Source organism: Cupressus sempervirens, chromosome 1, assembly GCF_028749045.1.
Source record: "Cupressus sempervirens isolate cs-2001-9-10 chromosome 1, ASM2874904v1, whole genome shotgun sequence".
Classification (NCBI taxonomy): domain Eukaryota; kingdom Viridiplantae; phylum Streptophyta; class Pinopsida; order Cupressales; family Cupressaceae; genus Cupressus; species Cupressus sempervirens.
Window position 1 is genome coordinate 888,853,940 of NC_143118.1, and position 288,358 is coordinate 889,142,297.

The window sequence follows — 288,358 nt, forward strand, 5'->3', positions numbered from 1 at the left end:
TTTTTGCTTCTTTTGTAGTTGGTGCCGAGTTCAGGTGTCGAGTTACTGTAGCACTCTTCAGGTGTCGAGTTAATGTAGCACTCTTTAGGTGCCAAGTTCCTGTCGCACTCTTCAGGTGCCGAGTTCTTGTCGCACTCTTCAGGTGCTGAGTTACTGTAGCACTCTTTAGGTGCCGAGTTCTTATCGCACTCTTCAGGTGCCGAGTTACTGTAGCACTCTTCAGGTGCCGAGTTCCTGTTGCACTCTTCAGGTGCCGAGTTCCTATCACACTCTTCAGGTGTCGAGTTACTGTAGCACTCTTCAGGTGCCGAGTTCCTGTCGCACTCTTCAGGTGCTGAGTTACTGTAGCATTCCTTCAAGTGCCGAGTTACCTAGTGTATGCTGAGTGCCAGTATTTGGACGTGATTTCTGGGAGCCGACTTGCGAGAATTATTTCATTTGTGACATTTAATTTAAGATCTTTTCTTGGGATGAGTCCAGACCGTTGTTGGGTTGGCCTTCCTCTTATGTAATGATTCTAGAATGATCTATAAGCCATTTTGGCAAGTATAAAGAGGGAGTTTAGGCTTAGAGCTAAGCAAGTTTTTAGAAGAGAAAAGTTTTGAGAGAGCAGAACTCAAAGTGCGAATTTGCTGTTGGATCTTTGAATGTGAATGTATTGTAATTGGTCGTAACCCAGAAGGCCTCACAGCTGGGCATGTATGCAGATATTTTGATGAATCAATAAAAGTATTTTCCTCTTCTCCTCCTTTGGTTGTTGTCCACTTGTGTTTGCTTCCGTTGTGTTAACTCTTGCAGGATGGTTTGGATAGCTGGGTGAGCCCTTGGCCCTGGTTATTCATCCCTTGCCTGTGTCAGTTGATATCAGAGCTTTAGGTTCATCCTTGTGGAGATTGGATCATGTAGAACCATGATTTGGATTTGGTTGCAGGGTGGCAGATCTGCAGATTTGACCTATAACTTGCAGAGGGTTATGATCTTGCTGGAACCTGATTTGTAAAGATGGTTCGTGGTAGAGGACATAATGTTAATAATGCTATATTGGATCAGTTGAGACAAATTGCAGCCAGATTAGATGTTGTGGAGACAGCCCAAAGGGGAGGAGCACATCTTGATGATGTAAGTGATGATGAAGTAGTAGCACCAAACCATAATCCATAACCTAAAGAAGACCAAGATGAAGCAAGATTGTTGAGAATATTGTCTAGAGCGAATACAAAGCCTGTTGTAGAAGTTGTTCCTTATGATGGAAAATTGGATACCAATGCTGTACTGGATTGGATCTCTGATATGGAAAAGTTCTTTGAGTATGAAAACACTCATGATAATAGAAAGGTGAAGATAACAATCACTAGGTTGAAAGGTCATGCATCTCTATGGTGTGAGCACCTGCAAACTGATAGACAAAGAAGAGGAAAGGAGAAGATCAGAACTTGGCTGAAGATGGTGAACAAGGTAAAGAACAAATTCCTTCATGCTGACTACCAAGTTAGCTTATTAAGAAAAATGCAAAATTTGAAGCAAAAAGACATGACTGTGAAAGAGTATACTAAGGAATTCTATAGACTGGACATCAGATCTGGACATGTGGATGATGATGTTGAGAAAATTGCAAGGTACATTAATGGATTGAGATCTGGAATACAAGATGAAATAAGTTTTGTGAAGCTAGAAAGTGTAGAAGAAGCATATCAATATGCCTTGAAAGCTGAGGAGGTCTTGACAAAGAAGCATGAAAAAAGATAGAGAGGTAGAGGTGGTAGATTCCAGAGAGGTAGAGGTAGATCTTATGGAGAAAGTGGTAGATCTAAAAGTTCTGTGCAGGATAAAGGAAAATTTGAATGGAAGAATGATGACAAAGGCAAGACTGAATGGAAAAGTGGTAATTCTTATCGAGGAGGCACTAATTCCTACCGAGAAAGAGGTAATTCTAATTCTAGAGGTGGATTTCATGGTAATTGTTTTAGATGTGGCAAAGAAGGGCATAGATCCTTTCAATGTAGATCCTCTGAAGGTGGGCAAAATAATAGAAATGCTGTGATTCAAGAAGATGATGAGGGTTCACCAAGTGGACCTAAGGCTGGAGAAAATTTGATGGTGAGAAGAACCTTATGTAATAAGGGAGGTAATGAGGAACCTGTTCTAAGGAGAAGTCTTTTCAAGACAAGATGTAAGATGGCTGGAAAATGTTGTAAAGTGATCATTGACAGTGGAAGTTCTACAAATCTGGCATCAGAAGAGCTGGTTACAAAGTTGCAGTTTCAGAGGCTAAAACATCCCAAACCTTATCATGTTTCATGGATCAAAGAGGAGCACAAGATATTAGTAAGTGAGCAATGCCTTGTGAAATTCAAAATTGGACATTATGTTGATGAAGTTTTGTGTGATATTATGCCCATGGATTGTTGTCATATTTTTTTGGGTAAACCTTGGCAATATGATAGATATGCTATACATGATGGAAGATTGAATCAATATACTCTTTGGATAAATGGGAAGAAACAAACATTGTTGCCTTTGATTGAAGTTCCACATGAGGTTAATTGTACTGCTATAAAAATTTGCATGGTTAATGGGAAACAATTTGAAAAAGAAGTAAAAAAGAATCAAGTTTGTTTTGCTATAATTCCAAGAAAACCAAGTTTTGTCAATGGAGACCGAGTGCCAGAAAATAATGTTAACCGAGTGCCAGTTAATGGTGACCGAGTGAAAGATGGTAGTATTGACCAAGTGTCAGGAGAAATTGCAGAGTTGTTGAATGAGTATAAAGGCATTATTGCTAAAGATATTCCTGATGGTTTACCTCTAGTAAGAAGTATAAGTCATTGTATGGAGCTGATCCTTGGAGCTAGTTTGCCAAACAAAGCACCATAAAGATTGACACCTGCAGAGAATGAAGAACTTAACAGACAAGTGCATGAACTGTTGCAGAAAGGTTTGATCAGAGAAAGCTTGAGTCCATGTGCTGTACCTGTTGTATTAGCACCTAAAAGGAATGGAGAATGGAGAATGTGTACTAATTCCAGAGCCATTAACAAGATAACAGTGAAATATAGGTTTCCTATGCCAAGAATGGATGACATAATGGATTGTTTGAGTAGAGCAAAGTATTTTACCAAGATTGATTTGAAGAGTGGCTATAATCAGATTAGAATCAGAGAAGGTGATGAATGGAAGACTGCTTTCAAGACAAAAGATGGTTTGTATGAATGGTTGGTTATGCCTTTTGGTCTGACTAATGCACCTAGTACTTTCATGAGGTTGATGAATGAAGTTCTGAAAAGATTCATGGGTAAGTTTGTGATTTTTTATTTGGATGATATTCTGATATTCAACAAGACTAAGGAAGAACATATTGAGCATATTAGGCAAGTATTGCAGAGGTTGAAAGAGGAAAAGTTGTTGATCAATCTGAAAAAGTGTTCTTTTATGCAAGAGTAGATTGTGTATTTGAGATTTGTGATTTCAGCTGATGGTTTGAAGATGGATCCTGAAAAGGTTAAAGCAATTTTGGAATGGCCTACACCTGAAAATGTGAGTGAGTTAAGATCATTTCATGGTTTGACTAGTTTTTACAAAAAGTTTATAAAGAATTTCAGTGATGTTTGTAATGCTATGATTGAAACAATGAGGGAGATAAAAAGGAATTCAAGTGGACACACAAAGCTGATAAGAGTTTTGAGACTTTGAAACAAAAGGTTGCTGAATTACTTGTATTGGCTTTACCTGATTTCAACAAAGTATTTCAAGTTGAATGTGATGCAAGTGGTAATGCAATAGGAGCTGTATTAAGTCAAGAAGGTAAGCCTATTGCTTTCTTTAGTGAAAAGTTGAATGATGCTAAAAGGAAATATTCTGTATATGATCAAAAATTCTATGCCGTTGTTCAAGCATTGAAGAAATGGAGACATTATTTGATGCCTAAGGAGTTTGTGTTGTATACTGATCATAAAGCTTTACAATACTTGGGAAGTCAACATAAATTGAATCAAAGACATATGAAGTGGGTTGAGTATTTGCAGAGTTTTACATTTGTGATCAAGCATAAGAGTGGAGTTACTAACAAAGTTGCTGATGCATAGAGTAGAAGCCGTTCTTTGTTGATTGAAATGAAGGTTGAAGTTCTTGGTTTTGATGAGATGAAAAAGTTGTATGATGCTGATCTTGATTTTTCTGAGGCGTGGAGAGAGTGCAGAGCACAAAATCTAACAGATCACATAAGTAAGTATGATGAGTATTTCATTCAAGAAGGTATGTTGTTCAAAGGCATTCAGCCGTGTATTCCTAGAAGTTCTATGAGGTTGAATTTGATTAAGGAAAAGCATAGTGGTGGATTAGATGGACATTTTGGAATTGATAAAACATTGAGTTTGCTGAAAGAGAAATATTATTGGCCACAAATGTATAAGGATGTTCAGAAATTTGTAAAGAGCTGTGGAGTTTGTCAAGTTGCAAAGGGAGTGAGTCAAAATACTGGTTTGTATACACCTATTATTGTTCCTAAGAAACCTTGGACTGATATCAGTATAGATTTTGTTCTTGGATTGCCTAAAACGATGAAGGGGTATGATTCCATATTTGTTGTAGTGGATAGATTTTCTAAGACGGCTCATTTTATACCATGTAAGAAGACACCAGGTGCTGAGCATGTTGCTGAACTTTTCTTTAAACAGATTGTGAGATTGCATGGATTACCAAAAAGCATTATTTCAGATAGAGACAGTAAGTTTGTTGGTTATTTTTGGAAGACTTTGTGGAAGAAGATGGGTACTAAATTGAAGTTTAGTTCTACATTCCATCCACAAACAGATGGACAGACAGAGGTTGTGAATAGAAGCTTGGGTAATTTGCTGAGATGTTTAGTTGGGAATAAGCCAAGCAATTGGGAGATGGTATTGGCACAAGCTGAATTTGCATATAATAATTCTGTGAATAGGAGTATAGGGAAGACACCTTCTGAGATTGTTACTAGAATGCATCCTAGAGGTATATTAGATTTGAGAGATGTTGTTGGTGAAGAAAAGAAAAGCACTGTAGGAGAAGAATTTGCTAACTTTATGGAGTCCTTGCATAAAGAAGTGAAGTTGAGGTTGGAACAAAGTAATCAGAAGTATAAGGAGAATGCTGATCAGTCTAGAAGACACCATGATTTTCAAGTTGGTGATAAGGTGATGGTTCATCTAAAGAAAGGAAGATTCCCAGTTGGAACATATAGTAAGCTAAAGATGAAGAAATTTGGACCTTGTAAGATCGTGAAGAAGTTTGACAGTGGTAATTCTTATGAAGTTGAGTTACCTGATGACATGGATATATCTCCTATATTTAATATTGCTGATTTGTATAAGTATCATGAGTCAGAGGATGAAGTTGTTATACCAGATGATTATCCTAAGGAAAAGATTGAGGAAGTTGAACAGATATTGGATTAGAGAGTTGGCAAGAGTACAAGAGGAAAAGATTACTATGAATATTTGGTGAAGTGGAAGAATAGACCTATTGAAGATGCTTCATGGATTTCTCAATTTGAGTTGGATTCAGCTCAGGTTGGGACATCTCAATGATTCAGGAGAATCATTTCTACCAACCCCGATTGTCTGATGCAGGAGCATCCTAGGTTGCTTTTTTATCCTGCTCTTTTTTTGCTTCTTTTGCAGTTGGTACTGAGTTCAGGTGCCGAGTTACTGTAGCACTCTTCAGGTGCCAAGTTCCTGTAGCACTCTTCAGGTGCCGAGTTCCTGTCGCACTCTTCAGGTGTCAAGTTACTGTAGCACTCTTCAGGTGCCGAGTTCCTGTCGCACTCTTCAGGTGCCGAGTTCTTGTCGCACTCTTTAGGTGCCGAGTTACTGTAGCACTCTTTAGGTGCCGAGTTCCTGTCGCACTCTTCAGATGTCGAGTTATTGTAGCACTCTTTAGGGGCCGAGTTCCTATCGCACTCTTCAGGTGCCAATTTCCTGTCGCACTCTTTAGGTGCCGAGTTACTATAGCACTCTTCAGGTGCCGAGTTCCTATCGCACTTTTCAGGTGCCGAGTTATTGTGGCATTCCTTTAGGTGCCGAGTTACCTAGTGTATGCCGAGTGCCAATATTTGGACGTGATTTTTGCAAGCCAACTTGCGGGAATTATTTCATTTGCGACATTTAATTTAAGATATTTTCTTGGGATGAGTCCAGACCATTTTTGGGTCGGCCTTCCTCTTATGTAATGATTCTAGAATGATCTATAAGTCATTTTGGCAAGTATAAAGAGGGAGTTTATGCTTAGAGCTAAGAAAGTTTTTAGAAGAGAAAAGTTTTGAGGGAGTAGACCTCAAAGTGTGAATTTATTGTTGGATCTTTGAATGTGAATATATTGTAATTGGCCATAACCCAGAAGGCCTCACAGCTGGGCATGTATGAAGATATTTTGATGAATCAATAAAAGTATTTTTCTCTTCTCCTCCTTTGGTTTCTATCCACTTGTGTTTTCTTCCATTGTGTTAACTCTTGCAAGATGGTTTGGATAGCTGGGTGAGCCCTTGGCCCTGGTTATTGATAGTGATTTAGTGAGTGCAAACATTGTCGCACTATTGAAAGAAGAAATAGACACTGAGGCTAAATTTTTTGGAAGATCTGAGGAACCTAAGGCTAGAATAACTGTAAATACCAAGATAGCTTGTAAAGAGAAATAAAGGAAAATAATGATTGAAGAGCTAGAAGCAAAATTGGGTGCCATACGCAAGGGAAAGGAACCATTGTAGATAACACAAGGTCTTAGAGAGAATGAAGAAAAAGATAGTGGTGATGAGAAAGAGGAGGAAGAAGAAGGTGACAAGGGTAAAGCCCTAATTGTTGTCACTCGACCAAGTTAGAAGGTTCAAGGAACTAAGAAGAATCTAGTAGTGACACCCCTCTCTCTTCCACCACCAAGCTAGGAACCAGGGCAATTGCTAATGCCTAACAGATTGCAAAACAAAGAGTAGTAGAGACTACTAAGCCCAGCGAACCTAAACCTAAGAGAAGGAGATTGGTGAGAGGACCACCCAAAGTGCACACTAAGTCTATTGAAGAGGTATGTGCAGATCTCATAAGATTCAGGATTATCTAGCTTTAGATTTGTAAAATATGATACACTGGATAATACTGATAGAACCAAAATTGAGGAGGTTATGGTAGATGTGGTTGCTAATAATAAGCTATCCCCTAGTGAAACTGAGAAAAAGATACCCAGAGACTTATATGATAGACTGTAAAGAAGATGGTAGTAGGCAGAAGAAGAAGAAGAGAAAAAGATAAGGACTGACACCTGATGCAGGAGCATCCAGAGGTATAAGGGAAATCCTATGTCACCAAAAAAAATGTACTTAGACTTAGTTTTTGTTTCATGTCTTTTCATTTTTGGATACCCATTTGGGTCAAATAAAGGTTCCAACTCTCACAGTTCAACTATCAGTGTGCTAGAAAATCTCGAAAAAATAGGAGCATGCAATTTGGCCATCATTTTGGTGAGCTAGAAGGTGTGAATTGGCCGGATGAATGTAATTTTGATTTAGAGCATTCCAGAAAAAAGAATCAGGTCAAAAGGCCCCACGGTTTGAAAGTTATTGCAATTTTTCGAGTTTTGGAGGCCTCCTAAAAATGCTTCAAAGTCAAGTTAGGGGCATTAAATGACCTCTAAAAGGGTCGAAAAATGGGGGATGAGCAAAGATTTTCCATAGGGCTATAGAGCACTTCGAGAGCTTTCCAAAAATGTAAACGGTTCGTCAATCAGAGCTACGATTCAAAAGTTATGCCTCCCGGAAGTTCGGTTACCATTTCTGGATTCTTCTAGATTTGCACCGACTTCTAACGCAGCTTTTAGAACCTTCTATTTGGTCGGTGGATGCCTACCAGCACTTTCTAGAATGTACTCCTAGTCCTTAACCCTCCGGGGTCTATTTAAGGAGATTTATGACATTGTAAAAGGCAATTCGGAGTGGAGTTTGAGAGGAGGTACTGAAAGGAGAAATTATCTCTAGATTTATGCTATTGTAAGCCCTTAGGGCATGTTTTGAAGTTTATTTTCTCTGTACTATTTGTACTAGCTTATTTTCTTAGTTAATACAATTTCCCTTTTCTGTTGTGTCCATTCTGTTCTTGGGTTGTGTCCCCATCAACACCTTAGTTAGAGTTATGCCTAATCTATCCCAGGATCAACAGGAAACATTTTTGGTAATGTATAGGATAAGATATGTTCCTAAGTATAGAATGTTTTTAATTTTACATAATAAAATGGAAGCCGAAGGACAACATGATGAATTTCTTTGGAATTATTTTTTTGGGCTATCAACTAAGGGAGTAGAGACAGAGAAACAAGTTGAAATTGTGACCATTGAAGATGATCACAAAAGTGGACTAAGTTCAGGTGTGTTGAGTCTGCAAGGAAGCATATTACTAGTATATGCTAACACCTCTGCCACTCCAAAGGCTGAGCAATCAAGGGTCATAGGTACAAACGTTGGAACTGAGGTGAAAGAAACAAGTTTTGGTGTAGTGCAGGACATGAGAATCCCAAAATGAGATGTCCTAGCCCCCAACAAATAACCACACAACGTAAAAAAAACAACAATGTAAGATCTGATACCAAATAAAAACTCCTTATTCATAAAATAATTGACTGCATGCAATGTGTTAGGTTGTAAGGCCTTCTCGGTTACAACCAATTACAAAGAAAGTAATAGTTCTGCAAGATCCCTCAAGATCCAATCCAAACCCTAGCTAGTCTAGATCCACACTAGTAGAAAACTCCAAGGAAGATCTAAACTTGTGCTCATAAGCCCACCAAGAAATCTCCTTATTTTCCAAGCTGTAGCTACTAATATTCTCAAACTTCGCTCCTATTCTACATCCTCTTGTCCAAGCTGGATGAATCCTTGGCTAAAGAATCCACAAGACCCTCTACTTATACCCAACTAAGTCACAAGTTAGCCTAGTAAGCTACAAATTAAATAAACCCTTACATTAAATATATGTTGAGTCATTAGTTAGCCTCTGACAGATATTAAATACCAAAATGCATAAGAAGGCTTATAACACAAATTAAATGCACATAAGAGACACAACCAAGACCCAAATAGGTCCACACAAAATCCCAGATTGATCCACATCACAATCACACACTACATGCATTAAACACACCAAATTGTTCAAGAAAATCTATAAGAGCCCCATCCCACAAGCCACACTACTGAGCATCAACAAGACCACAAGCATTGTCGAGCTCCCACAAGCATTGCCAAGTTCCATAGGTGCCAAGAAACCAATACACGTTGAGGAAAAAAGTGAGTTCCGAGCAACAAAAGGTGCCAAGCTCCAACAACGACTAAGCCCCTTTAATGCTCGAGCACCTCCGCCAACACCACATCCAATAACAACTGAGCACCACTCCTTTGGTGACCGAGTCCAAAACTCCTAGCTAAAATCCCTCCAACATTTAGGATTGCCAACAAGCCTAGGATGCTCCTGCATCAGACACCTCAAGTTTGAAAAGACATTCTCAGTAGTTAGAATAACATCGTCTGGGATTCAACACATAAATCCCAAACTGATCCTTCACATACATGTCCTCCAAGCCCTTAAATTTTACACTCTTTCCATTTCTCTTCTTCTGCTTCTTCACATCCATCCTTGGTGTTCCACATACCTACCTTCCACATTGATCTCTAACCTTCTTGGAACCCTTTAACTCAACTCGATTGCCAATACTCAGGTTCCTCCTACCGAGCTCTTCATTCTGCAAAGGAATCAGGGAATTCTTCCTGCCACCTTCATAATTGTAAACACATTCTTGACACAATCATGCACAACCCTGCAATCATACTAACAAGGTCTACCAAGCAACAAATAAAAATTATTTATGTCCACAATAACAAACAACACTTGATCCTTATATTGCCCAATTTGGAAATCAACAAGGCACTGCTCCCTCACTTCCAAAGCATGCTTACCTTGCAACCAACCAATCCTATAAGGATAAGGATGTCTCACTCTCTTCAAACCAAGCTTTTGAACCATCCCCTTAACAAAAAGGTTATCAGTACTACCACCATCCACAATTACCTTACATACTTTACCACCAAACTTACAACAAGTCCTAAACAAATTACTCCTCTAACAAGATTTCATTATCCTCTAACCAATGAGTACTCACTAAGAAAGAAAACTCTCTCTTTTCCCAGGTTTATTGCTATGGTTCTCAACTTCATTCACAACAACAACTCTCCTAGGACATTCAAAAGATCTATGTCCTACTTCACCATATTTGTAGGAAGTACCCTTAAACTTAGCTTTGCCTATCCTTCTCTTCTGATCAACAGGTTTTGATTCATCTTCATCACTCAGTTTAGCTTTTTCCAAGCTACCCTACTTCTCCTTCCTTCAGGAACTACCTTGACTTTTCCTCTTCAACTTATCTTCTTCCTTTAGGGAATACCGATAAAAATCCTCAACCGAATAAATATTCAACATACCAACCTCATATTAGATATTGAATCTCAAAATATTAATGTAACTAGTCACCTTCTCCTTAGACAATTCTCTATGCCCAAACCAAATAGTCAACTTGTACAACTCGTTTGTATAATCTTTCATAGTCATATCCTTCTGTTTCATATTCTTCAATTTTTTAAACAACTCAAGTTCATAATCAATAGGAATGAGATTAGCTTTAAGTTTAGTCACCGTCAACCTCCATCTAGTGATCTTCATTTCACCTTCCTCTTATTTATCTCTTTGTAGTTCTTTCCACCATAGAGCAACCTGCCCTTTCAACTTAGTTTGTGCCAACCTTACTCTAAGCCGATCTCTAATATCCTCTAGCTCACAGTAGTCTTCCAATTCACCAATCTAATTAATCAAGTCTTCAGTATTCAAAGTACCTAAGAAATTAGAAACCTCCATCTTATGCTTCAACTTCAACTAAGATCTTGGTCTAGAAAAATGACCAACTCTAGTTCCAATAGGGCTCTCCACAGGATCAGTTCTATCCTCACCACTTGATCCAACAATTTCAAAGTCTTCAATAACTTCCTCATAACCATCTTCAGTACCCACATGCTGAGGTATACCACCTAAATCACTCACAATTTTAGCAATCATGTCACTCTTCATCAGTGCCATCTCACATTTGAAACTGGCTTTAACCTCCTCCATTTCAGATCTAAAATATGCTTTGACCTTCTCTGAGATCCTTTCTTCCAAAATATCACTAAGATCATCAATTTATCTAGAACCCAATCTTCTTGGAGGCATCTTCCAAGATCTTATGCAAAATCAAAGCAATAAATCCACAAATCTAGAAAATTAATCAACTCTACAAGATCAACCTTCTCTTCCAGCTTTTACCCAAGTCTTCATGCAAACTGCCTCAACTTTGGCAATATGTCTACACACTTAGGAAAACCTTCACTCTGATACCACCTGATGTAGTACAATGCACGAGAATCCCCAAAGGATATGTCCTAGCCCCTAGCAAATAACCACATAATAGAAACACAACAACAATGCAAGATCTAATACCAAATCATAACTCTTTATTCATAAAATAACTGATTACATGCAATGTATCAAGCTGTAAGGCCTTCTTGGTTATGACCAATAACAAAGAAAGTAATAGTTTTGCAAGATCCCTCAAGATCCAATCAAAACCCTAGCTAGTCCAAATCCACACTCTGGTAAAAAACTCCAAGGAAGATCTAAACTTGTGCTTACAAGCCCACCAAGCAATCTCCTTGTTTTCCAAGCTGCAACTACTAACTCTTCTCAAACTTCTTTCCTCTTCCACATCCTCTTCTCAAAGATGGATGACTCCCTAACTAAAGACTCCACAAGACCCACTACCTATACCCAACTAATTCACAAGTCGACCTAGTAAGCTACAAATTAAATAAACCCTTACATTAAATACATGTTGAGCCACAAGTTAGCCTCCAACATATATTAAATACCAAAGTTCCTTAGAAGGTTTACAACACAAATTTAATGCACATAGGAGAGACAACTACGACCCAAATAGGTCCACACAAAATCCTAGATCGATCCACACCATGATCAAATGCTACATGCATTAAATGCACTAAATCATTCAAGGAAATCCACAAAAACTCCATCCCACAAGCCACACTTCCAAGCATTAGCAAGACCACAAGCTCTATCGAGCTCCCACAAGCATTGTTGAGTTCCATAGGTGCTGAGAAACCAACACATGCCAGACACAATAGTGAGTGCCGAGCAACAGAAGGTGCCAAGCTCCAATAATGACCGAGCCCCTTCAATGATTGAGCACCTTGGCCAACACCACATCCAATAATGATCAAGCACCACTCCTTTGGTGACCGAGTCTACAACTCCTAGCCAAAATCCCTCCAAAATGCAGGATTGCCAGCAAGCCTAGGATGCTCCTGCATCAAGTTTAGATAATCAAATTTATTAGCACCTCATATTGACCAAAATAAAGAGATAACTAGAGCTGAATTAAGTGTGACCATTATTGTCTCGAACATTGATGCACCAGTACGACCCAGTGGTGAAACTCCCTCACCAACTTCCAAAGTAGTGCTGAGAAACAACACTCCTTCATGGTGTAGAAGAGGAAAAACTATTAAAGGATACTTCACCAGATATTAAAGTTAGACTAGATGAAATAATTGAGATGCCATAGTTAGATTTGGAAAATCTCACCTTGGAAAAAACAATTTTGTTACAAGAGATTTTGGCAAGAAAGAAGCAACAAGAAGATTTAAAAAGAGAGCATAAACAAAAAAAGGTATGTGAATTTTTGTTGTTGTTGATGCTTTTGATATTCAAAATTTTGATGAAGAAGCCTCAATCATTACCCATCTTGTAAATATTGTTGAAGAAATGAATGATGGTAATATGGAATCAAATGAAAAATTGATGGATTGGTAAGCTAGAAGATTTGAGAATAAGGTTGTGGATAAAGTTTCCAAGACCATTGTTGAGTAGAAAGTGTAATTGCAAGAGCGTGTACAGGTTATGACAGAGCTTATAAAAAAAGTACCATATTTGTATAACATTTTGTCAAACATGCCAAGATTCAAAAATAATATTCAGGCACAAATATACTAGATTCAAGTTGAGATGAAGAGATCCAACACCATTATTTCATAGTTAGCAGGGTCTAGTATTGATCATTACAATAATTTACTAAATGCTCAAGGCACATTGGCCAAGCTTCAGACAGCTAACAACAACATGAGATCTAAATTGATCTCTATTCAAGCAATGTTAATACCTCACTTGGAGGTCATACAAAGGGAGCAATTAGCCCAGAATCTTGTCAAAGAAGATCACAATCTTTCAGTGACTGACAACTTAATTGACCTAGTTGCAAGATTATAGTTGCAAAATTACATTTTGGAGGCAGCAAGGACCACATGGGATCATGCACTATCCATGATCACCCAAGTTCATAAGACATTCATTGATAAATATGGTTTTCTTCCACCCATTCAACCCTAGTAGCCATGACATAAGTGTTCAAAAACAAGGGTGAAATGGATTTGTTGAAGGGGGAAATGAATTTGTTGTCATATTCATTTTACATTGTTTATTCATTATTCATTTTTTGGCATAAGTCATAAGACTTAGGAAGAGAGCTCAATATCAGATTGTATTTGTAATGATGTAAATATGACAAAGTATTTTTTCCACTAATGCCAAAGTGGGAGATTGTTGGTATCTCTAACTATTGTTGTCTATTAGTGTCAAACACAATCATTTACAAGGCAGAGTCAGAGGTCATCACTACGACCAAGATACTCTATATAGGCTGAGTCATGTACATGAGTAAGTATGTACTAAGATCTATAGGAGCCAAGAAAATGTATGGTCACCGAGTATTTTCTATAAAAGTCGAGCTCAACATTGACCAAATAGTTTTAAGAACAAAATTGTTGAGTTACATAGTATGTGTCGAGTACAATATAGATCGAGCAACAATAGTGTCGAGTATTGAAAAATAGTAAAGGCCGAGCAATGCAAATTTTACATAAAAGTCAGGAATGATACATATTTTTAGGTAAATCATTTCAAGCCAACTTGGAAGGAAGAATTAATATATGTAGAGGTTGTTACAGAGAGTTTTATGCATTAATAACGTAGATCACAGATCCCTATGTTTTGTGATCAACAATTCAGATGGAGAGGCTAATTATGAAAGCATCTAGAAAACTCTTCATGGAACTCTTGAAATAGAGAAGTTATTAACCTAGATTAGATTATTATTTTAGTGGTGATGAGATGAGAAGAGAAGAGTGTGCATGAAAACAAGGATAAATATGTGAATGATGAAGTGAAAGATTGAGGTAAGATCAAAAGTCAGTGAAAGTATTCGGTTATCTCTTAATAGAGAAAGTGACCTAATTAGAGCAATGAAGGGGAAGAAAAGAATTATAATATTAGAAGAGAGGATAATTTAGCAAGGAGAAGACTCAAAATTAGCTTACAGAGCATACTGCGAGTTAGGTACTGAATTAGTTCTAACAAAATTGAATAAGGGTAAATCTATTAATAGATTGGTCTTAACAGATATTTGTAAATATCCTTACAGAGTCCTTACTTTATTGTAAGTGTTAAATCCTCTAACAAGGTGAGACCTAGTGTCGAGCTGTCATTTTGCATGATGTTGAACAAAAGGAATCCTGTCGAATTCCTCTCTTAAAAAGCTAATGGAGGATCAACTCCAAGGTTCTGCGTGATCTTGCGATCTACTGAAATCCACTTAATTAAACATAAATATGTATGTTCACAAGGAGGCCTTTTCTAGTTCAAGCCAATTTTGGATAAACCATTTAATCTATTGCTATTTGAAAAAGTAACCATAAAAGAGATATTTTTGGTATTTTCTATTTATGATGAATGCAATTTATTGATGCAACTATATGAATTCCTATTTTAACCAAGTGTTAGATAAGGTAATGAGAGATTAAAGAAAATAACTTGAAAGGACATAAACCATGGGAACAATACGTCCATGAATTAAATCATCAAAAGGATCGGGTAGGAAACTAATGAAATCAGAAGCAATGCTTCCTCAACTCCACTAATGCAATTGTCGATGGGAACTCAATAATAGCTAAAAGATGTTTCATGTTTCATCAAATCGCAAGGCCATAGAAAGTGTGCTCATGCGAGACAAGACACTATGCAAGAACAATAGGTGATCTTTTCTCCAATTCGTTACGTTAGTGGAATTCATTAACATGAGGCAAACATCAGAACTAAAAGGCTGCACAATCATAACAACACAATAAAACCATTGGCTCCACAATTATTCATGATCATGCATTCACAAAAATAACACACTTCGGAAAAAATAACTACACTTAGAATGAGAGCACCAATAACATATATTATTGCATCAAAATAATGGCCTGGAGTACATATTACATCCATGTATTTATAGGAAATCATCTACTGCCTTTGTGTTAGGAGTGAGAGCTCTTCGAATGCAAACTCATGCTAAAAACTAGTAAAACTAATCTAATTATATACACACTGACTCTCTAAATGGTACTAAATAGGTCTCCACCCCTATTTATATTCATTAATGGGTGCATGAGCCTTTACATGACACAAAAGATTAAAAGAATGAGAAGAATGCAACTGCAAGATGATCTAGGAGTCTCCAGAAGCTCTAAAAACGGAAGCTCGACCTTCTCTAGGCATTTCTAGGAGTTGAACTGCCGTCCAAATGCATTTTTGGTGCATGGAATGCCCTAAATTAGGAAGTAAACATTAACTATCAATGAAACTCTATGAAAAGAACACCTACCCATATTGGTGATAGGTTCTAAAAAAAACCAAATTTCTTCTAAGTGTCAAAACTAAATTTCCAGCATTTGGGATTTTTCCCCCTTTATACCAAAATGATGTCTAGAGGTTTTCTCTTAAACTTCTCTATTATCTCTTCCACTTAGGTAGCTTCTAGAAAATCCAAGGCCCCATATTTATCCTTTACTATCTACCAGTAGTTATGGACTTTTATCCATCTTGTCACAAAATCCTCAAGCTTGGTATCCATCTCCAACAATACCTCTTTAGTCTTGAATGCTTGTCTTATGTCTTCATCTGGTGAAGCATCTTTGAATGTTCCTCAGAATTGTTGGACCATTGTTTTCATTGCAATAAGCTTGGTATTAGAATCATCTTCAAAAATCTCAAGGCAACCAATATTATGGTACCTTTCTGCTTCCAAAAATTTCTCTTAAGTTTGATCCTTAAGCCTGTAGATCTTTGTGTCTAATCCTTCCATTACTTCATTATCGACTGATATCTTCTCAATCCAGTTGTTGAGCTTGTCTAGCTCCTCAATAGTATATACTTCCATCAACATTCAATACTTTTGACCTTTAATTGATTTCAGAGCCTATAGGTCATTTGCCCAAGTATTAACTTCATCCATTAGCCCAAAATATTGGTTCTCTATGGAAACCAACTTGTCGGCTCCTAACTGGATGTGGTGCAACATATTCAAATTACCCTATATTATATGTACACCTTTCTCTTCAAGATTTTCATGCCATTGCTGACATGCTTCCAAAAATGAATCTAACTATGTTGCCCATGTTCCTCTTCTCTCTAATGTTGTTGCAAGAGTAATCTCTGGATTTTCTAGGTTGATTGGGTCCACAACTTCATGTAGATAGCCTCTTAATAGCTCATTTTGCTTTCGTTGTGCTATCAACTTGGACTCATTTCAGTCCATATGCCTGAACACCTCTTTCATACCCATAGTGATCATTACTTTGGTTGTGTCTACCATGGGTTTTCCCAACATGACCTCCTTGATTTGGTAGTCTTTAGGAGTTTTCTTATTGGTGTCAGTGTGCAGAGGAGGAATGGCTATATGTGCAAGCAAGTCTTGATCTTGGTTCTTCATTATGAAGGCCAATGTTTGCACATCACCCATAGGTGGCTCAAGCTTCTTGATTGCTTTTACTAATTCATTCATTCCCTCTTTGGCTATTAGGTCCAACTACCTATTTTAGAGAAACATAACCTCCCTCTTCAGCCATATTAGTGTGGTGCCCATGGGAGACATGTACTTGGCTAAAGAGGTTGGTTTTATTATAGGATCCTTTCCTTTATCAGTTCTCTCTAGAGTCTTCTCCTATAGAGAAAGATCTTCAATTTAAGTCTCTGCATTTGGTTAGGCTAAAGTCCCAGCCTCTGTATTCTAAGGAGTTTTTTGAGGATCTTCAAGTATTTTCCCTTCCTCAGATACTTCATTGACATGTAGCTGCTCGGGCTCCTCTTCCTTGGTCGCTTGTTCTTCTTCTTGTGTAGCCTGAGGAAGTGGAGTTACTGAACCTTTATCCAAGACTGCCAAATCTTGAGATGGTGGTTGTGGAATACCCAGAGGTCCTTGAGGTAGAGGTGAAAATTGATTCTAGTCCTCTCCTAAGGGTTCACTCATGGGAGTACTCTTATTTTCTCTCCCAACATCTCAATGCCTACTAGCATGAAATCAAAGTTAGAGAGGTCAAAGACATTAGTTTCTTGACCTTCCATATCATCTATCCATTTTTGTTGCTCATCTTCTGATGTTGAAACCTGGATAGGCTCCCTTGGAGCACATGGAGGTGTCACTATGGAGCTTCTTCTCCTTTCATCCTCTATAGCCCTAGCCAAGTGGGTCCTTTGACTAAAGGGGACAATTTCAATTTCGCACCCTTGTTATTCATCCTTTTCTTCCGAGATGGTCTTAAGCACTTGCGACAATAGAGAGTTTTTATTCTTTAGTCTCCTTCTCCATGTTCCTACTACAGTTGATTCAGTTCTTGATTTTTTTGGAGTAGAAGGGGAGGTTTCTTCCTCTCGAGTTTCTCCCAGTGGCACCCTCTTCTCTTCTACCTGTTCTTCCTCCGAGTGTTCCGAAAGTTCTTGCTCTTGTGGCTATTCTTGTGCTTTAGGCTCATCTTGAGGCTTTGCTTGTTCCAATTGTACCTATCCTTGTAGAGGCGCCTATGCTTGAGCTATTTTCTTCTTGGGTCTAGAAGGTGTTCTTTTCCTCTTCGTACCCCTATCAGCTCCAAAGCACTCAACCTCCCACTCATGTTGATGAACCATTTCTGGCCTTACTGGGGATTGAGTGATGAAGGTTGGTATGGTGAATTTTGTACATTTTCCTTTGATTGGCCTCGATGCGGCTTGTAGGGGGATAACTTAAGGAACTAGATCCATTATAAATGGCTTCTTGATCCATTCCTTTTCTAGCTTGACTATGTACCTAGCCCGATAATTTATATCTGTATTCTTATCCCTCCCAATCTTAACATTCATTATGGGTCAGTCATAGATTTTATCCTTGTTGTATAATGGATCAATGACATCTTTGATGTCCTTTTCCATAGCCTTAAGAGGGATCTTTATCTTCAATACATGTTTTCCTAAATATAGAGTCATCCTTCAATAGTCCCTTATACGAACATCGTAGTCATCTACAATGTTCATCAAATGGTCCTCCAATGCACCTTCATGTACAAACTCTTTCCCTACCAGGTGTTGTACCATGCCAATGTTATCAAAGTATGGGCGAGGGGAGTTGTATTCTTCCAAGGGATATTGATCTCACTTAGAGTGGAAGGTGACAATATCTTGCTTTTGTTTCAACTTGAAAGCACCAATTGTGATGGGCCAGACCCATGTCTTCTTATGTTGTCTTCTCACTCTGTCATATGCAGAAGTGAGTTGGTGTACATCTCCAATAGGATGAGCCTATCAAATGGGTATATTGGGAGCTTCTTTGGGCATAATAGAGTACTATCTACCCTAAGATAGGTGAAGGTTTTGAACTGAATGTAATAGGTGTCAATTTCTATAATCCTGGCTGCTACCTCTACTAACATTCTTTTGGCATAATCACCTTCAATGAACCTAATGATCGTGAAGGTGAAACCATCATTCACCAGCAAATATTCCACAGTTTGTAGTGGGAGCTTCTTCTTCATGAATTGTGGATATACCACATAGGGCCAAGAATTTGCATCCTACATGCTTCCCTTTTTGTAGAGGCTTGGGTAATCTATGGTTCTTGCCACCAAAAAATACACCATACATGATGTCATGTAGAAATGTGGGTCAACTTCGATGACTACAAGTTTTTGATCCAAGTTATCACTTAGGATGGTAGTCCAATCAATTGGAATCTTTGTCATTTTGATGGTTTCCATAAAGTGGACCATCTAGGTTTGAAGGTTTCTTGCTACAGGAAGTCCCATAATTCTGCTCAAAAGCATAATTGCATATCTGATGTTGTCCTTCATTTATCCCCTTGTCATATCAACTTTATCGACTTTGCAGCTCATTGGTGTTCTATCAATCAGGAGGGAGGATTGAAATATTTCATGTGGTTCTTTTAGATTATCCTTGTACCATCATTCTTCTCTATCATATGTTATATTTAAATATTGATTCACCCTTGGGAGATGGAATACTTTCTCAATGTTTTGGGGTCAGAGGTCTAGCGCTATATCTCTTGTAACGCTCTTAACGACCTTATCTTTAATCACATAGTGTTATGCAAGGGTCATTATCAGTTCTAAAGATTGAACTGATGTTGGGTAAGATGCTCTATTCACAAGGCTTGAGCGCATGAGTGTTGACACCATTGCAGATCTCTCTTTACCTTTATTGCAGATCATGAGGAACACATTCTACTCTATATGTCCAAGTTCTGTATCTTTGATCTTGACATGTCCATCTTGAAATCTTGACTTTTTGGGTGCCCTTTGGTACTTGAATGCTACTAGTTTAGGAGTCATCTTTTTTGCCATTAAAGAGGATGAGGATGTCATCTCATCTGCATAAGTGAGAAAAATGTCAGTCATAAGGTTAAAGCTTGACCTAAAAGAGACTCTGATTAACTCTAGAACAAATCAAAACCAGTCCAAAATGTAATCAAAATAGTAAAATCCCCCTAAAACCCATGTAATGTAGTTTAGCGCACCTAGTGCACCTTACAAGTGCACAGGTGTGCTATCTTGACCTTTGAATAGCCTTTTATGCGCAGTTGCGCACATGTGCACCTATGTGAGGTGTACACATGTGCATGTGTGGAGCTATGCACATGTGCAGTATGCAATGTAATGGGGGGGACTAATTTAGCCTTTTGTGCTTTTTGTGAGCACAAAAGTGCACACAAAGGTGCACACATATGCATCTAGTGAAGGTGCACATGTGAGCACCATGGTGCCTTAGGGTTTTTGTGCATTTTTTTTTACTTGTCTTTTATGTTAGGAAGGTGTGCACACCTTGTAGAGGTGTGCATGTGTGCATCTTCATAGTTCTTCGGAGTTAGGTTTATGTCTTAGGTTATCTTTTAGTTCTTTCAGGTTTTTTGTGCAGAGGTGTGCATGTGCACACCTTCATGTGAGGAGGCTAACCTTGGCTTGGTTGTTTGCAGGGGATCGAGAATAACAGAGTTGTGCAAGATAAATAACTATGGAGGTGCACATTTCAAAGGAGGGGTAATTGGAAGTGGGAGAAGGAATGAGCCCCGGGGTCTTATATAGACCCCAAGGAAAGCACACCCAAGAGGGTGCACACATGCACATCTATGGAGGGAGCACACTTGCACACCCTTGGGAAGTGCGCTCCTTTGGGAGTGCATAGATGCACTCCTCCAGGAGTGTGTCAATGTGCACTTCTAGAGGTGTGAAATTTACACCTCCAAAAGGGTGCACATGTGTGCACCTTTTTTGAAAGTGAAAGTTTCCCTCCAAAAGTGATCTTTCTACTTATTCTCAATTCTCCAGGTCTCTCCAGTCAAGTACTGGGGCTTAACGTAGACTCCTCGAGGAGTCCAAAATGACCAAGACTTTAGACTAGGATTTGGGTAGGCAAAAAATCTACTAGGGGTCTCCATTTCTAGGAGAAATGGGGTGTGCATTGCGAGACCACAATACCTAGTAGTCTCAAAAGATTTTAATAGGGTAGGCCCCTCATAGGGATCCTATATCATGATCAAATATTATAACCCTAACAACTTAACATTATTACTGTAGTAGTGAATATCTGAAGGTGTCATCCCCATGCTAGTTTACCTTCATCTTGGAGGGTTTCTGGCTAACAAATATTGTGTTATGTGTTTATTTTCATGCATGTGATAGATCAGATATACATGTTAGAACAAGTTTATTATTACAAGTTTTACATGCACAAGTTAAGTGGTGGATGTGTGAATGAATTGTTTTTGATTAAGGAAAACAGGTTTTGAAGGGTGCCTAAAACCCTTTACAGATCTTCTAATTTTCAATGAAGCCCAAACTTAGAAACAACAAACCTTACATAAAACAGGTCGCCTGACAAAACAAGGTGACTAGGGTGGCCTCACAGATAACACAATGCACTACTACCACCTAAAGATGTTTTAAACAAGATCCTGAAACCCCATGGTTACAAAAGAAAACATTTAATCCCAAACCATGTCAAGCTACAAAAAAACAAGCCAAAGAGACTAGGATAACCAAAACAAAAAGGGACGGCCTCAAAAAAGACCAGGTAAGTAGCTAGAAAAGAAATCCAAGCCTCAAGATTTACTTTTAGATCCTATCTTTTGAGAATGTAAAGACATATCAAATGATGGAAAAGAGGGCTTGAACTTTTTTCCTTTTACTTTTGTCCATCCATCCTCCACCATCCTAGCAACCTTCTGCCAAGCAAAGTCATCCAAACCACAAGTATCCCACAAATCCCTTCCAGCTAGGGTAGAAGTACCACCACCACATGAAAGAGGGGCAACAACTCCCCTCGGAGCTAGGGCCACATGAGAAGCATCAGCCAAATAAAAAATAACAACATTCTAAGGAGGGACAACAGTATTGGCCACCACTATAGGAGAAACATTTAAATCATGTGGAGCAACAACATAATCCACCTTCGAAGAATCTTGAGAAGAATCAGCCAACCCAACCCCAACAGAGGAAGCTTTCTAAATAGTGTAGTGATCATCCAAAACCCCCTCCCACCAAGAAGGTGAATTTTTGATCTAACGATTCCCGAGGAGCATTGCGCTGTAAGGTGGCCGGTCTTTTGGCATTTCCAACATTTGAATGGAATGCCCTCATTATCAAGAAGCTGAATCGAAGAGCCATTGGGAGAGGCCAATTTAATCTTTTCTGGAAGCCCCTTAGAGATGTCTATCTCCACAAGAATGTTTCCATGCATCATCCAAAACACATTGGAAAACACAAAGTCAACCAAAAAAAAATCCCCTAGGGCCTCCCCCACAGCCTCTAGGACCAAATCCAGCCATAAGTGAAGAGGAAGATTAGGCAACCTTACTCACAAAGGAATCTTGTTAGAGGAATGTGTGAATGAATTGTTGAAAAGAAAAAGTGTTTAAGATTCTGATTCAGCCCCCATCTCAGTATCTTGTTATCCTATTTATACTTACATCAATCAACATATGATGGTGATGATGTGGAAGTGTAGGATTGGTTCCTAGTTTGGTTTGTATCTTCTTAGTTTGGAGATCTTAGTTTCACTTGGCACTAACACTTTTCTTGTGAGTGTGTAGACCTGGAGGATCTTCATGTAGGAGATGGATGTTATGATGCCATGGGTAACTCGGTACTATGGTTTAGTAGGGTTGTTGGCATTGATATATTGATTAAGCATTTACTAATTTTGGAGGATGTCTTATTTCCTATTATTGCATAAGTGTTTTTTACATTTTCATGGTGCGACTTGTTGGTGGTGGTCATCTTCATGGTATGTGGAGATGGTTGCATCTTGAGGACTCATGAGGTTCTCAGTAAAGGTTTTGTTTATGATTTCATTTGACACATTATCCATGGCATTAAGATGCTTTATTTATTATGTCATGGTATAATCTTGATACATGTTTAGAGTTTTGACATGTTACAGTATGTTCATATGGAGCATGTTGTCTCTTTTGTTGAGATGGTTAGATCATGTTGTCATGTTTATTTTCCTAAGGCTATGGTTGAAACTTTGACATAGATATCAATTTATTTTCTTTGTATTGAGTACCCTAATTATTTTTTGGATACTTCTTGACATTACTATGTTGCGTTTGGAGTTAGTGTGGATTGATCGCTTACAGCTGCTCATTGATCCTTAGAGACGATGGTAATGTTGATTTCTCTATGATTAAAGATGTATTTGTTGGAACAATTGACAGTTTCAACAAGAATTCTAAGGGCCATTCACTTGATATGGGCTTGAGAGGAGAATATTCTTAGACGAGTCTTGTTTGGAGACTTGGATATCTTGATGAACATTCTCATTCCCTAGTCTTGGTCTACTCGACAATTTAGCTCATTTTTTCTCTCATTTGCATTATCTTTATGCTTGTCTTTCATGGATATGGACCTTGAGCTATGGTATATGAGTTAGTTATGGAGGTTTCATTTGAGGGATGGTTTTGCATTGGTTATCTCCTTGCTCACATGTTGTTACACTAGTTGAGTTTGCAACATGGTTTTATTAGGAATATTACTTGCTTTGTGAATGATTTATGATATTGATTTTCTTATGAGAGACTTATATCCATGATTGGGTACATGGTTTGGGTGTTGTCTTGGATTCTTGGTTGGGTTTTTATAGAGGAGATCAAATATGGCGTACTTTACATCTAGAGGTGTGTACAGAAGGACGTGATACAGGTTATGATTTTGTTGGTCTCCATACATTTTTTTGAGTTGTCTTGTTTTGTTCTTAAACTTATCATGAACTTTCTCTTTCACAAACCTTTTCTAAACCCAAAGGTTTGTATATTGTTAAGTCAATCAGGTTCCAATCCTTAATATATTGTCCATGCCTTAAATGAATTGACTTTGTATGTGTTAGGTTTGTATGCACCACACATTTGTTAGCAAATCTCTAAGTGAAAAGTCTTGAACTCTTGTATCACTTGGAACTATTTGAACTACTTTGTACCGAGTTCAAAATGGTTCAAACGGGTCCAATAGTAAGGTAAGATAGGTATCATGTAGATAGAGGTGGGACCCAATGTCATGATACAATAGTTAATCTTGAACTATTCTAAATTGATTTTTACAAAGTTCAAAGGGGTACAAGGAGATTTGCTAAATATTGTAAAGTACGAAGATATGATATGATCATATGATTAATGAATGCTAAAAGAAGGTAATCACGGAATGATAATCATTGAAAGTTGTGACATTAAGGGAAGACATACTTAAATATGACGTAAGTAAAAACGTGGCTCATGTAGGTAAAGTAATCATTGGCGATAATGATTAAGTTTACAAAGTGACTACTAATAATAACACCTTCCACCAAGAGTCAAATCAATAATCACTCATTACATGTAAACCTTTCTATTCCTATTTCTTGAGATGTGCTTTTATTTCCCTCGTCAGTTCGAAAACTGCAAAATCATGGTAAATTGGTAATTTTTATCTCCAAAGTGTGTAATGCAGCGATGAAACATATGAGCATAAGGAGACAAATTTGCTAATCTGACGTGCTTAAGGTAATTATCTGCAACTTTCTCTAGTGCACATTTATAAAAATTCCCATTGCTTAGAATCAAGAAAGTTGTTATTGTTCTCATTACAAAAATCCATGAGGTCCTCTTTACATCTTTTCAAAAATACCACCAGTATGAACTATGGGGGTCCAATAATTAGTGATACAAACTTGAAAGGAGTAGATGTAGAAGCTATTAGAAAAAGGCTAACTAACAACCTTATTGATTCCCTTAATTTTGGAGTACTCTTGAGTGGTTTGAATTCTATTGTAGCCTTCCCACCTACGGTTGTAAGTCCAGAGTTGGTCTAGGAATGTATAAATCATTATGATGTTAGGGCTAAGTGTATAAGGAAATGCAATGGTGAGGTGTTGTTTTTTGTCAACAAGGGGACAATAATGTTAGTGTTCAAAGTACCAGAAGAATCATGCTCAAAATTTACTCCCATGCATTCCTTGGCCAAATTTAATGAGGTACTTGATAAAAACTGTAGCACTATATAGCAAGGCATTGGATGAAAAAGTTATACAAAGGGGGTTCCCACTTGCCTAAAAGTCTCAATAAAGACCACATGAAATAACATGTTCATAAACTAGTGGTATTGCTTCATAGAGTCGAAGGTTCCCCTAAGGCATACCTATTTGAAGATTGGATGTACTTCTAGATGGAAATAATATTAGAATGGAAACAATACCTGGACTAGGAGGAATTGATTATGAGTTCAATGAGGAAACATTTGAAACTATCATAGGCAATTAAAAATGACTTCTTTATGTCATCCTATGTAATATACTACTTAGAATGCACTCAAAACCTCATTGGCATCCCTCACGAACCCTGGGAAATAACATAGCTATTTATTGATATTGTTCCATGTTGCAAAAAATTAGGTTCTAGAAAATTATAGAAGAATTCATGATGTATTTTTAGGAGAACTATGCCTTAAACTAACACGTGTTCCAAAATGAAGCATGTGTTCTAGAATGAAGAATGTTGCTAGAAGCGCAGAACCTAGTTCAAACATATGGGAGCTTATATATATAGTTCTCCAAGGTTCACCTATTTCAGAGTTGGAAGTTTGGAAGATGAACCTATGAAATTGCCAATGTATGCATTAGATTATTTTTATTGGCCGAGGTGTGTCATCAACCTTCATTTTTTATCAAAAGCTTCATCCCTGAAGAGAATTGGGAAATGTTTTTTCTTATCCAATTGGGATAACTCTCATGTAAGTCTATGAATGACATAGTTAGTATTGGATGTGATTCATAATATGAAATTCTATGGTGAGTGAACAGGTTTTGATAACAAAGAATTTGTGAGAGTCCTAGAGTTATAAGGACAAATGACAGTAGTTCCTCACCTAGAAGACTTTTGGGAGGATTTCTAAGATGAAGAAGAACTAGACAAAATGATTCATTCCAGATTTCTCTTATCCTAGGTTGTGTCCATGCAATTAAGGATGAATATTGAGGGTTTGTGGGGTGACGGTTATGATATTATGGAACCAAGATATTTGGATCAGGGTGAAATGATATTGCCAATAATTGATTGTGTTGGTGTTTTAAAACTACTAAACAACAAAAGGCTCAATACCAAAATGATATTACTCACACAACCTAAGGATTAGCCAATTCCTATTAACAATTACATGTGCAAACCATTTGGACCCAACTTCAACAAAACCAAGTGTGGTTTTCTACTCTTTAGGCTCTGCAAAACCAAGGTGGGTATACCCAAGGGATGATTTAAGGCTGAAAGCTATTGCATGAGAATTATCTTAGTTTCATTATGATTCTCATCTCATATCCTCAAACACACGCATGTTTTTGACATTTTAGATAAAACACATCCCATATAGCAGATTTGGTCAAATTCTTCTATAGATTTGCAAGTGTTCCCAGCAATAGTGGCTAACTAAGGCTAAAACATTCCATGCAAACAGGTGCTGACCACCTCTTGAAATCTTCAAGAAAAGTAAATTAAAGCTGATTGTGATTTTAGATTTTATGCTTCTTCATATTATACCTATCTGCAGGCTGAATAAATTTTGTTAAGTGCCTATTCCATTGGGATTCAGAGTCTACTCCAATTTGTAGATCTAATCTGTTGCGTTACAAAAAATATTATCAGCAATTCTTACTAAAGTTCGTTCTTATTGGCATCCTTTCTATTACCTTGACAATCCTATCAAATCCATCAAAAACATTTACTTAATTCATTGAATTAATAGCAATAATGGATTGACATACAACCTAAATGAATTGCATTCAATTGAGAAAGCTTTACTCACACAATCTCAAAATAACCAGATAACAAAAAAGGAGACAAAATTGAATAAGAACTGATATGGGGATAACTCAAAACTTGTATTAATTTTCCTTAAAAATTGTATACAATTGGAGTAAACTCAGAATGACCTTAGAAAGAGACACAAAGATCATTCCATATTGATGTATCCTCATAAAATATGTAGAGAAGATATGCTATAAAGTTTTTGCTCAAAGACTGGACCAAAAACATCCTAAGTGTAATACTAAAATGCATTAGAAATTAGACCATTCTCTAGCCCTAGAATCTCACTTATATAATGTGAGATGCAACAATCTTCAAGCATAGAGAACTAACAAGTGACATTTACAAGAGATATTTACATACACCTATCACAAAAGACAAAATTTTGATTAACATAAATATTTGTACATCAAACATTCCTTTTCTGGGTCCCCTTTCTGTTACATCCTTGTATATTGCTGATTTTATGATTGGCTGCTATTCTGAATCCTCAACATATCCGGCTGCTAGACTTGCCAGTGATGTGTCAAGTTTTGATTCATGTAGCTTCACCTCCACTCTTGCATTTTCACTCATATCATCATGTGTTACCAAGGTGATAGTTACTCTTGATTCTGTATTTGCTGCGACATCTAATTGATCCATTGCATCTTTAGCATGAGATGACTGCCCTTATTCTTTTCTAGGTGCTGATGGAAGTGGATCGATGATTTGTTATTCATCTTTGTGCATTTCATCATCATCACTTTCAACTTCTTCTAGTTGCTCACCAGAAGCAATATCCACCATCCACTTGTCATAAAGTGCATCATCTGGCCAGTCAAAATATAGAATATCCTATTGTTTCTTGATAACATATTCTGCTTCCTTGTCGATATCAACAAATTGTTGTTTCAAAGAATATTTGGGCTTTCACTATTTCCTCGGTTGTGGTAGCCCACCATGCATGCCATGTTTCATTGATAATTTTATTCATTCTTAGACAAAATAAATCATCAAGTTCCTTAGCCCATTCATCTTTGTTTTTCAAATTATTTCTTCTATCTAGGGCATGAAGAAACAAACTAAACTTTTGGCTTTTATATTTGTTCAAATAGCCAAATATTATTCTCTGCAAATAAATTTTCTTATTATCAAAATCAAGAAGCTTAGAAACAATATCAAAAGTCTTTTCAATTTGATCATATGAGACTTTTATGCTAGAATAACATAAAAATGTTATTTCTTTCCTCCTCCTTACCCACTTATTCACAATAAGCTTCAGAGCCTCATCACTTGCTTTCAGTTCTTCCTAGATGCTTATCACTCTAGCCAACCGATCATGAACTAATGGCCATTCAATTCTGTCCCCCAAATATGTGAGATTCTTTCTCAATTTATCTTCATATTTTATATTCAAATCTACATTTAAGGCCCACAACTTACTCGTTTCTTCTTCAAAGTCTTCAACAGTGTAATACTATGGCCTCTGTGGGGTATCTGGGATCTCTATGAGAGGAGTGGATTTAAAAGGCTCCATTGGGGGATGAGGATATGTTATTTTGGGTCTTTTAGACCTCCCCATTAATTTATTCTCACATTCAATCCGCTTTTGAACTTCCTTATTGTAAGCCTCTAGGACACTTTCATATTTACTCTGCAATTCAAACATGGCCCTTTCTTCCTTTTTAGCAGTGGCCAAAACAAATTGAGATGAATCTACATTCTAGTGTGCAGCTTGCACATTAGAGGTATCAACCACTCTTCTTACAACTATATTTCCCATCAAACCATAATCATCTGGTTGTGATGAGGTGGCTCTTGAACCCTTCCTTAAAGACCATATAACCAAAGCAGCCTGTTCTTCATTGAATGCAATACCTGTGAATTCTTTCTTATTTGGATCTTGAAAATCCAACTTATTTGAAATAGAATTAAAAATTAATGCATCTGCAACATCCCAATTGGGTAACAATAAAATGTTTGAGGCCTTGACCATTTGCCTCCCCTCTTCAGGGGTTATGTTCTGGAACTCTTCAATCATTTGTTCCTTTATTTGATTTTATAGGGCTACCTCTTCTAGCTCAGGATGCTCTGTCCTTAGCTTGTTGCATCTCTCTTCAAATTTTCTCATGTTAGCTCTCCATGAAAATTGGTAGAAAGCCCTAGATTCAACAAAATTGTCATTTGATAAAAAATGTTGACTTGCTTGTTCCAATACAGGGTCTAATTCTCTTCCTCTGTAATCTACAACTGTCAACTCAAAATTTGGCACTAGAGGCTCTTGGGGATCTCCTACATCTATTTTTGATTGTGTAACAAAAACTCCCCCTTATGATCCCAATTGTTCAGTTTTCTCTTCAGTGAGCTATTCCTCTTCAATTCTCAAAGGGGTCTCTAAGGGTGAGTATTCCTCAACATGAGGATCCTCTTCCCTTATTATTTTTTTCCTTTTTAGGGAGGGTTCAGAAGGCCTCTCTTCCAAGACATCACTGGTGGACTCAACTATTTATTTTCCTTTGTCCACATTGGTCCTTTTATTTTGAATAATAGTATACCCTGGCCTTTTTTGGACAGTTAATTAACCTACCCCTATATTGGGAGTAAAACCCAATTTTCTCATTACTTCCTTGGCCTTATTCGGGTAAAATCTAATAAAGAATTGCTTCTTTTCATTCATTGTCTCCATTATTTCAGGACAAGTATTCATAAGCTTATTTATCTTATCTACATTTGTAACAACATTGTCAAAGGATTATAATTTGCATCAAAATAATGTATGAAATCCAATACTTTGGAGAAGACTCTCCACTTTTCCTTTCTAGTTTCCTGCTCTTGCAAGGAGTATTCATTCCTTATTATGTCTTCAGGAAAATAGAATTCATGCTTGATTTTACCAAGCTTAATTCTATGTCTTAGAGCCAAATGATAAAATCCCTCAGAATCACAAAAATGAGGGTGAGAAATAACCATCTTATAAGGATCCAAAATATTGTTTAGAGAAAGCCAACCCCTTTTTGTGATAACAAAATGATGGGCCATAGTACAAGTGGAAAAGATTGACCTTCTTGATCTTTTTAACAAAAATGTTTCCTCCACTCCTCCCAACTGCCACAAAAACTCAGTTGCTCCTACCTTCAAGGGCACTTGGTAAGGTAGTACATGAGGGCTCCCTTTAAAACCATAAATTCTAAACACAGTAGAAACAAAGTATGGGATGATATCTCCCCAATTGTGTGAAACTTTCAAACCACTGGGATTATCCATAGGCCTAATGAGATTCATTAGTGCCTTGGGGATTTTGGGATTGTCACTTACTATGAGGCATCTCAACTTGGAAGCGAAATACCTATCAAACCTGACAAAGCTAACATTCTCTGCATCCCAAGTCATATCTATACTCCATAATTGGACTGGCTATGCTTCTCCATTTTCTTCTCTACCAAAAAATGTAGCTCCCTTAAACAAAAACATGTGCATTAACAAAGAATAATGGCCAAAAGTTTTTTCAACCTTGCCCTTAGCAATCCCAATTAGTCCATTGTGAATTTCCTCAACTAAGTAAGAAGCAAAATCAAAAATTATATCCACACCAAAAGATGAAATCTGAGTAACCATATACATGAAATCCATAGGTATAAACTCCTCTTCATCTCTCCCAAAAACTCTGCACAGGGTCCTATATATCTCTACAACCCTGGTGTTGAAGTATGCCCTTTTGAAAGGTTCCCTAAAAGCTGTTGTTATTGCTAGCAGAGTTCCAATTTTACCTATATGTGCCTTCAATGCACCTTGCCTAATGGCATCCTTCTTGGACATGTACTCCTTTTCTAGCCCTTTCAAATCAATGGGAACATGATAATCAATGAGAGGCCCTAAACCAAAAACTTCCTTAATTTCATCTGGGCTGACTGTAATTAGGACCTAACCATCAGTTCTTCTTACTACTCTAATGGCTTGGTCATAGTTCTTTTCCAGAGCTTCAAGAAGATCATAATCCATAAAAACACTAGGAACCACTAGTTTCTCTAAATCAAAATTCCAAATATTGGCATGTGGGGCAAAAAGGTTCCTCTCTGAAAACCATTTCTTAAACAAATCTAGACCAGTTTGAGAGATACTGGCATCCCAGACCCAATTACCCTTGTCATACAATCCATTTGCTATTTTCAACCTAGGGTTTAATGAAGTAAGCTTTTTAACTTGTATAGTTTCAATAGTGGAGTTAGGGAGCAGCTCAAGCAAATCATTGTGAATAATTCTCTTGACTAGAAAATACCTTCTTTGGAGGCAATTTTTATTGTAATTTGTAGAATTGAGACACTATAAAGATTATAGTACAATTACTTACTTGAGTCTTTGCTTGTTTCTCACTATAATTCTGTAATGTCTTCGCGAACAATAGAATTCAGCTTCATCCTCTTGTCAAGCTTAACACAATCTTCTCAATAACGGCTTTTGCTCAAGAAAAGGCTTGAAATCTTTGTTCACGTGAGATGGAACTGAGAAAAACTTATGTATTATACTCTATTTTTCTTCTGCATGTGAAGCTTTTCATTCCTCATAAATGCACAGTGGCACCACCTTCTACGTTCAAATTGACACTGTTGATTTTCAAAAAATCCTACGATCCAGGGATGCAGACAAAGATGACTCATATTCCACTTGACATGTTGGCAGTCAACCCAATGAGATTTTTCCATGTGTATAGTTCCTTCATTGTTGACATTTCAGTTTTGACCCACTGATGACTGAGGACACATGTCGTTGAGTCGCTACCTTGCTATACATAAAGAGTGAGCACCTTGCTATAGCAAGGTAGCAACGATCGTTGATTCTACATTGATCATGTGGAGGACAACTGATGCATTACTTAAGAGAAATATGGTGGGCCCTTAGTCGCTATGTCACTATACATATCATTTGAGCAACTTACTATAGCGAGATAACGATGCTTATAGATTTGAAATTGATCTGAGGGTGTGGAAATTGCATGAATTACATAAGATGTGGTGGTTCCCTTGGTTACTATGTCGCATAGACTAAAAGGTGCACATCTTTCCATAGCGAGGTAGCGAAAATCGTTGATCCAAGCTTGAACGATCTGAATCTTTCATATGTTTTATAAATGGGGCATGGGTCCAAGTTATTGATGATGTGAGAAATTCTTGCACAACTGGCATATAAAACCATACTTTAATGCTAGTTGTATTGCCACATTTCTTAGGTCCCACCATGTGTTTATTTCTTGGCTGGGTACTATGTCGCTAACAGTGAGACTTATAACTTTCACAACAATGACATAGTGACCTTCGGTGACTTATCAAAACTTGACATCAGAAAGATAAAAGCAAGTGAAGTCATAATCACCCTCATTGATGCTTCTGACATATCAATAAAACGACACGTCCACCATGCAACTTTGGAAGTTTATGGTCACTGGAAAAACTTAAAAGTGACTATTATTTGTATTTTTCGTGAAGGCGCCATGTCGCTAACGGTGAAGCCCATTCATTTTTTGATAGCGACATTGCGACCAATCGAAAAGTTTTAATCTCTACTGACGCCTTTTGTACTTCACTTTTCTGATCCCTTTTGGGGTTATGACATGTTTGACATCAAAAATGTAACCAAATACTTCTGACACAATACAATCTTCAATCATTGCAACTCTGTTTTACAACACCGCCCTTCAAATTCGCAGCAGTCACTATGTCGCATAGGGTAACATACTTGCATCTTTTGATAGCGACAATGCGACGACTGTTGATCTTGCATTTGATCAGATGGTATACATTAAGAGGGAAAAGGTCATACTGTAGACACCTAAAATTCTGTAGAAAATAAAGTATTTTTATTTTCTGAAAAAGTTCCTGATGACATAATCATTAATTAATTAATTAATTTATTTATTTATTTTTATGCTATTTAATCCTTTTATCTTAATTAAAAGTATTTAATTAAAGAATCCCTCCCAAAAATGTTTAAATCTAATTTAAACATTATTTCCTTATTTATTAATTATTTAATTAATAAATTGACCAAAAATCTCAAAATAAATAATTTATTTATTTTTTGCCCAAAACTTGGCCAATTTTCTTAAGACCACTAACCTCTTCCAAAATCTTCTAATCCTTCTTTAATTTTGATTAAAGGCTAATCCCATCATTTCCTACCCCTAATCCTAACTCAAAATATTTAATTAAGATTAAATATTAATCCTCATGTCTATTAAAAATATTTTAATAAATATCTCCTCAACCCAAACCTTTGAAATAAATAAAACTTTATTTATTTCCTAAAAACCTTATTTATCCTCATCCTAGGAAGTTCTAGACTCTTCTAGAAAGTCTTCATCCTCATCCAAAGCCTAGACTCTTCTAGAAGATGTCAATCCTTATCTTTGACCCTAATCCTAATCCCCCCCCAACCTTGTCACACTCCCTAAACATGGGTTAAGACTTGCTAACCCAAGCCAAAGCCAACAAATATCTCCTCTTTCACCCATCCTCATTAAATGCCATCCACTTGCCCATCTCTAACAAGCCTAATCTAATCTTAACCCAAGCCTAATCCAAGCCTTAATCATTTGCACATTCCTAAGTCAAGCTTAAGACTTTCTTAATCCAACCCAAGTCAAAATATCTCAACTCTCTCACAAATATCTCAACGATAAAGCTTTATGAAGTCCACAAAGCCATAAATGACTCTTACAAGCCCATTCATTGCTCTTACAAGCCATTATGAGGGTCTTTATGAGCTTTGAGCCTCCTTTGTTGACCCTTCAACCCATCTTGCTCTAACCAATGACCCTGTGACATGTGTCACTCCTTGATTGGTTGTAAAGAAGCACAATCCATGTGCTCTCCTCTCATTCAATCTAAACCTTCCATAATCTTTTTCCCATCCTTGCATCCTAGCCCTTAATCCCTCAAGCCCTTTGCCTTTTTAAGGAATCCTCTCCCAAGCCATTTTAACACAATCTAGAAAGTAAAGCCATAATGCCATTTTGAGAAGTCATTTTTACATCAAATCCATTCACCAAAATCTATCAAAGATCCTCCATTGAAGCTCATTTGAGCATTTGAGCATACATACATAATCAAGCCATCTTAGCTATTAGACACACCTCTACATCAAGTGATCATCCTCATTGAGAGAGCCTATCCATGGTTCATATTCTCATTTGAGGACTTCACTTTGTCTCTCATGAAGTTATGTTAAATTAGTAATCAAATGCTTTTGATTGTTTTAATTTAGTGTTTCTAACATACTAAAGTAGCATATACATTTTGGCACGCTCGGTGGGACCCCGCATGGGTCATCTTTATTAGCTTTTTTTAGTCAAGTTTTGTATGTCATTTGCTAATTTTGCTTTTTTCTTTTTATTGGTAGGATTGTATAAATTGGTTTTGCAGGTCCACATGAGCATGAAGAAGACAAAGGAACTCATAGTCTATCTCATAGTGTTTGCAGATTTTTCAAGCTTATAGGTGGACGGAGCACTTAAAATTATTCTTCCTCTTCTTGTCTATATTCTTCTTCTATTCCATCTACTTCTTCTTCTTCTTGTCTATATTCTTCTTCTATTCCATCTACTTCTTCTTCTTCTTGAGGGATCTTGGCCTTATTTTTTTAAGGAAGCAAAATCATACACACTTTTTTTTGAGTGCTTAAAATGAACCCCCAAATCATACTTAAATCCATTAAAAACTAAAAATTTCCCAAAAAAAAAAAAAAACATCTTTTAACAAGTGAAACTAAACCAATCCAATCATTTGCATCCTTGCAACATCAAGGTTTTAGATGCATTCATGCAAAGTTAGGAACACTTCATTTTTGAGAATTTAAAAAGAACTTCAAGTTTCCATTTCAAAAGGTTCAAAATCAACACTAAGTGCACACTAAAATATAATTCAAACTCAAAGCATCAATCAAGGATAAAATGAACCTCATTTGAAAATATTTTAAAGTTCTTTTAAAAATTTCATGAAAACTAAGAGTCCTAAATGGGTGCCAAAATTGTCTTAAAAGCTTTGTTATTTGTTCCAAACAAATGTCTTGTTGCAAAATCTTGAATGTTTCCTAAGTTTTTCATGCATCAAAACAATCTAGGAATATCATTTTTTTAGGCTTAAAACATGCAAACTAGAACACAAAATCTTGAATGAAAACCAAAGTCCAAAGAGTCATTTTCACTTTTGAGTCCAAAACAATCTTGAATGATCTAAGGTTAAAACAAAGCATTTCAAAGTTCTTAAAACAACACGCAAAATCTCAATCTTGAATGCTCAGAGGAAAAAAAACTTGAATGTTTAATCACTTGTCTTTGAATGCATGTTGCTAAAATCACTCTTGAGTGCCATGGATTAAAATCAAGTTATTTATTTATTTTATGAATGCATGATTAAAACAACAAATCCAATCTTGAATGCCATAGATCAAATAATCATCTTTTGGGGCATAAAAAGAATCCACATTTTAGAAACTTTCTAAGTTATAAAAATAAATAAATACACTTTGAATGAATTTGTTGTTGGACTCACCCTCTTTAATCAACCATCATTCTAACCATTGGTTGCAATATCAGTGCCATATATGGGGATGGGTCTACCTAAGAAGGTGTTAAGTGCTCCACAAAAATCAAATTCCACTCACTTGAATTTTTATTAGTTTTTCTAAGATAGAAAATTTCCTTCAATGCACATTAGTCTCGCTAACACTTCATTTGGGCATAAAAATTGAACAAATCTTGACATAAAGGGCCTCCGGGCACGCGCTTGAAATCAAGCTTTACACACATCTTTGTTTTGACCTTAAAATGAATAAACACCAACTCTTGAATGCCTTAAAGGAAATTAATCGATACTTGACGTGGAGGGCCTCCGGACGCACGAGTTTACTTTCTTGTTGACCCTAACTCTCCTTTGTGTATTCATTCTTCGATCACTTCTCTTTTGTTGGCACATTTCAAATTGGAATTGAAACTTTGCATCTTAATCACATGTGTTTTCAAAAAGTCTAGATCAGAAAACTTAAGCATCAATTGGAAAAGAACTCTGTCTTTTAGTCCAAGATCATCCAAGTCTTCTCTCCCCTTGTCGTCTTTTGAGGCTATCTTGGGTGCATAAGATTAGGATCCAAAATCTTGTTTAATTTTTAGGAGGCCTGCTCGAGGATTTCATCACCCCTTGGAACGACCTCAACTCCAGTGTTCCGACGGATTATAAAGATTGGGAGGTGAATCCAAAGACACCTCTCTTGGGATCAAAATTCTGTCACTCGAGCTAAGTGTCAAGGAACTTTATACCCTTGAGAAGTGAAAGAGGAGAAGTGGGTTACCGCTCCTCTCGGCTGTGTGACATCTTTTTGGGTTCATCTACGGATTTGGGCCTCACGTACCTTGCGTATATCGAGGACTCCCTAGCTAAACCAAATTTCATCCTTGTAGAAAGCTTCCTAGGATGTTGGTGTGTTTGACGTGCTTGCTCCAAACTTTTGTCTACTTGTTTGTTCATAGCTTTTGAATGAATGTTTGCCAACTTTGGTCAAAATCCCAGAAAAGCAGAAAATCTCTCAGCTCAAGGCATACTTAGCGTAGTCACTGCCTCATCAGAAAATCATCCAAGCTCCTCCGCCACAACCGAATCTATCTAGTTCTTTGCTTTAGAACAATCCCAAATCCAAAGTCCATCCAAATCATCCCACCAGCCAACTAGCAACCCAATCCAAAATCACCCAAGCCTTTAAGGAATTGTTGTTACTCTACCAGAGTTTGCTATCCAATCAATCTATCTTAATCCCTCAATCTCCCCAAGGGTATCCCTTTGATAGAGCTTTGTCTAGGGTAATCTAGCCTTGTCACTTGTCATCCCTCATCACCTTAAGCTAAAGGTTGGGATCCATAAGTAATCAATCTCGTGTCATGCCCATAGGATCATTTGTCTATCCTCAAGTTGACACCAAAAGCCACCAATCTTGCACATAGGAAAGCAAAACTCTCACTTTTTGACAGCATACCCTTGAAGTCTTCCATCTATAGGAAAGCCAAAAATCTCCAGCCAATCCTCCTTAGGTCTGTCATGCAGCTTTGACTCTCCCTAGGAAATCTTTCATCAGCCAATCCAAAATCTGCACTTAATCCAAATCCAACGATGAGCTTCTGTGTTCATCCATATGCAAGACCCCATCCCCATCCAACTCATCATCAAAACATGAAATCCCAACCCTATCATGATGAGTTTGGTCGCATTGTCCTTTCCCCCGCTACATCCTATTCCAATGATGATGAAAATCTTGTTGACTATGACAGGTATCTTGAGAGCCTTAGATGCCTTCCGCCAACCATCCCCCAAAATCCAAGCATTCCTCCAAACTATCTAGTCATGCCATCTCATATCCTAGCTTCTCCTCCATCACCCAATCAACCAAGCTTCCAATCTTCCACCCCCATCACACCAGCTATTCCTATCAATCCACCACCTCCACCTTCGACACACGAGTCTCCCAAGAATCTCCTAGAGGAAAATACAAGAAAAACTGCCTCCAACAGTCGATAAGCCATGTCATCTAAACCAACCATGTGAAGTAGTTAATGATGAAGCTTCCCCATCTATAATATCACCTCCATCTCCCATCGCTATCATCCCCATACCATCCATCAAATTGCTTAAAATCCTTCCACTTCCCGCAAGCATCAAAATCCCACCACCTGTCAAATCCCTCCAAATCCTATCCACATCACCTCCAAGCATTTCCCAAATCTCCCATAATGACCCTTATGCATCCATCTTCTACTCGCCCATCTCCACTACCAAATCTCCCATCAATCCATCCCCTGCCTTTGAAGAATCCATCACTTCACCTCCTATCGCACCATCCACTCCAATCCAATCCTATCAAGATCTTGCCCAAAAGCATGTTGACATCCCCCAAAGCATAAACGAAGATATCATCGTACCATGTCTTCCATCCATAGTGCAGTCACCATCCCCTTCATCTCCAAAACCTCAAGCCATACCTCCTCTACTGCTGGATATATTTTCATCCCATCAGCTAAATCAAGATCCTATCCTACCATCTCCTCCGCTCCATGCTTCCATCTTACCACCTATCCAAGCTATTCCATCATCTATAATCTACCCTCTTGGTTCACTTACATTCATCCATGGTGGCCCCCTCTCAGCAGAAGAATTAAGAATAGTATCTCCTCGTTGCAGTACATCTAATAAAGCACTTCTACCATTTTCTACAAGCAAAAAGTTTCCTCAGCGCGTTCAAATGCTCAATCAATGGCATTATCAAGGTCAAGGTTTAGGACCACAAGAGCAAGGAATTAGAAAGCTTATTATTGCACAAAAGAATCCAGGATTTCATGGTCTTGGATATGTATCCAAAGGCTCACCATCTAAAAGTGTTGGTACACGCCATCCCCAAACCAAGCCTATCTCTAGGCCCACCATGCCAGCCTCCCATCACTCCTTCAAGAAATCTTATATCATCCCCCCTCCACCATCTTTGCAACCCAAAACAACCTACCATATCCCCCCTTCATTCGTTAAATCCATTTTGGGTCCCCATGTCCCAAAATCTACCATCCTCCATCCTCCTATCAGCCATCATAAAAATCCTATTCCATCCATTCCATCATCCATCATCATCCCCCTACCCACTCTTCCATATCCTCTCCATCTCACAAAGCTTCTCCTAACCATCTTCCCAAAGCTTACCACAGCAATGTGAATGCCAACTTCAAAATGCATAAAGCTAAAAATCCACATCCTAGGCAATCATATGTCTATTCTAAAAGACATACTCCAAAAAGGCAAAATCCAATCAAAGAATGCAAAACAATTCTCTTCGTCCTCCCACCTGCCAAGATTCTTGTACTTTTCAAGAAGCCGTCGAGCCTCGCTTTCTCTGCCCGCCACCTTCTTGAGGGGGCATCTCACAGTCCATTCTCTCCTCTTTTGTTCTAGCCTTGGGCATCTTATTTTCTTATCTTTGATGCCATGCCACTTGTGGCATCACATCAAAGAGGGGCAAAATGTAGACACCTAAAATTCTTTAGAAAATAAAGTATTTTTATTTTCTGAAAAAGTCTCTGATGACATCATCATTTATTAATTAATTATTTATTTATTTTTATGCCATTAAATCCCTTTATCTTAATTAAAAATATTTAATTAAAGAATCCCTTCCAAAAATGTTTAAATCTTATTTAAACATTATTTCCTTATTTATTAATTATTTAATTAATAAATTGACCAAAAATCTTAAAATAAATTATTTATTTATTTTTTGCCCAAAACTTGGCCAATTTCTTTAAGACCGCTAACCTCTTCCAAAATCTTTTAATCCTTCTTTAATTTCGATTAAAGGCTAATCCCATCATTTTCTACCCCTAATCCCAACTCAAAATATTTAATTAAGATTAAATATTAATCTTCATGTTTATTAAAAATATTTTAATAAATATCTCCTCAACTCAAACCTTTAAAATAAATAAAACTTTATTTATTTCCTAAAAACTTTATTTATCTTCATCCTAGGAAGTTCTAAACTCTTCTAGAAAGTCTTCATCCTCATCCAAAGCCTAGACTCTTCTAGAAGATGTCAATCCTTATCTTTGACCCTAATCCTAATCCCCCCCCAACCTTGTCACATTCCCTAAACATGGGTTAAGACTTGCTAACCCAAGCCAAAGCCAACAAATATCTCCTCCTTCACCCACCCTCATTAAATGCCATCCACTTGCCCATCTCTAACAAGCCTAATCTAATCTTAACCCAAGCCTAATCCGAGCCTTAATCATTTGCATATTCCTAAGTCAAGCTTAAGACTTTCTTAATCCAACCCAAGTCAAAATATCTCAACTCTCTCACAAATATCTCAACCATAAAACTTTATGAAGCCCACAAAGCCATAAATGACTCTTACAAGCCCATTCATTGCTCTTACAAGCCATTATGAGGGTCTTTATGAGCTTTGAGCCTCTTTTGTTGACCCCTCAACCCCTCTTTCTCTAACCAATGACCTTGTGACATGTGTCACTCCTTGATTGGCTGTAAGGAAGCACAAGCCATGTGCTCTCCTCTCATTCAATCTAAACCTTTCATAAGCTTTTTCCCATCCTTTCATCCTAACCCTTAATCCCTCAAGCCCTTTGCCTATTTAAGGAATCCTCTCCCAAGCCATTTTAACACAATCTAGAAAGTAAAGCCATAATGCCATTTTGAGAAGCCATTTTTACATCAAATCCATTCACCAAAATCTATCAAAGATCCTCCATTGAAGCCCATTTGAGCATTTGAGCATACATACATAATCAAGCCATCTTAGCTATTAGACACACCTCTACATCAAGTGATCATCCTCATTGGAGAGCCTATCCATGGCTCATATTCTCATTTGAGAACTTCACTTTGTCTCTCATGAAGTTATGTTAAATTAGTAATCAAATGTTTTTGATTGTTTTAATTTAGTGTTTCTAACATACTAAAGTAGCATATACACATATGAGGGTGCAAAAGTTTTAAACATTTCAAGGAATATTCACAATTAAAAAAAAAAAAAGGTTTTGCGCCCAAATTTTTTGAAAGGAACGAGACCTAGGGTTTCAAAAATGTTCAAAAGCTAACAAATCTAGAGGACCAAAAACTAGAAACCCTATTCAACATTAAAGGATTAAATTCTGATTTTTTGTGCCTAGATTGGGGAAATTTTTCTTACAAAAAATCAGACCAACAGACTGGACAATAGAAGAGGAGGACAATATCCATTAGAAAATAAAGTTTTCTATTAGATATATTGAAACTTGGATAAGACAAAAGACAAGAGAAAGAGTACTAGAGGTTCAATTAGGTAAATCAATTAAAAGTCCCCTACATTCTCCTACTAGTGCTTTGAACATGACTCTTTCAATTAATGATGTAGGTAAGGTGCATACAAATACTAACGTGAATACAAAACACAAAGACACATGGATGAATGATTTCTTACCTTTGGCATTGTTGTCAAAAGGGGAGATATTAAGTATGGATGATCGCCAAAATTAGAGGAGATAAAGAGACAAGTTACTAGTAAATGTTAAAAGGGGGGAGAGAATGAATGAGATGAAGAAGTGTAAATATTGGAGTATATGAAAATGGGGAAATCATGTACAAAGAACAAGGAAATAATAGATAAAAGTGTTACAAATTGTTTCCATGATGAGAAGTGTTAAAGTGCAAATAATGAGTGTTACCATCAATATCAGTTTGACAATAAAGAGTGTCTCCATCAATGCTAAAGGGGGAGATTATTGGCTTAACTAACTAACAATGAGATTGATGATGTAATTGTGATGAAGAGATTTTTGCAATGGTATTACAAGATGAGTTGATGATGAATTGACATAGATTTAATGACAAGTAAATCAGTTGTTGATTGTCATTGATGTCAACTATTTGACTAAGTATTTTTAGCATGTTACCCAATACAGATTGAGAAAAGGATGACTTGCAATATGAATTAAGTGTTTCTATCCTAAAGGGAGGTTAATATATGGTTCATGATGTTATGTCTATGATAGAAACTATTAATATGAAGATTAGAGTAAGTTATGGTTGATGAGATCAAACTAGGTAATTGCTAAAATAGTCAGTGGCAAAAAGTCAATTGATATGAATGTTATTTCAGATCAGTGAAATATTAGTTGGATCGATCATAGGATATGATTGATGACTATGTCTAGATGGTATCGTTAAAATAGCATTATAAAATGGTCATAGGTGAAGGTAGTTTGGTGACTAGGAAGTGATGTTGACAGGAACAAGTAAACATGTGAACTAGATAGACAAGTAAACTGGACAAATAGGTCAATTAGATGAACAGGTGAACAAGAAAATAAGCAAATAGGTAAAGGATGAACTGGTGATGAATATTTGTGGAGAGATCTTTGATTTATTATATCATGATGTTATTGAATATTCAACAAACTTCCTACATCAAAGGCCACAAAAGAAAAAATTTGAGTTATTTTTGGCGCTACTTGAAAATGTTGATTTACTACAACCAATCAAGGCCGAAAACATAGTGGATGGTTTTTTTTCAATTGCTAGAAATGGACCTTTAAATGCTTGTAATTTTGAACCAGAATTACTATATACACTTGAATTGCTGGTAAACTCAAAAACTTCAAGAATTTGATCACTCAGATCCTCCAAACTAGAAATAAAAGGTTTCTAAACTTTGTAATTGTAGTATTATATGAATAATACATTTCTCTTTCTTTGTTATGTGATATTCTTGACACACTTCTTATTCTCCTACCCCCTCTCTTTGTTGGTTGAAGCTCTTGGTAATCAAAATTTTCTCTACTAGATTTAGCCTAAAATTTTCTCATATGCAAAACACTAAAGTATGCTAAAAAACCAAAGTAGAAGAGTTTCCAAGGGTTGAAAATAATACCTTCTTGAAGGCTGAAATATGTTGTTTACACTAAAACAACAACAATAAAATAGCTTTAAAGAATAATGAGGTTGTTCATTGTCCCATCGAGTAGACCAAAAATTATTGTCAATTAGAATTGTGCCTATAGCAAGATATGGAATCTAGATATCCTTTTCAAATATGGAAAGACTCTTAGGTATATGGATTTTCCTATAATGAAAGACAATCTTTGGTATTATAAGGTTGGTTCCTTCATGGTACTCACCTTTATTAAATGATCATGTTAAAAGCGATAAAAAATGACTTGCTTATGAAACGAATAATTGAAGCCTAATAGGTGATGCACCAAATGAATATATGATTTGCAATTGATAGACTTCACCAAAAACCTTCTAAAGACACAAAATACTCACAATCCCAAACATATATCTATGTAAAAAATAATTCAAATGAAGGGTCTTGACTCTTTAATGACTTAAAGGAAAATAAAATTGTTTTCTCAAATTTTAGCCTACAAATGGAGGATACAATCACAAACCTGCATAAACATGCATCAAATCCTACATTTAATAATAAAAGAGCTTGCTTAAGTGTAGGTATAAATACAACACTTTACCAAATACTCATGATACTTCTCCATACAAATTAAATGAGAAGTAAATATGTATCTCTATAAATTGATTATGAAGAACTCTACTACAATATGTTCAATGCAATCATGCCAAAATCTGCAAGGCACACAAAATTGGCTCAAAGAAAGAACACCTAGAAGGGTACCAAGGCCTATACTCTATAGGAAAGTCAAATACAAAGAAAACTCCAACCAAATTTTTCTCTCAATGTCCAAAAAATAGAAGCTATCCTTGGATGCAAGAAAAAAAGATGCACAAAAAGTGTCCAAATTGAAAACATGTGCATGAAAACCATCTCAAAACCCCCTGAAATACATGTGTACATGAACTAAACCACTAAATGGATCTTAATTTCCTCATATTCTACCAAAAATAGCTCATAATTGGCCCTCAACTTGTGAAGAAAATGAAAACTTTCCTTTTGGATATAGCTACATGCATGAGAAAACAGAGTTGGGTATCACTCGGTTGGTCTCTATGGGGGTTGTCCACTAGGTAGTTCATAAGTTTCTAAAGTTCTCCCAAACTATACATGGAGCTAGATTTTAAACTTTGGTATCCTATGGGGGCTTCTTGTTAGACCATTTCTAGCCTACTTTGGTAGGGAAAATGCTACCCCACATAATATGTTATCAAATGCTTATAATAAATGTAATACCAACAATATTCTTTAAAAATTTGTTGCACCTACAACCCCTATCATTTTATTCCTTTCATTTTATCCCAGCCCTATGGTTGTGCATGCTTCATCTCTATTTTCTCCTCATTGTGGGGAAAAGGAAAACATGTTTTCCATGGAAAGCCTCTATGTCTGTAAAATAATTCATAGTCTTTTGTTGCCTCTTGTTCTTGTGATTGTGCCTAGCATAAACAAGGAAAAAGTGTCGATGTTGTAATAGTCTAAAGCTCATCCACAGTTTGAGTTGCCTATCATAAACATCCTTCAATTTGTTCTCTACAATAATGGGAAGAGGTCACTTCAATCTCATCCATATCCTTCCACACTCGCATCCCAATCTTCAAGGGTGCTCCTTGTTCCCCTAACCACTCCTAAAGTGAAATAAGAAATGATACCGATGTTGAGTTTGCAATTGCCTTGTCAATGCAACTTCCTTATCCATTGGTAAATCCATCTTATTTGTTAGCCACAACATCAACAACCTCCTTGATGAAGCAGGATGTTACTAAACCTTTTGTAATGTCCCCTTTTTGGCCAAGTTATTAAATAAGAACAATTACCTTGTAATCCAAATTGTAAGTGACTTATTTCTTTATGTTCCAAAATATAACTATGAATTACTACTTACCAATAGAATTTGATAAGATAGCTAGATTAGTGATGATATATTGGTAAGACAGACATACTAATAATGATATATTAATTATAGAACAATTTGTATATAAGATATTGATCACTAGTATAGATGATAAATGATGATAATTACAAAAGTTTATATATATATATATATATATATATATATATATATATATATATATATATATATATATATTGCTAAATATATGAACTTTGTCTATAATCTCTTCGAGTAATTAGATCTCTATTTCTAAATTAATACTGTAATTTATGCAATGAATGATAAGTCAATATTGTTTGTAGTGACAAGTGATATGTTGAAATTGCTCCACAGTAATAAATTTTCTATCTCAACAAGGAATTATACTCTTGCAAAAATTATAATGATGTTGCATTTGATCTATATCAAATTATGCATGCAACAAGAGTGCTATCTCTCATATGTATTTAGACCCCTACAACTAAATTATGCCAATAAGGCAAGTGTCGAATACAAGTAGATTGAAACTATATTATAGATAAAAAAGGGTTAAAAATGAATAAATTATGAAATGAGTGGCTTCAATCAATATTTATATATTTCCCCATGATTGTTGCATCCCTTTAATCATATTCATTTCCTTACAAGAGATCACACCCATTCAATACACTAACTAATGGATTGTTGATCTCCTCATCTTTATTTGATTCATTAATTTAAGACTTAATCATATTAGTCGATTCCATTATTTAATTAATATATTTTTATTAGATTGACATCTTCATAAATGAATTGTTCCTAATTATCATCGTCATAAAATACACAATGCTTGTCATCTTATTAGATTTATTGGTCAATCATATTTCATTATTATTTTTATATATTCATTGTCATTATTCTTGATGTAGGTGCACCCTTTTTGTCTTCTTTACATTGTAATAAGACATTTTCCAAGATATTGTAACATGGTTGTGACTAAACTATTATAGTGTCCTCATTATGCCTATTTGGGCAATGATGGCCAACTTTGGTCAAACCATGCATAGAAGGGTCCTAAGTCCTAGGATGTCATTTTGTTTGATATTTAAAGGTTTTGTGTTGATTAAGAGGAAAAGTTGCAAAAAATACTTAAAGATGCAAAATGTTGTCATAATGTTGCAAAGTTGTCAAAGTGCAACTTTGACAACTTTTACACAAAAGGTCATTAGTTGCATTCCAACAGTCAGTCAGTTCAAAATTGGTTTAAAAAGGTTGAATAAGGAATGTTTTAAGACTTTGATTGATTTCATGGTGTAACTTAGAGTTTTTTGTTAAGGGAAAGGATCACTGGAAATGTAATAACACTTCAATTATTCTTTTTGTTCCAAGTGTAGATCCAAATGCGTGCGTGCGCACACGCACACACACACATATTGTTGCTAACAATGTCTAATGGTTATTAACTTACCATAACCAATATTGATTAACATAGAGACATGTATCTTATGCTCCTATATATATATATATATATATATGATGATGATGATGATGATGATGATTAATCAAATGCAATAATATTTAACCAATAACCATTGCAAATTAACTCAAGATTAATTTTCAATCCGATTGAAGCTACAACATCAACACCCCCTCTTAGCTAAGGAGGATTGTTATGGAACACATTTAGAACACATTATGCTCTCAAGCATATAGAGAGATATCATCTCAATATGATATTCTTGGAATGAAATATTTAAGGATATCAACACCAAGATGCCTATCGATGAGAATATCATATCCTAAAGAGATTTGAGTTATCTGATTTATGGCACACTTAGGGACAATATTGAATGTAGTCTATCAAATAACAACCTTGATCTCAAAGTAGTCTATATTATGACAAGTATCACAATCTCTGATACACTTCGAGACATCAACTTAATGTAGTCTATTGTGATACGTTAGTCATCATGATCTATGGCACATTCCGGGACAACAAGTTAATGAACTCTATCATGAGAATAGATCAAAAACTCAAGAACAAAAAATGTAGTATCATGATCTTTCGAACATTTGAGGGCAACAAATTAATGAAGTCTACCATAATAACAGGTCAAGCCATTGTTAAGATTGTCACCTTAGAATATAGAGACCTCACAACAAAAACATTGATAAAAGATTGTCACCTCTCATGATGTTTTCCAACAAAATCATGTAGAAACTCGCATGATATCCACCATGAACCATGTCAGAGGGTGGGAAAAAAGGGCTTTCACCTTAAAATTATCACTTATAGAGAAGAAAGCATTACAAGGAATTTCACCCCGAACTTCTCCATCTGAACAAAATTATCTTTCTTAGCCATATTGCCAACACCTAATAATGTTAATACATGGGAATCCAAGTGTTATCATAAAAATATGATGCTTGGAATCTTATTAGATATCTTAGTCAATCACATTCCATACTTATTCTTATTACTGCCACTCGTTACCTTTATTCCCAAGCATTTTTTTGGATGTAATCACAGATGTTGAGAATCAATTTTGTTAGTTTCCTAGGGTTGTCCTTAGTAGAAGATTTTCATCGAGTAACTACCAACCCAGCCATTAGTTGCTAATTCAATACTATCCAATGCAGTAGTGGGAATCGCCGATGCTTCACATGTCTTCCCTCATGCATGTGTATCAAGGTGTTGATTGTCTATGATACACATTGATCTTCCTTTTGCATTGACATCATTCTTCCATAGTATAGTAGCTCAATAATCTATCAACTATAATAGAATGTGGATGATGCACTTCCTTCTTTTGCTTGACAATTCAATTTTAATAATGTTTACTTTAGACAATAGAGACAGTTAGATGGAGAGTTGACAATGGTATTATTAATACTTTGGAGTTATCCTTGATTCTAGTTGTGGTGAAGTTCCTCAGGCTACCTTAGCAATCATTTATCTTTAGTCTTTCCCTCTCCCAATATGATCAAGATTTGAAGGACAAGAACCTTTGAAGTAGTTCATTTCACTTCATCTCTAGATTAGAATATGCATGTCTATATTCTCATGTGTGGGTTTCCCTTTAAAGGATCCAAGTTACGCTATTGGTACATGAAAATATGATGTAGGAGCATCTTTGGGTTGTTGGCAATCTTGTATCACCCAAAAAGATATTTGTTTGTGTTCTATTTTCTAGTTCTTCTCTAACAATTTGATTTGGTGATCACTTGATTTCTCGCTCCAAACCTCACAAGCTTGGCTTCTTAGTATGGACCTATCTTGGATCATTATCCTATGTTTGCTGAATTTAATATTACATATCTTTGGAGTTATGTTTCATCTTTTCCGGTGGTGATTTCCTATTTGGTTCTTCATATAATCCATGACATTTTGTTTCTGCAAGGTTCGTCTCTTTTTGTGAGGTTTCGTGGCTTTACATGTGGTTTCTTGAATCACATGAGGACCCATATCTAAGGTCATTGATGTTCTTATAAAGTATTATGTATTTGGTCATTAATTCATTGAGGGTCACTCCTATGTTCTATAACACATTTCCTATTCTTGGAGAATGTGAACTTAAAGTCAACTTATGTGTCGTGATGGCTATAGATGTAATGAAGATGTGTCTTGTAGGATCATTATTAGTAGCATGGTAAATATGGAGAAGGAAGTAATAGCTAAAGCTTGAAGTAGAAAATTTTGTATGTAATATGGAATGTATTGGATGTAATCGGGAAAGCCTTACAACCCAACATGTATGTTGTTCATTTGATGTAATTCAAGATTTGTCGTTAATAAGAGAGGTTGTTTTCAATTATATCTTGATGTATTTTTTATTGTGTTGTCTTTGCTAGGGGTTTTGGTCATCTCCTTCAGGGATACACCAACCTTGTATTGCATCAAATGGTATCAGAGAAAGGTTGATCATTTTGGTGACTTGTCAAGGCCTGGACTTCTTGGTTGTGAGGTGGAAGATTATGGTTTTGACTCATAGTTGTAGAGAACTTGCACAAGTTGCTAGTAACATGTTAAAGACTTGTTGATTTCTTGCTTTGTGAATAGATCATTGAAGATCTAGGCTGTTGCACCTTGGTTTGATCCAATATATCATCTAGAAGGTTGAATCCTAGGAGGTTGGGGCACATGTTTGAAGAATCTAAGGTAGAAATGAGGAATGAGATATGTAATGTCTTGAATGGCTTGAGAAGAAATCCCGATAGAGAAGATGACTATGTGGAAGCTTTATCTTGAAGTACCTGAAGTAGAGATCCCCATAGAAGAGGAGAGATTGTTGAGAGCTATGGCATAAGTTGGTAAGAGTCATAGGATAGAGGTATCAAATTATTCTGGTTCATTAGATCCCAAGGAATTGATAGATTAGATTAATGAACATCATGATTATTTTGAACTTGAGAACATTGTACACCCGCATAGGGTTAGGTTAGCACAAGCTAAATTGAAAGGTCATGTTGCCTTGTGGTGGAAAGAATTACAAAAAGATAGGGCAAATAATGATGAACCTACTATTAGTAGATGGAAACCTATGGTTTCTAGATTGAAGGCTAAATACATTCCTAAAGATTATGAACTTGAATTGTTTAAGAACTTGCAAAACTTGAGACAAAAGGATATGATTGTGAAAGAATACATTGGAGAATTTTAAAAGGTACAAATCAGATCTAGACATTGTGATTCTTCTAAAGAAACGATTGCAAGGTGTGTTAATGGTTTGAAATTCAAGATTTGGGATGAGTTGAGTATGTTGAAAATTGGTTCAGTTGAAGATGCATATCAATATGCATTGAAGGCAGAAGATAAGTTGGGAATGAAGCAAGGAAAATAGGTGACCAAAGTGGATAAGGGTGAGCAAGTTATTTTTGATAAGAAATTTGTGTTCAAAGGTACTTGTTTCAAATTTGGTAAAGAGGAACACCGAGCTTTAAATGTCTTAATAAAAAGATTGATAAACAAAACTTGGTAGTACATGAAAACCAGAGTGAAAAGGAATTTGATGTTGATTTGGCTTCACCTAAAGTTGGAGAATCTCATCCGATGAGAAAGATCATGTTGGCTAACCATGATGAGGAACAAGTCCATAAAAGAACTATTTTAAGGACTATTTGTAAATATAAAGGTAAATGTTGTTATGTTACTATGGATGGAGGTAGTATGATAATCTTGAGTTAGAGGAAATAGTTAGGAAGCTTGGATTGCCAACGTTAAAATGTCCTACTCCCTATGGTATCAGTTGGTTTCAAGATGATCATTGGGTACAAGAGAGAGCAATGCTCGGTTAATTTCAATGTTGGACCTTCTAAGGATGAAGTATTATGTGGTGTTGTTAAGTTTAGTGTTTGTCATGTCTTACATGCCTTACAACTTGGCATGTATGGTGGTCATTTAATGTAATTCAAGATCTATTGTTAATAAAAAGAGGTTTTCAATTGTACCTTGTTGTATTTTGGTTGTGTTGTCTTTGCTAGGAGTTTTTGTCATCTCCTTTGGGGATACAACAACCTTGTATTACATCAAACCATAAGGTTGTACGCTATGTACTTTATTTGTTATCAAGATCTTCTAATTGATGCATTTTGAGTTTTGAAATTTTGAATGATGCAAAGTGGGGGAGGCATTTAGGCCTTTATGTTGACCCAATTTTTTTTCATCCTTGTCTTCATGTGCTCCTCTTTGGATTTGAAAACTCTAATCTTATGATTAAATACCCATACACAATTATGTACTAAAAATCTTTTCACTACTATGGATTCTAATACCGAATAACCAAATCCCCATGTCTTTGTTTGCTTGTATTGATCTTTTGGATATAATGTGTCACTTGTTGTGGGGTGACATTCTATGGAAACATCTCTCTACGTTGGCATGTTGCAATATCTTTTTTCTCCTAGAAATGTACTATGTTAGCCTATATGCAACATGCTTTGTTTTAAAGACAAACTATTATATTTACATTTCTAAATGTTTTTTTTTTAAATTATCTATTGTATCTGCCTTTGTGGATGTCAACCCACCTGTCTATAATATTTTCCCATGTTGTTCGGCCATGTAGTATTGCTACAAGTACCAATGCAAACCTTTTGCCCTCTCATTAAACTATCTAGCATTGCTTCCCATATTGGTACTATCAAAACCTCTCAAACAATCGTAGAACTACCTAGCCTTCGATATTTGTAAGAGTGCGATCTAAAATCGTCTTATCATATAATCATCTAGCCTTTGTTACTCATATCGCTGCAATAAAAAACTAGCTTATATATATATATATATATATATATATATATATATATATATATATATATATATATATATTACGCCGAGATTAATCGTTCTCGAGGTGCCTATTTTTATTTAATCCCAAAGTTATTTTATAATTGGGATTTATGAAAAAAAATAGGCGCCTCGAGAACGATTACTCTCGGCGTAATATATATATATATATATATATATATATATATATATATATATATATATATATATATATATATAAGCTAGTAGCAGTCGCGACGCAACAGATAAATTATTTTTTAATTTTTCTTTTTTTGATCTGGTTAGTATTGATTTATTTTTTTCTTTTTAAATTTAGTTGTATAAACTTACTATAAAATTGTAGTCATATAAACTTAGTATAAAATCATTCTTCAACATTTAAAAAAAAAATTCTATATATATTGTTTATTTGCATCACTTTGATTCAATCTTATTTTAAGGATATTATTAGGTAAATTGTTATATTTAAGAGTAAAGTTATGGTTATGGTTAGGGTTAGAAATAGGGTTAGGGTTAGCATTAAGATTTAAATTAGGGTTAGGTTTACAATTAGAGCTAGAGTTAGGGTCAGGATTAGAGTTACAATTAGAGTTAGAGTTATGGTTAGGGCTAGGGCAAGGGCTATTTTAGGATTATGACTATTTTTAGGGTTAGAGTTAGGGTTAGGTTTAGAATTAGAGTTTTGAATCAGGGTTAAGGTTAGAGTTAGGGTTAAGGTTTTAATGAAGACTAAAGTAAAGGTTAGGGTTAGCATTAATATTTAAATTAGGGTTAGGATTAGGATTTTAATTAGAATTAAGGTTAGGGTTACAATTAGAGCCAGAGTTAGGGTCAGGATTAGAGTTACAAATAGAGTTAGAGTTGTGGTTAGGGTTATTTTAGGATTATGACTATTGTTAGGGTTAGAGTTAGGGTTAGGTTTAGAATTAGAGTTTTGAATTAGGGTTAAGGTTAGAGTTAGGGTTAGGATTTTTGTCAAGATTAAAGTAAGGGTTAAGGTTAAAGTTAGAGTTTTGAGTTAGGGTTAAGGTTAGAGTTAGAGTTTTGAGTCAGGGTTAAGGTTAGAGTTAGGGTTTTAGTGAAGATTAAACAAAGAGATACGGTTAGGATTAGAGTCTAATTATGGTAGAGTTAGATTTATAGTTAGAATTAGAGTTAGGGGTATGATTGGGTTAAGGATTAGGGTCAGTGTTAGTGTTAGGGTTAGAATTAGAGTTAGGGTCAGGGTTGGAGATAGGTGTATAGAAAGGGTTAGGATTAGAGTTAGCTTTAGGGTTAAAATAATTTTTAGGGGTAGAGTTAAAGTCCAATTATGGTAGAGTTAGATTTAGGACCACAATTAGAGGTAGAGGTAGGCTTATAGTTAGGGTTAGGGTTAGGGTTGGAGTTACAAAGACATTTAATATTATGATTAGGGTTAAAATAATTGCTAGGGTTAGAGTTAAAGTCCAATTATGGTAGAGTTAGATTTAGGGCTACAATTAGAGGTAGGGGGAGGGTTACAGTCAGGGTTAGGGTTAGGGTTAGAGTCTCAAAAAGATTAAATATTATGATTAGGGTTAATGTTAGAGTTAGGGTTAACGTTAGAGTTTTGAGTCAACTTTAAGGATAGATTTAGGGTTAGGGCTAGGGCTAATATTAAAGTACAATTATGGTAGAGTTAGATTCGCGGTTAGAGTTTGGGGTACGGTAGGGTTTCGGTTATGGTTATGATTATGGTTGGAGTTAGAGAAAGGGGTAGAGAAAGGATTAGATTTAGGGTTATGGTTAGTGTTAGTTTTACATATTGAGTTAGGGATATGTATAGATTTACATCAGGGTTAAGGTTAAGGTACGAGTTTGAGTCAAGGTTAAGTTTAGAATTAAGGTTAGGGTTAGGGTTAGGGTTTCAGTCAGCATTAAAGTTAGGGTTAGGGTTAGGGTTATATTATAATTATGGTAGAGTTATCTTTAGAGTTAGAGTTAGGGGTAGGGGTAGGGTTAGTGTTAGTGTTAGGATTAGAGTTAGGGTTAAGGTTAGGGTTAGGATTGGGGTTAGGGTTAGGGTTAGGGTTAGAGATAGGGTCAAGGTTAAGTTTAGCATTACAATTAGGGTTAGAGATAAGGGTACATAAAAGGTTAGGGTAGGGGTTAGGGTTAGGATTAGGTTTATGGTTAGAATCTGAGTTAGGGTTATAGTTTGAGTTAGGGGTAGACAAAGCATTAGAATTATGGTTAGGATTAGAGTTAGGGGAGAAGTAGGACCACGGTCAAAGTTACTGTTATTGTTATGTTTAGAATTACATTTAGGAGGGTAGCTCGTTCTCCTTACACATGCCTATTAGCATAATAGAACAATATAAGGATTAAAATGTTCCTTATGTAGTTTTATAACTTTATTAGTTACATTTATAAATATACAATTAATTAATGTTAATTATGCTTAGCATGAATAGTGTACAATGAAGGAGTACTAAACATTATTGAGGTAATGATTACACTTAAAATGAGTATAAAATGAATATTATGCTTTAGAGTGGGTTAATAGTTAGAAATAACACATCAATTTTATACATAATTTAATCATCAACATATTAATGATATATCTCATGTAAAAGCTTTAATAATACAAAAACAAAGGTCAACAAAAAGCATTTCAAATATTTGGAAGTATAGTTGAGAAGAATTTGAGATAAAAAGTTAAATCGTTTATTTATTATTTCGATACATAGATGGAAGGAGAATAATATCTCCTAGTACAATTATCTGGATAAAGTAATAAGTGAAGATTTGAAAAATGTGAAATCATCATATGGACCATGTGTATAGCTCTCCATAATGATGTAGGTACATCACATATTCTTCAGATATTAAAATTGTATTACGACCTTTGTTTGTAATATGATCATCATAGACCTCTTTCATCATGGATGGAAACACATCTACTTTTGTAGATGTGTTGCGTACATATTTGGCAACATCTTCCATCTCCATTATCTCTATCTCGTGTACATGATCAATAGATAAAGCTGCATTCTGAAGTGCTTCTACCATAGTTGTACAACACTGTTTAATTATGCGTGCACACTTCTGAAACTCTGTCTCAAAAAAATGATTTGACTGTACAGAAGAAGTTGGGCTAGTGTCGACAATGCTTGATTGTGTATTAGAGGCTTCCATGCCTGAAAAAATGATGGAAAACAATTTAGATCGCATCATCACGAATAAAAAAAGAAGAACAAATGTATACTTAATGAGAGGTATATAAATTTTAAATGAATAATGGTTTTGAAAAAATAGAACAGGTCACTTAGTACAATCAATTATGGAGAAAATGAATATAAAAACCAAATTGTACTAAAATTTGTAATGAAACTTTGAGTATTGAAACATGGTAATATTATGACCATTCATGGATACTGAAGAATAGACAAACATAGATTTGAAATATCGAGTAGCAATGTATTGGTTGAAACTCATGAAGCAAAAACATTATGATTTATTTCAATTGGACAATGTCTTTATGATTAGAATTAATATTATAACCTTAATTTGAGGACCCAAGTGATGATCATAGTTAAATTTACAAATTAGAGAATTAGTAAAATGAAATATCAGCCTAATGGAACTTGCAACCATTAAAATGTACAAATAATAAGGTTTTCATGTCAGATTGAGCATATCCAATTATAGTTTTCATTAACTGTGGAATATGGAGTATCAATGTGCATAATAAGAATAACAGCATAATAGTTGACGATGATGGTCACATAATGTAGTAGAACAAATAAATCTTTATTATTAAATAATATGTCTAAAAGCATCAATGATTTTCAAGATTTCTCAGTCTACATTCTTCTGCTTTTCTCTTTGAAAGTTGTTTCCCACTTTTCATTTTCTCATAGCGGTCATATGTAAAAGGTGGCATTATCCTCAAACCTTCGAGTGACTTAACACGAGATATGGCCACAAATGTCAATCCTACTCTTTCTCTTGGACCTATGTCAATTGTGGCTTTTGAAAGAGTGAGCCCTTAAGATTTGTGAATAGTCAACGCCCATGCCAACATTAGTGGTAGTTGGAAGGTCCTACCCCTCTGCAGTGGTGCTATTGGTATTATGTTTGGATGGTGATCATCAAATGGTACTCCAGAGTAATTATCAAATTGAATTGTAACATATGCTGGTAGCTCAGGTGGAGCAGTTCCTGGTTTGTAGACAATATTTCTGATATATCCCAATGATCCATTCACAAGACCAGCTTCTATCCATAGATTTGTAGTCAACATTACTCTTGCATTGTTACTAATCAATAACTCAATATCAAGTTCTTCGCTTGATAATTCTTCATTTCGATTACCATTGCTTGACTTGGTTGCAAGGCTACGTGCAACTGGATGTCTTAAAGAATACAACATCCTCATGTTATGGTTATGAACATTGTCATTTGTAGAGAATAAATGCACTGCCTTATCAAAATCATCATTGCTTACAACATCTAACCTTATAGGTGTTCGTGTCATAAGCAAGTTCCAGTCATCTATTTGTGGATTTGCATCTCTGACATTTGTGAGAAGCTGACGAAATCTTTGTTGTTGGATATTTTCTCCATCTTGCCTAAATACTTTATCTAGTGTAACCACTATCTTGAATTCCTGCCATAATAACTTTGCCTGCCTATTGCTATCATATGCTGGTCTATCATTAACAGGAGGTAATTGCCCCAAATCACCAACTAAAATAATAGATACACCTGAAAGATAGTTGCAAAATTTTTAGTTATGCACATAAAGTGAAATCAAAAGGTATACATTCTATATGGCTAATCTTAATAAGAATCAGAAGACATTAATAACACCATGTGATGTATGGAAAGGGATACCTCCAAAGCTTATGTGTGCTTTATGCGGGAAGGCTTCTCTAAGTCGACTATCTATATTTTCCAGCATGTTTTGGCCAATGAAGCTCATTTCATCAATCAATATATATTTGATATTTTCCATCTCTTGTTGAAAGCTTGTAAGTCTTGTCCCTTGTAGTTGGGAAAAATCTGTAATTGGAATCCGCAACTTTGAATGAATCGTAGATGCTCCTATATTGAAAGCTGCAACTCCAGTTGGTGCAAGCAATAGAAGAGGAGAAGGATTTGCCATCGATGTCATCTGAAAAGATTGATTGATGGCGCCAATTAGATGAGACTTTCCTGTCCCTGATGTTCCTTGAATTGCCATAAATAAAGGATTTCCCACTTGATTGCTATGGTAGTGTTTCAGAATAATGTCAACTGCCTTTTGTTGCTTGTCACTAAGAGTTGTAAAATTGATACACTGTGGAATATCATCATACATAAGACATCCATGCTTTTTCATTTCAAGTATGAAATTTATTGCTCGGATTGTCTCCTCTTCACTTTGATATGCACTACACCAATTTGTATTTCTATCAATATCTCTTCTTCCCAACATGTCAATTTTAGAAACTGGCATATGTTGACCACGATGTAACCCAGATATTATTTCCCACTCATGTTCTGTAGTATTTTCTTGAATGGCTCCATTATCTTCTGTCTCTAAATCACTTGAAGGTTCATTATTTTGTGCATGTTCTTGCCTTTGGACATGCCAAGGATTATAATTGAGTGAGGACCAATTTGCTACTATAGTATCATTATCACGACCAATGTCTCTCTCGACATTACGAAAAGGTTTGTATAGTAACAACTCAGACAAACAAAAGTCTACCCACTTATCAGAATCTCGTGGAGGAATAGAAAAATACCTAGGAAAAACTCTAACAATAGCTGCTTTGTTTCTTGGCCCCCATTTATTATCTCCTCTTCTTTTAGGATTATATAACCAAGACCTTGCTGCATAAATCAAACTAATACCTTCCATACAAAGTGGTCTTGTTCTATAACCATCAACAAAAGATTTTGTGAGTTCTTCCTCATTTCTGTCATTATTGATTACCACCGGTTTGAAAACTTCACGTGAGACATTTAGATTGACAAACTTTCTACTACACTCCACCAATGGAAGTTCTAATAACATATGGCATGTTTCTTGAGCTCCAATATCTCTTTCTATAACTGTCTCTGTTAGAAGCTTTCTATATGCCCGTGATGCTAAATCATCAGGATTTTCAAGATTTGAAATTCGCATCAACATTTGTTGATATGTTTCAGAGCTTCTCTCTGATTTTGCTGCATACTTTGCAATATATTTGATAACTGCATGTCTTGAAAGGACAAGTTGCCAATCAACATTCACCCTCCACAATTATAGTATGTACCGATTGTGTGTATTAACTCTATCATCATTTCTTGCTGGTTCAAATTTTTTCTCACCTGAATCTGCATCGGTATATAACTTTGATCCCTCCAAATTCAATTGCCAAGGAGCATTATACCTAAAACATTGGTGAATACATATCTTGTCAATCCAACTTGTTGAAAAGGGTGAAATAAATAATTTAGATATAATTTTTAAAAAAAATTGATTAACCTGCAAACCATGTGTCCTCTTTTTTTACGAAGGCATGCTCCCTCCTTACAGACCGTGTGTCTTTCAACACAATTGAGTATCTGTTCATAATCTTGATCTATATCCATCTCAGCAAGTTGTGTTGTATTCTTGAGGCATGGATGCTGACCAAAATTCTGGAAGACCTAAAAATGAAAATTTATATATTATTCTATTGGATTGAGGTGAGAAACATATATTAATATTTAACTGATTTATAATATGAAACTTACTTGTATATTTCTTTGATGTGGATCATGTCTAGGATTCCATGCATGAATAATGGAGTCAAAATATCTCTCTGCAGTTTTTCGTTCATCCTCATTTGACCAATTAATAGTGTCCATATTTGGTGCCCCTTCGAGCCATAAGAAGCCATGAACATGAGGTGAACCACGATGTTGCCACTCATATCTACACCAAAAGTCCTTTACTTTCATACCTTTTTGAAGTATTTCTTTCCTGAACATTGTATTCGTTAAGTGCATGTAATAAGTGACTATATGTGGATAGTCGATGATATTCTGCCTTCTCCATTTTTGAGCCTCTCGTGGATCAGTAGGTGGTGTACCAGGCATTAGTGCATGCAAATCAGGCCATTGCATATCAGCTGCACTTAATGTGAAGAAAATTGTAGGTGTCCCAATCTGGTCAAGCAAGTCAGTTAATTATGCTTTATTTTTTGCCCAATATGACCTTGTTCCTCTTAGAGTTGTTTCGAACCGCATTAGCCTATTTGCAAGATTATTACATGGAATATTCTCCATATGTTCACGTAATTCATTAATAGTTATTGGCATTTCATGAAAGCTCCTTTTTGCAAAAATAGATGCTGAACTTTGTGCACGATGTCTCATTACCATGTTTTGCACAAAATACCTAAACCGTGGATGTTTTCCAAAGCGGTGATCCCTGTATTTGATCAAATGCTTTACAAATTCATGCAAGTATACTCGTCTCATTCTAGGCTCTAACCAATCACAACTTCCATCTGGAAATAATGTTGGGAAAGCCATATCCAACAACCTAGCTGTGACATACTCATTGATAGGTGATGCACCTATAGATGGCCACTCAATTAAAGCAGATGAAACTGCATCAGGATTATTAACCCAAGCATGAATTAATTCCATTTCCCTTTGAGCATTAGGTGGCCTTGAAGCCATAGAGTTTGTGTGCTCAATTATATTACCTTCGTCTATCTCCATGAGAGGACCTAGGAATACAACTTCATTTGCATCAGAATCAAACTCAATGTGCACTGTCTTTAATCTATGAAAAATATTCTCATCTGTATTTGTAGGAAGGTCATTAAGAGCGCTTTCATCTATCCTAACATTTGCATAGAATTTATCATTTTCGACTTTGTATTTTAATGCTCTATACACACAATCTCTATTCACAGTAAAGTTACATCGTGTACCACGTTGATCCCTTCTTCGAACAATAATGATTGGTAAATGATCAATTGTGTGTGGCAAGACTTTTGATAACTGTTCAATGTGCTAGGGAAAACTAATGGTATGTCCTTTATACTTATACTGACTGCCAGTTGCATGTGTAACTTGCAATATAGGATTTACACGTGCAATCAACATCTCTTCAACCTGAGTTAAATTTGCAAGCTCTAGTGGTTGACATCCCAGATCCATATTATTTGAAGATGAAAACCTATGAATTCCTGTCTCTTGACGACACCTATTACATATTGGACCCTCACTGGTGCGATATACTTTCATTCCTGCATATGACTCCTGACAAACATAACACATTTTTGGTGTTTTCAAACTATCTATCTGATATCTAAACTGCATTTGGAATCTTCTAAATTCAGATTGAAGCATACCATTTGGGTTGGGCATGTTTTCTCTCTCACCTTCTAATTCATGATTCACATGGATTTGACTTCCATGTTGTGGTGTTTCTGGGACACGTTCTACAGATGGAGACCCTTCATACTCAACATTTAGTTGATTGTTTGCTTCTGTACGACGTTCATGTATGTCACTTGGTTGCACTTCAACATGTTGTACTTCAGATGTTTGTACATCTCGAAGGACCCTCTCAGAAGTACGTTAACGATTGTTTCTTTGTACATTTATGTGCTCTCTTTCATCATTCTCTAGTTGTGCAACTGACACTTCAGACCTTCTTCTACCATAACTTTGCTCGTTTCTTTGATTTAATGTTATTCTTTATTGTTCTCTTTCATTTTCTGTTTGTTGTTGTTGTTGACGTCTACGGTATTCTCTGCGATATTCTCTTTGATATTGCCTTTGGTATTCTCTTCTTGCCTCCTCTGATTCAAAATTTAACCTAGGTCTCACCATAGCTAGTATAAAAATAATATCAGTGATTTACATTCTACTGTGTCAGTATAAAGATTAATGCCTAAAATTTAATATTTGTTCTTTTAAAATTGCATATAAAAAAGAAACATAAATTAAAATAAATATATGGTTATGCAACAAAATTAAAAGTATAAGTCTCGTTTTTCTTATTTAAAAATAAATAAATTGGTATTTTAATAAAATATTTGGAAAATGGCGGCATTGCCATCCACTTTTCAAATGTTAATATGTAAAGATTAATTTTAATCTAAATGTAAATTACAAAACTGTTATAATTGAAATAGTAATCTAATTTACAATGATACTCTAAATCAATATACTACTCTTAATGAAAACATTAGAAATATGTTGAGATATAGTTAACATTATAATAAATTGCTTACTATTATAATATTTAAAAAATGGCAGCATTGCCTTCCATTCTTTAAAGATTGAAGCCTAAAAGTTAATATTTATTATTTAAAAATTGCATGAAAAAAATAAGCATAAATTAAAATAAAATATATGGCTACTCTAATTTTCAAGTAACAAAATTAAAATTATAAAATTAAGTTTTTATATTTAAAAATAAATAAACTGGCATTTTAATAAAATATTTGAAAAATGGCAGCATTGCCATCCACTTTTCAAATATTAATATGTTATGATTAATTATAATCTAAATGTAAAGTACAAAACTATTTTAAGCAAAATAGTAATCTAATTCAGAATATTAATATACTAATCTTAATAAAAAACTATTATAAATCAAACTACTTTTGCAAATGAAAATAGTAATCATTAAATTTATAAATCACTTTTTTTTAAAATAAAATATATTGATATGGCGGCATTGCCATCCATATGAAATATTATGGAAAATAAATACAAGATTAATCTAAAAAATACATTGAAAAATATGAAAAACAATAATGCATGAAACATGCAAATGTAATTTTGTATAGAACAATGTAAAAATTAAGAAATGTCATATAACAAATAAATTACAACTAAATGTAAATAGTGTAACTACTATTCTAAATGGAGATAATAATCAAAATGCAAAATATAACTTAATAGGGAAAAAAAATTTAACAAAAAGCTTTTGTATCTCCTTGTTGATCTTCAAATGTAAAATGCTTTTCTAAATGATGTATCTCCCTTTCTTCTTCCCAAAAAAGTTTGCTCTACCTCTCAAGAGCAATGAAAGCTTTACTCAAACCCTGTCTTCTGCAAATATGTTCTTCTACGAATGAAGAGCAAAAATGAGAGGATATGAGTGTTTTATAATCAGAGAAAAAACTCTTCATCTCCCACGAAAAAACTATTCAATTTCCACTAAAGGAACTCTTCAAATTCCACATCTCCACTCCTCCACTCCTCTACAAAATTTAAATTAATTACTAAAAAATGCCAATAAGACAATATTACACAACGAAATTTTAAAAAAAAGTGTGTCTACATGTCGTTATCTGTTTTTTTCAGAACAAAAATATTTTTAAAAAAATACATTAACCCGCCACATTATCTGTTTCGTTGAAAAAAATAAATAAAAAAATAAAATAAAATGGGGTGACAGGCCATCACCCCCGCCACCCCATGTGGCGTTGTTTTATGTGGCAGCAAGACTGCCTATCAGCGATAGTTACTGCCACCCTTGACATGCATGTCAGGGGCGGCAGTAACTGCCGCTGACAGGCGGTCTTGCTACCTTACTCCGCAGCCCACAGCTGGCATTTTCTTTTTTATTGACATTGTAACTGTCGTGCTGTGGCTGTAGAGAACGCCTCTCGGCGTAATTACCTTATTGTATGGCTTTATAGCATAACTTTCTACCTATACAGATGTAACATCAATGATTACTATCTTGTAGTCTATATTTGATCATCATCACCTTTCATGTAGCATGTTGTTTGCAACATACATGCTCTGATGTGATCTCACAACAACAAAATTTCTTTTGGGGGAGAAACACCATATGGATGAAAGACTGTATCCTTTGCATCTTAGGTAAGTTTTCTTTCTCTAGTTTAGCTTACATTCCACTAATGATATGCTTGCTAAAGTTGAGGCAAAATGTAATGCTGTAAATCCCACCCTATTTAATTTATGTTGCATAATCCATTTGCATTAGCTAACAATCAAAATTCCACCTAAGACTCTATATCATTCCACATAACTTGTCATTTTCCTTGTCTGAAATATTGACCATGCAACTTGTTTACCTCATTTTGGAGATGTTCTCACGATGCACACTCATTCTAAAAAATTTCAAAAACTATAGGTGGTTGTTGAGACGTTACGCATGTTGTTTCTAGCAATGCAATACCTCCCAAATGAACAATCCAATAATTTTCCTTTTTGTTTTGTGTGCAAGTTTTGAAAGAGAGGACCATATAACAATCTTGACATTCTTCTAACTCCATTCATAAGCTCTCATTTTCTCCTCTTAGAATAGTTATTTTATCTCGCTATTTATGCATTGTTGGTGGTATATTTCCTTCCTTTAGTCATGTTGGTTTAATTCTAGCTCTTGTTAGTCCTTGCCCCTCCCCCCCCTCTCTCTCTCTCTATATATATATAGTCTTCCCTAAATGTGTATATGAATATATGTACATACACTAATAAAAAATTCAATGACAAAAGCTTCTCATTTTAAAGGTTTATAACAAATATATCTATCAAAATATTATAATTTGATTTATATTATTATTTAAAAAAATATATTATATATATTTTTAGATTATAACTTCGGTAAACGGTCGAAACCTAGATTAATTATTATTTGTTAGAATTAATTATTATTACATGTCAAGCGAAGGTAGATTCAAGTCCTCCCACATGAGAGACTCACAAATTACCGTTGCGTTGTAGGCTTTTGCCTATTTTTAGATTATAACTTTATTGACTTATATTCATTAATTAATTTAATAATTAAATTATTATAAATTAATTTAAGTTTTTACAATTCACAATTTTGTGTTTTTTTTTTTTTCCTATTTTTATAATGCTATAAAGTCAAATTCAAATTCAATCTAAAATTTCAATTATTAAATAAAAATTGATTTTATATAGTTTGAAATTTATGAATTATATTATATTATTTATTTATTTAAAAAATAATATTTGTTACAATTAGATTTTATTGAATCAATTTATTAATAAAAAATTAACATCCATAGAGAGTACTATTATGTTATCACTTAAATAAATATAATAAAAATATATCAATTGAATATGCCCTTAAAATTCAATTTCAATTATACACGTATTGACTTCCAATATTCGTAAAAAGAAAACCAAATAAAACTTATACAATTATCTCTTGTTTTTTCAATAATTTAATTTTAAAACATGCATTTGAGTTTACAAATATTATTATGTCAAATGATGTTATAGTGAAATGAAATAATTTTGACAATAAATATTAAGAATATATAAATAATTTTTTAAAAAAATATATAGCTAAATTAAATTTATTTATAATTAGTTGTTATAAATTGATTTAAATATTCATATCAACTTTATATTAATTATATAAAACTTACATATTATAGATTATTTCAAATTAGAAACTATAGTCAACATGAAGGTATAGAATTTTGATTGGATGAAGAATCAATAAAATTGTATGATATTGAAATTTTTAAAATTATTAGATAATATTTTTATTAAATTATCATCTAAACCATTTATAAATTAATATTAATATTTATAAACTATAATATGAATAATAGTTTATACTATTATTCATAATTAAATTAATATACTTAAATCAACAACAATGATTGCTGAGGTATAACCGGTTACTGCTTATCCAGTTAAGCAGCTCCAAACCTTGACATTGTTCACCGTACAGGTCCCAAAAGCCCCACATAGAGCATGGGCATACAGTTGGCATTGATCTCGAGGTTGAGCCCAAACAATATGGAATCCATCTTTTGTATTCGATTTTTCAAACCTTAGATTGACGGAAAAAATTAGGATTTTTCAATCCATCTTTCATTTTGAACGAAAGACAGGGACTCAAGTTCCATCAGAGCTCTGGTATTTGTTTTGGATTCAAAGCTCATAACTTGATAGAATAGGGCGCACATGCAACACATTGTCGTTCCAAATCCACTCTTAAGTTTGTGGATGGGTCAATAGAGCTTTAAATTATTATACTAATTTTGGTGGTGCCTCCAAGTAACCCCATCTCCAATTTTTGAAAAAATAAACATGTCGGTTCTTTGATCATTACCAGTCTCCAGAGTCTCCAAGCATCCCCGTCTCCATGCAACCTTGCAAATTGACCAACTAAAATGAATTGTCAACTGCTATTTACATAGCGGTTGTCAGTCTACACGCAATCATGCTAAGTTTAAGTAATCTTTTAGGTTAATTTTTAGTTTATAGAACTATTTAATATATTATAATCTAGATATGAATTGATAATAATCATTTGCTTTACATTTCCCTGTTTCTCTCTATCAACGGTTGAGTTCCACTGATGGTCGAGTTAATGAGAGGAAGCTTTCAGATGGTAGCAATTTAAAAATGTAGAAGATAAAATGCAAATATTTCAAACTTCATATTTCTAATTACTATGTAGTTCCTACTGTCCGTGGCTACTGATTCTTTGCACATTCATTAGTTTCCGTGACGAATGATATTGAAATCTCGATCTGAGACTCTTGAGTTATGGTCTTTAGTTCATTCAGGAGTAAGATGGTGAAGAATTGATGAAATGATTTCCATGTACATCGAAATTCTTTGGATGTATGTCTGAGACTCTGATCCTCTGATGTTTACCAGAACACTGCTTTGTATTGACTGTTGGACGGATGAGTAATGCAGGGTACATCTGCAATCACAAAGTATAATTGAACTTACAATCGACCAAGGATTTTTTTTGCTTTACTAATGACATTGGGTCCAAATTCAACAGTAGCTAACTATGACAGGTTGCCATCTTCACTCTTTTTCGCAGGTGTCTCAATAATAATAAATATTATGTTGACATACATACATATATACATATATCTATATATATATATAAACAGCAAATAACTGAATTTTTCTAACAGGTGAAATATATGTTTGACTCAATAGACATTACATAGAATATGAACAATACTGTCCAATTATTTAGGACTTTGGAGTTCAACTATTAAATACATTACGAGGCTTTTCAGAATGCTACTATCAGAACCATGGAATCCATGCCTCGATCCAGAATCAAGCTCTAGTTTTATGTTTGTGTCTAGCATTTAGTGCCAATTGTGGCATCAGGCCTGACGTCCACGAGTGTTACCTTCCGGAGGTCTGCAGGGACCCAGATCACGGCTGCTAATATCAAAATTTACTGATGGAAAATTGATCAGCTATCCTTCCATCTGTAAGCTTGAACTGCAGGAAATGGTTAAATACATTGGTATTATATAATTTATTCTGTACTTGTAAACTCCATGCACCCAAGAGAGGGAATGAAAACTTTGCAGAAATGTACGAGTCTCCGTAAAAATTTCTAATAAAAATGTACATTCTCAATTATACCAGGAAGAAGTTTACACTACGAATTTGTTGATTTGTTAAATTTGTATATGAAGGAACGTCTTAAACTACAAACAAAAGAAGACAAATTCCCCATATATAATTACAATAGTTGTCACAGTTACAACTATATAGAAAACTTCTACACAGATGCAAACGTTTCTACCTGTGCCACAAAAACATTAGAATTATATTAATATCCTTAATTGACTAAACTAAACTACTTAAGTTAAAAAACACATTTAAGGTTCAAATGATAGTGTGCCTCAGAGATAGGTTATTCATAATTACATATCAAAAAACATTATAACAATAACCTAGAGTGCACCCACATAAAAAAGTAGTTGCCATGCTTCAAGCTGATGCTTTGACAGAGCTAATAGGGAAGAAATATCTGGTCGATACTGACTATTTTGAGGGATTACATAATTCTCGGAACAGGAATAGATAAATCAGATAGAAAAATAATTGGACGGAATAATCCTCTGCCACAAATGGATCACCTCTAGGACTGATAGTCAACCACAAGTTCAGGACTTCAAACACAAAAGCTAATTATGTCAAATATTTTGTCCCATTCAAGTGCTTCTTGCAACTGTTTAAGATCTGAAGGTATGTAGCTCACGGATGACATATTTGATAGAAAGGTACAGGAATGGTGGAAACAAGCTCCTAAGCTCAGAAGGCATTCCATATATAGTTTCTCGAAAAAACTAGATGTTCTAAGAGGCAAAATCGGCTGTGCTGTATGGTGATGCCTCCCTTGGCCTAGTACCCTACCCCCATACTGGGAACGTTTCTTGAACATACTTTATGCATTTTCTCTTTTGTCCTCAGCGGATCAGGAAACAATTCACAAACAGAGCAGGAAATGAGACTAGGTCATAGGGGATGACCAGAGATCCCTGGGACAGCCAAGGGACACATCCCTTGGCCATCTTGGGGACGTCTGATCGTCCCCTCCAGCTAGTCTCGCTTTTGACAAGTCAAATAAAAAACTAGGTTTTTATTTCAACAAACTGCTGAAATACAGTTTGTAAAAACACGGAGCCTGCCCGGATCGGGATGAATCCAGGCATGAACCCGAATCCGGATTTGATCTGAATTTTGGATCCGGCTTCCAAGGTATGAATCTGGCAACTAAGATTAAACCCAATAAGAAGCAAAAATCATTGGGTTCCTACAAAGTTCCTACCACAGCGGGAATCCCCAAAGATGCATGCTAGAGCTCAAAGGCCCAAATGGTTATAGCTTATCAGTAATTGTATATTTGTCAAAATCATGCATAAAAGTAACCAACACCATTAAACTTGGGAGGTTCCAATTACACATGGCACCTAATAATGAGCATGTTCAAACTGTCAGAAAGACGCTCAATCTGTGCTATCAACATGCCTTAAATTTAGTAAACAGAGATCTTTGGCAAATTGGGCTCCAGAAGGACAATAGAATTGGTCATGCCAACAATTGTTTAAGAGTTTTATTATTCATGCCAGAATTCGAAGATGACTAGGCAATGATTTTGAAAGCTCGACACATTTGATGCGACCTTATGGCTTCATGAACAGGGCAATCAAAATGAAAGAGATTTTAAGTACATGGTATATCGAGATAGGCTTGACAAGGAGAGAGGGTTGGTGTGTTGTAGGACATGTGGGGCTGGACATTTAATTAAACTAATATGGAACAGCGGGACACAGTTGAATAAACAAATTTTTGTGGCCTGTACCAAATGCATTCTGGAATGTGCTTCAGAATCTCACGCAATCCCTTCCATATCCAAAACCATAAAAAGTACCAATAGCTTCTCAAATTCTCAATTGTAAAAAGTATTTTGGGATTGATAGAGATGTCCACTATTGGAATTTGCGGGGTTTTGTAAATTCCAATACAGTATCAAAGGTCTGAATGGAAAAGAGCTTTCAGGATTTAACAATGACTCCACACAATATCATCGGGTTCCCACAAATTGCTTCCACAGTACATGATCCCAATGCTGCTAGTACACTATCGGATCTGGACAATGATCCCCCCATAATGAAAAACCCAACACTATGCAAAAATGTCGAAATCGGATGAAATTGTTGACACTCTCCAAACTTCCAACAAAATTTGCTTCTACATTAATCCAATATCCAAACCAAAAAGCTTTATGCCAACAAGGAATGGTGAAAGTTGCACGATGAAGCAAGCAATAAAGCATTTTGTGCAGGCAAATTCCAAAGGCCACCCAAAATTTGATGCAGTCCCTCAGAACCCAATGTGGGTTTGGGAATCGTCAATTTCCCAAATTATTGTGGACCCAAGGGCGGTCGTTGGTGAACATTTGAAAAGTTCAAAATGTCTTCTTCCCAGGCCAAGGATCCAAATCCATTAGTTGTGAAGACCTACACAAGTTTTCAAATCTGCAGGCTGCCCACTGGGCATGATAATTAGGAACTTGTTCAAGCACAAAACTGACATTTTATGAACTGCAGAAAAGACAATCAATTGTTTGTAATGTGGAAGATACTAAGCGTCAGTGAAGGTCTCTTGGAATTGTCAGAGCCCGATTGAAGCTCAAAATCCCTCCTTTCTCCAACTAATTAATCTATGCCAACAGACAATCCACATGACTCCTGAGTCTTTGAAAATATTCGACACCCTTGATGGAACGCTAATTGACCATCTGTATGCTCGCGGGGAAGGGAAATATTATCATGTCTAATCAGGAAATAGGGGAGCTGATTAGCATCTTTTGACTGCAGCCAGAAGCTAGATGTGATCGAGGCATAGAAAGCATCAGAACCCAAAGAATAACTGGCAATTTGAATAAACTCCCAAACCCAATGTTTGGGTCCAAACATGTGCAGTTGGAAGTTTTGGTATCCTAATACATTCAGAGAAAGTCTTCATCACTCGTGATGATAAATATCTGTGAAATGTTGATTTGCGAGCAGCGATATATGATGAAGTCTTATCCATGTTTATTTGGCCACAAGGGAAGACTAATAAATGCCACCTTCGTTTTTCAGTTTATAAGAATGGCAGAGTATGTATCCAAGTGTTATAGGTGTTAATGTTTGGTAGCTTCTGTCGGATAACTCTTTGGATATAAATGTAATTATATATGAGATATAATTCTATGTGAGATATAAACTTATTATATGTGAGAAATATATATATATATAAAACAATAATTAAGTTTATATAAATTAATTATTTGATTATTGAATAGACATGTCTATTCAATAACCTATGTTCAATATAAATGAGAGGATGTTGCATATGGAAAACATATACCTCAACAGGCAATGCAAGTACATTTACAGCGATCCAAGAAACATCAACATGGTATCGGAGCCAGATGCAAATGTATATTATTTTTAGAAGGAATAGAAGATATGATAGAATAGAAATGATTGGAGGAAAAAGTGACGTGGACCAATAAAGGTACAGTTAGAGATGGAATAACATCACAAATGGGTTATTTGGACCAGGCAAGTTGCCTCTTTTCAATATTTGATGACCACAGGCGTGCCCCCATTCAGATCTTCCCTTCTGCAAGGCAACATTGCAGGCCAAGAATAATTTGTCCCGAACAGAATCGGAAAAAAAAAGTGCGGTCGGTGTTGAGGATTCTGAAACTGGCCCGTTTGGCATCCTCCTTGAATTCAGCCATGGTCAAGGTGGTCTTGTGCTGCCATTCGAGCTTGCGGCTTCGGCTGAAGATGCAGGTGCCTTCAATTACGAGTATAATCGTCACCAACCAGAACTCCTCCCTTTCTAATTTGATCATGAAGCCGCCGAGGAGGGCAACGGTTGCCCACACAAAGGCCAAGGTTCCGAGGCCACTCGCGGCTTTGTCAAGAAGGGCCAGTCTTATGGCAAACATCATTATTTTCTTTTCCGGTGCTGCTACTTTCATACCCAATGCCTGCATTTGCAACCCCGTTGGACGGACTTCCGAGTTCATATAACTACCGCTTGGAGAATAAACTCTAACGTATATATCGTTCGAGCCACAAAACCCATTTGAAAGATGGTAAAGTGAGAAAATGCAAATTGGAAGTTAAAGTTCCAATATAAAGTGAACCAGACATCATTACAAAGGTCCACCTCACCGTCGGGCAAGGTAAGTAAGAATAACATGCAATGAGAACTCTATTCATAAGAAATAGTTATGTTTATAAGAATATTTAGATATGTTATAATATAATCTAAGAGGAATATAATGAATACTTATAATAGAATAAAAGTTGAGTTAAATAAGGATCATTTCCTAAGTAGGGAATGGTGTTGGTTTTAATTTAAATTTTAGAACCAAGCGTATAATATGAATGCTCACTTTTTAAGAGTCATATTATGAGATATTATATAATATGTTTATGAACATATATTATCATAAGTATATTAATAACTATGCTGAATATTGGAATAGATTTAATTCATTAGGAATTAAATATAGAATCAAAATTTTAAATGTTCTTATAATTAAATAATATTATTATTGAGAATAATTATTAAAAGAGATTTTTATTATAAGATATGTGCCTTGATCTTTTCTTCTGAGAATGTTCTTGTAGAATAAGGAGGATTAATATCAAGCTCAGAGGGAGCTTTACACTCCTCATAAGTATTACAAGATGAGGAGCTCAGAAGATTGAGATTCAGAGGAAGCCTGACATTTTGTTATGGGCAACCTCGAAAGAGAGGGAGCGAGATAGAAGATGCGATTTTATCTACCTTCACTGATTTCGATTGTATTGACTCAGAGGGAGTAAACCATGTTGAGATGGATTCTCCAATGATCAATACATTATAGCAGTCAATGGGACAATGATTCATGACCATTTGGGCCTACCCCCTGTGTACATCATGAGGAACTGATGACTTCCAAATGATGTCACTTGTATTTGGGAGAAGTTGTTGTAAGGTGATGATCTTACAATCAACTTGTATTATGAGATCTAATAAATTGAATAAATGGTGAATGTCTTGTATCTCAACATTCTGGGAGGCCAATACTCTTGATATCAAATGTGATATCTAAACGTTTTGAGTAAGTGGTGAATGTCATTGATATTTTGGGAGGCCAATACTCTTGATATCAAATGTGATATCAAAACGTTTTGGGTAAGTGGTGAATATCATTGACATTCTGGGAGACCAATACTCTTGATATCAAATGTGATATCAAACCTTGTTTTGAGTACTTGATGAATATCAAATGTTGCTATTCTGGGCGATCAAGACTCTTGATATCAAATGTGATATCATACCCTAGTTTGAGAAATTGAAGATTATCAGATGTTGATATTCTGAAGATCAATACTCTTGATATCGTATGCTATATTAAATGGTGGAAAACTTCTGAGATATCCTTAATATTACCAATGGTGTAATATTTGTCTTCTGTTTATCCTCCCTAGGTAGCTTTTGTCGGATAACTCTTTGGATATACATGTAATTATATATGAGATACAATTCTATGTGAGATATAAACTTATTATATGTGAGAAATATATACATATATATATATAGATAACAATAATTAAGTTCATATAAATTAATTATTTGATTATTGAATAGACACGTCTATTCAATAACCAATGTTCAATATAAATGAGAGGATGTTGCATATGGAAAACATATACCTCAACAGGCAATGCAAGTACATTTGCAGCGATCCAAGAAACATCAACAATAGGAGTTTACTAATGACAAATTTGGAAAATAGAAAGATCCCTCAAATACATGGATGTCTGTGAATTATTTATTTTTAAAAGGAACAACCAACTATGGAATATGAAGTGATGTAATGTCCCCTCTTTAGTTCGACATGGCATTGATCATGGATTTGCCTATTCCAGACTCTCGTAGGCAAATGGTGTGGAAAGAGAGTCAATTCTGCGGATCAGATAGTCATATCTTACTCTTGAAGAAGTGTTAAGAGGTTATATTTTATCATTATGTGATATTGAGGCCCACATGTTATAATTTTAATTTGAGTTGCACTTTTTATTTTATAAAATTACTTTATTATAAAAAAGTGCATTATAATGAGAAATTATAAAGGATGTTTCTAGAAGTTCTAGCAACTTCTTAGAAAAGTGAATAAATAGAGGGTTGGGCCTCTCATTTGGACATGCTTGGATTGGAGAACTCTTCTACTTCTTCATTGTGAAGACATTTGTGGACTTTGGATCTGCAAATTATTCGATCTTTGGGAACGAATCACTCCCTTGGATTGGCGACTTTGAGGGTGTGAAATATCACCTGAATTGTTGCATAATTGGAGTTGGTATTCAGCCATCTCATTGGAGCTTATTGAGAATTCGTTGTTAGGGTTTGCTTTTGGTTGGAATAAGGATTTCAGATTTGCCCTATCATTGGAGAAGCATTTGACAAGAGTTTGAAGACAGAATAAGTGCATTTTCAGAATTGGCAAAGCAGGGTTCGGAACCACATAATTGCTCATATCTCCTCAACCCCTTGGAGTTATTTTTTATGGTTTTACAGAGTTACTACCTAACCCTAGGCGCCCATTTTCCTTGCATTTGGGGGTCCCAAAACCCTAATATTATTTTATTTCAGCAGCCGTACAGGTACGGCCTGGTACGGCCCTGCTAGTTTGGGCAGCAGCAGCAAATTAAGGACAGTTTGGGGGTGCGGTTGGAGGTCTTCATCAACGATCAGCAGCAAAACGTGGTGTTCTTCCATAGTTCTTCAAACCAGGTTCTTGCATTCTGAAATATATGTCAATTTTTGGGTAAATTTGCTGTCATACAGTCATTGTAATAATCAGTCCAGAATTGGTAATAAAACAATTTCAGAATTTATTGCATTGTAATTGAAATATCGTTCAAAGGCTTTATATATATTGTAATTCTGCGATTATATTCTGAAAGTATCAAATCTGAAATTGCCATATTCTGAATATTGTTACTGTTATTATTCATTACATGCCAAGTGTTTGACAAAATTCCTAAGTTCAGTTTGAGGGTTTCAGTGGCCTTTATAGAGAGGGTCATTACAGTGGTATCAGAGCTATAAGTCCTGCCATCCTGTGGAGGTCTTATAGGGAATTTGGAACAGCTGGATAGGAGGGAAAGTGTTTGACGAAATGTCAAAACACTAAAATCAGAGCATGCGACAAAGGCCTTATAATTTCCGCAATACCAAAGCAAGACAAGATAGGATTTCAGACCTGCAGAGCGAACAGTCTAGCTCATCTATCCAAGTGGACATAGAATCCAGTCATACTGACACAGGGGAGGTATTCTTTGATCAAGACTACAACTACAATATGGATAGAGGTGGGAATATTGGTCCAGATCAGCGAGAGGAGAGATTTTTACAGTTATTAGACACTTTGGCACAGGGACAGCGATTAGCAGAACAGAGAGCACAGGAACAGAACCAGAGAATGGAGCTTATGATGCAGATGATGGCTCGACAAATGGGGTTGAACGCTAACATAGGTGGAGGAAATAATCAAAATGGTCACAATCAGAATGAGAATAATCAGGATGAGATACATAATGGAGGCGAACGAATTGGGAACAATTTCGGTCATGCCCCCCAGCAAGCTAGGACAGTGAGTTCGAGGCCTATGATTCCTACGTTCCTTCCTAGAGCTCCAGAGCAGCCGGTACCAGAACCCCAGATCACTGACATACAGGATCAGCTAAGGAGAGATTGGGAAGCAGGAGGTCCAGATTTTACAGCTGCAATCACCTTTAGAGAGTATATGGATGTGCGGATGAAGCATATGCCCCGTGGACAAGACAGGACTCAGAACTATGAGCTACGAAAGAAAGTAGGCAAACTACAGTTACCATATTATGATGGCTCAGGGAAGTCTACAGCAAGAGCTTGGGTTCAAAAGCTTGACACATACTTTCAATTGAACCCTATGTCTGAGGAAGAAGCTATTAAGTATGCAGCAATTCACCTGGATGGGTTAGCACACGAATGGTGGCATCATGGTATGATCACTATGGGTCATGCACACATTACCTCATATGTGGAGTTTACGGAGAGACTGATTGAACGTTTTGATAAGAAAGATCCAGAACTCCATTTCAAGGAATTAGCCCAGCTTAAACAGTGGGGCTCATTGGAAACATACATTTCAGAGTTTCAGAAACTTGCAGTGTTAGTAACAGATGTATCTGAACGAAGGCTATTGGTTTTATTTATGGATGGGTTAGTTGATCCGTTGAGAGGGTGGATTAAAGCTCTCAACCCTCCCACTTTACAGGAAGCCATTAAGAAAGCTCGTGACATGGATTCCTCTTCAGCTTCTAAAAATAAATTTCAGGCAAAGAGTTTCCCTTCAGGAAAAGATAAGGACAGGAAACCCTTTCATAGAGAGGCACAGCTACCTAAGGAAGAAAGTAAGAGGCTGGACAAGGAGACACTTAATGACTTGCGTAGGAAGAAGCTATGCTTCTATTGCAAAGGCCCGTATGAGTACGGCCATGACTGTCCTATGAGGCCAAAAGGGAAGGCCAACCGGGCAATGTGGGCTTATTACGAAGGCTCAGATTCAGATGGTTTAGAACATCATGATGAGGATCCTGATGAAGCAGAGGGAGAGCAGGAGATAGACAGTGCAGGGCAAAGGCAGGAAACAGAGCTACATTTACAGGAAGCACGACTGTCTAGTATCCAGAGAGAGGGATCTTTTAGACTTCGAGGAGTCTTGGCTGGACAGAAGGTTATTACATTGTTGGACACAGGTGCCACGCATAATTTCATTGATGCACGATTCGTAGAGAAGCGTGGACTCATTACTGAGGAATTCGAGGGACTAAGAGTCAAGGTAGCTGATGGATACACTCTTCGTTGTGACAGGATGGTACGAGACTTACCTTTGCGCTTGAACAACTATGAGTTTAAGGCGGACTATCATGTGGTCAACATGGGTGACATGGACATAGTACTTGGAATGCAGTGGCTACATTCATTGAAGGTGGTTACCCTAAGATTAGAGGATATGGAGATACAATTCGAAATGAATGGTAGGACTCATGTGCTAAAGGCTATCCGTAATGGAGACATCAAGACTATCTCATTTAGGCGGCCGGAGAGATTAACTAGGCATAATGATATAGAGTGGGCAGCAGTTTGTACTTTGATACCTACACAGGAGGAGCAACATAAGGCGGAATATCATCCTGATATTCAGAAGTTGAGGATTAAGTACGAAAAGGTATTCAGTGAGATTCCATCAGGCAGGCCACCGGACAGAGGCATTGAGCATATTATTGAGCTAGAGGAAGGTGCTAAACCTATCATGATCACACCATATCGACATCCAAAGCGACTCAAGGATGAGATCAAAAGGACCATTGAGGAGTTGCTAGCGATGGGGCACATCCGACCCAGTAAGTCACCTTTTGCATCTTCTGTTGTTTTGGTAAAAAAGAAGGATGGAACGCTTCGGATGTGTATTGATTACAGGGCATTAAATAAGAGAACCATTAAGAACAGGTATCCTATTCCTCGCATTGATGAGTTGATAGATGAATTGCATGGGGCCTGTTATTTCACGAAAATTGATTTGAGATCAGGATATCACCAGATCAGAGTCCGTGAACAGGATATTGAGAAAACTGCTTTCAGATGTCATTGTGGGCACTTTGAGTTTGTAGTCATGCCTTTCGGCCTGACCAATGCACCTGCCACTTTCCAGTCCACTATGAACAGAGTTTTCCACCATCAGTTGAGGAAATTCGTGCTGGTGTTTTTTGATGACATTTTGATCTATAGCCGATCATGGCAGGAGCATCTAGAGCATTTGGAGACGGTGTTGAGCATTCTACAGAAGGAGTCCTTGTATGCAAAGGAGTCCAAATGTGACTTAGGGATGACCGAGCTGTTATATTTAGGACACATCATTAGTGCAGAGGGAGTGCGAATGGATCCTGAAAAGATTCGCGCTATTGTTGATTGGCCTCCACCAGAGAACCTTACACAGTTGGAGGGGTTCCTTGGTTTATGTGGTTTTTATCGCAGGTTTGTCAGTGGCTACTCACGACATGCAGCTCCCATGACAGATTTACTGAAAAAAGGGGAATTTGTGTGGACTCAGAAGGCACAGGACTGTTTTATGAGATTTAAGGAGATAATGACTACGTGCCCAGTTCTAGCATTACCTGATTTCACGAAGCCATTTGAGCTTCAATGTGATGCATCTGGAGAGGGAGTAGGTGTTGTACTTATGCAGAATAAGCACCCCATAGCTTATGAGAGCAGGAAGCGCAGAGGCCCTGAGCGTTCATTCAGTATATATGATAAGGAGATGTTGGCCATCATGCATGCTTTGGCCAAATTCAGACAATATCTTGTGGGTAGCAAGTTTTGTATTAAAACTGATCATAACAGTCTGAGGCATTTCTTGAGACAGCAGGACCTGAATGATCGCCAACAAAAGTGGGTAAGTAAGTTGCAGGCATATGATTTTGACATCTCATATGTCAAGGGAACTCAGAATGTTGTTGCAGATGCTCTATCTCGAAGACCACACCTCACTCTTATGGTTCAGATATCAGAGGATTGGCGACACTTGATTATAGCAGAGTATGCCAGGGATAGATGGGCCTCCGATATCGTAGAGGGAACAGTGATTGATACCAGATACACACTTGTAGATGATTTGATCATTTACAAGAACAGGATTTACCTAGTCCCAGGATCGAAGGTTAAGCAACTGATTATGAGAGCACTTCACGACTCACCGACAGCAGGCCATCCCGGGTACTTCAAGACTTACAAGTCGGTTCGAGAGCGGTTCACTTGGAAGGGGCTGAAAGCTGATGTTTTGCAGTATGTTCGAGAGTGTCATGTTTGCCAGCAAAACAAACAAGAACACAGCTATCCGGCAGGGCTCCTACAGCCACTTCCGATTCCCGACAGGAAGTGGGAATGCATCTCCATGGACTTTATCACAGGTTTGCCCAAGGTACAAGGACGAGATTGTATTTATGTGGTGGTAGATAGATTAACGAAATATGCTCATTTCTTTCCTATCACCACTACACATTCAGCAGCTCAGGTGGCAGAGGTTTTCTTTCGGGAGGTTTTCAGATTGCACGGCTTGCCTCAGAACATTGTGAGTGATAGGGATAGCCGTTTCATGAGTCACTTTTGGCAGGAGGTATTCCGGTTATGTGGCACGGAGCTTACACCCAGCACTAGCTATCACCCACAAACCGATGGTCAGATAGAAATTGTGAACAAATGGGTGGAAGGGTATTTAAGGAATTATGTGGCAGCTCAGCAGCGAGCTTGGGTCAGATGGATATATCTCTGCGAGTATTGCTACAATACTACATATCATATGACTATACAGATGACACCCTTCATGGCACTTTACGGTTATGAAGCACCTAGTTTCTTGGATTTGTTGTTGAGCGACAGCCGAGTACCCAGTGCAGGTGAATTATTACAAGAAAGTAAGGATATAGTTGCTACCCTCAAAGACAATATTGCAAGAGCTCAGAACCAGCAGAAGCAGTATGCAGACCAGAAGAGAACTGAGCGTAGTTTTGAGGTAGATGATATGGTTTACCTCATGTTGCAGCCATACAGGCAATCTACTCTTAAGAAGAGTGGGGCAGAGAAACTTAAGCCACACTATTATGGACCATTCAGGATTATCAGGCGAGTTGGTGAAGTGGCTTATGAGTTGGAGCTTCCCGCAGACAGCAGAGTGCACAATGTGTTTCATGTGTCACGCCTCAAGAAGGCGTTGGGTCAGAATGTGGTGCCTTCTGCAGTATTACCTCCTTTAGACGATGAGGGAAAATTGATTTTAGTACCAGAATCCATCCTGAAGAGCAGAGAAAAGCAGCTTCGTAGAAGGGTGATCAGAGAATACTTGGTTAAGTGGAAAGATTTACCTGTTGAGGATGCTACTTGGGAGGGGGAGGCTATTTTGCAGCACCCGGCGTTGAGATTGCTTGAGGCCAAGCAATTTCAGGAGGGGCGGACTGTAATGTCCCCTCTTTAGTTCGACATGGCATTGATCATGGATTTGCCTATTCCAGACTCTCGTAGGCAAATGGTGTGGAAAGAGAGTCAATTCTGCGGATCAGATAGTCATATCTTACTCTTGAAGAAGTGTTAAGAGGTTATATTTTATCATTATGTGATATTGGGGCCCACATGTTATAATTTTAATTTGAGTTGCACTTTTTATTTTATAAAATTACTTTATTATAAAAAAGTGCATTATAATGAGAAATTATAAAGGATGTTTCTAGAAGTTCTAGCAACTTCTTAGAAAAGTGAATAAATAGAGGGCTGGGCCTCTCATTTGGACATGCTTGGATTGGAGAACTCTTCTACTTCTTCATTGTGAAGACATTTGTGGACTTTGGATCTGCAAATTATTCGATCTTTGGGAACGAATCACTCCCTTGGATTGGCGACTTTGAGGGTGTGAAATATCACCTGAATTGTTGCATAATTGGAGTTGGTATTCAGCCATCTCATTGGAGCTTATTGAGAATTCGTTGTTAGGGTTTGTTTTTGGTTGGAATAAGGATTTCAGATTTGCCCTATCATTGGAGAAGCATTTGACAAGAGTTTGAAGACAGAATAAATGCATTTTCAGAATTGGCAAAGCAGGGTTCGGAACTACATAATTGCTCATATCTCCTCAACCCCTTGGAGTTATTTTTTATGGTTTTACAGGGTTACTACCTAACCCTAGGCGCCCATTTTCCTTGCATTTGGGAGTCCCAAAACCCTAATATTATTTTATTTCAGCAGCCGTACAGGTACGGCCTGGTACGGCCCTGCTAGTTTGGGCAGCAGCAGCAAATTAAGGACAGTTTGGGGGTGCGGTTGGAGGTCTTCATCAACGATCAGCAGCAAAACATGGTGTTCTTCCATAGAACTTCAAACCAGGTTCTTGCATTCTGAAATATATGTCAATTTTTGGGTAAATTTGCTGTCATACAGTCATTGTAATAATCAGTCCAGAATTGGTAATAAAACAATTTCAGAATTTATTGCATTGTAATTGAAATATCGTTCAAAGGCTTTATATATATTGTAATTCTGCGATTATATTCTGAAAGTATCAAATCTGAAATTGCCATATTCTGAATATTGTTACTGTTATTATTCATTACATGCCAAGTGTTTGACAAAATTCCTAAGTTCAGTTTGAGGGTTTCAGTGGCCTTTATAGAGAGGGTCATTACAAGAGATGTCATATAATGAATAGAAACAAAACTGTTACATTTTCAAGGAAGCAGTTACAGAAGTTGAATCAAAAAGTTTATCCAGATATCTTTAAATACGTAATTGAAAGATGCTGAAGGCATCAGCAGTTTTTGGCCAAAATTCCCCGTCGCTGAGGTGACTGTGTGAGACTTTAATTTTGAGTCAAGATTTCTGTTCAAAAAGTTCTTATTATTGTACTTATTGTTGTTAAATGGGTGAATCGGAATGGATAGAATTAATTGATTACAGATTGATAACTGTGATTAAACATCTGTGGTTATAAAATGTTTTGTGCAGCATTATTAGTTGTATGTTTTATTTGATTCACTATATTCATTACTTCATTTTATTTTCCCATGGTTTATTCCTGTACATGAAATCTTCATAGATGTGAAGGTACATTTACAGAATCTGTTTGGTGATCATACCGTGTGTTAGTGAATAATTTTTCCCTTTGAAGGTTTTTGCTGATTCTGACTCTATTCCCAAAATTAGGAAAAACTACTAACACCAAAAAATGAGTTCCATAGAAAGTGAACTCTCTATATTGAACAGATACAGCTTCCTAACTTGAAAGATTTTACAATTTAATATTATTTAAAAAGAATGATTTCTGAGATTACTTTTAACCCAAAAGCATGAGGCATAACATTCAGTTCATAATGATAAAAAGAATGTGCGAAATAAAGATTAACTCAAATCTCACAATAATGATTAGCCACGACTGATTCTTATCGTGAAATAATCTAGGACAGAAAAGAATAGATGTAGACTACTCAGTTATTTTCAAATACCAGATCAGTACACAATGTAGAAAGTAAACCAGCTTCGCACAACATCTATTCCCATATGACAATAAACAATATGATTTGATAAACCATAAGATTTAACAGCAGGAATTCATGTATATAAAACTGTAAGATCCATATCTCATTGCATTGAGTATCAAAATATCACAGATTCCAAAATCAGATAATCAATACGGAAGTTTTAAGTATCTAGAGAGTTGACCCTTTAAAAATCACAAAAACATGCTTATATAGCCCCATAGAGCTTTAAGATTCAGTTTTAAAAACTAACTCCCTCAAGGAGTTACAAACCAACATACTTTAATTAAAGTCTTTAAAACAACTAATTAAAGGAAAGCATGCTAAGGCGAGAAGCCCCTAAATCCTATCTAATTAGTTCCCAGCTGTGGCAGCAGGATTGGCTTGCTGTTTCGGATTCTTAGGAAGTCCACTGCCTGCTTCCTTCCACTTCTTGTAAGCAGCGACAATTCAATCAATTCCTTCTACACTGGCACACCAATCTGCTCCAGCCTTAATTTCCACATGCGCTCGATCCTATGTACATGATCCATCTTCTTTTCGCGCGCCTCTAGGTGATCCCTGCATATAATCATCATGGAGTCTGCGCAAGTGATGGTGAAAGTCCTTGCCTATCATTTCTCAGATCTCTTTCATTATTTTCATCTTGTCATGAAAGGATGCCAATATTTCCTGGATCCCCCTATTGGGCTCATCTTCATTTTCCAAGATTCTAACATCAATACACTTGATGTCATTGTCTAGAATCTGTTTGCGACATTCAATTTCTCTCAGCAGTTCTGATGTCTCATCTAGACCCTGTTCAATGGTTATGTTTCTCCATTCTAAGTTGGTTCTTGCAATGAACTAGAAATCAGCATCCATAGCTACATCAGCCATGTCTACTAAGAACTTAGCAGTATCATAGGTCTGGACCCTTGTGATTTCGATGATATATTCATCCCACTTCACTTTTTCAGCTTCTCATGCATTCAACTCAGACTCTAATTCATCCATCATCTTAGTTGCTCGTGTTTTAGTTCGGTGACTTCAGCGATGTAACTTACCCCAATAGCCATTACAGTATCCACCCAATCATTAAAAATTCTGACTATTGACCTATCCCTTTTAACTTGATCAATGAATATTTGATTAGCAGGGGAAGAACATCTACTAGAGAAGTACAACCTGGGACGGTCAAAGCATCAAGATTATGGAGGGCGTGAATGCATTCCATCATTAACTATATAATCTTCTTCATTTCTTTCTTGTCTTTCCAGTCCTTCCAGATCCTACGCTCAATCTTTTTATTACTAGTGTTGAAGATTTTCATGTCAACCACCCTAGTAAGCCATTCCAAGGTCAGTCCTTTCAACTGCAAAATCTTGCGGTAGAACTTCATCTTGGTCTTTATCACCAATTGGTTTATAGATGTCTTCTACCCAATGCCTTGTTTTATCATCCACATCTAGCATAGCTTCAACCTTTGGTTTCTTGCTCTTGGGAGTTTTGCCAAGGTATTTTCCTACCATGTCTTGTACTAGGAGGGTTACAAGTACTATGCTCCTCCTCTTGCTAATGGAGAGATCGAACCAATTAGGGGTGGAAGGGTTATTCTGAGCTTGAGGGGTTTGAGGTCAAATCGGGTTTCCAACAACTAGTGCACCTAAATTCACAACATTACTTTCATCATTTGCTTGTTTATACTGATCCATTTGGTCCATCACTCCTATAGGACTCTCTTCAGTGGATTCCTCTATGGGTTCTTTTCACTGGGCTCTTTATCTAGGATCAACACAACCTCCTTATGCCTTTTCTCTTTTTGACTCCGGGAGCAAGTAATTCTTTGTGATGCCTGCACTTGAACTTGAACTGACTCCTTGAAAGATCCCTGATGGATCTCTGCTGCAAATCTGCTGTAGATTTATTTTATTTTTGTTTTTTCCTGTTTATTAATGTTTTCTTGTAGAACTAGACGGAAATGCAGAAGAGTTTGTTTGTTTTTGTGTTTTTGATGGTTATTCCACATAGAAATGAGAAGTAGCAAATGGCAAGAAAAGAGTCTGAAAATAAATAACAATATGCAGTAAAGTCAGAGTTGATACAAATCGTACTAGGCAGATCTCTGAATTATAGAGCCAAATAAAAGATCCAGTACATTTCCTCTAACAATGACGCCACAACTGGCTGATGAAAACGAGCTGATAAGATGCAAGAATCTGCTACTGAGTAACCGATTTTTCTATATATCTAAGTGCTGCAAATGACAGAGTACGGCTGCAAGAAATGGCAGTGTACGGCTGCTAGAATTCACCTCCCATACGCCAAAGAACATGCCCAACAAAACAAACTGTAGGCCCAAGCTGAAGTGGCGTCTACCTTTCTCCTGAATACTGTTGAAACTACTGACAAACCAATACCCAATGCTGCTAGGGTTACGTCCCAGCCAGCAATTACCCTAGGGTTTGCGTCCCAGAATGCAAATCGCTCAAGCAGAGCAAATCTGAAAAGAAGTGTTTGAAAAATATGCATAATCATGAGAAATGGCGCCCATCTCCTTATAACCCCTTGCAAAGCAATTCGAACCCTAAAGTGACCCCCAATTGGCGTTGGCTATAAAAAATGAATTAAATCTTATTTTAAAGTGACCATGTCACTAGAAAATGACCTTTTCCACCATAGTAATAAATCCGTTCACCGAATTGCCCTGAGACCAAAGAGGAAGATTTAGAGAATTTCAAGACCTTTCCAACGAGCTATCATAACATGGGATACGCATCTAGATGAGGCCAAAATTCCCTTATTACTCCAAAATGGCTATTAACTTAGCCTTATTTAAATATTAAACGCTAACTTAGGAAATATTAAAAATATAACCCAAATAGCCACAAACTGCCCAATTGACATCACAAACCATAAAATCATCCTGTCACCTGTCTGTGACTGAAGTCGGAAATCAAGGATCCTCTGGCAGTCTCATCCCTAAAATCTAGGGATGCTCCTAAAATTTAGGAAACAAGCCCTATCCCTCTGAAATTGAATCCAAAGGGTCATCTCATGGAAACCCAACCCTGGGCATGATCATACCTCCTAAAAAGTAGGAATGAACCCCATAAATGTAGGAACTGCCTACTAAAAACAAGGAACGTCACCCAACTGATCAATACCCACTAGAAAACCAAGTCCCCAACACTGAATAACCATACTGGGTCTCTATCCAACCCTGTCAGCCTACAAGACCCCATAATAAGCTGACTCACATGTCTCTGTTAGACTGAGCTAGAGTGGGGACATGACAGTCCTCCCCTCTCGGAGATGCTTGCCCACAAGCAACTGTAATGCAGGATGCTGTAAAATGCTCTCACCCTCCCAGGTGGCATCCTCTATGAGAAGATCTCTCCGTCGAACCAAATACTCTCGAATCACCCGGCTTCTCAGCCGTCGTTCCCTCACCTCAAGAATCTCATCAAGGACCAAAATCAATTTACCTTCCTCATCCATAGGAGGTAATTCGGGTGAAACTATAATATGCTGTCCAAGGGCCTTTTTCAAGCAAGATACATGAAATACATTGTGAACTTTGCTGCCATGTGGTAACTCAACCTCATATGCAACCTCTCCCACTCGCCTGAGTATCCTGTATGGACCATAAAAATGTGGTTTGAGCTTCTCAGCTCCCCCCCTTTTTAGGGTGCTCTGCCGATACGGTTGTAAACGCAGAAAGACCATATCATCCACCTCAAATGCCCTTTCAATCCTGTGCCTGTCAGCGTACATCTTTTGCTGATTTTGGGCCTGCTGCAAATTCTCCCTAAGAGATCTCATGACATCCTGGTTCTCTTGTAACCAATTCTGAGCCAAGGGAACTCTACTGTCACCAAATGCCAAATCAGTGAAAGATAATGCCTCATATCCATAGAGAGCTTTGAAAGGCGTCATGCCAATGGACATATGATGCGTAGTATTATAACAATACTCGCCCAAGTGCAGCCAACGCACCCATGCTTTTTGCTGCCCTGACACATAGTTACGCAAATATCCCTCAACCCATTTGTTAACTATTTCTGTCTGCCCATCCGTTTGAGGGTGGTAACTAGTACTAGGTGTTAACAAAGTACCAACTAGTGTAAAAAGTTCCTGCTAGAAGGAACTCATGAATCTGCTGTCCCTATCACTCACAATGGTCTTGGGAAGACCATGAAGTCTAAACACCTCCCTGAAGAACAACTCAGCCACCTGCGATGCTGTAAAATCTAAGGCAATGGGAAAGAAGTGGGCATACTTCGTTAGCCTATCCACAACAACATAGATGCAATCTTTCCCCTGAACTCAAGGAAGACCTGTAATGAAATCCATGGAGATCCCTGTCCACTTCTGTTCCAGTATAGGCAAGGGCTGCAATAATCCTGCTGGGTAGGTATGCTCCGACTTGTTCTGCTGACAAGTCATACACTCACGGACATGGCGTAAAACATCATCTTTGAGACCCTTCCAAGAGAACCTCTCACGTACCGTGCTATAAGTCTTACCATATCCTGGGTGTCCGGCTGTAGGAATATCATGGAGAGCATGCAAAATTATTCCTTAAACTGAGAACCCGGAACAAGGTAAACCCTGTCTTTATAGTAGATAATATCATCTACCACACTGTATTTATCATCCACTATCAATCCCTCCATAATCTCACAAGCATGCTGATCTTTGGAGTATTCAACTAAAAGTTGAGCCTTCCAATCTGCTGAAATCTCGCTCAATGAACATAGGGCAGCCAATGAAGGTTTCCTAGAGAGTGCATTAGCCACAGTATTATTCTTCCCCTTTATGAATTCGATATCAAAGTCATAAGCCTGAATTTTGCTAACCCATTTTTGTTGTCGATCATTGAGCTCTGTTTGATTTAGGAAATACTTCAGACTGTTATGGTCTGTTCTCACCACAACTTTACTACCAACAAGATACTGTCTGAACTTGGCTAACGCATGCATAATAGCCAACATTTCCTTATCATAGGTAGAGTACAACTTTTCATTGTTTTGCAACTTCCTGCTCTCATAGGCAATGGGGTGTCTATTCTGCATCAACACCGCTCCTATACCCAAGCCCGACGCATCACACTCTAGGACAAATGGCTGCAAGAAATCAGGTAGTGCCAAAACGGGGCAAGTACTCATAACCTCCTTGAGTCTATCAAAGACCCCCTGTGCTTGTTCTGTCCATCTGAACGATCCTTTCTTTGTGAGATCTGTTAAAGGTGCTGCCAGCTGTGAGAAACCCTTCACAAATCTTCTATAATAAGCACACAATCCAAGGAACCCTCGTAACTCAGTAATGTTCCGAGGAACAGGGCAATTCTGAATCGTCTGAATCTTCTCTTCATGCACCTTCACCCCCTCAGCACTGATCACATGACCCAAATATAACCCCTCCCCCAATCCAAACTCACATTTTGAAAGCTTAGCAAATAGAGACTGACTCTCCATTATGCTAAGTACCTCCTCGAGATGTCTAAGATGTTCCTCCCAAGTACTGCTGTAAATCAATATGTCGTCAAAAAACACTAGAACCGATTTCCTCAACTGCTTGTTGAAGATATGATTCATGTAGGACTGGAAAGTAGCTGGTGCATTGGTAAGGCCAAAAGGCATTACCAGAAACTCATAGTGCCCATAATGACAACGAAAGGCAGTCTTGTGTACATCCTCTGCTCGTACACTTATCTGATGATAACCTGAACGAAGATCAATCTTAGAGAAGTAGACAGCCCCATGTAACTCATCTAACAACTCATCAATGCGCGGAATGGGATATCTGTTTTTTATTGTCTTCTGGTTCAAAGCTCTATAGTCTACACACATCCGTAGAGTCCCATCCTTTTAACAAGCACTATAGAAGAAGCAAAGGGGCTGGAACTAGGTCGAATGAAACCCATGTCCAATAGCTCATGAATAGTCTTCTCAATTTCATCCTTATAGGCTCTAGGATGACGGTATGGGGTAGTAATCACTAGCTTCGCTCCATCCTCCAACTCTATACCATGCTCAAACCCTCTATCTGGTGGCACTCCAGGAGGTATATCACCAAACAGTCTACTGTGATGATCCATCACTGACTGAATGTCCACATGAAATACACGGCCATCCTGAGATATGGGTGTTTTGGATTTAACCAAATAGTGTGTAGCCCAAAGCACATCATTATGTCTAAGGATGGTCTCCATCCTGCGAGAAGTCACCTCCCTGGGTCCACCATCTGACGCTGCCCTCAAAATCACCTTCTGCCCGCCAGAAAGAAACTCTAACTGCATACGGTGGTGATCAATAATGTAACGCCCAATACCCTGTAACCACTGCATGCCCAAAATCACATCATAATCTTCTATGGGAAGCACATAGAAGTCATCAGTCAAAGTATAATCTCCCATCTGAATACTAAGCTGTGGAATCCGCTTACAACCCAAAATGGCACCATCAGCCACCTTCACTCCAAAACCACCAAACTCCTCATACTGTAAGCCATGCCTCTCAACTAATTTTTGATCAATAAAGTTATGCGTAGCACCTATGTCTACCAAACTGGTGATCCGCTTACTCTTAAGTGTACCTTTCAACTGGAAGGCATGAAACTTAGGATAACTGGAGAGGGTAGCCATAGCTACTTTAGCTGATGCCACAGGCTCAGCGGTGTCTAACTCCAACTATGTCGGAAACTGCTCAACATCCTCTGTATTATCCTCAATATCAGTATCGGGAACCTCCTCATCCCCTAACTCAGAAGTCACCTCAATCAAATGAACCTTTCCTTTACCCATGCAACGGTGTCCTGGTTCCCATGGTTCTTTGCAGGAAAAACACAACTTTTTCCTCCTCAATTCATTCCTCGTCTCCTGATTCATCTAAGGAGTTTTAGATGAGTTCCCTCCTTTGTTCTGTGTCGTATTGGCCTTCTGTGCAGGCCGTGAATCTCTAAATGGTTTCTTATCTGCCTGATAAGAAGTGGGAACAGTATCCAATCTCAATGTCACATCAATAGCCTCCTTAAGAGTAGCTGGTTGGAAAGCACGTACCAATCCTTTTAGTCTATCCTGCAAACCCTCAATGAACAACATCACACTACGTTTCTGGGGCATATCCGGTACCATAACTACAATATGCTGGAACTCATTAATATAGGCTTCTGCATGATCAGTTTGTTTAAGGTGAGCCAACTCCCTGTAATAAAGTTCTGTATCCTTACGGTCAAATCGTGCAATGAGTCGCTCGGTGAACTCAACATAGGAGTGAACTAAGGCGTGATCCTGGGTGACCAATCCATGGTGCCACCAATCATAGGCAATCCCCTCTAAATGCAACACAGCAAACTGAATAGCCTCATGCTCCGGCATGGGCCTCAATGAAAGGTATATGTCCAGCTTGTGGACCCAAGCTCGTGCACTAGTGTCTCCTGAGCCATTATATGGGGCCAATGTAATCTTCCCAGTAGCTCTATTGAGGTCATAATTCTCCTGTTGTTGTGGTAGCCTATTACCATGATCTCCCTTGAACCTGGTTGTATCTCTACGCTGTGCACAATACTGGGGAAGAGGGAAAATGTCCCTAACCTCAGGAGGTAGAGTTCTCCACTCAGCTGTGGCCGCCAAAACTGACTCTTGAAACCCCACTTCTGGTGGTTCCACCTGCGCTGGCCGTTCACCTGGTATGAATTGGGGAAGCAATGGCCTATTCGTAGTAGGTGTACGATGGCGATGCCTCCTACTGGAATGAAGGGAGCTCCCAACTGAAGAATGGGACTGATGGTTGCGCTGACTACCAACCACTGAAACTAATCTACTTTGTCTGCCTCTGTGTCCACCCATCTCCAAATGCTCCAAGGTATCCTGTAACCTGTCTAGAGCCTGAGCGATCCTGGGCTGAGTAGTGAATAGGGTTCGCACCATCTCTCTTTCTTCTGCCTCTGTAGGCATGCCGTCGCCAGCAGCACCCTGTGCCTCACCCATAGCTGGTATTTGTGCGTCTCTGGCGGCCTCTGCTTGCCACTGGTTTCTCCTGCGCTCGTAGAATCTGTGTATTTCTCCACCAGGATGCATAGATTTGAATTCAATCCACCAACTAGTGACTACCCAGATGCTGAAATGATTTATCAAAAACTTTTATCCAATACCCAGATGCCAAAATCTGTTATGACAATTTCTCACAAACCCTACAGGCTGGCAGGATGTAAGCTCTGATACCACTGAAAGATCCCTGATGGATCTCTGCTACAAATCTGCTGTAGATTTATTTTATTTTTGTTTTTTCCTGTTTATTAATGTTTTATTGTAGAACTAGACAGAAATGCAGAAGAGTTTGTTTGTTTTTGTGTTTTTGATGGTTATTCCACATAGAAATGAGAAGTAGCAAATGGAAAGAAAAGAGTTTGAAAATAAATAACAATATGCAGTAAAGTCAGAGTTGATACAAATCGTACCAGGCAAATCTCTGAATTATAGAGCCAAATAAAAGATCCAGTACATTTCCTCTAACAATGACGCCACAACTGGCTGATGAAAACGAGCTGATAAGATGCAAGAATCTGCTGCTAAGTAACCGATTTTTCTATATATCCAAGTGCTGCAAATGACAGAGTACGGCAAGAAATGGCAGTGTACGGCTGCTAGAATTCACCTCCCATATGCCAAAGAACATGCCCAACAAAACAAACTATAGGCCCAAGCTGAAGTGGCGTCTACCTTCCTCCTGAATACTGTTGAAACTACTGACAAACCAATACCCAATGCTGCTGAAGATTACGTCCCAGCCAGCAATTACCCTGGGGTTTGCATCCCAGAATGCAAATCGCTCAAGCAGAGCAAATCTGAAAAGAAGTGTTTGAAAAATATGCATAATCATGAGAAATGGAGCCCATCTCCTTATAACCCCTTGCAAAGCAATTTGAACCCTAAAGTGACCCCCAATTGGCGTTGGCTATAAAAAATGAATTAAATTTTATTTTAAAGTGACCATGTCACTAGAAAATGACCTTTTCCACCATAGTAATAAATCCGTTCACCGAATTGCCCTGAGACCAAAGAGGAAGATTTAGAGAATTTCAAGACCTTTCCAACGAGCTATCATAACATGGGATACACATCTAGATGAGGCCAAAATTCTCTTATTACTCCAAACTGGCTATTAACTTAGCCTTATTTAAATATTAAACGCTAACTTAGGAAATATTAAAAATATAACCCAAATAGCCACAAACTGCCCAATTGACATCACAAACCATAAAATCATCTTGTCACCTGTCTGTGACTGAAGTCGGAAATCAAGGATCCTCTGGCAGTCTCATCCCTAAAATCTACGGATGCTCCTAAAATTTAGGAAACAAGCCCTATCCCTCTGAAACTGAACCCAAAGGGTCATCTCATGGAAACCCAGCCCTGGGCATGATCATACCTCCTAAAAAGTAGGAATGAACCCCATAAATGTAGGAACTGCCTCCTAAAAACAAGGAACGTCACCCAACTGATCAATACCCACCAGAAAACCAAGTCCCCAACACGGAATAACCATACTGGGTCTCTATCCAACCCTGTCAGCCTACAAGACCCCATAATAAGCTGACTCGCATGTCTCTGTTAGACTGAGCTAGAGTGGGGACATGACACTCCTTTATAGGGGGTTCAATTTCTTGTTCTGAAACCTGTTCACCTGCAGGGGAACAGGGTGCAATCTTGTCAATATCAAGGGATGGTAACACTGAGCTAGAACTAGTTGAAGCCATCTATGGAGGATGCTCTATTTCTGTCAACCTCTGTTGTCTTTTCATCTTAAGCCATGCTTTTGTTCTATCGATGATAGAAACAGTTCTTGCATGTAGTTCATCCTCTTCTGGCTTATCCCAATCCCAATTGGATATGGTAAAAGCCTCAACTTGTTCCACATACATGGGGTCTAGAACCTCTTCATTCTCAGCCTCATCAATTCCAGAGACTTTCATGGGAAGCCTGTATTCTTCAATTTTCCATATAGTGAACCGTGACCACAACCTCTTTCTTACTTCATGCTCGTCTTCATAGTCCACCTAGTAGTCTTCTACATGAGGTTCATGAGTAAATGAACGATCGAGTTCAAAATAGGTTTTGGCGAAGTCCTTGCTATCAAACTTGGGTCTAGCAGAGTGAGACTGTAGATTCATAGTTTTCAATTCTTCCTTCGGATCGAAAGCATCCTAGATAATCTTACAACGGTAGTGGCCTAGCTCAATGGGGAAAATATATCTAGATCCTTTTCTGATTTTACAACTCTTGTCTACCTCAACAATCTATCGGCACACTTCAATCAAGGCATACTTATCTAGGCAATATCTTGGTAGCTTAAAGAGTTTTCCCTGAAACCCTCTAGTCCTTAGGTAGGTAAATTTAGGAAACTGTATAAAATAGCTACCATAAACTGCAACCAATTGCATGGCCTCTTCTTATTGCCTCTTGTTTTCTTTGTCCTATAGCCCAAACACTAATCTGGAAAAAAAGGTGTCTTGAACTCTTCAAAAATCTTCAGAGTTACTCTTCTACAATAACAGGTAGTAATCATATATGGCCATGTTATCAACCCATACTACATGAGGTAAGCCCTCCCATTGCCTGCAACAAGCTAAATCATAGAATAGTTACGATGACATATAAAACCCTTAAATTCTTGACACCTAGGAAAGCTCTTCATGCAGCCTATCTGCAAGAATCTCAACCCAATCGATGTACTTATCTTCACCAAGCACAACCTAGATGAAGAAATACATCTAGTTCTCCCACAAGAACGTATGTTGATTTCCCTTCACCTTGTTCAAAAATATGATTATATCTTTGACTTCTCGTATCATATGTTCTCTGGGTAAGGGTCTCGGTAGGCGAGAGCCACCCTTCTCCAACTTCAATAACCAATTCTTAGTGATAGCACTATTGAAGTCTTTAGAATTGGTTGTAAACTGGGAGTATGACAAACTAATAGTCCATTCCTGATAAACTTCTCTGAGTGGAATCCGTAGGACTCCCATCATGGTAATACCTTTCACATATACCAAGACTTTACCATTATAATTTCAAATGCATCTCTCGGTCGCATCATACTTGTCTCTATATTTTAATACCAACTCAGGGCAAGGGATAGCTTTAGGAAATCCAGCGGCTTGCATAAGACCACTTTCAAACACACGTTTGGCCATAGAACCAAGGCCAACATTCTTGAATCTAGCTACTACCTTCTCAATTTCTTCATTTACTAGGTTCGTGCCTCCTAACTCTGGTAGAAAATTCATTTAAAGGGCCAGGCTTCTTCTCTTTAGGTAATTTAGACGTGGGGTAGCCAAGGGAGTATACAAGTTTCAACACACAAAACCAAATAGTATATAGAAAGAAACCAAACAATCTTTTGAAACTACAGAAAGAAACAAAAAGAAGAGGATTTAGGTAGAGAACGCAGACTCACCATGTTTAAATTTCACAAAGATCTCCTGACATAGACACACCTTGCTATTCACCCTCAACTCCAAGCAGACCCCAGATTTGCTTCTTTCAGAAAATTATGGCATTTGCCGGAAATTTTTGGTAGTACATACCTAAAGAACAAGTTCACCAAATGATCAATGAAACTATCAGCATGTCATGACTTCTTACTAATTAATGAGTGCCTTCATTTCCGCACATATTGAACTTTATTCCGCTATCACCTTAACTAATCATCATTAAATGAATGTCTTTTCTTCTTTCCTGGAAAGATTTAGAAGCTTTGTATTGCCACATGTCTATAGGTGGCCAGCTCTTTGAGCCTTCAAACTTTGAACTCTCGAACCATAAAATGATTGGTTCAAGATTCAAGTTGAGTCCGCCAGGAAATGTTGGGATAAAGTGCTCATCAAAATAGGCACAAAATGATTAAGAAAAGGACTCTTAACATACTAAACCGTGAACTTGAACTAACCTAAAGTGGTTCAAGGTTCAATTTCAATAGCGTACTAAAATCCGCTATAAAATACAACACTTCATGTCGGGTGCGTAAGAATAAAACGACGAACTAATGAACTAATAGGTTAAAGATTCAAGTTCAAGGTTCTAACTTGATAAAGGCTAAACTTTAAGAAAAGCTTCCTGACATTAGAAAAGGCGACTTTGAACCTTTCAACTTTGAACTTTGGTTCAAGTTCAAGGTTCAAATTTCTTCTTCAAGGCTCCTCTCGAAGACTCGAGAAATAAGAAAACCAAGTTCAAAATGTGGTTAACACTATGTTTGGCTTTTCATGCTCATGGGAATCTGTGTGCAGTTATTGGTTTATTTTCAGCATGGTTGTTGGTAGATGTTTCATGGTGATTGACACCTATTAGATGCTTCTTCTCTCCAGTTGAGAGCCACCCCCATTATTAGATAGTTTGGATATCCATTCATTGCATATCAATTTCAGGGAGTTGTACCTACCAATTCAGATATTGAGCTGATTGATAGCTCGTTCAACTATTATTACGGGAGAGGGCTTTTGCAAGAGTTAAGTCAATATTATAGAAGGGTTGAATTTGTTGACTAACAGACTTATGGTGACTCTGCTAGGAAAAGATTTTTAGTGTTGGTGTTTTTCTTTGTCTCTTCCTAAATTTGAAGGTGCCTTTGCTAGAAAAAGGCTGGCAACTCTGTTTTTGTTGAAGATCTCAGAAAATGAATCAAGACCAGGCTCAACAAAGAAATCTTCTCAAGTTAAAAAAAGGCTTAGACCATAGCTCATTCACTTGTTATTACTAGAGAGGGTTTTTGCGAGGGTTTGAGTCAATATTATAAAAGGGCCCAACTTGTTGACTAACACAACAATAAAGAGTAGTAATGGATCCTCTTTTCACAAAGATACTCAAGTGCAAGAGAAACAAGCTAAATCCATCACTTCAAGTCCTCTTTACTCTCCTAGATCTTGTCATAACCATTATCATATTTCATTCATGATCTATCTTTTGACATAACTTTCAGAAAAGATGAACATAAGCCTACATCTTCCCAACTTACCAAGATGGATATGAATAATGATAAAAGGATCAAGAATCTACCTACAGAGATCAATCCTCCTATTATCCAAACCTACACAACACCTTTCAATAAAAAACATAATGCAAGCCTTTTACCTTCCATATCAAAGACATATTATGAAGTTTGATACAACATGATCTCTAAGCGAGACTAAAGTAGACAATACCTTGAAAGAAGGGAAAGGGGACTAAAAAACCCTATAGACCCTCCACCCTTGCAATGTACTAGAGAAGGCCTAGGATTCACAACTCGAGAAAATATTGTTCATAACCTAATTCAAGGCGATTTGATCACTTGTTTGTTACCTAAACACAGAGGAAAAAATAAAATACAAGAAAATCTTGCTCGTATCATTAAGTCCAACTACAAATGCATCAAATTATTGATATTGGTACTATAAATGTAGTGTCTCGGCACTTCCTTCGCTTAGTATGTTGCTTCACACTATGTAGACTTAGTAGTTTACCTTATTGGAGGCTCTTTGTTTTATATGGTGCTATTGTTTTCATATATAAGCTTACTCCATGAGCAACTTGATTGTCTTTAAAATTGGGTGACAAGGGTTATCTCCTCAATATCCTATCATTTCTAAGGATCCACTTAGTTCGTTGAGTGGTATTTGATTATGATATGATGTCCTTTCTTGCATTGCATTGCTTGTATTATTTCAGGATTCTCTCTTCTCCCAGGGGGTGTATATCCTTGATTACAATCCCTTTCTTGATTAAAAATGTATGTCTATGATAAACAAATTCCTCTCTTGGGACCAAGAGTGTGTCATCCTTCATCAAGAAGCCCTTTGAATTGCAATAGGAAGAGAGTAAATTCTTGATCTGCTTCCCTTCTTTTGGTCAATGATGTTATCCCACCCTCTTCTACTTGTGCATCCTTAAAAAGCATCCCTTTACACTTGTTGCAAGATATCTTTTTACAATTATCTTTTTTTCCTCAAAAGAGTTATGCCTATTTGGCTTGGATTGTATGTACGTTGTTGCTTAGAGGATATCTTCCTATTGTTGAAGGTGTTATCTTTGTTCTTATTTTTGTTAAGATGCCACCATAGCTCTATCATCATCTTAAGGGGGGGGCATATATCCCTCCTTCTTTCAAATATAGCAGATTTCCTTACATATGATGCTTTACTTGGTTATCCTTCACACCATTTATAGCAGATTTCCTTGCATAGAATACTTTTTTTGGTTATTCTTTATACCATTTTTAACAGATTTCCTTCCATACAATGCTTTGCATATTTATCTTTTGCAGCATTTTTAGCAAATTTCCTTGCATACAAGATTTTTCTTCATTATCCTTATGATGGGTTGACTAGCATAACACAACTTGTTAGACTATCAACTCTCTCTTTGCACCAAAATCTCTTGAGATGAGTGGACCTATCATAACACAACTTGCTAGATCATTTTTGACTCTTCCATCTCTTTTGTCTCATGGATCACAAAACAAAACTTGTTGTCCATTGGAATCATGGTGTCTTGTCTTATCTTTGATGTTTTATCTTGCTCTTTCCATGTGCCTACATGAACTCTTGCAATAACATTCAAAGAATGATATTAGTGGTTGAGGCAATTTGATTATTGAAGTTTCTTCAACTAGTTGACTTAGAGCCTTTTCTTAGCACTAACCCCCTATAATTTGTCTTTTCTCTATGCAATGTACCCTAAAGATGAGTCCCCCCGAAATCCTGGGTGTGCCCGAAATGAGGACTCACCCAAGCCACAAGGACAACATTTGACCTCCCTAGTAGCATTACCATTTTCTCCTCTCACCACCAAGAACTCATGAATGTCCTAATGTTCCCAAAATGTTGAGGGAGCCTGAGCATCCCTCAAGCATCCTAGGGATGCCTAGGTGTCTCCCATTGCAGCTACTTAAATAAATGTTTGAAAAAAAACACATTTTCAATTGCCTCTTTCGTTCCATTTGCCAAATCAACAATTTAAATTTTTATGTATTGTTGAGTACTCTAGTTTCTAATTAGTAATTCGATATTGAAAACTTCAATGTTCTATGTTCAAGTATTTAGTATTCTAGAGTTTAGTATTCGGCATTTTACTTCGTAATAGTCTCATACATATTTTCATAACTCACATTTTAAGTACCATATGCATTGCATATAGTTTATACACCTCACCCTGTCGTCATCCCAACGGTGACTTAAACATGGTTTTGTATGACCTTGATGAGTTAAGATCCTAGGTTTTGGGGGGCTTGTTTCCTTGAACTTGGTAATGTCTTATATCTTTGCAGTCTTGCACATGTCTCTCTCTTTCTTCTACTTTACTCTTAGTCTACACTCCATGAGTACATGTATGTGCCCAACAAGGCCAAGTTTCGGAAACAGGGACGGGCGGATGGGTATGGGATGTCCCGCCCTCCCCCAACCCCCAACTCTGAAAATTCGCAAGAAACATCCCAGAAACTTGGGGACATTAGGAATTTTTTTTGGAGACATCTATATGTCCCAAGGATGGTTGGGGACACCTTGGAAGTCTCTAGGACAGTTGGGTGTCCCCGATTTTATAGACAATATCAGCACTCATAAAATATTTTTCTTTTCTAATTTTAAAGTGGGCCCCTCCTTCCAAGTTCACCCTAACATGCTTATTATTGTTTGGTAGTTAATTCTTGCTATTTGGGGACCTATGATTAGTATTTGACAACATTATGTTAGGAATTATGGAATTAATATTGCTGTTATAGTCATGCTACACACTCATAATTATATAGAAGACTATTTGCAAGGTGTTGGGAAAGTCTAAAAAGTGCATTATAGACCTAGAAAATGCTCATTTTCTAGCAATACATCAGTGCTAGGTTGGTCTTGGGTTGATCTGGGTCCTTTGTGGAAGATATGGTGAACATTGGAAGTTGCATCAAGATACCGTCTTACTATAACATACCTATATCATAATCATAACTGTATAGAGGACCTTTTTGTATTAATCAGTCCACTTATAATGAATTGTAAGTGTAGTTTCAGAATTAAATGATAGTAGTGTGTTTCAATTTGAAAGATAAGTCACTGTTCTTTTTGCTATTGAAAATGAATTCTAAATTGTGTTCTTGGGTATATTTCAAATTTTTATATTATTATTTTAATATTACATGCACATTGACAATAATTCCAAAATTATGAACGCATTATAGCATATTGAGCATTGAGTTTGATTATTGAAATGTTGTATGTTAAGGTTCCATGATGTTTAAATGGCATGGCTTATCCCATAGTTCAACTTCTCCTTCTCTGCCACTTCTTGGCGAGGCCAAAAAAAAAATTTCTCAGCAAATATCGGAGAGAAGTCGGCAACTTCTCGAGAATTAAAAAATGACTTTTATTTAATTAAAAATGCATTTTTTCAGAAAATTCAATAAGTAGATGCATGTATTGAGTTAGCAAATGAGTAAACAAACCAAACAAGATGATCTAGATATATATAAATGCAATAAGTAACAAAATCGCATCCTCATCTGGAATGCCGATGTAGTCACAGACTCTGAACTCTGAAACAAGCTACAAATAGTAAATACTGAATTGTCTTTGTCAAAATATAAGCAAATACAAATGTCAAGTTCAATATGAAACTATTCTGATTCTACATCTTCCTCTTCCCCATCCCAGTAGTTTGGAAAGAGGTTCGAATCCACTCCTAATCCACTGGAAATCACTACAAATCAATGCCAAACACTTGGTGCTACTCCAAAACCCTTCCCCACCCAAGACGCCAAACACAACAAATGAAACAATGAAATGTTGTTTTTTGTAACCACAGGTTTATACTAGATGCCGCCCATGCGAAAAGTCCAAGTTATCACGAGAAATTGGCGATATATTGCCGACTTCTCGCGGCGATAAGTTGAAAATCTCGACACCCTAATTTGGCGATAAAAACTAGAGTTTTCTCGCCGCCTGAAACTTTTCGCAAGAAGTTTACTTATCGGTAATAAAACGGCGATATTTTAATCTATGGTTTATCCATTTCTTCATATGAATGTAATGTATATATGCAAATTTTCCTATATATTTTATATTTTTGGATTTTCCCTATATATATACAAAGTCATCCCCGTTTTTCGTCTCCCCCCACCCCCTCGTCCTCTAAATCGGCAAAAAAAATTGCCATCCTAGAAACTCGTCCTGCTGTCCCTGTCCCGAAAATTTGGGGAACATAACTTTTAGTATGGGTAGGCCCATACTCTTGCAAAAGTGGGAGCGAAATGTAGCCTTGTGAATTGTATCCCTATGCAATTTCTTGCTCACTTAGGTACCATTTTAGCATGCATGGTCTCCTATGCCCAATCCTGTTCATTTTGGCTTGCATTGGTTAAAATTTGAACATCACCACAACATTTGGGACCTCGAGTCCTAATTTTGGTCACTATTTGCAATACTATGTCTCTATAATCCAAGCCCAAATTCAAACCTCTAATGACTAGTTTATTGGGGCAAGAAAACTTATTTTGTGTTGACTTTCTTTGAGCTTCTAAACCCAAAATGCTAGGGAGAGGCGCACCTACCCATGCCTCTTATGCTTTGTTTTGTGTTGGAACAAGATCTTGTGCTGGAAGCTCCGATTCATATGCCTTTTCATAAAGATCTAGCGAGAGGGACCTAGTTCTAATCCCTGTGGCAGAGCCATATCTATAGTTACGCTTGTGAAGGCCTTCTCCTGTATGACTGCCATAGGTGTTTGGCATACACTTGCGATGTTCAAATAAATAGCAGTTTAAAAGAACAAAAGAAAGATTATCCCTACTCATTTACATCTATCTATCACACTTCCACATCAAGCTCAAGCACTCAAGCATTCAAGCATTCTTCTTCAGATCTAGCATTACGGCAAGCTTCAACAACCTTCATGCAAGCGTGTCTTGATAATTGATTTTCTTTAGGTCTTGTGGAGTCATATTACTGCATCAATACTAGTGATCATATTTGAAGTGTATTGCATCAACAAGGTATAATATATTTCAATTCTCAGAGCCTCTGCTACATATTAGCATGCTTTAATTTCCATTTCAAGTATTTCAATTTCAAGGTTAATTCCTAAAGTAAGGTTTGATCTAGGAAACCCCCATCAACCCAACAAATTCACTTCTTTTTATGCAAGCGATACGTTACAAATGCATGGATCTAGGTATAAATTGAGAATCAAAAGATCTAAAGAACCCCATTTTTACAGATCCAAAAAGGTCGGAACTCCAATGCCCCGCTCAACATGGTCTAGGACTATGCTGCCCCAGTCAATATAGTCTAGGACTCTGCTACCACACTCACCAAAGTCCATTTGATTTTCCTTAAATTTCGGCTACAAGTTCCTCCTATCCATATTTTCCAAATCTACTGCTAAAGTGTACATATTTATCTTTGTGTTGTGCATGCTGAAAACAAACATTATAGTATCTTTTGCCCTAGCTTTTGCATTCCTCTTTCATAATTACATAAGCATTTTCAACTCATTAAAAATTACTGTTGAATCCTTTTTGTGCTCAAAATCTTAAGCCAGTTGAATCAATCCTTTCTCAATGTATCAAAATGGAAATAGATCTGGCTTCCTAGTTTGCCTCAACAAGCTAGCAAACTCTATTTCCCCACATTATAGCTGTATATGAGAATGTCATCAAAGAATACCAACAAGAATTTTCTCAATTGCTTGTTGAAGATATAGTTTATACATGACTAGAATGTGGTGGATGCAATGGTCAGTCCAAAGGGCATGACCAAGAACGCATAGTGTCCATAGCAGCATTTGGAAGTTGTCTTATGAAGATCTCCTTCTAGCACCCAAATCCAGTAATATCCTAAACTAAGATCTATATCCGAGAAGTAGACCACTCCATGAAGCTCATCCAACAATTCATCAATCCACATAATTGAATACCTATTCTTGAGTATCTTCTTGTTTAGGACCCAATACTTGATGCACATCCCAAGGTTCCCATTCTTCTTCTTTCAAAACAATTGAAGATCGGAAAGGGCTACAAGTAGGCATGATGTGCCCCATGTCTAGTAGCTTCTGAATTGCCTTCTCAATTTTATCCTTGAACTTCTGGGGATGTCTGTAAGGAGTGCTGATGAATGGTTTGGTTCCTTCTACCTCTTTTGTGTGCTAAAAATAAAGGCACCCATTGCACTCTTATGCTTGGTACAAGAGTTTGAGTCAAGGTTCTGGTACCACTGAAATATCCCAAGTACATAATAGCAAGAAAAACATAATCAACTGCAAGATGCTTGAACAGAAAATGCCACAACTGAATTTTATTCAGATCTGAAACTGATTAAATAGCTTAGAAACTGAGAATATGTGCAACTTGGTCTAAAAACCATAGCCTGTGTTGGAAAGAACATAAGGAATGATGAGGGGATGGATTGAAAGCTCCATTCAAGTTTAGACTTCTACACAGATTGCAGTCATTGATTACTTCTTGATTGCAGCAATCAGTTAATAATAATTCTCCATGCACCAATTCTGCTCTCCGCCTTGGCTCAAGGCATCACATTGGCTGGTATCTTCTTTGATTATAAAGGAATTCCTCCACAATCACCTCTTCCCAAACCTTTCTTTTAGGATCAGATGCAACCTCCCACACAACAGTGGCAATCTCCAATGCTCGAGGGTGGGAACTTGATTGAGTCATGTGTGATTGCCTCAAACTAGATGGCATAGCTGTTGGGCCTCATGAATGTCCATGGTAGCAATGTTATCAGTGCTGTGACCTCTGAGAGTCCTTTCTGTTGGTTATATGTAGCTAAGGTTTACTGGTGTCTTAGTCTCTGATCATGCAATCGGAATTACCATATCTCACCAAATTGTATCTTGTTGATATTCCAAGGTGAGCTCGTAAGTGTGATAACTTGGCTCTCCACAATTCTGTCCTCCTTGAATCTGTCCTGGATGTGGAACTGTGATAATTATAATCAGCTCACTACTTGCAGCTTTTTCACTGTCTTCTTGTTTGTTCTTGCTCCTCATGAATGACTCAATCCTCTGATCATTAATGCCTGCAATTTTCTCTCCATAAGGAGACTTCACAAAATTGGCTAGATGAGAGGAGAGGACTAGGGAGGTGGTCAACCTCCGAAACTCAGACACAGCAGAATTCCAATCATGGAATCGCATAAGAAAATGCAATATCGATACCTTAAGATCTCCTCCAAGGACTGAATATATAGAAGCTTCAAACAATTGCTCCCTCCCACATCCATGACAAGTCAGCCAAATATTTGAATTAAGTGGCCCCATTGAATTTATTACCTCAAAGTATCAGCCCAATATCTACTGCCCATAATTCTATTGCAATTACTTATAATCCAACGGAATATGAGAAGGGCTAGTGAGAGAAACCATATAGGTCTGCACTAAGTAAAGGGGGACATGACAATGCAATGTAAGATACTTATGATTAGTTTCTTAGGATGTATTTGGTTTTCTTATGCAAACTTTACATATAACAGCTGACCTTGAGAAATTTGTAGAGAACTTGCCTGTACAAGAAGTTGTCCAGCAATGGCATGTACCTTAACGTACCCAAATTCTGAAATGCGTACTAAACTCCAAATTTTTGGCTGCAAAAGTTTTAACCAATTAATATTGTTTGGTAATTTCATATGATCTGCAGACAAACAAAAACTTATCATATATACCATTGCCATGAAAGAGTCAAGTGCAAATCCAGACATTCCGATGATGACATGCACTGGAGCATAGTACTTAGAACTATTGTAGTTGTCAAACCCATTACGGTCCCTTGTCGGATAATTTAAGCACTGGCTGTTATTCACAGCACAGGTACGTTCATAATTGTGTACATGACCCCACAATGCCAGGTCCACCTACATCACATATGGAAAGCACCTTAAGAAACATGCACTACACAAATATTTAGCCAATATCCCTATCCAATATTAATATCCTAAACTACTTATCATTTAACCTGGAAAAGTTCTGTCCAGGACTTTTTTGAATTCCAGAAAAGTTTGCCATTAAACATCATGAAAAGGAACACAACCTATTCTGGTTAGGCTCCAAAGTTAAAAGACCATCCAGACTGAAGCTATATTTTAAACATACCTGGTGAGATAAGAGGAGAGGTTCAATCACTGATCGAAAGTGAATGTCCACTGCTGGAATTAAGGTGCTGAAAATAAATCCTCCCTCATATGAAGAGTACTGTGGCCTATGACTGACACACATTTAAAAGTTAACATTTTTCAACCAGTCCAATAGAAATGGCATCACTTAAAAAAGTTTATTAATTGCAAATTAAAACAACACATTTCCAAAAAATGTATACCTATTGTTTCAGTTAAACAAAAAAAATTCAACAAAAAGAACTTGCCCAATAAACGGTACGAGATTTAGATCCATTGCAGAGTATTTTATGCAATCCTCTTGCGTCCTTTAAACATTGCACTCAGGATTCCTGTTATTTCTGTTTATTGTGAAAATCAATGTGATTTTTTCATTTGTTTGTTCAAAATATTCCACTTACTGCTCTGGCAATTCTGTAGATCGATGTGATTTCTTGATTTTTTCCTATCCCTTCAATTTGTGACTTAATGGTTAGTTACTAGTTAAGTATATTTCTGATAATAACCTTTCTTCATATAAATGAAAGTGAAGGTACCTGCACACAACACGACACAATTATTTTCACACCAAGTTCAAGAGATTAACCTACTGAATATTAAATAAGATGAGCTCAAATGATAAAAGCATGGGACTTGTAAAGGGAAGCCTAGGTTCAGGTTCCCTAGAGACATTATAAAGTGTTCAAAATTCAAATTAATCAAATACCACATCTGATTTACTAGCTCTGGTATTCCCCAATAGAAAAGGGTAGGTAGACAAGATAGGATGCTAGTGTTGGCGTGAATAATGTATTTTATCTAACCAATTCACCATTAGGTCCTATTAACAAGTTGAGTTTACTGAGGTCCTAGGAGTCAATCTAGAAGTCCAAGTTGTCAATTAGATCTTATCTTGTCTTATCTTGACATTTACTTCTTGGTTCCCATGTCATTAAGGATTTGTCATGTGATATGCCTCATTGTACAGGATTAAGACATATCACTATCTTGTCTAACCCTATCTCTCGACCTTGCCTATATAAGCAAGCATTTTCTGTAGAATTTGTACGCCCAATATCAATCTAATCCATTTTGCCCATATTTAGGCATTATTTTGCTCTGGCTGTTTAATTCCGGAAGACATCTTTTTGGTTTTACAAGTGATCCTGGAGGATTGAGTCCATTCATGACTCTAACATTGTGTCACAGCTTCAGATCTGCAAGCTCCTTCTCATATCTGGGAGATAATCAGGATTTATCTTTTGCTGGCCAAATTTCCAAGCACATTGGACCTCGCCACTTAGGTTTTTGCTGTGGCCTTCTATTGCAAGTTCATTTTGGTGTACGCTGCCGCAAATCCAAGCTCACCACTGAGTTTGAGGTGTTCAAGAATGTTAGATCCAACTTTTATTTCACTCAATTTGGCAACTGTATGATACAGTTGCAAATGGGATTTTGAAGCTCAGATTTGGCAAAGAGAATTTCTTGGAGCACTTCTAGCCAAAATGCATGCTGCCATTGCATTTAAAAGACACAAAACTCCCTATTTTCATATTACATTTGTTCCTTTGCAAGAGTTTTATTGTTGGCAAATGTTTATTTTGCTAGGAGGGTAATCATGTAATGTCCCATCTCTAATCCTATGAAAAATTAAGACTAATTACTCCAACATTTAATTGCAAGAGCCTTCCTTGTATTAATGATGTTCCAAATTAATTAGAATAGTGGAAACTTAAATATCACTTATCTCGATCATTATATTTTTAGGATGCGTACTTCTTCATTAAACCTTTACATCTTGCATTCTATGATGACATCTTTATAACATACTATTCTTAATCCACAGTGATGATCACTTGGATTATGTTGGAGTGCGAATGTATTGCCACCTTTGTATAGTTCTATATGTTGATGGGTTGTTATAGCTATGCTTGTTTTTCCTTGTAGAATGACTCCTCGAATGCAATGAAGATAATCAATGCATGCACCCTATTATGGAGATTTGAGAAGGGCACCTAGATATCATTCTCTCAAGTCTATTAAAACCTTCTTTTGAAATGCGAACCACAGTCTAGTCCACTAATTTCCTTCAGCTATAGATTATATTTTTGATGTAGAATCATACCTCTGCGACCTCTACTGTGACCACGACCGTGACCTTCCTTGCGGTCAATCATGGACATTAATCCTGCGGGCTTCTGGTGCATGTTGTGGGTTTGGTTTGGAAGGTTTTTGCGAGCTTCACTGTTGTTTTGTGGGTGTGTCTGCTTGTTTTATATTGGTTCGACATGATAGAGGGTGCTCAATCTTCTTCTTCTTTTCGGATGAGCATTGCCCTTCATGTGTGGGTTTTCTCTCTTTGTGGGGTGTTGCCGAATCTGTTCTTGACCTTGCTCCCAACATCGACATCCGTCCGTCTGTTCTTGTTGTGTCTGATATTGCTGTATTGACGTGTTTGTCCAGGGTGAACTCTTTGCAAGGGGTGGTTGTAACCTGGTATGTGTGTTTGATAGACCTTGACGGCTGGGATCTTTGTGTCCGCTGCATTTACTATTGTTAACTCCTTTTCTGCTGCCTTGTCCTCTCTTCCTGGATTGCAATTTGTATGTTTTGTAGGTTATCACTCTTTACTGGTTTTCTGCTCTTTTCTAGCTATGGCAAACTGTAGCGACTCCTGTTCTACTTAAGACCGGCGACTCCTCACATATCAAAGGTTGTGTGACAGGATTTCCAAACTAGAAATGGACAATTTGCAACTAGGGTGCAAGTTATCTCCTTAATGGACACTATTTCTGAACTTAAGAGAGCCACAACCTCCAATTTGACTTTGTTACAAAGATTCTAGATACTTTCACCACTGAAACAACAGGCTTGCAAACTAGTACCCGTTCCATTATCGCACAACTTGAGGGGCTTGATGCCATCAGGGAACAACAATCCATTATTGTAGCTAAGCACTCTTCTCTTGTTTCGGATACCGAACTAAAAGTTAAGTCATGGGCCTCCCTTTGTAGTAACACAGACACTGCACCTCTTGCTAGTATTGATAAAATGGTGCAAGGTAAGATCGAAGATGAGAGGGTGAGATGAGTTCGTGAGCTCAACCTGCGGGTTTGCGGACTCCCACCTACTCCTGATCCTCTCACAGCTGAACGCTCTTTCCTCTGCGATCATCTTGGTCTTACTGATATCACGTTGGATAGGTGCTGGGTTGGACATGGGGACATACTATTTATCAGATTTTTTTTCATTTGTAGACAAGCTTCGAGCTCTCCGAGCTAAGAGGAAGCTTTTTTCTCTACCTTCCAAGATTTTCTTAGATGAAGATCTCAAGAAGGCTCAGGTTATAGAGCTGAAACACACTCGTGGAATAGTCACGGAGGCGAGGAAAGCCGGTAAATGGGCATTTGTCAAGAATCTGAAAGCAGTTATTAGAGATTCCCCTCCCAGTGGTTGGGAAGAGAGGCAAGCCCCCAAGGCCAAATGACAGTCCCACCAGCAGTCAGACGAGGGAGACCCTCACTTGCTCCCTTCTTGTTAACTGCTGGAATGGCAATGGGTATCTTTGGTCAATGCCTGGTCTTCTATGTGATGCTGTGGGATCCGCAGATATTCTTATCATTTCTGAGACTCATGAGAGCCCTATACGTCCTCTTCTGGGTGTTATTGGTTGTAGTCGGAATAAAGTAACTATTATGTTTAGTACTTGTTAAAACTAGTCGAGCTAGGTAGTTAGGTGGTGAAGAAATGCGTCAGTTGGTTTCCAACTAACCAACCCTTCTATAAATGTCTGGAACATTGGTAATGTACTCATATTGGTTTTTGGTATTAATAAAGAAATCATTTCCTCACCTACTGGTACTGTGGTATGAATGTTATGCTTTAGGTTTTACTTCATATATATCAATTGGACCATTCTGTGTACTTGTGAAATTGTGTGATATTTTCACTCTACGTTTTTGGCGCCGTCGCCTAAGTTCGAACCTGGAGGTTAGCAGGATGGAGTAATGGGAAGACCCTTTGTATCACTCATCCAAGTAACAAATAGTGACGGGGAAGAGGAGGAAATAACCAAGGAAGATTAGTTGACACATGATCTAGTAACGGCCTGGGAAGTTGCGATGGATCAGTATGTACAAAAGGAAGCCTGTGAGAGAATGGTCCCTAAAGGTATGGTACGTGACAAACTTTCGGTGTCACCAACAATGTACGATCTCCTAGGAGAGATCCCTCGCCTGCTAGCACAAAATTTGTTACGAGTGGAAGAGGAAAGAATTGAAACACAAAGGGAAAGGAGACAACAAGTACTACAACAATTTGTGAAAAGGAGGACAAGGGAGTACGAGGAACGTGAAGATTCCGAAAAAGGAAACAAACATTAAAACAATTCATGCCCCTGATTCCAAATATATATCCTAGGAGGGCACAAGGAGAAGAAATTGAGGAAGAAGTCACCTTGAGGATACTCCGTCTCCAGCAGCAACAGAAGAGACGTCGTAACTAGAAAGGAGGACAAGGGGATTCCACAAGAATCCAAGAAGGGTTGATCGAGCATACAATTGAAGGTATAGCAAATTTGGTCATCTCAGAAACACCAACAAGGAAGTTGGGATACAAAAATCTAGAGACATCGGCAAGGAGAGACTTCTAATAGGAGCAAAGTCAAGAAGGGGATACTTTTAGTAGTTCCTCCTCGAGAACAAACTTCTAGTTGGGAGGGAGTGTTCCATCAGGAGGGAGTGTTCCATTGGGAGGAAGTGTTCCATCGGAAGGTGTTCCATTAAGAGGTGTTCACATAATGGCAATAAACAAACAAAAATTACCAAGGTTCACAGGGGGCGACTTGGAGGACCCCGCTCGCCACTGTAAAACATGTATAACAATATGGCAAGCGAATGGACAAAATGATGCGGCAGAATGGTTAAAAGCCTTTTTGGCCATATTAAGGGGTATTGCCATTGATTGGTATATGGATTTGGAGGCAGCAAAGAAAAACACATAGAATAACATCCACACAGCCTTAGAGGAAGAATTCAAACTCCTGAGAGATGACGATGAAATAGTAACGAAGATTTATAACACAAGACAAGACAAGAGTGAATCTGTCAAAGCCTATAGCAAAAGAATGAAAGAGTTGATAGGGAAACTAGATAACAAGCCAGTAGATGGACTAAAGAAACGATGGTTCATCAAAGGATTAACATCGTCCCTCAGAAAAAAGATGAAGATAGTTCCACCATCGACCTTTGTAGATGCATGTACCCATGCCATGGACATAGAAAGTGAGAGAAAAATTTCCAAGGCAAGAAGGCATGGAAGCTCAAGTGGAAGCTTGGAGGAGAGTGAAGAAGAATCCAAAACCATTCAAGCCCTGAGAAAAGACCTAAGGTGTTTAATGAAGTGGCAGGGAGTAAGGAAGAAAAGAAAGAAGGGAGAGAACTTTGGTAAACTTAGTGTGAAAAAGAAGGCCATACTAAAGGAGCATGCTCGAAGAAAGCATTTTGTGAGATTTGTCAGGTACTGGGGCACGCAATTAAAGATTGCCCCTATAATTTGAAAACAAGGAGCGCCCAAGTATTCTTGACCCAAGGGGGGCAATCCACACCTCCCTCCGCTCCACTGAAGAACACAAATACAGAAGCCTCACCAAGACGATACAGAAATAACAGGAGAGGAAGTAACAATAATAGCAATAACAACACACCGTGGCGGCCACTCCAATATGATTCCAAAGAGAGGTCGATGATTTAATGTAGGAGATGTAATGAATGGGGACACTTTGCACGAGATTGTCAAAACAAAGGAGGACAATATGGAGGGATGCTTTGCAAATGGTGTGGGCTAGGCAACCATGAGGATGCAAATTGCTCGGGACAAAAGGGGGTAAATATGCTAGACATTGAAGATCCAGTGGGTGAGATCCTTGCAGTCACCAAGATGCAAGCTAGAAAATTAACTTATCCAAATGCTACTACAAAACTGAAAGATTTCAAGAAACAAAGAAACATATTCAGGATAGCATGAGAGAGGAAGGAAAGACAAAGCCAAAAAAGCCTACTTCAAATAAAGGTGTAACGAATATTGTGCAGCAAGTACTAGAAACTACTATCCCAATAAAAATAGGTGATTTATTAGAAACATTACCCCAAATGCAGGTAGCACTAACACAAGGGGCTAACTCGAAAGGGATAACGTCAAAGGAAGAGAGGGAGGGAGAAATATGGACAGAAGACAATACCCTGTTCACCATAGGGATGGGGAGAACACCAGCGGTAGTAGAGATGGAGATATTAGGGTGCAAACTCTCAAATACTATTGTGGATGGAGATTCCAGTGTGAATGTCTTATCGAAAGAAACATGGAGGGAAATAGGGAAACCTACAGTCTGGTCACCGATATTTCAACTAGTGGGAGCGGACCAACATGGAATCAAGAGTATAGGAATGCTCGTGGGACAAAAAGTCATAGTTGACACACAACAATTTTTTCTTAATTTTGTGGTTATCACCCTAAAGAAGAAATGATACGATGCTGTATTAGCAAGGGGATGGTTGGTTGCAGCAAAAGCTACCCATAATTGGAAGCGAAACACTCTATCTATTGAGCCAGAAGGAAGAAAGTACATCATAGACTTCAAGAACCAGTCAATAAGTGAAGACCTAACATTAGAATCAAAAGGAGAGGACTATGGAGGAATGGAATTAGATGAGAAAGGCGTACTTAGATTAGGGGAATGCTCTGAAGAGGACACAAGTTCCCTTAATGGATTATTTCACTGGTAGATGGGAGACTATGAAGTTTTCCATGCAGAATGTAATATGTTGGAAGTACAAGAATTTGAGTTGGAGGAACAATACCCAGAAGGATACATAGAGTATAAGGAAGGGATGGCAACTCTCAACAAGACACCTGCATACATTTTTGAAAAAAAAGTGGAATACAAGGAAGCCAAGCTCCAAGCGTTAAACCTTGAAGAAGGAGATCAACCCAAGGAAATATGGATAGGAGATGATTGGGACCCAGTATTGAAAGCAACAACCCTTAGAATCTTCTTGGAGTATAAGGACGTCTTTGCTTGGATGTACAAAGACTTGAAGGGGGTACCCTTGGAACTGTGTCCATCAGATTCCTTCGGTACCCAGAGCAAGACCAGTGCAGAAAAGGCCTTATAGAATGAACAAAAACTATGCAGAAAGGATCGCAGAAGAAATCACAAAGATGTTAGAAGCAGGGATAATATTCAAAGTACAAACAAGTGAATGGATATCTCCTATAGACATATCACTTAAGAAAGATGGCACCCAAATTCGGATATGTGTAGATTTCAAATGTTTGAATGCGATGGCAATAGAAGACCCATTTCCCATTCTGTTTACTGATAGCATTTTGGAGGAGGTAGTCGGCCATGAGATGTATTCCTTCATGGACGGATTTTCAAGATACAATCAAATTAGCATTGCGGAAGAAGATAAGTTAAAAACTACATTTGTGGTTGAAGACGGGGTATATGCCTATAATAGGATGCCCTTCGGACTATACAAATCACCAACCACCTTCTAGAGGATCATACTACATATCTTCGATGGAATGTCTGTGGGGAATTTCAAAGCATTCTTAGATGATTGGTTGGTTTACAGTGGGCAGGAGCCACACCTAAAAATTCTTGTAGAATGCATTAAGAAATGTCGAAGAGCAAGATCAGCCCTCAATCTAAAGAATTGCAGGTTCATTGTTTCACATGGGAGACTTCTTGGGCATATTGTGTGCAAAGAAGGATTGACGACAGATCCTGATAAGATCAAGGTGATTTTGGAAATGGAAGCACAGTCCAATGTAATAGGTATCAAGTCATTTTTGGGTCATGTAGGATGCTATAGAAGGTTTATAAAAGGATTCGCCGAAGTATCAATGCCACTGGAGAGATTAACCAAGAAAGGCGAGCGGTTTGGGAAAGATTAGTTGGGGCTCCTATCCTCATATATCCCGACTGGGGCAAAGAATTTCGTGTCCATGTGGACTCCTCTAATTATGCAATAGGTGCCACTTTGGCACAAACTAGGAAGGGTTGGATCATCCTGTATTTTTTGCAAGCAGGCTCCAATCTAAAGCAGAGCATAACTACAATACCACGGAGCAGGAAGCACTAGGTATGGTGTATGCAATGCAGAAGTTTAGACATTACTTACCAGCTACACCCTTTACTTTTTTTGTCGACCACCAAGCACTAATGTACTTAGTAAACAAACCAGTGATTCAAGGGAGAGTAAGTAGATAGCTAGTTCTATTACAAGAATTTACATTTAAAATTATAGTGAGGCCGGGAAAATCTCATGTGATTGTTGATAAGTTGTCAAGGATCAAGGGAAGCTTCGAGTAATGGGGTGTGTGAGGATTTTCCAGATGCACACTTATTCCAAATTGCAGTGTTACCTCAATGGTACGAAAAAATTGTACACTACTTATCAACAGCAACCTTTCCAAAGGAAATGCCTACAACGGAAAGGAGAAAAATTGCCTTAAAAAGTAGCACATTCTAGCTAATTGAAGGGTTATTGTACAAAATGGGACCAGACAGAATACTGAGGAGATGTGTAATGGAGGAAGAAATTCTAGGGGTTCTAAACGAAGCCCATGAAGCACTGGCCAGAGGTCACATGGGACTAGATACTACAACGAGGAAGGTACTTTTGGGAGCAGTATGGTGGCCGACATTGTTCGCAGAAGCGAGGGAATGGGTAGTGAGTTGTGACACTCATCAAAGAGCAAGAAGACCACTCAAAAGAGACTTCATGCCATTATTTCTGTCCAAACCACAAGAATTATTTGACCGTTGGGGACTAGATTTTGTAGAACCCTTACCGGTAAGAAAAATTCATCGGTGTAAGTACATAGTGGTGGCAACAAAGTACTTAACGAAATGGGCTGAAGTACAGGCTCTCCCAGACAACATGACTCTTAGCACGGCCAGATTTTTGTATGAATAAATAGTCATGAGATTCGGTATTCCACTCCAACTAACAAGTGACCGAGGAGTACATTTCATCAATCATACTATAACATATGGATTTTTACTAACTATTTTCAGTCTTAAACTAACTGATTTCTAACCCTTATTCACAAGACTAAGATTTCCAATTGCTATATAAACTGAATAAACCTAATTACAATGCTGAATTTTCCAAGAACACAAACTGAAGCGTAATTAAATTATTCAATCAGATGAAAGTAAATATCACATGTAATCATTAAACTACTTCTAGGTTTCAACATAATTTATATATATAATTTGCAAGGAATTCCAAACTGAAATATTCGTAATTGTAGCAACTAATTTAAAGGAAAAGATCTTCAACTTGATAAGCATTAACTAACAAACAGAGGTTAAAGAACATACAGTTTAGCCTGTGGAGTTTCCTTCAATGGTTGTCCAAGCTCTGGCTTTGGTGAGAGGAGAAGCATTGAAAAAGGCTTAACCTCCCAATCGCGGACCATTACTTATCCCCACAAGTTCTAATTTAATAGAACGGCCCTCCCTACCCCGAGGTCGGGCTTGGGACGTTCATTGATCCAACCATCAAAGTATCCAGAGGGGTTGATGTCCCAACAGTTATTTGACGAAATAACTGAAGCGTCTGGACAACAACAAGATCAATTGTTCTGGCAAGTCTGCCTAATTCCACCCTGGCCAAGGATTTCAAAATGTGGGTTTACAACCCGATCTCCACCACTCAGCTTGAAAACTTTTTTCACATGTGGAACTTGCATGAGCTAATGCATTAATTAATTATTATTTATTTGATTCTGATATCGTTCTTGTTTTTACAGGTTCATCTACACCTCCTCACCATAATCAAGCCATCAAGCCGGTGATTCCTTGGTGCCTTCTAAATAGCTTCACTCAAAGACTTTACACCTTTTTCACCATATTCTGGCATTTGCCTGGTATTTACCTTGGTGCTTACAGTTCATTATCTCAATCTCAGTTATTAAATTTTATAGTAGGATGTATTTGATTTATACTTGAGAAAAAGACATCATTCTCAAAAAGGGAAAAACAAATAATTACACATTCAAACAGTAAAGGAAGATGTCTAATTTAACATATGTTGATGGCAATGATATTAAAGTAAACAATCGGCAGATTGGAAACATATCAAGCTCCACTGTTTATGACTGGAACATACATACTTCAATTCGAAAACACATGGAAAATGATTTACTGGTACTAAAAAACAGTATCTTATATTCTATACAGGCTTTTCTTTCTCATATTAAACTGCTGACTCAAGAAAGCAGATGTGATAACAAGGAAAGCATAAAAAGAAATGATTGCAAGAGTTGGAGTATCTTACTCAACTCTCTCTAAATCCAATCCTGAGAAGAGTTCGCACTTGGTATCTACCCTAGCTCAGTGGTTGTGAATACAATCGATTTCATTTTCCTGGTACTAAAAAACAGTATCTTATATTCTATACAGGCTTTTCTTTCTCATATTAAACTGCTGACTCAAGAAAGCAGATGTGATAACAAGGAAAGCATAAAAAGAAATGATTGCAAGAGTTGGAGTATCTTACTCAACTCTCTCTAAATCCAATCCTGAGAAGAGTTCGCACTTGGTATCTACCCTAGCTCAGTGGTTGTGAATAGAATCGATTTGATTTTCCAAGCGAATTACAAATAGGGCCGAACTTAACCTCTGCAAACGGCTAACAAAGAATCTCAAGTTGCCAAGAAAAAGAAAGGCCGATGGAGTAAACAGGTGCAGGATGCCGAAAACAGGATGAATGTCGAGAATGTTGAAAGGTTTATTTAATAAGCTTAAGCCTGACCTTACGGCTACCATCGGTTACAAGATCATACTTGAAATCTTTAATCAAATCGGCTAAAAAGAAAGAAAAGAGGAAGGAGGGAAAATTGAAAAGGAAAAGAAGATGAAGAGTTTTTAAATAATTAATATTATTTATATTTGTTTTATTTTCTTGAGTATGTTTATAGCTACATAATGATAAGGTGGCATTGTTGGATTAATGTGTTTAATGTAATAGTGCCACTTAATTATTATTTACCTATGACCATAGTTGAGAAAATAAAATAATATTTAAATAATATTATTATTTTGATAATTTCTTAAAGAAAAGAACTTATCTTTATTTTGTATTGTTTTATTATAATGTTTTTACTTTTAGCTCATGTGGTTCCACCATGAAATATGTTGCGAAATCCTAATAACCTTGCCAGGATGGTTTTAGGTCAAACTTGTTGCTTCTGATGACTGAACCTTATGACCATCCCCTCCCAATGACCTTGTTTCGCAATGCTTCCCCTCTCTCTCCGTCTTCATCCTGTAATCTTTCAAAACAACATTCTCGCCAAGACATCAATTCAAAATTTATAAATTGTTAATTAAAATCATCAAGTGACCGTTAGGAATTTCATCAATATCATAATAACTAACTTGTTCATCATATATGTACATGTTAGTAACCAATATGAGCATGGTTTTAAAACTTGGAGTTTTTTTTTTTGAACCACTTTGAACCTTAGTTCAAAGTAGTTCGAAATGGTTCAATGGTTCAGATAACCCATTCTGCAGGTTCAATACAATCGAAGTAAAACTTTAAGTTCAAAGTTTTTGAACCACTTCGAACTGAAGTTCGAAGTAGTTCAAGGTGGTTCGTTGGTTCAACATGCAAATTCAAGTCTAAGGCTCAAAGTTGTCAAGTCCAATGATCCAGTACAGAAATTCAGAGGATCAATGATCTGTTTTGAGAAGCTCCACTACAGTTAGTACATGAAATGTCGGCAAGGGACATCGATAAAAATGAAGACTTTCAGTTATGATTGAACTCCACATGAAGGCTTTCAACAATTGCTCATGCTCTTTGGTGAAGAGAGGACAAGGAAGGAATTAATATCATTTTTGAGAGAAAAAAAAATGACGTTGATGATGATGTTTTGCTTATGATGGTTGAAGAATTTGGAATTTTTATACCATATATTGGTGGGGTCGAGCATGCTCATGTTTGGCTGCCTCCTTTGGAAAGTCTCTGTGCAGTAGAGGAAATATATGTGAGAAACAAACCTGTTGAACCACTGTGCTGAATTAATTCTCAAATGAAGGAAGGTGATTTGATCAATTGGTTTATTCCATCTATGAAGAGGCTTGCTACTGGTGAATGATTCATGGCACATGTTTCTGCTTGTGGTTTTTTTTCATATTGCATGCCCAAGAGCATCAGAACTGTTGAAGGGAGAGCTATGATGAATATATGGTCAAATTTACCAGAATGGATCTTGTGCTTACATATGTATGATTATTGCAGGATGATGAAGCAGAAGTACGTATTATGGCTGCAAGAAAGGTGACAAAGTTTTGTAGAATTTTAGATCCTCAGGATGCTGTTAAGCACATCCTTCTCTGTGTGAAGAACTCGATAACCTATTCTTCTCAATGCATTGGCTTCCGTAATCAATGGAAATGGTAGAAAACTATTTGATAGAATGTGCAATAGAGCCTATGTCTGCAAGCATTAATAAAGAAAGTTTCTGTGCTCCCATGACAGCAAGCTTGAAAAACCATGCAAGAATGCAACCTGCAAACATGGACTCTCTGATGGAAGAAAAACAGTCATATTTCAAAGGTCATAAATCCCAATCTGACCGTTGGATCTGGCTGAATTTTAGATATTTCTTAGAAAACCTAGTTTTATAAATTTTCACCAAAGCATTTTGTCATATTTCATACGGATCAAAAGTTACATGTTCTTGACTGCACCACTATCAGATCAGAAATAAGTCATAAATTGCAGATGGCAGAAAATAGTCATATTTCGAGGGCCATATCTCTCAATACGACCGTTGGATCATGCTGCATTTAAGACATTTGTTGAAAAACCTAGTTATCTAAATCTTCTACAAATATTTTTATGAGATTAAGTATGGATCAAGAGTTATGGGTTTTTGTTCACGCCTCTATCAGCTCAGCAATTAACAATTACAGAATGCAGACAATCAAATTGGGTCTCAGTGCGGGGCTCATAACTTCCAATCAAACCGTTGGATTTGGCTCAATTTCAGATATGTTTCTAAGAAGCAAGTTACGCATGATCTGACCAAAGCGTTTTTCAAACTCATTCCTGGTTAATGAGTTACGACTGATTGAGTGGGACACTATCAAAACTGTCAAAGGCAGTTATAAAATCATGACAGAACATCATCACTAGCAAGTGCCACCTATCAGCATGAGTATGTCATAGGAGCCACGAATTTGCAAAGATATGAAACTGAATATTATATCCGTCCTAAAGGAAATGTAATCCAAAGATGAAAAATCATTAATTGACACCTGTCAATTAGTTATGTATACTTGTCCAAATTTGATGCAGCCATATACAGATACTGAAACTTTGGTTAATAATCTCTGGGAATTATGGGGAGATATTGAAAAACTTAAGGGACATCGAAATCATCCTGAAAAAGATTACTATTGATAAATATAAACTTTTAATAAAGTTTATCAAGCACAATCAATGGAGGAAAGATAAAAAGATATTCTCGAAAATATGAAAAGAACCAATCAGCAAGAATTAGTTACAAGAAATTGAAAAGGCTACAGGAAAAGAAAGGTTAAATAAGCCAATGGCAGAGGAAATGAGGGTTCCACTTCTTTTCTGTGGGGGAGACTTTGGTGCTGCAGTACAGGAGAGTTTGGGCTGAGAGTTCTGCTTTTTCCTTACAGGAGATTTTATGCTGCTGCAAAGGGGAGGGTAGAATGGTTAGAGTTTTAGATAGGCAGATATTGTAATGAAGTAATTGGTAGATATGATATGGGTGTTTTAGTTTTTGCATGACTTTGTGCATACAAAGATTTGATGTCCATATATGTATCTTCTTGAATATGGCTTAGAAACCTTGTGTTCAGGCATGTTAAGTCAGTATTACTTTGTGAATCTTGATTTATCAGTTCTAGATATCTGGTTACTGTCTTTACTACAGATTAGTGTTATTATTCATTTCTGTAGATTAGTTAAAGCATCTCTTTGTTGTTAGAAATAATCTATACCTCACGATCTAAGAATCTGTGAGAGATCCTTTCATACTTTCGAGTAAAAGTGCAGGATATTTAAATTCATTGAATATCTCACACAAGGAGCTGTATCCGATAAAAATTCAGAGGAAGGTTATCAATCCATGATAACCTATCCAACTGTTGGTGTTAGTTTGTCCTTTCACTCGGGCATTCAGGGTCGGATTTCCACACATTTTCTCGAAGGACAATCTATTCACTAACAATACAACGGCTACAATTAACTGACTCTATTTCACATGATCATGAATAAATTGATACAACGACTAGAATTAACTAACTCAATTTCATATGATAATTAAATCGATACAACAGCTATAATTAACTAATTCAATTTCACATGAACATGAAAGAATAAGTAATGGCTATAACTAACATGTTATAACAACGGCTATAATAAACTCGTTCAAATTCATATGAATATGAAGAAATAATTTGGTTCAACGGCTATAATCAATTTATAATTTTAGGGCAAAAATTAGCATGTAACACATACCATCAGGAGGATGACAAGTGAGTATAAAAAATTTCATTCCTTCTCCAGTCCTTATTATCCAAGAGCAAATGGCCAAGCAGAGGCCACAAACAAAGTAATAGTGGCAATCTTATATAAAACTTGTGGAGTAGAAGGGCAGGATTAGGAAAAACGAATCCTCGTAGTGGTCTAGGCATACAGGACTACATATAAAGCCATTACTGGACATACTCCCTTTTCCCTTATGTACGGACAGCAGGCCATGGTCCCAATGGAACATGTAGTCCCAAGCTTATGGGTGGCAAGGAAAACATATTGGGGGAAGAGGAAAGCCTCAAGGAAAGACTATGTACTTTACTCAAACTGGGTGAAACGAGGACATTTGCTCAATGGAGTACTGAGGTGGCCTAGGAAAGGCAAATTTTTGGCATGACAAACATTTGAAGAAAATGGATTTTAAACAAGGACAACTGGTACTAAGATATAATGGAAAAAATGAAATAAAGCCAAGAAAGTTTAAAGTCCGATGGCTAGGACCATTTAAAATATAAAAAATAAGGGAGAATGGAGCAATAAAGTTATCTACTTTGGATAACAAACCTATCACAGACTTAGTAAACCAGTCTAAGTTAAAAGCATATAAGGACAAAAATAAATTAGCAAGTACCCATTTTACAAGTACATCAAAAGAACAAGTACGCGAAACAAGAAGTACGAGTATTGAAGGAAAACAACTTGAACTAGGTCTATATAAAGAGGAATTACAGAACATACTTGCCCTAACAGTGGAGAAATCACCAACTACATGAGCAGAGAAAGGAACACCTGTAAGGACGTTCGCACCACAGGAGGGAAGCAGTGGAGGGCGTACAATGTTAACCGTACGAAGAAAGGAGGGGCAGCCCCCCATACGGAAGACTTCTATATGGTAGCATTTCATACGGCAACATCCCGTATGGCAGCATTCCATATGGTAACATCCCTTCCAGCAACAACATCATTATGTATGACATCATTCCAAGCGAGAGATCGTATGGCAGAATTCAGTACAGCAAACTTTCGTATTGTAGCAACAAGTCATACAACATGGACAATCTTTGACATCTATACGGCAGAGACAACAGGCAAAATTGGTAGGAAAGGAAGATATAACATTCGTACATGAGGAGTCTGTACAATGGTAGAAGATAGTACAAGCAATCGTACCTATAATTTTGAGAACGAAGAAGAGCGTTGTTGCAAACAGTCACATCGTAAGAATGGTTGGTATAGTTGGTGCAGGTGGCGTATACAAACAGTTGAAAAGATCTAGGAACTAACACATCAACACACAATGGTGAAACTAAGTATTGAAAATCCAAGCTGGGGAAACATTATCGACTCCAAAAAGAAGAAATCTGCTGCATTGCAAGCAAAGGAGGTAAGGAAGATGACAAAAAGTAAAGGGAAAGTGGCACAGAAAATCACCATCACTACTGAGAATATTACATTTGAAAGTGTGATGGGAAGCGAGCGCGAGACTTGGTGAGAAAAAGCAGAGGCAGACCATCCTCTGAAGAAAGCGTTATGTACAACAGAGGTAGATAAAATCATTTTCATGCTGATTTTTGAATTAAAAGAGTTTGAGCCTATACTGCAGAATTTAATCACAAGGTAAGAAATCATGTCATAAATCTATTATACAACATTTCTAGCAACAGGTGACAGTTTCTTATTCAGCAAAAGAAATAAGTAGGGTTTTTGGAATTCCCAACAGAGGGCAAGAAGTAGAAAAAATTTCTATGACAGTAGACGACAAGAAGAAAAGGTTGAAATTAATGTGCCAGAAAGATCTTACAAGTTTGGAATGGGAAGGAATCTTGAAGAATAGTGGGGGTCTGAAGAAAATTTTCATAGCAAATGATGAATGGTGTTGTGTTGTAGATTTGGTTAAAAGCAAGTTCACTGCGGGCAGCCGCACTTCTGACATTGCCTTGTGGATGTTGCGTGCGGTGGATGGATTGTATAATGGGCAGACATATAACTGAGCTAAATTTCTTTTTGATAGACTTTGAGAATTCATGGAGTTGAAACATAAAGCCTTTTATATGCCACATCATCCGGTGGCTTTGTTCTTAGAAGTAGTACGCACTTAGGTGAGTAGCGAACGTTGAGGGACACTCGTACTGGCTAGTAGAGTAGAACCTTACGAACCAGCTATGACCTACTGGCTCCATTTGGATACCATGGATGTAGGATCTCACAATGGCAGTGAACACAAGAAAAAGAAACCAAAACAAACAGTAGTCATCAAAGAAGCAGAAGAGGAAGAGGATGATGAAAGTTCAGAAGAAGGCAGCAATATGGATTCATCCTCCTCCGACTCACAGGAGGCGGAAATCCGCCTAAGTCATCTGCAAGGAACTCCATAGGCAATGATGTTTTTACCACCTACAGAGGGGCCACTTCCAGCAGGGGTAGCAGAACCTCCTGAACTTTACAAGAAACTGCCTAGTGATCCCGACAGAATTGAGGCAGTAGATAATTCCAATCTAAATCAAGGAGTCAAGGAAGGAACAAGTGGAAGGCAACAAATTCCGACATGGGGGGCTTCCAGAATATCAATTTCGAAGATGGCACCACTTATCTTTCCAAAACAGCCCTCCCGTACTAAAGTCATAGATCTGAGGTGCTAAACAAAGTGTGCCCATAAAGTGAGGTTACAAACACCTCTTGGCCTAGAAATAGTCCATCCGGTTGCTCTTGTGGTACAACTAGTAGGAGAGGAGAAAACAGGGAAAATTCACACCTAGGGTAGCATGACAACAACAACTGGTATGGATGTGGCCAAGACAGATATCGTCTTGGAGGAAGCGTACAGGTTACTTAAGGAAGAAGGCATGGTGTCTTTTCCCATAGAGACAGTTGCTGAGGAGCAGGTAGAGATACAAAGTGAGCACGAGGAACCACCGGACACAACCTCTTTTGCAGCCAAGGCTGAACTGTTCCTCACTGAGCTTCATGACATGGAATATTCTACTAGAAAGATCGTGCAGCAAGCCAGGGCTCAGAATCTGGAAACTATCATCACAGCAACGGAGGCGTTGGCCGCCTTTATGCAGACTGACTGCCACACAGATTGGGGACTACTAGAATAGGGTGGCTATTTAGAGGACATGGCTACTACATGGACGTACAGCTCTATCATTTCCATGGGACATGAACAATCGCCTCTCGGTGGTTATCTATATGTAGAGAGGAGGTTCGTGCTTCTAGTGGGGTATGTAGCTTGGGTGGCGTGGCTTGTTTGATCAAGGAGGATATTTTTAGTGGCACCTCTATTATACACTCAGATACGTTTGCTAGATTTATGTGGGTCCACATTGACCATAAGTGTCACCGTCAGAGTGTCACCATCACCCACTATGTTATTCATGGTACCAAGGACGGTAACCCATTTGTCGACCTTCACGAGACTATTTCTTAGTTTGTTGCTCTTGCTGACATTATTATTCTCAAGGATTTTAATGCGAGAACTAGGGAACTCCAAACTCCACTTTATGATCATAGCTCAGATCCCATTTGCTCCACTGAGATTGATCCGACTTCCCTTGGGCTTCAGCGACATTCTGAGGATGCTCTTGGGCCGTTATCTATGTATGGTAGACATCTGTTGCGGCTTTGTGAGTCTTCGGGTCTAGTGATCTTGAACGACCTTTCTTGCTTTCCTAGTTCAAAGTTCTTCACTTGTTGGCCTCATGGTGGTGGTGCTAGTGTCATTGATTATGTCCTCGCATGTCCATCTTTCATTTCTTGCATTGGCAATGTCATCATTATGTGCCTTCCTCTTGCGGATCATACTCTCCTCAGTATTCACCTCCACCTCTCCTCTCATCTTTTGCCCACTCTCTCGGCCTCTCATCTTTCCTCTATCACTACTCGCTCACCCATTCGCTTTCATTTTCTCGAAGGTGATTGTGAGCTCTTTTCCGCTCATCTTTCGAGGCTCCTCAACCCTTTGTGCTTCTCTGATTCGAGCGACGCCGCTTCCATGTTTGATCTACTTGCGACGGTTATTCAGAAGTCTGTCATTCTTTCCATTCCTCATCGCCCTCCCTTGCCCCTTCGCAGCAAACACTGTAATACTTGCCCTATGAACTAGTAGTTCGATACAGACTACAAATCTTTCCATCGTTATATGTGTTCTATTTTTTAGGCTCGCTCCACTGACTTTTCCCACATTTGCTCTTCTTAGCTTCACTTTCTTCGCGGTAAGAAACGTTACTTTGCTGCTTCCAAGTGCAAATCCCTTTGCCCCACACTGATCCGCAATCCCCAGCTTTTCTGGCACACTCTTTTTCCTCACAGTTCTCCTCCACCCTCCGCCCTCAACTTTGGCTCCCTTACCTTGCACACCACAACTCTTTATGACATTCTAGGGCAGCCTTCTATCCATCCCATTTCGCCTCCTTTCGACCACTTGTTCACCCCTTCCCACATTTTTGAGGCCATCAGATCCATGAAGTGTAGTAGAGCTGCTGATGAGGAAGGTTTCCAGGCTGAGATTTTTAAGTTTGGTGCCTTAGTTTTGGGTCCCTATCTCTCTATTCTTTTTCATAGAGTGATTCACACTAGTTTTCCGACTTCTTGGTTCAGGCATTTGATTTATCCTATTCATAAGACCGGCCCGATCTCTGATCTGGGGAACTATAGAACCATCATGATTGGGCACACGTTTGCCAAACTGTATGCAACAACCCTTAATACTATGTTATCTGGTGAGCTGGACAGGATAGGTTGCAGGGCTAGAGGGCAGGCTGGTTTCTGAGCAGACTATCTGACTATGGATCACATCTTCACTCTATGGGCTATTATTGAGGAGGCTAGACACAAATCGAAGAAAGTTTACTATTGCTTTTTTGATTTTCACAAAGCTTTTGATTTTGTTCCCAGAGTGGCTCTATTTGAGAGGCTTAGGGAGATTGGCATCTTTGAGATGTTAGGTACCGCTATTATGAGACTATATGAGACCACGGTTGGCAGATTCAAGACTCCCGAGGGTTAAGCAGGGTTGTCCTCTCTCTCCTACGTTGTTCGGGTTATATATTGACGAGCTCGAGGACTTCCTATGGAGGTCCTCGCTCCCTAGAGATGGCTATTATCTTCACCAAGTTCTGATCTCCATCCTCCTTTTTGCTGATGATGTAGTTCTCCTTGCTTCCTCTCCAGACAGTTTACAAAGGCTTCTTGATGGCTTGGCTTCCTTCTGTGATCAGTGACAACTTGTGGTTAACTTGAGTAAGACTCGGGTCATGATCTTCAATTGTTTAAAGACTTCCCATTCCACTTCTTTTTTTAGGATCAAGAAATCGAGATTACTACATCCTATATTTATCTGGGGGTTAAGTTTTCTAAACCACGATTCAGTATGAGGCCAGCTATTCAGCCCAAAGTTAATAAGGGTATGGGTTCTCTTGCTTTGCTTGAGAAACAGTGTTTCAAGCACCATTTCCGGGATACCTCGTCCAAGTTATCTCTCTTGGACTCTCTTGTGAGGCCAACTGTTCTCTATGGGTCTATGGTTTGGGGCCCATCTCTTCTTGGTTCTAATTGGGCCTCGATCGAGCGGACGCAGACTTTATTTTTGAGGCGCATCATTAGATGTCACAGGTTCACTCCTCATAGTGTCATTCTTGCAGAGTTTGGCGCTCATCCTTTTAGTCTTGCGGCCATTTTTTATTTGGTTTAGTTACTCCGTCGTCTTCATGGTTTTGTAGATCATGTTGGTGCTTGTGCTCTATACTCCTATTTAGCTCTTTGTTCGTCTATGTCTACTGCGAGTGCTGAGTCTGGTTCTCGCGCATGTTGTTGGTATGCACAGGTCTCTTCTCTGCTCGGTTCGATTGGGATTGATATTGACTGCCTCCCCCCCTTTCAATTCTTGTTGGATGCCCAAATTCATCTTCTCCCCTCTCAGCAGGAGTTGAATGAGCATGTCAGACTTGACATCTATAGACAGTACATTACCACTACTTGGGCTAGCCCTCCTGGTGGGTTACGCCCATGGATGTCCTTTTACGCGAAGCACTTTTTGGAGATGTTTGATGGTATTATTGTTCGTCCTAGCTACCTTTCCCTGAGGTGGTCTCATGCCTTGCATATCTCTTTGGGGTCTTTCAGAGTTGGTTCTCACCGTCTTCAAGTCCAAACTGACTATCATATTGACAGTGGTGAGCGGATCTGCAAGCTTTGTACTTTGGGTGAGGTGGAGACTGAGACACACTTCATTTTCCGTTACCCCATTTATTATGAGATCAGAGGGAGATTTTTCTATCTATTTCGGGAATGCTTCACTCTATGATTTTTTCACCTACTATAATCAACACTGTGTTGCACTTTATCTTCAAGAGACCACTATGCTCTATGATAGCATGATCCAGTCACTGCTTCCGCATCGACACTTGTCTACTCAGATCTGCAGGCTTTGTACTTTGGGTGAGGTGGAGACTGAGACACACTTCATTTTTCGTTACCCCATTTATTATGAGATCAGAGGGAGATTTTTCTATCTATTTCGGGAATGCTTCACTCTATGATTTTTTCAGCTACCATAATCAACACTGTGTTGCACTTTATCTTCGAGAAACCACTATGCTCTATGATAGCATGATCCAGTCACTGCTTCCGCATCGACACTTGTCTACTCAGCTCATTAGTGCCTTTTTTCACACCATTATCTCTTTTGCGTGGTGTGAAAAGGCCTTCTAGCTCCACTAGATCTACAAGGCATTCTAGATGCATCAGGCCCCAGATCGACTATTTGCACCAGCGACACTCCTCTATGTGTAGACATAAACAGAGCAGGGCCTTTACTCATCGGCATGCATATCATTCAGTGATTGACTTCTTTTCGCCTAGAAAGGACTCCTAGTCTCTCTCTTGACCTCCTTTGTGGTTCCTTGTTTGCTTTCTCTTGTTGTTGTTTGTATTTATTTTTGGACACATTTGTGTGCTCCTGCTGCTGTCAGCCTCATTGATGTAATCCTCTAGTCCCTTAGACTTTTTGTTGGTCTTTTATTGGACATTAATATCATTATCTTATCTTATATTGCCACGTAGTGACTTTCTACAAGCAAGTTTATACATCAGACTATGAAATTATGGGTCTATGGTACAATAGTCTATCTTGGAACAGTGTAATGTCCCCTTCTCTATGCTAGGCCTTATTGGCGCCTTGTTGGTCTATCTTTCCATCCGATAGGCTAACGACAATAATCTTGAGGACCTACCAATCATAGGAATCTATTTGGTTTCACTGGGGAAATATTTAAGTTGTAGAGCTTTGCTATAGTTAAGTCACTTTATTTTATAAAGTTGATTTATAAAGCTACTTTATGACTTGAGCTCATTTTATAACAAAAGTAACTTAAATGACTAAAAGACGAAAAATGGTTTTTATCCCACATTGCCTAATTGTTTGTACTTCCCCTCATATCGAGGTTATAAAAGCAATGAGCTTCCTTGGGATTGACACCATGAAAATATGATATTGTTCAAAATACAAAAGGTTGCTGAAATGTGACTGTTTACTCTTGAGGATGAAACCCCTTGAGACAATGGAGAAGCTGGACGTAGCCCCAGCAATTCATCTAAGGCTTACTCATAACCAAACATGGAGCATTGCAGAGTGTTTTCATCATAGTTGTGGACAGCATTCAAAAGTAAGTCATTTATCATATGTAACAGGCAGAGATTTTCTGAGGTAAACGTGAGGTAGCATAGTCAACCAATAGGGCTTAGTTAGAGGCCATTACTGTTATCAGCAGAGCAGTGTGGTGGTACTGGAAATTGCAAGCAATACCAACTCGTAACGTGGGTTTGGGAGGTGTCAGTATTTTTATATTCTCACCGCAGGAAGACAGGAGATAAGAGGCCTGACTCTCACACAGGGAAACAACGGGCAGACTGCAGGTAGCACAACTGGAGTAACAAGTCCACGTGACACCAAAAAACGGGGGCATTGGGAATTGTTAATGCAGGTCGCCAGGTGTCTGAACTAAGCAGATCGGCAAAGGTCTCTATCCAATGTCATGATTTGCGTGAGGAGGTAGACCATTCACAGCAACCAAGTATCATTGTTACTAGCATTGTGTTCATTAATGTAAATGTCCAGACTATCAGTCTACACCAGTATAGACGTCTCTGAGTATTGTTGGTAAACGTCCCTTATGGAATGAAACTCGGGTAACTAAACATCCTGTTGTTTGTGATTAAAAGTATAATCCCAATTCTGAGTTTCTTTGATTATTCACGTTATTGCATCGTTGTTCTTCTATATTGCAGTGTAATTAAAGATGTTGAGACAAAACCATTGGTCACCAATTCTAACCATAGATTGAGTTCAATCAGTACTTGCTATTGCTCTACGGGTTTGGGTTATTACAAACAGTGATTGAATATTGGATTATTATCTTCAGCGCTCAAACTAATTCTCTCATCAATATTGAAAGTAATCACTCACGGTACACTCAAATTGTAAATGATTTCTACTTCATCACAGGGGCAGGTTTGGAACTTTATCTTCATGCCGGTTTTGTTTGCCGGTGGTACCCTCTGATGATTGGATTAAATCTGCATAGAATATCATTTTATAAATGGGGATGTATATTACTTACATGTGTGTTCTCCATCATTATACCATTTATTACAATTTAGACTCTTCATTGAATGAGCTTCCAACTTCCTTGTTCATTGTCTGAAATCTTTCCTCCCTACTAATGTTTTGTCTATAGAGAACCATTGATGTTAATTTGCTAAGTCACAAGGTTCAAATTCAAATTTGAGTTCATCGATCATAAAATTCAGATGAAAATCAGCAAGGGTAACAATTTGGAAAAAAAAATCAACATTAAAATTTACCTTACATAAATTTATTTATTTTTAAATATAAGTAATATATCCACAAAACTCTCAAAATAGATCAACATTGCTAAATAATTAAACTAAATAACTCAATATCATTTTAAAATTAAATAATATTAAAATTAAATAACAATATTATATTAAATATCATAAAATTCAAAAGATGTTTGGAACTGTTAAAAGTTTGCTCAAATTCGAATTTCATGGATGAAATTCGATATAATTGTGTGACTTAGTTAATTTCCAACTGTGGCCACATGTATGCCTCTAGACTAGGAATGGTGTGATTTCTATATGTGAATGCGATCTTGTGTATGTGATCTCCATATACCTCATGGTTGTGAAAACTCTTTCTGCAATTCAGTAGACATGTATCATATTCTTCTCGAGTAAATTTGTAATCCATATTATAGTCTCTTTTGAATTGCGATCTTCATGTTTTCATCACCAATGCAAAATATAGAATATTCGAATTATTATGGAAATGGCCAAAGTTAGGTTTACTCCTCCAAACTATAATAAATGTTCACTTTCCTTTCCCCTTTGAGAATGAACCCAAGCCATATTATATATGTTTCACATACCCTTTGGTATGGGACATGACTCCTTAACTAATACAACAGCTTAAGTATATCATTTGTATATTATTATTCATATTGTTTAGAAATAATGTGTATTAGTAATATACATTGTGACTATATGACAATATACATATAATGCTGATATGAATAGTATTCTATTATATGATTTTCATAATACTGTGGTCATTGATATTATATACTATTTTATTTCTAATTATACTCATAATTATCTTTAATTCTTACAATGAATTATATTATATCGTCTTATTTATTTTTCTATTTTATTATCTATTATTTCTCTTTTATCATTATAATTTATTTAGTCATAATTTAACATCATTATTATACAATAATATAAAATTAATAATATTATTTATTATTGAATCCCTATTTAAGAAGGGGGCATCACAAGAAATATATATATATATATATTACAAATATATTTTATACTTTTTTATTCATTTTTTTTATAGGTAATCAGCCGAAGCCTAGATTATTTATTATTTATTATTAATGTTAACATTAATTATTATTATGTGTTACTCTCAAAGAGATTGCAACCCAAGACCTCCCTAATGAGAGGCTCACAATTTACCATTGTGTTGTAGGCTCTTGCCTATTTTTGTATTCGTAATTACTACTATATTCTTAATTATTATAATAATAATCTAATTAATTATATTATAGTTTATTATTATTTATTATTTTATTTAAATAATGATTTAATTATATGTTTTCTCATTATTTAATTATTTATTTCTTATCATCATTTAATTCCATTCTAAAAAGGGTACATTACACATCACTGCAAATTAACTTCAACCCTTTTTCAAAATTTCAAAACTTTTTGTCCAAACAAAGCTTTTTTTCAAATGAGATACCATTGAAAAGTTTTTTCAATGATACATGCTTGTTAATAAGATCTTGCTGCTGATTAAAGTTATATTTCATTTGATTTTTTGAAGTCAGATTTATTTTATCTACCAAGCTCATAATTTTTTGTCATTAGAAAGGTATTGAGGAGCTCTTTCAGCCCATCGATTCACTTTTTCTAGATTCAACCCCATGTAGAGTTCTTTTAAATTTTCTTCCTATTTTGCATTCCAGAGGTTTACTTGGATATGCTTGCACTTGGAAAGGTGTTCTTTAGATCAAGCCATTTCATTTCAGCCATATAAAATGCTTTGATCTCCAATTTTACTATTTGAGAAGAGTATCACTATTGTAAGCATCAGTTATGAAACTCATCGGTAATCATTCTAAGGAGAATTACAAGTCCTTCAGTTCCAGGACCCAATTCTTTATTCTATCCACGTGCCCACCTAAGGGCCTATATTTCTACAAAAAAACACCCGACTGCTTGTTTGCAGACCATCCCTATCAAGTCTACAAGAGCCACGTTTTCTAAAAACTCTTCTTTGTTTGGCACACAAGGTTTCTTTTGTTTGTATGATGTCCACGTGAAGGTTTTTGACATGCTTTTCCAAAAAATCATTGGTCCCTTCCTCTGCAACTAGGGTTTTCACATCTTCCTATGCAACTAGTGTTTTTACATCTTCCTGCAAACAACCAAGAAGGGACCAATGGTTTTTAGGAAACTCCATGCAAACAACCTGGTTGAAGAGATCAAAAAGCCAAGTAGGACCCCAAAACCATGAAGAGTGGGGGGACAAAATGTGTTTATTCTGTAATATGGGAGCAGTAGAGACAGAGCAGACTTTGTCAAGGATTGCTTGGCATATAGTGACATCAGATCTGGTTACATAGAGATATTGTAGAACAAAGACTTCAACTACTTATTCAAGGAAGATCAAGTGAAGAGAACAGCGGCTCTGATTATCAAACTTCAGAGAAGAGACAAGTTAACCAAAACTTTGCAGCTAGATTAGTTCCGCTCCTACCTTGAGGGGGTGATCGTGTGTGTCCCATAGGCTACTTTAGCCTCATGGATGTCATTAAAATCTATCATATCATATCATATCATGTTTGAAGAACTCGACTTGAAAACCTTCCTCATCAACAACTCTACTAGTATGCATAATTTTGACCGCCTCCCTGATAGTGGTGTAGGAGAAAAGGTAACAATGAGAGGGGAATGTAACCTCAAAGATGATTGGTTGAAGATTTCACTGAGCTAAAAGGTGTATGGGAGACTAATAAACTATGATCAAGAGCAGTAAGGGTATGGTGGGCGAAAAGAGTATGCTAGAAGAGCTGGGGTAAATGGTGGAGGGAGGCAAGAAGGAAACATTTGTGCTCGGAAATGTGGAGGTGCTTGTTACGACACAAGAGTTGGTAGTAGGAGCACCAGAGGGAGGTATAAGAAGGGTGATGGGCCAAGAGGGCTGGCCAAAGAGCTTGATGAGAGGCCTTGGAGTCCTCATCATATCATTTGTTCATAGTAAAAGTGTTCTTAGTCCTAGGTGAAAGTTGGGGGTGGTGGCAAGAGGGAAGGAAGACATGGACAACTCACAAAGGGAAGTGAATAGACAAGAGAACATGGAGGCAATACAACACAACGCAGAGAAGAGGGGATAAGGGGGGAGAAGTTGCTTGAGATGGAGGGAAAACAAGTGGAAGTCACTATCATCAAAGAAAATCAAAATGCAGGGGATGAGGTAGATGTGTGGGGTGTGGGGGAGGGAGGTGTTAAGGGGATGGAGAGGGAAAGTAAAGCATGGTAGGCCAAGGGAGGGGAGAAATGGAGAAGTGGCCAATGAAAAGGATGAATGATTGTTGGGCAAAGGCGTAATCCACCACGCTAGCACCACCACAATAAGTCTATAAAGTGAAGTACAAAGATGATGAAACTCTTGATAAATAAAAAACTCAATTGGTGGCTAAGGGATTCTCATAAAAAGAAGGTATTGAGTATGAGGAAACGTTTGCTCCTACAGAAAACATGAGCACCATTGAATTTGTTCTAGCTATTGGAGGAAAAACTGGTTGGAAAGTCCAAATGGACATAAAGAGTACCTTCCTCAATGGTGATTTGGTGGATGAAATCTATATGTCATAGCCTCAAGGTTACAGGCAAAGAGTACTAGGTATGCAAATTGGTAAAAGCTCTCTATGGCCTAAAGAAGACCCCAAGAGCACAGTAAATCAAGATTGATACATATTTGGTTGCACAGGGCTTTCACAAAAGCCCTTCAGATTCCAACTTGTATGTAAGAAGCACTAATAATGACATCTTTCTTCTTGTCATCTATGTGGATGATAAATTTTTTACTAGTAATGGAGCCCAATCCCTTGAGCAAATCAAGCTAAACTTAAGCCAAGCATTTGAAATGACTTATCTGGGACTTCTGCATTATTGCCTAGGTGCAAAAGTTTGGTAGATAAGTGGCAGCATTTTCATTTCTCCATCGAAGTATGGTAGCAATTTGCTAGATCTCCATCTTCACATATGGAGAAAGCATTGAAATTATCAGCCAAATCAGATTCACCACTGGTGAATGAATCTGCATTTAGGTAACTAATTGGCAGTCTCATCTATTTTACGGCCATTAGACCTGATCTTAGTTATGCTATGAGCTACATATCGTGTTTCATGACAACCCCTAAAGAAGGACAAGGCTCAACCCCACATGGGGCTTTGCCCTAAGATGGCATATTATGCAACACACTTTCTTGACATCTGATATGCGATCATTGTTTGCCCCCCCCTACCTATTCCACCATTGGTCTCATTGATGGAAATATTGTCATTGATGTCAAAGGGTTTCAAGATGAACAAGACACTAACATCATCAATTTTAAAAGAATAGATAAAGACGTGTTTGAAGATAGTCTTGGATATATACAAGATCATATTATATAGAAGAAAGATTGAAGTTTAATAGAAGACAGCAAAAACATTAAGAGGGAACATATGCATAGAGTTATGATGAACATCATATAAATATATCTGTACAGTGAACATAGCATAGCAGCACAATGATATGTATATATACAGCAACAGTAGTTGGATATCATAAGCAGCAAGACCAAGACATATCAAATAAAGAAATTGAAGTAAAATATACACAACAGCAGCAATGATAACATAAAAGGCTTATGCAATGACACCGATTCATTTATAGTGTGCACAGATTAATTTTGAGTGATATTGTTAGAAATATGAATGAGACAAAAAGAAAAGGGAAGAAGATAATTTGTCCTATCTGCAAGCAACGACCATACAAACTAAAGAAAAGACAAAATAAGAATAAAGACAGGTTGATTAAGAACAAACAAATACTAAGAGGGAGCAATTCACGAGAGGCTACGATGGCATTAAAGACAAAATTATTTTGTCTCATTCAATTGACAAGTCAGTGTATGAAAGACAAGTTAAGGGAGCCATGTAATATAGAAACTTTATCAAGACTCAAATGGAACAGCAATGTGATATATCTGATAAGGAAATAAGTCATGGCAGGTTTAGAATTTGCAATCAGCATGTGGAGATTATCGGAAACTCCAACACAACATGTTAGCCTTCTAATAGAAAACAACGATATATATACATGATGAGTAATAAGTAGAAAGACAGCATCAAACAGCAAGGATTATTATTGATAAATGGGAAGACTTTTCCAGCTCGTCATGTTGTCAGTAAATTCTATATTGTAGCCGATGGGTAGAATTGTATCTGAAAGGGTGTGTGATGATTGAGTCACCCCTTCGGGAAAGTATATGTACACCGTTTGGAAGGGACTTTGGAACATCATGGTAATGAGCATAATCATATTGTAAGCATTGAGTGCATATTGCGTATATGAATAAAGTATTTGTTTTGTGTTATATCTTACTATACTACATGCAATAAGTATCCTTTTACCCTATACAATAAACATTTGGCGCAATTGCCAGTCGAACCTGGAACGAAGGAAGTGTTATGAAGATTAATGTCAAATCTTCTTAACAAGGATAGGAATAACATAAAAGATAAGGATGAAATTCGCACAACATAGGAAGTTTTAATTTTAGCAAAACAGGTGGAGCATAGACAGAAGCTTCAGTAGATTACTGACGGACACGGAGGGGGTGAAGGAGTACAGACGAAGTGAGTACATTCACCTAGCAGATTCAGGAGTGACAAGGAATTGCTAGAAGAGACTCGACAGTGATTGAATTTGGTGGAAGAGACCAGGGAGGAGTTCCTTAACTTGTATACACCGAGGGTAGAGAATCCGATGGGAAGGGAAGCAACTCGCATGGCTCAAAGTGCTGAAGGAGCACGAGCGTGAAGTGAATTCTTCATTCTTGCTACACTCGACAAACGGATACAGGCATAGAATCGAACAACTTTGCTTTAGGAAGATCTTTTCTCACCAAGTAATGCAGTTGTTGGAAGTAGGACGGTTGTCTGAAGCAACGCAGTTATGCAAAACAACGCGGGTGCTAAAAAAAATGTGGGTACATAGCAGGTACCACAGAATCAGAAGAAAATAACAATGGTAGGATCAAAGGAGAAATTGCAGAAGTTTAATGGCAACGAGACGGCAATTTCGATCAGACACTGCAAGACATGTGAAACAATATGGACAACTAATGGTGTAACAGACGACGATGATTGGGTCTGGCAGTTTCCAGCAACCCTATGGGGCGTAGCAATTAATTGGTTTGCAGATGCTGATCCTCAGAAATTAACTACATGGGCAGATGTTAGGAAGGAGTTCATAGCAGAGTTCTAACTACTAAGAGAAGATAACGAAATTGTAGCAGAAATATATAGTACAAAGCAAGGAAAGAATGAAATGATCAGTGCCTATGCAAGAAGGCTAAAAGAATTGGCAGGGAAGATGGAGAGCCCACCAGCTAACGGATTAAAGAAATGATGGTTTGTTGAAGGGCTATGACCGACACTAAAGAAGAAAATGAAGATTGTACCTCCAACATCATACATAGATGCGTATAACTAGGCGATGGACTTGGAGAGTGAGTAAAAAACAAGCAAGAAGAAGAAGCACAAATTGTCGGACTCAGACGATTCATCATCCGAAAGTAGCAGCAGAGATGAAGAATCAAGTAAGAAAGTTTGAGCATTGTAGAAGGGTATGTTACGGGTGATGAAGGAATTTAAAAATCTGAAAAAGAGAGCTGACTCAGTGAAGGGGGAATTGTGGTGTACAGAGTGTAAGGAGGGCCACACAAAGGGCTCCTTCATGAAAAAAAACAATTTTGTGATATCAACCAAATTGCGAGACATTCCATAAAAGGAATGTCTATTTAATATGAAGTCAAAAGGACAGCAGCAAGTGTTACTGATGCAGAAAGTGTCCACCAAAACAATTCAACCTTGAGGATATCGCAACAATAGCCGGCGCAGAAAGGGTGGTAATAATAATAACAATAATAACAATGAAGGCCGGAGTCGGATACAGTACGACTCGAGTGGATGGCCGATGATACAGTGTCGTGCGTGTAACCTCTGGGGGCACTTCGCCAGAGATTGTACCATGAAGGAGACGTCGTAGCTGTTATGTAGATGGTGTGGTCTGAGAGACCACGAAGATTCAAAATGCCCCAAGTAGGGGGTGAATTTGTTAAGCATTGAAAAATGTGAGGGGGAAACACTAGCCATTATGCGTCAATAAGCTAAGAAGACAAAGTACCCTGATGCAAAGGACGAAAAGAAGAGGTTGCAGCAAGCACGAACAAAGTTGGAAAAACAAATGGAAACGAGAAAGTTACAAGTAAAAGACATTGCCGAAACCTCGAAGAGGAACCTGGCTACATAAAACATGATAAGGCAGGTAATGCAAATAGAAGTCCCTATAAAATTAAATGACCTTCTTACAATGCCTTAGTTACAGATAGCAATTCTAAATATGACACCACTTCCGAAAGCAACGGAGGAAACAAGAAAGGACAATAGTGGAGCGACTGTAGCAGACCCAATGCTACTAGCACTCATGACGGGAAGGCATCCGGTAGTAGTTGAGATGGATATCCTGGGAACTGTACTTACAGACACAATTGTGGACGAAGGGTCAGGCATGAACATGTTACCAGAGGATATATGGAAAAAGTTGGGACAACCTACGTTGAAGCCACCTACATTTCAGTTACTCACGATGGATTAGCACGGAATCAAATCGTTGGGGACCTTGATGATGCAGCCGATAAATATTGGAACGCAACCATTTCTATTAGATTTTGTGGTCATTCCACTAAAAAGAAAAGGGTATGATGCTATCCTTGAACGGGGTTGGTTGGTGCAAGCAAAAGTGAAACGTGACTAGAAATGAAATACCCTATCCATGGAACGTGGAGGATGAAGATTTATAATTGACCTGCACACACAAATGGTAGATGAGGAGGCGGCGTCATCAAATTCCGAAGGTGAAGATGAAGGTGACGATGAAGGAAAGAAGAGAATGGAACCGGACGAAGGAGTATTGAGATTAAAAGGAGGGTCGAATGATGATGACCTAAACTCGGTGAACGACATACTCCACTAGCAGATGGAGGGTTACAAGCTTTTCTCGAGCTGTAACATGTTGGGTGTCGAGGAGGGAAAAGAAGGGAACGAGTTTCCGAAGGAGTATAGTGAAGTAAAGGAGGGAGAAGCACATGTAGATGAAACGTCGGACATACGTTAGTGATGACAAACCTATAAAGTATGAAGAGCCTATTGTCAAAACAATGAACTTAGGAGATGAAGCCAATCCGAAAAATATTCTTATAGGAGATGATTAGAATCCAGTTCCGAAGGCAGCAGCGTTCAAAATATTCATGGAGTACAAGGACATCTTCGCATGGATGTATAACGATTTGAAAGGAATACCACCAGAGTTATGTGTTCACTGGATACTGTTGATAGAAGGTGCAATACCCGTACGGAAGCAATCGTACCGGATGAACAAAAATTATGCCACACGGATCACTGAAGAGATCAATCAGATGATAGAAGCAGGAATTATTTTTAGAGTGCAGACAAATGAGTGGGTATCACCGATTGTGATATCTCTGAAAAAGGACACCACACAAATAAGAATATGCATAGACTTTCGATGCCTAAATGCGGTAACGATCAAAGATTCGTTTCCTATACCATTCACTGATAGGCATAGCATTCTAGAAGAAGCTGCGGGGCATGAGATTTTTTCATTCATGGATGTGTTATCTGGATACAACCAAATATCCATCGCAGAAGACAAATTGAAAACAATATTTGTCATGGAAGATGAGTATATGCCTAAAATAGGATGTCGTTTGGACTATGCAATGCCCTGGCAACGTTCCAAAGAATTATCCTACACATATTTGATAAAATGTTTGTTGGAAATTTTAAAGCATTTCTAGATGATTGATCAATTTTTAGCGCAGAGAATAAACATATAACAAAACTCAGAGAATGTATGGAGAGGTGCAGATGGACGAGACTAGCATTGAATCTAAAGAAGTGCAGGTTCATGGTACCACAGAGTAAGCTATTAGGACACATCATTTGCAAAGCAAGGCTAAAGACGGATCCATACAAAGTTTGTGTAATTTTGGATATGTCACTGTCGACGGATGTATCAGAAGTAAAATCATTTCTCAAATACATAGGATACTATCGGAGGTTTATCAAGAACTTTGCGAAGATTTCCTACCCGCTGGACAAACTCACCTGCAAGGGCGAACCTTATAAATAGGAAGCGGAGAAGAATGAAGCTTTCAATGGATTGAAAATGAGGTTGGCCACACCACTGATTCTAGCCTATCTGAACTGGGATAAGGAATTTCATGTTCATGTGGATGCGTCGAATTATGCCATTGGAGCAACACTAGCGGAAACAGGTGACCACGGATTGGACCATCCAATGTATTTTGCAAGTAGATTATTATCTAAGGTGGAGAAAAATTACAGTACAACGGAGCAAGAGGCACTAGGGATTGTGTACGCAGTACAAAAATTCAAACATTATTTGTTGGCAATGCCATTTGTATTCTATGTAGATCATCAGGCACTGCTATATCTTGTAAATAAGCCAATTATTCAACGAAGGATAAGTCGATGGTTATTATTGTTGTAGGAGTTCACATTCAAGATTGTGGTGCAGCCACGAAAGAGTCATGTAAGTGTGGATCACTTATCGAGGATAAAATTAGGAGAGCCACCGCAGGGAGTCAATGATGATTTTCCTAACGCGCAGCTATTTCACATTGCAGTGCTACCATCCTAGTACACACGTATTGGAGAGTATCTATCGACGGAACAGTTTCCTAGTGAGATGCCACTGAATGAGAGAAGGAAATTGGTGCTAAAGAGCCGAACATTTCAATTGATCAACGGGTTGTACAAATTGGGACCCAATCAAATTCTAAGGTGATGCATTCTGGAGGAAATTTCGAAGGTGTTGAAGGAAGTGCATGAGGGACCAGCGAGAGGACACATGGGACCATACACAACTGTGCAAAAGATACTACTGGCAAGGTTATGGTGGCCAACCATGCACGACACCAAGGAGTGGGTTATTGCATGTGACACATATCAGAGAGCTGGAAAACCACAGAAGAGGGACTTCATGCCTCTAAATCCTTCACACGCGCAGGAGCTTTTTGAAATATGGGGATTAGACTTTGTCGAACCCCTTAAGGTGAGCAAAACTAGAAGGTGCAGGTATATTGTGGTGCCGATGGAATACCTGACCAAGTGGGTGGATGCACGTGCACTACCAGACAACTCTGCGGTAAGCACAGCATGATATATTTGAGCAAATTATCACTAGGTACAGGATTCCATTGCAGTTGACAAGCGACCGGGGAGGACACTTTGTCAATCATGTCATCCAACTACTCACTACCGAGTTCGAAATTTATCATTCACTGTCAAGCCCTTACTACCCGAGAGCCAACAGACAAGCAGAAACCACGAATAAGATCTCGGTGGGGGTGATTTATCAATCCTGTGCAGTTGAGGGAGAAGATTGGGAAGAAATGCTACCATCGGCATTATGGGTGTACCACACTTCATATAAAGTAACTACAGGACACTCCGTTTCAGTTGATGTATGGGCAGGAGGCCGTGGTACCGACGGAATTCATGGTACTGAGTTTAAGGATTGCAATCGAGAACAAATTGGGCGATATGGAAAGCCTGAGGGAGAGATTGTATAACTTGAATAAATTGGATGAGTGATGACTACAGGCACAATGGGCCATAGAAGTCACACAAAACAGGTGTAAGGTATGGCATGACAAGCATTTGAACCTGAATAAATTTCAACCAAGCCAGTTAGTTTTGAAGTATAATGGACGGAATGAGTTCAGACCAGGAAAGTTCAAAGTAAAGTGGGTGGGACCATTCAAGATACGCGAAGTTAGTGATAATGGAGCAATCAAATTATGGACGCTTGATGGGAAGAAAGTGCTTGACGCAGTGAATAGGTCGAAGTTGAAGGTCTATCACAAAAGAAATAATGTGCCCCGAGTGAACAACAAAGAGATAGTATAAATATTAAATATTAAATATTAATGTATATATGTAAAATAAGCGTAAAATAATTTATTTTGTTTTAGTAAGCTGAAGTATGCATAATAAAGAAATATGGATTCAAAGCGTACAACCCTAGATGGCGAACAGGAGACTTTAGCTGAAAGAAGCATTACCGTACGACACAGAAACCACAAGAAGGCCATCACCATACGGCAGATACTGTACGACAATCAGAAAGATAGAGATAACATTCAAAGAAACAATCACCACATGGGAGAACAAAACCGTATGGTCGTACAAGCAAGCCAAACACGAGCATATGTACCGTATAAATGTACGAACTTGAGTAGATTGAAGAAATCCAACATGCAAGGTCACTGGTGTTGTCTGATGGACATTGTGAAGAGTCACCTCACAGGCTCTAGCTGTGCCTCAGACATTTCATTTCCACAGGTGGCGATGATGAACAGTATTCTGCATGGAAGAGTGTACGACTGGGCTGCATTGTTGGCCGAATGAATGTATGAATTTATGACATTACAATACAAAACATTCTATATGCCACATTATGCCATTGGGTTATTCTTGGAGGCAACGACATGGGTGATCCCCAACGATGCACTAGAGGCCAAACCGGGACCACTTGCGCCAGGCAAACCCCCGATCATGCAGTAGAGGCATCTTAATACACTTTGCACCAAGACCACGGTCGGAGAGAAGCGATCGAGACTAGACAGTATAAATACTAATAGTGGACATGAGGAGACTTCTTCTGAGGAAAGTGAGACCGATGAGGAGGAAGAGGATGAGGAGGTAGAAGTAATTACAGCTACACCGTTGAGATTCCCACAGCCTGTGCTTTCAGCAATGGCACACTTGGCTCCCGTAGCTATTCATGGTATTCTGGGGTTTGGTCAGTTCAGGCAACCAGTAGTGATGACTCCAACTTCAGTTGCGATTCAGCCTGCCACGGAGGCACGAGTGGGGACACGAGCAATTCCTGAGGCATTAGCAGAGGCACATTTGCCACCAACGGAGACAGTCGTTCCAAAGGTAAAGATGGAGCATGCTCGTAAGGCTTTACCAGAGGCTGGGGCTGAGGTACTTGTACCTGATACAGAGATGGACACTCAAGTAAGAGTAATGGAGATACCGACCGATGAGGGTTTGAGGGCGTTGAGTGTCCAATTGGAAAAAGTAGGTTCAGATGCAGTGGTTACGGTGGATACAGCATCATTAGCATCGCCTGAGCCAGACAAAGAGAGCAAAACCCAGAAGTTGAGCACGTACCTGAATACGTGATTCCACCGTACCCTAGTGCCTCAAGTGACACCTCCATACACCTACGCGAGAAGTAATTCTGGAGGAAGACCCTTTGCAGGCACAGGTGGAGGAGCCAATACAAGATGAGGGACTACCGCATAGCGCTATTGAGCGGATGGCCGAAGCAGTAGAGAGGGTTATGGGTGTGCAGCAGCATCCAGTACCGCCAGAAACAAGGATGAGAGAGGCATTCTTGGCTGATGTAGCAGGTTTAGCAACTCCAGCTCGCCAGGTAGTGGCCTCTACAGAGATACAGGCTTCGGACTCAGTAGTAAAGGAGTTGTGATATGAATATCAGGATTTAACTGTGTGATTTTGAGTCAAACTCGATGACCCATGTTTCATGAGTAGTGATTCAACATGAATCCATCTCTCATGAGAATAAATGGAACACTTAGCACTCATTGAGAATCCATCTCTCATGAGAGTAAAGGAGTTGGAGAGAGTAGTATCTTTCATGAAATTAGGATGCCCGATTGCCTTTACAGTTTGTTTTGAGGAACAGGGATGGCCGAGTATGGAAACGGCAAAGATGCGACAGGGTTGGACCACAACGAGAGATCTTGGTATGGAGAGTCGCGTAGAGGCTTTGACTCAAGAGATAGTGGAGATACATAGGGAGGCATATTACACCCTTCAGAGGAGCCAAGTAGATTAGGTAGCAGCGGAGAGGGCTCAGGAGGAGTCAACTGCTAGGCTAGCTGCAGAGAGGGTAGCCTGGGAATCCGAGAGCGCAGCCTTGTTAGCTAGACAGATTCAGCTACAAAAATTGGCAGCGGAGAAGGAATAGTTAGCAGCAAAGGAGCGAGTACTAGATGTGGGGAGAGAGCTGGGAGAGATTGTTGGGATAATGTAGTAAGCTTTGGAGCTTCAGATGGAGGCAGAAGCAAAATTGAAAGTTCAGTGTACAAGCTACGGGTAGAGCTGAACAAACTGAGGACACAGATGGCTACTACTCCAGGGACACATTCCTCTTCTTAGTAACAAAAATTGATGTAGTTAGTCGTTTATTTTGAGATTTGTTGTTTTGTCGTTCGGAGATGATTTTACTTTTTGGGAGGGATGATGATAGCCGACAAGCAGAATTGTATCCGAAAGGGCGCATGACGGTTGAGTCACCCCTTCAAAAAAGCATATGTACACCGTTTGGAAGGCACTTTGGAACATCATGGTAATGAGCATAATCATATTGTAAGAATTGAGTGCATATTGCGTATATGAACAAAGTATTTGTTCTGTGTTATATCTTACTGTACTACATGCGATAAGTATCCTTTTACCCTATATGGTAAACACGTCATTCTGGACCTACCTTATCAAGTCTATTACTTATTTGAATCAATTGGAGAGTTAAAAGAAGGAACACACCGAGGATACACTATATGAAAGTTACCAGCCACACACCATGATGAGATGAGTATTGACAATCAAAGAAAATCAGAAGGCTCGATAAAAAGAAATATTGCCCAGGTCAGTAATAAGTCAAATCAGAAGGGCATTCTTACAAATCAAACCCACGGTGACATATATTTGACTATATGAAAAGAAGGATGGATGATGATTATTGAGCTCAATAAATAATTAAATGCTATATAGTGCGATAATAGTAAAATATCATGACAACGATCACTAGAACATTGAAGTTGCTGAAAGAATTAAGAGTATAGATGCAAACCCAGCAGGTCAAAGTGCCATCGGGTTTGAAAATAAAACACCAAGGAGCTATATATCACTGGGTTTCAAACAGTAGCAACAACCGAAATAAAGCAGCATTAATAGAGGTTGTGCATGGTCTCAAAGAGTTCTTAATCAGAAATATGAAGACAAAAACGAGCATCACAACAGTCAATAAAAGTAATAAGATTGTGAAGAATTGTTTGTACCATCTACAGAAATATTCAGCGCTTGGCATGTGAATGTTTTGTAGCCTTTGTCGGATAAAAATCATTAAATATATATAAAATAAGAGTTATTATCACCTTTCTTAATCATAATAAACAAATGTTATTCATAACTAATGACAGTTATAGAGACACATCTCTACAGAGACATGCCTCTTAAATGACATATACAAATGCAGAATGTTATTTGGAAAACACAGAAATTACAAACAGTGTTAGTAGATTTACATCTTCCAAAAAACTCAACATGATATCAGAGCAGATTTCAATTCTGGTATCCTATCAACCAAAGATTATAGTGATACTGCATTTCCATCACTATATAATTGCAGCCTTGAAATCATGTTCGATGTAATGCCAAAGATTATTATTGATGATGAATATCAATTTGATTTGTTGACCATATACAGGGATATCAAAGTCGAGCACAAACATTGCAGCGATGTTTTTTTCCAACCATAAAACCACAGAGAAAATATATAATTCAAAAGAGCGACTCCTTACTGGGTATTACATGGATGATTGAATGAGAGCATTACTAAGATGGCAGGCACTTATGCTCTCTACTCTCTGCCGGATCTCGTATAGCAGTCATTTCTCCATCTGCTGAAGGTTTTCCTTCAAATGCAGAGATCTATTCTTCTGCTTTCAGCAGGCGTGGCTCTTCTCCTGCATGTTCCCATCAATTTTATTTTAGTTGTGTATTTCAGACTATTGATCTTAGGCTGCTGTATGGACCAACCTCAATGTTGGCGTGCTACATATGGCTGTTGCGACAATACAAGAATACTCTGCCGGGGTTGCTCTACATATTTTGGTCATCACTGAGCATGGGAGTTTCTACCAGAGTCGGAGACAAGCTCAGTGCAAACAGATCAGTCAAGGCATGCACAGCCATGAAAGAAGAAATTGCATAGGCGGTTGTTTTGAGCTTAATAGCGATGAGTTTTACAACAGTACATCATGTGTGGGGTAAAATGTTTACAAAAAATGAAGATGAAGAACCTCTACAAAAAAGCTATCTTGAAGATTCACAAAATTATTTAAAATCAAAGGCAGAGTTGCACCTAGTCAGCAGGAAAGAATCTAAGCAGCGTAAATTTGCAACCACTACTTAGAAGGAAGAGCATAGGTCAGTGACTTGACATGGCAGTGCGAATGTATTATACATACAGGAATCGTAATGAGGAGCACACCAACGAAGAGGAATGAGGGAGATACCTTACAGGGAGGTCTGAATCAGCGAGAGGAATACGATAGGAAGGATATCCATATTAAATTCCTTCGAGCATTGAGATCCGTATTAATATTTTAGAGCTTCATGGATTATTAAATTATATGGTTGGCAGACTGTATCCTGTGTGGAGTATACTTTTTTCCAATATATCTCTTAGATATATCAATTTTAATGGACGAGTAATAACATTCAAATTTACAGCAACATAACTACTCACCACGCAATCTATAATCATAAATGGTATTTATTGAAGCGGAAAGAAATGATGATTTCAGACTGGATTAGTGATTGGTGACTAAATGTAAACTTGCTACGATATCGTCAAATAATATTATCCATTTGACAGGAAATCAGACACATAAGTTGCATCATTTCATGCATTCATGACCATTGGCCTGCAATTTCTGTATGTGAAATCAATACAACAATATTCTCACTAAGGATATAGGAGGTCTGAGTAAGGTGTCAAACAACAACAAATTCTGTGATAAATGCAACCTCAATCATCATGGCTTCCAGATCACTTAATTGACATTGACACTCTTGCAACTTCAGCAGGCTATGTTAGCACATATACTTATCATCGAGAATTGAAATTTTTTGTTAGAATGATGTGATGGTTAATAGATGTGTCTTTCTGCTCTAAATAGAATTGAAAATTAGTATTGTAAGTCTGACTAGAGCATCTACATCTCAATCTATTCTAAAGGTGAATATTTTTAAGAGAAAATGAATACCATCTTTGGAAACTTATGAGTGGACGACTGCTAAATGCGTATAGAGATTTGTGATTATCGATGCAACCATTCTTTGTGTACGTAGGAAACGAGTTCAATAACCACAACATACATGTGGAAGTGTCTGAATTTGATAACCCTACGATTTGCATGAAGATCCTACCAAGAGTGGCAACATATACAGCCGAGGATGGAAAAATTTGCAAAGGATCTCAAGGTTTTATTGTTCTTTGCTTAAATTGGATGTAGGTGCGTGCTGAAGAGTGACTCTAGTGTGACAATTGATCCAAATGAAACCATTTGTGAAGCCCGTGCTCTACATTGTGAAACTCGACTTGTGTGCTGCCTGTGGGTTAAAAGAACCCCATGTCATCGAATCAATGCCTGGCTCAGTGTAATGAGTGGGAAGCTTGACACGTGTGGTCCATTGGTTATTGGGTTGATTCTATATGGCTTCTACCTGTGATCCCTTACAATCAACAGAATGGGGGAAGGGACCCTTAATACAGTTATGTGAGGACACTAATACATCTAGTTAAAGATCAAAAGGGTGTTGATGTTAGTCTAGAAAGAAGTGTAACTCCTTGATTCCAAATTGACTTAACCTAGTATGATTGAGATCATATAAGGAAGGATATTTGGAGTTACATTAAACGTTTGGTGAGAGTATGAAAAAGAACAAAAGGAAATCGGCATACATGCTATGATGCAGAATTGTTCAGCAATATAAGAGTGGGAATTTTACATTGTTTTAGAAATTATAACCAATGTTTCATTCCTACTTGAACCATCCTTTATTGAAGCAATTTGTATCAAAGTTGTACAGATTAGTATTTATTATCCTTAAGTAATACATTTATCTGCTCATTGTAGTCTCTTTTGTATTGGTATCTCTATATGTACTATAAAGAGTTATTTGTCTTGATCATTTCCTTTGTCTCTAGAAAGGTTCTTGCAGGAAAAGATGGTTTGTACTTCTTACATATTATGCAGAACTCAATCTTATGACAGTAGCTCCAAAGAAGTTTTTGATCTAGAATTCATTGGTCATCTAATGATCATGCTAGATAAAGTGAGGTTCTTTAAGTGAATATGTTTTCATGATTGAGAATATGAGTACCCTTCTATAATAAGAGTTTGACACATCCGTTAGAGAGGAAGCAGATAGATGATATGTTTTAGTTGCGTGAGGAAGATAAACATAGACCTCTGATAATCAAGAACACAAATGAAATTTTTACAATTGAAGACATCTCACAAGGCATAAAAAGATTAGCCGAGGGAAAGGCTCGAGATGTTGATGGGCTGCAAGCTGAGCATCTAAAATGGGGCAACAAAATCTTGACACCACATATATGTAGAGACCAATTACTACCAAAGGTTACAGAATATCCTACAATTGTTATTACCAAGTCACCAATATACCATACCACAATATTGTATCTATAGAGGCAAGGAACAGTTTTATTTTATTGATATTACCAAAACATGAATGTACAAAGTCCAAGTATCCATTTGCTTTATAAAGGGGTTGGTTGGTTAGAACCCAACCGACACGTTCCCCGCTTCCTAACTACCCACTAACACAAGTACAAAATACTTAAATTACCAAATGCCAACTACATATATCCCCCCCCCAAAAAAAGAGTCATCTTCCAGACGACTGAAACAATTGAGAAATATTTCAAGAAGAAGGATTGGAGGACATCCTTGGACTCGGAGTGCCTCGCAAGTGTTGCAGCTCCCACTCTGTCGTCTTCTGCTTAGTGTGAACGCCCTACAGTACCAGCAAAGTATCCATCTTTTTAGCTTCAGCTGCTGCCAACTTGCATTCCAACTCAACTCGTTCCAACTGCCAACTTGCTAACAAAGCCTCCTTTTCTACCTGAACCTTCTTATGAAAACGTTTGTCCCGTCGAGCTTGCACAAAAACACTTCGGAAAGCAGTCTTTGTAGGAGCTAGAGAGGCCGCGAGAGGAGAAGAAGCAACCTTGGTCTGAGAAATGATAGAACGGCTAGTCCAAGTAGTGGCAATATCTTCCTGGCTGTAATTACTTTGTTCTAAGAGACCCCAATCTATGTAGCAGTCAGTTTGCATGAATTGGGCTAATGTTGCAGCTACGGCGAGTACACCCTCCAAGTTATATGACTACGCATGCTGAAGGAGTTTCTGGGTAGAATGCTCCATAGCCCATAACTCCGTAAGAAATCCTTTTGCCTGAGCTATAAAAGAAGTTGGAACCAAAGGTTCCTCATGCCCCCTCTATATTTCCACTGGTTCCTCAAGCCGCAAGGGCACAAGGGACGACACCAACCCCTCTTCTTCCAGCAACTTGTCAACCTCTTCTAAAACAGTATCTACGCCTGCCATTGTCACCTGAGTACCTGGAGAGGAAGGATCCTTTGATTGCTCCCCTACGGCCGACTTAACAACAAGAGCCACAAGCTAGACCACTTCTAGCCCCAGAGGTGTCTGTAGTCATACCTTGTGTCCACAATGAGCTTATCCTCTTAAATCAATCACCTTAGTGCGAGTGGGTTGGTCTGGTGAGAGAAGAGGCTTGATTCCTGGAATAGATAGCTTAGAAGCCCCCCATGTCGAAAAGTGTTTGGAGCCACTTGATGCTTTTAAGCTGGCATCTTCAATGGAAGAAACTGGTGGTACCACAACATCATTAGGTGGAGAAGCCGGCTGAGGGACCTCAGTGACCCCTATAGGAAGGGGTCCTATTGCAAGTGGCAGAAACACTACTTCACTCGGGGTGCCTTGTAAGTGACTGAGGCGAATCTCGGCTGCTTGGGAATCAGAAGAGGAGGAATCTGTATCACCTGCGGTGTCCTCAAAACTGACATGATCCTCATCCTCTTCCACCACTACAGCCTGGCGCACTTTCTTCTTGGCAGGTTAACCACAACCCAGGGTGTCAAGATGTAGCCAATAAGTCATTGCTGGGCGGTATGATTCCACTCTACTTGCTAGTACCAATGTCCCATGATGCTCATCACTGATTTGCAACCGAACTGCCTCCAGGAACAAAGCCACTGCATGATGGAGCATGTAGAAAGCCTTATGCCTTAATTCTAGAAATTCTTGCAGTCTATCAGAAAGAAGTTGGGCCCAGTTATAAACCTGTCCTTGGGATAGGCCATCCACCACTGGCAATAGCCAAAGAGCAATATCTGAGGTGCGACTGCTAGCCGTGAGCTTACTTTTGACCAAATCAACCATGCAATGCCATTCCTCATTTGCAATGAAAACCTTTCTCAAACCTCGACTATTTTTCAGAATACCCTCCCATTCCTTATTGGTAACATCCGGGAAGCACAGGAGTTTGAGCCATTTCCGCTTATCCTCTCCTGTCATAGGGCCTTTGCTCAACTCCTATCCCCGATTAGGGATGCCAAAAACCCTATTGAGAACTTTAGAAGAATAAGAAACTACCACCTGGTGCTGAGCATACTGTATGACAGAGTGATGACCTGCTCCATCGTACCCCGTAATCAAATCTCGGAGAATAGGTTCAAATTCATGTAAATCAAAGATTGGCATGAAGATGATCTTGTCCACCTCTACTGTGACCAATGCCTTCCAAAGAGGATGATCTGTGTCTAATTTTTCCCACCATGCCCTGCACTCACTACCGAGCACACTTTCAAAACTAATAGTGGAAGAATTGATCTTTTGTGACAGTTTAGTCTTGCCCTGTGCCATGACTGACTTCTGAGTTCTTGCCTATACAGCAGTTGCTTTAGTACCCTTGGACTCCACAATGTGGCCACGACTGGGATTCCCCATGCTTAACTTCACCATGTTAGAAAAATATGACCAATCTCCAAACTGCCAACGTGTACAGTAATAACCCCGATGACCTCCCAAAAGTATTGTTGGCGTCTTGCTGAAAGTCACTGTAAACAATTTGTAAACACTTTATGTAAACTGCATGTATGGCATCCGTACTGCCATTGCTCCGTACAGTCACACTTCCGTACGACTTCTCCTTATGTCTTTGGGTACCAAATTCCTTCGTACAACCACCTTTTTGTGCAATCTTCTCAGCCTTCTCTATCCACCGTCCGTACGCTGACTTCTCACTCCTCCCCGTGAGTCCCTCGTACGCTAATAGTTGTATAGTACTCCTTGCCTGGATATCGTACGATGGAGGCCGTACATTGTCCTTTTCCTGCCAAAACCTGTTCGTACGACCTTGTTCCTAATGCCAAAATCTATCCGTACGAAGGCAATTTGAAGAATGATGTCGTACTTTGCCCTCCGTATGGTTGATACGTACGGCTGCAATCCTATCCCTGCCATACGGTCTGATAGGCCACACGTTTCCTTTCTCCTCAGCCTAGACACACATCTTCCGCCCTGTACTCGCCTTCCTCTACTTGCCTGGTGGATAAAAATTGACTTTGGCTGAAGTCCTGGGTGTTTATAAAGTAGGCACAAACTTTTCGTTCCTTATATATTTTCAATTTGGACCCATTCACCAAATCTTTAATTGGCTGATTATCAAGGGTAGCTAAACGGCTCCATTTTCTTTTATTTTCATTATTTTGTAAGGCCCCAGCCAACGAATTTTAAACTTACTTGTCTTTATTTCATTCTTTCCATTGTACCTCAATACCAATTGCACCGGATGAAAATTCATCATTTTCAAATGTTTGTCATGCCAAAATTTGCATCGCTTCTAAGCCACCTCTGTGCACCATTGGGCGATTATTCTTTTTTCTTCCAACTGGAGTAACTGATGTAAGCGCTCCTTGAGACTTTCCTCGTCACTTAATTTGTTCTGAATGGCTATTCTTAAGCTCATAAGCGCATATTCTACTAGCATTACTGTTTCCTACCCATACATAAGCTGAAAGGGGGTATGTCCCGTAGTACCTTTATAGGTTGTTCTGTAGGCCCATACTATTGCCGAAATTCGCTCTTCCCAATCCTGGCCTTTAACACCAAAAGTTTTGTAAAGAATAGCAACCAATATTTTGTTCGTGGCTTCCACCTGACCATTCGCCCTTGGGTAGTAGGGACTGGAAAAAGAATGAAATGTTTTATATTCAATGGTCATCATTCAAATAATGTGATTCACAAAATGCACTCCTCGATCACTAGTGAGCCGTAGTGGGATCCCGAACCGGGTGACTATCTGTTCATAGAGGAATCTAGCCGTACTAAGAGTCGTATTGTCCGGTAAGGCCTGTACCTCTATCCATTTGGTCATGGATTCCGTGGCCACCACTATATATTTGCACCAATGGGTTTTGCTAGCCGGTAAAGGACCCACAAAGTCCAGTCCCCACCTTTCAAATAATTCCTGTGGTTGAGATGGAAATAGCGGCATGAAGTCCCTTTTGAGCGGTTTTCCTGCTCGTTGGCATGTGTCACAACTTGCTACCCATTCCTTGGCATCTGCATACAATGTGGGCCACCATAATCCTGCCAAGAGCACTTTTCATGCAATGGTATCTGGTCCCATATGGCCTCCTGCCACTCCTTCATGGGATTCTTTGAGAACCCTCGAGATTTCTTCCTCCATCACACATCGTCGGAGGATTCCTTCTAGTCCCAATTTGTACAACAACCCTTCAATTAATTGAAATGTACAGCTTTTTAAGGCAATTTTTCTCCGTTCTGCTTGGGGCATGTCGTGAGGAAATGAAGCTGTAGTCAGGTACTGGCCAATTTGTTCGTACCATGCAAGTAACACTGCAATCTGAAAAAAGTGTCTCTGGAAAATCTTCATTTATTCCACTCCCAATGGCTTCTCCTGACATGATGCGAGACAATTGATTAGCAATTACATGATTCTTCCCGAGTTTCACTACAATTTTGAATGTAAATTCTTGTAACAAAATCAGCCACCAACTTACTCTTCCTTGAATTACTGGTTTGTTCACTAAATACATTAATGCTTGGTGGTCAACAAAAAATGTAAAAGGGGTAGCAAGTAGATAGTGCCTGAATTTTTTGGACTCCATAGACCATACCCATGCTTCTCTCTCCATGGTGTTGTAGTTTTGTTCCGCTTTTGTCAAAAGCCTGCTAGTGAAGTATACAGGGTGGCTCAACCCTTCCTTTCCTGTTTGGCCCAAGGTGGCCCCTATAGCATAGTTGGATGCATCTACATGAACTCGAAACTCCTTGTCCACCCCTATAGCATAGTTGGATGCATCTACATGAACACGGAACTCCTTGTCCCAATCAGGACAGATAAGGATAGGTGCTTCCACAAGTCTTTTTTTTAGTTCTTGAAAGGCGTCTTCCTCCTCCTTCCATTCAAACCGTTCCCCTTTTCTAGTTAACTTTTCCAATGGAAGTGATACTTCAGCAAATCCTTTGATGAATCGCCGATAATACCCAACATGGCCTAGAAAAGATTTGATACCTGTCACATTCTCGAAAGCCTCCATTTCCAAAATTACCTTTATTTTGTCTGGATCTATCTTTAAGCCTTCTTTACATACTATATGTGTCAGAAGTTTGTCGTGTGGGACCATGAACCAACACTTCTTAGGATTGAGTGCCGGTCTCACTCTCCGACATTTCTCCAAGCATTCTCCAATAATTTTAAGGTGGTGTTCCTTACCACTGTAAACTGACCAATCATCAAGAAATGCTTTAAAATTTCCTACTGACAAACCATGAAAAATGTGTAGTATAATCTGCTGGAAGGTAGCCGATGCATTGCATAGTTCAAAGGGCATCCTATTATAAGCGTATACCCCATCTTCCACTACAAATGTAGTTTTCAACTTATCCTCCTCTGCAATACTAATCTGGTTATACCCAGAAAATCCATCCATAAAAGAGTACATCTCATGGTCGGCTACTTCTTCTAAAATACTATCTGTAAATGGAATGGGAAATAGGTCTTTTATGGTCACAGCATTTAGGCTTCTGAAATCTACACATATCCAAATTTGAGTACCATCCTTCTTTTGTGATATCTCGATAGGAGAAACCCATTCACTTGTTTGAACTTTAACTATTATCCCTGCGTCCAACATCTTTGTGATTTCCTCTCCTACCCGCTCGGCATAGTTTCTATTCGTTCTATAAGGTCATTTCCGTATTGGCCTTGCTCCAAGTATGAGGGGAATCCAGTGGACACATACCTCTGGTGGTACTCCTTTTAGGTCCTTGTATGTCCATGCAAAAACGTCTCTGTATTCCATAAAAATTCGGAGGGCTGCCACTTTCAGCACAGGATCCCAATCATCACCTATAAAGATTTCTTTGGTTTGCCCTGCTTCTCCTAGGTTTAAGGCCTGGAGACTAGCCTCCTTGTATTCTACATTTTGGTCAAAGATGTGGACTAGTGTTGTGTCCAAGGCGGTTACACCTTCTTTGTACTCTGTATACCCTTTTGGATATCGTTCCTCCGATTCTTGTAACGTGTTGCAGTCTTCTTGGAAGACTTCATAATTGCCCATTTGCCAGTGAAATAAACCCTTAAGGGAGTCTGTGTCATCCTCCAAGTATTCCCCCAACCTAAGTACTCCTTCCTCGTCGGGTTCCATCCCTTCATATTCTTCTTCTTTAGAGTCAGATGCCAAGTCCTAACTCACCAACTGGTTTTTGAGATCAATAATGTACTTCCTTCCCTCTAATTCAATAGAGAGGGTGTTTCTTTTCTAGTTATGATTGGCTTTTGCCACTACCAGCCATCCCCTCCCCAATCAAGCATCATATCCTTTCTTCACCAAGGTAATAACCACAAAATCTAAAATAAATTGTTGGGTTACTATTATTACCTTTTGCCCTATTAGGGTGCCAATCGGTTTGATGCCATGTTGATCTGCTCCCACCAGCTCAAATTTGGGTGGCCACAAGGTAGGTTTCTCGATTGCCTTCTATGTACCTTCCATAGAACATTCACCCCCTAGCCTCCATCAATTATCATGTTCGAGAGTTTGTACCCCATAATTTCCATCTCTACCACTGTTGGCGCTCTCCCTAGACCTCTTGTTGTACATAAGGTATTTTCTTCCTTTTCCACTGAAGTTTCTTCTTGTTCTACCCCTTCCACTGCTTCTATTTCCACTTGTTCTACTCTCTGGTTCCCCCTAGGGATCCTGCTCCATTGGTTGCGTTCCTTGTGTCAATGCGACTTGTAACTGTGGCAGAGTATCCAGTAAATCCCCAATGGAGATAGGAATGGTAGTTTCTAATACTTTCCTTATGATGTTAGGTACCCCCTTGCCCCCAAGGGACTTGGCTGGCTTAGTTGTTGTTTCTCCTTTCAACTCATTCTGGATGTTTTTCTTTGCCTCCTTGAATCTTGTTCTTTCCACTATCACCTCCAAGTACATAGCTTTCTTGGCTTGCATCCTTGTTATTGTAAGTACCTCCCTTTCTGATTCTTCAATATCCAGCATGTTCACACCTTTTTGTTTTGGGAAATTGGCATCCTCATGGTTGCCCGACCCGCACCATTTGCAAAGCATTCCTCCATTCTGGCCCCCTCCGTTCTAATATTCTTGGGCAAAATGGCCCCATTCGTTGCATCTTCTGCATTGGATCATGGGTCGTCCCCAAGAATCATATTGGATTGCCTGTCGGGATGTGTTCATGTTGCTATTGTTATTACTATTATTGGCACTGCCTCTTCGGTTATTCCTGTACCCCCCTGGTGAAGCTTTTGTATTATTATTCTTTGGGGGAGTTGCTGGTGGTGTAGACTGTTCTCCAGTAAACAGTATCTAGGCGTTTCTGGTTTTTAGGTTTTAAGGGCAGTCTTTGTTTGCATGACCCCCTATCTAGCAAATTTCACAAAACATCTTTCTCGGGCATGCTCCTTTGGTATGACCTTTTTCGCAGTCTGTGCACCATAGATCTTTACCTTCCTTCTTCTCATCCTTAGTTCCAGCTACTTCCTTCATTAGCCGTTTGAGGTCCTTTCTCAAAGCTTGGATCGTTTTGGACTCTTCCTCACTCTCCTCCGAACTCTCACTAGAGCTTCCATGCCATCTCCTCTTGGAGGTTTTATTCTCACTTTCAATGTGCATTGCACGCATATAAGCATCTCCAAAAGTGGATGGTGGAACTATCTTCATTTGTTTTCTTAAGGACGGGTTGAGGCCTTCAATGAACCATCTTTTTATTAACGCATTCGCAGGCTTATGGTCCAATTTGCTGATGAGCTCCTTCAGTCACCTAGTATAAGCCTTCACAGATTCTTTCTTATCTTGTCTGGTGTTATAGATTTTTGTGACAATTTCATCGTCATCTCTTAACAATTTGAATTCCTCCTCAAATGCTCTACGTAGGTTATCCCAAGTGTTCCTCTTACCAGCCTCCAAGTCTACATACCAATCTATGGCGATCCCTCTTAATGTGGCCAAAAATGCCTTTAACCATTCATCACTATTATTCTCTCCATTCACTTGCCATATAGTTATATAGGTTTTGCAATGGCGAGCGGGATCCTCTGATCCAGCCTCCATAAATTTGGGCAATTTTTGTTTATCAACTGCCATTTTCTTTGCTTGTTGCCGTCTTCCCAATGGAACCCCTCCTCCCTAGGGAACACCACTACCCAGTGGAACCCTACCTCCCGATGAGACACCACTTCCCAATGGAACTCCCCCTCCAAATGGAACACCCCTGCCAGATAAAACACCCCCTCCCGATGGAACTCCACTTCCTGATGGAACACCCCTACCAAATGGAACACCCTCGCCAGATGGAACACCCCTACAAGATGGAACACTACTTCCCAATGGACTAGAATCCTGACCCCTTATTTTTTCTCTGGAGCGAGTTCTTGCCGTTCTGGGGTTTCTGGTTTCCGGCACCCGGACTGCCTTTCCAGTGTGTCTGAAATAACCAAATTGGCTAGTTCCTGAATAGCATGTTCAATCCACCCTTCCTGATTTTGATGGGAATCTTCTTGTGTTCTCTAGTTACGACGCCTCTCTTCTTGCTGCTGGAGACGTAAGGTTCTTAGGGCGACTTCCTCCTCAGTTTCGTCCTCTGGTACTGTCCTCCGGTATATATTTGGAATTAAGGTCATCAAGCAATTCAGTGGCTATCTCCCTCTCTTGGCTTATTAGGTTCCTCTTCTTTGGGATTCCGTGCTCTCTCAACAAACCATTGAAGAACTTGTTGCCTTCTTCTTTCCCTCTCGATCTATGCTCTTTCTTCCTCAATATGTACAAGATTCCTTGCCAATAACAAGGAATCTATCCTAGGAGATCATGCACCGCTGGCAGCACGGAGAGTTCGTTGCGTACTATGCTCTCAGGAACCGTCCTCTCACAGGTTTCCCTTTCCACGTACTGCTCGACCGCAACCTCCCACGATGTCACCAAGTCACATGTCAATTGATCCTCCCTAGTTATTTCCTCCTCCTCTCCGTCACTATTAGTAATTTGGATATAAGGTATAAATGGTCTTCCCATTAGTCCATCCTGTCAAGCACGATACCTCCAGATCCAAACTTAGGCAACGACGCCAAAAATGTAGAGAGCAATTACTACCAGAGGTTACAGAATATCCTACAACTGTCATTACCAAGTCACCAATATACCATACCACAATAATGTATCTATAGAGGCGAGGAACAATTTTATTTTATTGATATTACCAAAACATGAATCTACAAAGTCCAAGTATCCATTTGCTTTATAAAGGGGTCGGTTGGTTAGAACCCAACCGACACATTCCCCACTTCCTAACTACCCACTAACACAAGTACAAAATACTTAAATTACCAAATGCCAACTACAATATATATCGCATCTTTAACAATGTAAACAACGAAGGGTTTCCTAAAAATTGGTCTACTAGTATTGTGATCCCCCTTCACAAAAGTGGGGACATAAATGATCTATCAAACTACCGCACTATTATGATTAATCCACTTTCAGGGAATCTCTTTGGTAGCATGGTTGAACGTCAAATCAGAAAATGGACTCAATTGGAAGGTAAAAGGGCTAAAGGACAAGCTGATTTCCGACCAAAGCATTCCACTATTGATCATGGGGTTACTCTCCAATTCTTGGTTTAAAAAGTATAGAATACAAAGGGTCTTGACACTTTTTCTTGCTTTGTGGGTTTCAAAAAGGCCTTCGACATGAGGCCACATGACAAACTCTAGCTCAGAATGGAAGAACTGAATATTCCTTTTCAACTTAGAGCTGCAACAAATAGATTTTATGAGCAGGTCATGGCTAAAATCAGAACTATGGATGCGATGTCAAAGTGCTTGGTAGCAATATAGGTGTCAAAAAAGGATGCCCCCTCTCCCCAACCTTGTTTGGGTTATACATCTACAAGCTAGAAGAATGTTTAGACAAGAACAATGGAGATGGGGTTCAACTAGCTAATTATGTGAAAAAGTTACTCCTATATGCAGATGACCTCATTTTAATTGCTAAAACTGCTAAGGGTTTGAAGGAACACTTGAATGCGCTTAATACCTTTTGCCAATTGGCTGGGATGCAAGTGAACACTAGCAAAACCAAAGTGATGATTTTTTCTTTGAAAAGAAATAAGAAGCAACAAAACAATTTCCTTTTTGATGGCAGCCCATTGGACACTATGGAGGAGTACAAATATCTTGGAATCGACTTCCATAACAAACTCAGTTGGGAAACTTGTAGAGCAAAAAGAATTCAGGGAGGATAGAAAGCATTATATTCTTTACAAAACAGATGTAGGAATGCAGAATTATAGGACTGGAAAACCAAAAAGATACTCTTCGGTTTGTTGGTTACCCCGGTGATCCTTTATGGATGTGAGATTTGGGGCAGCAATATGCTAGAAAAAAATGGAGACCAATAGAAAGAATTAAAAAACGTTCAATCATTTGTAATATCAAGATTAAAACCACCGTTCCTTATGAGATCTTATTGGGAGAAACGGGCACTTTTCCGTTAGAGGCTGCTGCCATCGTTCGATTATTATTTAATTTAAAGAAAACTCAAAGAACGGAAAATTAATGATGGCCTAAATTGATCATAGAAGGAAGACTTGACAAAAGATAAAACACGTGGAAAGAACGGAAAATTAATGATGGCCTAAATTGATCATAGAAGGAAGACTTGACAAAAGATAAAACACGTGGATGAAACAAAATGGTAAATGGATGGAAAAGTGGAATATTAGCAGGCAAGAATGTCCAGATAACAATGAGGAAATAAAAAAGTACGTAAATTAAAAGTTCAAGAGTCTAATATGGTCAAAACATAAAGGACGCAAAAAAAATCATTATATCAAAGAATTTAATCCAAAGAGGGAGCACGTGGAGAAAGCATATATAGGAGCAAATATCAATTGGAAAGCAAAAATGCTCATAGCTCAACTTAGAACGGGTTCTCATCACTTGAGGTGTGAAAGGGGTAGGTGGACACTACCAAAGGAAGAATGGGAGGAAAGAATATGTTTATTTTGCAACATGGGAGTGCTGCAAACAAAACGACATTTTATCATGGAATGCCTAGTATACATTGACATCCACTCTAGCTATGGTGATATCCTAGCAACCGGCAATTTGGATTCTATTTTTGAGGAAATATAGCTGGACAGGACAACAAACTTACTGATTAACATTCATTGTAGAAGAATGGACCTAAAGAAGCAGATTCAAAAGACAGGATCCTCCCGCCCTCTCGGGTGGTGTGCTTTTCTAAGTGGTCCCTTAGGCTACTTTGGCCTCATGGACATTATTAAAATCTGTCATTCAGTGATTCATTCATTCAATTTGCTTCCAAGAATCCTGGTCATATTGGTTCAAAAGGAGTAGGCTATACTAAGATGGTTTCTCTACTAATCACAAAATTATAGCAGTTAAAGGGACTACGATTCATTGGATGATGTTCCATGTAAACCAAGGATATCTAGACTATAACATTCTTAGATAGATGGATACATGTTGAACCCGGGAGCATGACAGTTCATTAGAGGCAACCTTGGACAAAGAGAGGGAGCAAATATAGAATATATTTCATATTCAGAGGGAGTTTTAATGCCTTATTGGAAATAACCTTGACGAGGAGCTCAAAAGGTTAGTGTTTCTTCATGAAGAAGAAGTTTCAAGTGAAATCCCTCGTAGTACATTCTTGTCTATGAGAGATAAGCTTGAGGTGAAAACCTCATTCTCTGATATGATTCATGGTGTATGTCATGACAACACCACATGATAGTATCCATAGTGACTTCATGTGCGTATGGGCAATGCCCCTTGTGTACATCATGATGAAGTGATGACTTCCAAATGATTATCACTTGTATTTGTAGAAGTTATTGGAAGGTGACAATCTTACAATAATTTAAATCATGATATACATTTTGTGTAAATGTTGAAATAGATCATGAAAGGCTTTGTCTTGTAAATCAACAACTAAGTGGTAGATATCATTAAATTGATTGTCTATAAGTTGTTTACATAGATATATGATAGGTATTTGAGGAATATCTTGCCTTGATATTCTAATAGGCCATTACCGCATTGAGTACTTGGTGAATATCATTTAGTTGATGTTTTGATAAGCCATTACTTAGAGTACTTTGTGAATATCATTTGATTGATGCTCTGATAGGCCAATACTCATGTTACCTGATGTGATATCAAAAGAGTATTTGGTGAATATCGTGTGTAGATATTCTGGTAGGCCAATGCTCATATGATATCATATAATGGAAGTCTGTTGATCAAAGATTTCCTTGATATGTCATTCATAAGTATTGCCAATGGTGTACTATTTAATTATGTTTTTATCCTCCCCAGCTAAGAGGAAGTGTTAATGTTTTGTATCCTTTGTCAAATAAAAATCATTGGATATATATCTATAAATATATATATATGAGTTATTTTCACCTTTCTTAATCATAATAAACAAATGTTATTCATAACTAATGAGAGTTAAAGAGACATGTCTCTACAGATACATGCCTCTTAAATGACATATACATATGCATTGAGAATGTTATTTGGTAAGCATAGAAAATTCAAACCGCATTAGTACATTTACATCCTCCAAAAAAACTCAACATGGCAAGTCATTGCGGTTTCTATGCAAAAACACTAAATGGAGGTATTGGTGACACTTAGTTTAAAATAGAGATATAGAGTGAATCAAGACATATTTGAATTTGATAGTGTTTAAAGTTTAAACCACAAGTCTGCAATAAGGGGGATTAATAATAATTGTGCGCCCAAAATCTCGAACACATAGCATGACATATGGATGCAAGTCCAAAAGGAAATATCACTACCTTAAGATAACTTTGGTTTAATAGTCTTTGCCGTGAGGAACAAAGAAGTGATGGTAAAAAGAAGGATAATTAAAATATAATATTAAGTTCCATGATTAAACAGAAGAACATGTTAATTCATGAAAAGTCATATCCTACATTTGAGATTTGTATATAAGAGAATAGATCATTTGAGAATGTGTTATATCCCAATTTTTTACCTAATTTAAAATGTTCATATAGCAGTTGAGGTTCTCATGAAGTCAGCTGACAGTTAAATTTGTTATACTCCTACGAAATGGTAAGATGGTTAGTCGTATGAAGATAACATGCTAGTTGATTATTTATCACGAATTCATGGAATTGAAAAGGTGGTTAGCCATTATGATTAATTAATAACTTGTTATGGTAATATGATTTAACTGTGGAGAATTTCTTTGTAGAGAGCACGTCAAAGGGGTGGAAGCATTGTCAGAAAAGAATTGGGCACAGAAGCATCACCATCACTAGGCAAATGGGTATGAATTGTGAATCACCATGGTTGAGGACCTAGCGACTACATAACAAGATAAACACATTAGACACGCATGAGCTATTAAATAAACATTTAAACTATAAACTTAATTAATGCGTACCTCAAATGGCTTTTGGTTGACTTTTTCAGCACATCATTATAATACATATTTATGTACATACACAAATATAAATTAAATGTGACATCATAATTTTATTTTATTTTATCAGTAAACGACCAAGGCCTTGATAATTTTTATTAATTTAAATAAATGAATTACAATAGCAATTCTTTGTTCAAACGGGCACTGGTAGGAAAGAACAGAGAAGAAAACCTCCAGTCTAGCCTAGGACAAACGTCCTTTATTATTACATCGTAAAAGGGGCATACCCCAGTCACCTTATTTCATATTAATTACATCAGATTTGATACAAGAAGATTACATAGTCAATCCATACATTTGCCAAGAGCAAAGTGCCCAAAATAAATAGAGCCAGACTTGCCATAATGCAATACAAGCCACCCAGACTATGCAATATGCTCATTCCACCTTCTGAGCTTGGCAATCAACTTGGTTAGTAAAAATTACCAATAATAGAACTAGTGAATAATTCTTGAGAAATCACCATCGTATGCAGATCTTCCTAGATAAAATAAAATAGTTACCATCAAGATAAAACTCGACATAATTTTATTGACTGATTAAAATACCAGTTTCCTGGTTTTTAGCTTTAGGATTCAAATCTGAAAATATTCATACTGGGGCCTTCATTTCACCCCGAATATATCCAAAAGATTGTCATACTAAACATAATTAAAATGATAATTCACACTCTGCCAAGCGACAGAGAGCATCCTCTCGAAAAATCCCAAATCCTAATCTTAAATCAGTTAACTTAGAAACATAACACCAGATACTAAATGCAGAAAGAAAGTAGAGCCTAGCATGTAACAACAAAATAGATAAGGAAAGACACACACTGCCAACAGACAAATCTCCAAATCAAATACACCAACCAATGTAACATGAGTAAATTTCCCAGAGAACATTAAAGCTTGACATCAAACATCTCCTATAAGCTCAAAATCTCCGGCCATAAAGCTTATACATCTGACTTTTGATAGAGAGATCCAAAGTGAAATTGTCATAAAATCTTAAAACCGACACTAAGTATCCTGCAAACATTGAATTAAGAAGAAATCCGACAAAAACCTCAGAAGTCCATCCTCCTATTTAATAAAATTGTTCCATTTCAAAAACTATCAACATCGCCATAAGCATTCCAGACAGCCCCACTACACTCGAGGCATAAATCATGAAATAGATCAAAAGGATATAACCTCAGCATCACCCAAAATCCACAGTTAAACCAAACCCTACAAGCAATCAATTGAGATAAACAAAGCAGCATAATATCCAACGCCATTCATGACATATAAATTTAAATTAACCAAATTAGATTTTATAATTCTTTATGTCAATAAGCATAAAAGTTTAACAACCATATTTCCTTACCCAAAAATGTATAACACCTAATCTTAAGAAACTAAGACCAAATATACATAAAACTACTAACAACTCAATCCGCTTATATAGCAAGGAGACCACTATATAGAGGATCCAAATTAGTAGCCAGTTCGGCTATCGATATCACCCTTTACCCTAAAATGACCTAACAAAATTTAATAATACCTAAAGATAGCCGAAGCTACTGCTATACTTATGTATAAAAACAAAATGCGTCTAAAGCCCCAACACTCTGACTCTGAGGCGAACAAAATTGCACTGACCAATATCAAGGAGCAAATTGCAGTTCGATCCCAATCTCTCCGCGCCATCTTTACTTTTTCTAGTAGATCATAATAACTTCAACCACATCATTTGGGTTTTCGGCCTTAAAGAATGACAGAAACTCAAATGTGGATTTCTCCCTGTTGTTTTTTCGATATTTGGAGTACAGAAATCCAATCTATCAAGATTGTCAAAGACCACACCCAGGTGGCTATAGGCCTTGTGCAAGTTGAGATAGTTTACCAGCCAACCATGACCCACCTCAACTGTGATTTTCCTCCAACCCATCAGAAAATGGAAGCAGGATTCCATCTTGGGCCATTCCATATTAAAAGCAAACCTCTTCGTAATAATTAGGGCAGGGCGTCTAGGAGTGTTGGCAATAATGAGACTCCTCAAGGGATGCTCCATGTACATCTCTAGGAGAGGTAAACACAAATTTTCATCCAAACTTGTAATAGCTTCCACTATACCTTTGCACCAAGTTGAGTCAACGAGATTAAGACATAAACGAATCATATCCCATTTCTTAAAACCAACTTTTGCCCTGCATCCTATGAAAATGCCTATCACATCATTGTTGGTCCTCTATGAGTGTTCATACTTAAAGATACCTTCTTCAATCGCTCTACGAACTGCAATTCTGGTCATAACGTCAACAGCCCTAAGAATTTTGTTCCACCTTTCCGGTTTCACATTACCACGAAACACTTTAGTTCGGCTCTCAAAAGTGTGAAAAACACATTTATTCATATCCTTTTTCAAATTCAGCAAATGCTCCTAATAGCTACCGAAATCTCTAATTAATGGAAAAGAGTTGATTACCAAATACTCTAGAAGTACCTAGATAACCTAGACTCATGGGAGAGTTGCCCAACCCATGCCATGATTATTGGACAAGCTATCAACAAGGGATTTAATTAATCACTTAGCCCCAAGCTTGAGTTTCTAATAAATGATGATAAAAAGAACGATGTCTGCCATGAGGTCTAATGATATCACTTAACACCCCCTTAATTGATTCTAAAAAGTGGCAAACCAATAAAAATCTAATAATAACCAAAGGACTATCCCACTAGTCTATAACGCACAGAGACATGAGGAATTATGTTTGGCAATTTGAACCATATTTATAATCTATAATACCTGCCCTATGCATACCTAACACCTAATACCAAGGTAACCTAAGAGGAATACAAGAAAATAAGAAATAAAACAAAGAAGGAAAATACTATTATAATGAAATACTTTACCTCAATTCCAGTAAATTTGCGCCATCCACCCCTACATTAGCTAAGAGATTTGCCTTATTGTTACCTTCTCTATAAATATGACATATACGAGTTTCCTCAAACCTATCTAGCAAGTGGATGACTTCTTCTAGTTTCGAATTGAGGACCCAGTTAGGAGTTGATCTATTCCTAATTGCATTTAAAACAATTTGAGAGTCACCCTCAATAATGAGTTTTGATATGCCTAAATGATGGCATATTTTAAGTCCTTCCTCCAGAGCTGCGAACTCTGCCAAGTTATTAGAAGTTGGAGCAATAGCCATGGCTTTTTTCGCAATCCACTTGCCTGAATCATTATTAACAATGCAACCGATGCCTGCTACCCCTGGATTACCTCTAGCCACTCCATCAAAATTAAGCTTCACCCAACCCTTCAAGGGGAGAGACCATTGACAATTTCTCCTAGCCTCCTTATTTTTCTTGAAGTAAACAAGCGGGGGATTGATCAGATTTGGCCATGTCTTTTTGATGAAGCCATCCCAGAGTGAAAAGGAGCCTTCTTCCATACGAGTTTTCCTAAGGTGGGAATTAACATTTTCCACTATGCTTGCTTCAATTTTTAGAATTAGCTCTTCTACTTTCGTCTCATTGTCCCTAAAAATATCCTTCTATTCCTTTTTTTCCAAATTTCCCACATAAGTATAGAGGGACGAATGTTCCATAGTTTACTATAAATACCCTTACAGATGTGAGAGGGCCATCCAATAAGAAAATCCGTAAGATTTTCGAAGAGAGGAGAAAGCCAACCCAATTTTTGAATGAGCCATTCCCAACAAACCCGAGAAAAAGGACATTTATAGAGGAGATGATCTACATCTTCACAATCATTTTTGCAGAGTACACATCTCAATGGTCTTGCAATACCTATTTTACTGAGCCTATCAGCCGTTAGAATCCTCTTTTGAAAAGCTAATCATAAGAAAAAGCCAACTTTTGGTAGACATGCAGGATCCCAACACAGATTGAGAGGAATTTCCACTTCCAAAGTTTTGTATCCAATTTTAACGCTATATTTACCATCATTTGACGCCGCCCAGATCAATTTGTCCTTTTGCTCTGTCTATTTAACTATCCTAGTAGAGATAATCTTTTCATAAGCCTTAATCTCATCCTAATCCATATCTACTTCTTCCAAAGATTTCCAAATCCACAAAGATTGATTATCCGTAATTAGCTTAGTTTTGTATTCACTTACTTTCCTACCCCAACAATTAATTAACTTTTCTTTGAGACTAGCTGGGACAAGATTGTTGTCAATAGGTGGATGTCCATCCCACAAATCTTCCCAGAAAAGAGCATCTTCTCCCTTTCCAACATCCCAAGTAAGATAATTGCTAACAAGATGATGACATTTAACCATGAAATTCCAGCTTTTTGATCCCTTAAGGAGAGTCTTCATTCTGAAAATCGAAATAGGGTCTTCTGCAATAAGATACTTGTTGTACAAGATCTTGGCCCATTTCTGGTCTCTTTCCGAATTTAGCCACCAAATCAATTTAGCCCCTAGTGCTTCATTTTGCCATAGGAGATTCTTGATTCCAAGCCCACCGTACTCCTTAGGTTTACATATGTTATCCTTTTTAATGAGTGCCAATTTTTTGGATTCCTCACAATCGTTCCACAAAAAATTTCTGAGTTTGACCTCGAACTTATGATGAAGATGTTTGGGAAGAGGAAGACAAGAAAGCGGAAAAGTCAGAATAGCTGATAGGACCAATCTAATCTTAATACTCTTACCTTCTTTCGTGAGCCAATTATCTTTCCAACTTCCAATCTTGGCTTCCACTTTTTTCAAAGTATTATTCCAGACCTTACCTGATTTATTGCCCTTCTCTAACACTATACCAAGATACTTACACGGGAAATAACCTTTTTTGTACCCCATAATCTGACAAATCTGATTTTCCACCTTAACATCCGTATTGATGAAAAATATTTCCGATTTAGCGTCATTTACTTTTTGACCAAAGGCTTTCATGTATCACTCAATAATGGTCTTTATACTAGCTGCCTCCTTAAAGTGCTCTCCCCTAGCAAGATTGTGTCATCTGCATATTGTTGATGAGTAATGTTAGGAATGTTTCTAGTTACAATAACGCCTTTAATTTCTTTATTGTTATATGCTTTCTTAATAGCTCTCCCAAAGGCTTCTACCATAACAATAAATAAAAACGGGGATAACGGATCACCTTGTCTTATTCCCCTCGAGATTTCGAAAAAACCTTCCAACGTCCCATTAATGAGAATAGAAATCTTGGTAGTGGAAATACATTTAAAGATAAGATTGATCCATTGACATGAAAAACCAAAAGCTTCTAAGGTTTTGCAAATGAAACGCCAATCAACCATATCATAGGCTTTCTGGATATCCAATTTCATAAACATACAAGCCTCATTGTTCTTGAGAGCCGAATGAATTGCTTCCTGAATAATTATGATATCGTCCAAAATGGATCTTCCTGGAACAAAACCCGTTTGTTCCTCAGAAATGATTTTAGGCAAAATTAACTTAAGTCTATTAGCTAAAATTTTGGAGAATATTCTATAAATGGTATTACATAATGCGATAGGCCTAAAATCTGCTGGAGTCTTAGGCTCAAACTTCTTGGGGATCAAGGTAAGAAAGGAGTAATTAATTTCTGACAGCAGTGAGCCACCCCTCCTTGAGGCTTCGATTGCCTCCCAGAGATCTTTAACAATAATATCCCAACATTTCTGATAAAAAAAGGGCTGAAATCCATCTAGACCAGGAGATTTCTCTAGAATCATGCTAAATACTACCTTCCTAACTTCTTCTAACAAAATTGGTTTATTTAGATCCTTATTATCTTCCGAAGTAACCAATTTAGGAATTACTTCAAGCAGTTCATCTTGCTCTATTTTATTTGACCCTTCAAAATTATTTAATATATTTTGGAAGTGATTCACAAAAATCTCTGCAATTTCGTTGGGTTTATCTACTACTGTACCCTCATGATTTCTGATACTTGTAATAGTACTTCAAGCTCTATTATAGAGTGTCGAATTATGAAAATATTTAGTATTTCGATCTCCCTCCTCTAACCACCTTTCTCAAGATTTTGATTTCCAGAAAATTTCTTCCTTAGACAAAATTTCTTCTTGTTTAGCCAATAGTTCTTTTTCTAAATTATAACTAACATTGTTCATACCATACTTGATAACTTCTAAATTTAATTCTTTTAATCTATCCTCGATTTCTAATTTTTCTTTGAAAATATTATTGAAATGTTCTTTGTTCCATCTGAGAATTTTTCCTTTCAGCATTTTCATTTTAGATATGAAAATAAACATTGTTGACCCTTCAAAATCACCTTCTAACCACCATTCTTTGATGTTTTCTAGGAAGCTAGAGTCCAAAAACCACATTTTCTCGCATTTAAACGAATTTCTAGTGGGTTTATACAATTCACTGAGTTCCAATCTGACAGAGAAATGGTCTGAACCAGCAATCAGAAGAATCAATGACTAAATATTTAGATTATTTACTTCTAAACTTCCTCTGATAAAAAACCTATCTAATTTATCCGCAATATATGCAAAATCCTTCCATTTGTTATTCCACGTGTGAATCCCATTGCTCCATAGAATATCAATTAAGTTATGGGATTTGCACCATTCTTTAAAATCCTTCATGGATTGGGAGATCTGTTGAACTCCCCCAGTTTTCTCATTCAAATTTAATATCGTATTAAAATCTCCACCTAGAATTATTGGAATGTTCTGATAATTTTCCACGTAATGGCTGATTTCTTTCCAAACTATTTTTTTCTCTATATTACTTACTGGCCCATATATATTAAAAAGAATAAACTTGATATTCGATTTCATACTATTAACTAAACCACTAATCAAATTATTCTTTGATATTAATATTTCTAGCATTACTTTCCTATGATTCCATATGAGCCCTAAACCCCCAAATGCACCTACAGATTCATGCATAAAACAACTCCAGATACCTAGCTTTTTACCTAAACTAAGACCTCCTATCTTATTCAACTTGGTTTCTTGTAATAGTATAATATCTGATTCAAACTTATTTTGATTTTGTTTTAAAATTATTTTCTTGTTAGGGGCACTTAGGCCCCTAGCATTCCACATAGTGATCTTCATCGTTCTGTGGGAAGGCTATTCCCCTTCCCTCTATTGAAAAGTTGATTTATTTTTTGCTGTTCCCAAGCTTTACCATCTGCTTCTCTGAGCTCCTTAAGTTTTCTGCCTCTTTTTGCTGTCATCTTACCACAATGAGGAAATTTAACTCCTTCAAGGTTCTTTATTATACCCAGCTGTTCCAAATTTTCCTGCGCACTCTTAACCAAATCAGCTTTACTACTCTCCTTAACCTCCTTTTCATCAGTTTCCAGCTCTTGAAGTAATTGTTCTATTATACATTGTTGCACTCTAGTTGCTTTATCTTCATCTTCATGAATACTATTATCTATCAATGAATTCTTGCTTGTCCTATTTTCTTCTTCAAAGGATGCTAGGTCCCTTTTGAGATCTGAAAAGGTATAGTTGTCTCCTCCTAGCTGTAAAACTTTCTGTAAAAGTTCTTCTTTTTGAGCAATACTATCATTGTCTTCATTGTCGGAATCAAATACCCTACTTAGTTCTTCTGAAAGCTTTTCTAGATAGTCTCTCTCTTCCTTCTTGAGCAAATCTGTTTCTAATTCTTCAATCTTATCCACTTTTTGGTTCAAAAAATCCTGAAAGTCTTGAATAGGAATTTCTTTTGACTTGCACTCTTCTAACCCAATTATTTTAACCCTGTTTTCCGAATATTCTCTTTTTGGAGAGGGAGTCTAACAAAACTTGGTTAACTACTTTGGAGACTCTTTATCTGGAGTTGAATTTGCCATAGAAGGTATTAGCTATTGTTGCTTAGAATATCTATCATCTGTATCACTTTCTTTCTTTGCTGAGACTTCAAATAAGAGTGATTGTTCCATATCTTCCATGTTACTTAAAGAATTAGCTGAAGTCTTATTATCCTCCAAGTTAGGTACCAGTAGAGTCTCTGATTCGCTTTCTGCCCTCTTGACATCTTTCTTTTTCTTAGTTTTCCTTTCTTTCTTTCTTTCTTTGTTTTCTGTTATCAACAATTATACTTTGTAACTTCGGTCTGTTATTTGCTTTGGGAGACATTCCCATAAAACAAAAGTCATTGTCCTGTTCGAGCAATTTCAATTTGCCCTTGCTTCAGTCAAATGAGTTAATCATATTTGGCTGATGACTCCCATTTTTATTCTTTGGGGATATGTTAATTTTGTCCTGCTGATCTCCAATCTTTTGACATGAGGGAATATTATCCTTTCTTGCTTCTTTCTTTGCCTTATCTGCCTTTGAAATGTCTGATAAATCTTGTATGTTTTATTAATTTATTTTCCTCAGATTCATGCTCTTCCTACAACATACTCAGGTGCCTTATTCTGATCATGGAAAGAGAGATGTTGGGATCTGAAGTTCTAGGTAAAATTCTTAATGAAGACTTCCTTTCATTGTCCAACCTGATTATCTCTGTAATCTTACCCTCATATTTCTGAAAATTTAAGTTATATGTTGATTTGTTTGTGATTAACTTTATATGTTTAAGATTTGAATTGTTAACTTTGCATTTGATAAGAAATTTTATATTATTACACCTTTTGAATGACACATCCAAACCAATCAGCTCACATAATGATCTGCCAATTCTTTTGATAATACCTATTTGATTTAGCTCTGGAGGCAATGTATTAATGACAAACCATGTTGGAGAAGTTAGATCTAAATTTTCCTCTTTACAATTTGGAATCCAATCAAAGAAATTGATCGAATGACCCTTAAACATACATTCAGGAACCATAAGAAACTCTTTTTTCACATCCTCATCACAGCAATGAATAAAGACTAATCTATTAGAGTAATGCGAGATACTTACTTGGAAGCCACAAAAATCCTCCAACCAATCAATCAGATTGTGTAATTCTCCTTTGGGCCGTTCCAAAAGGCGAATAAAACGACCTCTTGACATTCTTGCCAACACTCTTCACTATCTTGATTGCTGATGATGAGGACCTTGTCTTCATGCTCTGCTGAGGGATGCTGAGATGCCTTAGGAAGCACAGACAACGGCTGATGAATGAGGGGTTCCCTACGATGTGGAGGGATGTAGCTGGAAGGAGAATGCAACGGTGGGGAGACCTTCAATTGAGATGGTAGATCTACAGATGGGTAGAAATTGAAACCCTTTTGCCTCATATACATAGGGTTCAGATTCTAGCTATCATATTTTGTAGAGTTGAATACAAATATTTGCTTGTCTAAACTGGTTGTGGAATGAATCGTTGTCTTTGCTTTACATCAGAATTCAGCAGTATGACGAAGGGGATCCCTCTTAGGGCATTGATTTGTAAAATTGCCAACCGACCCATTCTACAAATCCACCGATGGAGCAAAATTATTAGATGTTTTAAACACAGATGTACCCGCATATCTTGAATCATCCACCCGTCTCTGCATATTAAGGCTTCTTAGGCCATAAGTGTTTGATATATTTGAGGACGAATGCCCGTATCTCTTAGGTTTTGAAAATCTGTTTGGATGATGTTTGGCTGTATTTGAAAAATTCGCTCTTTTTGCAGGTTTTGATCATAATATTATTCTTATGCAAGATTTTATCTATTTAATACGTACATTTAAATGCATGTACAAGAAGATAAAATAAATCTTCCAAGATGGAACATGTATTTAGATATACATATTTAAAAAGGTACGACCTTGGATAAACATTTACCATGTGCCATCATAATAAGATATATTCACGTGCAAGTAAATAAATATGTTTATAATATTCTTTCAACTTATAACCTTCAAATTCTTTTCCTTATTTACTCAATTCTTTACTTGAAACCGAAATGCACACTTGGCATATTAAATCGGCATCCAAGAAGGCAAAACATTTACTTTAAGAGTTACGGCTTTTTGGAAGCCTTTGAGAAATCGAATGCCTCTATATATTTGGGAGCCGTGAGAAAACGAGAATAAGAATTGATTTTCTCTTCCCATTCTATTTCCGATTTATCTCTACCATATTTGTCACGTCCTTACCTTCTCTTTTCTACTTCTAATGAAAGTCATGATTATTAATCACTTAGAGATTGTGCATTCGAAATTTCTCTAGTGGAAGAACTGGATTGTTAGTGCTCAGCCAAGGCTCTTCCTTCTTTCAACAACTAGGTTATGTGATCGACTTTCCATAATTGATTGATATATATATTTTTTCCTTATCAATTTATATTTGGAAGCCAAGAAAAGTCAGACATGTATTTTGCCTCCATGCGATTTTACTCCTGCATTTTTTTTCCACAGTTTTACTCCTTGTTTCTACACCTTTATTGAAGGCGGAAATCAGACTCGTTCTAATATTGCATACAGATTGCTTCTGTGAGAAAGCCGGCTATTAAACATCAAGCTAGGGCTCACGATTTTGTATTACATTAGACCAAGTTAAGTAGTCACTTCTTTTCTGAGTGATACATCTTCATCCTTTTATTTCTGCATTCTAAATTATAGCAGAAGGAAGTAGGTCCATGAGAAGTCTGCACTATAATATCAAAGAGACTAATCTTTCCTTACTGAGTAAAGACAAATTGTCAGGTTGAGTCCAAACATCTTTCTTTTATTGTCGTAAGTCATAATCGAATTGTACTTTTGCAAGTCTTAAGATGTTATTCTCAAACCATAGAAGCTGTGATATACTAAAACACGTGATATTCATACATCAGCTGAGGATCAGCAGAATGAGTTGGTTTACTCTAATATTTAAACACCTGGGACTCACCCGGCTGTATGGCCAAGGAAAGGGTGAAGAGGTGAGATCTGCAATAACATGAAACAGAATCAGATGTGACATAAAAATTATTTGTTATTTTAAAAGGAATCATTTAATAGCTCATGCATGTCCAATTCATTCTCTGTTGTCAAGTCGAATGGTGTGATTAAATACCAGAATGCTTAGAGACTGTTAAGGTGTTCCATGTCTATTCCAGGTAGAGAGGGTCTTTTTAATTAGAGAAAGTGTGGGGATAAGTTTGAGGTCCGTGATTGGGAGGTTAAGCCCCTAACAATGTTTCCCCTCTCCACAAGATGTCAGGACGTGTATCAGATAAGATAAGTTGAGCATTCAAACATTTATTGGTAACAGGTGTTTTTACTTTTATGATATTTATACAAGTCGAAGATATGATGAATTAATTTATATCGTTGAATTAAGTTATCTCCTTTGATGTAAGCAACCTTTCTCGTCAATTTAATTGGTAACCAGTTAGAACGGATGATCTTTCAACTGAATATGGAATATATCCATAGGATTGTTATTTTAGTCTTTTATTTATAAGAATAATGATTATGAGCATATCTTCTAATCTTATGTTATTGCCACAGGAATGAAACAGAGGTATCTGATGCCCCAAATGATACAGTGATATCTAATGTCCTAAATGATACAGCGGTATCTAATGCCCTAAATGATACAGTGGTATCTGACGCTCCAAATTATACAATGGTAATTGATGCCCTAAATGATCCAATGGTAATTGATGCCCTAATTAACATAGTGGTATGTGATGCTCTAAATGATCCTATAATAATAGATGCCCTAATTGATACAGCAGTATGTGATGCCCTAATTGATATAGTGTTATTTGATGGTAATCGTCATTTGATATTGATATAGTGGTATTTGATGGTAATCATCATTTGATTTTGATATAGTGATATTGGATAGTAATCGTCATTTGATCCTAAATGGTATTTGTGGACTAACTTGGGTGTTTGAAGAAGCATCCCTAGATTGATTTCGGTTTCGAATTCCATGGTATGTAGATTTTAATTTCCATAGTAAATTCATTGATGGTGTTTTCAATTCTTAGTTATGAATTTCGTTTAACTAATTGTAACCATTAATCTCATTCACATGAACGTAACTGATATAATTGTCTTCCTATGAAAATGAAGTAATAACTATATTTCTTTGATATGTTAGTTGTTAGTTAAGACCCATGAAAAAGTGGTTGTTACTAAAAGATATCAATATAGCCAAGAATGTAGAGCAAACATATTAAAGCAGATTGTGGAAAAAAAATATAAGAGGAAGGAAAATAAAATAAATATGTGTGTGTGTGTATGTCTATTCAGTTTTTCTGATATATATATATACACACACACACACACACACACAAAATAAAGTAATAAGAGGTTTGTGATAGCAATGAATAGAATATAAAAGAGGTTTGTGATAGCAATGAATAGAATATAAAAGAGGGAGTGGAAGAATATATGCATATAATTTCAGATTCACTGCTATGAAGTGTATATGCGTTAAAAAAAGTTTGGCATAAAAATAGCTTATTGAGTAGCCATTGAATAATGGATAAAGAACTTGTTGCAGCAAATTAAAGGTCAAATTTCACACAAGAAGTGTTCTTTAAATTGTGAAGAAAATAGAATCCATGATCAAATGGGTAAGCAACATTATCAGGGTGGAACAGAAGTGTGTGTGCAGTGGATTGGTGCTCATGAAAATAGTGGAGGGAGTTGGAGCTTCCAGTAGGTCAGAGCCTGTGAAGTGTGGGAGTTGGAGCTTCTAGTGAGTCAGTGCTCATAAACGTAGGGCTTGGAGCCTCTAGTAGGTCGAAGCCTACAATACATTGTAAAAGAACAAAGTTTATATAAAATCATTTATTGTCATGATTTTCTCCTGTATTGGTTTCCACATAAATCTTGTGTCATTGTGTTCAAGTGCAAAATTGTTTATTTCAATATTTAAAGTAATTAATTGGATAAAAGCTTTAAATTGACAAAAGTTGTTAATATACTGATTAGACGTGCCTTGCCCTAAACATTCAAGAGGCTACTAGGCTTCTCTACCAGGAATCTTAGGATCTCTCCATCTTCTTCAGATACATTGATTAGAGGTGTCTTTCCCTTTGCATTCAAGAGGCTACCAGGCTTAAGTACCACAAGGCCAAGCTCCTGCAAAGTCATACTCTTGCGAACTTATCACTTCCTTCTTCATGGGCTTCCCTCTAGCTCAAGGTACAAAGCATCAGCTTGGCCCCTCCCTAGAATTTCCTAGATCAGTTAAGCCCCATAGGGGCTCTTCTCAGTACAAGCATACACCCTCTAGGACCCCCTAGTGGCAGCCATCCTCCACGACTTCTCAAGGATGTTCCAGGACTACTCTTGGTTCTTTGTCTTACCCATCGGTTTCCAGGTTCTTTGTTGGTGCTCCGGCCTCCTAGGAGCAACATGGTCTCTCTATTGAGTTCCATCCTGCTCCAATTGTTCTCTTTCCTCTTGCTTGTATGGTTGGGTTTGATGTTTGTTTCTCGTTTCCTTGGGTGCCATTTGGTGTCATTATTGTGGGCTAGTCTCTTGTTGTAATCTTGCCAATCCCTTTGACCCATTTTGTGGTCATTTGATGGACATTAATAAATTTATCTTATCTTAGTTGTTAATTCTTATGCATGCTCGCATGTTGTGTCAAACTTCCATATCGAAGCTTGTTCTCTCAATTGTTGTTAATTCTTATCAAAGTGAAACTCACTTCATTTTCAGTCTTTGTTGTCCTTAAATCAATATGTAAATTGATGACTAATGCATATATCAAAAAGATAATAAAAACCCTTCAAGAAAAATGCTTACCCAGCAAAAATGAGCCATGGAGTATGTTTTCGATCCACGGAGGCAAGATCCATTGTAATCCAATTGAACTGTACGAAACAAAAGCACTAGTTTCAATAGATATCAACTAAGAAATCTTCAAAATGCAAGAAGGCAGTATCATTTAATGTAGCTTCGCATTATTATTAATAGATAAAGAGCAAAAAAAACTGAGGATTTATGATAAAATGTTTCTGTGCATCAATGGGTTAACCAAAAAAAAGGGCAGTAAAGACACATATAGCATTAATAATAAAAAACCTAGCATTGCATGCAACAAGACAATATTATAAGCCCTAGATGCTATATAGATGAAAAGAACACCACGCTTTGCATGCTACGAGACAATAATCTAGGCCTTGGACGCCATATACATCAATGATAGATATTATTTGCTAACTAAATTCAAAGAAATCCCATTCACGAAGAATTTTAGTCTAGACTCTTGTTGAATACACAATTTTAAAATATGCTTACTTGGTTTGTTGCATTTTCCACACTTGAAAGTAATTATGCAATCCCTGCTGAATTTTTTTCATTGTTTATTTTCTGTTTTAATTTTACTATCCCTTCCTGGTCTTTAAGAGGCATGAAATGCTACGACAAATTGGCAATGGGAAAAAGAAGTTAAAAAACTAGATTCTCCTTCAAACATCCCCTCTTACAAGATCAGGTGTAGCATAATGTAAGTTATTAATTTAGAAAGTAGACATAGGCTGATGGATCTTCAAAGTTATGATAATGGCTATCAGTTTTGTCTTGGAAGGATATAGTGCAAAGAAATTGTTTAGTGCTATGCAGATACCTGCAAGGAAAGAGATGCTATAATACAACACAAATGTATGAATTTGCATTTTCAAGATCTCAGCCTAGACATCACACTAATTACAGAGAATGGGACCTCCTGTCCATAAACAAGTTTTAAATTTTGCATTTTACCTGTATACAATTATGTAAGTTACTCATTTAGTAAGTAGACATAGGCTGATGGGTCTTCAAAGTACTGATAATGCCTATCAGTTTTCACTTTGACGGATACAGTGGAAAGAAATTTTATCAGATACCTGGAAGGAAAGATATGCTATAATACGACACGAGCATGTAAATTTGCATCTTCAAGATCCCAGCCTATCCATCATGCAAACTACAGAAAATGGGACCTTTCCATAGACATCTTTTTTATTTTTCATTTTACCTGTACACCATTCTATTTATGTAACAGTACTAAGTCTTTTATTGTGTTCTACATGTAGGTTATAGCTAACAGTGATAAGTAGAATTTGGCTTCTATTTCTATATTCTAGACAACTAAGTTACTAAAGTCTAGGAATTGGACTAGATTTCATTGTTGCCTATGGAAAAGTAATCTGAGTTTAGAAATGATTGAGAAAATAAAAGCAGATATAAAAAGAAATTGAATTCAATTAACTAGTGACAAAAGTGTGAAACTCAAATTTGAAATACAGTGCAAACCTGCTCACTGCCACTATCCCACGAATGTTCTGTTGACATGACAGTAAAGTGGACTGGTCCATGTTCAATGGAATACCATGGCTTATCTGACCCATTCACTGGCATCTGAAAATACGTTTCATATGGCACTCCACATTCACCACCAGAGTCTAGCCCCTCATAATAGGATCCTGATTTGGGAAAATCCCTGATACATCATTCATGCAAAAATGTACGTCAATAAAAACTAGAAGCATTTTATTTGACCTGTTTGTGAAACTTCAAGCTTAAAACACAAAAAATCATTTAATTATTATTATTTTTTAACAAAAATAATAGTCTATATTCTTAATATATATATATGAAAACCAAGAAAAATACTATTACAGTGTTATAAACATATATTATAATGAAACAGTAGTATAATAATAAATTAGAAATAATATTATCAATTTATTAATTAGTGGGAATTAAAGCATCCCTACATAAAACCTACGTTTTTTCTCAAGGGTAAGTATAGAAAAAAGAATATAAATATTAAAATGACAATATAATAAATATATTGTCAAGAGCTAAATAGATATATCTTAACAAGCGCGGCATCACTAGCTTAACAAGTGCGACATCCAAGCACAAGCACAACTAAAACTTCAAGCTAGAAACACAAAAAATCATTTAATTATTATTATTTTTTGACAAGATTCGTATGTCTATATTCTTAATACATATATGAAAACCAAAAAAATACTATTACAGTGTTATAAAGATATATTATATTGAAACAGTAGTAGAATAATAAATTAGAAATAATATTACCAATTTATTAATTATTGGGAATTAAAGATTCCCTACAGAAAATCTACGTTTTTTCTCAAGGGCAAGTATAAGAAAAAGAATATAAATATTAAAATGACAATATAAGTATCTACGTTTTTTCTCAAGGGTAAGTATAAGAAAAAGAATATAAATGTTAAAATGACAATATAATAAATATATTGTCAAGAGTTAAATAGATATATCTTAATGAGCAAGGCATCACTAACTTAACAAGTGCGACATCCAAGCACAAGCACATCTAATCAATCTTCGGTGCCACTTTCCTCCATGCAACATCGGAAGCAAATTGGAGTTCACATTGATATCTGCAACGATCTTTGGCCACGCACTTTTAAGAGTGGCTCTAGCCTCTTTCAAGCTTCAGCAATTGGCTAAGATAGAACTCAATACTTCTCCTCAGTACAAATGCTTTTCTTGAAAATGAATATTTATTTCTAGATCTAGTTAATAAATATTTTAAACTACCCTAGTTACCAGATTCGTGCCCAAGAGGCTGGATTATCAACTTTCCACGAGCCTATGGATTCATGATCGGGAGGCCGGATTATTAACAGCTTTCATGCAAGGTCCGGATTTGACCTTGTGGATTCATCCGGATTTGACCTTAATTATTTTAAATAAACTAGGTAAGCACGTTGCATGCGAGGAGGAACAATTTTCCTATGCATGTCCAATTATTGTTGTGAGTATTGGATATTAATGTCAAAACCCTTCCCAAAAATTGAAATCGAGGTTGATAATCAATCGATTTTCATAGAACCTAAATTTTGTAGAGGCAGCCTTAGGGAAAGGATTGATCCTAATAAAAGGGAGAATATGAATAACCCTACTCGCCCTACTTGTGATCCAAATGTTCAAGTAGTTCTCAATATTGTTAAAGGGGGGGTTTATATTAAAAGCTCTAAAAAATGTGAACCCCAAGAAGATGGAGAAATTAGGGAAGAAAATGTGACCTCTCCTTGTATAGATATACCCTAGAGAATATCCAAGAAGTAGGTAATAGTAACCCTAATTCCGATCATATCAAATCCCCAACGATAGTACCTGCAAATCATGGATTGAATCTGAGGGAAATGTTGATAAACCTTCCAATTTGTTAACATCAGGATCCATTTCCAAGAAGGAATGCCCTTCAACGGATAAAGAGAGTTCACTAGGAAAAACTGATGCAGCTGAAACTAAGAAAGTATTACAGCAAATAGAAACAAAGTAAGATATAATCTCGGAATACCTTAGTGACTTAGTGGTTAATGATCTTATGGAAACATTTATGGATGAAATATGTAACGAGGAAGAACTTCAAACAAAAAACGATCTCCTAATTGATAACATAAAGAGGATGGATAATGAAGGAATTAATAACGGATGGGAATTACTTACGGATATAGATCTTTTAGAGCAGGAAAATCATGAAATCCTAGGGTTAGCCACTGCAAATCTAAGCAAGAGTGCTTCTAACTACGATTGGTGTTTTGTTATCGTGACTATTTTGGTTATCGCCTATGTAATGTATCGCAAGTTTTTTAGTCATGCCTCTTTGTATTCATGTTGACTTCATGTCCCTTGAGCATTGGTGTTTACCTGTCTTCGTGCAATTCTATCTTTGTTGCCTTCTTGTGGGCTTCCTCATCTACTATTATCTATTTTGGCTCTATGTTCTTTTGATGAATTTTCTAGTAATGTCTGTATTCAAGAGTCACCGTCGACAATTTCACATGGTGGTGCATCGTGTGGTTTAAGAAATTATTGTGGCTCCAACCTATTGTTGTTTTATTCGATCTGCAAGACACTCATCGTTTGGAGTTATCTCTTGACTCATATGTTCTAGTTCAGGAGTTCTTCAACCTAAGCTTTGGTCATCTACAGTATTGTGTTTGACTATTGTAGGCTTCCAGTTATCATTTTGGGAATTAATCTCTATAATAGCTCTTGCTCGGACTTGTCGACTTGGTCGGCAAAGCATTTGGTGAAGAGTTTGATTCTTTCATCTTGAGTGTGAAAGATGGATCTTGATATCTGCTTTAGACCTTATTGTTTTCGTTTGCACAGATTGTGAGATATGATTAGGAAAATGTGCCTAGGTTATCGATTTCTAAATTTAGAATCACTAAGAAATATTGGGGTTGTAGTTGCAAGGACTCAAAATCAGTTGACTCCTTACTATGCATCATGTGGTATGGTTTGGAACACATTCGTGATGATCTTTGTTGGTATGGTTCAGCATTGGCAGAATTTTACGAGTGGTGCTTATTCTAGTTTGTTATCTCTTTTTATGGATGTTGTGGTGAAAGAGATAAGTATTGTATCTTGAATTATTGTTATATCATTGGGAATAATGTATGATTTTAACATTGATCTCTATTATAGTTGACTTTATGAGTGGTTAATATCTCTCTTGGTTGAAGGGTGCAACAAGATGCAATTAATGATACATATTTGCATATGAGATTCAGAGGGAGATGTTCAGCTTCAAAGGGAGGCTTCATAATTAAGAGGGAGTGTTTATGGAATCCCCTTCATTCTCATATATACTTGTAATGCTTATGGTATTTGTAAAAATTTGAGACTTCAATGGAACTAAGCCTTGTTTTTGTTATGCCTATTTCTATTATTGTGTGAACAAATAAGATTGTAAGAATCAACTATGATAACTCTTACTCTGGGAAGTCAGCATCATGTTGAGACAGTCCATGATGACATCATGTTGAGAGATTCCGTGATGGGAGTTGGATGTCATGTTGAGAGATTTCATGACAATTCACATTGAGAGAGTCTATGATTAAAGGCTTAGCTGTGATTCTTACAAATCTATCATGTTTAGTAATTGTTAGAGGACTATCATGTTGAGTGACTCCATGATTATTAATGATGAGTATATTGTTCTCTTAGTGTCATGAGAGAATCTAGTTGTGTTTATTGCAGGATTTTCATGTTGAATGATTCCATGAAATTTATAGGATCTATGTGATTAGATTTTATCGTTGACATTTTGGTTGAGGGAGTGTTAGAGTTTATAACTACAATAGAAATCTTTATCTTTGGGCATTAATTCTGTTATGGTCACCTTTAACTGAAAAGGACATTTATAATAAATTATAATATTAAATAAAGACGTGTCATTCAACATGCACTAAGGCATGGAAATAGGAAGAGTTGTAATTGTAATAAAAAGTCATGTTTTAGAAAATTGAAGAGACCTTCGGTTGGAATGTGTAGAGTCTCTCTTTAAGTTATATACATCGCATCAAGCGATAGGCATTGTACACTTGAATTTTATTATCAATAAAATGGACTCTTGTTGTGTGGCTGGCTTTTCCCCTTCATTCTAGAAGGGTTTTCCTAAGATATTTTTGTGTCTCTCGCATCTATTTTGGCTTCTATTTATTGCTGATTATCTTTGATTTTCTGGGAATATATCCAACACTGATGAGGTCAAAATCTCCACTAGCCCGTGTGACCTTTGAATTTCCCCTCGAGGATCAGATGAGCAATCAATGGAGAATCCCTATGAGGGTCGAGTTTCTATCCTCTCCATTAGGTGAATGTAAAGATAAAATTTCATAGGGACTGAATTAGTCCCTATACCTATCAATTATTCACCAAGGCATTCAATGAAAGTAATCAAGAGGAAATCAATGTGGATGAGTTCCTATAAAACACGATTTTCCACTTGGGTAACTCACTAAATTTTTCTTTGAGTTCAAGCCCCCACACCAAAAAATAACTAAATTAGGCAATCGAGGGGACAAAGAAAAACCCCAGAACTGAAGGATAATCCGTGGAAGTGGAAGATGGGCAGTGTCGATGATGTTTCCTTTGAAGGTGACTCACCCAGCTAGGAGTACATCTCCAAGAGTAGGATCTGTGGGACCTCATAAACCTAAGCAAAGAAGGCAAGGACAAGTTTGGTGTGCACCATCCTAGGGAAGAAAGAAGTGATGAGTTTGACAGACAAAGGGTGCAAGGGGTGCTAAACAGAGTGATCCCTAAAGCGAATAGCCTCCTGAAGATAAAGAGAAACACATCTTTGATCCGTGTACCTAAAGAAGGATGAGAGGGAATAAAACTCTTTGAAAAGACAATAGAACCTACCTTTGATCTCATAATAGATAGGACAGAGAAAAATGAAGTGTTCCTCAAACTCCACCTCACTGAGAGTACAAAGTTGGCAAATCCTATCACCCTTGTCCACCAAGAGATGGTGGGAACCCACTCTGAACGTGATGCAGAAGCATCTTGCATAAGAAAATAAAGGGGGAAATGTTCTATTTTATTTTATTTTTTTATTTTCAAAAAAAAAAAAAATAAATGGACAAGAGAGAAAGTGACAAAAATTAGAAGAAAAATAAATTAAAATGGAGAAAAGAGGGAAAAGGCATTTAATAGGTGGCATTATTATATGTAACTTGTGGCTAGAGGATTTATTTAATGTAACTTGCTAAGCCAACTTGTGGCTTGAGGGTTTATTTAATGTAACTTGCTAGTGGCCGACTTGTGGCTTGGTTTGGTATAAGTAAAAGGCTTTGTCTTGTCATTATGCATTCATTCAAAGGAGGAGTGAGTGTGGAGAGTAGCCGAAGAGCAAGTTTTTCCTAAGTCTGTGGACAAAGTGCCAAATGTGAGGCAGTTTACAACAGGATTATGATTATCTTCCAGCTTGAAGAAGAGCATAGAAGATGGAGTAGCTGAGTGAGAGAAGATTTATAGTGTGTGGGGATAGAGCGCTGAATGTGAGGCAGTTTACACATGGATCTTGGATAGAATTTGAGAAGAACTAGTAGCTACGGCTTGGAAAACAAGGAGATTGCTTGGTGGACTTGCAAGCACAAGTTGAGATCTTCCGTGGAGGTTTCTACCAGAGTGTGGATCTGGACTAGCTAGAGTTGGGATTGGATCTTGAGGGATCTTATAGAATTACTATTGTAATTTTTTATGTATTTGGCCATAACCCGGAAGGCCTTACAGCCGGGCATGTTGGATGTAAATCTTATGATTACATTATGAGAATTGGCATTATTTTGGATCTAATTCTCTGTGTTATTATTTATTCTTCCGCTGTGTGGTTATTTGCTAGGAGCTAGGACATCTCCTTTGCGGATTCTCCTACCTTGCACTGCGTCAAGTGGTATCAGAGTGAAGGTTGTTCCTGAGCGTGTAGACAAATTGTCGAAGTTGAGGCAGTTTGCACCAAGACCTTGGGAGGAGATGTAGATGGATCTATGGTTGTGAAGATGGAAGGTGGATATTGTTCGAGAAGATTGATCTATTGGTGATTTGTTGCAGAGGGTTTTCGAAGATCTTGGAAGATGGCTCTAAGAGGATTGGACCCTAAGGTGATTGCGAATTTCCATAATATAGTGGAGAGGAGGATTAATGAGACAATAGCTCGGGTGGATACTATTGTGGATGTTGCTTTTTTCTAAAAGAGTTGAGGAACCAAAGAAGAAAGTTCTATGCTATTGGAGTTGGAGTCTACTGATTTGGAAGAGAGTTGTTTGGCCAGTTAGAAGACTTGTTCGAAAGAGAAGATGGCATCACAAGGTCGAGATGGAAGAGGTTGGTTTTGTTGATCAATTTGTGGAGCCTAATACAAAACCTGCAAAGCACCTGGAGGTTGTTGCTGAGAATATTCCTAATCTTGTTGATGATGGTATGGAGATTGGTTTTCATGATCAGTTGGTTGAGTCTAACATGGAGATTGCAGAGCACTTGATCGTGGATGATCTAGTTGCTGTTGGTGGTGAGTTGTATGTTGTAGAGCATCTTGTTGTGAGCAAAGAGACCGCTCATATTGTGAGTTTGGAATGTCTTGATGGAGACCTACATATTGTTGCTAGTATGGAGCTTGTTGCTACTGGTGTGGATTCACTAGTTGTTGATGTGGATGAGGGTTTGTTGATGAAGCATTATGTTCCATTTGTTCCTGGGAGTGAGCATGCTGATTGGATGGTTGAGATTCTAGTGGTTGATAGAGTGATGCAGATGTGGATGATTTGCATGTTGATTTTCTTGCCTTTGTTGGAGTGGAAGCCTTTGGTGAAGATGAAGATGGTTGCCGATATTTTTTTGGCATCAAAGTGTGTGACACACTTTTCTATCTACCTAGGGAGTCTAATGCAGGAGCATCTTGCATCAAAAAATAAATGGGGAAATTTTTAATTTTTATTTTTATTTTATTTTTCAAAAAAAAAAATATTTTTAAAAAAATGGAGAGAGAAAGTGATGAAAATTAGAAGAAAAATAAATAAAAATGGAGAAAAGTGGGAAAAGGCATATAATAGGTGGCATTATTAAATGTAACTTGTGGCTAGGGGTTTATTTAATGCAACTTGCTAAGCCGACTTGTGGCTTGAGGGTTTATTTAATGTAACTTGCTAGTGGCTGACTTGTGGCTTGGTTTTGTATAAGTAAAGGGCTTTGTCTTGTCATTATGCATTCATTCATAGGAGAAGCAGGAATCAGTGTGGAGACCAACCGAAGAGCGAGTTTTTCCTGAGCCTTTGGACAAAGCGCCGAATGTGAGGCAGTTTACAACAGGATTATGATTATCATCTAGCTTGGAGAAGAGCATGGAAGATGGAGTAGCTGAGTGAGAGAAGATTTGTAGAGTGTGTGGATAGAGCACCGAATGTGAGGCAATTTACACTTGGATCTTGGATAAAGCTTGAGAAGAGCTAGTAGTTGCGGCTTGGAAAACAAGGAGATTGCTTGGTGGGCTTGCGAGCACAAGTTGAGATCTTCTTTGGAGGTTTCTACCAGAGTGTGGATCTGGACTAACTAGAGTTGGTATTGAGTCTTGAGGGATCTTGCAAAATTACTATTGTAATTTCTTATGTATTTGGCCGTAACCCAAAAGGCCTTATAGCTAGGCATGTTGGATGTAAATCTTATGATTGCATTGTTCAGCCCGTGGCAAACAAGAAAGAAAACATATAATCAATGCAAAATACTATTCATTATCAAATGGTTTTTTGCACACAACAATGATATTCCATAAAAAGATAGTGATGCCCAAATACATAAGTGTCCACAACTTTTATAATGTCCAAAATGGTGCCAATGAAATGACACAACCGTCGCCGCACCGGTAACTATCTAACTACCCGTTTTTCCGGACATCATCCCCCCCAAAAAAGAAAAGTCATCTCCAAATGACTTCAAAAACTAACAAAATTAGGAGACAACAAAATACAACATAGAAACAATATAAACTAGGGAAGAGGTGGCATCCCTGAAGTGCTCTGGTGTCGGCACAACTCATACACTTGATCGGTGCGGATGCATAAATCCTTCTGAGTCTGCGTATTAACCTCCACTGCTTCCTTGAGAAGAAGCACTATGTCCATGGCCTAGGCCTTAACTATCTGTAATTCTTGCTCGGCTGCCTGTAGTCTTTGTTCAACCATCTCCTTGTCTCGCAAAAGCGCTGCACGCTCGGCTGCCCACACTGCCTACTAGCTAATCAAGTCAGCAACTAGCTTCTCTTTAGTCTCTCTCCCAACCATCATAGAGCTCTCAGCTGCAATCCTCTCTGATACCCTCTTCGCCTCTGCACGCTTATGAGCATAATAGATACCTTTATATAACCCCACTATCTCGTGCCCCAGCTTCTCCATCGGAGTGTTGCACGGTCCCAGCTCAAGCTCTGTAGACCAATCAGCCAAAATCTCTGGTGTCTCCACTGCTGGCCATCCCCTGGCCTCAAAGCAGGAGCAAAAACGCTCAGGAAAAACTCTTCGAATATAAGCTCGGATCAAATGTAACTCCCTACTACGAGTCAAAGCCTAGCATGCAACGATGCATCCTTTCTCCATCACAACCTGCATAGCTTTGAGGTATGTCTTGCATCTATCCTCATCCGACCCATTATCCTCTTTTCCACATCGTTGAGAGTCCACTCCCCGTCGATATCCATCCCTGCCTCTCCTGCAGTAGCCACGTCCACATCTGATGCTGCCTCCTCTCCGGACGCATCCTCAGACTGTGGTACTCCCATCTCTTGTGGCTCCAATAGGGCAGCTGGTCCTAGAGATACCCCTCCATGCCTCGGGGACTGAATGGAAGGACCGACCTCTGTAGGAATGCTCTAGCTCTCTCCATCACCTCAATCTTCTCAAATTGAGCTCCCTGTGTCGGCTGAATGCTCTCATCTAGCTATGTTAGCTATACTGGTGCAACTAGTTGTACTGGTTGGGCATCGGCCAACAAAGAGGAAGAGATAGTGACCACGTCAGAACCAATCACATGTAATCGAAGCTGAAGTTCGAGCTCTAACGCTAGCAACTCTACCATCTCTACGGCTGGCTCTACTGGTGCAACTGAGTCAAGCGAAAAACTCTGTGGAGGCATAACATCTGTCATGGTCGTCGGTGAAGTCATAATATCTGTTGTGGCCGTCAGTAAAGTCATAACATTTGTCGCGGTCGTCGGTGGAGTCATAATGACTAGCGCATGTCTCTAGCTAAATGGAGGAATGAGTGAAGTGGTGGCTGTCAAGTGTGTTGAAGTTGGCAACTAGGGCATGGTGAAGAATGTGGACCCGCCGACTGCTGCATTGCTGCCAACTTCTGTCGAGGTACTCTCTTCCTCGGAATCGACCCCACTGCTCTCTGTGGTTTCCTGCCTTCCGCTATCTGTGTCCCTGTATGCCTACAATCCCTGCAATACTTTCTTATGCTCGGCTGCAATTCCACCCGTGTCTAAATGTCTCCAGTAGAATATTGGGGGTTCTCCTGGTGCCAACTTCCCCCTCGACGGAACTTCAAAATTGTCGATTGGAACTTGCTGAAGGGCTACCTCCAAAAACAAGCCAATGGCATGATGCAGCATGAAAAATGTCTGGCACCTAAGTGTCACGAACTCCTCAATCCTGTTAGCGAGGACCATGGCCCAATCATACACAATACCATTCATGATGTCGTTCATGAATGTAATCTACGGCAAGGCCATATCTGAGGCCCAACTTGCCCCCCTCAACCTGCTTTTAATTACATCCATAATACATCTCCAGTGGCCCTCTCGAATAAAATCTCTCCGTAATCCTCGGCTCCTGGCACCCTTCACCATTGACTCCATTTCCTCTCGTGTGAGGTTGCAGCCTACTAATTTCACCCAATACTCTTTATGTTCTTGTGACAACTTGCGATTCTTGATCTCGACTTTCCGACCTCCTTGGCCAGGAATGCCAAAAACCCTACTAAAATCTCACAATTTGAAAGAGACTATCATACTGTGCTTCTTGTAAACAAACGTACATGTTTTGTTGTCGTTGTACAATTCTATCATAGTTCTTAAGACTAATTCAAACAACTGAATGGAAAATACCAGAAGTTGTATTGCCCAATGGACTTGTGCTCATATCAGAATTTGTTTGATTAAATTTGTATCTGTAGTCTCTTGCCACCATTTCCAACACTCGTTGCCATTCAGTCCTACAAACTGGACTGTGAGGTGTGATAGATCAGCCTTCACTTTTTGCTTCTTACTATTGGATGTTGTTGGCCTTGCAACTCGGACTCAAGAAGCCAACACTCTTACATTCTTTTCCATATTTACCTTCAACTGATTTTTCCACTGCTTTCTTTTCACTGCGGATTCCATAATAACAATCTCTTGTTTTGTCTTTTAATGTACCCAAAAGAAACGGTTAGGGTTTCTCTTTCTCTTTTTGTCTTTCGCGACAGTGATTCCCCAGCTGCAATGGTTCCCACGATAAATGCCTTTGCTATCCTCTACTTCTCTGCGGATATTTTTTTTTCTCCCTCGGATGATGTGCCTGCAATATGTTCCTTTCCGTCGGAACGTAGCTTCTTTCTTTTCTCCTTCAACATTGATTCTTCTTTTGGCTTCCTGACCGGCACCAATACTGCTACCGCGGACTACCCTCCACAGTGGATGCTCTTATACTTGGCAGCTCTATACTTGGTGACTATCTCTTTTCCCTATTCGCTTCTCTACCTTCTCCGCGGCCCACCTCCACGGTGGATGCTCTTATACTTGGCAGCTCTATACTTGGTGACTATCTCTTTTCCTTGTTCTCTTCTCTACCTTCTCCGCAACTCGTTTCATTTTTTCTTTTTTTTGTTATGCTAGAGAGATTTTTTTTTTTTGTTTATCTTTTTGCTAATGGCCGATATTTCAATTAAGTCTTTACTGGATTGCAGCCAAGTTTCCACAGAACACTTAGTGTCTATGGCCATGCGTCCACGGGGCACTTGGTGTCATTCACGGCCACATGTCCGCAGAACACTTTGTCTCTTGATTTATATATATATATAAATTAATCACCTAAGTCTGATTTCGCAATTATTTCTTCCTTCGCCTCCTTGTCGCTCCTGATAAATTTTTAACTTCGATCTATTGATGGCCTCGGGAACTTCACGCTTGTCCAAGGTCCATAGTTTTATGAATCCAATGTCATCAACTTCTCTCACCTTGTAAGGTCCAAGCCATTTAACCTTGAATTTCCCTAGTTTTATCTCATTGTGGCCATTGTACCAAAGCACGAGTTGGCCTGGCTGGAACCTCGTCCTTTTCAAATGTTTATCGTGCCACGCTTTTCGACATTTTTGTGCCACTTATGTCGCCCATTGCGCTGTTAATCTGCATTCATCTAGTTTGTTCAATTGGTAGAGGCATTCTCGTAAACTCTCCATATCTCCCAGTCTATTGTCAATTCCAATTTGCAAGCTCAGGACCATAAATTCAGCCAGTACTAGCGCTTCTTGGCCAAACATCAACTGGAAGGGCGTCTGTCCTGTTGTGACTTTGAATGTGGTACAATAGGCCCACAACGTCAAAGGTAACTTCTCCTCCCAGTCGAGCTGTTTGACGCTACAGGATTTGTATATGATGGCCACCAGAATTTTATTTGTGGCCTCCGCCTGGCCATTGTCTCGTGGACAATAGGGACTTGACAACGAATGAAAAATTTTGAATTATGTTGTCAATAATCTGATCACGTGGTTAACGAAGCGACCTCCTCTGTCACTCGTCAATTGAATAGGTATACCATACGGTGTGATGATTTGTTCATACAAGAACTTGGTTGTGTTGATTGCAGAATTATCAGGTAGTGCCCATGCTTCTACCCACTTTGTTAGATACTCCATAGCTACCACTATGTATCGGCAGCACAGGCCCTACTCGCCTTCACGGGACCGACGAAGTCTAATCCCCAATGTTCAAACAACTCATGGGCGTGGGATGGGTTTAATGGCATGAAGTCCCTCTTAAGTGGTTTGTCGACTCTTTGGCATGTGCCGCAGCTCAACACCCATTCCCGTGCATTGTTGTAAAGTGTAGGCCGCCATAACCCAACGAGCAAAACCTTCTATGCTATTGTGTCAAGTCCCATGTGGCCACCTACCGGCCCTTCATGTGCTTCTCTTAGAACACTTTGCACTTCTTCCTCCATTACACATCGCCATAGTACTTGATCAGGATTCATCTTATAAAGAAGACCATTTATTAGCTGAAAAGTCCGCCTTCTTAGAACTAGTTTTCGTCGTTCGCCTGGCAGCATCTCGCTTGGAAATTGGGGCGTTGATAGATACTCCCCTATAGACTTGTACCATTTCGAAAGAATGGCGATTCTAAACAAATTTGCATTCGGGAAGTTGTCATTGACCCCTACCGATGACTCCCCGGACTTGATTCGGGAGCTCTGGTCAGCAATGACATTACTCTTCTCGGGTCGCACAATGATTGTGAAGGTAAATTCCTGTAGTAGCAACAACCATCTGCTAATTCTGCCTTGGATGATTGGTTTGTTCACCAGGTACATCAACGCCTAGTGATCCACGTAAAAGGTAAATGGTGTGGCCAATAAATAATGTCTGAACTTTTGTACCGAGTACACCATCCCAAGAGCCTCCCTTTCAGTGGTACTATAATTCCTCTCGGCTTTTGATAATAGCTGACTTGTAAAATACACTTCGTGATTGAGACCATGATAACCAGTCTGCACCAACATCACATCGATAGCGAAGTTTAATGCATCCACGTGGACGTGGAAATCTCTATCCCAATTTGGATATGCAAATATAGGTGCTCTCAATAATCTACTCTTCAGTTCTAAGAAGGCGGTCTCTAGCTGGAACATCCAGATGTATAGTTCTCCTTTTCGTGTCAACTTGTCCAAGGGTAGAGCAATTTTGGCATAGTTCTTTATAAACTGTCTGTAATACCCAATGTGCCCGAGAAAGGACTTTACTCCAAATACGTCCGTCGGGGCTTCTATTTCTACTATCACCCTTACTTTATCCGAGTTTGTCTTTAGTCCTGTCTTGCAAACAATATGTCCAAGTAGTTTTCCCTGAGGAACCATGAACCGACATTTCTTCGGATTTAATGCTAGCCTCGCCCATTGACACCTCTCCATAAATTCCTGAAGTGCCTTTAAGTGGTTGTCTTGTCTGCTGAAAATCGACCAAGCATCTAGAAATGCGCAAAAGTTGCTTACTGATATTTTGTCAAATATGTGCAAAATGATCCTCTGGAACGTGGCAGGTGCATTACAAAATCCGAAGGGCATTCGGTTGCACACATACACTCCATACTCCACCACAAAAGTAGTCTTCAATTTGTCTTCCTCAACAATGGAGATCTGGTTATAGCCAGAAAATCCATCCATGAAAGAATACATCTCGTGTCCAACCACTTCTTCCAAAATCGTGTCAGTGAACGGAATTGGGAAGGAATCTTTTATTGACCGCGTTGAGGCACCGAAAGTCCATGCATATCCGGATTTGGATCCCGTCCTTCTTCATCAATATCACAACAGGTGACACCCACTCCCTTGTTTGAACTTTGAATATTATGCCGACCTCCAACATGTGTTGTATTTCCTCATCTACACGAGCTGCGTAGTTTTTATTCATTCTGTATGGGCATTTCTGCATAGGTATGGCTCCGGGCACCAACTGTATGCAATGGGCACACATCTCCAGTGGGATTCCCTTTAAATCTTTTTAAGTCCATGTGAATACATCTTTGTACTCCAGAAAATTTTTGAATGTCACGGCCTTTAGTATCAGGTTCCAATTGTCTCCCATGAGTATGTTCCTTGGATTCTCCGCATCTCCAAGATTAGTAACCTCCACGAACGGCTCTTCGTATCTTATCTCTTTTCCTTCAAAGCAATGGGCAAGACTCTCATTGATCTCCACGTTTCCTTCTCTATATTCCACAAACTGTGGCGGGAATACCTCCTCATCTTCAAGTTCTTCAATGCCAAGCATGTACGTATGGAAGAGTTCACAGTCTTCCATCTACCAATGAAAAAGTACATTCAGTGAACTTGTCTCGTCTTTTGAACACTCCCTCAACTCTAAAACCCTTTCGTCGTTCGGATTTATTCTTCTTTCATCTCTCTGGTGCTCTCTGTCTGACTCAGACTCCGATGACGAGGCCATTTCCTCACTTACCATTTGAGTTCAGAGACCAATCGCAAACTTCCGCCCTCCACTTTCCATTAACAAGATATTCTTCTTCTAGTTATGATTTACGTTCGTAGCCATCAACAATCCTCTTCCAAGAATGGCGTCATATCCGTTTTTCTTCAATGGGATTACTACGAAATCCAGCACAAATGGTTGCGTCCCGACAGTTACTTGTTGGGCCACTAAGGTCCCCAAGGGTTTTATCCCCTGCTGGTCGACGCTGAGTAGGTTGAATGTGGACAGTCATAGGGTAGGCTTTCCGAATTTCCTCCACATCTCCTCAGGAAGAAGATTTACCCTGGACCCAACACCCACGATGGTGACCGTCAAGATGGTTCCAAGGATTCCTATCTCGACCACTGTCGGATGACAGTCGTTGCTTACTGTCAGCAACATGGGCTCTGTCACAAACCCTCCTAGTATGGTTGGTTGTCCTTTCGTCTCCACCGTGTGTGTGTGGGTATTCAATAATGTCGTCCTTAGTTGCGGTACGACTTGTAAGAGGTCTTGAACTCTGATGGGCACCTCCATTTGTAGGATTTGATTGACCAAGTTGTTTTCTCCCTCCGATCATCGAGGAACATCTTTCATATCCTTTGTAGCCTTCACTGCTTTGTCTACGTCCTCCTATGCCTCCTGCAACCTTTGCTTCTCCGTGCGGGGGTCAGGATAGGTGGCCTACTTAGCCTGGTTGCGAGTGACAACCAAAACCTTTTCCTCGTCGATGTTAATGAGATTTTCTTGTTTTGAGCAATTAGCATCTCCATGATCTTCTGGACCACACCATCGACATAATTTTTGTGGAGTGTCGTTCTTCGGACACTCTCTGGCGAAGTGGCCCCACTGGTTACATGCCCGCGGATGAGGTCCCTGTTTGTGAACTGGCCATAGATTTTGATTCAATAGTTAAAAAAATCCACCGAGTCAAAATAAATTCACAGAATCTCACTTAAATTTAATGAATTGCTTTCTTTTCTACATTAAGGAACAATAACATTTGGATACACTAAATTGTTATTCAATGCTAACTGTCATATTACTACTAAAATTAATCAAATTGGTGGTTATTTTGATTGTTTCCTATTCTGAACTTCATATCACATGTTATGAAAAATAAATAAATCCATCTTAAAAATTATATTATTAAAAGATGAAACTTATCTGTCATGGTTATACAAACTATAAATTGCCCCAAGCATATCTGTCCTCCCTTCATACCAACGGACAATGCTCACACTAAAACAAACTAATAAGACAAAATAGATTGTAACTAAATGCTTCTTTAGATGACACATATTAGATGATTTTATGTAGTAAACATTATAAAGCATTATTCGACTAAGATTATAAAATAATCTACCCCATCACACTAGATTATTTATTGATATTGCCCATTAATTGAGGCATGGAAAGATATTTAGTGGAAAAGAAAAGGCTTAATAATAGCATGTTTTACAGTCTTGTTAATACTTTACCCTAGAACAAAAGGATCTTTTGGACTTAGTGTTAACAGGTTTGAACTCCAAGTATATTAATGGTCATAGTTAACAATGATCATCATGATATAATCCACATGCAAAAAACATTATTAGAGTGTGTAGTGCTAAGTTGAAAAAGAAGCCTAATAACAGATTATTGGGTAATAAGAATATTTACTTTATTTAAGTTTTAAATTGTACTTTGACAGATAATCAGGGAAAGAGATTCATAAATTTCCTTCCGCTCCATTCAGCAAAGAATATTCTCAACAATATATTTAATCTTTGATGGAATCTAAATTTTTCATCAGTCCAAAAACAAATCTCAAAACCAACTAGTTTTTTTTTTCTTGTGAAAATTCAATATAACTATATATACAATAAAAGTAAAGCAAAAAGAACTATTTATTGATAAAATGCACACTTGCCTTTCATGGTTACCAATTGCAGTCATATATGGCACTCGTGAGGCGACTGTGCCAATCATTTCAAGAAAGAAATCCCATTCAGCCATAAATCCTGTTGCATAGCTAATATCTCCTATATGAAGAACCATGTCAATATCTCCCATATCAACTTCCTTCCCGACAGCATCAATCACCTTTAATGCTCCTGGCTGAAACATCAATTATAGTTAAGACTGGCTTAAAATAGAAATTAAGTGTACTAATAGGAATTGAAAGTACATTACTGCTTAAAAGTGTCATAGGAATGCTGTACATTGTTCACAAATATCAGTTGATAAGAGAACCACATAAGATGTAGATTTTTAAACAAAAGAAACAAAGGGAAGAAAAAGAAGGAATACATTGAGACAAGGAAGGAAACATACAAATGAGGTGTGACTGCCCCAGACAGTAATGAATAAAAGGGATAAACTTAACATTCCCACCAACCAAAGAAAGGAATATTAAGTATTACTCAGCACCTGTCAAAGAATATCATCTAAAAACTGCCTTGAAAGATAGAGCTCTAGGGGGAGATTCTTGGGAATGTTGAATATTTCCACCAGGAAACAAAGCCAAAGAGAAAAAGGTAAACTGTAATATCCAAGGATGAAGAACCTTCTATGATCAAAGCATCTATATGGAGGCAATTATCATCTGCCCTTCCATTGAACAACTCGACATGGAAATCATCTATCAAATACTCCAAATTAAAGGGCAGTGGCTTCTATATCTACAGCTTCTGCCTTGTGCAACAAGCAAGAAATTATATCTTCCCAACAGCTGATATATATGTGTATATTTTTTATTATTTTGATTCTAAAAAATCTTAAACTTATTTAGAATAGTTGAACCGTGATTTGAGATCCTATTTATCAGGTTCCAAAGTAATGTGTGCCTCCTAAAAGAATCAGCTTTTCTGGAGGCGGTGATGGGTAGGAAATGTCCCCACACTACACCACCCCACCAACACCGCCTACCAGTGTGCAAACCAAGTCATCTCTAAGAATGTGCATCCCCTCACCATCCCAATATTAATAGTTTTGATTTGTACCAATGCTTTGAATAGACAAACAACAAGATGTGTACCATAGTTTGCGAACTCTGAGTACTCTCCAAGTTGCACAATACTCTCAATATTTTTACACTCAAGTTTAACTCTCACATTTTTATAGATGTAGTTAAAAATGTCAATGTAGGTAAAATGCTGGTTAAGATGCATTTTCCACATGATGTTAGTGTTGTAAAGCTATGCATTTTTCTATTGAGATGTTAATTTCTAATTTAATACAATTTGTGATTAATTTCTACAAAAAATATATATTTCTTTAAGAGATTTTAATATTTAGTAATTTCTAAGTTGTCAAGTGTTTGTTGAGTATGTTGGTTTTAGAAAATTGTTGTAAGTCTACAAACACTGTTTTTAATTTGCGTTTTCCAGATTACATTCTCAATGCATATGTATATGACATTTAAGAGATATGTCTCCATAGAGACATGTCTCTTCAACTCTCATTAATTGTCAATAACATTTGTTTATTATGATTAATAACGTGATAATAACTTTTATATATATATAATCTGACATTAACACTCCCTCTTAACAAGACAAATATGACACAATTGGTAATATTAGGAAATGGCAAATTTTAAGGACATCTTTGATCACAAGATCTCAACCATTTTGAAATCAAGAGTATTGGTCTGCCAAAATATCGACATTCAATATTTACCAAGTACTCAAAAATTAGGTTTGATATCACATTCGATATCAAGAGTATTTGTCTCCCAGAATATCGATATTCAATATTCACCAAGTACTCAAATAAAGTTTGATATCACATCTTATATGAAGAGTATTGGTCTCCCAGAATATCAATATTCACTGAGTACTTAAAATAAAATTTCATATCACATCTGATATCTATTAGAGTAATAAAGAATTTTCTTATTAATTAAATCATATTGATTTAATTATTAAGTTATTATCTCTAGTTTACTTAAGCTAAACTTTGGGCATATAATAATTAATTCTTTTATTAATTATTGTAAGAATTTGGCTTAGGCTAGAATTCACCCAAGACTAAGCAACTCAAACACAAGCACAACAGTAGACCAAAGAGAGAGTATGATCAGAATGACGATATATTCATTCAATATGCCATATATGCCCTATTAGAGTACACTAGTAGTACCTGTATATAAAGGCCTCTGGAGAGCTTCTAGAATGCATAGAAGTCAACATCATGATAAGTCATACAACCAGGTACATGTCGACTAAATATGGGTTATCCTCCATTAAGAACAGAAATAAGTGCGATGATGTGAGGATAAGCCTACAATGGTGTAGCACGCAAATCAGTGGTGTGGACAACATGTGCTAAATTAGGAATGCAAATAACTGTGTTGTCAACATGACAACTCAGTGAATGATGCAAACTCCAATGTTGTAGACACCATGTGCATAATTAGAGTTGCGTACTTCTGTGAGAGTACACAAACTCCTAATTGTCTCACCTAAATAAATAATTAAATAATTAAATAATGCATTAACCTAAGTAAACTTAAGTGTAAATAGTAAATATTTATTTATACCAACACCCCCCCTTAAGTGCAAGTTAGGGGAATACCCTTAAGCTTACGAAATCTAGGATGCAATGCATGATGGGTCCCGGCAACTAGGCCATGTTAGGTACCCATGTACATAATGATATGCAATCTCTCATAAAGTGGAGAAAGAGGGAAAACCTCATGGGAAAAACCATCCCCCAAAAAGAGAGATGAATAGGGATGCATGGATGGATGGAGTAATCAAGACCCCCCATTACGACATACATCTAGTATATACATAAGAAAATGAGAACAGGAAGAGAGACAGGATAGGCTCCCCCCCCCCGAAAAAAGAATGCCTGCCAGTGACTACTCTGATGAAGAAGTTGATCCAAAGACTGCAAAATGTTGTTCCTCCCCTTAGGAAGAAACAATGCCAAAGGTACAAATAAGATGCTTCCGCTATGTGTGGAAAGAATCCCATGGATAAGTGATGTCTCTGAAACCTGCTCAACTGGTTGAAGAACCTATCTCAAACAACTATCTGTCTCTGTAACTGATGAACCCTGTTGCAACTACTGATCATAAGTATCCACAATCACTTCAACCTGTGACGATTGATCATGTAGAGAATGAACAAGAGGGTCGGATGGGACCCTCGTGACAACTGAAGAAGGTGCTGCTACATCAAAAAGAAGAGGCAGATCATCAATACTGTCCCCCAAATCTATCACTAAAGCTAGACCTGGAAGACTGGATGTAACCTATTGTGCTAGACCTATCACTATAGCGATATATGAATGTGGATTGAACTGATATAGTGACCTCTCATTGCAACTGTCGATAGAACCCCACGTGTCTAAATCTATTGAAGCACTATCGCTGATGTCACTATCAGTTTCCACACGATATAATGTGCGGAGAGGATTATAGGACAAGCTTAGTGAACGTTCCTCAAAGTGTACATCCTTCTCCACAAAAATCTGATGTGTCTCTAGATCCAATAGTTTGTATGCCTTCACACCGTCTTCATAACCAATGAAAGTACAAGGCTGAGATGACAGTGCCTTGCATCCCCTCGAAGACATCTTTGCCCATGCAGGACAACCGAAGACTCTGAAGTGTGTCACAATAGGTTTTTTGCTGCACCATGCCTCAAAAGGAGTCTTGCCATCTAAGGTTGGATGAGGATATCGATTAAGAATGTGAGTGGCACTAGAGATTGCTTCGACTTCTAATGATGGATCTAGAGACTTGGCTTGTATCATGCAACTTGCCATAGACTTAAGAGTTTGGATCCTCAAAGCTGCAACATCTATCTTATGTGAACTGAATGCTGGTGGAGTCTGAAGATCAATGCCCTTAAGTTTGTAAAAGTCTTTTAGTCTTTTGTTCACATACATGCTTCCATTGTCCATTCTTAGAACTTTGATGGCTTTCCTGGATTTTTGTTCAACATGAGTCTTGCAGGTTAGAAACTTGTTCAACACTTCATTCTTGTTATGAAGAAAGTAGACCCAAGTGTATCTTGACAAGTCATCAACGAAGGTAATCATCAATGAACGAAGGTAATCATCAATGAAGGTAAGTATGTAGCGACCTTGACTGAATGCAAAAGGACCTGCTAATACCATGTGAACCATCTGTAGAACACCTGGTGCTCTTGAAGACTTCCCTCTCTGTAACTTCCCCTCTGGATGCATATCCACTGAATCTGTTGAACATTCACCCTTAGAAAAGTTGATTTTCGGTAGACCTTTGACCATTCTGTTTGTGCAAAGTTGCTGAAGATAGCAGAAGTCAAGATGACCATACTGCTGATGCCATATTTGCATGTCTGAATTTGATTGTGTTAACAAGGCCTTTGAAGGATACTTGGGCACAAAATGGGAGTAAGAGTATAACCTTTTGTTATGATTCACTTTCCCCACTGCAAGCAATGAGTTGTCTTTTAGACTGTGCACCTGTACTGAGTCTGGAAAGAACTCAACTCTATGTCCATCTCCGAGGTGAGTGATTTAGTACATTGATAGGAGATTTGAACTAAGGTTTGGAACATAGAGAACATCTTGAAACTCTCCATTTTTCATTTCCACATTTCATTTTCCTTCAACTTCTACTTTGGTATCATCTCCTACGAAGATGTGCGCTACCTTTGATTGCTTCATTGAAGAAAAATCCTCGTTTGAAGAACCCATATGATATGAGGCACCTGAGTCAAATATCCATTCCTTTGAAGAATTAGAATTTGCCATGAGTGGTTGCCCTTTGCCCTTTGAATCTGAAGAAGACCCTTTATCCTTGTAAGCATTAGGCAATGGAACATTATGTTTTTTCATGATGTTGGTTAATTTGTCAATCTTTTTAAGATAACACTCATGTTCTTCCTGACCCAATTTCTTCCAATAGGCACACTTTTTCTTCTCCTTATTGTTGTCCCCCTTCTTGTTGGAATTCGGGGACTTGCCTTGTTGATTGGATTGTGGTGTTGTCTTTTCTGCATCCTCTAATTTGTTCTTCCACTTCTTCTTACCTTTTTCTTTATTTGAAGACTATCCAGCTAAATTTTGAGAACCCTCATTATTGGCCACCAATGCTTTAGACTTAGGTGATTGGAGAATCCCCATTGATTTCAACTTCTTTTCTTCAGTATCCAACAGATCAACATATTCATCAAAAGTGACTTTCTTATAGGCAGGCCGTAATGTAGTCTTTGAGGTGTTAAAAGAAAAGAAAATGTGGAATACTCCGATGGCAACTTGTTATGTATGAGATAGATCAGTCTGCCATCTTTGATAGAACTCCCACAATCAGTAAGCTTTGTCCTTAGTTCATTCACCTTGATGATGAAATCCTATATAGAGTCAAATGACTTAGGATCTAAGGAGACAAGCTCATCTTCAATTTTGAAAACATCCTCTTCAGACACTTTACCATATAGGCTTTCGAGGGTATCCCAAGCTTCCTTGGATGTAGAACACTTCTTAATTTGATACATGATCTTATCATCAACCCCCAAACATATATCACCTAGGGCTTTCCTATCCATTGCTACCCAAGCTGAAATATCACTTGCTGATACATTATCACCTGCTGGTTTAGGAAGAGTACCATCTACATATTGTGAAACTCCATTATGCATTAAGTGATACCACATTTTGATGGACCATGTCGCATAGTTATGTGGAGTTAATTTTGTTAACTTAAAATTTTCCATAATGCAAAAAATGAAAAAAAATTGCAAAAAAGAGAGAACACAACACCAAGAACACCCCCCCTTTTCACTAAATCAAGAAACCCCCCCAAAAGAGATGTTTTTGGCACTTTATCAGTAGTGCGATTACAATGGGCCACTTGCCAATTTTGGCCTTCGTGGACTTCTGATTTTTCTTGGTACAACTTCTTAAAGGATTACAAATCTGGAACTTTACAATGTGCTACAATTCTGAAGCAATATAAGGCAAAGAAAGGCCCTATTGCTGAAAGTGACACTTTTATCCACACAACCCTACAATCTGACAACAGATCTAGAAAGTAAATGAAAAATAACGCACTTTCAAAACAAACGAAACCTGTTTTCGACTTCAGATGTGCTCGTATGGAGCATTTGAAGTTGCAAAATGCAATATTATGTAGGTACAATCACCAAAAAACGCAATTTCTGACAAATCTATGCACCAAAACCATAAAAGAGTTGCACCACTGGAAAGCTCAAGAAATTCTACCCAATTTCAAAAAAAATTGCACTTGATTTGGAGTCCGGATGACTAAGATATGGCCTCCCAAAGTCGGACTGCAAAATCCAAAATCAATCAGGAGAGGGGTTGCATCAACAAAAGAAAGGGTTGAATTTGATGGTCATACGGCTGTCGCAGCAATTCAAATTCGCCCTAGAATAACGGTCAGACGGCCATCAATTTTAGGCTCGTAAAATGATGACATCAGCATATAGATTCACACATCCGTACTATACGGACATGTGGCGAAAAAATGGCGTGTCTTGCCAAGCTGGTGTACGGTGCTGACATGTATGGTACAGTTGGCATCCAACGGGATGCTGACGTGGGCTTGTGTCGATATATAGTCACTGTTGACTGTGCACCCAATGACGTGGGCAGTCACCACGTGTTGCGAGGTGGACTACACAGTTGACCTGCTCAGGAATGACTGTGCGCTGATCTGTCATGTGATGTGGACAAGGTGGCGCAAACTTGGTCCACGTGACAGAGTAAAAATTGTCCACGTATTAACTGCGGACTAGCAGATGTGGGTCACATGGAGGGGTGAGTCACGTGTCACGAAGCAGTAACCCACGTGGACCCTTGCTGTCCCTGAGTTTTAAATGCAATGTCTTCGGTGGCCGAAGAATAAACTCTACGGTTGAAAATGCAACGAACTCACAGGGGCCGCCGGGGCTATTAACTGTGAAGTCAGACTATGGGTTTACAAAAGCCGATTTTCCAAAAAACGGCGGCCGGATTAATGTGATATATCCCACATTGATGGGGTTTTGACCTACAATGTTATTTAAATAACAATGCCCTCACTTAACACAATAAAGCGAGCCAGTTCCATTGGTAATGCACTCGTTTGAGAGTTGTTTGGCCACTTGCCCGAATTTAAATGGGCCGTTTGGTGTAATATGTCGGAGTTATACGAAAATTTGCAGTACGGCCCGCGGATTTGTTGAAGAGCCCGTTGAATTTAATATAGAGGATTCCTTGCGAATATACCCTTAGGAATATTCCCTACGAACACAAAATATTCTCTGCGCAGAGCCAAGATTTGATACCCTGATTCTGCAAAAAAAAATTCTGAAAAAACTGACAAAAAATTTGCATAGAAATAAAAATGCAAATCTGAAAAATTAATTAAATCTACCAAAAATGACCATACCCGCACTGCAAATCGGGGCCTCCAGGTTCCAATTTGCAAAAAGATTTTGCCTCACAATCAACTTTAGCCTGACATAGGCAAATTTATAGTCGATCTTCACCGAATCGATGCTCGAGACGCAATGGCGAGGTCAGATCTGGCTCTAGACGCTCCCAATTTTTGCAGATCCTCCGGATTCGGGTCAAGGTATTAAAGCATGAACGGTCTCGAATGGCTGTGTAGAGAATCTCCTCGAGCTCTGATACCAAGTAAGAATTTAGTTTAGGCTAGAATTCACCTAAGACCAAGGAACTCAAACACAAGCACAATAGTAGACCAAAGAGAGAGTATGATCAGAACGATGATATATTCATTCAATATGCCATATATGCCATATTAAAGTACAATAGGAGTGCCTGTATATAAAGGCCTCTGGAGAGCTTCTAGAATGCATAGAAGTCAGCATCACGATAAGTCATACAACTAGGCACATGTCCACCAGATATGGGTTATCCTCCATTAAGCACAGAAATAAGTGTGATGATGTGAGGATAAGCCTACAATGGTGTAGCACGCAAATCAGTGGTGTAGACAACATTTGCTAAATTAGGAGTGCAAATAACTGTGTTGTCAATATGACAACTCAGTGAATGATGCAAACTCCAGTGTTGTAGACACCATGTGCATAATTAGAGTTCCAGATCTCCATGCCCCTGTTCTATTAATGAGAGGTTTTGGCTTGGCTTTCAGATCTATCTTTTTTCCAAAGGGTTTTATTTTTCAGAGGATTTTTGTCTTGGATCTGGAGGTCACTAATTTTTGGTGCACTTTGAGCCAAAACGAACATCACTGTTGAGCTGAAAGTGCCAAAAAACCCTTATTTTCATATTAAAAATGTCAAATTTGGACACAGTCGAAATTTGAGGCAAAGAAAATATCACTTCCATGAGCACATTTCCCAAGGTGGCGATTCGATGATTTTTGGCACAAAAATTGGGATTTTCGGTGCGCAAATTGAGATTTTGGATACACAAATTGAGATTTTTTTGTATGCAAATCAAGAATTTTGGCATGCAAATTGATGTAATTTTGTTACAAAACTAGCGTGCTTCCCAAGGTCATTTTGGTACTAGTGGACGAATTTTTTGGGATATTTGGCATGGATCTCGAGGCAATAATTATTTTTATTTTGCCAATCCAACTCTGTTTTGACCTACATGTGGTTTTTTGGCCATAACTTGCTCATCCGGGCTTCGTTTTTGCAAACGAGATATCGTCGGCGAGCCCGTTCCAATGGTGTAGGTTATTTTCAGTTTTGGTCAATTTTTTTATAGTCGATTTGGCTGTCAAACTCTGGAGTTCTATTTTGAACTTCGCGAAACATATCTTGAGACATTCTATTTTCTAGATTTTGCTCCAAGTACATCCCATTCAGTTTTTTGTTTTTTTGCATTCTAGTGGATATCTTGGTTGTTTCAAGTTCGAAGATCAATTTTGTTACTTAAATGATTTTTCATAAGTTGTACTATATGGTGTATCAGCCTTATGTCTCTTTTGATCTTTGTTGATATCCTGTTGTAGTATTTTTACAAATGCACTGAAATAAAGTGTCACTCTATTGTATTTCAAGATCTTGCACATTTTAGTGTTTTGTTGTACTCGCACTACATTATAAAGTGCCTTAGAGAGTTTCATGTTGGCCATATTCGTCATCTTCCTTTGTCAAGTGAATGTTCCTTTCACGACATGAGCCTCATGATGTGTCGATGACACATGCCATTATAGGTGTTTGTACTTTTTTTGCATTCTCGATGTTCCTAGTTCTTTCTACAGGAGATATTGCATTTAGTTTCAATGCTTAGGTCTTACTTGTTAGCATTATAGGGGGTTATGTTAGTTCTATTACTTTTTTGGTTCAATTGAGTGAGCTATGTATTCAGCATTTGATCCTATGTAGTAAGCGATTACAATGGTTGGATACCTATGCATTTCGGTGAGATGGATCATTTACCATATAGACATTCTTTCATTCCTATTTTTGCAGGCCATGAAGATACCTTCCATCTTCGATTCATCAACTCTTCAAACTTGGTTTTCTCTACTTGGTCATGTTCTATATAGTGGAGGTTTTTCAAATCAGCAATTTGGCAGTGTTTGTAGCTTCATGCTTCAGTGGTGTTCTTCATAATCATCTTTTGTTCCTATCTTTTGAGACATGTTGGAATAATTTAGAATAACTGAGAGGGGGAGTGAATCAATATAGAAATAATGATTGTTCCCATGAGACATTGTTCCAAATATGATATCATCAACAAATATTTCAGCTAGTAAAATTCTTTTACCTCCTTTTATCCTTCAAGTATAGATTGTTGTCGTCATCAACCTTCTCAAAACCAATCTTCAGAAGATAATTGTGCAATCTTTCATACTATGCTCTGGGAGCTTGCTTTAAACCATTAAAAGCTTTGTGCAATCTACACACCATGTTTCTATTGTTTAGATCAACAAATCCTTCAGATTGTTCAATGTAAACCTCCTCTTCCAATATACCATTCAAAAATGTTACATCCATTTGATAAACTTTGAATCCTTTATATGCAGAATAAGTAAGCAAAGTTTTTACTCCTTCCAATCTTGCAACTGGGGCAAATGTCTCTCCATAATCAATTCCCTCTTCTTGTGCATAAGTTTTGCAGACTAATCTTGCCTTATTCCTTGTTACTTCACCAGTCTCATCTAATTTGTTTCTGTATACCCACTTTGTTTCAATAACATTCTTCGTACTAGTGTCCAAATATTGTTCTTCTCAATTTGATCATTTCTTCATTCATGGCTTGAATCCAGTCTTCATTCTCTAGTGCATCCTTCATTGTTTTAGGTTCATGTATGCTTAACAAACATGTGTCATTTCTTAATCTATTCCTTGTCATTGGTCCATCCTCTTTTTCTCCAATGATTTGTTCAGCAGGATGATGTCTTCTGACATATTTTGATAATCTTCACTCTGTTCTTCTTTCTTCAACAATAGGTTGTTCATGAAGTTCAATCTTAGGTTCATTGTGCATTTCTATGTCACGTAACTCAGCATCAGAATGTATCTTGGCTTCTGACTGTAATTCAGCATCCATTGTATGTGACTTGACAATCATTGATTCTTGTTGATTAGCAACTTGGTCTCAAAATCATCAGTATTAATAAACATGCCTTCATAGTAGTATATAAAGGTTTCGTAATTTTCAGGTTCCTTTTTTTCATCTTCATGCATTTTTGTGTATTCATCAAATTTTACATTTGCACTTTACACAACTTTGTTAGTGTTAGTATTTAAACACTTCTAAGCTTTACTTCTTGTGCAATATCCTAGGAATATACCTTCTTCACTTTTGCATCAAGTTTTCCATTTCTGTTGTCCTTCAGAATGTAACATTTGCTTCCAAATACTTTAAAATATTTGACATTGGGTGAGTATCCATACCATAATTCAAAAGGTGTGAAATTTGTACCTTTCTTTACTTGTAGTCAGTGCAAGGTATAGACAGCTGTACTAACAGCTTCTCTCTAATATTTTAAAGCAACATTCTTCTCCATCATCAATGTTATTACACAATCCATCACAGATTTGTTTCTCCTTTCAGCTATCCCATTTTGTGGAGGGGTCATCGGTGCAAAAGTTTGTCTTTTAATTCCTCTATGATTGCAAAAATTATTGAATTCATTTGATGTAAACTCTCCACCTCTATCAGATCTCAGACATTTTAAGTTTTTACCAGTTTCCTTTTAAACTTTTGCCAGATACCACTTAAACATTTGAAAAGCATCAGATTTTTCTCTCAAAAACATCACTGTCATCATTCTAGAGTAATCATCAACAAATAGAATAAAATACTTTTCACCTTTGTAGCTTTGCACATCAATTGGTCCACGTAGATCAATATGAACTAATTCCAAAATTTCTTTTGAAGTATCAACTTTGTCTTCTTGCCTAACTGACATTGTTTGCAAATCACGTTATCAAGATTCTTCAGTCTTGGCAAACCTCTGACTCTTTTCATCTTATTGATACTAACCAAGTTGCCAAGATTTACATAACATAATCTTTTGTGTCATAGCCACACATCATCAAATTGTACAAAAAGACAGGTTGCTTCAGTCATGTCAAGATAAAATGGATTACCTCTTATCTAATCACCATTTCCAATGAGTTCTCCATCAGCATCATAGATTTTAGCCTTCTTGTGTTCAAATTCAACTTTGCATCCTGAACTATTCAATTGTGACACACTCAACAGATTATAGTAAAGTCCTACAACATAGTAAGCATTGACACACATGATCTTGTTTGTCAATGTTATTGATCCTTTACCTTTCACTGGACAGGGTGCATCATTACCAAATCTAATACTATTTCCATTATAATGCTCAAGGGTTATGAACTTACTTTTGTCACAAGTCATGTGATGAGAACATCCACTGTCAATGATCCATCTGTCACTTTTGGTTACATAAGATACTAGTGCAATTGCCTCATCTTCATCTAAATCATCTTTAATAGCAACATAGCAACATAGACAACTTCTTCATCATGATCATCTGATTCATCATTGGACTCTTCTTCAGCAATGTAGCAAGCTTTTTTTCCCTTGTCTTTATAGCCTTTGTTACTTTCATCTTTTCTACTTTTGTATTTGTCTTCATTTTTGCTGTTTGTCTTCTCAAACATCTTGCTGCAATATGGCCAACTTCATTACAATTAACACAAATGATGGGTAACTTATCTTTGTATTTTCCTTTGCCTCTGTGATATTAAAAAGCCAGCAATACTTCCAGTTCTTCTAGATCTTCATCATTTGTTTCACTGTTACTAGCAACATGTTTGACCTTTTTCTTTCTCTTATCTTTAGGTTCTTTGAGTGTCAATTTAGCTTCGAAAGCAGAGTCAATATTCTTCGATTTGAAATTATCAAAAATTGAAAGTTCAAAAGTTGTAAGTCTACCAACCAGTCCTTCAAGGGTCAAATCACTACCAGGAGTACACCTCAGTTCTTGTATAGCAGAGACTCTAATAACATAGATAGGCAGTAGGATTCTCAATACTTTGTTGATCACAGTTTCATCTTCAATCTTTCCATTTGATCCTCTAATTGCATTTACAACATCTTTGATTTCCACAATACTAAAATATAGTTTCACCTCCTAACATTTTCATATCATCAAATTTTCCTCTTAGACTTTCTACCTTGGCTCTGAAACATTCTTGTCTCCTCCATAGATTTTCTATAGAGCATTGCACATTTCTTTAGCATTAACACATTCTTTGATGGCATCAAACTCTGAATAGCTTAGGGCAAATGCAATTTCCAACATTGTCTGATTGTGTTCTTTCTTTTTTTTCAGTTGTTGTGCAGTAAGGGCTCCAACCATTTCCACATATTCACTGGTCACAGTTGACTGTGCAAAACCTCCAAGTCCTCCTAGATGCAGCTTCATCAAACTTTGTCATGCAAGAAAATTTTCCTTGTTTAGCTTAGGCACCTCCTTTTTGTACATCTTGATCTTTAGCTTCAAGTCCCTTCAAACTGTTTCCCCACAAGCACCAAATGCTCTGATACCAATTATTGGAATAATTTTTCTCCTCTTCATTTGCATGAATATCCTGATGATGGATCACGTAGTGTGATCCGAAACGTTGATGATATAAATCGTTCACATAATCAAATCCAGAAACTAAATAGTAATACTAATGGATTGTGGAAATCTAATAGCTCTAATAATTTAGAATAACTAAGAGGGGGGATGAATCAGTTATCCAAGGTCCAAATATATAGATAAAACTTTTCGGTACTCAGCTAATATATGTGCATGCATTGATTAGATCATCCAATATCTAAAACCTCTGTATATTATTGTCCTAGGTCAAATGAACTTTGTAGAAATGTAAACATGAAATATCACAAATTCAATCACAAAATTTTGACACAAGGATTTAACATGGAAATCCAATTTGGTAAAAACCACCAATAACATACTACCAATTTTCATTCTTCTGAAGTGAGCTCCGTGAGGAGCAAACCTTGTTAAAGGTTACAATGCACATTGTTAAATGTGACCTGGATTAAAGGATTTTAATCACCCTATTAAAAGTGAGCCTTGTTAGAGGACTTTAGAACATTCCATTAGAATGTCACCTAGTTAAAGGATTTATTCATGACTGTTAGGTCAACCTTTATCCAAAGGATTCAGCTAGAGTGATGCAATTGCTAGAAAGTAACAGTAGGACGTGCTCTAATAACAAAACAACTCACTTGCAAATTTCAAATCTCTCATTCTGCTTGGCATTCATTCCCCTTCATCTCTGATTGTTTGTTCACCCTTCAAGTCTTCACTTCCTTAAGCCTTCTTGCTTGGTATGCCAACTGTAGGTTCATTCCTTCGGCCCCCATATAAAGCAACACCTCTAGACTCCTCTTTCTTGCTCACACTTTTCTTTTGGCCTTGTATTTCCTTAAATAGAGAATGTTGTTCTTTTCTCACTTAATCAAAATCGTCCATCTTAGGGTTAGGTTAGATTCATTGAATCCTCCCTTCTTTCCATTATGTTCCCTATAGAAACTTCTCTTACAATCCTCATCAAATTTGTCTTCAAACGGTTTATCTTGAATTTTGTACCACCAGCTCGTCAAGCTTATTGTCAACATGATTCACATAATTCAAGAAATCAACTTATGTCAACTCACATTTGTCAAATCTTCATCAAACTCTTTATACTGTCACTCGGCAATAACTAACTTCTTATGCTCAGTCAACACTAGGTTGCTCGGCATAAACTAAATCTTGCTCGGTCAATACTGTCATTTTCTGATGCTCGGCACATACTAAATTTTGCTGACGCTCGACACACTAAATTTCACTTTCCTCGGTCATAACCATCTTTCTACTCGGCCTGAACTAAATGCTTGGCTTACATTGTTTGTTCGGTCAAGCTTGGCAAACACATACTTTTTGTGTAGTCTTTTGTCTTTGCTTCAATATTCTTTTATTGTAGCCTTAAGTAGATAAACAATACACTATATTATCAAATTCTTACTTGGTCTTAGTGCTCCTTGTATACACCATATAACTCAACCTTTCTCTAGGTACAATTGTTATCCTTTCTTTTCAAATCCTCTTCATCAATCAATCAAATGATAACATTCTAACCGAAATTAGCAATTGTCTTACCAGCAAATAGTAGGTTTGACATCAGTAACAAAATCATGATTGTTCCCATGATTGGTTTCTACATTTCAACAATCTTCTTTCTCAATAGGGCATTCCCTAATTTAAAGGCTTCTCTAGTCCCTCACTAGTTCTTTTCAACATTATTTCCATCTCTTCTTGGAGTAGAGTTTTTCCCATGTGTTTTTCTTTATTTTTCCTCCTTTCAGAGATTTGGTTGTGCTTGGGTACCTCATCAGGCCTTGTTGTCAGAACCCAAATTTACTTTCAATAGTAGTTTCTAGGTTTTTAGCTACTCCCTAAGTTTATCTTAAGGGGGGGTGTTAGAGTAATAAAGCATTTTCTTATTAATTAAATCATATTGATTTAATTATTAAGTCACTTATTATCTCTAGTTTACTTAAAATAAACTTTGCACACATAATAATTAATTCTTTTAATAATTATTATCATGCAACCTAGGTTTTACTTTTTAAGGTTTTGATCTCCTTTTATAAGGATTGATCTCTTTGTAATTTACATTAATTCACTTTTGATAATAGCAATCTCTCTTTTTGCTCATCAAAAATGTTTCATTTGTGGATCTAGGAATTCCAATCTCCATAGCTTTTGCTTCTCTCTTTATGTGATAGGTCTTTGCATGTAGGTGATTCTTGAGAGCTGTGGGGTTGATCTTTCATCAACTTCAACAATATCAAGAGTATTGGTCTCCTAGAATATTAATATTCGATATTCACCAAGTACTTAAATAAAGTTTGATATCAAGAGTATTGGTCTCCTAGAATATCAACACATGATATTCACCAAATACTATTTGAGTAATGGCCTTCCAGAATGTTGAGATGCAAGCTATTCACCAAGTATTCTCTGTAATGGCTTTCCAGAGTATCAACTTGCATAACATTCACCATGTACTCACAAAATGTTTATAAGGTTTGTGCACATGCATTCTCATAATGCTTACCATATAAACATCCACCATGCAAAGTATAATCTATCATGATCTGCTAGACATCGTAAGATATCCATCATAATACAAAATTAAGTTATTGTAAGATCATCACCTTTCAATAGCTTCTACAAATACAAGTGATGATCATTTGGAACTCGTCACTCCCTCTTGATGTACACAGGGGGTAGGCCCATTAAAACCATATAGTCACATACATGAACTTTTGAACTCCCTCTGAAAATCAATCATCTAAGATCCTCAACCAAAGTTGCCTCCAATGAAGAGTCAAACTCCCTTTGAATCTAATATCAATCTCCTTTCCTTGCAAAAACATCCTCAGAAAGATGAAGGCAAATAGTCTGTATAGAAATAAAAGTAAAGGAGAGACTACAATGATTAGTGTAATGTTCCGACTAACTCTGAAACCAGAATAGCCGTACAGAAATATGAATGCACAGACTGAGAGGTTGTACGGGCCAAATTTGGAGGGCAAAATGCAAAGCCGCATGGTGTGGAGATTACTAGCCATACGCAAGAGTCTGTCAATCCGTACGGTGGAGGTTGTGTGGTCGTACGTGGTGGTTGCCAGTCCGTATGGTGACCCCAGTGGTCGCATGATATGGAGAGGCAATCCATTCGAAGGGAGGTTGGGAAGTCGTACGATGGAGGATAGTTAGTTGTATGGTGTTTGTAGCAGGTCGTACAGTGAGAATAATAGGTCGTACGATGGCTCAAATGGATAACTCGAGGGCCCAAGCCGTACAAGGAGGTGAAGGACAGCACGGAAGGATGGATGGGTGAGGAATGAGCAGTGCAAAATCACACAGTTGGCGACGGAAACACAATGTTGCTCATACGCAAAACACAGAATGTTGATGGAATCCACAAAATAATAGACACCAAAATGGAAGTGCACAGAACAAAGAATAGATCGAACCAATAGTTATTCGCAATATGATGGTGCTCCGACTTGCCAGATCCGAGCGAAGTAATACATGCGACAACGGAATAGGGTGAGGGTTGAATCCCACTGAAACTGCACTAGCCAAATAGGGAAGATCTTTCACTTCCGAAATGGCGAACAATCCAAAACTCCAATAGGAATTTGCAGTACAGAAGAAAATAATCCAAAGCATACCTACAGACTACCTACAAGTCGTGCTTAAATACCCGTCAGGAAACTTTTCGAAGGTGTACAAAGATAGCCGACAGCGACACAAACTACAGAAACAAAAAAAAAAAGGGTCTGAGATACATTAAATCAATCGGCCCGTTACAAAAGTTTGATTAAATATATTTATTTTATGACGGGGACATTACAGTCCTCCCATCCCAAAATCTGCTTGTCCTCAAGCAAATGCAAACCCGATTCTGGGAAACCTTCCGTAATCAGCTCCTTCAGTCCCGAGTCAGGTACTAAGTAGATCTTCCCATTAAAGTAAATGATGTCATCAATAACCTTGTATCTTTCATCACGTACATAACCATCCATCAACTCACATGCAAAAGTGTTCTTGGAATACTCGGCCAATAGATAAGCCCACCAATTATCCAAGGAATGTAGTGAGGTGTTGACTATCTTGTTTTTACTTGCAGCATCTAGGGCCAAATCCTATTTAAAAATTGCCTCCATCTTCTTGATTGTGACTTCCCTCAATCCTTTATTTGACATTCCTCTTAGTAACACCTTCTTGCCATCCATCTCGAATGAAAAGTCAATCCTTTTGAAACTTTTAGTGTACGGGTCAAGAGTTTCCAACCACTGGATGCCCAAAATGATATCGATATCAACCAAATCTATGACAAAGAAATCATTTGCCAAGGTATAGTTTCCCATGGAAATTTGTAGCCGTGGGATCACATGAGTGCAAGGTAACAAGGTTCCTCCTGCAACCTTAACCTCAAATCCTCCGTGCTCAACTGCATCTAGGCCTTTACTAGTGACCAAAAATGAATTGATGAAATTGAGTGCGGCACCACTATCAATCATGATTGGGACTCGTTTTTCGTGAAGTGTGTCACGAACTCTGAAGATACCACCTCCAGTCGATGTAGTGAGGGTAGCAATGGAACCCCCTTTTTGTATCAAGGCATTTATTCTCTCCTATTGGGTCATTTCTTCGTCAGTCACTGCAGGTATTTGTTCTCCGTCGTCATCAGGCATCACCTCAATATAATGAATCTTTCCCTTCCTGAGGCAACGATGACCAGGACCCCATGGTTCTTCGCAGGTGAAACAAAGCTTTTTCCTCCGGAGTTCTTGTCGAAAATCTTCATCAAACTGAGATTTTTTCTGAATTGGCTCCTTGTCTTTGTCTTCTTGTGGAGATGGTGTTGGTGCAACTGCGTGAGTTTTGGAGGAAGATGAGGCCATGTCACGCACCTTCTTAATAGCTTCGTTGAGTGTAACCAAGTTGAACCCTTTGATCCAACCTCTCAAAGGCTCTCTCAACCCATCCATGAATAACACAATTTGATGTCTTTCAAAGATGTCTGTGACTAATACGGACAGCCTTTGGAACTCAATGACATAGTTGTCTATCGTGCCCATTTGCTTTAGCTGAGCTAGATCTTTAAAGTTTAGCTCAGGATCCTTCCCATCAAAACGATCAATGAGTCTCTTAGTAAACTCAGCATAAGAGGTCACTTGGTCATGACCGAGAGTGACCAGTCCATGATGTCACCACTCATGCGCCACTCCTTCCAGATGAAGTGCTACGAACTTGATTGCTTCCTCTTCGGGCATTGGATTGAGTTGGAAATAGGTATTTGCCTTTAGGAGCCACAACTGTGCGGTAATGACTCCAGATCCATCAAATGGCGATAAGTTCACCTTTCTGATCTTTCTCCTGCGATCATCATTAAAATAACCACGATTTCCTCCGCCAGAATATCTCATTCTTAGAGCAACATAGTCTCTGTAAGATATATCTCCTTCCATGTTTGCATTCTGCCAATCTTCCCGAAGTTTTTCTTGCATTTCCCCAAAAGTGGCCTCTCTTCCTTTCTGTGGTGCTTCCATCCTTGGAGAGAAGATGGGTATCGAGGGTCGACAGTGAGAGGGTTGAAAGTTTGTCCTTCCAGAAACAGAATTGTCGCTATGCCCATTTTGTTCTCCTGTTGTCTTTCCCTTGGCCAATTTTTGTAGAGTTTCTTGCATAAGCCTTTGGGTTTCGTTGATTTGCATTTGATTTCTGTTAAGCTCTCTTAAAAGATTCATGAGTTTCGTCGTAGGATCCTAATAATCTGCCATTCTATCAATAGGGTTATTTCGTCTTCTCCTCCGAGTATAAACTTGCATTCACTTCCACAGGCAGGCAAGATCAAAAGCTCTGATACCACTATAATGTTCCGACTAACTCTAAAACCAGAAGTCATACAAAAATATGAATGCGCAAGCTGAGAGGTTGTACGGGCCAAATTTGGAGGGCAAAATGCAGAGCCGTATGGTGTGGAGATTGCTAGTCGTACGCAGGAGTTTGTCAATCCGTACGGTGGAGGTTGTTTGGCCGCACGTGGTGGTTGCCAGTCCGTATGGTGACCCCAGTGGCCGTATGGTATGGAGAGGCAATCCGTATGGAGGGAGGTTGGGAAGCCGTATGGTGGAGGATAGTTAGTTGTACGGTGTTTGTAGCAGGCCGTACAGTGAGAATAATAGGTCGTACGATGGCTCAAATGGATAACTCGAGGGCCCAAACTGTACAGGGAGGTGAAGGACGACACAAAAGGATGGATGGGTGAGGAATGAGCAATGCAGAATCACATAGTTGGCAACGGAAACACAATGTTGCTCATACACAACACAGAATGTTGATGGAATCGACAAAATAATAGAGACACCAAAATGGAAGTGCACACAACAAAGAATAAATCGAACCAATAGCTATTAGCAAAATGATGGTGCTCCAACTTGCCAAATCCGAGCGAAGTAATACATGCGACAACAGAATAGGGTGAGGGTTGAATCCCACCAAAACCGCACTAGCCAAATAGGGAAGATCTTTCACTTTCGAAATGGCAAACAATCCAGAACTCCAACAAGAATTCATAGTACAGAGAAAAATAATCCAAAGCATACCTACAAACTACCTACAAGCCGTGCTTAAATATCCGTCGAAAAACTTTCCAAGGGTGTACAAAGATAGCCAACGGCGACACAAACTACGGAAACAAAAATAAAAATGGGTCCAAGATACATTAAATCAATCGGCCTGTTACAAAAGTTTAATTAAATACATTTATTTTATGATGGGGACATTACAATTAGATAAATAAAATACTCAAGGATAATAAATACTCATTTAATCATTTCTATTCTCCAATAGCTGACATGTGTTCATCTCATGACTTTATCTATTCACTTTATTAATTTTCTTCTCCAAAGTCTTTTGTCTCCTTATTGGTTTCAGCCCAAAACTCCTTAATCACTTTCAACTCACTTCCACATCCACATCACTTTTCTTATATTTTAACGATCTTTCTTCTCATCAATGACCCTTAGTGCATATATCTTTAGTCTTTTAACACACCACACAAATACTTTCTCTTTGTATATCAAATTTAATAATTCTGAATATATATTCTTTTATCTCACTTATTAGTTACCCACTTCTCAATTCAAATATATTCTTTTATCTCACTTATTAATTTACCCACTTCTCAATTCTATACAGTCTTCATAGGTTTTCAAGCATTTGGGCAGATGTTCACTAAATGACTCAAGTAGATAGCCATTTGATACTTAATGTGCAAAGTTAATCCTGGTCAAACTTAGATGATACATAGACTCTCATGTCCCCATACTCTACCACGATATCAACTTCTCTACTCCCAATATCTTATTTCTCCATGTGGCAAATAATTTATGTTTGAAGCACCTCAACACTAGTTCTCCTTTTTGTATAGCTTTTCATATCTGATTTTCTTGTGTCCAGGTAAATTCCCATTGTAGGTATTTGCTCTTTTCATATGTGCCATTGTACATGCAATGTCTGTTACTGCCTCTTCCAATTCATTTGCTTGACTTTAAAACTATTCTTTCAACATCTTTTCTTCCCATATATGAGAATGATCGTGCTGATTCTCCAGTCGCATCTGCAAAGCAATATATAATTGATTATCACCACTTAGACCATTAAAGAAATTTGCATCATATCACTCAAAAACGGTATTGCTAGTGTATGTTCAAATACCATGTATATTCTTTATTGTCATGACTATGCATCCAACTATGCTTCCCTTTGGTATTGCTAAGTCTCATTTCCTTGCCGTGGGTTCTCATCACAACAACCAAGAAATTAATAATATAGAAACTCCATATTCGAAGAAGTGGGAGCATGCTCAGATCATGTTGTGGAATGTATTTCTCCAAATAGCTCTTTAATGAAGATTATCGCCTTGCACAATGAATGCCTAGGGACCAGAACACAAACAATGTATGCAAATATTAAAGTCACTGTCTTTAATGCTGAAAAAAAATATCTACTGATAATGGCATCCCAGCAATAAAAATTCTACCATCACTTATGACAAAAGTCTGGAAATTTCATCAAATGTCCAGCCTGTATCGGTAGTGTTGTGGTCTGTATAGATTCATATTTTCTTTTCAAACAGGCAATAATCGGCCTACTCTAATACCATCTCGGTTTTAGAAGATCATTGTCAATGTACTAACATTGTTTTTAATTTTTGTGTTTTCCAAATTACATTCTCAATGCATATGTATATGACATTTAAGAGGCATATATATATATATATCTTCAATAAGATTTTATCCGACAGAAGCTACATTTTGGGCTTGCCAAGTACTCATCAAGTCTAAGTCTGCAAACTATGCCATGTAGAAATAGTGAATTATGAAAGAAGGGTATATTTACAATGTATTAGAGGAAATATAAACTCTATTAAAAATATGATGTAAACTCTCTTATCTTAACCTTAGAAGCTGGTTGTAATGTCCCCTCTTAGGATATCTTGGAATTTAGAGACAACTAACTTGAACTCTTTATTCTTTTTATGAACTATGTTCTTGATTCTAGTATAATCTTGTGAATCACTAACGAGGTCAATGATATATCAAATTACTAATATCAATGCCATTTAGTATCTCTGAGTTAGACAATTGTATATAGCTTTCATGATTCGTTCTTGTAGAATAAATTTATACTTAACGACCACTATGATCTCTCATATATTGTATATGGCAATTTAATATACAAGACAATCTTCTCTTAAAGTTGCTCCTTAAAATTATATTTCTATGTTGGATGTGAATAATGACCTGCTATTAAACCAATTATGGACTATATCAGCCTAGATATTGAAGTTTCATACTGATCTGGATGTGATAGATACAAATAAATGTTTCACCTATTCAAAGCTTTGTCATCTATCCCTTGTATATGTGAAAGTAAAAAATCCACTTGTCACCTGTTAAGAGAAAGCCTCGGTCAGAATTCAAGGATATACCAGCATGGAAACTGTATGCATGTGTGCATGTATGTATACATGTGAACTAATATACATGCATAGACATCAAAATTATCTTGCCAAGATCATCCTTGTATTGAACTGATATTATCATTATCAAACTAAGTATGAAAATCTAAGCAATCAGACTATCTCTTGAATCAGGAGATCGATTAAATGACGATCATATGGGATCGAGTTATGATCCTCTATATTCAGATCAGAGGCTTTAATGTTGAAATTCTTAATTACCCAGGTTTTCTGGTTTGCCCTCAAAACCATGCCTGGGTTCAAACCATTTGAAATACTGGTTTGGTTCGACCCAAATTCAAGCAAGGTTCCATTTCAAAAGGGGTGGTCTGGCAGGTTGTAAATTCAAGCCCAGGCAACAAACGACTTTTAAATCATTTTTTATAACTTATTTGATATTGTTTTGAGTTCCGCAGCCCTAAAAAGTGAATGCAAATAGGTTATTTTGGCTTCTAACATCATTTGTGGTGTGCAAATAAGTGATTGAGTGAACAATGATACTTGAACTTGCCGTTATGCTTCATGGATCATGATTTAATTGTAATGTTTTGAATCTTTAATGTTGAACTTGAAAATTGAAATATATGATGGTATGATCTTGATTCATGATGCTATGATTACAACTTATATGTTTAAAGTTTAAGCCTATGGTGTTTTTGTTGTTTAAATGATTAAATCATATGATTTTATGATACACTATGCTTCTAGGCTTCATATATATATATATATATATATATATGTTTTTTTTTTTTAATTACATTTTTTGTACGAACGAACCCAAAACCCTTTCCAAAATTTTGCCGTACCAGAGAACCAGTTCTTCGAACCCGTATTTCAAATTGAACTCGAACCAGTAACTACATTAAAATTGGCTCAAGCAAATAATCATGCCCGATAACCATAGGGTCTCTTGACAATTTGTTTGGTGACTAATCATACCCGATAACCTTTGGGTTTGTTCGCTAATTAAGTTTATGCCTTCATGTCTTTTCAAAGAGACATGTAGTTGAACAGTCACAACCACCCCTTATATGCCTCTTGATTGCAATATATAAGATGATCAATCACAAAAGATAGATCATCGAAATTCATAAATGATTCTATCTCTTCAGATTGGGACTTCTAATCAGTAATCGAATTATATATTTAGACCTGGCAAACAGTTTTCAGTATTGAATTAATTCGTATTCATGCTATATTGATTATAAGATGCAAACATCCACGACATTTGCAGAGATCCTTCATTATTTAACATCACGATCTCCGTTATCACTTGCATACGATCTTTTCATATATCTCCACCAAGATAAAGGTTTCTAATGTCTTTTTATATTATTGTTCTTCATGAGAAGTTGCAATGAATAAGGCATGACTTATGTCCATTCATAATGACTTTCTTAATTGATCCTCATCATTCTTAATATAAGCATCAGTCTTAATAGCAGTGTTTATGTCTTATTGTACCTCTTTAATTAATAGTCTTCATTAAGCCTTCATCAATCTCTTCAAAGAGATACAACTTGATCAATTCTTAATAGTTGATTTGGTGATATTTGTGAGATTTCAGCTGATTGAATTGATGGATCTGCATTAAATTTGTTGAGGAGTTGTCTAAGTCCCAAGTATCTCTTTCCTATTGAGAAGACATAAGTCATTATATGTAATTACTTGATGTTGATTAAGGCATGTAACCCATGTTCTCTCATCAAAAGTTGTTAGATCTATCATATGATTGTCGGAGATGTAAAACAATACCAGTATAGTGATTCTCTTAAATTGAAAATGATAAACACCGAGATGAGTAATTGCTTGATTAATTGATATCACTGGATCATATAATCATTGGTTTGATACATGTTGGATCAATCCAATGGATGTGATGATGAATCTCAAATATTTATCTCACCATGCATTGTTGGCCAAGGTCATAGATTATTACTATCACTGAATTGGGTTAAGCTCATAGACTGACTAATCGCATTATTTATCTTCATATATCAGTGTCTATTAATTATCTTCTATGCAAGTTTAGTCTCTTTGTAATATGACTTGGAGTATGTGGATTTTGGAGTGAAGATTACGAAAATGATGTCCTTCAATTAGATTGTTTAGCCTATGTCTAGGCTTACATCAATTGATGCTACTTTTGCCTTTCACGTATATTCTTCCTGTTGCATAATATATCGACATGTCGACTATTTTATTTGTTCCTTCTCTAGACCTACAAGTTTGTCAACTCCCATAAATGTCTTTGTCGTATGTATTACCAATAGTTTTGTGCTCATGTGCAATCATATAACTATAATTTATCTATATAGTATTGTTATTTTATCCTTGTAATTATACTATAACTATAATCATTTATTTATTATTATAAATATGTTCTGACATTATATTATATGATTATATGAGTATATTATATTATATTATAATTATTACCATAATAAGATAAGATAATAGTATTAATGTCCAACAAAAGACCATCAAAGGTCTATGGGACTGGAAGGTTACAATCAGGAAGCAGAACAACAGCAAGAACACCAAACAGTGTCCGTAAAAAGCAAACAACAAAAGAACAGAAGAAGAAGAGAGACAGAATGAGACACAGAGAGAGAGATGCCAAGACAAAGACAAAGACTAGGAGTCCTTTCTTGGTGAGAAGAAATCAGTCGCAAAAGGATATGACCGTGAGTGCAAAGAAGCTCTGGTAGGTCTCTATAAGCTCGTAGAGGAGTGCCGCTGATGTAAGAAACCAGTACGGGGTCTAACAGACCTGAAATGACCAAAAGAACTGGAAGAACTAGACTTCCTTTTCGCACCATGCAAAGGAGATAAGGGTGTGAAAAAAGCAATAATGAGCTGAGTCGAAGAATGTCGGTGAGGAAGAAGTGCCTATAGAGTGCTATCACAGAGCAGAGTGGCCTCCTAAAGATAGAGAGCTAGACATCGCTGGTCACAATAACGAAAGAAGTCAGAAAGAGAAAAGCAATCACGAAACAGGCAGTTAAATCTCCCTCTGACCTCGTAGTAGATAGGGCAACGAAATAAAAAGTGAGTCTCTGTCTCAACCTCAGCTAAAGTACATAGCTTACAAATCCACTCACCACTATCAATATGATGGTCTGTTTGAGCATGAAGACAATGAGAACCCACTCTGAAGGCCCCCAGGGAAAAATGCAGAGCATGAGACCACAGACGAGATAGGTAACTAGGACGGACAATAATCCTATCACTGATCCACAAAAAGTGCTCCGCATAGGACATCCTTGGTCGCAATCCGCCCGGTGGATTAGTCCAAGTAGTGATAATGTACTATCTGTAAATATCAAGTTTGACCTGCTCATTTAACTCCTGTCGGGATGGTAGAATATAAGCAAGGGCATTCAGCAAGAACTGATAGGGAGGGAGACGATCAATGTCTATCCCAATCGAACTTAGCAAGGAGGATGCCTATGCATATCAGCAATGAGCACGAGAACGTGTATCAAAACCCGCAATATCGACAGAAGAACAATAAGCCAAGTAGGAGTATCTATCACAATCAGTAATTGAATCCGCAAAACAACGTAAGTGATGAAGGAACCAAATCAAATCAAAAATGGCAGCAAGGCTGAAAGGATGAGCTCCAAACTCAACAAGAATGATACTATAAGGAGTGAATCTCTGGCATCTAATGATGTGCCACAAAAGAAGAGTCTGAACCCGCTCAATCGAAGCCCAATCTAAGCTAAGAAGAGACGGACCCCAAACCACAAAGCCATAAAGAACAGTCGGCCGAACAAGAGAGTCCAAAAGGGATAGCTTGGACAAGGTATCCTGAAAGTGGTGTCTGAAACACTATTTCTCAAGCATAGCAAGAGAACCCAAACTGTTGCTGACTATTGACTGAATCGCCGGTCTCAAACTGAAGCAAGGACCAAAAAAATTCACCACTAGATACATATATGAAGGAGTGATCTCAATCTTCTGACCCTGAAAAAAGAAGTGTAGGTAATAAGTTTTTAGGCAATTAAAGATCATAGCCCATCTTACCCAGGTTAACCGCAAGCTGTCGCTGATCACAAAAGGAAGCCAAACCATCGAGAAGCCTCTGTAAACTCTCTGGAGAAGAGGCAAGAAGAACCACATCATCAACAAAAAGAAAAATGGAGATCAAAACCCGGTGGAGAAAACAACCATCATCTAGGAGTGATGACTTCAAAAGGAAGTCCTCAAGCTCATCAATATACAAGCCAAACAAAGTAGGGGAGAGAGGACAACCCTGTTTGACCCCAATGGTGCTATGGATTGGAACGGAAAATCCCTCCAGAATCCTGAATCGACCCACAACAATCTCATATAATCTCATAATAGTAGTAAGTAACAGCTCAGAAATCACAATCGCCTAAAGCCTCTCGAAAAGAGCCACCCGAGGAACAAAATCAAAAGCCTTGCGAAAGTCAACAAAGCAACAATAAACTTTCGCCGATCTGTGTCTAGCCTCCTCAATAATAACCCAAAGAGTAAAAATGTGATCCATGGTCTGATAATCAGCTCAAAAACCAACTTGACCTCTAGCTCTACAACCTATCTTGTCAAGCTCACTAGATAACATAGCATTGAGAGTTGTGGCATAAAGTTTGGCAAACGTGTGTCCAATCATAATGGTTATGTAATTCCCAGGATCCAAGATAGGTCTGGACTTGTGAATAAGGTAAATCAGATGTCTAGACCAAGAAGTTAGGAAACCAATGTAAACTACTCTGTTGAAAAGAGTAGAAATATAGGGGCCCAAAACCAAGGCACCAAACTTAAAGAGTTCGGCCTGGAATCCCTCTTCATCCGCTGCTCTGCTACATCTCATGGATCTAATGGCCTCAAAGATGAAAGAGGAGGTGAACAAATGGTAGGAAGGAGGCGGGGTAGGGAGAATGGGAAGCTAACCAAGAATGTCATAAAGAGTCGTAGTATGAGCAATAACGGAGCCAATATCAAGAATAGTAGACACAGGGGGACAATGGGGAAAAAGGGTGTGCCAAAAAAGTTGGGGGTTGCGGATCAACGTGGAACAAAGGGATTTGCACTGGGAAGCGGTAAAAGATTGCTTCTTACAACGAAAAAAACGAAGGTAAGACACACAGAGGCAAGCAAAGTCGGGGGAGTGGGACTCAAAAGCAGAACGAACTAAGCGATGAAAAGCTTTGCAGTCAAAATCGAACCATTGGTTCATAGGACAAGTATTACGGCATTTGTTACCAATAGGACGAGAAGGGCGGTGGGGAATGGAAAGGATGGCAAATTTCCGAATAGTCGTCACAAGTAAGTTAAACATGGAAGAGGTATCATAGTAATCCGTAAAACATTTCGGACTGAGGAGTCTCGAGAGATGGATAGAGAAGAGATCACTGTCACCATCGAGGAAGCAAAAGCGGATGGGGGAACGAGCAACAGAAAGATTAAGGTGAGGAGACAGAGGCAAAAGGAGAGGAGAAACGCGAGTACGAATACTAAGGAGAGCATGATCTGCAAGAGGGAGGTGTAAGATGGTGAAGCTATGGATGAAAGGAATGAAGGAGGAAGAGGTGAGGGCATAATCGACAGTGCTAGCACCACCACAATAAGGCCAGCAAGTGAAAACCTCCGAACCAAGGAAACAGGGAAGACCGTTCAAGATCAAAAGTCTAGAAGACTCACAAAGCTGCAGAAGATGGCAACCATAACTAGAAATCGGACCAAGTACATCATCAAAAGAACGTTGAAGCCCTAAAGTAGCTAGATCAACATTAGTATAGCACATGGAATCAGAGGTACGATCAAAAAACTAAGTCTGGAGTTCTCTGGTCCTCACATTGAAATCACCAAGAAGCATAATGTCTCCCAAAGCAGCAAACTGAGAAATACTCTTGCTAAGGTCAACATAAGGGTTTCTGTCCTCGAAACCATGGATAGCATAATGGGAGGAAACTAGTGGAAAATAACAAGCAGCAATACAAAAATCTCTTTGACGGTGACTCTTATGATCAATGTGGACCCATAAAAATCTAGCAAACGGATCGAAATGAACAATAGAAGTACAGCTGAATATAACATCACTAATCAAGCAGGCCACACCCCCAAAACCATGAACCCCACCAGAAGCACGAACCTCCTCTATACAAAAAGATAACCACTAATAACCTGGGAATCTCGGAAGAGCCTTGACAAGAATCTCGTGAGTCTCGGTAACGACAAGAATATTAGCGGACCCCACAGCATCATGTAAGAGACCAGTAATGACCATAAAGATCCATTACCATTCCAACAGTTAACAAGAAGGAAGCAAGGAGTCTCCCTCTTGTCCGACTGCTGGCGAGACTGTCATTTGGCCTTGGGGCCCAGTCTGGTGTCCCATCCACTAGGGGGGAATCTCAAATAAGAGCTTTGAGATTTCTAATAACAGCCCATTTACCCACCTTTCTAGCCTCTGCCACAATACTTTGAACGTGTTTCAGCTCTACAACCTAAGCCTTCATGAGATCTTCATCAAGGAAAATCTTAGAAGGGAGAGAAAACAACTTCTTAGCTCTGAAAGCACGAAGCCTGCAAGTGTGAGAAATCGGATAAACAGAACGTCTCCATGTCCAACCCAACATCTATCTAAAGTAATATCAGAGATACCAAGCTGATTACAAAGAAAAGGACATCCAGCTACAAGAGGATCAGATACAGAAGGGAGTCCACGAACCCATAAATTGAGCTCACGAACCCGCCTTACCCTCTCATCATCGATTTTCCTTGAACCATCTTGTCGATACTAGCTAGAGGAGTAGTAGCTGTGTTATTGCAAAGGGAAGCCCACAATTTAACCTTCTATTTGGTTTCCAAGATAAGAGAAGAATGCTTAGCTGCTATAACAGATTGCTGCTCTTTGATGGTGTCTATTCCCTCAAGTTGCACAATGATGGAATGGATATTGGCTTGTAAACTTGCAATCTCTGAGGTGAACATATCAGAAAATCGCTGGATCAGAGACGAATTTGAGGTTGTGGTTGTTCTAAGCTTTGATATAGTGCCATTCAAAGAGATAATCTGCTCTTTGAGATACAGGTTATCCACCTCCAGCTTAGTAATCCTGTCACAAAGCCTTTGGTAGGTTAAAGTTTGTTGTCCAAAACCTGAATCCCCAATGTCAGACATTGCGGAACCCTGAATAACAGTATATACACCAACCAACCCATGAAAAAGCCCTGAAAAATCACCAACAGATCTGTACACAACTACCAAACGTGTCAGATGAAGATGTAGCAGTAGATTCACAGTAAAACCGGAGGATGCCCGTGAACAACCAGCAGCAATTTGTACTTTAATATTTAAATCACATTATATCATATTTTAATATTTGCATTCTTCCATTATTTTATTGATATTATAGTTATTTTAATAATAAATTATATCAGAATTTTTTATTATTGTTTTATATCAATTTATTTTTATTATTTATATTAGTTCCTATTCTTAAATAAGGGACATTACACTGCTGATTAAATTTCCTTATTTCATATATCGCCAACACATAAGGCTTAGTAGAGAGTTGAGGACACAGTAAGGTGCAAGTTATTATCATGTTCTAAAAAATGTTTGATGTTTCTGCTGAATGTTGTAAGGAATTTCTAAAAGAGAAGAAAATAAATAAAAATGATGATATTCCTGTCTTTAATATGCAGTTGTCATTTAGACGTGTCATGTTCCACAGCTTCACCATTAGTTCCTTGGAAAATGAAGATTTGGTCAGAAATAATAGGGCTTGACGTCAGGGAAAACAAATTGATAAAGAAATATGGTATGCACCATTTACTTCTATGTTAGGCACTGTCCCTCAAACCTGCTAGGGGCTATACATGTAAATCATTGCAAGTAAAAACTGCTATTTGTTCTGGTCCCATGTTACATATAAGTATGTATGTATGTATGAATACTGTGACTAAATTTTGGCAAATGGCATGCACATTTGGGGCTCTGGATTTCAACAGAAAAATATAAAACAAGAACCAGACCCATATATCTGTGTTTGATATGTTTATTATGTGTTGGGACTCAATCCCAACATATTGATTTGGTTTGAGTCATGGCTCCTTTGTACCCTTAAGTTTCATTCTACCCTTCACATGTAACACATGAACAGAGTCATTCAAGTGCTTCTGAATCAACCTATTGCACTTCTTTGCGTGAATGACCTCAAAAACATTCTAGTTGCACTCACAACCAAAAGCACTACTGAGATAAAATGTGAATGGAAAACTTTTCAAGATAAGGCATTGTTGCACTACCACAATTGAACAAAGATAACATTTATAGCTTTGTAAAAAAAAAAATCATAAACTTAAAACAAATAGCAAATTACATTGCACATAGATGTTTATATTACATCATTGTAGAGTGGATCTTCCATGAATGCAAAAAGTTAAGAAAATAATGCCTACTTTGCCTTCTTCTAATTATCTACCTCACTGAGTATGAGGTCTCGAAGATTCTCTTGAATAACCATCTATATACAATTGTTAAGGCCAAGCATAACCTCTACATCTACTTCAAAAGAATGGGACAAAACAAACATGGAGTTCAAATTATAGGCAGCAACATATATATGTTGGTAATAGTTGTCAATAATGCACAATATGGGCTCATTTTTGGTCTTATTCAAAGCCAGACAAATGTCACATTGCCTCTTCGGCCTTATCCATGGCCTCCTATTTCATTTCCACACACCAATTGTAAAACCCTAATCAACAATTTTGGCAACTAAATATCAATGAATATGATGCTGACATTAGAATATTAAATGTAGATAGAAATTGGAGAGAAAATTTACAATGTGGTCTCCTCTTTGACTCCGGCAAATTTATCATTGAAGACACTCTTCAAGACCCTCCCTACTTTAGCATTCCTACAATATGGACTTTCTAACTACCTTTCACTCACAAATATGTACATAAGGTTGGCCAATGAAGCTAAAATCCAATATACTTTACAAGGTGAAAAAATTAGTAGCAATGTATGTGACTTCTGATTAGTCTGTTCTCTCATAAGATCTGGAAGCCATGTGTGGTTGTGGACATACCTTGTGATATTCCTCTCATATTCAACCGCATTCTTCAGCCAACTTAGTTTCCCTATGTTCTCAAGGAGTAGGTCAAGATGATGAGCACAAGGGCACCTATGCAACTGCACTGTCATTCACTATTTGAAATTAAATGAACAATACTTTCTTCTCCCACCACCATCAATACATCATCCACCATGTTGCACCTTTGCATTCTTTATTTTATTGGAGGCATCAACTTATTTTAAAAAGACTATCTATCCCTTGAAGCCACTAAATAGTTAATGAGTATCCTATGCTTACCATCCATCCACCTAGCAAATAAAATGGTGCTGCTTTTATTTTTCCAATTTTCTTTTGGCTTTTCAACTGATTGGCATGTGTTTTTTGGACCTCCTCCTAGAATAATGACCCAGTCAACTGTGATGACTTGGGACCTTGAACCCCTTACCTGCCATTGTCAATGCATTGACTAACTACTCCAATAAACAAAATATTGTTCTAGTACCAAAATCTTGCACATGCCAACTTCACCTCATGTTGCAATTCTTTATTCCATGCAATACTCTCCACTAAAGGTTGCACATCAAGGGTGCTACAAGGAACAAAGAAAACTAGAATTATAGCTGCCCACATTGGCTGCCCACATTGCCTAATCCTCATAGCCATGGCCAAATAGAAGAAGACACCCCCATATATCCCTTCAACCCTACAAAACTAAAAAACTAGATTTGGGGTTGTCATTCCTTTTCGCTTTTTCTTTTCTCTCCATTGATCATGTTGTAAGGAGTGCTTTTAGTGTTTCACCCTCTTCTCAACCTTTAGAGTAGCTACTGTACATAGTGTAACATCTCAAAAAGGGATCCATGCAAGATGATATTTATCTAATCATACTCCTAGTGCAGTAAACACAGATAACTCTCCTCATGTTGGACCTAGTGTCCCATGTTTCCAACAAGAACCTTTAGGCTTGCCACCAATTATTCAGTTTATGGGAACCATATTCCTCTTATAAAAATAAATAAAAATGAAAATTAATGAAAGTGAAATAGGAAAAATTCAATAATTCCCTAGCAGCCACCTTAAACCTAAAAAACAATAAATATTGCCACAAAAGATTTCCGTTTATTTAGAAATTACAAGTACTGTGTTACAAGATTGCTAATCTTTTCAAAAAATTTATGTCATCTTCTCTGTTCCTTCTATGAATTAATGTCAATAATATGCTCCATTTTGAACTAAGAAATAAATGTAAATTGAGGGAGCCAAAGGATCATAATGGATAAATCGTTTCTTTACTGAAAGTGATGATTTGGAGATTAATATAATGTGCATTGTACAGTATGGAGATTATATGAACTTTTTTAATTTTGTTCATATTGCAAATTTAAACAGCCTGCAAGGTTGATTTACACAGTTATAATTGTGAAAATTCAAGCTTGTGGGTCATTTAGTTGAAAATGTGTTAATATTGTAAGTCTAAACAACTTGCAACCTTAAATTATAGCTGCAAAAATTCAACACTTTTCAGTGTTCAACTCTTTCAAGCTTTCACCTAGAAAGGAATCGAAGTATATTAAATTGTAACGCCCCACCAGGGAACCCAAGAGAAATTAACCTAAAACATGTTACTTTCTCTTGGGTTCCCTAGCAGGGCATTACATAAACCATGAAAAATTACAGCCTGCAGGTTGTTTAAACTTGCAATATATAGTGTAACAAGCTCAACTATGTCAAAAAAATAACAATAACAATTACATCATAAAAACTGATAAAACTAGAGATTGCTTTTCATTTCATTTAACTGAGATAGAATTGAATCAGTTTCCACCTGAACATGATTACTACCCAATAACAGATTTAACTACTTTCACATGAAAAATAACCAAATAACAGATTTACCTACTTTTTCTTTTGAAGGAAATACATAAACAGGAGAGAGGAGATTACTTTTCTTTATTTCATTCTGGAAATCTTAGACAACTCTTGGCATAACTCTGTGTGTGTGTGTGTGTGTGAGAGAGAGAGAGAGAGAAAGAGAGCAGCAACAGGAGCTTTACCTACCAACCGTTGACCAGCGGTCCTCCGATCAACTTTCTAATATAAGTGAGCTGTACCCTACACAAAAGGTGCAAACACAAGGGTAGGTCTGATTGCCATATGAGCCTAGTGTCTAGAACCTACATCATTCAGAGTCAGTCACACAATCTAGGTCCCTCCTTATCTAGCATGACCCTTCTGACTAGACGTGTATTCCTAATTCATGCACAATCTAGGTCCCTCCTTATCTAGCATGACCCTTCTGACTATACGTGTATTCCTAATTCATGTGGACTGAAAATCACATGCATCTGCACTGCACCACCATGGCCAAGGTTTATCAATATGCTAGCACTATCTTATGCTATCGGATTTCACCACACTTACTCAACTTGTACATAACTAAGTTCAACAGTCTTGATCTTAACAACCAACAATAGCTTATCTACCAATGTCTGTTGACATCAACAGTCTTACTAACCTTCAAGGAATGACGATCCACTATCAAGAAACTGCCACGTTAACTGACTTAACAGACATAACTACCTTCTAAGGAAAAAGACTCCTAACAGACAGCTGTTGTTCTTAATCAGGTTTATAATTTGTCATGCATGACTCCGTTCAATCAATTTTACAAATTGTTGAGGTTAAATTAACATTATTTGCATCTAGATGGTGTTTGTTTATCTTTCTTTAATACTATCTTGTTTTAAGTTTGCAGTAACTATGGATTTAATCCTTGTATTTAATATCTGACTCAGTCATCTGTAGGGTAGTTAGTAGAATGACCATTAAGGGAGGGTGTTAAAGTAATTACATAATGTTTCTGTAATGGTCATTCAGACAGTATCTTTCCTTTTCATAGTTAGTTCTTATTTTGAATGTTTGTTTTTGGTCTTCTGTTTCTGGTTTAGAAACTCCACTTGTAATCTCTCTTTAAGGAGCTTTCATCTCCTTTGTAATTATCATACATCAATTGATTATCATTCCACTCCTCTCTACAATAGGTCAATGCTCCATATTGTGATTTTTTTTTTTTGTCATGAATATCACATTCCATGTTCATATGTTTAAAATGATGTTTCTTTCAACAGAAGCCATTTGTGTACTCATTTAGTCAATGCATACTTGTGTATGTGATCAAAGTAACTTCTAATTAATAAGTTTATATTATGTCATTAAAGTTGATGTATTGAAGGTTGCAAGAGGGAGACAGGGAGAGATGGGGATAAAAAGAGGTTGAGATAGGGAAATCAAAGCTTTACACCCTCAAAAAATCTCAACGTTTGATGATTTTGCAGTTGACTGAATCTAAAAGCCAAGTTCTACTACATATTTCTGTTAATATCGAGGGATATATAAACTGCAAAGTTTGATGTATCATACCATTCTCAGTTTTAGAATAGAACAAATTTCTCTTCATCAAAACTCAAAGGAAACTACAACAGCCAACTACCTGATCCAGAATTGGTACAAAAAAGAACATAATTGAACTTTATATTGGTGTACCATGTTCCTTTATGCAACTGAATCAATTTTAAATTTTAAAACCCCTATATCCACTCTATACAGATTATAAACTAGAGTTGCCGTCATTGGATCTTGGAGGACATGTGCCTTGGTTGTTACAGTTTCTGCCTTCAGTTATATGTTCTAATAAATCTATCAATTTGATGAAATTTGTTAGATTTTCGTGCCTTATAAATGATGTTTCACATTCAGACTGTTTGATTATACTTGGTGTACACCTATAAGAAGGCTAAACATGAGTGACATAATGGAACAATGTTTACTACCTGAATATAATGCTCACCAAAACCATCACGTTCTGCTTTGCCCATGTCTCCATATGTGATAAAAGTTAACTCATTTGAACCTGCTGCTGGAGGCATAGAGAACTTGTTTACAGTACTCCATCCCACTTCATCACTGTCAAATGCACAAATTAAAAATGTACCAATTGCTAATTTGCCTCTTGAATTATCGAATAACTGATATCTATCATTACTCAAACAGTCATTTGAACTTGTACAATTGAGAAAGCGAAAAAACGAAGAAAATAACAATAACCCCACTACCGTAAACACTTGACAAAATTCATTTACCTTCCATATTCATATGAATATGTTTTTGCAGGGGCAAGTCCATTGAGCAATGCCATGTGGATGAATCCTGGATTATGCCATCCAAAATTGAGAGCTGGATTGATAAATGAGTCTGAAAGGAGAAAACACTACAATGTTGGAAAAATGATGCAGAATATTTTTTTGACAAAAACAAGATTTTATTGCTTAAAGCTTAAAAGGTTGTAGTTTGATGTTCAACCCACAACTTGAATATTCCTAATAGGCATGAATTAAGTAATACAGAATGCAGAATTCCCTCTGTAAATTAAATGTCAAATCAAATCTCAAAAGCTAATCACCTACCACACAAATCTTTTGGAGTGAATGTTGCTACAGTTGATAATGCTAACTTCCCTTGTGCATAGCGTACAGTCTGTGGCTTTCTGTCTCCACTGATCCAAGTCAGTCTCATCTGCAAGAGAAAGGACCAGTCGAAACTTCAAATTCAAATAAAAAAATTCTTGAGGAAATAAAACATGCAACTACAATTATGGTATCTGATGTTTGGAAAATAATGCTATGATAATGGACAGCAGATTACTCTTCACTTGGTTTCCTCTTAACAGAATACATGTCAAAAATAGAAAATAAGATAATAATTTGGTACAAAATAAGATGAAATATTATGAATGCCTACAATAAACAATAATCATTCAGCTGAAGGTCTGGGTCAACTGGCAAAAGCTTCCTGTGGTAGGCACGAGGTCGTGAAGTCCAGTCTCCCCCCAGCCCATATGGTAATGGAGGATGCCCAGCACCAACATCGCCGATCACATTAAAAAGTTTACCTGGCGCCCTTCAGTTTACTGCAGTTTTTAAGGGCCCAATTCCTGCAGTCTAAAAATAATAATAATAAACTATAAATGATTAACTGGATCAAAACTGATTGCATAAATCATTGAGGACAAGGAATTGCTAGGAGCAAGTCTGATCAACGGCTGAATAATCAGAAAAAATTCTTCAATTTACCCAGGTACTGTTACGAGCTACTCTAAGCGAATACCTTTCCCTGGTGAATAAACATTCAGTATTCATCTTGTGGGGGGCTTTACCTGATTTATAGCCACAATGAGCAATCACATGTTGGCAACAATTGACAACAGAAACCTTTATTATTCGGGTAAATTTAAAATAATTAAATAATAGAAGGAAAAACACATATTTATTGGATCACCCACAGAATTTATTAGCCTGATTCAAGAATAAGGCAATAGATATAACATTCAATTTTCAAAATTCTGTATGGGACAAGCTCAAGCAGTAAAAGCATCCATGTTTTTGTAAAGAAGCTCCAGGTTCATATCCGATTGAATATGGTGATGTGTAATCTACTGGGTAATGCACACTCGTACTGGAATATACTGTGTCCAACTTTCTGGGTGGTGTGTACCACAACTGGCAAGGCTGGGGGCAAGTGCTGGATAAATTTGATAAAAGAGATGTCCTTTGCTTGTGGGAACTAAGCTTAAGGCTCCACACCTACTACACCGTGAAAAGGAAGACTTTATGAAACAAAGGAAACGAAAAAATTCCCAAAAAGACCCTGAAGTGAAAACATTAGATAATATTTCCATCAATCTAAACGAAAAAACAAATTAAAATATGCAGTAACAATTGTGCTTGTCATACAGTCTTCACTGTGTTTATTGATATTCTTATCGTCAAAATTGAAGCTAAGTTATAAAAGTATATCATAACCACCTATACCTTCTGCTCGGAAAACTGGAAACCAAAAAGTTATTGTAGGACTATGTTGGTAATGACTGTCACGGGGTCAGAGTGTGCCCCTGTGCGGTACTGCCTTTGTGACTGTCCCAGACGTTCAAAATCACCCTTAGCCCCAATACAGACTACACCTATCCAAAAGATATGCGGAACTATTTAACCCAGATTTAACAATTCATAAACAATCGCCATTAAAACTTAGTGACAACAAACATTCAAGATAAGAAACAAACAAATAGGGCAAACTCGGATTCAATATTCATAAAGATCTCAATCGTTACCATATGCTACCAATCTCACAAGTCGGCTATGCCAATAATGCTTGTGATCCCCATGATTACATTTAGCCCAAACTAGACACCATGCCAAGATCCACAAGTGAACTCTACAAGTCACCTACCTGATTTGCCTTAAGCATAATCCCAAATTACATCAATGCAAAATAGACACTTTACAAGACAAGTTATCCTAGCAACAAGATCTATCTTCATCCCTTCGACTCTCTGTCTAAATCACCAAACACCTGAGACTTAGTAGGTGAATCGAGCTGCCATGGAAGATCTTCCCAAAGATCCAATCTGCCCAAAGACAACTGGCGACTAGGCTTGGCAATCCGTAGTTACATGTCTTCACCAATGATCACTCTGCTTGGTCGTCAATCGCGTTGCACATCTCAAGTTAACTAGTTGTGTTTCCTCCAAGCCAACTCGCACCCTCAAATTTCAATCCATGCCCTGCGCACCCAACCCAAGCAGAATCATGACACTCATGCATCAATTCTCTTCTTAACTCCTTCCACTTAGGAATGTATACTTTGTTTCCCACAAAATATAAACATTTCACCCACTAGAATAAGCCTCCTAGTCCGCCTAGCTTGAACTTGGAGTACGATCTGATGAGCCTGGGTGTCTAAATCAAGGCCTTCCTTGATCCTTCCTACCATGTCTTCGTTCAACTCAACTCGGCTTCCACGATGCTCCTCTTCCACCTCGCCTACAACACCCAACTGAGCCTTTCGACTTAGTGCATCCACAACTACGTTATGTCGATCAAGGTTATAAACGAGCTCAAAATCAAACTCGACCATGAACTCTTGCCAAAAAGGCCTACTTGGTGTTAGCTTCGCCTGAGTTTTGAAGTAGAGCTCACGTTGTCGGTTCTAAGAATGAAAGGCACATCGAGCAAGTAGTGACACTAAGTTCTGAGACAATGAACAATGGCGGTCATTTTCTTCTCGTGTGCAGGGTAATTCCTTTCCTAGTCATTTAGCTTCCTTGATTCATATGCCACTGGGTGGTCGTTCTGCATTAGGACACCTCCAATAGAAAAATTCGACGCATTAGTCTTCGTTCACCATATCTCAACAATGATAGTACGAGCTCTTGAGTTAACCTCTCCTTGAGCATCTCAAATGACTCTTGCTACTTATGGCAACAATGTCATTCTCTATCCTTTTTTAGCAGATCAATAATTGGAGTAGCAAGCTGAGAATACCGATAAACAAATCGTCGATAATAATTAGCTAACCCCAAGAACTGGCGCACCTCATGCACACTCCTTAGTAGTTCCCAATCTAGTATGGCTTGTGATTTCTCTAGTTCAGGTCAAATCATGCCATATCCAACAACATGACCCAAGAAGTTGACCTCTTGTTGCGCAAAGCAACACTTCTCCTTCTTAGCATACAACTAGTTGTCTCTTAAAGTTGTAAACACCTCAGCGAGGTGCTCATGATGCTCCTGCAACGATCTACTATACACCAAGATATCGTCTAAGTATACCACTACGCCACGATCTAAAAGGAGCCTAAAGATATCGTTCATGAGAGTACTAAAGGTAGTAGGGGTGTTGGTCAGCCCAAACGGCATGACCAAAAACTCAAAGCTTCCATACTTGGTGGTAATCGTCGTCTTCTCATCACCAGGAGCAATGCAAATTTGATAGTAGCCTTGGTAAAGATCAAGCTTTGTAAAATACCTCACCTCAACCAAACAGTTGAAGCTATTTGCGATCAGCAACAATGGATACTTATTCTTTACAGTAAACTTGTTAAGAACTCGGTAATCAACACATAGTCGTAGTGTTCCCTCCTCCCTTTGAAAGAGCATCGGCAACGCATATGGAGACCATGAAGGTCGCAAGTACCCAACTTTCACGAGTTCACTTAACTGTCCCTTTAATTCAGCCATCTCTCGCCCGAAGAGATGGTAAGGAGCCCGAGTTGGTGGCCTTGCTCCTGCCACGAGTTCTATTACATGGTTGACATGCCTTCTTCGTGGAAGACCAACTGGAAGGCTATCCGGCATCACATCAGCAAACTTGGAGATGACATCCTTAACAATGTTGGGATCAATTGGATCCGAAGAGTCACCTTCATCCCAACCCCCAATGATTGTTGCCAAGAACAACTCCTCCGCTTGCTTTCTTGCTACCTTCTTCAACCCTAGCGTGCTTAGCCGCTTGCTTGAATCTTGTGCTAATACTGTAGACACCATACAAGTTCGTGCTAGATCCAGCACCATAATGCATCCAAGGTGAGGAGTAACTACAACGTTGGCTCGGCACATGAACTCCTACCCCAATATGAGATCATATTCGAACATCTCGATGGCGACAAGATTTACCACTCCTTGCCACGTCCCTACTCACATCACCACATTTCTAACATCACCTTCGATCTTCCTAGTTAGGCTACTAACAACTTTGGAACATGTCTCAGATGGGTCAATCTCCAAACCCAAACTTCTTGCCCTATTTATTGCCATAAAGTTATAAGACGCACATGAATCGATCATAGCTAGAACTTTCTTATTTTTGAAGAATGCCTCCACATAACATAAATCATGTCGGTCTTGCTTGGTTGGTCAACTAGCATGAGTTTCCTTGAGTATATTGAGCAACTGTAACACCCCCATTTCTGGCACCTTCTCTTTGGCTAAAACTGCCGCTACCCTTGCTCGTTCAAAGCATTCCCTTGCCCAGTGGTCAAGTCTATTGCAAATGAAGCATGTCTTCCTGTTTCCTTCCTTACTCTTGTTAGCCGTGACCTACTTCTTAGCCAGTTGCTTTGATCCATTTGATGCAAACTTCTACTTCGGCTTGGCATCACTATTCTTCTTGTAGGACAATCCATTTTGCCTATCTCTCTGAGACCTAAAGTTCTTTCTAGCCCCATGATCCACTCTAGCACCGCCAAGTCCCTCGGCTGCATCTTTGTAGTGGAGAAGTCGATCCATTGCTACTATAGCTTCTGCTAGGGTCTCAACCCTTTGTGGTCGTAGCTCGTCTCATGCCCAGGACTGCAAGTTTCGCACTAAACAAGTAAAGCTTCTCAAAATCATTAAGCTTGGAACACTCGAGATCAAGAACCTGGAATGCTCTTACGTAGTTGCGAACCTTGCCCATGTGTTTCAACTCATCAAATCTTGCTCTTATCACCCAATCACTATTCCCAAGTTTGAACTGTTCTTGGAGAGCCGCTTTCAGATCTTGCCAATTATCAATCTTCTGAGTCGATTTGTCTGCTCACAGATCGCTGAGATGAGTATGCCACCAAACTTTGGCACTACCCGTGAAGCATGTCGTGACCTGCTTCAGCAGGGCTTCATTTGCCATGCCTATGGTGCTAGAAAGAAACTCTTCAATGTCCCAAAGAAAATTGTCAAGTGACTTATCATCACGGTCGTCGTCATACTTAGCAGTTAGGCTTGGTGGTTTGGCGACATTGGTATTTCCTTGTAACAGCGAACTATACAAAGAATGGTTGTCCTACAGATATCGCAACTCTTCCTTCAAACCTTCCATGGCATCCTCAAAACCTTTGGTCTTTTCAGTAAGCTCAACATTGGAGGCCTCAAGAGTGCCGAGACACTTCTCAAATTCACCACCCTCGAAGACTTCAAGGTGTGCATCGTGATCTAAAAGCCAATCCTTAGTCTTAGGTTGACTAGGATTGCCAACTCAACCAGAGCGTACTTGAGTTCTATCATGGTATCTCCGTGCTCCGATTCTGCCATGGCATCGAAATGCCAACTTTCTTGACCGCCAAAACCAAGTCGTCTAGCCAAACACTACTCGAGTGATTTTCCAACTACTCAGATCTCCCAATTTTCAAGATCGGTCAATTCTTTCAAGATCTAACAGCTCTGATACCAATTGTCACGATGTCAGAGTGTGCCCCCGTGCGGTACTGCCTTTATGACTATCCTAGATGTTCAAAATCACCCTTAGCCCCAATACAAACTACACCAACCCAAAAGATATCCAAAACTATTTAAACTAGATTTAACAATTCATCAACAATTGCCATTAAAACTTTATGACAAGAAGCATTCAAGATAAGACACAAACAAATAGGGCAAACTCAAATTCAATATTCATAAAGATCTCAATCGTTACAATATGCTACCCAATCTCACAAGTCGGCTATGTTGATAATGCATGTGATCTCCATGATTACATTTAGCCCAAACTAGACACCATGCCAAGATCCACAAGTGAACCCTGTAAGTCGCCTATCCGATTTGCGTTAAGTAGAGAGTTTAAACCCAAATTTTATATCAATGCAAAATAGACACTTAGAAGACAAGATATCCTAGCAACAAGATCTATCTGCATCCCTTTGATTCTCTGTCTGAATTACCAAACCTCTGAGACTTAGTAGGTGAGCCGAGCTACCATGGAAGATCTTCCCAAAGATTTGATCTGCTCGAAGACAACTGGCGATTAGGCTTGGCGATCCGTGGTTAGATGTCTTCACCAATGATCACTCCACTTGGTCGTCAATCACGCCGCACATCTCAGGTTAACTAGTTGTGTTTCCTCCAAGCCGACTCGTACCCTCTAATTTCAATCCGTGCCCATCGATCCGATTCGCAACCTTAGGATACTATTCAATTAATCCGATCCGTGTGTGTTTTCTTATGGAGCATTTTGCCTCCAAAGAAATACACCTAATCTTCAAGCTCAATAGATTTTGGAAGATGTAGTGTCATTTGCTTCTATAAAGCATCGCAAGATACCAAATTTCTAAATCATACCTCGGCTTCAATTCGAGAGCATTGCACTCTGCACTTTGCAATCCACTCATTAAAAGAATCATCTATCTATGGGTCTTCAACTTTACCCCTGAAGCACCTTATATATCAAAAATCCATATTCACAATATAGATTTCATCCTTGTGGAAAGAAAATCAAGGTAGTGTAAAACAAATGATGTCAAGAACCCATTTCTTGTACCTTATTTGATATCCTAAGATACTGGATCCCTCTGGAAAGCTCCAAATCCGAATCCTTCTTGAATCCCTCTTGGATCCAGGCAGGATTCTGGAAAGAAATCCGGACCCTTCACTAAGGGATCCATAGAGAATCAAGATTTCATTCCGGAATCCTGCCCAAATCCAAGAGGATCTGCAGGAATTTGGACTTGTGGGCATGGAAAAAGGGCTCCCTTTAACATTTTTTATATATTTATTACATTAAAGTCGAACTCAACCTTAAAATGGCCCATCTAAACCCTAATTCAACCAATAAAGGTTGCGTAAAGTCATTTGATGATCATTCATTCATCTCTCAAGCATTTTTCAATATGTAATGACATTTTGAGACTTTTGCAAAGTATGAATGTGATATAATCACATATTGACAATAATGGATTTATCATTTTAAGAGAAGCACACTTCCAACTTCTTATTATCATCATTATATATTTATTTTGAAGTTTTGAACTAATGATGAATGAGAACTGACATGTTACATGAATGGAATCTATGAATATACATACATACATTTATATTTATTTATTTATTTATTTTGAAAATGTCCATATATATACCCTCAAATCAGGATCCTGCCCAAAAAAAAAATTGCTGAACCCCCGAATCTGAATCCGGATCCAAATTCGAACCAGAATCAGCACTGGCCACTTAGTGGATATCTATGTAGTTTCTGTTATTTACAAAGATGAAATATAATCTATTATAAGATTAAAAAAATCAGAGAGTTCGTTTTATTACTTCATTTCATGAAAAACTCAACTTTTTATTCTATTATCAAATCTCCTGTAAATGCCCAACTAAAATTTTAATCCCATGCTGCATGTTCCCACATATCATTTTCCCTTCTATTGTTTGCTAAATCAATTTCTAACATCTTAACTCTCTGAGTGCCTTATTCGTCCAATCAAGAACATCAGCAGTCATTTGTTTTACATAGTATCTTTTAAGCATATTTTCTCTGGGTGCCTTTTCACAGCACAGATCTCAAGCACCACAATCTTCTCTACTAGTAACAGTTCTTCAGCTTTGGGTATTTAGGAGAGGATCTCTTTGGAATCAGCTGCCTCTTTGGATTGTCCAGCCTGGTACCCTTAGCTTGGACTCTGCTGACAAGCATCCTCAAAAGTCTATATTGGTAATCCTATATTGGGTCCTCCAACACATTCCAAAATACTGGTATCTGAGGTTTTTGGTTACCTGCCTTGGTGGTCTTCATCTACTCCCACTGTTTTATTGGGCCTTTCCCTCACTCTTTTATTAATGTTTGGACTAGTTTGTGGGTTCACCCTCATTTGTTTGTTCTTTGTTTTCCTTCTTTTCTTGCTTTATTGCATTTACTTCAAGTCTAAGGCCCCTCCTTGCCCTGGTTCTTCTCATGTTCATTCCAGTCCCTTTGGCTTGTTCTTGGGCATTCGTGAACACTAATATAATTTAACTTTTCTTTTATTCATTGCAACAGTGTCCTGAAGATACCAGTACCAAAAGCAGTGCTTGATTTTCTTATGCACATGAGGACAGACACACATCCAAGCAATCAAAGTTAGCGCCAAATAATCTCCACAGGCATCTGTTCCTGTTGTCAGACAAAATTACTTCAAAATATACATTGTACAATGTTGGATTGTGTACAAACAATCATTGCAGCAGATTGCTCATCTTTTCCATGTAACTTTACTCTTTCTAAAATTCTAAATGCAGTATTGTTCATTGCAAGAAAATACCAGCTGTTTATTTTCCTTAAATAGTTAGATGCATTCATACTATACATATTTTCATACTGTACATATAGTACTATAGACAGACTAATGCTGCCCTAAATCATGCTAATAAAGTATAGCTATAACTTACTAGAGTGGCATAGACATGTTTCTTAAGCACATAAGCAATGCACATGGAACCAGCAAATCAGAGTTACTTTCTTTACTTTCTCCATAACTACTTCCATTTGCCACTAAGACCAAGGGAAAAACAAAGAAAGAAGCTTATTGAAAACCTCCACATACTGAAGCAAAGCCATTCATATTCTGACTTTTTTCACATATACACATTTTTTATAAATCCAAAAGAAAGCTCAAATGAATAATAGCTCAGACAAGAAGGCTACTTACCATAGTAGATGATGAATCCACACTTGACAGATGACCATATAATGGTGCATTTGGATTGGCGAATTTTAGTGTTTCTGAGTCTGCAAGAATGCAAGGGAGTTCTAATCCACCACCAAAAAACATGACCCTAATGTCTGTTCTGATGTTCACAACACGAGCAGATACAGTTCCACTACAAGTTGACCACAAGCACCATCTTCCTATGGACTTTTGACACACTTTCTTCTTGCATGTCAAGTAGTCAGGATCAGCTAACAAAAATTGAAACTACAGAAGAAACGTCAAAAGAAGTACAATCACCAACTGATTTGCAGAGGAAAAAAAAAATTGTCAATATCTTATAGACAGCAACATAATGTCATAAGCATAGAATGCATAAAAATATGCTTGGAGCTAAAAGATTCCTGTTAAATAAGGAAAAATGACTACAGCAAAGCATTTTCTACTTATAATAAGAGGGAAAAAACATAGTTGGCAGCATCGTCATGCATACCTTGAGGGGGTATTGACACAAAAGTGGAAGACTTGCGATATCACCAGTCTCTACGTACATTTTTTTGACACTAGGGCAATCTGTGTCACTGAGGCACACAAAGGCAATTAGCATGGTCGCTAGAGAACTTGCTTGAGCAAGTAATTTTCTTTATCATCAAAGCTCGTACCAAAAATGAAAACAATGCATTGCAACATAATACAGAATTGGGCACTGGACTGAAAGATATAACCCAATTATAAATCTGAATTTCAAGTGCATGACATTTTGTCCAAGTGCTAACAAACTTTCACTATAACCAAGGCAGCAAGAACTTTCATCTTATTTAAATATGGCTTCCATGCTGAAATTTGATGGACTCTACTCTCCATAATTAAGGGATAACTTTAAATTTAATTTCCTTAAATAAATTTGAAAGATGAAAATAAATATAACACAATAGAGATCCCAAATCACATGACTAATGCATATGAATATCTATCAATCAACAAGAAAATAACTTTGCTCTGCTAAAAAGAAAGAAAGAAAATGCATGGATTTTTCCATCCAAACATGAATAATGGCCTTATAGCAACCCAAGTAAAGAAATAGCCAGTTGAAGATGATAAAAAGTTAATACATCAGCTTCCATAATGGCATAATCAGTAAGAAAAAATCAGTTAAGTATCAGCACTGTAGCAAGCAAATAAAGCTTTTAAACAAACACTTTGAAGAAATCAACTCATTAGGTGAAAATTTATTTGATCAAATGCCACACAAAAATTTTAAAAAGCTCTGATAAAGAGCATGGCTTCGAAATGGTATTGGAAAGAAAACTGACCTGCTGGATATTGAAATTTAAAGGCAAAAATGCAAAAAGAACCATACATTTGTACCAATAGATCATAAGGACTATTTAAGATTTATAAAGCACTCAGGCAGCAATTATTCAATTGCATTCCAAATTAAAAATAAGCAATCTATCAAAACAGAAGCATTTAAAATAGCCAAGCATAAAGGACCTGAACATCGTGAAAATATTAACACAAGCACCTCTTTGCTGACATCTTATAAATGAGACATGGGAGAAATGTACACTGCACAAATAAATATAACTCAAAACAACAGAAACAAACCAAAGTTGTTGGAGAGAAAGACGTTGAGACATGGGAGAAATGTCCACTGCACAAATAAATATAACTCAAAACAACAGAAACAAACCAAAGTTGTTGGAGAGAAAGACGTCACACGTGTCACTTTCGGGCAAGAATACCAGGTCCTTACCCTGCACCCCCTGAATCCTTGTCCAGTTCTCTGTGGGTGCCAGGATCCTATCCACAGCCTGTGGGTACAACCCAGACAAACCCAGGGAAACCCAAGCCAAATTTAACCTCCAGATGTATCAAGCCAGCGAATTCAGATTTTTTTTTTAAACATTTTTTTACCTTTAATTGTAAGGTATCCTTCTACAACAGTGGTAAAATCATAGATGGACTAATCTCCGACTCCCGAGTTTTTGCCAAGTTTTTCAGCTGGGTGAGTTTTCCAGAGATTCGGCAAGTTTTTCCAAAAAACTCTGCAATTTAAAGAATAAAACTATCCTGCACCTGTTCTCCTATGATAAAATGCAAAAAATGGAATTTTTGGTCATTGTTCTTTGTTTGCAAAAATTTGGTTTATAAATGGGGGAGAAAAAGAGGCTACGAAGCCCTTGCTAAGTGATTGCAAAGTATTGGAGGCGGATTTGAGTGGAGGCACAGTCACGCCCAGCTCTGCATTCTAATTCTAGGACTAAACCCCGTAGTTCCTCTCCCTTATTTGTTAGTAGAGCTCAGAAGAGGAAGATGTAATTGTAATGATGTAGTTACTTTTAGTTTTATAGAAACTGTTTACTATTTTGCTTCCAGCCATCAGCATTCTGCATGAGAATGCGATTTTGTACCCACTTTGCATTCATATTTATCGAAACTCAGCTTGTTTCTTTTTTGTTCTCATTAACTCACTCATTGGATGCAACTTCCCATTGAGTTTTGCAAAATAAATGCATTTCTAATTAGATTTAACGGTTTTTAAGTTCCAGAGTTTTTCCCCAAGTTTTTCAAAAACTGGCCAAAGTTTTCCTCTTTTTTTTTTTTTTTTGGGGGGGGGGGGGGGGGGGGGTGACGCCCTTGCCATGTTTTGCCGAGTGAGAGTTTTCCATCTATGGGTAACACTATTGCCAAAACCATGGCATCGAGGAATAATCACCAGGTCGCTATGCTAGAAGAAAAATGGAAGGTCTGATATAAATCATAACCCTCACATGGAACGCCATCAAATTTATAAACATGTATGGAAAATGTTTATTGTTGTCAAGGACGGTAGATTGTGTCTGCAAGGGTATCAAATGACTGCCTTCAGCACTCTATCAAGTGTGCAGAGGCAATGATATGTGGATAATAATGAGCAAGGGTTAGGAATGTGTTAAAAATTAAAATCTTAGGGCCAGTCCATTACTTTAAGAATACCTTAAGCCTTATCTAAATCCCTCGCAGACTTCGAGGTCCTATAAACTCAAAAAGAAGCAGTCTTAATATGCATAAAGACCTTGTGATACAGCACCAAACAAAGACAGTGTAAAAATAAGCTATCCTGAGTCATAGTAAACTCAAGTGACAGTTTATAAATAGGAGATATTTTCCATGGCAACTCAATTGTGATATTGCTATCAGAATTCAACTGTGTGTGTAGCTTTTGAGTCAAACTCAATGACAGACGTTTCATGCGTAGTGGTTCACAAGGACACATCTCTCATGAGAACAAATGGAACACTAAGCACCCACTACATCTAGGTAATGCTCAATGAGGTAAGCACCCACTTCACCTCTATGAGCATCACTTAGATGCAATGGGTGCTATTTTGTTACTTTCATTCTCATGAGATGGGTTCTTGTGAAGCATTGCTCATGATGAAACTTCGACTCAAAAGCTACACAATTGAATCCTAATAGCAATATCACAAATCAATTGTCACTAGTATCAAAAGAGAAATCAATGTGTTCTATGAAGAGTATCCTATATATCATAGTGTTCCGAGAAGAGCCATGTGTATGGTTGTCATCAAGTTGTTATCCATAAATTGTCACTCATATTCCATTCAGAGTCATAACCTACAAATGAAAATCTCTCTCTCTCTCTCTCCACATATAACTTCATTTTATATATACTGACTGACGAGTACAGTCATGCAAACATAAATGTAATGCCCCCATTCAGAAATTTCATTCAAATAAGAAATGTAAGATGGTTAGATACATAGGCTTCTGCCTTTTGTTCAAAAAACCAGATAGTTAGATGCATAACTTTACCACTGAAAATGCCCTTTTAACAAAAATAACCTTGATTTATATCCTGCAATCATCTAAGACAATATTGGATGTATAGATAGATATAGATGTAATTCATAATTCTCCATTTTTTCCTTTAGGGTTAGTAATAGTACAAATACATATAATTATCATAATTTAGATAAGTCATCTCACATCCATATTCATTATAGTATCCAGTCATAATAGAGTTTGAATTACATATGTGTGTGTGTATGTATATCTATTTATATATATATATAAACAAACGTACACACACACATGTATGTATGTGTGTGTGTGCATGTATATATATATATACCTAGACATACATACATGTATATATGTATGTATGTCTATGTATATATGTATATGTATATATATGTATGTCTACATGTATATATATGTATATGTATATGCATATATATGTATATGTATATATATACACATATACATATATATACATATATGTATATATACATACATATATATGTATGTATGTCTATGTATATATATACATGTATATATACGTGTATATATACATATATACATGTATATATACATACAGGTATATATACATTGTATATACATATATACATGTAGACATACATGTATACATGTATGTTATACATATACATATACAATATACGTATATTGTATATGTATATGTATATATATGTATATATACACATATACAATATGCATGTATATTGTATATGTATAATATACATGTATATTGTACATGTATATATGTACATATGCATGTATATCTATATGTATGTATACATGTATATATGTATATACATATATACATGTAGACATACATATAGATATACATGCATATATACATATATATACATGCATATATATACATGTATATACATATATAGACATACATACACACACATACATACATATATGTATGTGTGTATGTCTATATATGTGTGTATGTATGTATGTATGTATATATATATATGTATATATATTACATATATATACATTATATGTAATATATATATATATATGTGTGTGTGTGTGTGTGTATAGACATACATACATAGACATACATACATATATACATACATACACACACACACGTGTGTGTGTGTAGGTATGTAGGTATACGTGTGTGTGTGTGTGTGTGTGTGTGAATAAAGTAATAATACAAATGCATATAATTGTCGTAATTTATTAGATAGGTCATATCCCATCTACATTCATTTTTAGTATCCAATCACAATAAAGTTTGAATGTGGGTTCATGATAGGATTGGCCCAAAGCAATCTTCTCTCCAAGGCAAAGAGCAGACACCCACCCTCTTGGCCCCAAGTGGTACATTGGACATCTAGCATAGGGTGGTTTGCCTAATGGGATGTTTGTATCTACACTCCTTATTCATGTTTCCTCATTCCTCCTCTTATGACTGAGAACATGATAGGTTGGCCTGAAGCAATTCTCACATCCCAAAATCAGACACTTACCTTCTTTGCCCCAAGTGGTAGTCACACTGGACATCCGGCATGTGGTGGTCTACCTAGTGGGATTTAGGTACACTTCTTATTCATGTCTCTTTCATCAACTTCCAACAATCAGCCATCGTGAAGGTTATAAAGGCAATCACAATAGGATGCCCGGAAATCCTCCTCTCTAAGCCCAGAAATAGACCCTCACCCTCTTGGCGCCAACTAGTAGGCACGTTGGACATTCATCATGGGATGGTCTACCTAGATGGTGATCTATCATCTCATATCAGCTTCCCTTCTTGCATTTCCCTCTCCTCTACATGATTAGTTGTCCAGTTAATGCTCTGGAATGTGTATTTTGCTTCATTATTATCTACGGCACACACATAAGGAATTACATGTTAGATATTATCTTCATTAAGCACTCATCTTATGCATACCCCAATTAGATAAGATATCTAATGATTGCCATATAGAGGTTCCTGATCTCATCTATAAGCTTAATTGTTTGGGACTGTTTTATTCTCTTATGATGCTACCTCAGTGTGTTCTCCCTTAGAAGTCTGATCTCTATATTAAATCGCTGAATGATATTTTCTCTTTGAAGAAGGATCGATGTTTCATGAGATGACTGCTTGATGGATCAATGCCCTCTTCAATCCAAAATTTTACTCTTATAACCTTCTCTTTTTGTTGAAAGGCGGTGCCCCTTTAGGCGGCCCTCCTCTCTTGAAAAGTGGCATCTCTTCACGACCAATCTAGCTGCTGTCGTAATTATTTGTTAATTGCTGCCTTTAATTATTAATTAAATCAATGTCTTTGTGTAATTGAATCGCTGTTTACTGTGTGATAGTTGTTTTTATTTGTTGATACTAGTGTTCTATCGAACTTTGGGACAGGGGTGGAGCGGAACCAAGGGCCTAAGTTTGGGGACCAGGGCATGGTCGGTGGCAGCAGTTGGTTATAAAAATATGTATAAGAATTTCATCAGTAAAATAGCAAAATTGTAAATAGTAAAATACTAAACACTAAAATTTTAAATACTTGAATGCTAAATAAAATTTGAAAAATAAAAATTTTAAGTTGGAGATTTCTATTATATCAAAACTACAGTAAAGATAATTACAATGAGTAGTATGATATCAAAATAAGTACCAAAAAAATGTTAAAATGTACTCAAGAAAGACCTCTAATCAGCTTCAAGCTCCTCCTCATCGCAAGAACCATTGGAGTCCTCACAGTCAAGCTCTGCTAAACCAATACCATTCAGCCCTGCATTGCTCTGAATTTACACCCGTCGCGCTGCTGCTGGACTCCCCTTATGCACAAATTTCAGCCTAAATTGTTTTTTTAAATGAAAATGAACATTGAATTTAAAAGCAAAAGCACGACGATCGAAGCAGAGCAACATTTTGTTTCCCGCGAACCGGAAGTGGAGGGTTAAAAATTTAGAGAGAGAGAGAGAGAATGAAGATCAGCAACTTGTTACTTGGATCGCGGGGCCAGTTCAATTATCCTTCCTTAAACGGGGTCGTTACAATAAATTCATATTAAAACCACATTAAAGTATGCCCATAAACGCATTACTCCGCATAATTTACACTTGAAACTCAACGTATGCCATTTGGGTCGAAATTTTTATTAAGACTTGTTTTAAGGCCAAACAAACAAACAGTAAAATGAACACACTTACTTGACAGAGGATGGGGAAACAATTGCAATCCAATCACTCGCGAGAGGTGTGTGGACTCCACTGATTGTTATATTCAACTCTTGGACATCCTTCAATGGCCCTGGAGGATCCACAGATAGTTTCAGATAAGGATTGAAGTTAGGACAACTTACTAACTTTCTCCTTGTAATAGAACCAAATAGATTTTTCTTCATAAACCCATGCTCATCAGCATGAAGATTTCTTCCCTTGTACCAAGAATTATCACTGCCCCCGTTTCTCACGCATTCGGAACCCACTATCAGAATGAGCATAGATGCAATGAATACATTCGTCTTTATCGAAATTCTCTTCCCAGAGTATCCGTTTGCCCCCCAGTTCCACAATTTACTGTTGGCGTCATGTCCTATGCATTTAGAGCCCAGCACCAACGCAAACAAATATTCAATATATATGTTTATTGTTCTCAAGATCGTCTTCTGAGAATACCCATTTGGTGTCTTCTCCCGTAATTTGTTGCCATCCCCGTTTTTTCTGCACTCACAATTCAGCATCATCGCTACCATATATTCAGTGCATGCATGCATTCTTCTTAACAATCGGCTTTGAGAATACCCATTTAGTCCTCTGTGCCAGAATTTAGTACTGAACCCCTCTCTGATGTATTTAGAACCCAATACCAAAACAAAGACATATCCACAGTAAATTTCAACTGTTGGCGTAACCACATTTTTGATATTAATACGGAGACGGACTGATTTGAAGGGCTGAAAGACATTGTAGAATGAATAAAATAATGAAGAAAAATTATACTAGTGCACTGTGGCAGGAAAATGTACTCTAAACGGTGGGCGGAATGCAGAGGAAGAAAGGACGCATCTGTGTAGGACTGATCACGGGCTCGAATCCTGTACTCGATTCTTCGCTTTTCGGGGTGATTTTCACTACAATTTTGTCTGCTTATGGTTGATATGCTGGAATTTTCATGTGCAGAGCTGGATGAGCTTCACGTGTCGAGCTTTTTTATCTTTCTATCTATCTGGTATTTTTAAAAATTTCGTTTGCCTCTTATGTCAATTAATTCTCTATCATTAAGCGAAAAGGAAAGGAAAGGAAAGGCGAGGTGGTTTTATAGTCCACGACACTATGCCATAGTTTTTGGGTTTACATATGGTGACAGTGATATGGGACTATCTCGTACTCTTTTTCGAGAGGCGACACTATGCCATAGTTTTTGGGTTTACATATGGTGATAGTGATATAAATAATGAAGAAAAATTATACTAGTGCACTGTGGCAGGAAAATGTAATCTAAACGGTGGGCGGAATGCAGAGGAAGAAAGGACGCATCTGTGTAGGACTGATCACGGGCTCGAATCCTGTACTCGATTCTTCGCTTTTCGGGGTGATTTTCACTACAATTTTGTTTGCTTATGGTTGATATGCTGGAATTTTCATGTGCAGAGCTGGATGAGCTTCACGTGTCGAGCTTTTTTATCTTTCTATCTATCTGGTATTTTTAAAAATTTCGTTTGCCTCTTATGTCAATTAATTCTCTATCATTAAGCGAAAAGGAAAGGAAAGGAAAGGCGAGGTGGTTTTATAGTCCACGACACTATGCCATAGTTTTTGGGTTTACATATGGTGACAGTGATATGGGACTATCTCGTACTCTTTTTCGAGAGGCGACACTATGCCATAGTTTTTGGGTTTACATATGGTGATAGTGATATGGGACTACCTCGTACTCTTTTTCGAGAGGCGCGAAGGCGCTACAAACGAGGCATACATACCCTACCCTCCAGTGAGATTTGAACTTGTGACCTCTCTTTCAAGAGTACAAGTTCTCCACCACTAGGCCAACTTAGGCTATACTTTATATTTTTATTTTATTTTTTAAAGGTGAATAGTTTTTTTCTATTAAAAAGTATACTAAGAGTACAATTCACAAAAAAAGAGCCGACAAATACAAGATCATCTTACGAATGAGTTCACACGGCCAAAGTCGAACTAAAAACACAACCATAGTCGAAAACAACAACTATTCATCAAAAAATATATATATAAAGCAACCTTAGGCTGCCAAAGCAGTGCCAGCCGAGGGTGGTGGATCATCTTTATCATGAAAACCCCAATCATCTTTGGGATTGGGGGTGGGTTGAAAACAGTCCAACCATCATCAACAGCAGCAATAACAAGAGGATCATTGGCAACCTCCGCATCTTTAACCTCTGGCTGCAGAGGAGAGATTGTCAAGTTAGAAAGAACTATCAATTGTGCTCAAGTGGGGAAGCTATTGCACAATGAATGAATGAGAGATTTTAATAATAATATTGCCGAGGCCAAAGTAGTCTAAGGAACCACTTAGAAAAGCATACCATCCAAGGGCATGAGGACCCTGAGTCTTTTAAAACTCGTTCTTTAGGTTCATTCTTCTACAATGAATGTTGATCATTAAATTTGTTGTCCTGTCGTGTTGGTTGCTAGGATATCGTCATAGCTCGAGCGAATGTCAATGTATGTTGTGTCATGTCCCCATTTTAACAAGATTTTAATAAATATTATAAGAAATATTAATAAGTAGTATCAATAACAAAACAACGCAATTGTACCTTGCGAGCCTCTCATGTGGGAGGTTATTGGGTTCGAATCTACCTTCGCTTAACATATAATAATAATTAATTCTAACAAATAATAATAATTAATCTAGGCTTCGTGATAAAAAAAATATATCAATAACAAAACTAAATATTAAACTATAACATAAAATATAATTATAATTTTCAATTATAGATAATTAATGTAAATTATTCTATATAAGTTCCATAATACATATGATAGTAAATATAATAATAAATAATAAATAAATAGTATTCCAATATACTTATAACTCTATATATATAGAATATGATTAACAATATTGTATTACATGTAAAGTGAATAAAATAACTAACAATATAAATATAGTGATATGAGCCACTTAAATATAATCATAACTCAAGTAAATCTATTAATAAATAATATGTTATCATTAGTGCAATCAATACTATATATAAGGAAAAGTGAATTTGTGGAATGAGAATGATGGCATTGTGCGGGTCAGCGTTGAGCGCTAGGGCCCGCGTGCCCTAGCCTCTGGTCTAGGTTCTGTGTGCGACAAGAGTGTTGTCTTCTACATGCGCGGGGGTGTTGTCTTCTATTTGTTCTTGCTAATCCACGAGGTGCAAACGGATGTGGGGTTTAGTGACTGTAGGTGAGTGAATTGTTAGATTATGGTGACTGATCAGGAAAGTACTATACATACTTCATAATTATGGCCGACATGTTGTAACCCTAAAATGGATAAAATACTTATATAAAAGGTTTTAGGGTTAAGTATTTTCATTATGTTGTGATGCAAAATTGCTTCTTGCGGCGGTATTGAGCTGTAAGGTATTACGGACTGTAATCAGGTTGTAATCATTGGATTGTAATAAGATCGGACTTGTTGTTTGGTGGACGTAGCCCAAGGATTGGGTGAACCACGTTAAATCTTGGTGCCTTGTGTTCATTTTTGTGTGATCTATTATTTTTCTGTTATTGGTTATATTTGCATGTAGTTTTAATTTATGTCCGTGGTTTATCCTAACAAGTGGTATCGGAGACAGGTTGTCTTTCAGTTATTCTCTGCAGGAAAGTCTCACAATTAAGTGGGAGTCTCACGGTTGAGTGGGAGCGATGGCAAATGAGGGTAAGTTGAGGGTTGACAGGTTTAATGGGCAGAACTTCCAGTTATGGAAGATGCAAATGGAAGACTATCTATATCAGAAGGATTTATGGAAGCCATTGGAAGGCAAAGCCAAGAATCAAGGAACTATGTCAGAGGCTGAATGGGATCTTTTGGATAGAAAGGCACTCGAAAGCATTCGGTTATGCTTGGCACCATCGGTGGCATTTAATATTACAAAAGCAAAGATGACAGAAGATTTGATGAAAACCCTAGCGACATTGTATGAAAAGCCCTCCGCTTCAAACAAGGTATTTCTCATGAAGCGTTTATTTAATATGAAAATGACAAAAGGTGGATCTGTTCCAGATCATTTAAATGAGTTTAATACTATTACTAGTCAATTATCTTCTGTGGGTATCAATTTTGATGAAGAAATTAGGGCTATCTTGATTTTGTGTTCTTTGCTTGAAAGTTGGAATGACTTGGTAATGGCGGTGAGTAATTATGTTCCTAGATCTAGTACCCTAAAATATGATGATGTGATCGGTGTTGTTTTGAGTGGAGAAACTCGTAGGAAATCCTCAGGTGGATCTACATCAGGAAGTGCTTTGAATGCACAAAGCAGGGGCAGAACGACTGAGAGAGGAAGTAACTCTGGAAATCGTGGGAAATCAAGAGGAAAGTAAAAGGGGAGGAGGTCTCAATCAAGAGGACCAAATGATTGTTGGTACTGTGGGAAACCAAGGCACAAAAAGAAAGATTGTTGGAGTTGAAAGAAAAATGAAGGAGATAAATCAGATGGAGACAAGGAGGCAAATGTGGTAAGTAACAAATCCGAAGAGGATGCTTTGCTTCTGTCTTTAGAAAGTGTTGATGATTCATGGGTTTTAGATTCTGGTGCTTCATTTCATGCTACACCTCATAGAGGTTATTTTATTGATTATGTCCAAGGGGATTTTGGGCTTGTTTATTTGGGGGATAATGAACCCTATCAAATTGTTGGAAAGGGCAAAATTAAGATTAAGTTGTAGAATGGGAATCATTGGCTACTACATGAGGTAAGACATGTTCCAAGGCTGAGTAAGAATTTAATTTCAGCAGGGCAACTCGGTGATGAGAGTTGTGTAGTTACTTTTAATGAAAAAAATTGGAAGGTTTCAAAAGGTTCCCTTGTAGTAGCAAAAGGTGTGAAAGTAGGCACCCTATATCTTTGTACAGGTCATATTGTTCCTTCTACTTTGATTGTTTCAGAGAAAAATGAATGTTCAGGAACAATTGCTGCAATTGAGCAGGGAGAACAAATAGCTGCTATAAATTTTGATACAGCGTTGTAGCACAATAGGCTTGGGCACATGAGTGAGAAAGGTATGAAAGTACTTCATTCAAAGAAAGTTTTACCAAGTCTAAAATGTGTTAATATGGATTTCTATGAAAGTTGTGTGTATGGAAAACAAATGAGAGTGAGTTTTGTAAAGACTGGGAAGGAAAACAAAAAGTAGAAATTAGAGCTTGTGCATACAGATGTATGGGGACCAGCTCAGGTATCTTCCCTTGGTGGCTCTCATTATTATGTTACATTTATTGATGACGCAACTAGAAAAGTATGGGTTTATTTCCTTAGACAGAAATTTGATGTATTTCAAACTTTTAAGAAATGGAAATGCTTGGTTGAAAATGAGACTAGTAAGAAATTAAAATGTCTCAGATCTGATAATGGTGGTGAGTATTGCAGTCATGAATTTGAAGATTATTGCTCCACTAATGGTATTTGTAGACAGAAAACTGTTCCAAGGACTCCACAGGAAAATGGAGTGGTTGAACGCATGAACAGGACTATAATGGAGCATGCAAGGAGCATGAGGTTGCATGCTAGGTTGCCCTTACACATGTGGACGGAGGCTATCAATACTGCAATATATTTGATTAATAGAGGTCCCTCTACTCCTTTGGGCTGTGGTATTCCAGAGGAGGCATGGACTGGTAAGAAGGTGAGTTATTCTTTTCTCAAGACCTTCGGTTGTGAAGCTTTTGCTCATATAGACTTTGAAAATAGAACCAAACTAGAAGCTAAATCAAAGAAATGTGTCTTTGTTGGATATGGCATTAATGAATTTGGTTATAGGCTTTGGGATTTTGAAAATCATAAAATTGTTAGAAGTTGGGATGTGATATTTAATGAGAAAGTGTTGTACAAAGATCTGTTGCAACAACATGAGAAGAAAGAAGATGATTACGTAGTGCTAGATGATACTCCAAAAGCTGATGTTCCAGCCATTCCTCATGATGTGCAACAACTGCAACAACAAATACCACACACACCAGTGAATGTTAGACGGTCAACAAGGCAAATTAGACCGCCACAAAGATTTTCTCCCTCTTTGTATTCTATTTTACTTACTGATGCTGGTGAACCTGAAAGTTATGATGAAGCTGTGCAGGTGAATACTAAGATTTAGTGGGAGTTTGCAATGAAAGATGAAATGGACTCTTTGCTGAAGAATAAGACATGGGATCTATGCAAGTTGCCTGCAGATAAAAAGGCTTTACAGAATAAGTGGGTTTATAGGTTGAAAGAAGAGGAAGGAGGTCAAAAAAGATTTAAGGCTAGGTTAGTTGTAAAAGGATTTGCACAGAAAAAGGGAATTGATTTTGATGAGATATTTTTTCTTGTTGTTAAAATGAATTCTATTCATATTGTTTTAAGTCTTGTGGCTATTGAAGATTTGCATTTAGAGCAGTTGGATATTAAAATAGCCTTTCTTCATGGTGATTTGGATGAAGAAATATATATGGCTCAGCCACAAGGTTTTGAGGTCAAAGGTAAGGAGAACTTAGTGTGCAAATTGAAGAAAAGTTTATATGGCTTGAAGCAAGCACCTCGGCAATGGTATCTAAAATTTGATAGTTTTATGCATGAGCATGGATATAATAGGTGTCATTCAGATTACTGTGTTTATTTTAAGAGGTTGGATGATGATAGCTACATTATTTTATGTTTATATGTTGATGATATGCTTGTAGTTGGGTCTAACATGGATCATATTAAGGGGCTAAAATGCCAGTTAGCACATGCATTTGCTATGAAGGATTTGGAGGCAGCAAAACAAATTCTTGGTATGAAGATTTGCAGAGATAGGAAGAATAGAACATTAATGCTATCTCAAGCCGATTATGTTGAGAAGGTGTTGCAATGTTTCTCTATGGAGAATGCTAAAGTTGTCAGCACACCTTTACCTGGTCATTTGAAGTTGACTAAGGAGATGTGTCCTAAGACACACAAAGAGGAGGATAAGATGTCTAAGGTACCCTATGCTTCAGCTGTAGGAAGCTTGATGTATGCTATGGTATGCACTAGGCCAGATATTGCCCATGCAGTGGGAGTCGTTAGCAAGTATATGAGTCATCCAGGATTTGAGCATTGGAATGTTGTCAAGTGGATTCTCAGATAGTTGAGAGGAACATCCAATAAGTGTTTACACTTTGGGGGCTCTATTACTGATTTACAGGGCTATGTTGATTCAGATTTGGCAAGGGATATTGATACCAGGCAGAGTACTACAGGTTATGTATTTACTATTGGTGGGGCAGCCGAGAGCTGGGTTTCTAGGTTACAGAAGATTAATGCTCTATCCACTACATAGACAGAGTATGTTGCTGCTACAGAGGTAGCCAAGGAGATGATATGGCTTCAATTCTTCTTGGAAGAATTGGGACATCCTCAAAAGGATAATTATTTGTTCACAGATAGTCAGAGTGCCATTCATCTTGTAAAGAATTCAGCTCTGCATTCTAAGACCAAACACATACAGTTGCGGTACCATTTCATTCGGTCAGTTTTGGAGGATGGACAGTTAAAGCTAGACAAGTGTCATGCCCAAAAACATGAAGGCAAAAACACACAAATTTTTTTTGAATTAATCATTTATCATGCCCTAGGTTTGAAATGATTGATAATAGTTCTAGTACAGGTTCTTTACTTTACGTCTTAAGGTTATAAACATGAGAACGATTACATTGATAAGACTTTGAGACTTTTGTTACTAGATTGATATCAATCTTACGTTATGCCATTTAAGAATTAAACATATCAAAAGATCTTAACAGTGTAAGTTACTCTTAATTTTTGACTAAAAGATAAAGGAAACAATCCAACATTTCCTATAGGTTTTAACATATGCTAACCTAATGAAACAGATGATAGTTTCAAGATGAGTTTGTTAAAACCTTAAATGTTTAAAATTTATACTAACTATATTAAGACAGATAACCTAAAACCAACTCACAATTAAACAACATAGTTATCAACTAACTTAATAATTAAAGGATTATATAAGTTTCAACGTAATACTAACTTAAAACTTTACTAAATTAAACTAAGTACACTTTAACAAATTTGAATATCATTTTAAAAACTAACAATTTAAAATTTAAAAACAATATATAAAAAAAAGAACTAACTAAACTAATCATGCTAAAATAAAATAACTTAAAGATTTAAACTAATTAACTAATTACATTTATAAAATAACTAAATTAACTAAATACTAACTAGCTAATCTAACACTAAATTATATTCTAAATTCTAACTAAAAAAAAAAAAAAGAACAATTAAATCATACCCTACTAACTAAGCCTACCTATTGACTAGCATCTAACCACTAACCCTCCTGACCTAAGACCTAACCTACACCCTAGCCTCTAACATCCACTTGACCACAAGTCAAGTGGATGTGACCCCTCCCTACTCCTCTCCCTAGGCCCCACACAATCCCAAACCTGCACATCCAAGAGGAGGTACGCAGGGGAAACTAAGGACTAAGGATTAAGACAAGCAAGCAAAAAAAAACTTACTAACAACAAACTCGACCCCACACTTAAACCAACGTCCAAACGAAATGTCATATCATGACATAACACTCTCTCCACTCCACTTGCCACGTAGCCCGAGGTAGTGAAAACGTAGCCCAAGAGGGGCACGTGAACAGAGGTGGCAAGGAAGGGTTAAGGAAATGAAGGTGGTCATTCAAATTTTCCCTTCACAACATTAATGCCACCTTTCCCACAACTAGCCGCTAGGAATGGAGGAGGATGGGGATGGGACAAGGTGGCAGGGTGACGTCACCCACCCATCCCATCCACTATGACATGAGACAGACACAAAAAGACCTCTTTAAGGCAAGCTTAAACTGACGTGCAAGGCCAAGGAGGGCAATAAAAACATAAAGTTTTATAGGTGAAGAAAAGATATTCAGAATATTAAAGTTATAAAGGCTTAATAACTTATGCAATGTATTAGATATCATTTATATATATATTGTTTTATTACTAATTTTAAACACTAATAGATTCTTAGAATATTCTCTGTTGCAAACCAAAGATTATCACATTCTCTCATACAAACTCCAGCATCCTATAGGTGGATTATTTGAAAATTTGTCTACTCTCTCTTGAAACTCAATGTATATTTTTCTTTTGCAATTATATTACCACAATAGGTGTATGCATTTTCTTGTAAATTTCTAATTCGTTATTTCCATGAATTCTCAAATGGCCATGCATTTCAATGAAACCACATTACATGAAATAACCATCTACGTTTTCATTTAACTATCTAATAAAATTGATGGATCAACATAATGACTAAACTAGTCATAAGGCATTTGAGACAATAAGAGAGATCAAAATGATAATGCTCCATTCCTTTTGAAAGCAGTATCAAAATACACAAAGTTATTTCTCTATCATGTTTTCAATTGTAGCTTGGATATCTTGACATAATTCTTCCTACATGTTCTTGCAAATTTATTTTCAACACAATCAACCATGAACTAAATCATTTCACACTTGATAAAGACATCATACATTTACATGGATTAGTAATATCTCTCTCTCTACCGTCCATATGAATAGAGGCATCACCATACATCACAATTTGAATCATGTAAAATTGAACACCATTGTTGCATCTTATCTTTGATACACATTCATATGACAACATAGGATACGAAAATTTTAAGAGAAGTAAATTTACTCAATCACTTATTTTATTATCACCCTGATTCAAGGCTCAGTCGGGAAAGAATCAGGAAGAAAACCCGGCTTCGTTGCCATATATAATAAGGTTTAAAAAAAAATACAATTTACAATAGGATCTCAATCCCAATTTTCAATAATTTTATCAAATTTTCTTCATGATCAAATCAAGGAATATGTAATGTGTTTCTGAATCTCTTTTCAAGAACCATGGAGGAAACCAATAACTGATCGGGTGACAACCAAGCAGAACCAAAAGAACATCAAGCATGCATAATCATACAGGGTTTACACAATAAGATTCACAGTGAATCAAGACTAGGGAGAGGTGGATTCTTCCAACTGGAGAAGTCAAGCACAACACCAATTCAGATGCCCAATCGGGGCCAATAACCAAGAACTTCCGTTCTTCCATTTAAACTTGTCATACTCATACCAGGCTTGTGCTGATGGGTAGGGGCCCATAACACCCTACCCTTTATCCCTCTTCTCATCCTGAGAAGAGACTCTACATAGGTTGGAGTCCAACTAAACAGACCTCTCCCAAAATTGGTCACTTCTGCCCTCTCCTAGGGTGAGTAATACCAAAACACCCATGCAAGGAAACTCAAAATTCCAAACATAAACAAGAAAGGAAAACAACCAAAATAACAAGGTTTACAAAACTTCCCAACATACCCACAACCATACAACAGTAAAACAATAACAAGGTAACAAGAACATGAAACCAATCATAAAAATTGAATAAGGGAAAATGGGAGTTTCCTACCTTCACAAAGAGGTAATGGCAATGAACCAATCTGAGTAGAGTATCCCTCCTTCCTTCAAGCTTCAAGAAATCCTCTCTAAAAATAGAGATTGGGTAACCAAACCACTAAACAAAGGAAGGCCTCTAATAAGCCTCCAACTCAACCACCCCAAAAAGAGCAATAACTATCTCCACCCACTTAGCCACTCTAGAAACTCCTAACACAACCTACACCATGGTTAAACCCTAAAAGGAGGTGGGGAAAGACAACTCATGACAACCACTTGCAATTTTTGCACAAAGGCAAAAAAGGGACATTTTGAGTGCCCTCAAAAGTCAAAGCTAGGGGCTTAGGGGTTGGAAAAGATCCCTAACCCATACCCACACCCAAAGGTTAGAAAAAAAACATGTTTTAAAGCCTTAGGGAAGAGGTTAGAGTCAAGTAAAAATCTAGAAATAAAATAGGTCCATCTAACAACTCTAACTAGCAAATTAAGTACATAAACATTTTACGAGTGTCAAGCGACACTGAAAGAACACAATTACGAACAATAAAGTTTCCAAATTTTAGCACATGGAGATCAGTTTTGTTCCTCCGTAGGGTTCCTCGGCTAAATATCTGCACACTCATTGCACCCATCAGTAGTCCCGTAAAATCACATGTATATAAACGTATATGTATCAAAATTTTTCATAATTTAAAACATACATCAATAAAGTTTCTTCATCCTTTATAATTCTTAACCATTTGAAATATCTTAAATCACATCTCAATCCTACATCTACTGATTTCGTCAACATACATATACATGAACATTAAATGACAATCATCAAATATATCTGGAAATAACATCACACAACATGAAATAATAAAATATATGCCAAGCATCGAATAATGTCTCGACATCTCGAGTCGTGAATAACAAAATAAGGGTAATGTATCACTATGCCACGATGGGTCGGGGCGAGGCCTCACATCCTCCCCCACTAGGCATGAACTTCCTCCTGGAGTTCATAAAAAAGGTACGGGTACTGAGATCGCATCTGTGCTGCATCCTCCCATGAAGTTGTGACCTCATCGTAACAATCCCATTGGACCCTAACCTGGTCCAGCTCTCGGCCTCGAAGTGCTAGGGTCCGTCGGGCAATAATGCGGATAGGCTCCAGTGCTAGCTGCCCGTCTGACTCCACCTGTAAAGCATCCCAATCAATAATATGAGACTCGTCATAAATGTATCCTCTAAGTACTGAAATATGAAACACATCGTGGATGCGTGACAGGCTAGGTGGCAAAGCTAAATGGTATGCAACAGGTCCTATCCTCTCAAGGATCTCGAACGGCCCAACAAACCGGGGTGCCAACTTAGAGCCCTTTCTGAAACGAATCAGACTCTTGTGTGGTCATACCCTCAAGAACACTCGATCACCAACCTGATACTCTCGATCTGTCCTCTTCGCATCTGCATACTTCTTCTGCCTATCTTGTGCCTCTTTTAGGCGCTGTCTAATCAGGGTCACCTTCTGCTCCATCTCCTTTACCAACTGGGGCCCAATAGATACTTGATCCTCGATCCTATCCCAACTCAAGGGTGTCCTGCACGGTCTCCCATACAAAGCCTCATATGGCGGCATACCTATGGAAGAATGATGCCCATTGTTATAGGAAAACTCAACAAGATGAAGGTATTCCTCCCATTTGACCTGATGGTCCATCACGTACATACGTAGCATGTCCTCCAAAACCTGATTCACTCGCTCAGTCTGGCCATCGGTCTGAGGATGGTATGCTGTACTAAAATTGAGCCTAGTGCCCAAAGCCGACTGTAACTCTCTCCAAAATGAAGAGGTGAACAGAGAGTCTCTGTCAGATATGATCTTACGGGGAACACCATGAAGTCTAACAATGTCCCGCAAGAACACCTGAGCTATGTCTCATGCTGTAAATGTAGTATGCACGGGTGAGAAATGGGCAACCTTGGTCAATGTGTCGACTATCACAAAAATGGCATCATGGCGACGAGATGACATAGGAAGACCAACAATAAAGTCCATAGATATAGTGTCCCATTTCCACACTGCAATCTCATGGGGTTGGAGAAGCCCGCCAGGATGACGATGCTCCGCCTTCACCCTCTGGCACTCGAGGCATCTCGCAACTGTGCTAGCAATCTGCACTCTCATGCCTGGCCAATGATACAACTGCCTCAAATCTGCATGTAACTTCTTAACACCGGGGTGCGCTGCATAAGGTGCTCTGTGAGCCTCAAGTACAATGAGCTCGCGCAAACCCCCAATGGAAGGTACATACATACGTCCCCTATGCCGCAAAAGTCCATCGAACTCCAAAGAATACTCTGCAAACTTCCCTTCCAAGGGTCTCTGAGAATGTACCAACTGACTTACTCCTGCATAAAGCTCATCAGCTGGTAAGTGCTGCAAGATCCGTTCTCTCAAGTCGGTGCAAGTGGTCACAGATGAAAGTTCATGGCGCCTTCAGCTTAGGGCATCTGCAACCACATTCTCCTTTCCCCTGATGTAATGAACATCAAAATCATACTCACAGAGGAACTCCATCCACTTCCTTTGCCTAGCATTAAGGTTCGACTGAGAAAATATGTACTGCAAGCTCTGGTGATCGGAATGAAGCTCGAATCTATGACCCAGAAGGAAATGTCGCCATCTCACCAAGGCATGAACCACTGCCGCTAGTTCTAGGTCATGAGTAGGATAATTGAGTTCATGAGTCTTCAACTTCCTAGACTCAAAGGAAATAGGTCGTCCTTCCTGCATAAGGACTGCTCCTAAACCATCTAAAGATGCATCGGTGCACACCACAAAATCTACAACAGGATCCGGTACTGCAAGAATTGGTGCACTCGTGAGGGCTTTCTTGAGCTCTTCAAAATCTCTACCACACTTCTCTGTCCACTCGTACTTCTTCCCCTTCCTCTGAAGAGAAGTGATGGGGTGTGCCAACCTAGAGAATCCTGAAATGAAGTGTCGGTAGTAACTTGCTAGCCCCATAAAGCTCCTCACTTTGGTAACACTGGTGGGTGCTGGCCAATCCATGATAGCCCTGATCTTTGATGGGTCTACTGAGACACCATCACCTGATATGACATGACCTAGATAATGTATCTTAGGTCTGAAGAATGCACACTTCGACAAGCTGCCAAACAACTGATTCTCTCTCAGCCTGTGCAATACCTGTCTCAGGTGCTCTTCATGCTCTCTCTCATCATGAGAATAAATTAGAATGTCATCAAGAAACACAACCACAAACTTATCCAAAAAAGTACGAAATACTCCATTCATGAGGCTCATGAATACAACTGGAGCATTCGTAAGGCCAAAAGGTACCACGGTGAACTTGTAGTGGCCATACCTAGTACGAAAAGCTGTCTTGGGGATATCACTATCCACAATCCTCAACTGATGGTAACCCGACTTTAGGTCAATCTTTGAAAATACTCGGGCACCCTGCAACTAGTCAAATAGATCATCGATTCTAGGAAGAGGATATCGGTTCTTGATGGTCACCTTGTTTAATTGCCGATAATCGATACACAACCTTAGTGATCCATCCTTCTTCTTGACGAAAATCACCGGTGCACCCCAAGGTGACACACTAGGTCGTATATGCCCCTTCTCCAAGAGTTCTTCCAACTGAGCCTTTAGCTCACTAAGCTCATGAGTAGTCATCCTATAAGGTGCTCTCGAAACTGGCTCAGCTCCTGGCACTAGGTCTATGTGGAAATCCACTGCCCGCGGTGGAGGCATACCAGGAAGCTCTGAAGGAAACACATCTGCAAACTCCTGAAGGATTGGAAAATCATCAAGGGATGGCTCCCTTTCTGATTCTTCCTCTCGATCACTGATAGTGATAGCAAATAACTGACAACCCTTTCGCATGCACCGTCTAAGCTGCATAGCGGAAATCATACGAAGGGACACTGGCCTCTTCACTCCGAAGATCTCCCTAGAGATACCATCATTATCCACACATTCCACCCTCTTCTATCGACAATCCACCTTGGCGTTGTGGGCACAAAGCCAATCCATGCCAAGGACAACATCATAAGAACCTAGAGGGGTAATGCGCAGGTCAGTCCTAGTGGACATGTCTCTAATCTGCATCTGACAACTCCACACCATGGAACTAACTGACACTCTAGCTCCTGAGGCTAACTCTACCTCCCAACTAACATCCTGTCTAACTGCCACTAGCCCGCAACGCTCCACCACAAATGGAGATATAAAAGAGTCAGTAGCTCCGGAATCAAATAAAACTACAACCATATGGCCCTGTATAATACCTGTAGCCTCGATAACTGTGGCCTGATGCTCAGCCTGGCGGTTGTCAACCGCTGCAAAAACTTTATGGGATCTACCCATGTCACCAACTGTCGGCTCTGAAAAACCCCTGCTCTGACCACTGGATGCCTGTCCCTGTGGACACTCCCTAGCTATATGACCCATGCCACCACAAGTGTAGCATGGTCCGTGAGAATATGATCGTGCACCCTGTGACCCAGACTGCTGTGGGCCTCCCGATCTGCTAGATCCGCTGAAACCTCCCCTATAAGACTGCTGAGTCTTCACTGACTGAGACTGTGGAACCTGTACTTTCTGCTCCTGCCTAGGACCCTGTGACTGCCATTGCTTGGGCTTAGAGCCCTGATAACCATGAGAAGGTTTCTGCTGCTGCTGCTGGGGTTTTGGCTGCTGAGACTGTTGGCCCCTAGAGAACCCTGTTGTATAATTCTGATTCCCTTTCCAAGGGGGTTTCTGCTGGAAGGAGTTTCGGTTCTGAGGCCGATCCTGTGACTCCTGCCTCCCTCGAGTATCCTCAGCAACTAGTGCTATCTCCACTGCCTGTCTGAAAGTGGCAGGGAAGGCCATCCTAATTGGGCCCTGAAGAGAGAAATTCAGACCCATGATAAAGCGATGCACCCGTAGTTTCTCGTCCTTCATGTATTCCACATAGGGAAGGAGCTCGAGAAACCTACTCTCGTACTGAGCCACTGTAAGGCCTCTCTGATAAAGAGAATGGAACTCCTCTATCTGCTTCTGCCGAAAATGCTCTAACAAGTATCTCTCTCAGAATCTTTCTAGGAAAGATTCCCATGTGAGGGTGTCCATCCTCACTCCACCAATGATCTCCTCCTGATGCCACCAGTTGGAGGCATCCCCTCTCAATTGATGAACTGCTAGTCATGCTTTTAGATTACTCCCATAAGGGCGTAACCCAAAGCACCGCTGTAAGCTCTGCAACCATGCCTCTGCTACTGAACCCTCAGTGGTACCGGTAAACAATGGTGGTCCGAGTCGAATCAATTCCCTGATGTCATCCCCTACATGTCTAAGAGGTCTGTCAAAAGGGGGTCCTCTCTGGTGTATGGACTCTTCCTCGTGATCACCCTGACCCTCTATCTGTCTCGGTGGGGGACTCCTAGTCCTCTCTCTGACTCTGGGCTCGCCTCCTCCGGGTCCCTCTGCTTCCACTACTGGAATCTGCTGGACTGGCTGAACTATAGGTACCACTCTCTGCTGAACTACACCGATCAAAGTCTAGAGTGCATCAATTATGTCCTGGTTTGGGTTCGGTGGTGGGGGAGGTGGTGGTGGTCCACCCTCCTGTCCCACTCTACCACCCCCAGTCTTATGACCTCTGCCTCGCCGGTTGCGAGTAACAGGCGGCATCTACATAATTAAAAGTTTGAGTTAAGTTTAGGAAGCATAATGGTTTAAGGTTCCTAGTGTTGAAACTAGGCTCTGATACCAAAATGTCATGCCCAAAAACATGAAGGCAAAAACACACAATTTTTTTTTGAATTAATCATTTATCATGCCCTAGGTTTGAAATGATTGATAATAGTTCTAGTACAGGTTCTTTACTTTACGTCTTAAGGTTATAAAAATGAGAACGATTACATTGATAAGACTTTGAGACTTTTGTTACTAGATTGATATCAATCTTACGTTATGCCATTTAAGAATTAAACATATTAAAAGATCTTAACAGTGTAAGTTACTCTTAATTTTTGACTAAAAGATAAAGGAAACAATCCAACATTTCCTATAGGTTTTAACATATGCTAATGTAATGAAACAGATGATAGTTTCAAGATGAGTTTGTTAAAACCTTAAATGTTTAAAATTTATACTAACTATATTAAGACAGATAACCTAAAACCAACTCACAATTAAACAACATAGTTATCAACTAACTTAATAATTAAAGGATTATATAAGTTTCAACGTAATACTAACTTAAAACTTTACTAAATTAAACTAAGTACACTTTAACAAATTTGAATATCATTTTAAAAACTAACAATTTAAAATTTAAAAACAATATATAAAAAAAAGAACTAACTAAACTAATCATGCTAAAATAAAATAACTTAAAGATTTAAACTAATTAACTAATTACATTTATAAAATAACTAAATTAACTAAATACTAACTAGCTAATCTAACACTAAATTATATTCTAAATTCTAACTAAAAAAAAAAAAAAAAGAACAATTAAATCATACCCTACTAACTAAGCCTACCTATTGACTAGCATCTAACCACTAACCCTCCTGACCTAAGACCTAACCTACACCCTAGCCTCTAACATCCACTTGACCACAAGTCAAGTGGATGTGACCCCTCCCTACTCCTCTCCCTAGGCCCCACGCAATCCCAAACCTGCACATCCAAGAGGAGGTACGCAGGGGAAACTAAGGACTAAGGATTAAGACAAGCAAGCAAAAAAAAACTTACTAACAACAAACTCGACCCCACACTTAAACCAACGTCCAAATGAAATGTCATATCATGACATAACACTCTCTCCACTCCACTTGCCACGCAGCCCGAGGTAGTGAAAACGTAGCCCAAGAGGGGCACATGAACAGAGGTGGCAAGGAAGGGTTAAGGAAATGAAGGTGGTCATTCAAATTTTCCCTTCACAACATTAATGCCACCTTTCCCACAACTGGCCGCTAGGAATGGAGGAGGATGGGGATGGGACAAGGTGGCAGGGTGACATCACCCACCCATCCCATCCACTATGACATGAGACAGACACAAAAAGACCTCTTTAAGGCAAGCTTAAACTGACGTGCAAGGCCAAGGAGGGCAATAAAAACATAAAGTTTTATAGGTGAAGAAAAGATATTCAGAATATTAAAGTTATAAAGGCTTAATAACTTATGCAATGTATTAGATATCATTTATATATATATTGTTTTATTACTAATTTTAAACACTAATAGATTCTTAAAATATTCTCTGTTGCAAACCAAAGATTATCACATTCTCTCATACAAACTCCAGCATCCTGTAGGTGGATTATTTGAAAATTTGTCTACTCTCTCTTGAAACTCAATGTATATTTTTCTTTTGCAATTATATTACCACAATAGGTGTATGCATTTTCTTGTAAATTTCTAATTCGTTATTTCCATGAATTCTCAAATGGCCATGCATTTCAATGAAACCACATTACATGAAATAACCATCTACGTTTTCATTTAACTATCTAATAAAACTGATGGATCAACATAATGACTAAACTAGTCATAAGGCATTTGAGACAATAAGAGAGATCAAAATGATAATGCTCCATTCCTTTTGAAAGGAGTATCAAAATACACAAAGTTATTTCTCTATCATGTTTTCAATTGTAGCTTGGATATCTTGACATAATTCTTCCTACATGTTCTTGCAAATTTATTTTCAACACAATCAACCATGAACTAAATCATTTCACACTTGATAAAGACATCATACATTTACATGGATTAGTAATATCTCTCTCTCTACCGTCCATATGAATAGAGGCATCACCATACATCACAATTTGAATCATGTAAAATTGAACACCATTGTTGCATCTTATCTTTGATACACATTCATATGACAACATAGGATACGAAAATTTTAAGAGAAGTAAATTTACTCAATCACTTATTTTATTATCACCCTGATTCAAGGCTCAGTCGGGAAAGAATCAGGAAGAAAACCCGGCTTCGTTGCCATATATAATAAGGTTTTAAAAAAAAAAACAATTTACAATAGGATCTCAATCCCAATTTTCAATAATTTTATCAAATTTTCTTCATGATCAAATCAAGGAATATGTAATGTGTTTCTGAATCTCTTTTCAAGAACCATGGAGGAAACCAATAACTGATCAGGTGACAACCAAGCAGAACCAAAAGAACATCAAGCATGCATAATCATACAGGGTTTACACAATAAGATTCACATTGAATCAAGACTAGGGAGAGGTGGATTCTTCCAACTGGAGAAGTCAAGCACAACACCAATTTAGATGCCCAATCGGGGCCAATAACCAAGAACTTCCGTTCTTCCATTTAAACTTGCCATACTCATACCAAGCTTGTGCTGACGGGTAGGGGCCCATAACACCCTACCCTTTATCCCTCTTCTCATCCTGAGAAGAGACTCTACATAGGTTGGAGTCCAACTAAACAGACCTCTCCCAAAATTGGTCACTTCTGCCCTCTCCTAGGGTGAGTAATACCAAAACACCCATGCAAGGAAACTCAAAATTCCAAACATAAAAAAGAAAGGAAAACAACCAAAATAACAAGGTTTACAAAACTTCCCAACATACCCACAACCATACAACAGTAAAACAATAACAAGGTAACAAGAACATGAAACCAATCATAAAAACTGAATAAGGGAAAATGGGAGTTTCCTACCTTCACAAAGAGGTAATGGCAATGAACCAATCTGAGTAGAGTATCCCTCCTTCCTTCAAGCTTCAAGAAATCCTCTCTAAAAATAGAGATTGGGTAACCAAACCACTAAACAAAGGAAGGCCTCTAATAAGCCTCCAACTCAACCACCCCAAAAAGAGCAATAACTATCTCCACCCACTTAGCCACTCTAGAAACTCCTAACACAACCTACACCATGGTTAAACCCTAAAAGGAGGCAGGGAAAGACAACTCATGACAACCACTTGCAATTTTCACACAAAGGCAAAAAAAGGACTTTTTGAGTGCCCTCAAAAGTCAAAGCTAGGGGCTTAGGGGTTGGAAAATACCCCTAACCCATACCCACACCCAAAGGTTAGAAAAAAAACATGTTTTAAAGCATTAGGGAAGAGGTTAGAGTCAAGTAAAAATCTAGAAATAAAATAGGTCCATCTAACAACTCTAACTAGCAAATTAAGTACATAAACATTTTACGAGTGTCAAGCGACACTGAAAGAACACAATTATGAACAATAGGGTTTCCAAATTTTAGCACATGGAGATCAGTTTTGTTCCTCCATAGGGTTCCTCGGCTAAATATCTGCACACTCATTGCACCCATCAATAGTCCCGTAAAATCACATGTATATAAACGTATGTGTATCAAAAATTTTCATAATTTAAAACATACATCAATAAAGTTTCTTCATCCTTTATAATTCTTAACCCTTTGAAATATCTTAAATCACATCTCAATCCTACATCTACTGATTTCGTCAACATACATATACATGAACATTAAATGACAATCATCAAATATATCTGGAAATAACATCACACAACATGAAATAATAAAATATATGCCAAGCATCGGATAATGTCTCGACATCTCGAGTCGTGAATAAAAAAATAAGGGTAATGTATCACTATGCTACGATTGTTAGATTATGGTGACTGATCAGGAAAGTACTGTACATACTTCATAATTATGGCTGACATATTATGGCCAACATGTTGTAACCCTAAAATGGATAAAATACTTGTAAAAAAGGTTTTAGGGTTAGGTATTTTCATTATGTTGTGATGCAAAATTGCTTCTTGCGGCGGTATTGAGTTGTAAGGGATTACAGACTGTAATCAGGTTGTAATCATTGGATTGTAATAAGATCGAACTTGTTGTTTGGTGGATGTAGCCCAGGTATTGGGTGAACCACGTTAAATCTTGGTGCCTTGTGTTCATTTCTATGTGATCTATTATTTTTCTGTTATTGGTTATATTTGCATGTAGTTTTTATTTCTATTCGTGGTTTATTCTTACATGAATATTACTATGGTTTGGCGTAATAGCAGGTTTTTTGGTCGGAGGTTGTGGTGGGATTGGAGACTATGGGTTTCCTATCCCATCCTCCTTTACTGGTGGGTTGTTGGGTTGGCCCTATGGTGAATTGAGGTTCAGTATTATCGCAGATTGCTTTTGAGGATATGGAGATGATTGATTCGTCTTCTTTAGCGCAGGCCAATGGTGAAGATCAAATGAGTAAATCCACATTGGGAGATGGGGGCTCATCCTCAAAAGGAGTATCTCAAATTTAAAAAGTTAATGGATGTTTGGAAAGATCTGAAGATCGACCGGTCTTAGTCATCCAACCTGAGCAGATTTCAGAGGATGTTGAATATTGGCAGAATCATGCCCTTATTTGCAAATTTTTGGGACTTCGTCTCTCCTTACCTGTGTTGGATTTCTGGGCTCGCCGGGTTTGGAATCTCAAGGGTGATACGGAGATTATTCTAGCTACAAATAATTATTTTATGGTTATCTTTGCATGCATGTCAGATAGGAACAGGGCATTTGAAGGAGGCCCTTATTTCTTTAACCAAGTAGGGCTTTTCATCAAGCCTTGGCACATGAGCTTTAATTCAGCTAAGGAGATCCCCTCGCGGGTACCTATGTGGGTTCATTTGTCGAGATTGCTACTGGAGTTTTGGAGGGAAGATATTCTTCATTCAATCTCATTACTTCTTGGAAAGCCTATGGGAGCGGCTACACAAACTCAAGATCGTAAGGTAATCTCTTATGCTCGTATTTGTGTAGAAGTTGATTTAACTAATCCATTACCAGATTCTATGGAAATACGCTTGGGATCCTCTTCTTGGATCCAATAGCTAGATTATGAGACCCTCCCTTTTAGATGTTGTATTTGCCATGAATATGGTCATTTACTTCGCAAATGCCCCAGACTTAAGCATGCTCCTTTGGATGCTTCTGGACCTGTTAAGGGTGACAAGGAGAAGGCTCCAACATCTACTAAACCTATGGATAATGAGGGCTTTAGTCAAGTTAAATCTCGTAACAAAGGCAAAGGTAAGAAGAGAACCTGGCTAGATAGACACAATTATGGTACTTTTAACAGATTTGATGTTCTTGAAGACCTAGTTCAGGAAGAAGGTATTCTAGTTGAGCTTTCTTCTCGAGATAAGGGTTTACATGAAGTTTAGGAAGAAGAAGAAAAGAAAGAGGATTAGTTGCTACCTTCAGAGGACCTTCATAATGTATAGATTGATATGGATTTACATCCTCAGGTTTAGGATACCGAGGACCAACAGGGATCACATGTTTTGATGAGTTTGATTATGGTGGTTCCAGATCCCCCTGCTCCTAAGGGGGCCTCAAATTTGACCAAGGGCAATAAAGCCCATCCTACATTAGGCTTATAGTAGAAATCCTTTAAAAAGGGGCTTCTTGATAAACCATCAAGGAGTGGTCGGAAGACAGATCAAGAGAGGGTTAAGATTATGGGAGATACTTTGGTTGAATCTGGGTCTATGAAACCCATTGATTCCCATTTCTCTCACCCACATAAATGATTGTTCTATCATGGAATGTTAGGGGGTTGAACATCATCCCTAGACAAAAGGTTGTTCTCAAATTAATTGATTCTCAGTTACTTGATGTGGTTTTTATCCAGGAAACTAAGCTTACAATGGATGGTTTAGCTAATTGTGCTCCACACATTCGGCCCCAGGGAAACTGGCAAGGGGTGGGAGCTCAAAACAGTTCAGGGGGGGTTGCTTGTTTCTTGAACCCAAGAAAAGTTCTCCCCTTATGGTGGATTTCTAGCCGATCCTCTATCTCTTTGGTTGCATCTTGTTTGGATACTAGGGAAAGGTGCCTTCTTTCCAATATCTATGCTCCTACTGATATTTCAGGCGAGTCAAATCTTTGGGCTCATATTAGTTACATCTAAGCCTTAGATCCATTTCTCCTATGGATTTTAGCTGGGGATTTTAACTCTATTACTAGTTTAGATGAAAAATGTGGTGGGATTGCCAAGTTGAACCCTTTTGCAAATCGTCTTAGAGATATGATAGATTCCTTGAAGCTCATTGATGTGAAGCCGAATAATGATGTTTTTACATGGAATAATAGGAGATGTGGTGCTAAGGCTATCTCAGAAAGACTCGATAGATTTTTGGTTTCTTGTTATTGGATGAACAACAAGTTGATCACCAGTTCAGAAATTCTTGATTGGAGAGGCTCTGATCATTGGCCCATCAAGCTCTCGGTTACTACTTATGGAATCACCAAAAACCCTTCTTTTAAGTTTCACTTAATGTGGTTAAGAGATCAGTCTTTGCAGGACTTAATGGTGGATTGGTGGTATGAGGGGATGCCTACCCATGGGATGACAATGTATACTTTCTATAAGAGGCTCCAACATGTTAAGTACAGGCTTAAGAAGTGGAATAAGCAATGTTTTGGGAACCTACAGGCTCAGAGGATTGCTACTCAGTCTAAGTTAGACAACATTGCTCGGTTGATTCAAGATGAAGGGAGGACCCTTTACCTAAGTGAAGCTGAGTCCTTGGCCGTTAAAGGATTAGAAGAGTGGGAGCTTTAGGAGGAGATTTTTTGGAAGCAAAAATCTCGTGTTGACTAGCTTCAAGAGGGGGATAGGAACACTACATTCTTCCATAATTTGGTCAAGGCTTGGACATAAGGGAATTCTTTATCCTCTTTGATCTAGCCTAAAGGGGACCATCTTTCTTCCAATATTGATATTTTCAGGGCTCCAATCAACTATTTTTCCGATCTCTTTTCTAAGGAGGATCTTGATGCTAGGGAGGAGGAGAGGGAGATCTTGGATTGCATTCCTCACCTAGTTTCTATGGAAATGAATGAGGCCCTCTTACGTCCTATTTTGCTGCTTGAATTAGAGAAAGTGGTGTTTAACATGAAGAAAGGTAAGGCTTCAGGCCTTGATGGATTTCTGATTGAGTTCTTTTAGGAGTTCTGGGAAATAATAAAGTTTGATCTCCTTGAGGTGGTTCAAGAATCACATAGGAACAAACAGATGTTGAGGTCCATGAATGCTACTTTCTTGGTTCTCACACCTAAACAGGAGGGGGATAATCAACTGACTCAATTTAGACATATTGCACTTTGCAATGTTGTTTATAAGATTATCACTAAGCTAATTGTTGAGAGACTTAAGCCTCTTCTTAGTTCTCTGATCTCTCTGGAGTAGGGGGGTTTTGTTGAAGGAAGACAAATTTTGGATGGTGTTGTGGTTGCAATGGAAGCTATTCATTTTATGGATAATTCTAAGGAGAGGGCTATGTTTATGAAGCTTGATATGACTAAAGCTTATGATCGGGTGAGCTGGGAATTCTTATAGAACATTCTATTGGCATTTGGTTTTGCTGAGTGGGTGAACTAGATTCTTAGTTGTGTGACCTCTTCTTCCTATTCAGTTCTTGTAAACGGGGAACCATCTGATTTGTTTAGTGCTTCTCGGGGACTTCGGCAAGGGGACCCTTTAACTCCTTATTTATTCATTATGGCAGAAGGTCTTGGAAGATTCATTAAGTCTCAAGTGGAGTGGGGTCTTATTCAAGGCTGGAGTTGGGACAACTCTCTCCCTTCCTATTCTTACCTTCACTTTGTGGATGATACTGCGTTGATGGGCATTGCTAGAGTTAGTGAAGCTGTGAAAACTTTAGGTGGGCCTTGGATATCTACTTGAGGGCTTCAGGTCAGTGCATCAATGATGGCAAATCTTCCATTTACTTCTTCAATACCCCTCAACCTATTCAAATCAAGATTGCTAGGATCCTTAGATTTCAGATTGGTTCTCTTCCCTTAATATACCTTAGGGTCCCTTTGGCTTTGGGATCTCAGTATAAGGTGTATTGGCAGGGGATCTTGGATAAGTTCCAGAGCAAAGTTAATCATTGAACTTACAAGTGGCTTTCTTCTACTAGGAGAGCGATTCTTCTAAAAATTGTGGTGCAATCTCTCCCTATTTACAAGTGTTGTGTGCAAGTTTCCCCTTCCTCCTTTGTGAAGGATTTTGATGCTCTATCTCGACAGTTTGTTTGGTCAAGTATCCTCCTCTCATCAAAGTGGAGCTTAGTTAAGTGGGAGTATGTTTGCAGGCCAAAGCATGTTGGGGGCCTTGGTCTCAGGTCTATGGCACTTGTTATCATGGCCCTAACTGCTAAGCTGCATTGGAGATGGTGCAACAATCAGCATTTGAATTGGGCCAAGATTCTTACTCACAAGTATTTCCCTTAGGTTGATAGCTCAGATGTGTTGCGACTCGCTTTGGTGGGGAAAAGTTCTTGTGTTTGGAATACCCTTAAGAAGGGAGCCCAACTAATTAAGGAGGGTCTATTTTGGATTTGTAACAAGGGATCAAATGCTCTATTTTGGCAGGACTCTTGGGATGGCCACCCACCCTTGTTCTCTAGCTTTCCCCAGCTTCAGCCTCTTTGTCATGCTTTTACTAATGCTGGTTGGTTTAAGGTGGAGCACTTTAAAACTGTTAAGCAGTTGGGTCAGGTGGAGGTGACTTGCTAGAAGGATTCTCAAGAGTGGCCTATTGGTGGCTTTGATGAGGATTGTGCTCTTCTTTCTCATGTGTTGGAGGGTAGGTTTTGTAGCTCCCTCAAGGAGAGGGATGTTTTGGCTTGGAGTCCTAGTCCAAACGGCAAATTCTCTATGGCTCGGGGCTATGCTACACTTGATAGGAACCTGTATGGTCCAATGGAAGTACATTGGTTGAAGAAGGTTTGGAATAAATTTTCTTGGCCCAAATGTAATTTTTTCTTATGGTTGTTAGCTCAGAAGAAGTGTCTCACGCGGGAGAATATTCGCAAAAGAGGCTTCCAAGGACCTTCTGTTTGCTTCTTATGCACGCACAATGAAGAATGTATCTCTCACTTGTTTTTTCTCTACCCTTTTTCGAGGAAAATATGGCATAGATGGTGGAAGGCTTGGCACCATGGTTGTATCCATGCCACTTCTCTCATCGAGTTTTGGGAAAGCTTGGGTAGACCTCCAGCAAAGACTTCCTTTTTGTAGGTTTCCTGGATGGTTGGACTAGTTCTTATTCTCTGGAACTTTTGGTTGGAAAGAAATTGCAGAATCTTTTGTGATTCCAAATTGGATAGCCTTCAGCTGTGGAGGAAGATTCTTGGTAGGCTTCAAGAGACTATTTTTGCAAAATGTGATATGTCTAAAAGTATTGATCCTGGTGATCAAGTTATTGTGAGGAATTTGAACCTGGATGGTAATAACCAGGGGCACACATCTGGAAAAAGGCATTGTTATGGCAAGAAATAAGTATGTAGGGTTGGGAGATGGACTCCTCCCTCGACTGGAATCTTGAAGATTAATATAGATGGCTCTTCTCAGGGGAATCTTGGTCATGCTGGTATTGGTGCTATAGGTAAAAGTAATGAGGGTGGGGTGGTTTTTCTTTTCTCTATGTATAAGGGTCAGCACTCTAATAATTTGATGAAGGCCCTAGCTATTAAGATTGTTGTTGAGAGAGGATGCTCTTTAGGCTGGAAAAAGATCATGTGTGAGTTTGACTCTCAGATTGTTGTTGATATATTAAATAACCAGAGTTTGGAGAATGTTAATTGGGAATTAGCCTCTTTGGCAAGACAAATTTTAAGTCTATGTAGTTCCCTAGATTTTGTCTCCTTTCATCATATCCCTCATGAATGGAACAGAGTGGCGGATTGTTTGGCGAAGTGGGCTTCTATGAATGTGGATAGTTGGGATATTAGTGGCAGGGATGAATTACCTTCTGATTATTGTGGGATTATTGATTAGCTTTTATTGGAAGATGGACACATGTCGTACTACTGTGGACCTCTAGCCTTTGCTTTGTAATTTGAATTTATTTGAATAAATTTTTACCCCTTTCTTTCAAAAAAATAAAAATACTATATATAATAATAAAGTACAAGTATTTTATTATACTTGTATTTATTTTAAATATTTTAACTAAACTATAAATATATATTAGATCAAATAAATTACCAATAGTGACTAAATGAATAGTCATGAACCTTCATCCACTCATGTATATTAGAGGGAAATAATGTTTTCAGAAAGGCATCGGATAATTTTTTTGTTCTTCATCTGGAAGAAAAGGGAAGAAAATAGGGAAAAGTTAGGGTTATAAATGAATGTCCAGTAAGGGACATTACAATTGGTATCAGAGCTTGATCCAGCCATCTTGTAGGCTTTACAACAAGGTAAGGATTTATGAAAGCTTTCCTTGAAACAAAAATGAATAAACACAAAATAATCACAATGCAGGCCACCCTCTTTTCCTAGATTTTGGAATGATTAAAATAGAAATGAATACATTGTCCAAGTGCTAGTATTAATCAAAACAATGGAGCCTTTTCAAAACCTAATGTGGATTCTAACTATCAAGAATAGAAAGAGGGATGTATTGAATCATTGGGTCTACAAAAGATCAAGGATTGAAAACTCAGTCCTTTAAAAGCTAGCGATTGAAGAATTCAGTACAAATAAAAGCCAAATATCCAAGTATCAAAATACCTCTAGGTTTCCAATTAGTGAAATGTGCATTCAATCCCAACCTTTGAATACACCAATTTTGAAGGGTTTTTGGGGCATCATAAATATATGTAACCTGGTTTTTTAATGGACTGGTATATACTGATATTTAAAGTCAGATTGGACATCATGAATCATATATTTATATTAGAACAACTTCATTTCACGGGGGTAATTACAACAAGTTAGACATAATGAAATTATTGTTTGGATGAGGGTGTCATGCATTGAAGATACTTATCATGTGGTTGGGGTCATAATGTAAAAATCTACGCAGAAGTTACAATATGTATTTAAATTTTTCCTTTTCATGGATTTCAATTAGCGTGAGTTGGCATATCGCTAATCCATCCTTTGTTTGAGCTACTTCTTGTTATCAAAGGGAGCAAGTAATCTGTTGGATGATTCTTCCAACATGGTGGAAATAAAATCTACCTTGAGAAAATGTTAAATATCAGGCAACTTTATATAGCTTTTGCAAATGGTTCATCACCAATAATAATGTTTGATACCATTACTAAATGATGATAATGAAGTTAGCAGATGAATTTGAACAAAAGAATAAAGAAGATATTCACTATCAATCTCCATATTCGTGAGGACAATTAGATGCATGGTTTATAAAGTTTCAATTACAAAAGTCATGTGAAACATATATTTAATTTTAAGGCATTACATGCTGTGATAAATCATGCTCAAATACATACAAGTATATGATGGAGTATACATGCGAAGAATGAAAAGTATACAAAACAAGGGCAACAAAACACAACAAATCCAATACTTACAATGCAATCAAGTGCATGCAATATAATAAAAATGATGTATATGTAGTTTGATTTCTCATGTATAGTTGGCACTCTCATGACCAAAATAGATAAAGAATTACAAATGATCGCACCAATACACAATAGCAATAGACGCCTTTCCATAGGACTGTAGACTTGACATCATATTACCCTGGGCCAACAGGCAGCTTCAACGATTTCACCGCTTCACATCTTATTCAAGAAAAGAAATTTATAATGGATTTATTGGAGGAACTTCCTGAACAAATATTTGAAGACAACTTATTAAGAGTGTTGTACGCATCTCAATCAAAGATTAAGCGATTGTTAAGACCTACCAAAGAAATAATTGAACACATCAGGTTTAATCAAGATATAATTAAGTTTGGGCTAACCAAGCAATATATTTGTCTACTCATTTATAAAACTTCCAATATTAGACTATGTTTATATGATCATGTTGATCAATCCTGTAAAAGACTCGTTAGTATTCCACAAATATCAAAATTTTTGAAGATTCTAAATGTGAAGCATAAAATTTTGTGTATGAATCTAAATATACTCACATTCAAAGTATTTGAAGCTTTCAAATCTATACAGATACATGAAAGTATAGTACTGAAATTCCCAATTGGGAGATTATTCGGGTGATGGATTGATTTATATTTCAGGAAGTAGTGAAGCAACAGTTTATAATGTAGATGAAGATAAGTGGGAGCTTCTTCCTCAGATGCAGCAATATATGTCCATGTCTTGGCGTGTTTTTATAAAAGGAATGGTTTATGTCATTAGTCATTTCTTTTGTAGATGTCAAAGATATGATTCTTTGGGAAGTTTTCAATTGTTGTAAAGGAAGGATAGATCCTAAGCTAAAAATGGATGTTGAAATGAATAAAAATTATTAATAATGTCTTGGGACCGTGAAAGTGCAAAGTACCATTCTACTGGGCATAATGCTAAGAGTCTTAAACAAGTTGTAACCTTTATTTGAATATGTGTCCCGACCGTAGATTTTGATCTTGCAATACTTTCCAACTGTTATTCTTCAAATATTTGGACATTTCTATAATGTCATTATAATTCTGACATGTACGAGAAGTATAAAAGAAATATAGTGTCACTTCTAAATAATGTGATAGTGACTATATTGTGATCAATTTAATAAGGGACAATTTACAAAAAGAAAGAGAGTGAAGAGTAACAACAAAGAAGAATAAGACTTGTGCACCTCCGAGGTATTTAAGAGGGGTGTTTAATATAATGTTATTAATAAGTTGTGAATAACTCAATAAGACCCCTTATATTAGTGGATAAGGAGTGTGCACAGGGTGAGGAGTAATTTGGTCACGTTGGGGCATAGGAATCCCAATATGGATTTTAAGATCTGAGGGAGCCCCAAGCTGAGTGTGTCCAAACTTGAGCAGCAGTAAACCTTCCAACCATAATGAAACTAAACATGTACATAGTGGGTAGGGAGTATACACAGGGGAGGAGTAAATTGGTTGCATTGGGGTAAAAGAAAATCCCAATATGGATTAAAAATCTGAGGAAGCCCAAGCTGAGCGTGTTTGACTGTAAGAAGCAGTAAATCTACCATCCACATCAAAATTAGACATGTTACTAGTGGGTAGGGAGTGTGCACAGGGAGAGGAGTAAATTGGTCGTGTTGGGGCGAGAGAATCCCAATATGGATTAAAAATCCAAGGGAGCCCCAAGCGGAGCATGTCCAACCTCACGAAGTGGTAAATCTACCATCCATGTCAAAATTTTCGTAGTGGGTAGGAAGCGTGCACAGGGGGAGGAGTAAATCGATCATGTTGGGGCAAGAGAATCCCAATATGGATTAAAAATCTAAGGGAGCCCCAAGCTAAGTGTTTCCAAACTCAAGCAACAATAAATCTACCATCCACTATGGAATTATACACCCTATTATAGTACCAACTATAGAAAAGTTAAAAATTTGCATCTTCAAGAACTTTTTATTTCAAGACAAGGGAAAGAAGCACGACATTTATGATCAAAGTGATAAAACATTTCCTTACCCTTTTCTTATTTCAATTTGTAAACAAGATTCTAACATGTATACTATGTGACTACATTGTGTCTTCATGCATCAATCTGTTTGCTTTATGTCTTCTTGCATTCATGTGTCTACCTCATGTTTGCATTGTATCTTCATGCATTAACACATCTACTTTGTTTCTTCATTTATATATTCTTGTATAAGACCATCATATACTAACAGGTATACTTTACAAGTGTTTAATTTGTATGCAAGGAAACCAAGGAATCTGAGCTATGAATCAATTATGATCGTATCTGTTGCTTGAAGACAAGCAAAATCGAGAGGGGCGGACTTGTCATGTCCCCATTTTAACAAGATTTTAATAAATATTATAAGAAATATTAATAAGTAATATCAATAACAAAACTAAATATTAAACTATAACATAAAATATAATTATAATTTTCAATTATAGATAATTAATGTAAACTATTCTATATAAGTCCGATAATACATATGATAGTAAATGTAATAATAAATAATAAATAAACAATATTCCTATATATATATATATATATATATATATATATATATATATATATATATATATATATGATTAACAATATTGTATTACATGCAAAGTGAATAAACTATAACTAACAATATCAATATAATGATATGAGCCACTTAAATATAATCATAACTCAAGTAAATCTATTAATAAATAATCTATTATCATTAGTGTAATTAGTACTATATATAATAATAAAGTATAAGTATTTTATTATACTTGTATTTATTTTAAATATTTTATATTATATTTTAACTAAACTATATATATATATATATATATATATATATATATATATATATATATATATATATATATATATATATATATATATATATATATATATATATATAAGATCAAATAAATTACCAATAGTGACTAAATTAATAGTCATGAACCTTCATCCACTCATGTATATTAGAGGGAAACAATGTTTCTAGAAAGGCATTAGATAGGTTTTTTGTTCTTCATCTTGAAGAAAAGGGAAGAAAATAGGGAAAAGTTAGGGTTATAAACTAATGTCCAGTAAGGGACATTACAAGTTGGGCATTCCATGATAAAATATCGTTTTGTCTCCACCACTCCCATGTTGCAAAATAAACATATTTTTTCCTCTCATTCTTCCTTTGGTAGTGTCCACCTACCTATTTCACACCTCAATTTATGGGAACCCATTCTAAGTTGAGCTATGAGCATTTTTGCTTTCCAATTGATATTTTCTCCTATGTATGCTTTCTCCACGTGCTCCCTCTTTAGATTAAATTCTTTGATATAATAATCTTTTTTGCGTCCTTTTTGTTTTAATTATATTAGACTTCTGAACTTTTCATTCACATACTTTTTTATTTCCTCATTGTTATTTGGGCATTCTTGCCTACTAATATTCCACTTTTCAATCCATTTACCATTTTGTTTCATCCATGTGTTTTTTCTTTTGTCAAGTCTTTCTTCTATGATCAATTTAAGCCATCGTTGATTTTCCATTCTTTGAGTTTCTTTAAATAACATAATAATTGAACCATGGCAACATCCTCTAAAGAAAAAGTGTTTGTTTTTGCTAATAAGATATCATAAGGAATGGTGGTTTTAATCTTGAGATTACAAACGATTAAGTGTTTTTGAATTCTTTCTATTTATCTCCACTTTTTGTCTGACAAATTGTTGCCCCAAATCTCAAATCCATAAAGGATCATCGGGGTAACCAACAAACTTAAGAGTATTTTTTTGGTTTTCCAGTCCCATAATTCTACATTCCCACATCTATTTTGTAAAGAATATAATGCTTTACATCCTCCCTAAATTCTTTTTGCTCTACAAGTTTCCCAGCTGAGTTTGTTATGGAAGTCTATTCCAAGATACTTGTACTCCTCCACGGTCTCCAATGGGTTGCCGTCAAAAAGGAAATTATTTTGTTGCTTCTTATTTCTTTTCAAAGAAAAAATCATCACTTTGGTTTTGCTAGTGTTCACTTGCATCCCCACCAACTAACAATAGGTATTAAGCACATTCAAGTGTTCCTTCAAACCCTCAGCAGTTTCAGTAATTAAAATGAGGTCATCTACATATAGGAGTAACTTTATCATGTAATTAGCTAGTTGAACCCTATCTCCATTGTTCTTGTCTAAACATTCTTCTAGCTTGTTGATGTATAAACCAAACAAGGTTGGGGAGAGGGGGCATCCCTATTTGATGCCTATATCATTGCCAAAGCAACCTAATATGGGACCCACAAGACAATAGGCAAGCACCTGTATATATTAAGCCTTATGTTGGTTAACGTGGGATCAATCTTGCCTCTTCCTAATTCTAACTGGTTTATCGTAGAGTTCATATGGTGAGCCTTGTGTTGGTTACTATTGGATTAGTCTCATGTTTTCTTAATTTTAACTTGACAATAACTAAGATTGTGGTAAGATAAATTGAATGTTAGGTCAAGCAAACACCTACTAAGATATAAAACGAAAAAGTGTAGAATTTACTCTAGTTTTTTAGTTTGTCATCGATACATTGTTTATTCATCATATATTCTTTCTTTCATTTATTATGTAGTAGATTATATTATATTTTAGCAATTAATTCTTTTTAATGATTGAATATTTGAAATTGGTTTAATAATGTTATGTCTTATTAACTATAAAAAATTGTACATTTGTATTTTCTTTTATTTAAATTTATTTTGATTAGCGTATTGTTATGCCTTGCATGCCCATCCTTACATTTTCCCCTCCAAATGTTGGGTCTCCCCTTTCTTTTTCTTTTCTTTTTGTTTTTGTCTCCCAATTTTTCCTTTATTTGTCTTATTTCATTCTCTCAAGTCTTAGAAGTCAGAGTTTGTCCCCTTGAAGTCACAAGTTTTTGGTCAGATATTTGAGCTCCCAGGTTTCATAAGTCATTTGTAGTAATAAGCTACTCATGTCTTTAGGGATCTAGCATGTGGAATTGTTGCTTGTCGAGACTTAAAATTGTGAGATTTAATGCACTAGCCACAATGCACTGTACAATTGAGAGCACTTTTGTGACCAGGTCTTTGATAGTGTGAATTTCTTGCATTTGTGAGGCTTTAGTTGCATTTGAGGTCAATTTCAAGAAATTATTGGTTTCCTTGTGCAACATTTTCCAAGGTAAGGTATTTTTTGCAAATTTTATGGGAATTTTTAGGCCTTGCTTTTCATATTTTCCATTTTAAAATTTTTTTTAGGGCTCATCTAGTTTCCTTTCTATAACTTTGGATTTTTTTTTGCCTGTAATGTCAAGAAGAGATTTCCAAGTGAAATCCCCATCCTATGTCATCTTAGGGCTAGTGTTCTAGTGTTGAGTGCCCAACTATAAGGTTTTGTTGAATTTTGCAGGATTAGGGCTTTTCAATGCATTTCTTGAGTGTCCTATGTCACACCAGTAGCAAAGTGGAGCACTTTGTGTTGGGACCTTGTTGTCATGGTTATTCCCTTGAGGGTCTTCCCCCTTCTGCCTTGTTGTCCCAATGTTCAAGAATCTATTTGTTCTTATGTTGACATTACGCATCTTCTCAAGATTCATGTCCTTCATATATTGTCATTTTTTTCTATTTAGGACCCTTATTATAGATAAACCTATTATTGTCATGCCCTCAAATTTAAATGTTTGCAGTCAAGTATCTTTGGGCCTAGGTTCACAATCCTTTACTCTGAAAGTTTCTTGTACCTAAGATTGGCTCTTGACCCCAAAATTCACCCCCACAGTAGAAGTCACAAATGTAATGGAGTATCACACCCTTCAATATAGGGTTCCCATCCATATCTTACCTCAATTAATGGAAGGGTCATTCTAGTTCTCCAATATAGTAGTTTTGGTTTTACTTTCCCTCAATCTAGTAAATTAAATAAGTGTCTTCAAACCTTCTATCCCAAGGATCTTTCGCTGAAAATCCTTCTCTCCTAAGGAAAATGTTTTCTAGTAACCTTGAGTCTATATCTCTAGATCCAAGTCTCTGGGATAGTTATATTAAATTAGTAATTCCTTATATATTTATGAGGCATTGATCCAAGTTTTCTTGCTTTGCATAGGATAAAGGTTTGATGAAATGACATCTCTAGCACAAGCACCAAAAGCATATCCAAGGACAATTCATTTGGCTTCGCTCAATAAAAATACCAAAGTGGAGCTCTTGATGGAAGAGACCTCCATTACTATTAAGTATAACTATCAAGGATAAGAGAGGATCTTTAGGCTAGAAAGCAAGGTGTAGGATATCATGGGCACAAATATCAAGGATATTGATTAAAAGTTATCAAAGTCACTATTATAATTTTCCCTCTAAATCTCATTTTTTCAAGGAGTTAAAATAATTTTTGCCTTCTTCTTGCAACTTCCTTCCAACAATCACTCAAGTCTTCGAAGTTTATTTTGACCCATATATGCCACTATAGGGAGGCCATGAGGGCATGCACTTAAGTAGACCTAAGAGATGTTGCTAATTTTAAATTGGATGTAATATGCATTGTCCTCTTCCTCCCAAATTGATAAAGGGGTGTTTGTGACTGAAGGTGCAGAATTGGATTAGTACACCAAGCAAGAGGCTACAAACAAGAGAAAATTGAATGAGAACTGGCTCATTCACCCTAGGAATGACATAGTCCAAATATTGGACATTGTCCTATGTTATGACTTCCTCTCATCCATTCAAGAAAATCTATAAATATTGAGTCACATATTTGGAAGCCAGACATGAAGAATTACCAATCCTAGATGTACTACTTCATTATTGGGATTTTTAGTGGCGACACATTCTTTTATTAGGTGCATCATCTCAAAATTGTAGAACACACAACTCCTCATTATATGGGACTCCTGACAGCACTATGTGACCTCTTTTGCAGGTTGGATGGTGGCTATAACAAAGGGCCTATTTGATTACCAGAATTGGATGGGAATTAGCTATTAGGGTGGGGTTTTCATTTCACCAAAAGGTTGATCCATCAATGCTTGATACAACCACTCAACTTATAGTACATAGGAGGTGATTAAGCCCTTGTCACAAATCCTGAGGGGAGCACTGAACAAATTTCTAACAATCTCCCCCACAGTGTTACCTGAGGGTCTGAGGATTTGAACCTATGACCAAGCTCTAATACCACTTGCTAGAGTGGGGTCATCATTGCACCAAAAGACTGATCTATCAACACCTGATACAAACACTCAACTTATAGTACACAGGAGGTGGTTAAGCCCTTGTCTCATATCTTGAGGGGAGCGCTGAACAAATTTCTAACAATAGCATCACCTAATTCTAGATTTGACATCTATATTTCCATCCAAAATATGAAAAGTGAATAGGAATGTCTGAATTCCCATTTAACCCAAAATCTTAGATTTCAATCTTCCACCTCAGTAGATGTAATTGGAAAATGAATTCTAGATTTGGGTAAAATAAGAATTGGGGCAATTGCAACTTTACCCTATTTTATCAAAAATCATATTTTTGGGAAGTCATTTGTCTTGGGCTTGAGTTTTTCTAAACATAACAAAAATAACATTTAAATCAGGAGCAGGAATGCAATTCAACATATTAATTCCCATGGGAGTTGTTGAAAAGAGGAATCATTTACAGAAGCGTACTCCCCTCCTCCCCCCACCCACCCCCCCAACCTCCTTCTCCAAATTTTTTTATTAAAAGCACCCAATTCCCTTGAACTAGCACCCTTGTTCTATGAATCTGGTGAAGAGCTTTAACAACTCATAGGGCTTGGTATTTTTGCTAATTTAGGTTCAGAGGGTTGGCAACTTCTAGCAGTGCCTAGCCTATTTGGTCATATGCATATGCCCTTGTTTGTTGTGAAATTGATGATCTAGATCTTACTTGGGTACTTCATATATCAAAATCCTCTGTCTATATTAATGGGGATATATATCTGGTAGAAAATGAAAGACAAATGCAATGTCACGAGTCTCAATTATTCCAAAGATCTTCATGGTATGGTTTGTTTTGTCCTCAGTCAAGTCAAACTCTTATGTATAATATATGTTAAGTCATACTTGGATAACAGTTGGGTCCATTAGTAATATGATCTCTGCAAGTAATGGTTGAATTTAGGCAATCTTTGAATTCTCCTTTGTATCTAGGACCAATTTTAGCTTTTATGCATAAGTTTTATGTTACTACATCATGCTTGGATTAAAATAGGTTTCATTAACAATTTGATCTCTATGATTCATGGTTGTACATATTTAATCTTTCCATTAGTTATCTATTACAAATCTTAGCCACATTTAAATCACACTTATAATCATGTAACAAAAATAACATATAAAATCATCTTTATAAAAGATATTTAAACCACATAAAAAATTACATTTCAATCATATAAAAAATCACATTAAAAAATTAAATTAAATCGCATTAAAAAATATTAGATTTAAATCAAGTTAGAAAAATATATTAAAATCACGTATTGTTTTTGTTAAAATAATAAGAAATTTAAAATATGGTTATTCAAGTGGTATTTCAATTCCACTAATATGGAACCAAATGCAGGAAATGTATTTTCTCATTACAAATTCTAAGTGAACCAAACAATCTCAACCATATTCTAGAAATCGTATTCAAAATTCGAAATTCTATTCTAGATTTGAACAATTCTAGATTCACCTAATTTCATCAACCAAATAAACCCTAAGCGCTCATTTGGTTGCTGGAATATGATTTAAGAAGTGGCATTCGAAATCCTGAATTTCAGATTCTGGACTTTGAAATTTAAATTATAGTTTTGGGAATTTAATTTGGGACCATTTGGTTCATAATAATTCATAATGCTAAAAACATTTCCTCCATTTGCTTGCACATTTCAAGAATTGGAATATCACTAAAATAAGTGCATTAAATTTTTTATAGACCTCAAATCTGAGATGAAAACAAAGAAGACTACCCCAACTCGACTTTAGGAAGAGGATTTCTTGGGCACAAGATCTATTGGAGAGAGTGTTGAGTTTGGGCATAATGCAATGAGTTTAATGGCAACATCTTCATCGATGCAGAGAATCTACTACACGTCCATCGGTGCAAACCCCTTTCAACTCTCCATCGATTCCTAAATCCCCAACTTGATCCAAATATGCTGAGGATGTGAATGCTTCTACTAAGTACATTACAAAAAAAATCACTGCTTCTCCTTGTCCATTTATATTGAAAGAGCAACATAGATGAATTTATTCCACTCAATTCTTCAAGGAAAAATAGGGCTCCGATGGCTACACCTCACTTTTGCTTAACTTGTGGTGTGACTCTTCCTCCTTGGAATTAGGAAAGATGGAACGTCTTCATTAAAGGTGGATATTGTTCATCCTTCTTCTAATTGTGATAAGGATGGCTCACCCATGGAATTGCCCACTATTCCCTTTCCACTCCCCTTGGCAACAAAGAGGGAAAATAATGTTGGGGTTGGTCTGAAGGTGTGTATGAAGAGTAGCCTGAAGAAGTCATGTGGGTGTACAATAGGCATGGAGGACACAAATCTCAATTATCATGGCATTGATTATAAGAGGAGGAGGAAAGTGCAGTGGACTGATGCAAATGGACAAGACTTAGCCCAAATCAAGGAATTCGAGCAAAGGTCTAGTTTATGGGCATTATGACCATTGGATGTGAATGTTGATGTAACATTTAGAGATCATACTCATTTTCCATTACTCTTCTTATGCAGAGACATGTTGGATGCATGACTTTCCCCACATCTGAATGATTTCTACTCTTTTGCATCATGTCAGGAGCAGTAAAGGTATCAACTCTTCTACACATTAGCACTTATCAAACATTTTAACGCCCAATTTGTCCAACAACATGCCCAGTGGACTTTAAAATATTTTGATTTCATTTTATCTCCAATGCTCACTTTTGTCATATTAGAATTAAAATGAGAATTAGAGCAATCCCACCTATTTAGATGGAATACCGAATCTAGGTTTTAAGGGGTAAATGGGCATTACCAAATTCTATTTTTTCCAATTCTAATTTTGATTTTAAAGACCCAAACATTAGATTAGAAATTTTTGAGAATTCTAGAGGCTAATTCCATTCTGATTCTGACAACCAAATAGGCCCTAAGGGAAATCCAAGTCTGAAAATGCATGAAATATGAAGAGATAAACCCATGGGCATTGATAGGCAAATATTGGGGTTAAAAATAGAATGAAATTTGATGCTTAGTATGAAATTCAACTTGGTTTAACTTGTCAATTCAGGGTGTAAGGCTATGAAAGGTGTTTAAGCAATATGTCATCAAAAGGTTAAAGTCATGAGTGGGGTGATGTTTTTATGTGGAGCCTAATCTGACTAAGAGGTTAATTTTCCCCCACTTCATTTGGTGTAGTTCCCCCCAAGATTTTTTCTATGAGGGTTTGGGGGCAACACCACCATGATGAGCTCAAGGGGCAATGCCCCTTGTTGAGTCAAGGGGCAACGCCCCTTTGTGAGGTCATGGGGCAAAGCCCTAGGCAAGGACTCAAAGGGCAACACTCTGTAAAGCCAAAAAATGACTTTATGATTATAAAAGACGTCAAGCATTATTTTTCTATTGGATAACATATTCTAGCCCTAATTTTGTAAGTGACATAAGATTTGTATAAAATAACTCAGGGTTATGGATTTTATGATTTATGATGATTTAGCAACTTCTTGCGACAATATTGATTTCAAAGGGATTGCAAATTATAATTAGGTTGAAATCACTAAATAATAATATTGGACTTATTATTTGGTGGGCATAGCTCAAGGATTGGGTGAACCATGTTAAATCTTTGTGTCTTTTCTTCTCTTATGTGTACTTTATTTGTTTTTGATATTGTTTACATTTACATGTAATTATTATTTCTATCTCTCCAAACCTAACAAGTGAGAGTGAATGCAACTATGAAATTAAACCTATTGCAAACCAAAATGACTTTGGCAAGATGAATTGTCACTTCTTGGTGATAGGAATTAAAATTAGACTCATTGGTCTAAAGAAAATTAATTTAATAAAGAATGGAGTTTTGATCTAGAAAATGCAAACCACATAAATCTAAATTCATAATTAATTTGAAGCACCTAAGAATCAATTATAATTATGTATAATTACATAAATTAAAATCTCTTAACTTACATAAATTACAATGTCTAAACCAATATGAACAATACTAAGCATTTAATCAATTAAAATCATTACACAAAGAAAATAAGCAAATTACCAAACATCACAAGAAGTGGATCATGCAGCCTCAATATGTTTGGTGATGGGCCACAAAAAAATTTCTACTTCACTTTCATTAGAATAATGTTATTTTAGTCCTCCATAAATAATAAAAAAATTGTACAATACTCTTCTATAGAAAATTGGGTATAAAAAAGTTTGGGTACACTAGATATGTATCGCTTACATTACATGGTTTATATAGAGGCACATCCTATTACCTTGGCCATATATTCCAAACACATATGTTATAAATTACAAAATATAACATAGGAATGTCTACAATTTTTCTTATATGCAATAAATAGTCTACGTGAAACCTTTGTTTAATGATATTGTTGCAACAATAAGAAAACGTATGAAACATGCAAAAAAAATGGTTCCTCCATATAGCTAGCACTAGACTAGTTATAACAATAGATAAAAGCCGGCTTGTACCTTTGGTGAAATGGTGGGGCTTCTTACCTGTAGGGCCTACAACCAAGGTTCAAGTCCCCACAGGGCCATTCTCTACTGTGGATCTTAATTGAGAATGTTTTTCCATTGACCCTTGGTGAAATAGTGGGGCTTCTTACCTGTAGTGCTTACAACCAAGGGTTAATAAATATTTAAACTAACAATTTCACTAAAGATGATACCTTAATGATAATCTGACTTCACATGATCCAGCAATAGGAGCAACATGAAAGGAGCAGGAGCGCAAGTTCAAATTTCAAATCTGGAGACAAGCGAGAATTCATAGGGAGGCAAACCTCGATCACCAAGCACGCAGGAGGGGATCCAGGCAGGCATTGGGGAGGAGTTAGGCGATGGGGACCCACGTGAGGACATTCTAGGGATTCTCCCAAAGCGCTGGGCCTCACTCTTTGGAGTCAAACCATCAGGTAAATCCTCTTTCCCTTCGGTTAAGGTTGTGTCAGGTCTAGAAAAGGGATCTTGCACGATCGCTATTCCAGACAAGATTGTTGATCACAACATTGCCTCTATGGCCTCAACACTCGTCGAAAAGTTTATTGGCCCTAGACCAAATATTGATGTGGTCCAGGCCTATACTTTGAAAAAATGGAGCTTGAAAGGTCAAGTCTCTGTCACTGCAATGGCTAAGGGTTTCCTTTCTTTTGAGTTCTCCTGTCATGAGGATATGGCTAAGATTCTGTGTGATAGTCCCTGGAGCTTTAGAAGGGCCACCCTCATGCTTTAGAGATGGTCGTCCCAATTGGACTTAAACGAATCTTTCCTCTAGCAAGCTCCGGTATGGGTCAGACTCCTGGAGCTACCTTCGGAGTTCTAGAATGAGGATGTCTTCAAGGGAGTGGCTAGCTCTTTCGGAGAGCTTCTCTCCATCGACCCAATCACTAATTCAAAGAGTAGATTGACTTATGCAAGGATTTGCGTTGGAGTAAGGGAAGGTGAGGATATGCCCGAAGTGGTTTGTTTTCAGTCCAAACTTGGTACCCATATCCAGCAGCTGGAATTTGAAAGTGTTCCTTTTGGGTGTTTTCATTGCCTAAAAAATGGTCATAAGGAATTTCAGTGCCCGAAAGCTAAGATGACTAGTAAGCAGAATCCCCCTTCTTCTCAACAGAGGTTGAAGAAAGTTTGGAAAAAAAAGACCACGGCTCAAGGCTAGAAGGACCTATCTTCGGGGACCCAGGTTGCAACAGAAGCCCCAAAGAGGTCAGACCAAGCACCTAAGGGAAAGACTAGTGAGAAAGGAGAGTTTCCCAATTCCTCTCTACCTTTAACTAAACCCCAGCCGTTAGCGGATGATCAGGTCAAGGAAAGGGCCCTCAAGCCTGGAGAAGAGGAAGTTAAGGGTGTCTCGCAGAATGATCTTCAAGAGGATGGTTTGGACCTTCCCCCTAGAGAGGAGCAGCCAGTTCTGGGCTCCATGGAGGAGATCAAGGAAAGAAATAATAGGGAAATTATCGTCTTCTAGGATCTAGAGGAAAACTTGGTCTCCACCATTGATGCACCGATCCAAACAGGAAATAAGGAGGATAAGGAGATAGATCAGAACCAAAGAGTTGATCTTCACAACACCCCAAGGAATGCTAATAAGGCTTCTAGATCCTTGAAGTTCACAAAGAAGGAAGAGATACTAAGGAAGAATCAAATCAGAGATCTATCTAAGGCTTCTCCGACAGCGACCAAGAGCAGTTGCAAACCAGATGTGGGCTCTACAACCAAAGTAGAAAGGAAATCAGAAAAGGAGTCCAGAGAAGAAGAGACTAGAAGATGTTTGGCGAATGGGTGCCAAAGCACCCTGAAGGACTTCTCCAAGAGTAAAAAAATGTAGATCATCTCATGGAATATCACGAGCCTAAATGGCACCCATAAACAATAAATCATTAGGAATTTGATCAGAGACCAAAGACTAGATATTTTGATGATCCAAGAAACAAAAATGAAAAAGGATTCTTTGAGAAACATAGAGTTCAGTAACATGATGAGAAGAGAGGTTACAGACTTAGATGGAGCTTCTGGTGGCTTGCTAACTTTATACAAGTCTAATATTTTTAGGGTGGAATCAGTTTTCAATGCTGGTAACATTCTATTTTCTAAAGTGTACAATATTCATTCTAATGAATTTTGGTTCTTGCTCAACATTTATGCCCCTAACAACAAGAGAGAAAGAAATTCCTATTGGTCCAGAGTAGTAGGGATGGTTCAGAATAGCAACTTGAAAAAAGGCATCATTATGGGAGACTTCAATACCCCTCTTCTGGATAAGGAGAAGAAGGGCGGTCTGCCTCAGGACTAGGATAGCGAGCATGATCTTTCAAACTTAATCAATGATTTGGCTTTTTTGGATCTGGACCTCATGGGTGGTAACTTTACTTGGTCCAATAAATGCTTAGGTAAGGAGTGTATTCAGGTTAGACTGGATAGAGCCCTCATTTCTCCTAATTGGTTGCAATCCTCTTCTTGCAAATTAGCTCTTTTGCCTAGAATTGGGTCCTACCACTCCCCCATTTCCCTCTTGATTGTCCCTTTTGACCCCTACAGACCTCCTCCTTTTCATTTCAAGAAAATGTGGACCTCCCACCCCGACTTTCTAGAGAGATTAAAGGGCTGGTGGGGCATAGATGTGGAAGGCACTGCTATGTTCAAGGTAGCAAGGAAACTTAGTAATGTAAAAAGGATGTTAAAAGCATGGAATAAGTCAGATTTTGGTCATCTATTCTCTATGAAAGAGGATCTTTCTTCTAATCTCTCTTCCATCCAAGCCTCCAATCAGGAAAATGGGTATGATGCCTCAAGTAGAGATGCAGAGCTGTCCATCTTATCTGATTTACATGACATCATTAGTAAAGAGGAAAACTTCTGGAGGCAGAGATCTAGAATCAACTAGCTCAAGGAAAGAGACAAGAACACAAAGTTCTTCCATTTATCCACACTTAAACATAGAGCTAACAACAAGATTTCTGGCCTAAAAAAAAGACCAGGGTGTGTTGACTAAGGAAGATGATATTTCACTAGAAGTTGTCTCTTTCTTCTCTTCCCTTGTTTCTTGGGATCCTTTTCTCTCTAAGGTGGATCAGGATGATATTGTCTCTTGCATCCCTCAAATCCTCCAACCGCACCATAATAATATGATCTGGGCCATTCCTTCTAATTTTGAACTGAGTGAAGCTCTTTTTTCTCTTCCAGCGGACAAGTCGCCTAGACCTGATGGTTTTCCTACCTTCTTTTTCCACATGCATTGGCCTGTCATTATGAAGGATGTTGTTAAGGCAGTTCAGGAGTTCTTTGGAGCCAGATGTATCCTGAAGGAAATCAACTCCACTTTCTTAGTTCTTATTCCCAAAGTGCCAGGGGTTGACACTCTGGATAAGTTTAGATCCATCAGCTTATGCAACTCATTTTATAAGATCATCTCGAAGGTGCTCACTTTGAGGCTGCTTAAGCTCCTCCCCCTGATCGTCTCTCAACAACAATTTGGTTTTGTCCCAGGCAGACAGATTTTGGACTCGATTATCATGGTGCATGAAGTGATTCACTTTATGGAAGCTGGTATGAGAGAAGGGATGTTACTCAAACTTGACATGTCTAAAGCTTATGACCAGGTGGATTGGTCCTTTTTGGAGTTAGTGTTGAAGGCTTTTGGCTTTGATGCCAAATCTTGCAAGCTAATTTCCTAGCTGGTCACGACCCCCTCGCTAGCTATTTTAGTGAATGGATCCCCCTTTGATTTCTTCAAACCCACTAGAGGCCTTCGTCAGGAAGATCCTCTATCACTGATTCTCTTCATCATCCTGGCGGAATGTATTGGCAGACTTATGGAAAAGAAAAATAAAGATGGAAGGATCAAAGGCTTTAAACCTTCTTCCAAATGCACTCCCTTCATGCATCAATAATTTGTTGATGACACCATTATGGGAGGAGAGGCTTCGATCAAGGAAGCCAAGGCTTTGAAAGACACTTTGGACACCTATTCCAGAGTGTTGGGGCAGCTTATAAATTGGGACAAAAGCTCTATTTTCTTTATCAACACTCTGGAGGGAAGACAACAAAGAATCTCTAGAATCTTGGGTTGTCAGGTGGGGAAGCTTCCTTCTTCGTACCTTGGTCTCCCCTTGGGCACGACCCCTTTTGATTCCTTCTGGAATGGCATCTTGGATAGGTTCAGTAAGAAGCTGGCTAGTTGGAAAGGATCCTCTCTCAGCCAAGCTGGAAAATGTCAACTGGTTAAATCCATCCTTCAAAACCTAGCTATATATGCCTTGAGCCTTTTCACCATACCTAGTAAATACGCTGAGAGAATTGAAAAAATCCCTTTAGATTTTTTATGGATGGGTACTGATAGGAATCAAAGGTACCCCCTTGTTGCTTGGGACAAATTTTGTCTCCCTATAAAGAATGGGGGTCTGGGGATCAGGAAGATCACTCATATCAACAAGGCCCTCTTGGCAAAGCAAATCTGGCACATCTTTAGTAGCACGGAGGAATGAAGAGACACTATGGTGAACAATTATATAAAAAGGCCCTCTTTTCAGTTCACTCTTTTCAGCGAGGATTTACCCAGAGGCTCAGGTGTTTGGAATGGCTTCTTAAAAGCCATGGATTTGGCTAACTCTAAGGTCTCCTGGAAGCTGGGAAATGGGGAGAACATTCTTTTCTGGTCAGATAGCTGGCTTTCTCAGGGCCCACTCATTAATAACCCCACCTATGGTGTTTGGGCTAATGATTGCATCAACCTTTTTGGGCACAAAGTTAGTAACTACAGGACTGATCAAGGATGGAAGGACCTTTCTATCATCTCAGAGGAACTCAAACCAATTATGATCATGCTTAACTCCTTATCCCTCAGCACCAACAAGGATGAACTGGTTTGGAGGGATAATGCCAATGGCCTCTATATGGTTGCCTCTGGGTACTCTGCTTTATGGAGTACAAATGCATCCCCCCTTGGTCGAGGGCCTGGCTCTTGGGCCTAACGCCAAAAGTCAACATGTTTTTTTGGTTGGCACTTCAAGACAAAAATCTCACCCAGGAAAATCTCATCAAAAGAGGTCATATCATGCCCAACATATGTGTTTTATGCAAAGATGAGTCAGAGACAAGCAATCATTTATTCGTTCATTGCTCTTATTCGAGAATAGTCTGGGACTTCCTCACCCAGGACCTTGACCACAGTTGGTGCATTCCTTCCAACCTCTTGGACTTCTTCTACCAATGGAAAGGAATTTTCAATGGGACTGCCTTGAAGGAAATCAGCTCCTGGCTCTTGCCCCATTTTTGTTGGAGCATATGGAAGGAGAGAAACAATTAGATTTTTAGAGACAGGGAGGAGCCAGCTTTGGTTGTTGGGAGGAAGATCTTTAGTAACATAAAGGAAAATATTTTCATGAGAAAGGTGGGAGCTTTTGAGACAAGAGCTAGAAAGAAGGAGAAGGTAAAATACAAAATGAGAAAAAGATAGGAAGCCAAATGGCACCTCCCCGCTGAAGGCTGGCACAAAGCCAACTTCGACGGAGCCTCCAAGGGCAACCCTGGATCCTCGGGTAGTGGAGGTGTGGTTATAAATGAAAATGGTGATAGTATTGCGGCTTTCACTCTTCTGTTGGGTTTCCAAGAAAATTATTTTGCGGAAGCCAATGCCGCGTGCAATGCAGTTAAGCTGGCTTTTGAAATTGGGGCCACCAATTTATGGTTGGAGGGGGACTCGAGTAACATTATTAAGTGCATTAATGGAAATTCGTATCCTTCTTGGACAATTGCAAATCTTATCAGTGAGACGAGAGAGACACTTGCCAAATTCAAAAAATTCCATGTCACCCATACTTTCCGGGAAGCAAACCTGTTTGCCGACAGGTTGGCAAATATAGGGGTCGACATAGACCAAAAAATTACATGGCTTCTTGAAACTTCTTTTTCGGCGAACGTCAAGTGTCTGATCGACTTGGAGAAAATCCAAGGAAGTACGGAGGATATCAAGATGTAATTATGAATATGAAAGGGTTAAGATATATGGGTACTTTTCATTATAGAAATATGGGTATTCGTAATTGTAGATATCCTACTATGATTAATTGCCATGCTTTGTGGGTTCTTCATTGCATTTGTTTTAGGGGCAACAATAGAGTTATTTTTCTCTGCTCCTTGCTTAATCTTAGCGATCCTTTCCAGTCTCACAGTGAAGAGCTTATGAGTAAAATGGGTGTGCAGAGTGAGGAGATGGTGAGCGAGAGATGCAGAAAGGAGCCGACGGGGGACTTTGAGAAATGGAGAAGCAGGCCGAAAGTTTGGGAAAAGCTAGAAGAGGGTGGGGTAACCAAGTATCTCATGAAGCTGCACAGTTATGATTAGGAGGTGACTAACAATATGGTGGGGTCATGGAAAGAAGGCAGGGTTAAGGTGAACGACATCAACTTCTGGATAACGGAGGAGGTTATCGCGGCTATCACAGAGATCCCAATTGAGGGTTTCAAATTCTACAGGGACAAGAAGCTCTCAGCCAATGCAGTAAGGGATTTTGTGGAGAGTGAGAAGGAATTGAAGGCGTTAAAAAAGCTCGACACCTACTATGTCCTTGACTCCATGAAGAAATGGTGGAGGTATGTGCTGAAAGCTGTCATTGAATATATTACTTTGGACCCAAGATTTGATAGAGCCCACACCCACCACTTTGTTATTTTAAATCATTTTCAGAAGAAAGCTAGAATTTCTTTTCCTTTTTATTTGATAACCTCTATGAGTAAGGCGATGGACAGCTTCAAAAAGAAGCCCATTACAAACCTGGCTCTGCATGAAGGGATACTACTTCTTATCCATGAGCACTCGAAATCCCAGACCATTGGTAATGCCCCCCCTCAGATTGATACTGTGGAGTCTAGAAGTTCAAGTTACTCCTCAGACTCAGATGACATTCAGAGCCTCAGTTCTGAGAAAGGTGGAGTTTCCTCCTCAGGGAAAGTTGCGATTGTTAAAAAATCCCCCTCCCCCATAACCCCAAGCAGAAAAAGCCTTAGGGATCTCGGGAAGAAGCAGGCTGAGAAGGTTGAGGAGGGTAGCAGTGATGATGAGGAGGATCTGGAGTCTAAGGAGGTGGTGAAGGAGATGTAGGAGGAAATAAAGGTCAATAGTGGAAGGAAGAAGTGCAAGAGGGAGAGCCTGGAGGATGTGTGCTCTCATTATGAGGAGACATCTGCGCTGCCCCTTTCTCTTGTCCATCTCCACCGTGAGGATCAGAAAGAGGAGAAAGTTGGGTATGTGGAAGGGGAAGTGCAAACCAATGACAGGAGGAAAGTGTGGATTAATTTCAATGTCAAGACTGCCAAAATGGGAATCTTTAGGGTCCCCAAATCCTAGTGGATAATCAAGAAGAGCAGCGACTGGAAGAATTAATTGATCCGACAATTGTGGCTATTTCAGACAGAGCCAGGGAGACAGGGATGAATCTCTTAAATAATGCTTGCAACAACATGATTGATAATTTTGGATCAATCAAATGGCTCTTCCATGAGCTCGAGGAGGTTAAAGACCAGGTGAAACACATTGAGGCAACAAGGGAAGGAAAGGATGCCAATAGGAGGACAGATTCAACTGATAGGCCCACTCTGGCGAAATAGAGGATATACAATTTGGAAAACTACAATCATAACCTTGCCAACTAGATGTTTTCCTTGTTAAGCTCCATCAACAACAACATCATCTCTCTCATGGGCTAGATCAAAGATAGAGAAACGCACGAGGATGAGGATGGAAATGACAGAGACAAGGCCAGAATGGAGGATGACCCTACAAAGGACAAATCCACTCCTGCACAGGACTAGGGGAATCAAAGAGGGCAATAGATGGAAACAGAGGAGAATCAACAGGTCTTTGAGGCTGCTCAAGTGATGTAAGATCTGGAGTGAAAGAACAAGGAATAACTCTTGCCTGTTCCTTTATTTTTCGCTGTATTTTGGCTTTTTGTATTGGCTTTTGGCTGTGGCTTTGTCTGTTTCTTTTTCCTGGTCTTTTCTCAGAACTTTTTCCTTTGGCTGGGCTTAATGCTTATTATCAGCCTTTGAACTTAAATTTTTTTGGCTGGGCTGTCACGCTTATTATCAGCCTTCTTATGTACTAACTTTCGGGTTTTAGGTTCCCTGTAAAACCTGTTTATCTAATAAAAAACAATAGATAAAATCCTATGATTTTTCCTCCATACAACTGGTGAAACAAGAGTCAAAGATAGAATTTATAAATTTGTAGGTTTCTCAAACTTAGAAGAACATCTTTCTCAATTAGTTCTAGTATATAGTAAGCAAGTAATTGATACCAACATCAAATAACTATGTGAACAATAAAAATATGAGTCTCCATGGTAACTTAATTAGTTGTTGTTTTTGTTGTTGTTCTAAGAATAACCAATGAAATGTCATACACATAATTCATGTCCAAAATGCAATAGAGAGTTCCTATAAAATAGGCGACAATAAGATTTGCATGCTACAAGCTATATGTTCTAAGACATGAAATTGTTGGAAATAATTCTTCAATTGTATATTGTCATTTATGCTTACACAAATGTCAACATTAACCAAGAAATGTAGAGTTAAAAGTTTTAACCTTGTATAGCTCAGTATTAATCGAGTAGTCAGGTAAAGAAGACTTTCCAATATTAACCAAGCAGTTGGTTAATATAGGGATTCCTTCTTGCAATATTGACTAGGTGGTTTGACATCGAAAGGCTTGCAATATTGATTGAGTAGTTGGGCATCAAAGGAGTCATAGTGTTAACCAAGCATTAAATCGTAGTGTTGATCGAGTGAAAACATAATGCATTTGTCAATTATTCAATTGATTGAGGCTAACTATTTGGATGTTTATTGATGTTTTGGAAGGGTATTCAAGCTTACTTGTCTAATCTTATGATATATAGGAAAGGTCAAGTTGTGAAGATAGAATGAACAAGTGGGATATGAAATAAGATGGATATGTGAGCGAAGGCAAAGGTAGAGCAGGAAAGTGTCGAAGATAAGATACAAAGAACATCTGATTAAGAAGTATCCATTGGTCAAGCCATAATAGAGATATGAATCTGCAAAGAAAGTTACTTCATAAATCAGGTTAAAATTGTTGTTATTTTCTAACCATTGTAGCAATAAAGAAATCTCTTAATAGTCATTTTGTGAATCCTCTAGCAAGGTGATATTTGAAGATTGAAGTGTTTGAAGACCTCTAACCAGGCCACTCCTAATAGGGTGATCTAAATCCTCTAACAGGGTCATATTTAATAGTATATTTTGTAACTTTTAACAAGGTTAGTTCCTAACAGGGCTCACTTCAGAAGAGTGAAATTTATTGTGACTAGTTGCAAGGTGGTTTTTCCCAAATTGGGTTTCCACATTAAATCTTGGCATCATTTATGTTCATGTTATATTCTTATGCTTTATGTTTCTGCAACTAAGTTACTTAAGGTTATAACAGATTAATAAATCTTATGATTGCTTTGTTAACTGAGTGACAGTAAAATTATAATGTTTACCAAGCTAGTTAGTATTGCATGACCAATAGAAGTTTGTATTGACATCTAAGGGACAAGGATTTGTTTTTTTGGTAACTAATGTTGGAATATTCAAATGGGAAGAGTACTTTTGAGAGGGGGGGGGTGTGAATTAGAAGTACCACACTTTTAACCTTTCCTAATTCTTTAAAACAAATAACTGAAAGTAAACTGCATGCATGTAAACATATTAAATAAACATAGAGTAAACACATGCATCAATACACATAACACTAGACTTGGTAACCCAAAAACCCTCTAGGAATAAGAAGGTAAAACTATGGTGGGGATGATACCCACAAAAATCACTGCAACAATAATTGTTTGACCACTTCTGATGTTCAGCCCTGTGAAAGGCTTGCCCTATTAAAGGCTTTACAATATGTCAATAGTGACCTAGTAAAAGGATTTACAAACACTTTACATGAAGTGTCACCCTGTTAAAGGATTTAGTCACCTCTTCAAAGGATCTACAAAATAGCTGTTAAGCTAACCTATCAACATAGGATTTTCACTATCTAATACAATTGCTAGAGAGTATTAGAAACCTTTGACCTAACTGCTTACAGTCTTCAATTGCTAATTTCAAGCACTTAATTTTCTCAATCTATGTGATCCTTAATTGATCTGGTATCTATTTGTATCCCTTGTACTATTCTAATTAGTTGGATGTGTAATTGCTACTCAATTCACTAAGTCTATAATGCCCCTGTTGTTTGCCCTGTTCTACAACTTTGCTATCTGCTTAGCAACTTCCTTAACTTCTATTCAATAACATAAAATTGTGGGGTCTAAGCATTCTAATAAAGGCTTCATAGACTTAGGGTTAGGCATGGATCTACGATCCATATTGAATCTTGAATTCCTACTCATTCCTTGCATTTTTCTCATTGGTTGCATGCCTTTTCCATTTTTCTGATTGGTTGCATGCTGATTGCATAGGAAATATACAAGATTCATTCTTATCCTTATTATCGTTCGAAATCTTTCTATGTCAGCTCCAAAAATGGTATACATCTGAGTTTGTGAGGGCACAAACTCATATGTTGATTCTGTGTTACTTGGCACATACTGGACTACTGGTGCTCGACACATATTTGATTCTGTTTTGCTTGACACCTATTATATTCTATCTTGCTCGGCACATGTATGACTTTGGCTTACTCGACATATGTAGCATTCTAACTTGCTTAGTATCAACTGTGACTTGACACCTATATATCACTTGACACCTGTATGATGCTTGACACCTGAAGTCACTCGGCACATGTTAGAATTATGACTCAGCACATATTGTGGCTCGACATACATAGTGTACTCGGCTTCAATGTAGAAAGTGGTTAAGTGTGTTTATACTCAAATGTCAAAACCATTCTAAGACCAACAATCTCCCCCTTTGACATGAGTGTCAAAAACACTTAATTAAATATTACTAATCTATCCTTATGAGTACCCTATCCAATATGTTCTGCATATGTACAAAATTTCAAAATTTGTTCAAAAGTACCCTATAACTCCCGTAAGCTAATTGTGCCATTTCATTCTTGTAACTCAAAATTATGTGCTAAATGTGCTTGATATTCTTTGTCTTTACCCTGTACCTATGTGCTGAGCTATTTTGTCTACTTTTTTTGTACTTGCTAGTTTTATTCATATCTCCCTCAAAAAATTATTTCTCCCCCATACTATTTACACATTATGACTTATCTCCCTTGTTGGTCATCTGCAATCAAAACTTAGTATTCTCCCCCTTAGATATATCTTCCTTATTGTTATTATTTCTCCTATCTCCTATATTATTTCTCCTCCTTTTTGACACTTATTTCAAAGATATCTAAGGAGTAATACCATATTTTGCCAAAAATGTGTTGTTTACCTCCATTATCATTTTTAGAGCCGCATCCCAATTCTCCAAAGCAATGTCTATTGACTTATGCTAGATGGCAATCTTTGCAACAAGATGTACAAGTCCATCTAACATAGAAAGATTAGGATCTTTCTTTAGATAGTTTCAGCATAGACTTGCTCTTTCTAGAGGACCTCCAAATGTGGGGTTATGGAGGATTGAATCTGCATTAATTTG

The 288,358-nt window shown here is 37.7% G+C and overlaps 2 protein-coding genes across 6 annotated transcripts; both read right to left on the reverse strand.

The window, feature by feature from the left end:
* Positions 1 to 53,340: 53,340 nt before the first annotated feature.
* LOC149580705 (putative inactive purple acid phosphatase 27) lies at positions 53,341 to 238,164 on the reverse strand. 5 transcript variants are annotated; one of them, XM_089792954.1, is made up of 13 exons: positions 237,145 to 238,164; positions 230,666 to 230,753; positions 230,173 to 230,394; positions 221,367 to 221,475; positions 221,043 to 221,154; positions 220,734 to 220,866; positions 185,732 to 185,919; positions 169,568 to 169,754; positions 168,077 to 168,144; positions 99,915 to 100,026; positions 99,488 to 99,676; positions 99,329 to 99,409; positions 53,341 to 53,551 (listed from the first exon to the last, which is right to left on the reverse strand). In XM_089792954.1, exons 1-13 carry the CDS (start codon positions 237,708 to 237,710, stop codon positions 53,444 to 53,446), a joined length of 2,163 nt encoding a protein of 720 aa, XP_089649080.1. In that variant the 5' UTR covers positions 237,711 to 238,164; the 3' UTR covers positions 53,341 to 53,443. The 5 variants fall into 5 exon arrangements, with proteins under 5 accessions (XP_089649080.1, XP_089649100.1, XP_089649085.1 ...); XM_089792974.1 differs by lacking the exon at positions 53,341 to 53,551 and adding an exon at positions 64,167 to 64,610; XM_089792959.1 differs by lacking the exon at positions 53,341 to 53,551 and adding an exon at positions 64,167 to 64,610 and having other exon boundaries at positions 230,173 to 230,439.
* On the reverse strand, positions 54,147 to 57,521 carry LOC149580706 (uncharacterized). Its single transcript, XM_089814501.1, has 2 exons — positions 56,872 to 57,521; positions 54,147 to 56,776 (listed from the first exon to the last, which is right to left on the reverse strand). The coding sequence occupies exon 2, from the start codon at positions 56,533 to 56,535 to the stop codon at positions 55,207 to 55,209; it is 1,329 nt and encodes a 442-aa protein (XP_089670627.1). The 5' UTR covers positions 56,536 to 56,776; positions 56,872 to 57,521; the 3' UTR covers positions 54,147 to 55,206.
* Positions 238,165 to 288,358: the final 50,194 nt, after the last annotated feature.

Coding starts and splice junctions, on each gene's coding strand:
- LOC149580706 (XM_089814501.1), bottom strand. CDS start 56,535: ATGTTGATGCGAATTTCAAATCTTGAAAATCCTGATGATTTAGCATCA.
- LOC149580705 (XM_089792954.1), bottom strand. CDS start 237,710: ATGCATGCATGCACTGAATATATGGTAGCGATGATGCTGAATTGTGAG. Junction 230,754..237,144: donor GTTTCCCCATCCTCTGTCAA/GTAAGTGTGTTC, acceptor TGTGTGCCTCAG/TGACACAGATTGCCCTAGTG. Junction 168,145..169,567: donor GGGATAGTGGCAGTGAGCAG/GTTTGCACTGTA, acceptor TGTTTCGTACAG/TTCAATTGGATTACAATGGA.